At 39.5% G+C, this 288,358-nt stretch overlaps 9 protein-coding genes and 2 long non-coding RNA genes across 39 annotated transcripts in view; 6 read left to right on the forward strand and 5 right to left on the reverse strand.

Moving 5' to 3' along the window:
• The first annotated feature begins 1,888 nt into the window (after nucleotides 1-1,888).
• yeats4 (YEATS domain containing 4) lies at nucleotides 1,889-4,571 on the forward strand. Its single transcript, XM_044343014.1, has 7 exons — nucleotides 1,889-2,129; nucleotides 2,274-2,393; nucleotides 2,537-2,603; nucleotides 2,844-2,938; nucleotides 3,178-3,267; nucleotides 3,516-3,603; nucleotides 3,796-4,571. The coding sequence occupies exons 1-7, from the start codon at nucleotides 2,079-2,081 to the stop codon at nucleotides 3,963-3,965; spliced, it is 681 nt and encodes a 226-aa protein (XP_044198949.1). The 5' UTR covers nucleotides 1,889-2,078; the 3' UTR covers nucleotides 3,966-4,571.
• Nucleotides 4,572-5,711: 1,140 nt separating this feature from the next.
• Nucleotides 5,712-17,072, forward strand: napepld (N-acyl phosphatidylethanolamine phospholipase D). 2 transcript variants are annotated; one of them, XM_044343005.1, is made up of 10 exons: nucleotides 5,712-5,939; nucleotides 11,226-11,301; nucleotides 11,821-11,940; nucleotides 12,153-12,293; nucleotides 13,098-13,322; nucleotides 13,420-13,523; nucleotides 13,641-13,806; nucleotides 14,097-14,245; nucleotides 14,451-14,565; nucleotides 15,137-17,072. In XM_044343005.1, the coding sequence occupies exons 1-10, from the start codon at nucleotides 5,845-5,847 to the stop codon at nucleotides 15,266-15,268; spliced, it is 1,323 nt and encodes a 440-aa protein (XP_044198940.1). In that variant the 5' UTR covers nucleotides 5,712-5,844; the 3' UTR covers nucleotides 15,269-17,072. The 2 variants fall into 2 exon arrangements, with proteins under 2 accessions (XP_044198940.1, XP_044198941.1); XM_044343006.1 differs by lacking the exon at nucleotides 5,712-5,939 and adding an exon at nucleotides 8,998-9,309.
• A 2,760-nt stretch (nucleotides 17,073-19,832) lies between these two features.
• LOC122974911 (proline-rich protein 5-like) lies at nucleotides 19,833-39,687 on the reverse strand. 3 transcript variants are annotated; one of them, XM_044343000.1, is made up of 10 exons: nucleotides 39,309-39,687; nucleotides 36,248-36,337; nucleotides 32,766-32,960; nucleotides 31,274-31,354; nucleotides 30,054-30,160; nucleotides 26,964-27,055; nucleotides 26,735-26,875; nucleotides 22,726-22,870; nucleotides 21,996-22,301; nucleotides 19,833-20,787 (listed from the first exon to the last, which is right to left on the reverse strand). In XM_044343000.1, the coding sequence occupies exons 2-10, from the start codon at nucleotides 36,271-36,273 to the stop codon at nucleotides 20,435-20,437; spliced, it is 1,446 nt and encodes a 481-aa protein (XP_044198935.1). In that variant the 5' UTR covers nucleotides 36,274-36,337; nucleotides 39,309-39,687; the 3' UTR covers nucleotides 19,833-20,434. The 3 variants fall into 3 exon arrangements, with proteins under 3 accessions (XP_044198935.1, XP_044198934.1, XP_044198933.1); XM_044342999.1 differs by having other exon boundaries at nucleotides 32,766-32,969; nucleotides 39,309-39,686; XM_044342998.1 differs by lacking the exon at nucleotides 39,309-39,687 and adding an exon at nucleotides 34,847-35,188 and having other exon boundaries at nucleotides 32,766-32,969; nucleotides 36,248-36,330.
• An 11,059-nt stretch (nucleotides 39,688-50,746) lies between these two features.
• wnk1b (WNK lysine deficient protein kinase 1b) lies at nucleotides 50,747-149,580 on the reverse strand. Of its 4 annotated transcripts, XM_044342949.1 has the most exons (39): nucleotides 148,966-149,580; nucleotides 143,607-145,323; nucleotides 104,204-104,376; nucleotides 98,106-98,326; nucleotides 97,057-97,214; nucleotides 91,925-92,013; nucleotides 91,103-91,242; nucleotides 90,761-90,840; nucleotides 90,248-90,490; nucleotides 89,827-89,899; nucleotides 88,967-89,160; nucleotides 85,865-86,170; nucleotides 82,498-83,934; nucleotides 79,795-79,887; nucleotides 78,830-78,907; nucleotides 76,250-76,507; nucleotides 74,301-74,371; nucleotides 73,975-74,128; nucleotides 73,680-73,796; nucleotides 73,197-73,307; nucleotides 73,042-73,093; nucleotides 72,744-72,884; nucleotides 70,759-71,674; nucleotides 69,984-70,312; nucleotides 69,835-69,896; nucleotides 69,422-69,478; nucleotides 67,284-67,367; nucleotides 67,141-67,177; nucleotides 66,975-67,054; nucleotides 66,197-66,484; nucleotides 65,717-65,988; nucleotides 65,230-65,305; nucleotides 64,989-65,118; nucleotides 63,935-64,132; nucleotides 63,344-63,436; nucleotides 60,462-60,503; nucleotides 58,788-58,960; nucleotides 58,131-58,187; nucleotides 50,747-57,100 (listed from the first exon to the last, which is right to left on the reverse strand). In XM_044342949.1, the coding sequence occupies exons 2-39, from the start codon at nucleotides 144,549-144,551 to the stop codon at nucleotides 56,660-56,662; spliced, it is 8,469 nt and encodes a 2,822-aa protein (XP_044198884.1). In that variant the 5' UTR covers nucleotides 144,552-145,323; nucleotides 148,966-149,580; the 3' UTR covers nucleotides 50,747-56,659. The 4 variants fall into 4 exon arrangements, with proteins under 4 accessions (XP_044198884.1, XP_044198882.1, XP_044198883.1 ...); XM_044342947.1 differs by lacking the exons at nucleotides 76,250-76,507; nucleotides 82,498-83,934; nucleotides 85,865-86,170 and having other exon boundaries at nucleotides 148,966-149,577; XM_044342948.1 differs by lacking the exons at nucleotides 76,250-76,507; nucleotides 78,830-78,907; nucleotides 82,498-83,934; nucleotides 85,865-86,170 and having other exon boundaries at nucleotides 148,966-149,577.
• A 13,072-nt stretch (nucleotides 149,581-162,652) lies between these two features.
• LOC122974925 (ninjurin-2-like) lies at nucleotides 162,653-199,271 on the forward strand. Of its 9 annotated transcripts, none has more exons than XM_044343027.1 (5): nucleotides 162,653-162,949; nucleotides 194,933-195,069; nucleotides 195,197-195,276; nucleotides 195,623-195,786; nucleotides 198,802-198,910. In XM_044343027.1, exons 1-4 carry the CDS (start codon nucleotides 162,854-162,856, stop codon nucleotides 195,775-195,777), a joined length of 468 nt encoding a protein of 155 aa, XP_044198962.1. In that variant the 5' UTR covers nucleotides 162,653-162,853; the 3' UTR covers nucleotides 195,778-195,786; nucleotides 198,802-198,910. The 9 variants fall into 9 exon arrangements, with proteins under 9 accessions (XP_044198962.1, XP_044198961.1, XP_044198953.1 ...); XM_044343026.1 differs by lacking the exon at nucleotides 198,802-198,910 and adding an exon at nucleotides 197,717-197,831; XM_044343018.1 differs by lacking the exons at nucleotides 195,623-195,786; nucleotides 198,802-198,910 and adding exons at nucleotides 196,101-196,306; nucleotides 197,717-197,825.
• A 117-nt stretch (nucleotides 199,272-199,388) lies between these two features.
• LOC122974906 (E3 ubiquitin-protein ligase TRIM39-like) lies at nucleotides 199,389-204,414 on the forward strand. Of its 2 annotated transcripts, none has more exons than XM_044342989.1 (2): nucleotides 199,389-200,285; nucleotides 201,783-204,414. In XM_044342989.1, exon 2 carries the CDS (start codon nucleotides 201,785-201,787, stop codon nucleotides 203,624-203,626), a length of 1,842 nt encoding a protein of 613 aa, XP_044198924.1. In that variant the 5' UTR covers nucleotides 199,389-200,285; nucleotides 201,783-201,784; the 3' UTR covers nucleotides 203,627-204,414. The 2 variants fall into 2 exon arrangements, with proteins under 2 accessions (XP_044198924.1, XP_044198925.1); XM_044342990.1 differs by lacking the exon at nucleotides 199,389-200,285 and adding an exon at nucleotides 201,308-201,434.
• A 5,461-nt stretch (nucleotides 204,415-209,875) lies between these two features.
• On the reverse strand, nucleotides 209,876-212,851 carry LOC122974935. Of its 2 annotated transcripts, XR_006400497.1 has the most exons (5): nucleotides 211,435-212,851; nucleotides 210,812-210,937; nucleotides 210,561-210,669; nucleotides 210,364-210,453; nucleotides 209,876-210,164 (listed from the first exon to the last, which is right to left on the reverse strand). It is a non-coding gene; the product is annotated as an uncharacterized LOC122974935 (long non-coding RNA). The 2 variants fall into 2 exon arrangements; XR_006400496.1 differs by having other exon boundaries at nucleotides 210,812-212,851.
• A 1,739-nt stretch (nucleotides 212,852-214,590) lies between these two features.
• Nucleotides 214,591-216,559, reverse strand: LOC122974931 (zinc finger protein 22-like). The gene is made up of 4 exons (XM_044343033.1): nucleotides 216,426-216,559; nucleotides 216,057-216,119; nucleotides 214,715-214,922; nucleotides 214,591-214,682 (listed from the first exon to the last, which is right to left on the reverse strand). Exons 2-4 carry the CDS (start codon nucleotides 216,117-216,119, stop codon nucleotides 214,639-214,641), a joined length of 315 nt encoding a protein of 104 aa, XP_044198968.1. The 5' UTR covers nucleotides 216,426-216,559; the 3' UTR covers nucleotides 214,591-214,638.
• Nucleotides 216,560-218,144: 1,585 nt separating this feature from the next.
• On the forward strand, nucleotides 218,145-220,805 carry LOC122974912 (zinc finger protein 239-like). Of its 4 annotated transcripts, XM_044343003.1 has the most exons (4): nucleotides 218,145-218,252; nucleotides 219,230-219,441; nucleotides 219,526-220,105; nucleotides 220,264-220,805. In XM_044343003.1, exons 1-4 carry the CDS (start codon nucleotides 218,190-218,192, stop codon nucleotides 220,696-220,698), a joined length of 1,290 nt encoding a protein of 429 aa, XP_044198938.1. In that variant the 5' UTR covers nucleotides 218,145-218,189; the 3' UTR covers nucleotides 220,699-220,805. The 4 variants fall into 4 exon arrangements, with proteins under 4 accessions (XP_044198938.1, XP_044198936.1, XP_044198937.1 ...); XM_044343001.1 differs by having other exon boundaries at nucleotides 219,230-220,105; XM_044343002.1 differs by having other exon boundaries at nucleotides 219,230-220,081.
• Nucleotides 220,806-222,028: 1,223 nt separating this feature from the next.
• LOC122974940 lies at nucleotides 222,029-223,865 on the reverse strand. The gene is made up of 3 exons (XR_006400505.1): nucleotides 223,632-223,865; nucleotides 222,633-222,706; nucleotides 222,029-222,548 (listed from the first exon to the last, which is right to left on the reverse strand). It is a non-coding gene; the product is annotated as an uncharacterized LOC122974940 (long non-coding RNA).
• The window catches only part of LOC122974893 (ELKS/Rab6-interacting/CAST family member 1-like), a 138,493-nt gene continuing 73,024 nt past the window's right edge, over nucleotides 222,890-288,358 (forward strand). For 2 of the 10 annotated variants that reach the window (XM_044342962.1, XM_044342966.1), the window contains exons 1-15: nucleotides 226,157-226,454; nucleotides 236,014-236,991; nucleotides 238,451-238,528; nucleotides 238,798-238,953; nucleotides 257,878-258,134; nucleotides 258,218-258,389; nucleotides 261,870-261,944; nucleotides 263,338-263,493; nucleotides 264,902-264,994; nucleotides 266,556-266,723; nucleotides 266,868-267,035; nucleotides 270,017-270,154; nucleotides 272,199-272,339; nucleotides 274,945-275,085; nucleotides 277,277-277,470. In XM_044342962.1, the coding sequence (XP_044198897.1) occupies nucleotides 236,497-236,991; nucleotides 238,451-238,528; nucleotides 238,798-238,953; nucleotides 257,878-258,134; nucleotides 258,218-258,389; nucleotides 261,870-261,944; nucleotides 263,338-263,493; nucleotides 264,902-264,994; nucleotides 266,556-266,723; nucleotides 266,868-267,035; nucleotides 270,017-270,154; nucleotides 272,199-272,339; nucleotides 274,945-275,085; nucleotides 277,277-277,470 (2,432 nt within the window). In that variant the 5' untranslated portion in view covers nucleotides 226,157-226,454; nucleotides 236,014-236,496. Of the gene's footprint in view, nucleotides 223,204-226,156; nucleotides 226,455-227,676; nucleotides 227,779-227,841; nucleotides 227,912-236,013; nucleotides 236,992-238,450; nucleotides 238,529-238,797; nucleotides 238,954-257,877; nucleotides 258,135-258,217; nucleotides 258,390-261,869; nucleotides 261,945-263,337; nucleotides 263,494-264,901; nucleotides 264,995-266,555; nucleotides 266,724-266,867; nucleotides 267,036-270,016; nucleotides 270,155-272,198; nucleotides 272,340-274,944; nucleotides 275,086-277,276; nucleotides 277,471-277,989; nucleotides 278,101-283,363; nucleotides 283,376-288,358 lie in introns of those variants that run through there. The other 8 variants (XM_044342964.1, XM_044342967.1, XM_044342957.1 and 5 more) reach the window with 7 other exon arrangements.

Genomic DNA, 288,358 nt, shown 5'->3' on the forward strand with positions numbered 1-288,358 from the left:
TTTTTTTTTTTTTTTTTTAAATCAGTCATGTCAGGTTAAATCTCCATGTTCATCACCTGAAATATTTCATCTCAGAAGGTATTTGATATATGTGGACATTGTGGACGTCATTGCTACAGGAATTACTGAACTATTATTTCCCACAAAGCAATGGCTCAGTGGTAAAGCCGCTGAACAGATTATAACATTTTCAGAACCCCCATGATACTGTTGAACTGTACTCTTGTTCTAACAATATACTTAAGAGTGTTTTATGTTAACAAATGTTTGATCATTTTTTACCAACTCTGTAAAAGAGTTATGAAACAAATTATGCCACACCCTAATTTTTGAATCTCGTTAACAATTCCTTAAAAAGTTGTGTTTTAAATATTTTGGCTGATCGGACCTCTGTTTCAAGATCATGTTTGTTTGAAGTTTTGCTTGTTTTTTGCACCTATAAAGGTACAATGACTTAGTACTGCAAGAAAATTCCACATTGATGAATTTGGTGACTTCAGCAAACTCCAAACACACAGTACGCCTCCATCCAAAATAACCATGAGCAGAGTGCAAATCAGCCAGAATAGGAACAGGTGTGCAGGGCTTTCACTAAAAAAATGTTAGCTGGTTAAACAAATGTATGTGTGACTTTGTAGTTGCTTTGTGCTGACTTCTCTCCACAGTGCTGAAGGTAAGTGTTTACAGGTCCACATGCACTGCAGAAGAAGAAAGAGTCCAGTCCAGAGGAAGTCTGGCATCAAGCTAGAGCAACACTCATACAGGAACTGTCAGTATTATTTTGCATGAATAGTCTTAATAGAAGCATGTGTTTTTACTAGTCATTCCCAGTTTTCCATCATAACACTTTGAAATCTAAGAAAGTTCAACTCAACTTTTAACTTACTGTTTAAAATGGGAATAACATATCAAAGGTTGTTTGTAATGATTTTTATTTATTTATTGTCTTTGAATATAATTGATCAGCATAGTTGTGCACACTGGACCAGTGAAAAGCAGCACAGGGTCTTTACAACTGAGTTAAAGTAATTTATGTTCTTGCTGGTATCCTATTAGTGTGAACTGTGTTTAAAGATTAATTGCCCTATTTTCATTTATTCTCAGTCAGGAGTTAAGTAATGATGCAATGTTTTGTGCTGATTACAGATGTCATAAGGGAAAGGTACACAGTAGCTAAAACAAACATGGTCATTGGACTCCAAAAATAAAAACATTTCTAAATTCAGTTTGGTTTAATGGCTTTCTTTTCTATGTAGTTCATGTAATTGGTCTGAAGAGTGGTCATTGATAATTATTTGATGCCAATTCGTAATTAAGTTCGTTTGATTTACGTGTCGTCTAATATTGTCTGAGCAGGAACTAGGAAAGGTTTAATAGAGGTGAATAAAATGTGAAATAGACATGCAGAAATCCTCTGAAAACAACTCAAGTATTGTGTGTGTAAAATTAACTTAATGCCAAATACTATTAAAGGAAGCGACTTTAACAATTTACCTAGGTAGCTTCGTTAAGGCATATTAACTACATTTTTTTTCTAAATGGCTGTAAACACCTGCACCAGAACTAAACAATGATTATGCTCACCTAATTACTGATAAGCCACATTGTCTAGTATAATCACATATAAGGGAGCTGAATATGGAAAATGTGTTCAACTAATCGTAATTGCAAATGTACGGCTTTTACTTATGTTGATACACAACTATAAAGGAATTTTACTTATAGGTGTTATTTGTGTAAATAATCTTAAAACATTTTACAGAAGCTAAACTTTCTTTTGTAGTTTGTATGGACAATTCTAGAAAGTAATATTTTTATAGTCGATGTAAGTAACACAACTATTCTTGATCCTTCCTTTGGCCGGAACCTTGTGTCTGGAAGTCTCACATACCGAACAAGTAAAAACGTTGCACTTCCGGTGCTTGTTCAGCTTGCCGTTTTAAAAATGAAACCGCTGGCTGTAGAAAGTGGACTTTTAATGCTTGAATGGCAGGTTTATTAGATGTGGAAACACACAGTGAAAGAACAACTATTTAGCTTGATCTACGGGACCAACTTAACGCTCCTTTTGCCGTACTATGTTCAAAAAGATGACTGAATTTGGTCCAGATTCCGGGGGGCGGGTTAAGGTAACGCTAGCACTAGAGTAGTTTGAATATTCACTCAAGGAGTTGATGCTTTTAAATATATATTTTGTCTCACCGGTCTTGTATTTATTAGTGTTTTGATATTCATTCTTGTAATTCTTTGTGTTTCCTCTCTGTTGGCTGCAGGGAGTGACAATTGTGAAGCCTATTGTGTTTGGAAATGTTGCACGATATTTTGGGAAGAAGAGAGAGGAGGATGGACACACACACCAGTGGTCTGTCTATGTGAAGCCTTATAGAAATGAGGTTAGACATCCAGAATAGCGTCAAGTCTATGGATTTGACTGATTTGTTTATTTTAGTGTCCCACATTGAATGGTGCCCAGCCCATATGTGTTTAGAAGACACAAGATTATCATTATATATGATGAATTACATTGTTCTTCCAGGATATGTCTGCTTATGTGAAGAAGATCCAGTTCAAGCTACATGAGAGCTATGGTAACCCACTGAGAGGTGAGTAGACCTTTACATTTCAAGTATGGGGTGAGGAAAACTGAGTGTCTGAAACTTTTTGTGTCTTGTTGATTGTACTACCTATATTATGTCAAATAGAGTGTAACTAAACAGAAAATTGAGTGAAGTTTGGTTATACGTCATATAGGCAGCAGCACCTGTTATGGAGTTTTATCTCGTTTCAATGTGAAATAACCTAGTTTGGTCATCTGTGTGTCCATCTCGCCTTGTTTCTTCCAGTGGTGACCAAGCCTCCCTACGAGATTACAGAGACCGGCTGGGGGGAGTTTGAGATCATCGTCAAGATCTTCTTCATTGACCCCAATGAGAGACCGGTGAGAGCCACCATTAGTAAACACACATACAGTATCATGAAAATGTTCCAGCTCCATACTAAATCCTTCAAAGTGTGCTTTTTGCAGTATGTTACAGAAATGTACAGTATTATTATGTACTGAAAGAGAGAGTAATGCAGGGAATGTTTTGGACATTATACTAAACAGATGTATTGGCATTTGGTTTACCTGCCGGTATGTGTTGTTAATTCTTATGGATTTCTTTGTCTGTTTGTTAGGTGACTCTGTACCATCTGTTGAAGCTGTTCCAGTCCGACTCCAGTGCCATGCCTAAGAAGACAGTTGTCTCTGAATTCTATGATGAAATGGTATGATTGTCCTTGTGCTACATCTTATTATCTCAGTAATGACTCCACTAAAATGATATTGTTTCTAAGTGCTGCTTTTCATAGAGTTTTCACACATCTGTAACTCCCATAACCCCATGGTGTTAAATTGTATATGTCTGTTGTCTAACATATCATCTTTGTTTTAATATAATACAGGACATGTGTCAGGGAAGTTTGGCTGTGAATAGAGATCTACCTGACTGCTGTGTTTTCTTTTTAATTCTCAGATCTTCCAGGATCCTACAGCCATGATGCAGCAGCTACTGACCACATCAAGACAACTCACCCTGGGAGCATACAAGCATGAGACAGAGTGTACGTATACACAAAGGGAGCTCAAAGGAGAAGTTTGACTATTTCTTGGCTCCGCTGGTTGCCTGGCAACTGGTTCCAGCCAAGAAATAGTCTGGTAGTAATAAATGAATAAGAGTATTTTCCCCAAACTGTTCCTTTTTTAATATGATTTGCTGCAGTTATGGTCATGTGCATACCTTCCTGTTTGTGCAGTCAGTGAGCTGGAGCAGAGGACCAAGGAGAAAATGGAAGCAGCAAAGAAGAGAACCAGCCAGGAGATCACAGAGCTGAAAGATAAATTAAAAGCCAGCAGAGAGAACATCAACCACCTGAAGGCAGAGATCAGGAAACTGGAGGAGGACGGAGACCACAAGGATCACTGAGAGACAGACAAACACACACGCAACACACACTTGGACATGATTATTTGCCAGGGCACAACCTGCATTTTTCTGTGCTCCTGACCTCATCCATGGTTTATAAAACAACACATTTTGTGATAGGTTTTGTGATCATTTCATCTCGTTATTGCATAACCCAGAAAAGACTTGATTAAATAAAAATCTGAACTTTGTAAGTGTTCTCAGCTGTCTTTCCGGGGGCAAGGACAAACAGAGTTTGTGATTGGTTGTTTTGTTTTTTTTCCCTTCTCTTTTCTGCCCTCCCATTTCTAGATTAGTTGGCTGTGAGGTAGAATGACAAAACATTCCCTGTCATTTTCAAATTTGTTTGTTCAATGTTTTAGTCAAGCCATTGTCAAAAAGTCTTTGTGTAATCCTGGTTCCAGTATAACTATAGTGTATTCTACTGGAAGGCACTTCCCTGTGTTGATCCTGGGCTTATCCTTTACAGTGAAACATCCCTGTAGTATGTGTGCCTGCCTGATGAAACACTGATGTTTGTGTGAACAGTTCTCAATGTGAATAGCTCATTTGTTTTTTTTTTACTGATCGTACAATTTCCTACATAAAGTAATTGTGTTTACAGCATTTGAGTTTTTCTGTTGTAATTGTGAAAGCTTATTCATAAAACATGATGGAATACAGGTGATGCACAGAGAACAGTAGTTGCATGTGTGGGAGGAAATTCACGCCAACTGTTCTGTCGCATTGTAATGTCATTAACCCTCCTGATGCGTTAGAAAAGGGTTAACACCTTTAGTGTTGTTGGATCAAATTTGACCTGCAAACAGTGTTTTGTTATTCATGATGGTTTGGCAACATCTACCATGTATTTCTCTGCATAAACAACCCATAATTATACCGGGTCAAATTTGACCCACAACACAACAGATGTAATTTTCTTTTTGTGGGCTTTTTTTTTTTTTAAAAAAAGATGATCCAAATGTGTTTTATTGTATTCAGTTGGCCATTGTAGAGGATGTAATGAAGCCTTGTTTTGATCAGAAAAAATTATGTTTCACACATCTAAAGTTGAAAACGGGTCAAATTTGACCCTAACACAATAGGAGGGTTAAAAGCAGGTGCTTACATTATGTGTTCAACATCACATGATATGCTAGAGCAAAGCAGGTCAAACACTGACCCTTTATTTCAAGCAGAGCAGATTCTGACGTCCATGTACAATCCATCTTTTACCCTGACAATGCATACATACATATACTGAATAACTCACTGGGTGTGAAATGGTTCAAGCAAGCAGAAGGGGTTTCAGGGTTTCATGACCTGTCAGCTGTTGAGTGGTTGTATCATTACTCTTTTCATTCATGTAGCCATGAAATTTGTACCTGCTGAAATTAAGTTTGGCATAGTTGGTCACAATCAATAGACTTGTGAAACATAATTATGTGAAATATGATTAGTTTTTTTTTAGGTTTGACTTGATGCACCATCATAGACTTTATCTCAAGCAAAGATGCTGTGGGTGCATGATGTGTTTTCTGTTAAGCAACTCCATATTTTCTACACCCAAAAAAGTTTGATTATATGTCTGGCTTTTGGTATATACTTTTTAAATATATTTTAAGTAAGTAGAAAATATGTGCGCATCTAAAACATTTAGCATGTACATTTGCAAAGAGGTTATTGAACACTTTTCGTAAAAGCCTAACTGTAAAATTATCAGATTTCCGACAGTCCTTGAAGGCAGCTCGCAGGAAGTTCAGACATTGAATAACTTCCCTGTGTACACACATGGAAGTTTGTGTCCTCCAGCTGTTCTGTGTCATTTTTCAGACACAGATATGGTCAGATACAACAAGATAGAGAGCAATCATTGTTATGTAAGTCTGAACAGTTGTTAATGGCGTGTAGCTGTAAGTTTAACAAATATACAGCGCGACTGAATGTAGGGTTAAAATCTCTCCAGCTGTCCTTCCTCAGGAGGCTGAATTCAAGGTAAGTCTGCAGAAATAGGTTTTATAATTTGACAAAACGTCCTGATAGGAGCTCTGTGGTGTGCTTGTCCAGGGTTTGAGCCGTTATTTCACACTTTGTTTCACTTATACTATGTTTATACTATATCTAAAAGTATTCAAATTGAACTTAGTTATCTAAGTAGAGCCAGAAATGATTCACATATATGGCCAGTGCTGATAATACTTAAATATAAAAGGACTTTTGCAGTAAGTGAAAGCAAAGTTTTGGTATGACGTTCAACAATCAGTCAACAATGTCAGTTAATATGACATTTCTAAATAATCATCGTCATCGATAATTGTGTTATACGTTATGGGATCAAATTTTAATTTAAACTTTTTAATATTTAATATAGGTATAGGCTACATATTTTGTTTTATTTGCAAGTAACTGTTGAGGAATGGGTCAGGGTTGTATTAATAAATAATATATGAAAATATCAAATGTTAATATTTTCTGGTTCCTTTCGTCCTTTATGATAGTAAATATTTGGGTTGGACTGTTGGTCGGGACAAAACAAGACATTTGAAGTTGCACCTTGAGCTTTGGGCAACAGTGATGACATTTTTCACCATTTTCTGATATATACACCAAACAATTAATCAATAGTGAAAATAATCGTTACTTGCAGCCCTTAGATATATGATTAAACAGGTGCTTAAAAGTAACAAATTAAATATATAAATAATAAATTAAAAAATATATATCTCCCTATCAGGAAAAAATGAAATAAACAAATAAACAATTCAATTTATATTCAAGAAAATAAATGAGTTACTCAGCTACTTTTCTTCACTGTGTTATTAATATTGTTAATTTTCCTTAGAAAACTTACCTTACCCGTACTAGTAGTGGTCATACTAAAATAAGTAAAAATAAATATTAAAAATATTTTGTAAGAAAATTGTATTACTTTTAACAAAATATGCCTTTTCTTTTGTTTCTATTTTAGTCAGATTTTAGTCATATATATATCTTTTTATTTCTTATTTTATTTATTGTACAGATATCCATATACAGAGGTGCAAATAGACAGATAAACAATAGAAAACAAAAACAACCAAAAAAAGATTACATTTTTTGGGTGACAAATTAAAGGAAAAACTGTTACAGGCCTGAATGCTTGACCCCGACAGTGAGGGGATCTGGTGGCTCTGTTATGCTGTGGGAGCATTTTGCTGGCATGGTTTGGGTCCACTTGACCCCTTAGAGGGAAGAGTCACTGCAAATCAATACAAAGTTGTTCTGAGTGATCACCTTTATCCTATGATGAAACATTTCTATCCTGATGGGAGTGGTCTCTTCCATGATGACAATGCCCCAATTCACAGGGCACGAGGGGTCACTGAATGGTTTGATGAGTATGAATATGATGTGAATCATATGCTGTGGCCTTCGCAGTCACCAGATCTCAACCTGATTGAACACCTATGGGAGATTTTGGACCAATGTGTTTAACAGCACTCTTCATCATCATCATCAAAACACCAAATAAGGGAATATCTTTTGGAAGAATGGTGTTCCTCAACCTTGACATTGATTCTACAAGTCTGTTGAACTCTTCTGGAGGGATGAACACCATCCGTCAAACACTAGCAGTTGGTTGCAAATTGCAACCAACTAAATACCCGTCCCCCTCCCTTTCAAGCATGTAGGAGAACCTACATTGGCCGCAAAACTCACAAAAAAGGCAAAAAATGCAAAAGGCCCTCTCTAGAGCCAGTGTTTGGTTTGTCCATTCTGGGCTACTGTAGAAACATAGTGGTGCAACATGGCAGCCTCTGTGGAAGAGGACCTGCTCACTATGTAGATATAAAGGGCTCATTCTAAGGTAACAAAAACAAAATTCTTATTTTCATGGGATTATACACCAATTAAAACATACTTATGAATGTTATATTCCATTTCTGCCAAGTCCGTTCCACTAGATGCCACTAAATTCTACACACTGCACCTTTAAATGTCTTGTTTTGTCCCAATCAACAGTCCTCAACCCAAAGATATTCAGTTCACTATCATAGAGGACTAAAGAAACCAGGAAATATCCACATTCAAGAAGTTGGAAGCTGTGAAGTTGTGCATTTGTTCTTAAAAAAATGAAAAACAACAATGAACAATGAAAAAAACAATTAAGCGATTATCAAAATAGTTGATGATTAATTATCTTTTGATCGACTATGTAATTAATCATCAAATCATTGCAGCTCTAGTACACTGAACTGGAATGTTCAGGTGATAATTCACTAATGAAAACATATTTATGAATTAGAGCCTGACCGATATATCAGTCAACCGATTTTATTGGCCAATATTGGCCAATCATAGATATATCGGTATCGTGTATATATTGTCCAATATGCGTTGATTTTTAAAAAAAATTTGTATAGGCAGTATTTTGTACATATTTGATCCTTTTTCTTAATTCAAGTTTAATGTATAGGCTACATGTGTTTTCTGTTCTGTGTTTCTTTTATTTATAGTTTTTTTATAATTATTAAATTCCCAGTGAAGTTAACTGTTTCAGTGCACTGATACAATGAAGTTTATTAATAAACTGTAAAATATCCTGGCTCCATTGCATAGCTTTGTCACAAGTGTTTTATAACCACATTTGAAGTATCATTGCAAAAAAATGTGTGTGTATACATTCTGTATGTATAAGATTATTGGCCGATATATCAATATCGGATTTTTTTTACTCCCTAATATTGCTATCGGCATCGGCCCCAAAAATCCAGTATCGGTCGGGCTCTATTATGAATATTATATTCCATTTCTGCCAATTGATCACCCTAAATCCTTCACACTGGTCCTTAAAATAAGGACCACAAACATCTATGATGGGACAGTAACTCAACTGAATGTTTTCCTAATATTTTTATTAGAGCACTTCTCTTTCAATATATTAGTTTCACCAATATAAATATTTTCCACACAATCTTCAGCATTAAAAGGAAGGCGTACAGCATCATTATATATGTTTGGACTGCTGCAGTCAAAGCGGGAGTTTCTCGGGCGGTCACATGATCAGAGGGTTTAGCACTGACGTCAGAGAAACAGAGCTGGTACCGACTAATGATCCTCACCGTCCGGCTGCGTTTAAAGAAACTTACCTCTGAACGACGTCCTAACCAGCAGCATTCACTGTTTGTCTTTGAAGTTTTCCGTCGCCACTCATTAAGAGACTCGTCACAGTAATGCAAACGGTATTGGAAATGCACAGTGAACCGTGTAGTTACCGATAATGTTACCTAGCTCGCATTAACGCAGCGTATGGCTAACGTACACACAACAATGTCTCCTCGCTAAGAAAACAACTGGTGCTATTTCTGTTGCGTTCACGTTTCAGGTAAGTTGACCCGAAAATAGTTTGTTTTGAAGCCTGTAACGACGCTCGTGATACTCGGATAGTGACTGTGTGGTGGCCTTGTATCCAGTGGCATTTTAATATCTGTTATATCACCATGTTTTTACCGCAGGGACACATTTTTTGCAAGGCTAGTATTCTGCTAAAATGTACTTTAATTGTATTGTAGTAAGTATTTGTGTTGCAGGTGTTGTAGTCAGTTTGTCAGTGTTGTCTTTCCTGTGTGTCAGTGTCTGTGCACACACTTTAAACAGGAAATAATAGAAGATGTCTTAAGTTGTTAAGACTTTGTTTATCATATGTTGTGGCAGTCAGTATCACAGGGACTAGACTCATTCATGTTTAGACTAGTGTGTTATAACAGCATGTTCACTCTTGAAAGTTACATCGTGAGAGGAATCTGGCCTGCAAAATGTGACAATATGTGATTGATTTTCCCATTGCTAAACGCGGGTATTGTGTCATGTGTTGAAACAGCTTGTCTCAATTTAATTTAACTACACAACAGAGGAACAGAGAAAGACAGACGGCAGGCTGCAGCGTTTTGTCGTTCATATGACCACATCAGGGCACGCTGGCTGGCTTACACAGATCTTTGTTTTGGTTGTCAACCACAGAGCTCCATTGTTGTCCCAGTGTCTGTGTGTAGTGTGCAGTTAAAAGTCCATTCATGAGGCTGAGTGCATCATCAGCACGCCATAACTTCAATGTATGGGGTTCCCCGAAGACAGCAAATGCACTGTGGGCTTTCATACAGCATTCATGCAATGGCACGTACACTTGGTAGTCATAAATTTCTCTTATCCAAATTAAGGGACCATTATAATCGATATTTGATAGCAATGAAGGCCATCATCAAATGCATTTGTTCATATAAGTGCATGAAGAAGATATTCATGAGTAGATAGTAGTTATTAAGGGTGTGTCCTGCACTGTAATTGCTGTGGATAATGGCAGGATAAGGAAGAGGTGTTATAATAGACTTGCTGGCACAGGAGTGTGTAGGTGCCAACATCAGTTTATGCACCATGTAAATGTAGGTGTTTGTTTTCATAGCCCTGAACTAAAATGTCAAATTCACTCTCATGTTTGCAACTCTCTTTCGTTCTTTTTTTGTCACACATATTTAACCCAGAACTCATTGAGGAAGTATGTTTTTTTTTTTTTTTTTTTTATTAAGGGTAGGTCTTTTGTTCAATTTAGGGCTCAACTCATAGTTAAAGAATCATTGCACCATGTTTCATTTGGATAATGTACAAGAAGGAAGTAGCAAGCTGCTGCACTGTAACTGCACTGATGTAACAATATGAGTCAAAGATTTGAACATTTGTTTTGATAGTTAACACAGCCTGTTTACACGTCTGAAATATTTGTACCATGCATGCATCAGCCCACACACCCAATCAGCATTACACATGAGTAAAAACTGAGCTCTGTGTTTGTTATCTGTCACACTAAGGAGGAGGAAACTTGTTTTTTTAATGTGTCCTGCCAGCAAAAGTTAATAGATAAAAGGAAAAAAAAAAAGAGACATCATATTAGCCACTAGGTTAGTTTTGGATTCATTTGAATACAGCGCAGTTAATCGTTATCTGTGTCTGATTATTCCTCTTTCTGCCTCATGCAAACTAGTACCGTTTAACTGTCGGCTGTTGTCACAGTGGCGTTAAGGTTAGTGAATGCATCCTGCTTATAACTGGGTCAGTTTGAATGTGTAACGTTGTCACCATCCTCAGGAGTTTCTGGTGTGCTGTCGAGCGAGGCAAGTGAACCCCGGTTCCTTTAGGATAGGACCACAGGAGAAAGCTGCGATTTTACTGACTGTGAAGAACTTTCATAGTTAAAGGTGTGTGTGTTTTGTGTGTGTGTGTGTGTGTGTGTGTGTGTGTGTGTGATAGGTGTGGTGGTGGGCCTATGGAGAAGCCATCGTCTTCAGACAGAGCAGCGCTGGAGGAGAGAAAAGGCCTGGTGGAGGTAACACAGGCTTCTCATTTGCTTATTGTTATTTGTTAACAAGATGTAGTTTTTCAGTGGAAGTAATATTTCTAAACAAATTTTGTCATGGGATGTGTGTTTCCATGGTCGCTAGCTGTCCAAATATGGTTGTAAATTTGATACTTGAGAGCTGAAATTTTCACTTTCAGTGTTATCTGTTGATTTTTGTGACAAGGGGATACCTGTAAAAATGATCAAAGATCAAATAATAAATCATTTAATGCTGAAAACACCATGAATTTCCTGATTTCCTCATTTTTTTGCAAACTTTGTTTATTTGACAGCAAATAATACTCAGGAATCCAGACAGAAACAGTCAGCAGCAACATTTAAAAATGACATTTTACCAGCTACAGCTAAATCTTTAAGGTACAACAGGAAGGATTGTTGGTTATGTGGATAAGGGTTCTAATTTCCCACCTTGTTTCAGATGTCTTAGGGATTGCAAACAGACTCCATCATTCTGTGTGTGTATTTGTGTTTGTATGCGTACTCCAGGATGGTGGAGTGCTTAGAGGGGCTGAGGGCGGAGAAGCGGATCCTCAGGTGCCGACCCAGAGGAAGAGCAGCTCCTCTCGCTCCTCCCGCAAAAGCTTCCGCCTGGACTATCGGCTGGAGGTAAAAACCCCCACCTCCCGGTCACACATCCTGCAGTCTAAAAAAACCTCCCTCTTCTACCTGAGACACAGACACACCTCCTTTTCAGCCTCCACCTCAAACCTCCTCATTTCCATATACGCCCTTTCCTGCTTAGGTTTATGTACAGAAACAGCAGACATTTCCAAGCTTGATATGAGTGACTAAAATATAATTGTTTGACTTTATTGCAGGAGGACGTGACCAAGTCTTCTCGAGACAAACATGGCCGCTGGATCAACCCCTGGTCCACATGGCGGTTCCCTTCTTACCCCACCCTGCTCAGGTTCCTGTTGCTGGACAAAAATCACAGCAATGTACCAACTAGTAAAGAGGTGGGTAATTATTAGGGATTATGTTAAAAAAAACAGGGCTTTACTCTATGATTAGTATCAGATTGGTAATGGATGTTGTTTTAAATGTAACACTTTCTATAATATATACGATTTTACTTGTATTATCTTTACAGTGATCAGTATTAGAGGTTATATTTCCTACCTCTGCTGGTAGAAACGTTGCCCTTTGTCGACTCAACCCACACACTATTTATAGCACCTAGTGGAAACGTTGCTGAGCTCAGTAACGGCTTAACGGGCTTCAAAGGCTGCTTTCACACAGCAATAGAAAAGAATTTAACCCATTAATTGCTTTTGCTGATCAGTGTTTTGTTGTTGTATGAGAACTTACAAGAATAGGTGTTAAAAAAAAATCAACAACCAGAGAGGTCATAGGTCAAATGTTTGATGATGGAAAGGTAGCTCACAGTGCTAACAGTGAGTTAGGATGCAGCTTTTTTAAATTATATGCATAAATATTGGCCAGACAGAGAGGAAACTCAGAGCTTTTCAGCTGTTTGGCCAGTGTGTTCCATTAAAGCAAAAAGCAGAATCCCACCTCAGCTGTTTATCCTTGTGATGTTGCCAAACATTTTAAAATTGAGGATAAATCAGTCCTGCAAGCAGCAACAAAACCATGCTGATGAGATTATGGGATTATGGTTAATTAAGTTTTTTCATTTCGACATCTCTGATGCAGTCTCTCACTGCCTTCTCTGTCTGTTTCACCGTCTCTTCCTATAACCGACCCTCCCTTTTGTTAATTCCTCTGTGTTGCCATTACTCTCTATCCTCCACCTGCAGGCCCTAGACAGTGAGCTCCCAGTGATGGAACCGTACTTTGTGCAGAACCCAAGCCACTGTGACTCCAGTCCAGGTCTGAGAGTCACCTGGCTGGGTCACGCCACAGTTCTGGTTGAAATGGACGGGCTGAACATTCTGACAGACCCGATTTTCAGCCAGAGGGCCTCACCGTTCCAGTTCATGGGGCCTAAAAGGTTCAGAGGGCCCCCCTGCACTGTGGAACAGGTTTGGTGTTTTTTTTTATTTTTCATTATTGCAATGATCTCTCACCATCGCACTATTTTCATATCTCTGTTGTCTTATTTCCCCTCCCTCCCTCCAGCTGCCCAGGATCGATGCTGTCGTCATTAGTCACTCTCATTATGATCACCTGGATGCTGGATCTGTGGCCAGCCTTAACGAACGCTTTGGAGGGGAGCTACGCTGGTGTGTGTGATGCATTGAAAGATAGCAGTCAACAACCAATGTGCCTTTGATGCTAGTCAGCAAAAATCACACTTTTAATATTAATTCCAAGCGTGCGTGCGTGTGTGTGTTTCATAGGTTCGTGCCCCTTGGTTTAATGGACTGGCTGGTGAAGGTGGGCTGTGAGAACGTGATGGAGCTGGATTGGTGGGAGGAGAACTGTGTGCCGGGTCACGATGATGTCACATTTGTCTGCACACCCTCTCAGCACTGGAGCAAACGCACCGCGCTGGATGATAACAAGGTAATTGATTCAAATGATTAATTATTGATAAGATTGTAACTTTGTGTATTAATTCATTCCTTTTTAGAATACATTTTGCAAAAAATATGTGCATACAAACGTCAAGTCAAATTCATCATATGAATCTTGAAAGCATCCAAAACTGAACCACTTCTTGTAGAACTTGGTGATGAAATAAGTCTTTAATTCAGTCACTTTCAATCAAGCACAAAACAGCAGTTTTAAATTGAGATCAAAGCAGATTCTTTTAATAAAAAACACATTGTTCCTCTTCTCCCGTTTCCTCTCAGTCTTTATGGGGCAGCTGGTCTGTTTTAGGTCCAGAACATCGCTTCTTCTTCGCTGGTGATACTGGTTACTGCCCATCTTTCCAGGAGATTGGGCGGCGCTTTGGCCCATTCGACCTCGCAGCAATTCCTATTGGAGCTTACCTGCCCAGGTACTGTATGAAATTTACATACACACCTCACATGACATATCAACAAAAATAAATAAAATAAATAAATAAACCAGCGGAAATGCTATCTCTAAACTATAAAATTGAGTTACTTAATGCTGTATAAATTCTGTTATAATTATCACTGAACATTTCAAAAGTCCACGCACAGAGACAGACTTGTAAGAATATTCTTTTGGTTGTTCAGGGATGTGATGCAGGGGCAGCATGTAGACCCAGAGGAGGCTGTTCAGATTCACCAAGACCTTCAGGCCAAACAGTCTGTTGCTATTCACTGGGGAACCTTTGCCCTCGCCTATGAGGTAGGTGTGTCTGTAGCAGCAAACATGTAGTCATTTGGTTAATGACTAGCTTATGCTTTGTGTGCATGCCATGGATTAACATACAAGATCAAATAAGGAAAGTCTGTTTTGGTGTATCAACAAGTTTTATTGGGAATTTTTTTCTGTGCAAAGCAGAAAAATGTCTGTTTAAAACTGCAGTGGTTTGTGGGTTAGTATTATAAATCCCAGTAGTTCAGAGAGTTCTGTTTGTCACTGGTTTCAGAGATGGAGACATAAAAGCCAAAGAGAGTGTTATGGGAGGTAAAAAAAAAAAAAAAAAAGTGCTTTGACACTCTATTATGTTCTGGCAACACAAACCAAACAAAAGTTTCATTGTTTGTTAAGCTGCATGACTATTTCTGCAGCTAACACGGCTTAATGTAGCCCTCTGGCTCGCTGCCGCGCTCGGAATAGTTAGATGAGCTGACAAAAGTCTGTAGTGAACAGTCAAAAAAAAAACTGTAGCACTGAGCTAAAATAAACTTGTCGAAAGTATGGTCATGTACAGATAGTCTTCAACTCTCTCTCCTCCTGTCCCTGCTTCACCCAGTACTACCTGGAGCCACCGGTTCGTCTCAGAGAGGCCTTGGAACAGAAAGGACTGAAACCAGAATCCTTCTTCACCTTGCATCACGGGGAGTCTCGCCTTATAGCCTCACAGGGACGAGAAGTGTTTGACTGATACTGTCTGTGGCTGTTTTGTGGGCTGATTTTTAGATTTGTGTCTGTAACAAAAGTTGAGAACATTTTGTTTGAAACGCATACACATATTCAGCTTTCAATGGAGAAAAGAAAATGTTCTACAATACTGTTTACATACTGAATGTTTGCCTTGCCATAATCACAGCAGGCAGCACTACCTACAGCAGCTGTTAAGCTACTAAAAAGAAACATCTTTATATAATAGAATACATGTTAGTTGTTTAGGGCAAAGATCAGCACTTAATACTGTATGGCCAGTGTTTGTACAGTCTGTTACGTACAGTGTGCAGCTGAAAAGTCAAATAGATTTAGATCATTTTACTAGTTTTTTATCAGCGTTAAAAGAGAAATTAATCACAGGTGACAAAGTGCTCCTGTTTTTTTTTTTGTGATCCCAAAGAAGAACATAACAGCTATAAATAATTACACTTAGAACATTTTCTGCAGTTATTTTGTGTCTCCATGAAGTGATAATTTGCATTTTGCTGCACATTCATTTCAAAAGGCGTTTTTGTGGTTTACATGCTGCTTCAGAAAGCTTTCAGCCCCGAGGAGAAAAGATTGCCGGCTGATACAATGTTCTGCACCGGAGGAGTAAGTTAAGAAACTAGGAAATGTTGTTACTATGGTAATCAGCGCTCTTTGAGTGGAGATTATTATATAGGTAAAACTGATGATGAACCACAAACCTTCACCATCATGCTGGACTGGAGACTGCAGTTATGGTCAGTTGGACTTCTTGTGAGCTGTAATATAAACAGAAAATGATTTAACTCTTAGAAAGTTATTTAGAGTAGTGATTTTTAAAAGATTAGTGCTGGCCAATGCCACAATATAAAAAAAGGTATCCAATTATATTCTGAATGTATTCTGGCCAACTATATGCGACACTGAAGTGTAAGAAGAAAATCTATTTTTGTTTTCTATATGATAAACTCCCAACCGCTGTATGCTAACATAAATTGCAGATGCGTGCAGGAGTCGAGCTGGGTTCAACTTCATGCACTGCAAATATTGTGGATTGTTGCTGCTTCAGACATTTGTTTCTAATGTTCTGAAACCACAACACAAAAGATTTTTTTTTTCCCCTCTTTGCTTATCAGTGTGATCATTTACGTTTTCACATCTTAGAACTTTCTTCACAGAGAAACGGTAGAATCATTTTAGCACTTGACTGTTCAAGTGATTTCTTTTAAAAAAGAAAAAAAAAAAAAAAAGTTTTATTGCCGAATCTTTTCAGCCAGAATGTAATAGAATAGACAGCAGCACAATGTTGAGCTCATTTACTGTAGAAGCCTGATTTTAACTACAAAGGCCAAACTGGGATAATTGTTTACATTTGATCCATATGACTAAATCATTTTACATTTTGCTTGTTTTTTTTACTGTCAACAATTTAGAACAGAACTTCCAAACAGTGCTTTCAAATATGTTACTGGTAACCATCAGATTTGGAGGATATTCAATCCATTATTTGTAGAATTTGAAAGTTTGTAACTTTGGTGCCCCCAAGTGGTAGACAGCGATTTGTTTCAATCTGCAACAATTCAGTGGGGATTTTGCATTAAACAATGAAATGAGGCATAAAAATATTTCCTGCTCTTTGATTCTGCATTTTTATTGGCCTTTTAAACTGTGGTTGATGTAAAAAAAGAAAAAAAAAAACACGATGTTACACTGCCAGAGTACATACTCTACATACTACCATATAATGTCAGTAGGCTGGTGTGTATGCTACTTGTGGAGATATAAAATAAATGAGTACTGTACATCACTTAAGTCAATTCTTGTGTGTATGAATTTTATTTAATTACCATGGTAAAGTAATATTGACAGCTCAAATGTTCAGATGTCTTCAAAAAGATTCAACTGCTCTTGTATTTTTAATAGGCAGAGTTTCTGACATTACAGTCAGTTATAATAGCTGTCAGTGATTGTCTACAGGAAGAAAAAGACTATGTTTTAAAAATAATAGGCTTTTGACATGCATATGAAGTAAGTGCAGATTAGCAAAATTGATTTAGACAGGTGACTATTATCACACAAACTAGAACAGAAAATGATATTTAACCTTAAGAACTATTTTGGAGCCTGAAACAGATGTTTTCTGTTTGATGTTGAAGATCAGCTTCACTGTAAACGTAACCACTGATGTCAGTGGTAATTTAGGTTGGCATGACTGTAAAGCAGTTGGCCACTTGGTGGGCGAACACAAAAAAAAGCAGCTTTTTATGAAACAGGAGCTAAATTAAGACAGAAGTATGAGAAGCTGAAAAAAGTTAGATATCCTGCTCAGGTAAATGAGCAATAATATGATTTTTTCAGTGAATAAAATAAAGATTGTTGAGTAATTAAGAGTCAGTAGTGAACAGGTTGGGTGAATAAGCATAACCCTTTCACTTCCTAAGTAAATATATAAATGGTAAATATAGCTGTTTTTACAATGTGAACAAAAACTACATATCTGCTGGTTGAATATAAAACTAAAGTAATCACAATACATCCAAAGCAACCAGATAGTAGTTATGGGTACATTTTAAACTTATTTTTCTTTCTTGTCCATCTTCAGTAAGTCAATGGCCATTAAATCAATGAATTTACTCCAGAACCTTAACATGATAATCAATGAATGAACACCAAACATGTTGAGGAGAGTAAAAGGAAGAAAGACTTAACTTTTGGTTTGATGCAATAAAGAAGTTGAAATCCAGATCTGAGCAGGACAAGTAAAGAATAATAATAATAATAATAATAATAAAAAAAGAAATCATTCAGACCTGCTCCAGGATCAGCTCTCATCTAGCAGCACAGATTGTTGTCCACATGGGAAGTCCAGGAAACTCAGCTGGTTCTTGAAACAACTGCAACACCACTTTTTAAGTGTCCTTCACTACTTTTGTTTTAGATGTTAAATGTAAAGAAACTGGTTTAAGTCTTTAAATGTCCCCTTTCTAAAGCAGAATAACACCTTTCTGCTCTCCTCCATTCTGCATTTGTTGGATTTACCCCCTCCCCCTTCCCTCACAGCTGTCTCTCATTAGTCTCCTCAACTCTCCTGACAAAGTTTGAAAGGGCAACGCTGCACCTTCCTGTCTCTCTTGCTACCCTCCATTATCACAGCATGTTCGACAGTGACTGTGAAGAACAACACAAGGTGGCAGTGTCTGCAAAGCTTTCTCACTTGCGTTTGAAACCGTGAACCTGTACCAACATTTTCCCAAATATCAAATATTTATATTTAAATTACAGTTTAGAGATTTTATAACAAAGTTGTGTTCATGTAAAGTGAATAGTTATAAGGTTTTCATCCAAAGTGTTTAATAGAATGTAATATCTCAACAAAATATATAAATATTAGTGTTGCTAATATAATCAAATCAGTTTTGACAGGATGTTTTTACAATCTTTTAAGTCTTTTTAAGTCTATTTCTAGAATAAAACTGTTTATGATTATTTGGTACTTGGTAAACAAAGTGTATCTCATTTCATTATTCAGCAGATTTCTTTAAAAGCTGCATTCACTCAGAAACAGGAAGAGTTTGAAGCCTGGATGTGATTTTCTCACAGATGTGTAAACAAGGAAAACTTGCATTAAAGATGTTTGTCCCTGTTTAGACAAACATGAAATGAACATAGTTGTATGATAAGAAATTCAGAGTGTCGTCCTGTGGATGCAGCAGACGGCACGCAGGAAAATACAGGCTTCCATACTCTCCCATAGCCTGTATGCTCCTGTCAAAACAATTATTAAAAATAACAATATTTTTTTTACAAACCAAGTGTCCTCTGGGCTTCATTGAGGCCTTTGTCAACATAACCATTTCTGAGGGATTTCTACTGAAAACATTTTCCTCATATTTGCTTGACTGAGAGGACACTGAATGACTCACATTTCAGTGACGATTCTGAACTGACAGGAAGTGAGAGGACGGAGTTTGAAAACAGCAGAACACTGCCAAAACTATATTTCCAAAGAAGAGTGTTATCTCCTTGGCAAGCTGCAATGAGAGAATTCATCAGCATTTAAAGGGAGAAAAAATAGCTACTCATTAACTAATATATATATATATATATATTAACAACTACCCCTGAGCATTTATTTTATCTAAAAAAACTAAAGCTGTAATCATATTTTCTGCAATTATTTTAACCCACATTAGTATTTTAAAGCACCTCTAAACTAAACTAAAGTAACGTTGATGTGACTGAGGACCAAATTAGCTGTGGGACCAGCTTTCACTTTGATGGTATCAGGCAGTCTGGCTTTGCACCAACATCAAAGCAGCATAAAACAATAGAACATGACATTTGTCACTGATCTTGTGTAGATAGAGCTTTCGGCCAAAAAGCAAAGAATCTGAAATACACCTTGTAAATACATCATGAAGCGCTCTATCCTGCTAGGAGTTTAAACCACTTTCAATATACTGTAGATATTGTAATATAAAGATTAAAATCATAAATAAGGGGCTTATGATCAGTAATGAAAGTAGGAGAGAAGCAGAAAACATCCGGTTTAGACTTCAGTTCAATGGGAGACAAAGTGCAAAAATCAAATTAATATTTTAATAATCAGTTAATAAAATATGTTGAGGTTCATTCAAGCAACAATATATAAGTATAACTGGACATTTGAAAAGTTTAAAAGTTTGAATTGGAGCTATTAAATAGCCCTCGTCTTGAGGAGATATTTGACAATTTGTCAAATATTTTTAGTTTTACTCAGCTATCACCACTAGCACTCTATTTTCCCAGTTTTTATTCATCACAGAAAAAAGGGAAAACTTCCTTCTAAAACTGCAAAACCTGTGATACAACCACTATAGTCTAATCAAATTTTATTAATTTATTTAGCTTGTACGTCAAGACAATGGTGTGATAATAGCTTCCCAGAGAAGCTGGTGCTGTTTTCAATTGGAGGCAAACAATCCAGAAAGTGTAAATGTTGTGCCAGATTTAAATATTGGAAGGATTGATCACATCACATAGAAAAATATGACAGTTTGAGCAAATCCCTGATGATCTAGAGATCTTAGAAAACAGCAGGAGACATCACAAGGGTGTGAGGAATGTCAGTCTTGGCTCAGCATTGTGTGCGCATGTCTCCGCATCATCACGTGTGTGTGTGTGTGTGTGTTTCTGTGTGTCACGCCACACTCTGCCTGTTGCTGCCTCTGCTTTGCGCGGATCCTCCGGAGCAGCGTCTCGAGAAGTCCAGAAAGATGCCATCATGCTCCGGCTCTGAGTCCAAAGATTCCAGGATGTGGTCCATCATCATCTCCGGGCTAGACGATGGGCTGGGACCGGAGCTCATGTCTGGAACCAGCACTCTGGAGGACAAAGGGGAGTCGAACACCAGTGAGCCTGTGCAGTGTGTGTCATCGCCTGGGGACGGATCAGGGAGGATGGAGGGGGAGTGATGCTGCGGCTGGAGGGAGCGGGGACCTGCGCGACTGCCAACGTCTCTGGGTTGGGGGTCCTGGCTGGAGGTCACAGTGTCTGTAATGGAGAGTTGTAGGGTTAAAATGAATGAATGATCAGTATATTAAAAGATAATCAAAACTCTGTGGTTTCCCTGTTGATCAGATGGCTGTTTGGCCTTTCCAGTGAAGAGAACAGAAGCATCAGTGCTTGAATATGATCAAATATGACCACCTTCACACCAAAATCCCAAATATTCAGTGTTCTGTCTGAATTTTAGCCTCATAACAAAAAGCCTCTGAAGCACCATGTAGACCATGACGGGACACTAGATCTCTCATTTGATATTCCCACTGATTTGCAGGATTGATAGCTCTCACACTGTGGAGCAAAATTGCACTGTTCCTCTGTATAACATTACATATATAGAAGTGCTTTTCATACAACAGATCATAATAAAATGCCAGAAAGTGTCTCACAACCGTGGCAGGTTTAGCTACATACATTATAAAACCATATATCACTGCATCACCACCAGACTACAGAGCAGTTTCTTTCCTCAGGCTGTGAGACTCCTCAATTCATCCTCTGCACTCCAATATAAAAAATAGTTTTATTTTTATGACTTATTATTTATTAATCCATTTATATCACTTCTGTTTTTGTGAGTAGCATTACGGGAATGCAGACTACATTTCGTTATACAATCTTGTGTTGTAAAATGTTAATAAATTAATCTTGAATTATAACAGCCTGTGTAAGGTAACAGAAATAACTCACGTAAATGAATTTGCATGTGAGAGCAACAAGGTGGGAGATGTGTATAAAAAAACTCACTAACATACACAGATATTTAGATTTTATGTTGAATTCTTTGGAATATTACAGTCACATATCAAGAAGATTTACATGTGAACAGGAGGGTTTATTCTTAATGTAATTACAAACAAATCTCTAATTTTGATATTGATGAATAGTGATGCATCTTATTATAGCTCGTCCTAATACAGTATTTGGTTGGATGTGCATTCATTTAAAAAGGAAATGATACATTTTTCAGAAATATTACTTTAATTTAATTCATTACTCAAGAACTGAAAGATAAAACATATGTTTGTGCAGATAAAATATATGAATATAGAAGATTTTTGCAGGGTGTATAAAAATAAAAGGCTTTTCTTAGACATTCTTGGACTCAGTTTTACATCTGTCCCTCCAGAAACAATAGCCTCTTGCTATCTTGAAAGTTACAGCTGTCAATGTTTTGTTTTACTCTTTTGTTCTACCTGAAAGTGTAGCAGAGGCTGTGGAAGCCAGGGAGCGGTTGGCGAGGCTGGATGTGCTGGTGTTACTGGTGTTATTGGTGACGCTGGCGGTGGATCCGGCCACAGAGCTGGTCTCCTCCACACAGGACGTCATCTCACACACTGAGTGGCGTCTGATGCCTGCATTTCCTCCCGTGGAGGAGTCTGCGTCGTACTCAACCACAGGGGTCAGCATGGGAACGTTGTAGCTTTTAGAACGTACCACTGGGTTCTTGGCGCCGGGGGGGTTGCCTGCTTTGGAGGGCCAGGAGCGCTGTAAACGCTTTTCTAAAGAGAGTGAGAGAGTGGGAAAAGGAAAGAGAGAATATAGCCGCAAGCTGCAATTTACAGGTTCAAACCTTTTTGCGCTCAACAGAGGGAAGTAGCTGTTGCACATTCACATCATTTCCAGTTATTGAGCCAAGTTTCATGGTTTTAACTCATTCCAGCTCACAGCGATTTGTGCCGCTGCGGCAGGCAACAAACAATAATAACCCGCTACAAACTCAATAGGGCTCTACCCCTTTGAGGTTTGAACCCTAAATCACTTTTTAATTATGATTACTTTATAACTGAAAACATTCCACATAACACTACAGAAAGCCTCAAGTACAAGAAATGATATAAACACAGGAACATGGAACTTGTAACCTTTAAAAACACTCCCATTGGACACACACACTCACACACACACACACACACACACACATACCCAACAAGCAGGAGGAACAGTGCAGATTTGACGATCCATCTCGGGAATATAATCCATGAGTCCCAAGGTAGGGAGAGACCACCTTCTGGATGAGAGACTCCAGACGCAGGTAGTCGTCTGTTACACCTTTAGATTCATGGACTCCCTGCATCAAACACACACATAGATAAACAAACACAAGTTTGTGTTAGCCAGTAATTGCTGCTTGTTGGCCAGAGGTAGTGGAAACTTTAAAAGCCATAAAAACATTTCCGGGGTAGAAAGAAAGAAAGAAAGAAAGAAAGAAAGAAAGAGAGAAAGAAAGAAAGAAAGCTTTCTGTGATTTTATCAGTCTGTTAGATACTTTAGAATCAAAAGATCTCTGATAATTTCATTGAATTCATATTATTATTATTTTAGTCCACATTACTTAAATATCTTAGAGTGTTGAGTGAATTTAGTCCCGATCGTAAACTTGTATAAACATGTATAAACATGCTGAGATAACAGAAGCATCAGCGTCATTGCTCAATTTAGATACAGAGACAGACAAAACAAACCGTATGACTGTTTCAATATAGACAGAATTTCTGTGTGGATAGTGAGTGATGAGTGTGAAATTAGTGATAAACAAATAAATAAAGTTGGGAAAAATTTGGGTGGGGGAGTCTGTTACATCAGAGCAGTGCAGTTCAGACTAAACAGAACTTAGTTTCCTCTGCAACAAAACATATGAGTACAGGGAGCTGAATGACCCTCAGAGCAGTTGCTAAAAACAGCAAACTGAGTTCTGCTACGTGACCTGAACCCAACAAACCCGCCAAAACATCAAGGTTCAGGTTGGTTAGTTTTGTCGTATAAAGCTTCCGGCTCAGGTTGTATCAGGTTCAGATATTTACAAGTGTTTACAAGCTAATGTTCAGTAACGGATGAAATAAAACAAAAGTGTAGTTATGGGTCTCGAGTTGGGTCTAGCTAAATTAATTGATTGTTTGGCCACTTGGGGGCAGTGCAACGGATTGTATTACATAACATTAACACTAACATTCAATATTTATTCTCCTTTTCGTTCTAGTTTGGTTTCCATCATCTCCTGAGGGAAATATTTGCCTCTGTAGCTGCTAAACGCTCCATTATGTTCACCAGCTAGTTGCTAACTTTGTCGGCTCAAATGTAAGCTGCATGCAAAAAATGTAATTTGATCCATTGTTAATTAAAAATGCTAATTAGAGCAGCTTTCCCAACATGTGTACAGGCCCACACAGAACTCTACTACAACTTCAAAACATATGTGCGAAAAGCATTTCTAAGTAGATCAGTGGCAAACAAATGACACTCATAATTAAGATGGTGCTGTTTTATGAACTCAGTCTTAGTCATGACTAACAAACAAGAACATAAAAACATAAGAACATAAAAAGTCTTTTTTTCTTATTTTAAAAATTTACAATCAGTCTGAATCGCTTCCACAATTTTGCTAACTTAAGAGCAAATTTTTACACTGAGGGGTGTGATACACATGAGCCCAGAGCTCACTTCAGGGTCTTCAGAGATCAATCAAATTTCAACACTCTGAATCACTGAGCCCATGCATCAAAACCACAGCGCAGAAACAAACCACATAAATAGAACAGACTTCAGTCAATTGGCGTCACGGCGTCTCAACAGAACGAAAAGGGAAATTACTAACAGATGAAACGAAAAGAAACAAAAACAGCAAATGTTCAGAGCTGAATTTTTTTGTGTTTGACACTCAACTTTTTCTTCTTAACTGCTCTGTTTTCCTGTCTGCTTTCATATATTCGACTGTACCTGTTTTCCATTTCTCTTTCTCTGCTTTATGTTGATTTGGTTTTCACTTCAGGCAAACAAAAACAGACCAGTTACTGTGAAGTTACCCTGCAGTATATATTTGTACAGAATGGATAAAACAGGAAAATAAATATAACCCGTTTTCTCTTTCTGTGTCTTTTTTACTTTCCATGCCTTCCTCTGTCGCGCTGTCTTGACCTCCCTCAGTCTGGAAGTAGCAGATTTGCGTCAATGAGTCACTACAGTGACTACAACTAACCCACACAAAGAGACAAACTGTCACAGACTCATAGCTCATACACCCAAACACGCACTTGAAAGCTTTTTCTACTTGCATTCATTTCCTGTCCCACAACTTACCTCTGACCAATTAATGCCTAATTTTAAATATTTAAAGTCCAACAGGTTGACTGTGTGATGAAAATCATCTTTTAACCTTTGACTGGTTTCTCAAATCTTCACCGTAGTGACTGCCACCTGTAAATTTGATCCTTTGTGAGCCAAAGGTCAACCAAAGAACAAATGCAAAAAAAACAAAGACCGATTTGAAAACTATGATTGATGAATGGGTTTTTAAAGTAACTGTTACATAGATCCTCAGAGAGCCCAAATCCTTCTCAGTTTACTCAACAAACCACAGTATGTTCTTTGGGTATCTCAAATAAGATGTTTAGTAAAATATTCAGAAATTACCCAACTGTGCATTCATATGTTAGGATTTGTTTTACTTCTCCTTTTATGAGTTCCAAGAAATTGACAGTATTAGAATTCCCTGCAACTACTCTGTCCACATGCTAAACCTAAATATTCGCACTTCATTTTGATCAAAAATTCAAAGTAGGGGCGCTGTGGACGATCACCTGACTGCACTCGTCTACTCTGGTCTCCTCTCATGAATTTTTTCTTCTGTACTCAGAAAAAAAGACTGTGTCATCTTCTGAGAACTAGAGTGCTGATCACTTTGATGCAGCAGTTTCAACCTACTTTGTGACAAACTAGATGTACGACTGTGTGTTGTGAGCAGTTCAATCAAAGAGTGGTTTCCCCTTTTTAGATTGTTTGATTTGAATAAAACTACACAATATTAAATTATACAGTTAGGAAAAAAACAAAGACTAGAAAAAACAAAGCATAGGCATCAAACTACCTGTAAAGAGGAAGGAGCACTTTGACGGTCATGCAGTTTAAACTTTATTCGATAGTTATTATGGAATAAAGTCTTGTGCATGTTAGCTACCCCATGGACAAAAAAGAACCTAATTATGTATTGCAGAATTTGTTTTGTCCTTCTTTGCTCCCCATTACTCATCTTGCAAGAATAAGAGACACAGTCATGGATGTGTTCCTCAACAGTGAAATATGGGAAGTAATCGACAATGTCTGGAGCTAATTTTGTGAAAGGAGAAGCGTTTTGAAAACTTGAAAACCCAGTATGTGTTGTGTGCACAAAGAGCGCTGCAACACCACAGTTCAATAACAACTAAACAACTCTCTTCCTGTTCCCATAGGAAGTGAAAATAATGGGTAATTAACTGCGCAGCTACAAGTCACTGCACAATGGATGAATAACTAAACCAAATGAACCTGGTTTGGCTGTATATAAAAAAAAATATAAAACTTTAAAGGTCACGCTTCTTACTTTGGGGCGATATCAGTCTCTTACTGTTTTGCTTATTTTTATATATTTACAAACTGACGCAAATTATCCACAGGGGATATGAATATCTGTACTCTCATCACTGAGCTAAGAAAAAATTCACATACTGTATTCCTTTAATCCTTTGCCTCAACTCTAATTCTACATATAAAAATGTACGTTTTGCTCATGAGAGCCAAGACACTCTACTCAGATTTGACTTATTGGGTTTTTCTGTTTTTGTGAGCATTTCAGGGTCTTAAAGGAAAGTGTAAACAGATAATTCACACACACATACACAGGCAGGGTGCAGAGGGTAGTGACTGGTCATGGGAAGACGACTGTGTTCACATTGAGATTACTTCCTGTGAGATCCCCTTGCAAGAAAAAAAAGCTCAACAAGCTCTTTGTACCCTCTGCTCCTCTTTCCCCATCTGTTGTCATTTACTCTCTCCCCTCAACCCATAGCAGTTATGGATGTTTGTCTGTGCATGCTGTGCGTAGATGAGAGAGATAGCGTGAGGGAAAGACAAAGAGGGAGAAAAATAGACAGAGATAGAGGGTTTGCATGTGTGTGTGCACCTGTAGTATCAGCAGCATCTGTATGATAGAAGGAGGAACTCTGGCTCGAGGTCGAGACAGAGCCTCATCCAGTTTCAGGTTAAGGGTGATGATGTTCCTGAAGTGGAGCAGAGCCAACTGACGCACTGACGGTTCCTTTCCCTGAAGACACACACACACCCACACAGGTCAAAACAATAGTTATGTAGGGACAGTATTTATGTATGACTGTATGTATGAGTGCGTGTACCTGCACAGGATAGAAGATGGCCTGCAACATGGACAAAACATCACAGAAGAAGAAGTCCCAGGTGTCAGCCAGAGAGTCCAACAACTTCTGACCTGTATCACACACGTGAGGAGGAAGATAATCAGCCAACCACAAGAGAACTACAAAGTCAAAGAAATGACAGCGCAGGCAGTAAACAAGAGATTATACTCAAGTTATGGATGTTTTGGAGAAATATTGCCATCATAGTTCATTTGATTCATATGATTTGTAATAAGAGAAGGAGTTGTCTGCATTCTTAGTGTTGTTCAAATCTGCCATGTCCATAATGTTGGACACAATCTCAGAGCCCATCAGCTATCGTCTGACGATGATTTAGCATTTTCTTGCAGATATGTGTTTATAAAGATTATGTTGGACTTGATGGAGCCTGCGATTTGCAAAGTGAAAATTATGCTGCAATTAAGGTATTTAGCCAAATATCGGTCCTGTGCGGATTCACATCTGGGTAAGTTAGGCTTGTTTCTTTTTTTTGCATATATCTTGATTGTTTTCTGTGTTTTTCTGTAATGTAAATTCCAGTATTAAGGACAGCTTTAGTAGCATTTGGGTGTCTGTTCAAATAAGGATGCAGCTCTAATTCATCAAAAGTGTGAAATCCTGAAAGTTAATAAAATGGATGATATGTATTGGCATTTGGTGGGGAACATAATAATAATAATAATAATGATAATGTACAAATGTTTTAGGCACTTTAGATGTTTATGCTCTTATCCATAATGAAATACCATCAAGGAGGCGTCTGATAGGTCCCAAATTTATTCTGCAGCATGACAATGACTCCAAACAAACAGTCAGAGTCATGAAGAACTATCTTCAGTGACAAGAAATCCTGCAGCAGATGATTTGGCCCCCACAGAGCCCTGATTTCAACGTCATGGAGTCAGTTTGGGATTATGTGAAGGAACAGAAGCAACTACGATGCCTAAATCCACAGAACAACTGTGGCAACTTCTCCAAGATCCTCGCAACAACCAACCTGCCAAGTACCTGCAAAACTGTGCGAAATTGTACCGAGGAGAGCTGCTGCTGTTTTAAAGGCAAAGAGTGTCACACCAATCATAATTTCATTTAGGTTTTCTTCTGTTTACTGAACTTTGTATGAAGTTGAGTAACAAATAAAACTATTCATGGCATCACTTTTGAAAGCATCCTCCTCACTTTATTTTTAGTGTCTAAAACGTTTGCACAGTACTGTTTGTCATGTCAACAGGCTCAATTTAAACTTCTAGAAGCTACGACTCACCTTTGTATGATCATATTTAAATGGTCTCTGGCAATAATCTTTGTGATTTGGTCATTAATGAATGTGGCAGAGGCTCGTCATGTGAACACATCACATGAAATACAAACGTGGTACATGAATTCCTTCATGACGTACATGACCCTGGAGAATTAACAGATATTCTTTAAGTGCAGCTATTTTTCCACACACACATACACACACACAAATACTACTACAAACTATTGATTAAACCAGAACAATTGGTCTGTGAATCACTGTATGATTGTTTGTACCGCAGTGGTTTGTCATATGTGGAGTGTCTGACTGGATCTTGTATAACTGACGTAAAGCATCACTTCCTGTCTGCTTGCTGTGACGACAGCACTGAAAATCAGTGTGTGTGTGCATGTGTGTATGTGTTTGTGTGCTTTATCCTTATCAAAGGCGCTTCAAAGAAAGGTCACACAGTTACCACAACAGAGAGAATGAAATTATTTCAGTGTCTCTTGTTCTCACCTCGTCAAAGGCTCCCTCTCACTGACTGTTTGTGTTTGCATGTGTGTGTGCGTGTGTGCATGTTTGCATACTGCAGCAAACTGTCCTCCTACAGTAGTGACGATGAAGAGATGGAGTTTTGTTTTCACAGTTCAAACTGATCAATGGTTAACTCCACATCTGTAATTTTAGTCAATTATTATTTTTCCCTGCTAGACTTGTGTCACATGAGATAAAAGTCTTTACATTCATCTCGGACTTTCCCTGAAATGATTCAGTGGCACAGTGAGCTTTCCTCACCAAAGCCAGGACCCAGTGTCAGTTAATAACAGAGCAAGTCTCAGAACTTAAGCCTCAGCAAAGGGACCTGATTACTTTTGCATTGCATAAAAAAGCATATTGTAGAATTTTGCTTACCTAGAAACATTCGATGCCTTAGATTTTCTATCTGACATAATTTTTTCATTAAACCTGAGAAAATCTAATTTTCTTTTGAACATTCATCAGACGAATTCTTTTCCTTTTATTATATTTTATTAACAACCCACAGACTCTTCCTTCCAGTTTATATGTATTTATACTTTCATAGCTAAACAACAACCCATATATGTTTTTATATCTACAGACTTGTTTATGTGTAAGTTTTATCTCTGTAAATTTTATCACTGTTACAATTAGTTGATCAATTAGTTATTTTTCTAGAAAAAACGCCACATATTCACTGGTCCCAGCTTTTTAAATGTGAGGATTTTATGCTTTTTGTCATATATCATAGTAAAGTGAATACTTTTGGATTTGGACTGCTGATTGAATAAAACAAGCAATTTGAATACTTTACCACATGGTGTTTGAAATTATAACGTGCATGTTTCACTATTTTTAGACATTCTGAAGACATAAGAATTCATAACAGTCTATTAATCAATAAAACAGTTGGCAGATTAATCAATAATGAAAGTAATTGTTAATTGCAGCTCTTGGAAAGTTGTTCCAATATCTCAGCTGTAGTCTGAAAAACTCTAGAGATGGAACAAAAGATGACAACGGTGTTATTAATGTATGTTTTTTTAAGCTTGTAATCAGGATAGTGATGTTTAAAGAGTGGGACAGACGGCATTGTGTTTCATTTAGATGTTATGTTGGATAGTTTGGGAAGGGGAAAACTTCAGCGGTGGGGAAATGAGAGAGAAATAAACAGCTTTGAGGAACTGCTCTTTGGCTACTTAGACGTCTTTCACTAATAATATGCTGCAAAAAAGTAATTTACTACCCACATTCCCACTCCCCTCATTAAATGTCGGTGTATATGTTTTGTTTGTGATTATGTGTACCTTCATAAAAGCGGATCTTGTCCCTCAGTATGACCATGCCTTTAGTGAGCAGCTGATTCTGAAGGTACTCAGTGAAGAAGGAGCCCAGCTCCGTCTTCAGCAGCTGCCTGCAAAACAGACAGGACCATGTGAGTGCACACATACACACACACACACTGTAGCAACGAACAAACACGCATTAACAGTAATACCTCCTAAACATGAATCAGAAGTAATGAGCTCTCATGCACTGGCAAGCTGCAGTATTTAAACAGCAGCAGACTCAGGAAATGAGAAAAGATGTTGTTCACACTGAAAACAAAAGGCTACAGCAACGTCAGAACATTTCAATAACAGGATTTTCCACTGATAAACAGTTCACACAGGTAGAGATTAGTATGACATCTCAGTTGCTGTTATTACAGGAAGAGAAACATTTCACCTTTAACCTTTGTAGGAACAAAACATCACTGTGCAAACAGTATATGTTTGTCGACATAAAAAGATCATTTAAAAAGCCTGTTGATCTCTTCCAAATAAAAATAAGCATACAGAAATGACTACTGATACAGATACAGAATGACTACTGTTGTGCATTAAAGCTTTTATGTTAATTTTAGATGCAACACAACCCCAGGACATGTTAGACTGCTGCGCTCTGGGAAGTTTAACCATCACTTGCGCCAAATAACGTGTGTGCATGTATGCAGTGTATGTGTATGTGCGCAGTAACATTTACTGTACATGACTGGAGTCAGTTTTGACAGCCCTGTCTTAACTGCCCAGAGCTATACTGTAATTAAACACCAAACACACAACAGTGGCCCCTCCATAACCTCAACCTGTCTTTTCCCCTCATAAACAAGGTGTTTCTGGTTCAGTGAACACAGTCAAGAATAGCAGCAGTAAAACAAATAAAACCTTACCTGCGATGTGGTGACGCCATGCGAGTGATGGTAAAATTAACCAACCAGTAAAGACTAAATTTAGAGTGCTGAAGCTGTCGTTGTGTGTATATGGGAGTAAGAGTGTGTGTGTGTGTGTGAGAAATTTGTCACAACTGCAAGGGAAGATGAGGAATTACAGAAGAAAACACTGTAATTTAGCTCAATTTCGTCCTAAAATATAAACCAGCTTAAGCTCCAAATTTGGCATGCTTGTGTGAAAGTCAGCGAGAAAGTCAGAAAAACAGACAAACAGCAAATGAGGCAGACAGAAGGATGAAGAGGCGGAAAGCTAACCTGACACCTTCATTCAGAGTGTAGAGTTCATTATCTCCCAGATCCTTCCTCTGGAAAACTGAGATCACTGCGTTGTGGATGCTGAAACAGATAGAAACATGTACAGAAGAAGCATTTAGTGGACATGTTCACAGAGACAAATGTGTAAATCGATAGAATAATATTCAATTAATAAACAATACACACGATTACTACATGACTGCTGCATGCAGCAAAATTTCATACAAAAAATACAACTGAAGCTAAAATTACAGAGTAGATTTGCCACAATTATGCACAAGCTCATGTAAGTGAAATCCCTTAGAAAGCAATGGAAATGGTCTCCATTCAGGTTTGTTTATTGAGTAATGTATCACAGGCTGTTCAGGTGGATCATCTTGTCATCATGTCTAGAGCTGCAATTATTAGCCGATTAATAATCGACAACTAATTTTATAACTTATTAATCGTTTTGAATATTTTTTTCAAAGAAAAAATATGATTCCAGCTACTCAAATATAAATATTCTCTGATTTATTTTGTCTTCTATGACGGTAAACTGATTATCGGCAGGGGGTGGATTGTTAGTCGGGATAAAGGAAGACATTTGAGGCCATCACCTTGGGCTTCAGGAAACAACACTGATCAACATTTGTTTTATCATCTTCAGACACTTTATGGACCAAATGACTAATCAATTAATCTAGAAAACAGTTGACAGATTAATCGATAATGAAAATAATCATTAGCTGTGGCCCTAGTCACATTATTTCAGAGTAATGAGGCTCTAAAATTGTTAGTTATTGCTTGTTGCACTTTTGAGTCACAAACATTTAAATAAGATAGTTCAGCTTTATTCATGATCCTAAATCATTAATAACAAACTCCAAAAGGACTCCTTAAAGAAGAAAGAAAACATTTTTAGGAATATGAGAACATAAAAAGACTAGAACACTGACAATGACCACATTCATAAAGTATAGAGTAAGAGGGATATGAACTTGTTTCAATGGAGGTTTAGGTCCAGCTTATGTGCTCATATGACTCTCCAACCTCCCAGTAAACAGAGCTCTTGCTTCACTTTCGGCTGTCTAGTTTTAAATAAAGCCGAAATACCATTAAAATAACCCAAGAAAAGAATCTATGAGGCAGAATAAGATGAAAGGAGTGAGGGATGGATGGAGATAAAGAGAGATAGTGATGGAGCCTGAGGGAAGAGAGAATGAAAGAGTTGATGCATACGTGTGTTTGTGTGTAAAAAAAAAAAGGTTCCTATTCATAGCATGAATAACATAAAGCTTTTTGCTAGAGAATTTTATTCCAACGTGGCAGGGAAAAAAGGCACACACACACACACAAACACATGTGCATGTGTGTGTAAACGCAGGCATGGGAGCTTGAGTAGGCACACATGTGTGACCAAAAAAAAAACATATTTTCACATTTAACCAAATATGAAAGTAAACCAACATTCGATTAGGAATATAAACCTCAATATTTCTTCCACACCAACCTGTTCCAGGTGGCGTTGGCCCCGGCCCTCCTCTGCTGGGTCCCTTTGTCCCTGCTGCACTCCTCCGCCAGGCCCCCAGCTGTTCCACCCTTCTCCCCTCCTCCTCCTCCTCCTCCTCCTGAGGTTTTTGCCTGTGAGAGGTCTGTCAAACTAGAGGATGAGCTGCTGCCCAACCTCAGCCTGCTGTGGAGACTCCTCGAAATCCAAAAGGAAGAAAAGGAGAAATAATAATAAGCACAAGCTGCATTCGTTATTGGACAATATTGATGTGGAAAGTGGAGCCATCCAAATACAATAGTAGGTTTTTTTGACCACAAAAGCTGTAGGCTTTTGAAATATTTCCTTTCTTTTTCATGAAACTAAAAAAAAAAAATCTTCTCTTGCATGGTCTGTAATCTTCATCTTCTTGGCTTATGCTAGGTGAACAACCAAGCCACCATACTGAACAGATAAAATAGATCGTCACAAACAGAAACTTAAACCCACGCCAATAGATGATCCAAAACAAAAAGACATAAAAGTACAACTGTTACGCAAACACGCCACCGCAGATTTCCTGATTTTAATGGCAGGCAACATTAGCATTTATTGATGGACGATTACTTTTTATAACCCATCTGTTAATGTTTACACAAGCTGATGCACTGCTGCTTTGGAAACATACAGTAGAGACATGGGTACAGTTAAAGAGGCCAAGAGAAGGATAATGTCAGTCAACCTGCAGGAGGACATTTTAAATAGAGAAAGAATGAGAAGAAGAAAAAAAAACAGGACAGGGAGAGAGGAGAAAATGTAAATACAAGGCGACGGAGAGATAAGAAGCTCAAGAGGAGAGTAGAGAAAGAGGAAGGATGAGGAGAAAGGAGTTTAACACGCTAGAGGAGGTGCAGAAAAAAAAAAGAAAAAGGATAAGATGAACAGAAAACAGGACAGTGAAGTGAGAAATGGTGACTGAAACAAAAGAGATGTGAAAAAAGAGGATAAAGAAACTTGCGGTCTGGATGCACTCTGAATAAAGTGCATCCAGACTGCAAGTCTGTCCATGGAAATGAAAGAAATATCAACAGCATTTTCAGTCTCAGCAGAGTGGTTGAGATGATGTCATTTTTATCTTTAAAAAAAAAACTAAATTTTGATCAAATTGTATTAAAATTCATACAGAGACAGTTAACTTAGTGTGTGTGTGTGTGTGTGTGTGTGTGTGTGTGCGTGTGTGTGTGCTATCTACAAATTTGAGTTGAGAGGCGTGACATTTTTGGAAATTGAGGACATTTTTTCAAATTCTTACATCTTCAAAAGGCCAGTTGAGGGTCAACATATGATTTTAGGGATTGAGGTTAGTATTAGGTTCAGGTTGAGTTTAGGACATGGGGTTCAGGTTAGGAATGTACATGTGATAGTTAAGGTTAGGAGCTAGGGAATACATTATGTATATAGGGCATTCTTAAGAATAGAAGTATAAACATGTGTGTGAAAAAGGAAACACAGCACACAGAAAATGAAACTAGTGTAAAACTGCTAAATATGTCAGAATATGAAGAAATGTTTTGTCCTGTGTAAAGTGTATTTGTTATATAATGTATAAAGCTTAGTCCATCTGCAACAATTTTGACAATCGACTTATCATTTATCAAGCAAAAATTGACAAAAAAAATCAGTTGTTCCAGTTCCTCAAATGTGTAGATTTAATGCTTTTCTTTGTTTTCTGGGACAGATTAAAAACCCTTTGAGTTTTGGACTGTTGGTCAGACAAAACAGGCCATACGAGGACGTCACATTGCCTCCCAGGAAATTGTGATGGGCATCTTTTATTTTTTTCTGATATTTCATAGACCAAAAAATCAATATATGCAGAGTAATTAGTTGTATCCCTAGTTATATGTGTGTGTATTATGTATGTTCTATGTATATATACAGGCAAGTATAAATATACACATTGCAAAGTTCTGTACTTTAGATTATTACTGTCTCTGCTGTCCAAAGGAAGAAAAGACTTTCACATTCCTTCATTCAAACGAACTAGTTGAAGAAGTTCCCTACACACACACACACACACACACACTTGCATATTCTGTACTTACTCTAGTAACTGAAAAGGCACCACATATCCCCACTCCATGAGTGCGTGTGTGTCACACTGATCAGAACGAGAGGTGGATGAAAGTCTCTTTCTTTGTCCTCAAGGGTCTCTCTCTCACTCTTTCACATGCATACCTTACCCTCCCTCTTTCTCCATCTTCTCTCATGTTTCCTTTCTCTCCCTTCCACTTCTCTCTCTACTCTCTCAGTTGTCCTACCTGAACTCTTTCTACCCTCTTCTCTCCAACTTCTCTCTCCACTTGCCAGTCTGTGCCAGCCGGTGACCATGCAACCCTGTGAGCTTTTGTGCCAGGCGAACAAAGGAACCCTTTGAGGTTCAAGAGCTGCCAAGAGGGAGGGGAAGGCTTTAAAGGTGACACACATTTCACTTCCTCCTCCTCTTTGTGTGAGGCCCAAGACAGTCCACAAGCTGTATTTGAGGTGTTATCACATGCTGATGAATTCACTGATCATTGTTTGATATTTCTTTATACACTGGATTGATATTGTCTGCTACTTTCTGTCATCTGTAGTTTATTCTTTTCTTTTAAAGAAAAGTGAAGATGCATGCCAAATCAAGATTGGAGAAAAAATAGGGACTCAGAGAAAAGATATAAAGTGGGAGAAGGAAAAACGAGGGGATGGAAAATCAGAGGCAAGAATAATGAATATGGCAGCGAATAGGAGAGAAGGTGTATGTGTGTGTCTCTGCATGTGTGTGTTGTAGGTGTGTCTGTCAACCTGGATCTTCATATAACTCCACATAAATAGGTCAGTGGGAAAAACAGGAGCCCTGGGCTCAGACACTCACACACACACATACACGGGGACACTCATAAATACTCGGAGACTGCTCACGTCAAAGTGAGGCGCTTCCAAATTCTCTTAGAAAAGGTTCAGTGTTGTACCTTGTGCCACTCCACGTAGAGGCACTTTAAGAAAAGTTTTTTTTTTCTTAAAGAATGGATGATGCAGAACATAAAACAGAGGCAGAACATACTGAGACTTGGAGTGAATGCTGAGCTGCAAACAGTGTCTGCTGATGGAAAAAGGGATATATTTCTACATTTGTATAAATTAAAGGGCATGGATGTGACCTGGAAGTTAGATACTTTTTGTTTTTGGCCCTGAAACAACAAGAAGAGTTGAGTGAGAAAAGGCTTTGGTCTAATTACTAAACAAAAGAGGATAAGGGGGATGTTTGTATGAATGAAAGAATGAATGAGGTCATTCAGGAATGTGTGTGAGTGTATGTGTTTTCGCTTTCATCCACCTTTGTGTGTCCCAGAGGACCGAGACAAAGAGAGAAAAAGAAAAAAAGTACCGGAGCTGCAGTGAAACTCTGAATGAGACCTGCTAGCTGAAGTGTGTGTACGTGTGTGTGTGTTTGTGGGTTTTCTTACCTCCTTAACGAGCCCTCTCGTTCCATGTTAAACGTGCCCTGCAGCTGCGACCTAGTGACCGCCCTGCGACCGCCACAAACCAGTCAGCATCTGAAAAAGAAAAAAAGGTGAATTATTAGTAGAGATCATAATCTGACAACAAATGTTACTGACACAGTTTCACTTTCGTTCAACTAGGAAACTTTATGAAGCTTTAACAACTTGATTTTCAAGTGTGAAACTCCAGTGAATACATCTCTCTCTTGGAAGACATTTTGACATGTCTTCCAAGTTTCAGAGTCCTGCTTTTGTGATGCTGGCACACTGTCAGACTGTCTTACTGGCACACTGTCATGGCTTACTGGCACAATTGAATGGAACAGAGCCATTGTTAACCATTATTAGTAACACATATGTTTTTCCTACTATGACAAGTTACACTAAAAAGGCATGTGGCATATTTTTAGAAATCAAATACATATGAGCAACCTGGAGAAAATCAAAATCTTGTTTATTTCAAATTGGAAGCATTTGGCATTAAAACAGTTTCACCCTTATATCCTTAAAGGTGCATTAATATCTATACAGGAAGGGGGTCCTCTTCCACGGAGCCCGCCATGTTGCGCCGCCATCTTTCAACAGTAGCCCAGAACAGACACACCAAACACTGGCTCTCCAGAGGGCCTTTCATGTTTTTTTTTACAAGTTTCACGGCCACTTTAGGTTCTTCTAATTGCTTATAAGGGGAAGGGGAGTGGTATTCAATTTGTTGCAATCTGCAGCCTCACCACTATATCCCACTATATCCTACACACTGGTCCTTTAAGTATCCTTAGTATGGGTATATTTAGTCTGCTTCATCAACTGCCAACACATTTATCCACTACAAGAGCCCTTCTGATTAGGAGAATTAGGAGAGTGTTTTTCAATATGAGGGGCTAATGAAAAATGGGATTAAATGTGCTTTTACACATGCTGCATTTGAGTTAATGAAAAGTGATATCAAGTGAGTTTTGGAAAATCCATTTTCACTTGTCAAAGATTTAATACTTCAAAGTTGCATTTTATAGTTTCAGAGCTTTTTATAGCCAATATGTATAGGATTGAAAAATTTCAGACTTGGCAACCTTTGTGATTGTATTAAAAAAAAAAAAGACACTGTGGCAGATAGATACACAACGATTTCCCCACTGACCCCACATACTGGGATGAATATACTGAAAGCAACACAGACTGTAACAATTGTCTCCCTTTTTTTTTTTTTTACAAACAAAACCATAAGCCCTCCCCATGATTTGAAAGATGCTGTTCATGACGACTTTCCATGTTGTTCAAATGTTAGAGATTACAATGTGCTCTATGACTGTTGCAGTACTCAGAGCAACAACTACAGTAAACTCACTGACACACACAGACAGACAGGTGGTCTGCTCCGCCTCTCCCTAACAAGACACAGTATTCTAATTAAATTAAAGTGGTTGAGTCAGACATCTGATCCTGCCGCAAACTCAAATGCCCCTACTCGCTTGCTCGCTCGCTCGCTCACTCATTCACACACACACACACACACACACAGATAGAATGACACATTTATCAGGCAGGTTTGTAGTACAGGGCCAAACAGGGTAAAGCTGTGGCTTCCTCATGACCTATAATGCCGTGTCAACCAAAACATTTTTGCTTTTCATTCTTTTAGTCCCGCTGCCTTGTTTAAAGTGTCATGAAAACTGTAGGTGGATTTAGGAGCGAGGTCCCTGGTGAAGGTCATAGTCAGAGCAGACATTGTCTGTTTAGATGAAAACTCTGACCGTATTGACTTTAAGTAATGACTCTCCAGTGGTTTAGGTTTTACTTCCTGGAAATTGTATTTTGTTGCCATGCAATATAAACTATAACCTGCTGTTGCCTGGTGGCTGCAGGCGTTACCTCGTCCGTATAATTTACTTATCTTCATTTTTATCCGATTGTCTTTTTAACTTCTCTGTTCAGCACTTTGGTCAAAATCTGTTGTTTGTAAATGTGCTCTTGAAATAAATTGACTTGGCCGGACCTGAAAAGCACCACTTTCAATTCCTGGACTGTGTGGGGATTGTGTCTGGTAAAAAGGTGAATGATATTACAGCCATAACTTTGTCTAGATGCGTGTCTGTGCCTCACTGTAGCTCCAGTAAGTCACACTCGGCCCTGAAGAGGGGAAATGTCTTCGGATTAAATGACATTAATCCGGGTGCTGCAAGTTCTGCAGCACCAACTCTGTGTCTGCCATGCGCCACACTACAGTGCGGTTTAATGTGTTGCTTTAGGGTACTTAGGGTGTAGTTATTTGGATTTTGGAGTGTGTTTCTCATTCAGCCTCAGGCCACATTTTCATGAGCAGGCCGGGGAATGAACCCAGCGAGCTCAAACTCATTTAAAATAATAAAGCGTCCTCTTCCAGACTCTCTCTCAGCAGCAGACGGTTCACATTATAAGTAGATATCAAGGACTCCACTGCTGAAAATTAACACCCATAATCTGCCTCAACTGGAAACGCCACACATACACACACACACCATTCTGCAGACTGGCAGCATGACAGGGAAATTACCACCCTGCACCAGACAAGTGATCAAGTAAATGTTGCCTGTGTCTTGCAGCAGGTTTGTCTGCTTTATAGCTACCAGCCTCTCTGGCAGAAAACCAAACCAAAATTTGGAGATCCAGAAGCACTCTGAAAAAAACAAATCTTTTAAAAGCTATCCTGTCCTGATTAACACTCTTCAAGTGTACCTTTGCAAACTGTGGGTAACTTAGTGCACTTCAGCTTGCATGCAAACTGTGCAATGCAAACCTGGAATATGGTGCATGAAAACAGTCATTAATTACATCAGTCGCAGAGGAAAGTCACATTTTTCCTATATGGAGCTAAAGGGGAATTTACATTAGTGTACTTAAAGGAATTTAAGCTAATAGTAGACCATTTGTATATGATAACAGCGTATAGTTTTGCTGTTTATTCTTCTATCATTATAAAACGGACTAGAGGACGGTTTCTTTTCTTAAGTTTGGACCGAGTTAATCGATTTTCATATTGTATACTCACTTTTTCAGAAGTCTTCTCTATTTTATCATCCAGCAATAAAGCCCAAAATAACTCCTGTATGTCTTAAAGATGAAGGTCCACGCGGCGGTTAAATCGTCCTCAAACGTCCGCGTGAAGAAGGCGCACGTTCTCCCGAAAAGATCCGAGATAACTGGATATGAACCCGCGCGAGCTGCGAGCTGTCAGCGCGGCTTTCTGGACTCTCCGAAAGAGTGTGCGAGAGAGAGAGAGAGGGAGAGAGAGAGAGTGAGTGAGTGGGTGGCATAGAAAGCGACTGTCTGTCAGAGTGACGAATGACGGTGTGTGTGTTTGAGTGTGAGTGCGTGTATGTGTGTGTGAGAGAGAGAGGTGTGTGGAAAGTGTTAGCGGTCAGTGAGGTGTGAAGTGTATAAGTAAATGGTAATGCATGTTTAAAAGATTGTTAAAAAGCAAAAGTTGCAAGATGTTATGGCAGGGTGACATGAGAGGGCGATGAGTGGGCGTCAACAAATAAAAATACATAAACCTACTATTTTTTCAGGTGAATGACAAAAGAAAGCAACCAATAGCCTACTGCAATTAAAGAAATGTTCTCTGACTGAAATTGGTATGTGATATACTGCAGGGCTGCAACTAACAATTATTTCGATTATCAATTATTCTGTCGATTATTTTCTCAATTAATCAATTAATCATTTGGTCTTTTAGAATGTCAGAAAATGGCGAAAAATGTCGATCACTGTTTCCTAAAGCCCATGATTCAGACTTAAAGGACCAGTGTGTAAGATTTAGTGGCATCTACTGGTGAGGTTGCAGATGTCAACCAGCTGAATACCCTCATCCTCCCCTCCCAAGCGTGTAGGGGAACCTAAGGTGGCTGCAAAATAGGGCTGGGCAATATATCGATAATATATCGATATTGTCAAGTGACACTAGATATCATCTCAGATTTTGGATATTGTAATATCATGATATGGCATAAGTGTTGTCTTTTCCTGGTTTTAAAGGCAGTATTACAGTAAAGTGATGTAATTTTCTGAACATACCAGCCTGCCGGCTGTTCTATTAATTCACTTTTCCCACTTAGTCATAATATCCACACGACTGATGATTCTTTATCAAAAATTTCATTGTGTAAATATTTTGTGAATGCTCCAATAGTCACCCCTACCATATTGTTGCATTATCGATATCGAGGTATTTGATCAAAAATATAGTGATATTTGATTTTGTACATATCGCCCAGCCCTACTGTGAAAAATGCGAAAGGTCCTCTCTGGAGCCAGTGTTTAGTTTGTCTGTTCTGGGCCACTGTAGAAACATGGTGGTGCAACATGGCGGCCTCCATGGAAAAGAACCCACTCCCCATTATAAAGGGTTCATTCTAAGGTAACAAAAACAGGATTCTTATTTTCATTGGATTATACACTAATTAAAACATACTTATGAATATTATATTCCATTTCTGCCAAGTCTGTTACGCTAGATGTCGCTACACTCTACACACTGCATCTTTAAATGTCTTGTTTTGTCTCAACCAACAGGCCTCAACCCAAAGATATTCAGTTCACAATCATAGAGGACTAAAGAAACCAGGAAATATTCACATTCAAGAGGATGGAAGCAGACAATTTTTGCACTTTTTCTTAAAAAATGACTAAAAAACGATTAAGTAATTATCAAAATCATTTCCGCTCTAGTACACTGTACCGGAATGTTCAGAGAGCAAACACACATAGATGAGGTCCAGCTGGATTTGTGGCAGGCATTGGGGTCATACTATAAAATCACAAATGTAAACCTCATGGCGGCGCTAAAGGAGACATCAGGGATCTGCAAAGTCATCAGGATTCATCATGTGAGAACAATGATTTTCTGTGCAGAATTTTGTGCCAATTCATCCAGTAAATGTTGAGATAATTCACCGGATAAGTGAAGACTTTGATCACCAAAGTCATCATAATACATCCTCTGGGCACCATGGATATCTGTAACTAATTTCATGGCAATCCATTCAATGGTTGTTGAGTATTTCACTAAAACCTCGAGGTGCAGCTGCCATTGTTAGAGTCCACTGAAGAGAATCTGCAACTTCTTCAGCAGGGCTGGAAGGACTTTGTTTGGAAAGAAAAAGAGCAAAAAGAATGCTGAATGAGGATATTTCTTCTTTGTTTTGCCTGGTAAAAATCATTACAATGCAACTTTGAATTTTTTAACTCAATGAACAGCAAATCCACTTAAACTCCTTCCTGCGTGCTTTCCAGATGCACGTGATTGTTTGATTAATTCAATAATAACACAGTTGAAACACGAGTTAAAAGAAAGAAGAGCTACCAATCTTCCAAAGGCAAAACATACATGTACATAACTTCCATTTACACAAACATGTATATTGGTAATATTGGTGACAATTGATTAAGCACAATAAGCACATTTAACATTTAAGAGCAGATCTTAAGCTCTATGTTGCCTTTGTTCCTATTTGAAGCATTGAAACATGAGTATTAAACTGTACTTAAAACATTACTGTTATTACAACAACAACAGAAACTCTGCTGTAATACTTACAAGAAAGAGATTTGCTTCAACTTATTGATTTATTTAACTAATCATTTCAGGTCTTATCTTGCATGATTGGATTTGTTTACAGTATTTTACAGCATGTTGTCACAGCTTCACAATATTTTCACAGTTTCAAAATATCTCAACAACTATTAGCCCGATTTCCAGTTAATTCTCTGGAAATTCATGCCCCTTCAGAGGAGGAATCCTTTTTTTTTTTATGACCATGTAAGGTCATCAAAACCATCAAAATTTCCCATTACATAAGACCTTTAAAATTTAGTGGGTTCATTACTGTGAAATTCACTGAGCACATTCATGCTCTGCAGGATGAAGCCCTTTCATCCCTGGCAACCCAGGAGCTTTCCTCCAAAAAACAAAAGAGGAATAAAGAAAAAAAAAAGCTTTGCAGACAATAGTGGCATCTAGACTATACCCCTGTTTTATTTCCCAAGCACTGAATCTGTATTGTGAGCAGACTTGTGGTAAATGTTGCCTCCCTACTAAGTATTGCTTGTCCTCTGAAATGTGTCAAACATGTTTCCCTCCAAACTTCACTACATTCTGGAGGGAAACATTGTACTTTTAACTCCCCAAATTCATTTCACTGCGAATGTAGCTTTAAAAATACATAAGATAGTATTACAATGGATGAAACTATCCAACGGTATATAAAGCACTTAAAATGAGCTCCACTTCAACCTGTTATAACATAAAAATAACGCTGACACATTAATACGTCAGAGATAGTCATCCAATAAAATAATATAATTTAATACTACTCATAAGTAATAGTTCAACATCCTGCATGCTGAGTATTGATACTTATAGATTTGTGCTGAAGTAAAAATGTTGAATGCAGTACATCTACTTGTAATGGAGTAAGTTTAGGATCTGAATTCTTCTTACGCTGCTGCATTTTGCATGTCTGTATAGGGATGTTAGTAACTGGACAAAAAGTTGTGTTTTGTGCAACTTATAAAAAAGTATTGTTACTTGAAGTACAGACAGACAGAAAGAGAGAAACAGTGATAGAAAGAATGCCTCCCAACTCTTGCCTGAATGTGACTTTTTTAGTGCAGATTAGAGGCAGCTTTGTCAGCAGACTGAAAACATTGGGATTCCTTGTTGTCAGCAGATTGGACTCCCATCATGTTTAATTCATAGTGAAATAATTCACAGCCAAGCCCATACAACAGCAGCACACTCAAAAAGCTGGACATTAGAGTGCTTTTACTGCCAGCAGAGAAGGCCACTCAGCAGCTACACTGGTCTGTGTGTGTGTGTGTGTGTGTGTGTGTGTGTGTGTGTGTGTGTGTGTGTGTGTGTGTGTGTGTGTGTGTGTGTGTGTGTGTGTGTGTGTGTTTTCACTTCAGAGCCAAGCTGCATTTACAAGCGATCAGCTCTGTCTTGGCTCATTAGCTGCACACAGTATTTAATGTAGAGATCACTGCATTAACCACAGAGCTCACTGTCACATTAGACAAACTGCATTCTGCCTGCAGAAACCGCAACTCTGTTACTGCATCACACACACACACACACACACACACACAGAGTTGTGTTTCCATCACCTCAGAGGACATTACATTGACTTACATTCATTTCCTAACCCCGACCTTAACATAACCCTAAACTAACCTTAACTTTAAACCAAGTCTTCACACTAAAATTAATGATTTACATTAAGGGGACTTGCTTTTTGTTACCATAAGGGAGGCGAGTCCCCGCAACATGAATGTGTAAACAGAATTATGTCCCCATACCTGGTCTACACACACACACACACACACACACACACACACACACACACACACACACACACACACACACACACACACACACACAGGAAAAACCTTATGCTCTCAACCTCCCCTGCCCCTCCCCCTGTAATAAGGAACAGGTTTATAATAGCAAAGTCTACTGGTCAAGGCCAGATTGTATCTTAAAAGTTCTCAGGATCATAAAACAACCACAGAAACACACACACACACACACACACAGGAGTACCTGGAAAAATACAGCTCACACAGAGTTCACTGATCAACTACCATTATACAAACACACACACAAACACACACACACACATCAGTCATACACACGGCATTTAGGCCCATACAAGTACAGTAGATGTGCACACAAGAGACAAGCACACAATGAATGCATTTTGACACGCAACTCATGACACATCAATCGGTTTCTAGACTCTCAGGAGGTGTGTGTGTGTGTGTGTGTTTGACCAAGTACGTGTGACCACTAAAACCTGCAGTAAATTAGTAATGTGGGTTTTTCTTGCAGTTAGTGAGTGTTTGTTTAAGGACATTCTCTCACCTGCTTGCATCTAGCATGTGTATGTGTGTGTGTGTATTTTGGATAATGTGTATCTGTGTATGCAAGTAGTTTGATACCAGGAAATACAGGATGAACCAGCATACCTCCGTATCTCTGTCTACGTAAGCAATGACACTGTAATTATGTCATTTATATGATTATTTTTCCATGATAATTAGACACTAGAAACCAATTTTTAGTCTCTTAATAGGTTAATTATTGTGATTATATCATTTGGATACAGTCCATTCCTGGTCATGCATACTTTTAAGGCAGAAGTGTCTGTTTATTCAAACTCTGACACTCATTTATTTGTGCAGTACAGTGGCAGCAGCACTGCTTTTGTGTTTCTCTTTCACAACCTCTTTCCGATATGGTTTATGGCTGACAATTTGTACCTTTTCAGCACACTTTGAAGTTGATTTTAACGAGGAAGCTGTAGGTTCAAAAACCACAAAGCACAGTATGAGAATCTACAAGTCTGTACAGGATTACATGAGATGTGCTCTATGTTTATTACCCTAAAAGAAAAGCTTCCTTCCTGTAACATCATCAGATAATCATACGTAGGTGTTTTGGGTTGTGCGGTACCTTGTAAGTATGAAACCCGTTAGCTCATATCAGGACGGGTTTCACTCACTGTCCATGGTTTTGGCTTTCATTTCCTCTCCTACACACACACTCACTCTCTAAAAATTTTTGTGTCAGGTGATTTCACACGGTAAAGGCCTCCTCTTCCTGGTTACTGTTACCATGGTAAATGGGGTTAAGAACTGTACAAAACTGCAGAAGTGGCTGCAAATGTCTTTTTCATGATATTACACATTATTTACTTTGCCTAGCTAAGCATTTAGGATGTTTTCAACAGCCTAGAAAGACATTTCCACTGATTTACCCAGAATTCTTTTTAAACCAATCACTATAAACACCTTCTGTAGAGCTGGACAGCACAATTTTCCTACTGTTTTTCATTGCTGGCACACCTGCACTCTCTTCACTTTATAACATTCATACCAAAGACATTTAAAATAAATGATGGTGTAACTTACATCTTTTTTCAATGAGTGAGCAGGCACAGTTCCTTGCTCAAGGGCACTTCAGCAAAGTGTCAAAGTGTCTGTTCCAAGGACTGAACCTGCAGCCTTTTGGCCTGCTGGATGGTCTGTGTAGAGATACACAGTGTTTGTTTGTGTTCAGCTACACTCCATTTCCTCTGGTCTATTTAAACACACACAAACACACAGAGGACACGTACACACATTCATGACCACATGTGTACAGGAAAAACACTTAAGATACACAGGTTGACACACACTTTTACTGAAAATGGACTTAAAATACGCATGTACACAGACAGACAGACACACACACTCTCTGTCCGCAGACTAACTGGTGCACCATTTAAGTCTGTACCGTGTTAATCCGGGCTGTGTAAACAGACGAGGGGAGAGAAGCTGCTCTAAAGCCAAAGGAAACAGCAGAGGGAACCTGTAATGACTCTACTAAGGAGCCCACATCACCCAGCAGAAACCTACAGCTACAGGATTACACTAAACACGGCAGGGTTGCAACATCATTGCTACTGCATAAAAGATGGGATTTTCCTCCAAACTAGTCCAACACTGCAAGTAGATGAAGATCATTATTTCTCAGTGTCAGAAACGAATGAAAATGATCTTACACCATTTTAACCAAATATTACCACTACTTTTTTTTTTTTTTTTTACAATAAAATGGACTTAATCTCTATATTAATCCTGATATTTTATATACCTCAGTTGTTTTAGATCTTCAAACTTCGTCTATAATTCATCTGCTTGTCCTCATCTCTTAGTGAGTAAGATTTGATCAGCACTAACCTAACCTGTATTTACCCAGACCAGCCATCAGCATGAGTGTTCCACTTCAGTAACGTCACGCTTAACACAGTCAGGTTGCAGTGACAAGGTTAAATGCTTTCTTCAAGGGCAGCTGAAGGTAGCTGGGAAGCAACAGATGGGTTAATGAGTGAGTAAACGAGTAAGAAGAAAAAAGAAGGGAGACATATTTACATACTTTTTTTATACACAAACATGGTGCTATCAAAACCTAATTTGTGATTTAAGCAAAAAAAAGTTGATGTCAAAATCTTGTTTACCCTGAATTTCACATTTTAATTAATTTCTGAGGAATTAGTCTGTAGTCTGTAGTCTGTCCAGGATGTATCATAAAGTTATGAGTTAATCTGTATTACTTTCAGGGAAAAGATAAGAGCCATTTATATGATTTTGTTCTCAGTTTTGGGGGTTTTGCTATGAAATTACTCTGAAATTAAAATGGCTTGTTCCCAAAATTCTGGGTGTGTTGTGTGCAGGAACAAGAAATGCAACAGCGACCACTGTTTAGTAAACACACACAGTCCTTCATTAGGCCCATATGGAAACTCTCAGTCAGCTAAAAAGGTTATGTAATAGGTATTTATCTGTGTTTATAGATATTACAAAAATCTGCGGTTAGTCTCGCCACAGCAATAATAACCAGTTTAGACATATGATACCAATGTTGTGAATGTTACCGTGTTATGATAATATCAGCATTACTTTGTCCCATGCTGTTTGTGTTTAGCTAATTGGGTTTTAATGAAGCGTAAAGTGAAGATTTTACAGTTACACTTAGAAAATCACACTGTGAACTATTTGAATTATTAAATATGTTTGTATAATATTGTTAAACAGCAATATATCATGGTCAAACAAATAGTCTTATGTTGATAGAAAGACCACATTTCCCATAAACACTCTCAAAGAAATACCGCCTCTTGATTAACGGGTTTTCATTTCTTTGTATGTTCATCTTATTGTTTGCTTTATTGAGGATCAAGTATTTTAACTTTCTTGATTTTATTTTAGGTCCATCTATTGCGAAAGTCTGAGTTGCACGTCTGTGCTGGAAAAACAGTGACCACTTCCTGTGTTGTGCTGTAAAGCAGCCCAGCGAAGTTTCCAAAGTTTGATCTTGTTGCACCCAGAATAAAAAGCAACAATGTAGTGATGCTCACGCTGACTCTTTATATGCAGGTCCTGTGGTTCAGCAGTGGTTTACATAGGTCAGCTGAAACAAGGGTGGGAAAAAACTGCTTGTATGTCACTGTTCAGTAAGTGAAACAATATTTAAGATTCATTTAGGATTTCCAAATGACAGTGTCATGATAGTTGTCTGGTGGGTAATTGATGATTACATGTAGTTTCAGGTTATGTCATTGCTGTGGACTCAAGTAGAGGCCAATCTTCTCAGTAATTTATGTGTTTTTGGTAATTATAAAATACTACACAACTTAAAAACGAGCTCAATATATACAAATAAAGGAATATGACTTCTGATTTTTTTTCTGTTGTGATAAGAACATGCAGTTTTTATGCATATACACTGTAGATTCATACAGGAAAATGCTTTTTCAGTCTGTGGTTGTGAAATTTACATAAACTGAAACATAGAACTGGCTGTTCTTTCTGTCTGCAGCCTGTGCATTAGTACCTTCTCCCACGCACAAAATGTGACGACCCACCCTTATCTTCCTCTCGTCTCACCACCATTCTCCCCCCGCCGCTCTCCTCTCATTGTCTCTCAGAGCATCCTCTCATTGCATCCACTCTAATGTAAGTCTGCTAATTGGTCACGACAACAGGCTGAATGGATGGAGGCGTCACGTGCTGTACACACAAGAAAATGCTATTGAAGCTGACGACACACACAAGCTGATTTTCTACCTTCATTCATCTCTGTCTCTCCTCTCTAACTTTTAAAGCCACATTGGCCCTTTTATTGTGACCAGATGTAACTACTAAGCTTGTACTTCAAAAGCTCTTAGTTCCTATGAGTATTTTCTACTAATCTTACATCTGTGTTGAATAATCGTACAGTAACTTCCCAAATCGGCAGGCCGTTTAGCCAAACAGGGCCCCAAATGTTAGTGGTTTCCTGCCAGATTTGGAAGCAAAAACAAGACATACATGAGTAAGAACTGGTTATAATCCCAGTCAAATTGTACTGACATTATGATTTTCTCTCACTCTGTGTCTGCCACCTGGAAAAGTTCACACATTGTAAAAAAAATACTCTTCTAGATTCATTATTTGGCATATACATGAGCTTAGTGGGCGTTTTGTGTTGAAGGGGAAATGTGAGACCTTGTAGTTCATGGTGTAAACTGTTTATGTGAAGCTGTGGCTTTGGTTTCACCTCATGGGGGTTTCACTCCATCTGCTCTGATCTTTACACTCCATGGAACCTAACAGAACAGAAAAACCTTTATAATCATAAAAAAAAAAAAAACAGAATAAACTGTGGTCATGTAGTGTAGGATAATCGTTTTAATAGGTTTTCCCTCCACATGAATGTTTAGAACACCAACAATTTGAAAAATTTTACCTTTACATCCTGGGTCAGTCCACCTGTAAACCCTGCACCGGGCTGTGGTTCCCAAGACTGAAAACAAAAGCTATATACTGCAAAAAATGACAGTTATAGGAACGTTTTTGAATGGTAGTCAGGCTTATCAAGCTAATTTACAAGGTATGTGAATTCAAAATATCTCAGAACACAATGGGAAAAAGTTTCATTCATCAAAGTGAGAAATTTCAGAACTAATAAGTTAATATTCTGAAGCACTGAGATAACTGGATGAAATTTCTTCAGTCTAACTTGACAAGGCTGATATAAAATCACAAGCCACAAAGTGTTGACTTATTTTGCAGTGCAGTATTCATATCATAGCAGGAAAACAGCCCGATGGAAATTTATTGTTATAATGTACTGGTAAGTCATAGTTTCCTTCCTCCCTTCCTTCCTAAGGTCTCTCTCCCTCTGGCCTGACCAGGTTATTTTCATTGTATCCATGGCGACAGATAATAAGCAGGGATTCACACCTCACGATGTGCTATTTCCTGATTGGTCTCGAAGCAAGAAGTCGTTTAATATGGTCAGGACAACTGGAGGGAAACCAGTGTGTGCATTATATCTTGAAAGTTATTCAATTAAGTGCTGCATCCATGTGGAGAAGAAAAGTACTGCAACAAGAAATGACTTTTTGCTGTGAGACAAGAGAAACCTGTGTCTCATTTTGGTATGAAGGGGTGTTGTCTAAGGTGCTGGGCAAAACTGAGTCATTCTGATGCATTTCTTGAAAAAATGTGACAAACTGGCAACAAATGCAGTTCTGTCTGCTTATATATTCAAGTAGACCAAATGAAGAAAAAATGTTTTATACTCACTTAAGTCTCTTCTACTTGTTTGGAGTATGTTGGGCTCCAAAAAAATCTGTGATTTTAAAACTTTTTAAGTTTTCTAAGATCATTTCAGTTGGCTTAAACCTAAGAAGTTAGTGGCAGAAACACTTCACTTGGGTAAAGTTTTTAAAGGAGAGGTTTTCCTGTTGGGCCACTGTAGTAATTTTCCTCTCTTTGCTTCTTCTTGTGCCATTTATTCATGTCTTGCGGTGTAACTGCACATCATTTCTATTCATGTTAATATCGCAAAGCACTTTTAATGACCTTGTTGCTGAAAGATTTAGTAATAATAATGATAGCGTTTCTGACAATTTTGACCAAAACTTAATAATGCTATGAGGGAAATTACACATACTACACATATAATCAAGTTTGAACATCTTTATTGCACGTGTTTTAATACAGTTACTGCACATGTAAATAAAGTTTAATTTCCACTATGTTTGATCATTCTGAATCTTACCATGTAACCTTTAACTGAGAGAACTTAAGCCTGATTACACACTAAAGTACTATCATTGTAACGGAAGGGTTCATGTAATGTGTATCTTGGTCTTTGGGAGTGTGAGCTGAGAATTTGCTGACTGGCCAAGGCAAACAGGGTGTGTCAGATGGTTGCAAGATTTCCACAGTACCTTACATAAGGATGTTTACTGGAAGAAGCAGTCTTGACAAGAGGGAAGAGTTCCAAGGTGTAAAAGGTGGGAACAGTTTTTCATCTGTGTGCATAATACAAACTAACTTTGTGCTGTGTACCATGCTCTGAGCATTAATAAAGTCTGACAATACTGTAAGAGATGTTTGTCTTGTTTCTCCGGGTCAGAGAGGAATTGCAAAATTGCCACGACGTTGCCAATCAGAGTTTCCTGATTATAAAGTGATTACACACTAATGCTATTGAATTTTATATTGGATATCTCAATTATTTTTGGCCATTTGGCTTGTATTATTTGTATATACATCAAATCAATTGCTTTTTAATGGGTGAGACTGTGAGATGATAAAATTGTTAACATGCAAGGTCCCAAAAAGTCCCAACATGTCAAAAACAAACCTTTCAATAAAACATAAAACTATCAGTGTTGTACTCTCATAGCCTCTACTGTTTGTCTCTGTCACTGTGTACCTGTCTGTCCATCTGTCTTTTACTGAAGTAGTTCTGGTGCTCCATGGTGACCTAAAGGCCTGGTGAGAAGACATCATTCTGAATATTAAAATACACAGTAAACAGAAGAGAGACTTTCATTATACTACTGTAGTTTACAACATCCCAAATTCTGCATTAAAGTCCAACCACTACCATTCATTTAAACAACTTTTATTTATTAAGTTTTTACAAATAAAGTAACAAATTCCATTGTATTGTAGCGCAAAGCGCAAAGTTTCTTTTTAATATGAAGCTTGAACACTCTATACTTAGTGCAAAACATACCGTTAAAGGCTGCCAATGACTCCCTACGTGTATTTTTTTGTTTTTTCTTTCATTCATTCATCCATGTGTTGCTTTTATTTTAATTCAACCACTTTTGTACAACGTCAAATACAATACAGAAAATGAAACCACTTAAGTTAGGTGCCGCTAGAGACATTAAAACTGCGGATCAAACAAGTGAGAAATAAAGAATAAAAACGTGAGAAGATCAGAGAGAATAGAAATATAATGAACATGTTGAGAAGAAAAAAAGTCTGCAGTAACAGTCTGAAGAAACTGTTGCTGTGCTCGAGACTCGACATCATTCCACAGGAGCAAGCTACATGAAACAGCAAGGAGATGCACTGAATGAATCTGTATGTATATGTGTGGACATGTGTGTGTTTGTGTTGATCTGTTGGTGCACTGAAAGGCATTTTTTTTTCTTTACATGTGGGCACTTCTACAGTAAAAAGCATAAAGGGTAAGCGAGTCCTGAAACAGGCAAAAACACCAACAGAAACTGATTCTAAATGTGAGCGAGTTAAAAACTATTGCTACACTGTACGTGCCACAAGAAAAAGTATCCTCCTTTCTCCACTTTAACTTCAGGAAACCTCACAATATGAGCGCCCACACTGGATACCTCTTGAGCCTTTCACAGTAACAGTCCTCCACTACAACTCCAAAAAAAAAAACCAAAAAAAAAAAACTTCACACCAGTCCTCCAGCATCGGTGTAACCATCAAACCCAACTGTAACTGCAGAGCTTGATAGCGTACTGTAACTTTAAATAATATTGCATTGCAGCCATTACACAGAAGGCATTCCTTTCATAGTATATACTGTATGTAGAAGAGAGACAGCAAAATTATTATCAAATTTCTACTGTGGAAATCATTTGAGGCTCGAGCAATCGCAAAGTGAAAACCCAGGATGTTACCTGGCAAGCAAAACAGCTCCAGTGAGTAAAAAGCAGGTAAATACACTCTCATTTTTTTTCTTTTAAACTCTTCACCTCTGATGTTTTCCTTTCCACTGACAAAAAGTCAAATGGCACTGAGTTGGTGGCATCATTAAAGGTTTTGACTTCTTTTAAACAAATCATGATAAACAAGAATGATCATGACCAGAACTAAAGCAAAGTGGCTCAATGATTATTCACAGCTTCAACCAAACTTGCCTAGTAGTAAAAATGTTGCATTGTTATTCATGAGAAATGGAAAATATTACAAAAAAAAAACAGGCAAAAGCTATGTTTTTTTTTTTGTACAAACTTTACAAAGTAACCGCTTCGTGTATTTATTTGAACCCAGAACACCCATTCCCAGCAAAAAAAAACAAAAAAACAAAACAAAAAAAAAAAGAGAAGATGTTAGGTTTTTAAGTGAATGTCAAAGTTTGTACCAGATATGTTTCATTTGCACTGACAAATGAAAACGAGAAAAGAGGAGGGCAAGGGTGTCAAGGCCTTGAATCTAAAACCAATCACTTCCATCACTTTTTTTTTTTTTTTTTAACCTCCATTATCACTCACAGTACAATCATCACCACCATCACCCACACCACCTCTTGCACTGTGATGCCGCCAGGTTAGACACATTCTTACATTTTTGGCTTACACGGCCATGAACGAAACCTGTTTTAACCCCGACGGTGCAGCATCAGAAACATACAATGGGAATCGGAGTGGATGACAAAATATTCATACCTTTTGCAGATGCATGTTTTTTTTTTGCCCGGTAGCAGCAATTCTCAAATGAGGAGTCACTCCCAATCAAATCTGTTAAAAAGGACAGTACAGTGCTGCTGGCCTCATAATTGCTTTTTTTTTGATGAAATCTGTAAACGCATAGTAACATATTCTATTTGTGCATGTGGACATGGCTCTATATGCTCGCTTTGGGGCTGGACTTTCTCTCTGTATGTGGTCAATTTCAGTTATGGTAATTTCACTGCAAATCTATTGGAGTTTAAAGTAGATGTGCCATGGTGCAGTTAGTGAGATTTCTGCACTTACGCTTGACTGTACAATAACAAAAGTTGTGCACCAAAAGAAACATTAATCCCAATTCAACTGACAGAGTAGAATATCGTGACCCCTGCTACATTTTTTTGTCCAGCTATCGTAGATACAGAGTTTAAAGTATTGAAACATAAAGCTCAGAGGAGTCTCTTAACCTTACTCTATTGATTTCAAGGTGTTTTGTTTATTTCATTTGTCTCAGATTTATGTTTTCCACGTATAAAATCCGTATCACGCTAGAGATTAGTTACCATTTAAAAGAATATATCTTCAAGTTTGCTGTATTAATGCTGCACCTGTGCCTCTTAAGTACAGAGTGGTCCAAGCTTCAAATACAATCCTCATCAACTTCCTCCTTAAAATGAAAAAATATTTCCCCTCCCTTTTCCCCCGTATCTACATTTAAAACCCTGAAAAAAATGGCACTGATAAACTCTGGTGTTCTCTCCATCTTTCATCCTGTTGGTGGTGTAACCGGGCCTTAGACGCACCGTCAGACCTCGTGCGTAAGTAAAGCACAGCACGCATCTGCCAGACACTCCACGCTGACTTCAAATGATGCTTTTTCTGATTCTGTCTCACTCCGGCGGTCCGTTTTATTGGCTTCAATGGCAGCAGAGTAAGAGTCAATTCATCTTTCTATCAATTCAAAAACAGAAATTCAAGAGACAAATCATGGAGACTTAACCGCAACACAGTAGCAGCTACCAACAAGCCGTTATTTTCCTGCACGCCCGCTCCACTAAACACCAAGTCCAGTCATCACCGCCGACTTCAAAGTCACTCCACACACGCTGTCAAGTGTGCTTACTTTAACCCAAGTTCCTCGACCCCGCCCCAGACGAAAGAAGAAGCAACAGGAAGGATGCAAGGCACTAGTAAGTACCTCCAGTGTTCACACCAGAGGTTCTAGGGAGGTCGGAGGGGGGGGGGGAAGCAAAGAGAGCAAAGAAAATAAAAAGACAGACTTTTTTTTTTTTTCAAGTACAATAAAATGGACACCATTGGTTTATACATTCACATTCATCTAACAAAACCAGGGGGAAAAGGGAAGAGGAGGGCTATTTTAAAGTGTCTGATATATAAGTACTGTATTAAGAAAAAAAAATAGCTAGCATTACTTTATTATCTAAATATCAACTATCCTGCCGTTCACTCCTGTTTGTAATTGGGCTTGGAGGTCAGTTTCGACTTTCAATTCAATCAGTTACAGTATAAAGATGAACTGAAACTGCGGTTGAATAGTTATTGGTAAGGCATTATTTTTGTGATTATGTCCTTAGTAACTGGATGTAAGGACTATTATTGAAGAAGAGGGTTTTTATTTTTAATTTTCACATTTTGGTGACAATTCATTTGCGGAAAGCAGTGAATTGAAAGTGAAAGGACCCCAAACTGTTCTCCGTATGCTTTTTTTTTTTTTCTTTAATATGTGACATTTCACCCTAAAACTAATGTTGTCCAACAACATTTGCTAATAATAAACAACAATAATCACAGTGTTTCCACATCGTACACCGATGTGCGCGTATAACAGGTCCATCGACAGAACACGTTTTTGTTTTTTGTTTCTTTTTAAATAGAATAATAATCATTAACAACAATAATGATGAAAATAATGTACATTGCAATCATTTCAATCCAAATGATGAAACCAACCTAATGATGACACTGAGAACTGAGGCATTAGTCTATAGATCTATGTTGGTTAAAAGGCTGCTACGCCTCCAACATTGTCTGTGTGTGTGTATGTATGTGTGTGTGTGTGTTTGTATTTACATAAGTCTGTGCATGACTGTGTGTGTGTTTGTGTATGCAGGTCTGTGTATTTATCTGAATGTCTCATGCATTGTGTGTGTGAGTGTGTGTGTGTGTGTATCAGATTGCTAGCTGGGGGGCAGCGAGCAAAAACAAACCCAACAAAACAAAACCAAAAATAAAACAATAAAATGGAATCATCATAGCTGACACTCTTAAAAATAAACAGCGACACAAACTGTACAGGGACTCTGATATTATTCTGATAACAAGGCCACTTTTTCACGCTGAGTTCTCTCATGTTTGGGCTTTTTTTTTTTTTTTTCTCCTCTAAAAGGTTTCTGTTGTTATTGCTTCAAATGGCAACAGAGAGGCGGAGAGAGGGATGGAAGAAGAGATGGAGTTGTGATTGGTCGAGAGGCATTTGGTATGCAGAAGCATCTGTCATGTCCATTCAGTACTCTAAGCAATGGTGCACACAGCGGTGTAAGCAGTGTAAAAGGAAACAGATGAGGTGTCTGACTGTTATTGAATAAACGCTTGTTTCACTCTTCATCTACTCTCTTATCTCCACCTCTCTTCATCTCTTTGATTGGTTTTGTAGGAATGAGGGAGGAACAAGACACAGGAGGTAACAGAGGAGCGGCTGTCACGGGTTTTCTCAAGTCGCCGAGCGCTAGACTACTACCTGCTCTTAAACAGGCTTGAGTTCAGTTTCCCCTCCCGAACGTTCAAAATCTCAATTTGTTTGCTTTGTTCTTGATTTGTTCTCGATTCTGTGCTTTGAACGAATTTGAGGAGAATTCCTGGTTACAAAAATTCTGAAAACTGAAGAAAAAACACTGCCTGAACTCAAACCAAATGCTGCTCTCTCACCTGACATCAAAGCTTTCATCTGCTGCCATTTGCATCCTTCTTTGTGAGCATTAATGATGCAAATTGCTGCCGCTGTTTGATTTCAGAGTGATAGAGCCTTTGATGTTTGACACTGAGCACTAAGCAAGACAACGCTAATGTGATGGCCAGCTATGATCCCTTCTGTGTCCACCAGTTACTTCTTTATGAACTGCCTACATTGTTTCCACCTTACATTTTATGGAAAAAGTGCACTGTTGCATGTTCCTATCTGCTCTGAGAGCTTGAGAACATTTTTAGTGCTTAAAATGCTGAAAGCTAGAAAGTACAAAATATTATTTATACTTCTAGCAAAAGAAGGCTGCTGACAACCAAAAAACAGCTTTTCAAACTTTTTTTGCTGTTGTAAGAAGCTGTAAGAGGTGCTGTGTGGACACAAGGGCTAAAGGAGGTTTTGTAAAAGCCGGCCATGAAATTTCTCCCCCTAAACCTGATGTAACCTCTCCCCTTTGCGTGTTTTCCTCCTTTGAACAGTTTCCTCATACTCTGCTATCTTTGTTTCAAAACAGCCCAAAATATCTCTTCAACACTCTTAGTTTCTCCATTTTCACAATATCATCAACCTGTCCTCTCCCCTTCCTCCTAACCCTTCCATGTACAGACTAGTTCACTCAATTTAGAGCACGAAATGGAACAAGTGTGACCAAGCCGAGCCCGTACACATTACCTCACACACAAACAGTTATTAACACCAGTCCCACACCCTGTCAAAACCTCTTTGGCCATTCTAACATTGCACTCTTGAGTCTTTTCCTTTATACTCAAGCATTTGGCTGGCTGTGACAAGCCCACGAACGCAGCAGAAAGGGAGATTGTGTGACTGCGTTTGTGACAGCTTCTCACACACGTGGATGGAAGCAGAGGCGAGATGCATCACGCTAACTGTGGAGGTGGACCCACGTCGCATTCCTGATTTCCTCTCTCCTCTTCTTTTCGTTTCCTTCTTTTTTTTTTTTTCTTTTCACCTCTTGGTCAGGTCAGTTTCTGTAAGTTAAAACTCCTCGCTCTGCGCGCTCCTCCGGTTCTTCCATCCTCTCCGGCCGATCTAGCCCAAAGCACTCCAGTCCAGTTGGGCCATGATTTAAACAAGCCCTCACCCCCAGCCCTACGTGGTCCTCAGGTTGGGTCCTCCTGGGTTGCTGACTGACTTCTGCAGAGCGTTGGTCAGATGGAAAGCCTGGAGCGGCCCCTGCCCGGGTATCTGGCCCTGTCCGCCAACCGTGGCGGGGTAGGGCCCCAGGGGTTGGGAGGTGCTGACCAGCAGAGGCCCGGGTTGCGTCGGCGCCTGGTGTTGGTTCGACAGGCCGTGAGCTGGTCCGGACCACTGTGCGCTGTAGGCGGCGGTGGGGGTGTAGTGGATGAACTGGGGAGGTTGGGGTTGGGGTGGAGTGGAGGAGGCAGGGGGGTGGCACAGGGAGCCCTTGCGGACGGCTAAAGAGGTAGCGGAGGTGGGGTTTGTGGGGAGGTGGGCTGAACCTCCGATGCTGCTCGGGCACAGCTGACTGGGAGCGGAGTACTTCCTGCCCAGACTGGCTGACTGGATAGCCTGGAGAGGTGGGTGGTATATCAGATAAAGAAAAAGAAACGATCACTCATGTAGCAATACACTCACACTAAACATTTTATTTAATGTAAGATACATTTTAAGATCATTTTTGTACTTCAGTAAATGCCTTCACATCCTATACAGAGTTTTGATGCATGACTTAAAGGGGACATGTCCCTCTCTCTTTCTCTCTCTCAACCCAACCGGTCAAAGCAGATGGCCGCCCACCAAGAGCCAGGGTCTGCTTGAGGTTTCTACCCGTTAAAGGGGAGTTTTTCCTTACCGCTGTCGCCAAGTGCTTGCTCATGGGGGAATTGTTGGGTCTCTGTAAATTAAAGAGTACGGTCTTGACCTGCTCTATGTGAAAAGTGCCTTGAGATGACTTCTGTTGTGATATGGCGCTATATAAATAAAGATTGATTGATTGATTGATATCATGCACATTCCCAGCTCTGTATTTTTATTCTGGGGCTCTACTGGAATATCTTTGTGTGATTTATTTAGTTCAAAAAACTCCTTATTTATCTTATACTGACCCTTTATGCAGTTCAGCCTCTGTCTGAAACAGGCCGTTTTAGCTCCTGTCACTTTAAAGCCCCCCCTCCTGATAAGCCCACACTGTTCTGATTGGTTAGCTCCAGGAAGCTGCCCCTCTGCAGACTGCAGGAGGCTACGTCAATAACTACAAACACTACATGTTCCAGCCAAAATCTGATCTGAAATATGCATGTGGACATTCAAGCCATGGAACAATGTTAGCAACAGAGACTATGGAACAGACAGCTGTTTGTTGGTATGCGCAAACAATATGACGTCAATTCGATGGGAAAGTTAACTTTGCAATTGGAGCATTCAGAGTCAGCTGTAACCCTGGCTTCTGACTTTCAGGAAGCATTTTTACGTATGTTCACCTCCAGTTATGGAACTTCGACCATGTTTAACATTGACGTCCAAAATCATAACAGTTTAAAAATAGTCAGACTCTGTAAGCAACTTGTGTGTGTGTGTGTGTGTGTGATTTTAATCTAACCTCGTAGCTGTGTCCCTGCGCTGGGGCCTGCTGCAGCTGTTTGGCACTCCTCTTACCCTGAAAAAGCACTGTGTTTAGTTCAATTTACTCACCTGCATATAAAATTATTGAACATACAATAATTAATAACAAAAAATAGTTATTTTGTCAACATTAAGAATCTATTATACCTGTGACTCTGGGAAAAGTTCAAAGGCCAATTTTAACAAAATGCTGCACACTGTCACAAATTCTGTAAAATGTTTTCTAACATAACATGTAGCTGAAGTGTTGCAGCCAAAGGTGCACCAACAGACATGAAACGAATGTGGTAAACATCAGCTACTGCTTCACCAGTTGAAGAAAGAAAATTAATTTCCAGCAACAAGATTCTGCTTTTACTGGCATGGTAAATGCACAGAAAGCGCCAAATGGAAACAGGTCATGAAAACATATCATCAGTCAAATGCCAGTCGGTTTTGGCTGAGGTTTATTTACTCTACCAACCACTTTGGCTTCTCACAAACTACCATTTAGAGTTAAGTTTCTTTCCCCCCATCTGTCTTCTTGTCTGGTAAACTAAATACAGGATCCGGTGAGTCATTGTTGAAGGAACATTTTCTTTGTCAAAACAACTTTAACCGGGATGAATCATAAAAAAAAAAAACGGCAGTAAACCTGTGAGAGGTTCATGGCATCTCTAGCCCAGTTGTCCACCAGTTTATGGAGGTCATCGGTGAATGTTCCTTTCCTCTGGTGGGGGGCTGATATGTTGGGAGGCAGACACTGAGAGCCCCCCTGGCTCTGACCCAAACCGCCTGAACCGCTCACTGCGTTGGTGCTACTGGTCCCTGTGAAGAGAGATGGAGAAGATAGGAGAGAGAGTAAAGGATGTGAGATATTGTCCAAACATGATCTGGGTGAATATGAATGCAGGTCCTGGCTGTTCTGGCATGTCATGATGGTCACTTAATAATATTGTTTAGTTTTAATGTTTAGTTTTAATCAGAGAGGAACTATGATACTAGAGCAACATTTTAACCGGAACATGGCCACTTTTACCAACAATTCTGACAAATACTGGATCTTTTTTTAGATAATTATCATATGTTCTCTCAAGATTTATCTCGCCTTAGATCTGAGATACACCGGGCAACCTGTAAAGTTGACATGCCCAGCAGCATTCACCTACAAGATGCTCCCACACAAAGAAGCAATGCTGAGGCAGCCCACTGAGTGCTGCTGTTGCAGTGTGTATCACTGATCTCAGGTTTGTACTTCATTTTCTGTACATTAGATGGCACTCAAGCTCTCTAACAGCAGCGGTCGGTTTGCTTTTTGCCAACTCTCATCATCAAACTGGTCATAGCAAACTCACTGCAGGAAAAAAAAAAGAACACACACTGCAAACTGCCAAGGGTGTCTGCATGAATGTGTTGTGCTATATAGCATCTAGTACAGAATACAATTATATATGATACTTGGCATGTTCTAAGACTGTACTTCTTCATGTTAGTGCCTCTCTACCAGAGGAAAAAAAAAATCAATAAATGCTGAGTTGAAAGGAGAAATACACAGTTTTATCAGATCATTCTGGCCAGGAAAGAGGATTTTATTTCTCCCACTTGAAGGAAAACTGTATTTTAATGATTTTCCAACAAATTTAAAAATTGCCATTCCTTTACTGTGTCTCAAATCCAGATTACAGCTACAGCACGAGGTGATACATTTCCTTTACAAACATATTTAACCCAAAGACATACTGACAAAGAATATTAATATCATCTATTTATATCAGATATCTAATGACAAAAGGACATAATACGTAGGGATTACCCAGTATAAACTAATGTGATCTAACAAAAATTGTCATGTCATGCTAAATAAAATGGAGGAAAATAAGAATGAGGAGACGCTGAGTCATGACTGACTGCAGCAGCATGGGATTCTGGGCAATGTAGTCCAGACCACAAGCCATGACGAGGAAGGAGAGGAAAGGAGGGGGGGGGAGGCAGAGGCGGTTTCCATGGCAGAGTGGCGAACAGCTGTTCAGTTCAGGTGAGTTAGTGTGTTGGTGTGTGTGAGAGAGAGTTTGCAGGTGCATGCGCTGTCAGTTTGAATCGATGACGTCTGGTCACTTCAGTCATTTCAGCCTCATTTTTCAGTTTTCTCTATTCCTGTTAGACACAGTGGCTGAAATAGCTGAACTGAACTGATCTCAAATCTGGCAAAGACGGATAAAGTGTAAATCTAAAAGGCATCAGAGTGCAGGTGAAAGCATGGGAGAGCAAATGCAAGGATGGAAGAGGGGGATGGATGGAGGGAGGAAAGACCAAAAAGAGAGATAGTTACTACAGAGCTGGTTGCAGGGGCAGACTTTTTTCACCATCTTCCCTGCGCGGCCGGAAGACAACGATCGGAGGATTGGAAGAGAGTCAGAGTTAAACCCCGCCCACAACACCCGACAACCAAACACATAGTGCATCCTAGTATGATTATTTGAACTTGAAGTAGTCAATAAACAACACTTGGGGGGGTTGAGTTGCCCAAATTTCATCTTAAAACACAGATCAGTCCCTGTCACACAGTGCAAAATTACCCTTGAAAGAAAAAGCAAATTGGAGATGAGAGTTTTTATCTGTAGCTTTAAAAACGTAGAAATACTATTGATACCCATTTTCAAGCACAAGTCTCATGACGTGTATCTGCATAAGCTGCACTGTGAGACAGGCTGACCACATGTCAAATCACAAGGCTACCATCTTTATACACATAAACAACTGAGTCAAAAAAGGCCATGATGCTTGGTTTGACAGTTACTGTAACAGCAATAGAGCAGTAAATCCTGGAATATAAATATTTTGTAATAAAGGCTCTCAAAGATGAGATTTTTCATGCCAATAATTGCTCTACAGGTGGATAAATAGTTGTACTTATACACCACCTCAAAGCTTTCAGATGCTTTTGGGTAACCAACCCCTGGTTCTGAAGTGATTCTGAGTCCTCCCTACAGCTCACAGGGCCACCATACCAGAACTGGGTCCAATATAGGATTCAAATCTATCAAAGGACATCAGTATGGATTCAGTGTAAAGCTAATATTATGTCAAGTTTTGCACCTAAGCTGCCTGTTACTGAGACCCAGGTCTGTCTCTCTCCCCTCCTGGCTGTCAAGTGATAGGGGGGACAGGTGAGGGAGACCAGGGGGGTGGGGAGGTGGAGGATGGGGAGTGAGGGAGGGAAGGAAGGGAGAGAAAGGGTCTGAGCTGCGGAGGATTCAGAAGCATTCATAAACTTCTCTTTATCAAGCACAAAACATCTCACCAACTCTACATATTATGAATATAATATGAGTTAAGAAAAAACACTTTCTTAATCATAAATAAACAACAACTGATGCACAGTACGTGAACAGAACTGTGCTTAAACGGGTGAGAAATAACAATCAATCGGGTTTGATTAAAATAAGAAAATAATACAGTTCTTGTTAAAAATAAAACACAACTGTCTGACAGAAATCTCAAGTCATCAGGTCAGAACTTGTCTTTCCTTGTTAGTCTGCTTGTTTTCACGGAGGCGAAGTTTAGAATTAAAAGCAGTCATGGTTTCAAATTCAGACTGAGACACACAAACAAAACTGCATCATCTACCTCTAACTTCTACGGACTAGTGATGAAATGGACTGAATGTTATACAACTGTAAGTATGTTGCTGGCTGCTTACAATGTTTGTTATCTTGGAAATGAAACATATTTGACTGACATTTCTGTGCAGCTTAATTAATGAAATTACTTTATTGTTATAAATCGTCTTATCTGCTAACCACTTTTGCAGGGACTTAACGGATAATTCCATATTTTTCTTATTGTCAACAAATCCCCTGAAAAGAACAAAACCATCAATGAATCACTCCTACTAAAAAGTATTGTATGTGTAGTCTTGTAGCCTAATATATCATATTCCTCTGATCCACAGACATCCACTGATGTCCAAAAAACATTAAGAGTGCATCAGTAAGCCACACTGTTGCACTGGGTAACATGTTCCTGTCCAGCCGTTTTAGGAAATTATCAACAAAAAAGAAAGCTCCTAACCTGTGCCACACACAGGGTAGGAACGTTGCAAAGTATTGAGACTAACACATTTTTTTTGTTTTGGTCTCTTCATGGAATATTTTGCCAATAAAAAATATAGAATATGTGAAACTGAGTGATCTGTCACTGCTGTTGCTGGTGAATAAACAGAAGTTTTATGTCACAAAATTCTGATTTGTCATTTGGTTGATACACTTCACCTGCAGAAGGCTAACAGGTCATGCTGAGACTGGCATTCCTGTCTTTTGACAGCCTTTTACAGGGTAAACATCAGACAATAAACACTTTCCTGTGTCCTTTCAATCAATTATGTTGCATTTATTTACTTGGTTTTGACAATGTCAACGCAGCCAGCAGTGCCTAGGGACGGCATTGGATGTGAAGTTAAAAGATGACTTATTTGTCAAGAAGACCATGTCAAAAGAAGGTTAAATGGAAAGAAAGAAGAATACTGAAAGAAAAAGAAAGAAAGAAAGAAAGAAAGAAAGAAAGAAAGAAAGAAAGAAAGAAAGAAAGAAAGAAAGAAAGAAAGAAAGAAAGAAAGAAAGAAAGAAAGAAAGAAAGAAAGAAAGAAGATTAAGAGTAAGTAAAGATGACTATGGGAAGCTCTGGGATGTCAGAGAGACTATTACTGTAATTGTGTTACTGTCTGTGTCCTGCAGTAAGCTCTTATCTCTAACTTTCTCTTTTTTCTGTACCTAAAAAGTATCATCTTCTCCAAAATACAAGACAAAGATTTTTGTAAATAATAACCATTAAAATAAGCGGTAATCAGCAGAAGATTGTTTATCTGCGGCAGGCAGCAAACCCTAAATTAAAGGCTCTGTTTTATGCTAGAAAAGTCTTTTTTCTGGTCATTCTGACCTCGACCTCAACTGCTAAACAGTCTATGTTCAGCTGTTTTCCCTTGATTATAAAAATCTTTTCATCTAATTCCTGAGTATCTGACTTTTTTGGAGACACCAGTTTCCTGCAGGACACTGGTCAGATCAGAAGCAGAGGATCTTCCTCCATCAAAGAAGAAAACCCACAGGAAGACAGGATGACCGTGACTTGACGGATATAGGAGTAAAAATGAGAACAAAAGTAAGTAAGGACGACGGGCAAAAGAGAAGAGCAAAGAAATAAAGCGTTACACACAAAGAGCCAAGCAGGGCGTACTCAGAAAGCGCGTCCTCCTGCCGCCAGGCTTGAAGGCCAAACGCTCCGAACCCCAGCTGAACTTTACACAGCCTGAAGAGAGGGAGGAGGGGAACAAGAGGAGGAGAAGGAAAAGGAAGAGGAGAAGAAGTAGAGAGAGAGAGGGAGAGGTGAAAAAACGAAAGGAAAGACGATGAGAGGAAAGGAGAGCAACCAAAAAAAAAAAAAAACAGGAAAGAGAAAAACATAACAGAAGGAAATATAGACAGACGAGACAAGAGGAAGAGAGAAAAGGTATAGATGAGAGGGAAGGAAGGAGACACAGGTGAAGGAATACACAGGAAGAATGTAACAGTACGTTAGCCATCACACTGCTTCACAGAGACAGAGAGAGAGATAGAGAGAGATAGAAACACAGGTGAGGAGTGTCTTGTTGTGAGGGAGTGAAGACAAACCAACTGCATGCATTTGTCTTTGTCTGCATGCAAAGAGTATTTCAGGAGGAAATTTGTGTGTAGTTGTATTGAGGAATTGTACTTTTCTTAATTGATGAGGCCTGTTGCAGCCTGGGACTCTCAGTAATATTCCTACCTGGGGTGGGAGCACACAAGCTGGGCACAGAGAGCGCTGCCTCGCTGGTGTAGGCCGAACACAGGTTGTCGCTGGAGGGAGAGGGTTTGAGGGGCTGGAGCAGAGTGCTGCTGCCCGAATCGGCTAATCCTCCTGGGGCTAACAGAGCCAGCTGGCCGGGGTACATGGTTGGGACGCTCTGGGCGGATAAAGTGCTGCCTGGAGATAGCACAAGGCATAGGCAGGAGGGGACAGGGCAGGAACGACACACCGCAGACAGCATTGACACATACAGGCCACACACACACACACACACACACACACACACACACACACACACAGAAAGATAAGACACCCGTCACCCCCAGACACACACGTTTACATAGACACAACCACACACACAGAAAAACAGACAGGGAAAGCAGTCAGAAATTTTAAAGCTCCGAGCCTGCTCCAGCGTACACCCACATGCACAAGTAACCAAGCAGATAAACACACACACACACACACACACACACACATGTGCACACAGATGCATAAACACAGAGATGGTGTAACATTAGGGTAAATGTTTTGATGTTTTGACCTTCTACACTGTAGTGGACTGCGGACTGGAGTAGGGTAATTATTTTGGTGTAATTTACTGTTCAGATGTGCAGGGTTAAAGAGTCAGTTCAGCCAAATTATAAAAAAAATACATATTTTTCTCATCTTTTTGGTTTAATTTTTCCAGGTTTTGGTGAGGTGAAAGGTGCACATTGCATTCAAAACTCCACCAGCATCATCTCTATCATTAGGACTATTTCTACGGTAGAAATAGTTCCAGTGAAGACTGTTCACAACAAGGTCTGTGGTTATCCTTAGCAATCAAGGCATTTCTTTATGAAGAGATGTTACTGTTATATTATTTAATGTCATTTTTAGTGTAACTTCATACACCTCTGTTGTATCGGGATAGTTGGATAAATCTCCATAAATATCTGCGTGGCTTGATACTACTAGAAGTAAGTGAGAAAATGTGTTTTTGTGATTTAGGTGAACTGAACCTTTAATGTAAATGTTTGAAAGAGCCTACCTGGCTGTAATGGACTCTTGCTGCCGTGCGTGGAGCTTGTTCTGGACGATTTGGAGGATTTACTTTTGGTAGGTCGCCTCCTCCTGCCAGTCAAGGTTATAACTGGAGGGAGCACTGCAGCTGGGGGGACCTGTAGGAAGAACAAAGAAGTTGTTTTGTAATTTACAGTGTGTGATGCTTTTTATATTGTGATGCTGTTCATTTTGTCTGTACTAATGTAACCAAGATGAGTTTACTGTACCTTTCCCAGCCTGGTGAAGAGAGAGTCGATTTCTTCCTTCTGGCGGGAGTGGAGGGCCTGAATCTCACGCATGTGCCTGGTGGTATAAAGAGGGAAGAGAATATATTAGAATAAAATAAAATAAAGAAAGAAATAATGAAGATGAAAGAGAGACGAGCCCAGTTTTCTAGGAAGCGCTGAACATCCCTTTTCAAGGAAAGAAGTAGCAGGAGAAGTAGTGAGAAAAAGTGGGTGGTTAACCTTATTCTTGAAGGGCAGAGAGAAGAGGAGAAAGGAGAAGCACAGCTTACTTTTCTTAGAGTAGTTAAACTAACTGAAAGAGAGAGAAAAGAGGAGAAGGAGTAGAAAGAAATATAGTTTTCTTCAAAGAAGTTAGCTTTATTAAAGTAGAGGTGACGGACAGGTGCGAGAGAAGAAGGTGTTGGAAGACCAACAGAATTGTTTTTTTTCTCTGATGTGGGTAAAAAGAGAATAAAAGATAACTCACTTTTCTCTGAGGCGGTTGACTTCCCGTCTGAAGTCTTCATCCTCAAATTCGGAGTCGTTGTCACTGCTGATGTAGGAGTTATTGAAGGAGTTGTTGTTTAGACTGGGCAGAGAGGCTTTATGAGTGGAATCTGGACTCAGAACCTGCCCGGGATCCCTGGGCCCATTAGCAGCCTGGGCAGCGGGGGGAGGACTCTGCTTGGACTCGAGGCTCTGCTCCTGGGCCCGACTGACTGAGAATCTGCCAACACGGGCCTCGGCGTTGGTGGTGACCTAGAATAAAAGAACAAATTGTTGTGGTAGAAGAGGGAAGGAAAGGTGGAGGAGTATGAATGAGAAAGTAGCGACTATTCTCCTTTCCAGCTTTTGTCACAGCTGACTGCAGATCAAAGATAAAATAAACTATTTATTTATTGGATGTTTTAAACAAAAACACAAGAACCCCTCACCTATTAAACTACAAGATGAAAACAGGAAATACCTGGAAGCGTCCGATGGTAGTGGTGGCCTTGGGGGAGGGGCAGGGGGAAGTGAAAGGGGAGGGGTGATGAGACCCTCCCAGAGTCCTTTGGGGGAGTCCATCCACGACGTCTCCACCTTGTCCTCCTCCTCCCCCTCTCAGAGGAGACGTGGAGTCCTTGTGCAGTGTGTTCTCCGGGCTGGAGAGACTGGAGGAGGACGAGGAAGAAGAGGACGAGGAGGAGGAGGTGGTGGAAGATTCAGTGCAGGCCGGCCGTTGTACAGGAGGCTCTTCAGTGGCCAATGAAACCTAAGCAGTGGATTTTAGCAAATATATAGCTGTTACTGATCAACAGCTCGTTTGATTCTCCTTCATTGTCCTGGTTTAAATTCAAGGTCTTTTCCATGACTTTGCCAAACATGCTCTATATTATTTTCTGGTTTATTTATGTTTTTGTTCCCGTTTCCAGTGTAGCTGTGATAGCTGTGATCTGATGAACAAAAAAGCTTGAAACAAGTTGTAAAATGCAGTGTATTTTGGTAAAACTCCTTACTTCCCTATGAAATTGTATTCTCAAACTCTCACAACAGAGTGTGTCATAAATTGTTTAATGGGTTTGAACTATTTTAAATGTGAGAACTGTCTAGGGAGTTCAATCAAGAATACATCTGAATCAAGGCGATAAATACAGGCAAAGAAGTGCTAAACTCACAACCAAAAGTAAAAACCTTCATTATGTCATTTTTAGATGGTAATGGAAATGCACAGATATTCGTGTATGGTGGGAGGGAATTCTTACCTGAAATCTCCCCAGTTTAATTCCACCTTGAGGAGGAGGACCAGGAGAGGACATATTTTCTTCCTCCAGAGAAAAGGGAACTGAAACACACATGTTACAAATATCAGACAGGCAGATAAAAAACACTCATGTAGAATAATAGATTTTGTAAATATACTATACATACTCGCTTGTCCCACTGTAGATATGCCACCGTGAGAAGCCTGTTGTTAGCACACAGAGAGAGAAAAAACCAGATTAGCATTGATCAGTGTCATTGATCATATACATGGTGTTAGTTTGAGCCATGACATATGTGTGTTTATGTACCTGTGAGTGTGTGCTGACAGGAACAGTCTCTGGACTCAGCGCTCTCCTCAACTGAGCGTCTAGGTCCTCTAGAGGCTGCTGGGACTGGAGAGAGGGAATTATACTGTTAGATACAAAAAATAATGGTAATAAAATAAAACATGGAAAGGTTCAGGCACTGCTGTATATATACACAGTATATACCATATATATATATATATATACACATATGCACAGATTAGTCAAAAACACACACTGGGGCAGCTAGGGCTGGGTGATAGGTCAATGTTACCATTATTTATCGTGCTATTGTTCTACAAATGTATATTGTTCAAACTAATGATTCCAAGCAAGTTGTAATTTAAAAAACTCACAAAATTAGTTATCTAAAGTTTTTGTTTTACACACATAAAGAGTAAAGAAAATAATACTGGAACACAATTCTTTGTATTTTTTGGTGATTCTCCATACATCTGGATCATCATGATATATATAAATATGTGAAAACTGATATTGTGATAATAATTTACCCTTATCACCAAGCCCTAGTAATACAAAGCTCTGCATTGTTATGCTCTGATCCAATTAACTGTGACTAAACAGGCAAAACACATTCCTATCTCTTGGTCCAATCAGATATGTAGATCTGTATTTTCCTCAGGCTTCCCCAGAACTGAGCAGAGTACAAAAGATTTCGTCTGAAATTTTGACTTTGTGTCGTACCACAAATGGCACTTGTGTGTGTAAATTTTAAAAGACAGAGCAGTGTCAGACGGCATCATCCCTCCGAATTTCACCAAATCAGACTCTCTTGTGTCACACACACGCAAGGTGATGCAGAGGGGCACACAAGGTCTTTTTTTTTTCCTTGTGAGCATTTTAATCGTAATTAAAAAATAAATCATTAAAATCGAAACCCTTGTGAGCTTTAACTACAGCAGGATTATCTTAATCAAAGAGGACAAGTCTCGCCCGTGGGAGTTACGTAAGAGACGAGAAGTGAATGTCAGTGACTTGGCAGGTCAGAGTTTTCATAAAAGAGTTACAAGTCATATATTTTTATTCAGTGTGCTGTTCCAGTTAAATGTAATGTCTATTTATAGACAGCAGCATTCACAGCCACAATAAAACAGTCTGGAAATTAAAGTCAGTGCACTTTGTGTCTGCTGTGACGTATCTATCCTGTCTGCCTGCTACCTCCCTCTGCTACCTCCAATTGTGTTTCCATCTCTCCCTTTCCTTTTTTCTTTAGCTGCCTCTTTGATTCTCTGTCTGCACCCTAGTCCCACTTTTATCCTCCATCATTATTTGTTTACTAATAATGTCTAATCTTTCCCTCTTTTGGAATTGTTATGTTTGAGTGTCACCTTAACTTCATTCATATTCCTCTTACGGAAGATTTAAAATGCCTAAATAAAAAAGAAATAAAGTGAAATACAACATACATATTATATTCATTTTCTTTTTGTATACCCATCACTGTGCCATAGTTAAATTAAAAAACATATGTTAAAATTATTTAATTTCATTATTTAGCCTTTTGTCTTTAATAACTGATAGTTTTTCCATTGTGACATGGATAATTCATGCCATATAAGCTTTGCGTTTACTATTTGCAGGTCTATGCTTTCATCTCCTGGCCAACGATGAAATGCTCTTTACCTTGTTTGATGTGCTGTGATTTGATTTTAATGGGAAATGGAAAGGTCATTTCATGATCAGTTCAGTAAAGACTAAAATAAAGGCTAAATAATTGCCTTTTAACATGTTTTTCATTTAATTCTGACATAGGACAAAGGAAATACATACAAGTTTGTATTTCACTTTATTTCTTTTATTTGTTTTTTTATTTAAGCATTTTAAATCCTCCGTAGATTACTGATGTAGATGGATAGTAATGTTTGAGTTGTTTATTAGATTTGGATTGTGATCTCCTTTCAGGATTCTGTCACGTAGGGTTTAGGTTTTGCTAGCTCTTGTGCATACTGTAGTGAGTCAGACATAAAGGAAATAAGCAGAAGCGCTATTTATACACAACAAATATCCATATAAGTCCAATACAGATACAGCAAAGAACTGATACGACTTAGTAAGCTCAGTGTTAAAACAGCAGCGCATGACAATGGAGACAGCAACTCTTAAAAAGAAGCAAAAAACACCTGTATTAGACAAGGTCCAGGGAAGGATGGCAGGAGTTCTGAAGGAGGAGAACTGGCCTAATCCCAGAGAAAGAGAGGTGACGAATAGACAGAGAGAGTGGGAGAAATGAGAAAAGATTTGTAGAGGAGGTTATAAGAATAGTGTTCATTGGGGAGAATGTTAAAAGAAATTTCCATGCTAGATGAGTTGTGAAGAAAGTGAGTAGAAACATACTGGAACACCTACAGGATAACTCCTAAACATTAAATTACGGTGACTTCTTCACCTTTAAAAATGTAGTACTGTAAATTACTTTGGTAGTTTCACCAAAAACATAAACAGGCCTGCTCTCTGGCCACAGAATTAAATAAATAATACAGTTAGTGGTCTAACTAGATTCAACAAATGATATTGTTATCACTGCAAAACTCACCGGAACCCTGGATAAGGGGGCTTTGGATGGAGTGGTCTGGCCAAAGGATGAGGCAGGGATGACTGTGGAAATTGAAAACATAAAGTCATTAAGCAACACTATAAAAACAGCTGAACTGACACTATGCAGAAAAACATCCTTCCACCTACCAGTCTGTGCAGGGGTGGAAATAGGTGTTCCAGGGCCCTGGATTGGGGCGGGTGACCCCAGTGACCCCAGCGCAAGGCTGGAGGGGGGCTGAAGAGGATTGGTTGGCTGGCTGGAGCCAGGTGTGGTGACAGATGTGGTGGAGGTAGAACAGGGGCCCATAGGGGATGAGGTACCTCCCACAGAGGCTCCAGAGGTAGGGTCAGTCGCTAGCAGGTCTCCCTGGGTGGACGACACCCCTCCACCGAGGTCCATGAAGAGAGACCGCAGCTTCTTCTCCAGAGCTTGGATATCATCCGGTTTGCCTTGGGACTCAGTGGATGCCTCACACCTGAAAAAAGATATCAGTGAAAGTTCTGCCATTTTGCTAAATAAATTACTTAAAGCCCCAGAAAACCTGTTTTCAATTTCAATTTTCAATTTCAATTTTTCAATTTTTTCTAAAACATTAAATATTTATAATATTTAAATTCACTATTCACTAAATAAGCAACAATTGAAGCTAATTTGCTTCATCTGGACTGTGAGGTTTGACCAGATTTAAACTGACAGTGGCCGAAAACCATCATTACATTTTGATTCAAATGTTACTAAATCCTGATTGGTGCATGGAAGTCATGACATCACTCTTTTCCAACTGAGCATCGCCCACTTCAAACTAGTGATGTGAGCATGTGAAATAACCAAAACTGTAGTTTTTTTAGTCTGTACCAAAAAAGTATCGAGATGTGATTCCCAGCCCAATTTAAAAGTGAATACACATGAATCATCTCTCACCTTGCATCACATTCCCCACAGTGAGTGTGTGTCTGCCCAGGCAGTACTGCTGTCTGTGGCTGGGAGTGCACCAGGGTTGGTTGAACTGAAGGAACGTTGGTGGTCACTGGCTGGAGCCCCACAGAGGACGCGGAGGAAGGGGCGGTAGGGTGGGAAGCAGTAGAGGGAGCAAGCTGAGGGCCCGGGATGGCAGTCGTGGGGACGACAGGGGAAGTGAGAGAAGTAGTAGAAGAGATGGGAGATTTGACTGAGGGATGATCGGAGGGGACGTCACTAACTGGAAGGGTGGAAGAGGAGGGAGGAGAGGATACAAGGGGAACAGTCTGGGTGGATGGAGGGGAGGTTAGCATTGTTGGGGGGATGCTGGCCGGTGGTAAAGTGGAAGGTATTGAAGTAGCACTGACAGCAGAAACTGTTGCTTGGGACTGAGGCTGCGTGAAAGCCTGGGGCTGAATTTGTGCTTGCCCCTGTCCCTGAGGTTGGGACACAGCCTGTATGACTGTCTGTGAAAGTACCTGTGACTGAAGGATGGACTGATTCACCACAGTGGAAGGAGGGGAGGAGGAACCAGGAGGCTTGAGACAGACAGGGGGCACAGAGGAGGGGGTGGAGGAATCCAGGAGCTGCTCCTGTGCCTGGTTTAAATTAGAAGGGACAAGTCCAGCGGTAGGGTCCACAGTAGGAGCGGATCCACTGATGGTGCTGGCCTGTGAAGGTACAGAAGCTGCTGGAGGCTGTAGAGGAGGATGGGTGGAGTGGATGGAGGCTGGGGCGGTGCTGGGTCCTGGGTCAAACTGATTCTGGTTCTGTCGGAGCTCACTGAAGGCTTGTTGTAAGCTGATCGCTCCTGCAGACTGGGACAACCCCAAACCTTGGCCTGGAGTATGAGACGGAGCTTGAGCTAAAGCTGGAGGAACTAGAAAAAAGAAAGTATTTTAATCCACAAAGTCCATCCTGTTCACTGTTAGATTGTCCAAATAGTATCTACTTTTTATGGTTTGTTTTCACTCTCTGGGAGATCCAAAAATGGGGTTTATTTTCCATGTAGGACCAAGTAAATGATTGTGTCTGCACTGTTCTTTGTAAAATCAAATCAAATGTGAAATCTCTCACAATGGAGACAATTAGTGGGACACACACAGTAAAATCATATGAGTGATGAAGGTATCTGTCAATGGAGACCTTCAATTACTTCACTTGACTTGCATTACTAGTAATTCTAGGTTTCAATATTTTTCTCATTGATTTTTTGGTATCATGTCACAGATAGACACAGCATATGTCAGAGTGTGAACAGGAGGAGACGGTTACCACTTAAAGTTTGACTACCTTTAGTCTAGTGATGCTGATTGGATTTGTCTTGGAGTCTCTCTGTCTTGCCAAGGTATGCGAGTCCAGTAACAAAATATGTCATGTGTCTCCTTAGCATTATGTACAGAATTAGAGGACTATATTAAAGGACTATATTTTTTGTTTGTTTGAACATTGTATAATAAAGAGGGTATTTTTGATACATTTTGAAAATTCCATGTGATCAGATAGAAGATTAGATACAGCTATTTATATTTCAGTGTTCTACCAGAAGATCCTATAGTATCAAATTAAATAAATGCCAGTGTATTATTGCATTTGCACAGAACATTTGGGCAATTTCCTCTAAAAGGATTACAGCCTAATCCGATAAGTGTGTGTGTGACTAAGTAGACTGTCATTTAGCGTGTATTTTTGTGTGTGTTTGAAGTTGTTGGAAACTTTAGCTTTTTTTTTACAACCATATTTCTTATTTTTGTTTTGGACATCATTACTATAATGTTTCATCAGAAGTTTTTTCTCACCAACTTCATATGTGGTAGTCCAACGTGGCAATGAACATGCCCTATATGGTCAAATGATCAGACAGGCTAGAACTTCTCCCATACTAATTTGGACAAGTAAACAACTTAACTGTTAGCTAACCTTTTAAAGGTCACACACACCAGTCTTACTTGTTTCAACAGGAGGTGCAGAGGCAGGAGAGGGACAGGGGGGAAAGATTTGTTCCTTCAGCCTGGCTTCGGGTACGGGGCTGACGATGAACTTGCGACCTGCTGAATGGACCACTTGTGCCGTTGCACTGGGAGGGATGTCTGGGAAGAGAGGAAGGGCAAAATGCAGTATCGTAATTTGTTTATCTCCATGAGAATAACAACATGTCATGTATATTACAGTTCTGTCTAATGGTATATCTATACAACAGCTAAATGAAGTTACCATCACACTTATCATGAGTATTATTATTGTTACCTGGCATGGGGACAGATATAGCGGGTATCTGTTGCGCCATGTCACCTGCTGTCTGTAAATCAATAAGATAACATGTTATTAATGAAATCAACTATGATGAAGAAAACTATAACATTTCAGCATCCTTCAACCTCCAGAAAACATGTTGTATTTACCTTGCTGTTTGCGTCCCTCTCCAGACCTTTCTCATCAGCGTTCTCTATCACCTCTCTGACCTGCTCGATGAACGACTCCCGCTCACTCTCCAGGATAAACTCACTCTGGACCTGGACACACACACACACACACATGACGGTACAAAAACAAGAGGTCACAAGCTTTGCGAGAGATTCAGATGTGTGTGTGTGTGCAGTATGTGACAAAGAGAACAAGGCCTATGCCAATGCTTTATGCTTCCCATGCTGACGTGTAGCAGATCTTGTGGCTACAGAGGTGTAATTTTGCCTTGTGTGGGAACTGGATGACCACTCTTTCCATGAAAGTACAAGGACAAGAGCACAACAATTATGTGTACTTCAGTGGATGACAAAGAGCAGATAGCGCACGTACTGGCATGTGACGCATATTCCAGCCTAAAACAGTGAGTAAATGAATCAAAGGAGTTGTTAAAAATAATGAATCAGTGATAGTGTGTGTACCATAATCTGGGCTATTTCCTCAGGGTTGTCTCCATCTAGGTCAAACCTGAAGGTGACCATCTTCCTGTTGTGGGTCTCCAGCTGACACTCCGCTACCCTGTCTCCTCGATTGGAGATCTACATGCATAAACACAGAGAAAGTAAAGAGATGAGCGTCTCAATTAGATGTTTCAAATTACTTTTTATCGCAACTCATAACTCTGTAACAACCAATAAATACCAACAGTGGGTACAGGACAAAAGAAGATTTATTGTTTAATTATTACTTTATGGGATTTATAGGATGTGTCATTACATTGAGAACATTGAGTTTCGCCTTGGAGATCTTCTCATGGCGCGATCGACTTCGCACAGAGCGTCTCTGGTGTCGCTTGGTGGAGCGCCCTTCATGACGACCTCCTCCTCCTCCCTCGTTGCCGTCACTCAGACCTGAGGTCTCAGAGTGGCCACTGAGGTACAGAGATGGAGAAGGGATTGAGGTGAAAAGATAACAAGGTAGAGGCAGAAAAAGAGGTAGAGAAAGCATGACACATGAGATAAAGGAAATGTGCTTTTGTGTGAGGAGCATGGCATCAGTTCAGTGATTGTATGTTTGAATTTGCTTGTGTATGCATGTATTACCTCTCTATAGATGACTGAACTTGAGGTGGCTGTAGCTGGGACTGGCACAGCTCTGAAGACTGAGAGGCAGACTGAAACACACACACACACACACACACAGGCACATGAAACAGAAATACACACACAATTAGTATGATTGCCATCACTGCAACCATCACCACCAACATTAGGGAAAATTTCAGGAAAGAAATACAGCAGGAAAGCATGAAATATAAGCAAAGTGTGGCAAAAGTAAGACAGAAAATGAATTAGATTGGAGGCAATGTCTTCATGATTTTATAGTAACAAAAACAGAATTGAATTAAATTATAAAGATTTGATCAAAACACACCAGAACTGGGACTCAAATGAACTAAAACTAGGACATGGAACAAAAGGAATAAACCTTTTGTTCAGTGCATCAAAAGAGAAGAGAAACTGGAGTGTATTTATTTGATGCATATCTCCAATGCAACAACATGCACATTTACTCTGTCTCATAACCACGGTCTGTAAATGAGCAATTTATAATAGAAATAGAAAAAAAGTGGTCAGAATTAGAACAAAGTTCAACTAAGGCCGACTTGGACCAAAAAGAAATCTGTTGACAGTAATTGATAGATTTTATTAGACATCACTTATTTGTAGACCAATCAAACACTAACAGCTGTGTCTTGCAGTTTTTACAGATGTTTGAAATCCACTCCAAGAACCCAAGAAACTTTTCCAACAGTAATTGCTCTACTGCAAGTATTTTTCAGTAAATCAGTGTTGCTACACCAACCCAAATGAGCTAGTCAACAAGAAACACCAAACTAACCGTTTAGTGTAAATACACAGTAAACAAGATAGATCTAATACAGTGACTGAATCTCTTTATCATTGCCACCTGCAACTTGGGCAATAAAACTTAATCACATTGCTCTAATTACAAATAAATACTCTTCATAAAGATTACAATATCCAACATTTAAGATGTGAACTGATGACAAAATTAGTGCTAATATGGCTGACTTTCAAAACTGGTATCAAAAGCTGCCCTCTAGTTCTCCCATCTTCCCTCTTAAATAGCCGATTCAGACATATAACGGCAAAAATAATAACCTGTTAAGCCAAGGCTCTAGGACAGTGGTTGCAACGGTGGGGTTCTTTAAGGATAGATCAAGGGTGCTGCAAGATTTATTCGTTTCAGTTTCATAAATGCACTTTTATAATTAAGTTTCACCACATAAAACAACGAGATAATGCTTACCTTGACTGCTAGAAATAAACTTGCCTTAGCTACATTTTATATTTAAGTTTTCAAAAAATACTGTATAAAAATGGAAGAAACAATCAATAAACATCAAAACCACCCAATTAAAAACCTTGTTGAATATACATTTAAGTTGCAGCCGACATCGGTGACATGACAGCTCACGGTTGCCGGTTGTCATAGTAGCAACATGCTTTCTGGCTCGTGAGTTTTCCCAGATACACAACAGTCAGAAATGACAACTGTCGATGTAAACAGTTAAAAAAAAACAAAAAAAACAAAACAAAACAAAAAAACACTGACTTGGGTCAGGCAAGAACACAAATTTTTGGTTTGGTTTCTATATCAAGACTTTTCATGAACAAGAATTTGTAAGTAACCTAACTACACCTTAATCTAACAACAGTACTCCTGGTAGTCACATTAGAAGCTGCTTATATAATCTTGTGAAACAGTGTTATATATTAGGCACTTCAAGTACAAAAACTTAATGTAAAAGTTAAAAGAATATATTAAAAAATACTGAAACTGACGACCTACTGAATTTACATCTTTGTGCGTCACCTACAGTGCAGTGAACAGGGGCGCCAAAGTAAAAAAAATGGTTTAGGAGCCACTGCTCTAGAAAATGATTTCAAACAACTTCGACAAAAGTGAGCACGGTGAACAGGGACATGATATCCACTTGATGAGTTTGACTGTCCACTACCAGTACCTGGGGAGGGGCTTCCATAGCAGTATCAGGCGGGGTGGTGACTACACTGATGATTGGCACCACGGTGGCCAACGGTTGAGGCACAGGTGTGGGCACAGGAGAAGGAGGGGAAACAATAGTAGGCACCACCCCAACAGGGAGTGGCAGAGGAGAGGGAGGGGAAGCCACGACCACTGTCGGCATGGTAACAGGAAGGGACGGCGACCGAGAAGGGAGGGTCACCAAGGAAACGGTAGAGGTAGACGGAGTTACACTGGGCTGAGAAGAGGAGGAAGGGCCGAGAAGAGAAGGAAAAGGTGAGAAAAGGGAGGAAGCAACGACACAGGGGGGAGGATGAGGACGTAGATAAACCCGGCAAGTGATCGAGTGTGATGAGCACAGACAGAGCGGCCAATCTATAGTCAATCGCCTTGGTAATGGGACAGTGAGCTGAAGACGGTCTTTAACTGTTGGGTCATCTAAAATATAATGAATGTGCTTATAAAACGAAAAGACAACCAGCCTGTTAGCTTGTAAGTCTGGCTCTTTATTGGTCTCCTGATAAATTATGTTAAAATAAAGGCTCCAGAGGGAAAAGCCATCCATAGTTCACTGACCCACTACTGAAACGCTTGACTCCGAGACCCTCGACAAACAACTTTCCGAGCAACACAACTGGAACACAGATTAAGTCTATTAGTGACTCAAATCAAACGACAAACTATGTGACAGGACAACTGTGTAAAACACACACCAGTCCGAGACCATGCAATCACAAAACAAAACTCAGATCTCTACAGACAGGGTGCATTACGGCTTTAAAAGGTGAGAAACCACGCAAACCACAAACACTGAAAACCTTTTCAAATGTTTTCTCCTGCTAAGACTTTACAACGTGAGGCAGGTTTTTGGGCTTATTTACTTTACTTCACTTGAAAATGGATGAAGTGACGCCTTCGAGGTCGTGATTTGGGAACAATATAGGCTAATGTTTGGATTCAGTGATACTTTTCATTGCTCTGCACAAGGTGGAGAGCAGGCGCATAAGGTAAATATATAGTATATCGCAAAACCAGTCCATCTATTATGTCTCAAACATCTATAATCAGGAGTCATTGCTTATTAATTCAATTCTGCTGCTCTACATGCGGTCACAAAATACACTTGAATCTCCAAATATAATTGAAACTTAGTTATTAATCATCTTCACTTGAAGACAGTGAAATATCTTGCACGCTGAATTGCTCACTTCACAGATGTAAGCATCAGCTCAGTGACATTTGATTAGAGGAACACTTCCTCCATGTTTCTTTAATACAAAACCATACTGGATCCTGGCCTGGACAGTGATACTAAACACCTTTCAAGAGTCTTTACTGGAACCCATATTCACTTCTTATTGTTTACCAGCTCTGATCCAGGAAATATTACCCATCTTCATTTCCTAGAAATTTGCTCAAGTATTTGTGAGCCATGCTTTTAATCAAATGGTTAGTAGGAGCATGTGGGGAGTACAAAGGAATAGTATTAACATTAATGCTGACAATCAACACCAGACACAGCTATATCCGAAAAGGACAAAAAAAGAGGAAGAGCCACAGGGATTCATCTGTCAATGTTCTATTTAACGTCAAACAGAGTCACAACTAAATCACGCTGATGCAGAATTACTCACAAAGACACACACATACAAAAACACACACTCACACATAACAAGAGATTCATTATAATAGATATATAATGTTACCTGAACCAGAGCTAGATGAGCAGCTTGGTACAGAAGATAAAGGTGTTCGATACTGGGAGACGGACTGAGTTCACACGACTAAACACACTCATCCATTTTGTGCATAAAATCATACATAAAACCATGAACATATAAGGAAACATACAAGCCACAAATACATGCAAACAGACAAATAGACGTGTATGTGTAAAAACAAACCCGGTGATAAAAACAGGCAGCATACCGATGAGTGTGACAGAGAATGGAAAGAAAAATAGAAGAAACAAACTGAGTTGACAGAAGTTAAAGAAGTGAGTTTAAAATAAAAATAAGAAGAAAACTGAAGACCCGAAAAACATGCAATAACACACATAAACCAAGAACGACAAGTATATGAACTTAGAAAAATGTAAAAACTAGATTGTTTACTGGCAACATGTCTAACTGGCTAACATGTCTAACGAATAAATATTCATATACATTAATATTTCTCTTTATTTATATGTATTTATCCTTGTGTACATTCATGTTGGTTTGTAAATGTGTTTATATGTTTAGCAGATGTTCTTTAATCCACTTGCAATACACACTTGCTATTTGATGTTCGTACCTCCCAAACACTATAATGTATGAGAAAACAACACTATCAGCTAGTTGTTTGGAGCTTACATTGACCCTGAAGTGTATCCTGTAATGAGTCCGTGTTGTGTTTATTAGCTGGTTTCAGTTTGCATTTTAGCCTGTGTGAATGTACAAGTGTGCATAATTACTGTATGTTCTATATCAAGCACCTCTCTGTGAGGTACCACTGCCAGCTGAATGTATATATTAGGTGTTGTGCTACATATGTATTTAAATTACAGGTCCTACTGTACCTGTGCAGATGTCTGCGATAAGGACGCGTGGGTGGGGCTCTGAATTGATGAACTGTTAGACTGACTGGAGGACATAACCTGAAGACAGAGACACAGGCAGAGTAAGACAGAGTGGGTAAGAAGAAAGGAAATGGCTAAATATAAAACTGTAAAAATGTAAGCATTTACATGCACACCAAAAGCCTTTTTTTGGTTTAATACTGTTCTAGCTACTTCCCAGTCATGTCCTGCTTATAAAAAACCTGGATAAACTGAAATCCCATTTATGAAAAACTCATGGAAAATATCTGCTAGGAAAATGTATTTAATGTCATCAAATTCAGTTACATTTTATCCCTTCTTACATGTAAATTTCTGAATTAACTGTTGACTAAAACAATCACCAAGTTGTTAAATTCCAAAATGATGTGCCTATTAGCTAAAAACCTTTTGTAAAATGTGAATACAGTATAAAGATCTTGGAATACAACTCTGACGTAAACATGAAGAATGTCATAGTATGCGGATTACTCTTGGGCTAGTTTAAAAAAAAAAAAAAAAGAAAAATGAACACATTCCATCTTTTTTCCTGACAAGAAACATTTGATCTCCTATTAACATCCATTTCATGCTCAATCACATCAGTTTAGGGCTGCAATTAGTTCATAGCAGTGGTTTGCGCCAGGGGCAAACTGTTTTCTTCAAAAAGACTGTGGTATTACTGCAGGCAAAGTGCCATCTCAGTGGGAGTGGTTACCTTGAAGCGAAGGAAATACTTCAAAGAGAAAAGCCGACACAGGAGTTATTACTGTATAAGCACAAAAATAGGGTGGAGATATTTTTGTATTTTATCTTTATGGGGTTTGGACATCAAGGGGATGTGGCCAAGTTTAAGAAAAGTGATGAAGTAAGAGAAGAGAAAAAGTCTGGATGCATAAAAAGTTGACATTTACTGATTTCTTCTGTTGTTCTGCTGGTAGAGTTACCTGTTGGGGGGTTCCAGGGGCAGCTTGTTGGGAGGTGGCGGTGGCCAGAGGGGGTCCTGGACTTGGCTGGGGGGTAGAAGCTTGAATCTGCTGCTTGAAAACAGATTTAGAGAAAGAAAGATGGACAGATAGATAGGAAGAGATGCAATGTTGTGGGATATAAAAGAATGGAGGTGAGAAACCAAAGAGAGATTGGCAACAAGGAGAGAGAAAAACAAGAGATAATCAGAACATGTTTGTAGTTTCTACAACAGAAACTGTACATGAATGCAAACACAAGGTACTTCTGCCGTTATCTTTTTCATTTTACATTTTCTTCTTGTGTATGCACGCATGTGCACAGAAGCACATCCATTTGTCCACAAACAGATATATGCACACCAATATTTACTGTATGCATATACATACATAGAGGCGTTTGTAATGTTCAACAGTACAGGCACAGTACTGGGGTTAGGGCAGGTTGTGAGTTTTTTTTCATGCAGGTCAGACCCTAAATGATTGGCAGTGATAATAAGTGGATGTTATAGAGTCAAAGAAGCACAAAGTAGAAGCTGGAATACTGACACCAGATATTAAAATTGAAATATTAAACTTAAATTTGAAGATTTTCAAACTGCTCGCTGCTGTTTTCTCCAAAATATCCTAACAAAGGCACAGGCACAATAATATTTTGTATTTTAATGGTAGATGGCTGGGGCTTGCCACTTTGCATGATAAAATCCCTCCCAGAAACATGTAGAAGATCATGAGGTAACTGTATATTGACTGTCAAAGGAGTCCTTAAAAAGTCTGATTTGTTTGAAATGTCAAACAAATTTAGAAAAATATTCAAACAAAATCCTGTGCAGATTTTTTTTGCTACTCCCAGTTAAGTTAAACTCTGGAATCATTCACATTTGATTTTTGATCCCGATACATTTCTAGTGAGTATTAAGCTTGACATGGCTCATCTTTTAATAATCTATGGCACTGCATAACAGCAGCATATAAACAATTATGACCAACCTATTGTAAAATGAACCCTTAGAAGGCTGTTTGCAACTTTATACTTGTCAAGAAGCTCTCCTACACAGTGTGTGGTGGGAGCTTACACAAGTATTGTTGCACCACTACTACCTACCTTTTTCCTAACATCATAGGCAGTCACATAAACACAAATAACTTCACAGCACAGAAATTTAATAAAACGTATAGAAAGATCAAGAATTTAAGATAAATTACATGAAATAAAAAATTTCCACACAACAAAAGATTGAAGAAATGAAAAGGTGGTTCAAAGTAAACAATGAAGAAAAGAAAGGTGACAATGATGATATCAGCGTTCTAAGGGTTTAATGAATTTAAACTGTGACCTTTGAACCCTGTGTAGGAAGTTGATTTCCAGTCTGGGGCGGGAAATAACACAATAAGCTGAAACAAAGAACTGACTTGAAGCCACGCTCTTCAGCAATACAACACAAAACAGAAATAATTGAAACTATACAAATGAAATGTCTATCTGCTTGGCTACATTTGCTAGATGTAGGTTTGTCTTAGCCTCCTTGGTTTTGTTGTATGTTTCTGTGTGTTTGTCCATACAAATCAACAGTCTCACGGCTTCATTATACTTCCTTGATCTTTTTAACCACCTTGGCATGGATAGAATATTCATAACATATCATTAAATCTGAAGATATGCAGGATATAAAGTTATATTTTGAAGTATGAATCTATATGACTTACTTTTGGACCAAAGGGACTGTAGATTTGTACGAGCAAAAATTCAAGTATACCATACATATAGTATACCCGCACAAACACACATTTCTCATATACAGACATATATGAACATACAGACAAAATATTACTTACTGATAACGACAAATCAATCAAAAACACAACATAAACACAGAGAGGAGGAGGCTGAGACTGTTTGCTCATAAAGCTTGTACAACAGAGTTTGTCTCAAAGACTACCTTCTGAATGTCAGGACAATGTTGGATGGAAACGTCAACATTGTCCCATTTAGATGGAAATGAAATGTGAGTGAAGCCTGTTATTCTTAACTTGGTCTCAGAATCAAATGATTCTGGTCTTGGTCGTACCAAGATATGCTCTGGATCTTGCCCTTGTCTATCAATCCCTTTTGAAGCACTGCTGACTTAAGTCATGCTCTAAACTAAACATTTTTCTGCCATTTCCTTCTATGAGCAAACATTGTCAAGGAATGAATAATGTGAGACATTACGAAGGCAGACCATGAGACTTTCTCTGTAGTGTTCATATGACTGAAGGGGGGTTAAAATCATAACCTAAAACTACATGATGACAAATAAGCATCAGCTGGGGCTCCTGGGTCGGTAGGGTATGAATACAACAGGGATTGGTATATGAGCCCTTGGGTCAAATTACTTTTGTAAATGAATTAAGCTACTTTTTTTTAGAAGACTTAATTCAGTTGACAGATTACAGAATTTTTTTTATATATATCTGCTGAAAAGCACATTGTTGTTAAACTTTATAGGTATGACAGTCTCAATCTATGAGATTTTGACACTTTTCAATCAAACAAGAAAGAAATAGCATGTTGTGCTATTGCAATTACAATATATCAATGCATCAACAGCTATTTTAGGATCTTTGCTGAAAAGTAGCTTACATAATTTCAACTAGTAACTGACCCAGGGGTCTAGGGGTGTTTTTAGGATCTAAACTTAGTACCAGAGTGGGGTTAGTGGCCTGCATGGCCAGCAATGACTCATGGTATGTCATATCAGGTTGGGCTGGTACCACCCCTCCATGTCGGGCCCAGACACTCTGGATCAGAGACTCCAGCTGAGTTGATGACGCTCCCCCAAGTGGGAGCTCGGAGGATGGGGTGGGAGGGAGAAAGCTCTGCATGGAGGGTGGATGTCCATGGCTATCTATGGGAGGCACTCCGCCTGATGGATCATAGAGCGCAGCGGAGGACGAGTGAGGGATGGACTGAGCGGCTGAGGAGTCGAATTGAGGGAGGAGAGGTGGGGGAGGAGGTGACTGGAACTCTCCTGCATCAGAGGAGGCCAGAGAGTCACTAGATGGTTCTGGGCTTCTGTCTTTTACGGTTACACCTGTGTGATGAAGGAGAAGACTTCCTGGAGGTAAGGGGAGCTCAGGACTGATATATGTGTACAGCTCTTCTGTCACTGGCTGGAGTCGACTATACGTGCCGGAGCCACCTGATCCTGTTCCAGTGCTGTCATCTAGAGGGAGGTCCATGGAGCTCCTTCGGGCCCGGTAAAGCCTGGATGCCAGGAGGTTTGGATCACCAGCAGCAGCTGCAGCGGCTGCAGCTAAATGGAACTCAAAAACACTTCCAGTAGACGGTGAGGCTTCGCCCATTACTGGAGGTGCAGAAATAGGAAAAGCGGAAGGGGAAGTGTGCTGTGGTGGCAGATAGCATCCATCAGATGAGGAAGAAGAAACAGCGCCACCAGTAGATGCATTCATAGCAGGTAAAGGTGGAGGGATTGGACTGTGTGCACTCATTCTTTGCATGATGTGTGGGTGCAAGAACCCTGGTTGAGGTGGAGGTCCGGGATCAAAGCCCAAACTTGCAGCCGCAGCTGCTGCTTGCCTCTGCTGATGGAAACTCAAGTGTCCAAGCTGGTGTGCAGTCATTGGGTATCCTCCATACGCCATTGCTTCATAATGGTCCAATAAGGCAGCTTGATTTAGACTTAATCTCCTCACTGCTTCCTCATGTTCTGCTCTCATGTCTTTATAGCCATACAAACTTGGGTCAGATTGTCCTGGGAGATGCACAGGTTCCCCAACGCCAAGTCTCTGAGCAGCGGCTGCAAAGCCGGGATTGACCATGAAGAGAGAGGGGGTCTCAACACCCTCCATCCCAGAAAAGGGGTGCAGGCTGCTCCCATACCGAGGGTAGGCAGGCTGGAAGTGTCGGGTATGTGCCTCGAGAATGGATGTGCTCTTGCGTCGTTGAGTGTTGTAGGCCTTTGGAGGGCCAGTGGGAGGAGGCGAGAAGGAAACGGGGCGCTCGGGGATGGAGGGGAAGAAAATAGTAGGGGGGTCGGGGAGAGTTTGGAGGGGGATGCTCCCTCCTGCTCCTCCTCCTGTGCTTGCTCCTCCACTGTAGGGGTGCGGCATTGAATGCTGCTGCGACAATGAGATACAATGGATTTAAGAATGAGATTCAGAGAATGAAGAGAGAGAACCATAGCAAAGGCCCACATGAAATGGAGAAAATAGTGTATCAAAGAGCATTATTTCAAAACAATAACAAGAGAAAATGGCCACATATCTCCCTCCACACTGGGAACAAAATGATGTGGTTACAATAGGGCCCAATATACCTAAAAGGTGTAGAAGCAAACAGGTAATGTAAAGATACAAAGATAGTGAGACAAGTGGACAGACTGGTACAGCACAAAGACAAGCAGATACCACAGAGACAAGACAGTAAAAGAGGGAGACACGCAGAGCTCACAGTAGATAGATAGTGGGGTATTAAATACAAAGAAAAGAAAGGCCAAATGCTGTCCTTAAGCTCAACATTCTCCTGATGCATCTACATTCAGAAAAAATGTCTTTTGTTACATGTTTTAACCTGCAAAATACTGACCTTCTAACTAAGTAGCTGTAGCCTGCAACTTAAGGCTAACAAACTAAGAACATTTGAAAAACTTTGTATATATAGATAATGTGTAAATCCTAATGAAGGTGTTTGGTTGCAATCTGTGTTTACATAAATTGTGTTTTATTTTTAGTTTTTACAAATGTCCAGGAACAGATACCAGGAACCTTTTTTTCAAACCAGTTTTTAGATGGCAAGAGTATTGATGTGATGCCTTTTTTCCTCTTTAAATATCTAGACAGACTTGGTGTTTATGTGTTATTTTCACTTGTAAAGTGGATGTTGAAAAAGGGGCACCATGGTAGCCTCAGCATCAACCATGAGCCGCAATGTCCCCTGTTATTATCCGGCTGGGGACCTTAGTTTAATGTCAGTGTAACTCCCCTCGTTTCCTGTCATCTTTCATACAAAGCCCAAAAATACCATAAAAGCCAACACCCAGGTAGTTTATGTACTTCTGGCGCAGAAAGGACAAAATGTTGTCACAGAAATTGGTGTATATGTATTAACCCTGGCACTGATTGTACCAATATATGTCATTTCATTCATTCATTCATTCTAGGTTGTTCCATTACATGTTTGCTGTAAAATGAGCAGTTTTCCTGATGGCAGATGCACCGGATATAAAGAATTTGTACCTTAGAGCAAAGTTCAGCTTCAAGCCAGTCAATCTGTATTTAATGTGAACACATGGCGGTTTACGAGAGGAAGAGAGATAGCGAAAGAGAGATGGATTAGTAGAATGACAGACTCACAGCAGTGTCTGAAAATAAACTGAAGTTGAACAAACATATCTGTCATACTAATATATTTATCAAGATAAAATGCCACTTAAAATGCCTTAAATTGAGAATACAGATAGCATTTCCCAACTAATTTAATATCAGATTCTAAGATGACGTGATGTCCTAGCTTACTCAGTTTTTAAATCCTTGCTAAACAGTCAGGATTTCATGTAAGCTATGAAGAGGAGAGATATAATATACATATTGTTACACAGTGAAGGAAGCTGGGGAGGCAACCTTGTTCCTAAACAAGTTTAAGATTATCTTCTAGTGCATTTCATCGTGTACTTTCAATTGACGCAAATCAGTTTAATTTTCTGATTCCGTGTGGCTGTTTATCCATTTCTTGTTTGGCCCAAAAATGTACAGAGTGACGAATAAATGATGCTTTCTCAGCATGAGTAATACGAGTTTCTTTAACAGTTCTTTCATTCACTCTATGTTACCCAGCAATTAGAACTACTGGTATTTGTACAGCACATTTAATTTGTCATGAGTTTTCATACACAGTAACACGTGGCACTCTCAATTAGAATGATTTTGGTAATTTTATTATCTCTAAATTCAGACACCAGTGTGGTCCACAATCCCTCATGTTTCTCTTTCTCCCTTGCTCTCTGGTTCTCACCACCACTATGCCCCTTGAGGATGAGGATTTTGAACCTACAGGGGTGGAGAACAGGGCCGGTAGGCTGGCCCTCCGCTGCCTGGCCCTGGGCAGAGAGGAGGCAGAGTGAAGGGGTAGGACTGTCTCCAGGGCTTTGGAGAGGCGCCCAGCGAATGTGTCCCTCTCAGCTGCGAGAGGCATGCAGGGGGAGGTGGTGGTGTAGGAGGATGAGGAGGATAGGTCTGGAGGAGGGGTGGAGGGCTGCTTTGGATGAACAACCGGGGGCGGAGGAGCATAGGAAAAGGAGTAGGAGGAAGGGGGGACGCAAACAGACATGCTACGACTTCGACGACGGCGCGACGCAGGCTGTAGGCCAGGGAGGGGTGATGGAAGAGGGACCAACATGAAAAACAAACACAAAGAAATTAAAACATGGAAAAATGACCTAGACATAGAAAACAACAGTAAAATGAAAACACAACCACTGGACACATGTATACAAACTATGATTTGGAACCAAAGATATTAAATTAAAAAAAAAAAAAAACAAAACAAATTATATAATTTTAAAAAGGTACCAAATAAAAAGTGATTGTTAGATTTCAGTTTTGCGAATAAAATACCTCAAGTTATGTTTTCCAAAAGTTAATAAACACACATGATAATAGCTCTTAAATATGATTTTAAAAAATCCTCAATGTGTGTGTTAATTTCAACACTGACGTGAGAGCTACTGTTTCAGTTTTTCAAACTGTGAATTTCTAATTGGAACAAAACTTTTACATGTTCTATATCTTACTCTGAACAACAAATAACACAAAGAAATGAACTTATGAACAAAAGTGGTAAAGATGGCTGAAAGATATAATATAAAGATATAATAGAACAATGACAACAGAAATAGAATATCTTAAGTCAATATCATTTTAAAATAAAAAATAAAAAACACATACTTTTATATAAAAGGGGAGAATGGTACCTGAGATAATCACATAATTGAGTACAGTAGTTGTTCAATATGATAAACCAGTCAGTCTGTCTACACGGTATCTGCTGGCTCCAATATACTGTACAGTATAATCTTAATGAGGAAATAAGCTTACTGAGAAATGTAAGATTACTTCAAAGCGAGACCTAAAGGAAGCCAGAATCTTCATTAAATTACTCAATCAATCGGTCTCCCATCTGAATGATCGTTCAGGTGAATGATAAAATGTGAATGCTGGTAAACTGGAAGTCACACAAGAACATTTGCAGCCAAAAGGTCACCGGATGGAAAAGTCTATGGTGGGAAATTAAATGAGAAATGCTTGTTTCTCCATCAGTAAGTACTTATGAAGATACCCTTGAGCAAGGAATTTGGCTCATCAGCTCTAGTGGGGGCTGCTCAAAGGTCAACAATTGATGATCATGGTTAAAAACAAACAAGTATGCTAAATAAACATTCCCTGAGAAAATGAATAAAGCTGGATAAAACCTCCATAAGAGAGTAGCAGAGACCATGTTCAACCAACATTATGATAAAAACATACAATACATAAACTAAAAGTGAAAAGAGAGAAAAAACAAGCAAACATGCTAACACTTGTACTGTAGCATCTGCCAATGAATAAATAGAACAGTTTGAGAAAAGGTTTTCTGCCATATCAGAGGTGAATTCTCTATTTGGAAAAAACCTTTATATACAGTAAAAACAAACAATATAGCAATACAATATTATATGAATAGACAATATTAGATTTAAGTGAGTAAATAACTTTCAAATGTCTTCCACTTGTTTGGCAAACTCTCCTGAATATGACACCTCTGCATGAGCAAAGATTACATAACATGGGAGTAAATGTGTGTCCAAGCATACGGAGCCCCCCCCACCCCCCCCCAAGGGTCACAGCGAGGTTTTTTCTTTGCATTCTCTCACAATAAATGTTGCATTACCTCGCAATACTTTCCTTCTTCCATTCCTTCTTAGCCACATGTCTATTTCTGCCCAGCGCAACACCCCAGTATGGATCAGCTCATTGAATTTTACTTTGAACTGGGCATTAAGTATGCTGATACAGCACTACTGCTCAATAGGCATGGTAATGTAATTAGTGAGAGTAAACTTAAACAAATCCTTAGATCAAGACATCTCTCCAGGAGAAAGCAGTACAGTAATCTGCAGGATGCTGCTGGGGGACATTCGATGGTTACGTTAGATATTCTAACCACACAAGTTCACCTGAAATGTAGCCACCTGTCCACAGCTTATATATTATATATATATGAATATACACAGACACATATATAAGTTCATGTCAGGGCATGTGAGATGAAATGACGATGTTGCATGGGAATGCAAAACTAATGCAAGGGAATGCAAATGTATTGTGAGGTAACACAAAAGTACTGGGGGGCTCCGTACAAGCAAATATGTCAGGTTATTAATGTATAAAAAAGGTTTGAAAATATGAAAACAAGACAATATATAACTTAACTAATACTTAAAGAAAAGTAATTGAATGAACAACCAACACAAGAACTAATAGGGAACACAACAAAGAAAAATGGATTTTAACATACAGTACAAGGAGGATTGAGGGAAGGACAGTGAAAGAGGTAACTGGTGGATAAAACGACAGGATTGAGGATAAGAGGGATACATGACATCTGGGAGGTTGAAGAGAGAGTGACTGACAGACATCTAAGATGAAATACAACAGAGGACTGGTATACTACCAAAGTAAGTGGTTGTCTACCGACTAACAGACTTACTGACTAGCTGAAAACTTGATCAGACATTGTTATAACCTAATAAGTGGTTGAAATGTTGGCTGACAAACTGAGTTTGATGTGTTTGGCAAATGTGTTGCTTTCTCTATGTGTAATACTACAGGTTACATGCCTCAATGGGCGTTGAGGTCAAAGGTGATCATCTCCGAATAAAAGCCCATCACCGGCATGCTCTTGTGTATTTAGCTCAACGCATAACAAGCAATTCCCACCCCATTCACAAACACTGCAAACTCCACTCAAGCTCACTCCCACTCCAACACACCATGCAGTGCTCACTTCAAACTGACGAGTCATTTTCAACACAGCTGTGAATATAGCACCCCTCACAGATGTGACAACCCGAAACGTACACGTGTGATGTCTGATTTGGGTGACGTCACCACTCACCATTGGCTGCGGCGGCTGGGCGTAGGCCGGGTGTTGCTGCAGGGTAGCGGAGGGGGCAGAGGGGTAAGGGGTTTGGGACTGGGAGGGGGGCTGGGAGGAAGGGGGGCAGCTGTACGACATGGTCAGCTGACCCAGGTGGGGGGAGTCTGAGGAGAACACCGAGGAACCCTGGCCGCTGTCCATGCCTCCTTCAGCTGAGAGAGACACGGAGAAAATTGAAATAAGCAGGGTAACCTTTTCTTCTGTCCTTCCTTTTTCTACAATTATCAAACTCACAATCAAGTTATAAAAACCTACTTTGATGTGGAGATAATCTTATTTCTATGCAAATCTCAAACTTGATATAAGTGAGTTTACAGCTAGTTATGTTAGGGCACAACAGGTTTGGCTTTATGAAAAATGTATTGGCATGCAAATAAATCCATTGGGAATGAGTTAAAATGTGTTTTCAATTTAAAACAGGATGATTGGAAATTATATGGCATATTTAAACAGCAACTCAACCATGGCTGTCCTTGGTTTACTGGAAGATAAGATGCATAATACTTCTCCAATATAGCAAGCTTTATTCCCATAATGTTCCCAGCTACTTTGCCTTCATTAGCGTCATACACTATAGATTGTTTCTGCTTTCTTACATTCTACAGCATCATGTTGTTACAAGAGAAATATAAATTAAACAACATTGCGACCATCTTTTACAACCTAAATTCGATCTTCATGGTAGATACACAGTGTGCTAAACTATCAAAGGACCTTCGGAAGCAGAAACGTATGAAAATAGAAACCACCGTGCAGAATGTGACGACGGGGTGCTGTTCTAAATCTCTATTTGCAGTTATTTGCAGTATTTGTCTTACATGTGTGCGAGATGCCGCTCTGCTGATAGTGAAGCTGCTGCTGCTGCTCCACTTCAGTCTCCTCTGTCTCTGCCTGGAGACAGAAAAGAATACAAGCTAAGGTTAAACTAAAGTAAAATAAGGACAAAATTCATATTTCCCACATGGTTTATACATTTGAATACAAAATGCTACAACTGGAACAAGGACCATGTGGACTCTAGTGGCCAGGTGCGAATGGCACCACATATCAATTTCAGAATGGGACTTCAAGGATAAAGACTTGCTGTGATAAATATTGAGCCAAATCATTTGCAAGTGTCTTTTTATGAACTTTACACACAACAAATCAAAGTTACACAGCTACAAATATACATACAAACTGATTTGAAACAAATGAAAAACTTACAATAAAATCATGCTCATCAACTGTCCAACGAACCTGTGTGTGTGAAGTTTTGAGTGTTTCTTGTTGCTGTTGTTGTTGTTGTTGTTGTTGTTGCTGCTGCTGTTGTTGTTGTTGTTGCTGCAGCTGTTGTTGTTGTTCCGCCTCCAATTTTCTCTTCTCCTGTTCCTCTCGTACCAGCTGTCTCTGTTCTCTCTTCCTCCGGATCAGAGATACGCGGTCCTTGATAGCCTTGGCCATGGTCTTGTGGTCACCCTCAGCAACATAGCCAGACTCAACCTGGAGAGGTTTTAGGTAAAGTCACGCATATTACCTTTCAACAAAATATGCACCATTACTCACCTCCATCTATCATTTATCTCCTGTCCATCTCACCAACCATCTATCTATCTGCTGTCTACATTTATGCATCAGTTGCTACTTTTCACATCTCTCCCTTTCTATTCTCTCTCACCTAAATCCAACCCTCCCTCCCTCCCTCCCACTTATCCACACCACCATACATCTATCCCTTATGAATCCCTCCTCTATGAATCCCTCCCATAATACCATTTCCTGGGCCACATCTTCAGGGACATCTTTGTTCAGGTCAAAGGAGAACTCGATGGCTTCGTTGTCTTTGTATTTTCCTGAAAAGCAAATTACAGGTGGCTGGTCAGGCAGGTGTCTGTCTTATATTTACTTGGAATAATTAATATCCTAATATAACATCAATGGTTTTTCACTACAAGAGGGTGGGTAAGAGGGTTGACAGATTTTTTTATAACAGCTATAAAGAACTATTGCCCCTTAATATAAGATTTATGACATATATAGTTACATGTTTGCTTTTATCAGATATTTTTACAACAGATCTGAATGTGAGCCAGTCAGAAAGATATTATTTCTAACCTTTGAGCTTCTTGACGTCTTCTATCCTGAGCCAGAGTTTGATTGCGATCATTTCCCCATCATCCTCTTCTGCCAGTTCAACCCTGACCCCAGTGTCCTCTTGGAAGAATGCATGGTTCAACAGGATCTTTATAGCATACCTAGAAGAACGGGAGACAAAAAGATAAGATATGTAAGGGAGGAATCATCCAGCTAAACACCAGTGTCACTGGAACAAAGAGAGAGGTGAAAAGAAATGTTAAAAAAAATGTAGCTGATGAGAGAGAAGTAGATTTTTCAACCTATACACTGTTTCACATTACAGTGTGTCGTGAAGTATGCAGAGGCGGATGATTTTTAACAAAGAAAAACGTTCAGGAGAAAAGCATTAGCGATCCTTGAAATGAGAGTCAGCTATGAATGCACTGTGGCTGGACGACTGACAACCAATCAGATGACTATTTCTCGCCAAAAGACCAAGATAACTAAATTTTGGACAATAAAATGAAGCAGGGAGGGGGGGCAAAAGGAAAGAGTGCCAGCGAGGGAGGAGGTGGATGTTTTGGCACACCGATGGCATGGGGAGAGCGAGAGAACAGAGCACTATTTAGATAACCAAGAAACTGTGAATTAGAACAGGATTTAGAGGGAGAATGACTTTGCTTAAAGTGGACAAAAACTTCCTGAACTTGTATCATCAGACATTACTAAGTGTAGTGATGATTGTCATATCCAAAAATCCACAGAAATCACTATATATCAACAGCTTTGGTTTTGGGTTTAACAATCTGTGTGTGTGTGTGTGTGTGTGTGCGTGCGTGTGTGTGTGTGTGTGTGTCTCACCTCTCATCTTTGTTCGTTCTGATGCAGCCCTCTATGATTTCCTTTACCTCAGGAATGGCTACCTTGTCAAAACTGCCAGGCTTCACTCCCTGCACATAATCACACAGACACAAGAGCAGTGAAGACACGAAACCTTTAAGAGACAGACGAGAGCCACACACACACACGCACACGCACGCACGCGCACACACACGCACGCTGGAGTTCGAGAAGAACTAAAACCCAGACATGATCTTTCTCACTAATGCATAGGAGACATTTACCCGGTGGCTGCTATGTTTTAATTCACACATACACACACACACACACACACACACACACACACACACACACACACACACACACACACACACACACACACACACACACACACACACACACATATATATACACACACACTGCACATTCATTCTCTGAATCTTAATTTTCTTCCAGAAAACACATCTGTTTGCTCGCTCCTTTAGTTTTTCCTCTGTATGTGATAAAAGTATTCTTCTATATAGGAAAATAGAAAACAGGACCACAGAAATGTGGGAACAGTCTGAAAATGGAAAAATGAAACAAATTGGAAAATGTCATAAGACTTAAATGCCAAATTCCTATTATATAGTGTGGGATTAACTGATACTAATTAAATTCAACTGAACTGAGTCTGTGAAATAGCATTGTATTTTAAATTGATGAGCCATGCAAATTGAATATTTTGCTTTATGTTTTTTATGAAGGTTAAATGTTTGTCAGACAGAGGTCCTACAGTAAGACTTCAGTAATTTTATGTTCCAGGGTTAAATCCCACATAAACCCTCTCAGGAATAAATAGTGAATCAGCCATTCAGAGCCACTAGGGAACATTTTGAAGGACAACACCAATAAAAGACATTCACAGGGACCCATTCTGTAGCTTGGCACTGTGAAAAGGTACATCTAATGCTTGTTAATAGGAAAAGGCAATAATGGAAATCCTTTTTGTAGGAAAAAAAAATGGTGCAAACTAATCCAGAAAAGATTAGTTTTAGTGCTTCATTATACTATGTGGAAATGTTCTTTTGCCATAAAAAAAAAAAGTATGATTATGGCCAAGGAAGAGTCCAACAGAGGATCAGTTTAACAGCTCGTCGGAAGGCATTTCAATGACCGAGCTAGTAGCAGGAATGCTGTTAACTGAGGAACAAAATAGAGACTGAAGCAAAAACTGTACAGAGATAAAAGCTAAATCCTGATTAAAGTAGAGGAAGCAATAGAAAATAAAATATTCCAGAAAATCACTCCATCTGTCAAGCATTTTTACGTACATAACATATAAACAAACTTTCTAGTCTGTCATCTAATTAAATTAGATGAATTTGCTTGTTCTGTGTAAAATATCCTAGCTGGAATGCAGTTATTAAATTAGTATAAATAATCAACGAGACATTAAGGTAATTAAGACAGTTCAAAACTTTTTCTTAGATATGTATTTCCTCAAATCACACAGATTATATCAAATACAACTTCACAAACCAACTAACAGAGATGAGCAAGAATCAGGGGCAATAAAAACTCATAAAACATAAGTTTAAAAAAGCAGGATGAACATGAGAAAGCCAAAGTAAAAGAGAGTAGAGAGGAGTCGCATTTTAGATCAGTGTTAAGACACAATAACTTGCTATTAGTTAAAATATCAAACAGCTAAATGACAGATGAGACAAGTAGAGAGAAAGATAAATGATTTATCAAATAAAAAGGTGAGCAACTTACCTAAAGAGTACTCAGACAAGTGAACTAGACAGTTGTTTGACTGACATGTCTTGGAAAAAAAATTGTTTTTAGTCAAAACTGGTTGGCGAACTGACTCGTCTGAAATACAGACTGTTTATCTCAACCTGTTTGTGCCAGTAAATGACCACCTCCCTCTGCTCGTTTCCTCCAGACCGGTCTTCCCTTCCCTCCTTTCTTTTTCTTTCATGGCCCGTTTCTCTCCTGCTACCCCTGAGTTCACCATTACATAACAACCCCCCATCTCTCTCTCTCTCTCTCTCTCTCTCTCTCTCTCTTTCACACATGCACACACACACACACACACACACACACACACACACACACGTTCTGAGATTCCAGGGCCAAACAAAGTTAGGACTGATGGAGGAAGTAATGGTATTAAGTATGACAGAAGAAGGGAGGGTTAGAAAGAGAGAGAGAAAGCTAGATTTTGGTTTAACAAGGCTGATTGGAGGTAAGGAATGTTCTAGAAGAAGGAACATGAAGCACGGCAACAACACTGTATGTTAGCTATTAAATTAAATAAAGCCATAAAGCATACTGCCTTTTAGATATGGAAAAAATTAAAAAAAAAAGGGCTCAGACCCTTTCTGAACTATATTAAAATTAAAAAGAGGGCACAATATGATAATTGAGTGTATTTTAAGAGGTAATACTCATGTAGGGAAAAATACTGTAGACTATTCTGTACATACAGTTGAAATCTTTCTTGACGCATATTGTCTTCGTGTCAAATTGACAGATCAATTGGTGGCGATTCCCACAGTCTGGTATCAGCACAGAGACGATCAAGACGAAAAGAAAAATATCCAGAATAAAAAAGCAGAAATTACAGCTAACCTTCATAAAGAAACATTGAAAGAAAAAACAAATCCTGTCAGCTGTGGAGACTGCAACCTGTCAGAGTTAGGAGGTACCCGTCAGCTTAATGACCCATCAACAATGAACTGGTACTGAAAAGAGGTAGTTTACCTTATTGTGGAGTCTCTACGTTTGCCTTGCAGTGATTACAGTTATTTTATTTTCAAAAAGTTACTGATTGAACACATCAGGGGTGACTTTGTGAGGAGAGAGAGAGAGAGAAAAATGGAGGATGGAGAGCTGTGAGGATGGATTAGGCAGCGAAATGAAAGGGAGCAGGTGCCTGGGGCACCCTGAGGGGCTGTCACAAGGTTGTATGTGCATGTGTGTGACAATAACACACACACACACACACACGGACAAGTGATTGCAAAAATGTTGTTTTGGCTAAATGTTGTGTTGACCAGTTAAAAAAAAAATGACTTTCAGCGTACCCACACACATAAACAAACACACACAATCAGAGTTGTGAACTCAAAGGCTGAGGTCACTACGATAAATTTAATATGGCTCAACCAAATCTGTGATGTGATTTCAGTTTGTGTCAGTGAGAGTAAAGAATAGAGAGAGAGAGAGAGGGAAGATATGGGTGCAGACAGAAGGCCAGATGGACATTCTGTATTCTGAAATATACTGACGTGTTTGAATTTATTCTGCATAAAAACACTTTTTAAATTGAAACGAGAGATTCAGACACAGAGCGATCACAGCGGACAGAGAGACAGAGGAACTGCCTCTTCTCTCCCACAGCGGTGGTAAGAGGCAGAGAGGCGATCTTAATCCAAATCCCTTCAATTTGAATTTAGCCGGTCAGATAGGATGGATGGACACTGAGAGGATTTTATCCATTCAAATTTCATTACTGAACTGAAGATTGAAACAGAATATACATTAAAGCGTATAAGAGTAATTCATAACCCTTTGTCTAACTAGCACTGTCTTAAGTACTGAAATAGAAAATAATAACAGGTTTGCAACACATCAGGTTTTATTTGGTATTCTCATTGAATTAAAAAATAAAAAAAACATGCCAGTGAGTCTGAAGTTACCATTAAATTTTCATGTTAACTTCACTGCACTTGTTTTAGCTGTGAGGGATGTAGCACTAACCTATAAGCTATAAACAGCAAATATTGAAGGATAATAGTTGCTTGAAATCCTTTTTTCATTGAATTACTAAAAATCTGCCCATGTTTGAGCATCCTTTTTTGTTATGCACTGATGTTTTGGCAACAGAAAATAATATTTAATGTTATACTTTTTATGAGCTTATAGTGAACAGAAATGTAGTGAGGCAGAAAGATGCAGAGAGAAAAACAGAAATAATGGAAGGACAACAGGATAGAAGGAAGGATGGAGAGAAAAAAGAGAAAGAGAGAGAGAGAGAGACAGAGAGAGAGAGACAGACAGAGAGAGAGAGAGAGATTTCTAGTAAATTCCTTTGGTCCATTAACAATCCCTGTCAGCCTCCACATAACTGAACTCCCATGAGGAGAGGCGGGAGACAGCTCTCATCTGCCTCTGTCTGTCTGTCTGTGTGTGTGCGCGTGTGTGTGTGTGTGTGTGCGCGCGCTGTTGAGTTGATGACCTCAGCAGCACTCAACTTAAAAACAGCCTCTGATTGCATCTGTTGTCCTCTCTGTCTGTGTTTTGGTCTCTGTCTCATTTTGCTTTTTTGTTTTGTTTTTCAGTCGGTGCTTCCAGCCAACTGTCATCTATATTTTAGCGAAACTTGGAAATGTTACAAAACCTAAGAGTGCATTTGGTACATTTCCATCCGATGAGTTGATTCAAGAGGCTCCCTGACTGTCAATAAACAGATAGATAAATAAGAGTTTTACTAGTTATGGTTCATGGACTTGTTGCTGCCTATGAGAAAATCAAAAAAGACGACAAAAATGATGAAACTGAATAAATGATGCCAAGCTTATGTCATTTTTACTCAATTCAAGCCAGTATAAAACCTTTTTGTGATGCTGAATTTCATTTTTTTAAAAGAAAATTGCTCATATATATCAAATCTCTGCATTTATTTTCAACTCATCAGCCACTGCGTGACCCCAGGGTCAGGTTGCCATGTTCAAGGTCAACAAAACATCTCTTGAGGGCACATTTTTTTTGGCCCTAATGTGACATGGCTTGCTTGGTATTGCTCTCTAGCGGCAGAGAAAAAAATGCAGCCAAAAATGTTCTCCTCTAGTGTTTTCTCAGTTTTTTTATATTTAGACAGAGAGAGAGAGAGGGAGAGTTGGGAGGGAGAAAGAGAGAGAGAGACTAATCAGTGCAAAAGCAAAGTCATATGAGTGGATCTCCTGCAGCTCATGCCAAACTTATTAATATACTGTAGGCTGTAAACAAGTAGGGGGGGGAGAGTGGTAGAGAGAGCTGAGTGGAGGAAGATGGAGACCAAAAAAAAACACAAACAAGGCTTTTAGGTACAACCCATGAATGTCACAGGTGCAAGAAATAGATTTCACTCTCTGTCACATGCTGTACTAGAAATTCAGACTCACGCTTGTAACTCGTCTGTAGATCTGGGCAGCGTTTTGACATTCAGAGTAGGGGTACTCTGAGGTAGCCATCTCCAACATACACATCCCGAAGGCGTAGACGTCTACGGATTCATCATACTTCTCCTCGTACATCTCCGGAGCCATAAACTCTGGGGTACCTGATGATAAGGAGAGGAGAAACCGTGACCTTATGCATCGTGCTGACAATTTAAAACCCTTATTTTTTGCTTATTTTGGAGTGCGGGAATGTCTTTAACTGTAAATGTCATCACAGACGACAGAAAAAGGGACATTGAGAAAAAAAAAACTCTCAGGGAATACACAGTAAATTCACAGCTTCTGTTCTGTGACACATAATGCAATAGTTACAGTGAAGACAGGACTTAAATCTTTAAAATGCTTTAGAAAATCTGGAAATTTAACATCACAAACTCACTTCTGGTACTGCATACTAGCCTGAAATGTTGCATATGTGAACGCACGTTTGTTTAAGTGTGTGTGGTTTTTTGATAAGTGTCTGAATACTTGAGAACAGCTTAATCGCTACAAAGCAGCTGCTAGATTGACTAAGCACTTCATTCTTGCCTCGAGCGCACCAGAATATGCGCTTCCATGCGCTGTGTATGTGAGAATATGAGCGAATACCAGAATACCTGTGGTTAACTGTATAGCGAGACTACTGTAAGAAGGCTGAGTTATTATATGGAGCACAGCGGATACTCGACTTGTGTGCTCAAGAGTGTATTATAAAAGGATGGAGGGGGTGTGTGTGTGTGTGTGTGTGTGCGGCATATCTTTGGCGCGTGTATGCATCTCTAGACAGCTTAATCCTAGATTACTAGCAGACTGACTGGTGTGTGTTTCAAATATGTGCTGTTTGCTTTTACAACTAGAAATTTTAGAAGCAGTATGTAAGCATGTAAAACGGTTATTGTTATGACAAACCCACGTAAATTACAGTATGTGACTTTCACAAACCTAAACATTTCTGATATACAAGCTTGAGTCTGACTACTGCAGGTCTGTCTGCACGTGAGAGATCTTCCTACCTATGACGCTCTTGGCGAAGGAGGCCCTCTTCAGTGTGGCTAACCCCAGGTCTCCTATCTTGACCGACCCTGTAGGTCCTGTGATAAAGATGTTGTCGCATTTCAGGTCTCTGTGAATGATGGGTGGAGCTCTGGTGTGTAGGAAGTGAAGGCCTTTGAGGATCTGTCTGCACCACGAACGCAGAACCTTGATTTTCATCACCTTGAAACGCTTCAGGTAGCTGCAGGATGAAGAGAAGGCACGTAAATGAGCGTGTCATTCAACAAAGCGAGATTAAGTGTACAAAACTAAAGGGAGAGAGCAGCAGGTTCAACCCGTCAACAGCCTGTCATCAGTTATGTATCCTGCTCAAGTGGCCAAAACAATAACTGCTGACATTTCCGGTCCTCTTTGAAAGTCGTTGTGTACGAGTGCAACAGCTAAAAAGACAGAGCAATTTTAGCAAACAACTATTACGCATCAAATAATATGAAGAGTGTGGCACCATTTCATTGAAGTTGAGGGCTGTATAGTAAACTTATTATGGGACATTTAAACCCAACCAGGAGTTTAATTAATTATGCCAAAGCAAGGCATGGAGAGACAGAAGTAGTAGCAGAAATACGGATAATACTTCAATTAAAGATTAAAGCTTATACAACCAAAGTGGATTACAGTCTGACAATTCCAGCTTAAACTGATTTTTTTGGCCTTTTGGGGGCAAACGGAAACAATTTGTAAACAAAACATTGACATATCACCACAATTTAAGTTCATATGGTGAAATTGTTAGGAAACAGTTGGTTATGAACACACCAAGTACTAAAATTGACTTACTTTTAGCTCTGTTTTTGGTCTCCACTAACTCCTGAGGGAAATTTCTGGCTCTTTAGCTGCTAAATGTTCCACTATGTTCACCAGCTAGTCACTAACTGTGTCTGTCTGCCGTTTAGTGCTGAGCAGGTAGCGCACAGCTGCCTGTTATAGCTGAAAATTACACTATGAGAGTGAACCAAAACAGTAAAGGCTGCAGGCTTAAACTCGCTATGAAGCTTCTCACATTACAGACTTTGTCACAATCTGATACTGTAAATTGTAGAAAATTATCGATTATAGCGGTTTTAAAGAGATGCATCATAAATTTACAGTACAGACATGAATGTGCACACAACAAACAACAACAAATGATTAGAAACTGACATTGCATGCATGGAAAATATCCACTGGAATATTAGAACAAATAGGAATTCTAATGTATTTAATTTCTTCACACAAAATGCAACAATATCAAATTACAACCTACTGTAAATGTCACTTTTTAAGTAAACTCTAGTGAAACAATAGCAGCCATGCTAGTTAACATCCTCATATATTTTTTATGTGGTTTTTAATAGAAAATTCTTCCCCGTGTTTCTAAGAGTCAGGACAGCACAGATGCCCACTGATCTGATGGTAAACATTAGCTGTATTACATTATATTTATGCCACTTATTCTTAAAGCCTTCTAATCTTCTGGATTGAGAACAATGAGGTTTCATTTAATGTGTAATTGTTCTATTTTGAATCCTATTGTCTTTATTCCTGTCTAGAGTTACGGGGGTCTGGAAGCTCTCCCAGCATAGTGGGTGGAAGGGAAACATCCTTGACGACAGATTTTCAATTTCCACAGTTTCCAGTCAACCTAGTTTGTATGTCTTTGGGATGTGGGAGGAAACAGGAATACAGGGAGAACAGGACGGGAATTTGACAGTATGTGAAATGTTTTCCAGTTTGCGGTGTTTCCAGATTGAGCGTTTCTCTTATTCACTGTCAAATGACTTCAAACATACAGCTGTTTTTTATTATTATTGATTAAATTAGATGCAATTATTGGATGAAAAGGCTTCTGTCAAAACTTCTGTTTAAAAGCTCTGTGAAAACTCATTCATAATTCATAGACTGCCACTCTTGATAAGCTCATTTAAAATCAATGTTTAAATTCTAAGCAAAGTGTTTCCCATTTTCTCTTATCAGCTGGAGACTTGTGTGCTTTTTTTCTCTTCACAGCTTTTCTGCTACATTCAAGTACCGAACAGAAGAAATCAAACAGAGAGAAGCGGAGTTTACTCCTTCGTCATTCTCTGATCAACCAGGCGATGAGGAGGATTCAAAGGAACTCAACCGTTCCATGACTCATCATCTTTTTGATTTGTTTAATTTAGCTGGTATGTGTAAATTTCATCACATCACAGCGAGCAGAAGAATTTTGATTTGAGCTCATTTTTCTTATTATTATAAGTGCCTTAGATGTTGGAGCTCAAAACGACCTTGCCCTTGATCTTTTCTATTACTGCATTTAGTTCAATGTCCATGCTTTCAATTTAGCTCAAACTAAATCTGTTCAAGGTCCTGCAGCTGACTGAACCGCAGTGACCCGACCAAGAATGCTGTTGTCTCCACCAGCGGTGTCCTCTGTTTTTCCTGTTTTGTGTCCAGACAGCTGACCTGGTGCAGAGCAGCATCGGTGAGTCTGGCTGCAGCATCACTGGAGGCTCTCCGCTTACACACAGATCCTGAGAGTCAACAGCTGCTCTAATAATGCAGCGACTGCAGTCTGTCTTAGCTGACAAGAGCAGTTCAGACAACTATGGACTCAGCATCACAAACCGATCTGCTCCATCAAAGATCCAGATTGTTGGACGGAGCTCCGGCGTCACTGCGTGTTATAGCTGCGACGCTGTGTTTTCACCAGCAGAGTCAGTAACTCAGCTACTGTACTAAGTACCATCTTGAGGTATTTGTACTTTGAGTATTTCAATTTGATGCTTCTTAATACTTTTATTCCACTTCATTTCACAGGGACACGTAGTTATTACTATACTACATTAATTTAAAAGTAGAGCTGAAACAAGACAATCTATCAGTCAATCAACAGAAAATGATTAAGAAGAACAATTAAGAAAAATACTAAACATTTGCTAAACAATGTTTGACTTTTACATGTACTTAAGCTCTTTCTTCTTTCACCACTGTCACTAACTCTGTGAGCACTGATTTTGGGTGAAAACTCAGTTTACATGAGGACAGCTGCAGCAGCATCCTACAAACCCTCCAACACAGAGACCTACGGCTAGCAGACCTCTGGAATCAAAATGTAACAAGATGCAGCGTGTCCTCTCTTCTGTCCTTGGCCTCGGATGAATTCCCATATATCAGGATTAATGGCCTCGCTACATTGTTCACACTAAGTACAGTCAACCTGTGATGCATTCACTTTATTAAAAATCACAGGCCATGGCGCTGTCAACCGACACGCCGTTGGGATTGTTGGAGTATGACCCACAATAAGGCTGCGATCAAAGATGATTTTCATTATCAATTAATTTTGTATTGTTTCATCTACAAATTGTCAGTGAAACAGTGAAACAGGGAAAAATGTCCTCCATAATGTCCTAAAGCCCAAGTTGATGTCTTCAAATGGCTTGTTTTGTCCAACCAACAGCACGGAAACCAAAGAGATCCAATTTCTAACATTCTTGTCTTTGTCCTGTGTGGTTGTGAATTGAAACTAGTCAATTTTGCCACATAAAATGACTGAAATGGCATTTTTCCTAAATAAGGTCTCAACATCTTCCTTTCCCTTTAAAAATTAATATCTGGGGGGATTTATATATTTTCATACTTTGCCTTCAGAGCAAGGAACAGACAGAAAATAATCTTTTGGGGATTTTTTTTAAGAGAACATACCTCAAAAATGCACATCTTCATAACTTCAGTGTTTATGCTAAGAAAAAAAAACTTTTTACAGCCTCTCCTTCTTCCTTACATCCACCCCAACTCCATCACACACTTTTATTTCTACTTCTCACATATCTCATAATAAAAAAAAACAAAAAACTGCGCTCTCTTCTCTTCCTCTCCCTCACTTGTCTCCTCTGCTTTCTTTCACTCCCTTTCTGAAAAGTGTTGACAGACAAGTTAAACCCTGTGGCATGTGATGCCAGAGTGACACTGCACAAACCATCTCTCCCATACACGATCGCTCAACCGTGCCTCTCTTTTCAACACAAATACCTGAACACACACATATATATATATGCAGTTTGAGAAATATGTGTATACATTATGTGAGCGGTACATACGTGATAAGCATTCACATAGAAACAGACGTTTATACAAACACATGCCTTTCTGCCTCTTTCTCTCACATACACACACACATATATATATATACACACACACACACACACACACAGATAAGGGGCCTCTAATACCCTGAACCCACACTGGTCAGTATTTCCATCCTCACCAACTCTCTCCTTCCCTATCAGTCCTCTCTGTCGTCATCTCTCTTTCTTTTTCCACCACTTCAGCACACAAGAGTCCCTCTCCTTTCCAAGTCTTCATCTGGATGACTGCCAAAAAAAATTCTCTGCAGCCTTTAATCTATTCATACTTACAAGAATTTATATTATGTATGCTTTATGTATGTGCGGGATAATTAGATAATCCACGGTGTCCGGGAATTCTAGTTTTGGAGCTATGTGCGGTATACTTAGCATACCATTTTTTTCTGATAATTGATTTAATCCAAGTCATTTTCCCACATTATCATACTTGTTGTGCAGGCATAACTGTCCTGCTTACCGTTAGCTTTTGCATTTGTTGTTGTCCAAGGTCTTATCTGAATATTTTATTCGCTCTGGTATACTTTCAGAATTGTAATACTCTCTTTTCTTTTTTCTTTTTTTTTTTTTACAAAATACATAGTAGAAAGAAGGAGTTGGAAAACAGAAATATTTAAATTGCCTTATTATACTACATTACTGCGTGTGTCCAACATGTTTGACTTGACAAGTGCAGGAAAGATGCAGGATTGAGATTGTCTACTTCTGCATTTGTTCATAAATTAAAAAAAAAAAAAAAAAAAAGTTCTCCAGTGGAGGGCGCTACTGCCCTTGGAAGCTGTGTGACGCTGGATTAAGTCTCTCACTCTGTGGTCACAGGTGGTTCATGTGTCAGTCAGTCTGCCCGGCTGTAGATAAACTATATATCTAGTATAACTAGTTGTGTTGATCTCTTTAGTCTTTCTGGCTCTCACTATCTGCCAATCAGACTGTTTTCAGTCTCCCTCTCTGTCACTAAAACTAACTGTATGTAACTATCAGTCTGGTCATTCATCGTCCCCCCCTCCACCCTCCCCTCCAATCCCCTCCACACGCTTCATTTGGTCTCTCCCTCTTGTCTGTCTCTCAGTCAGGAATGAGAGGAATCTGCAGCAGAAGCAGCAGCTGGCAGGTGGGCCGATGTCCTACGACGCACTGCATGGGGCACGCCGCGCAGCACTCGCCCCGCATTTAGCTTTTTTTTTTTTTTTTTTTTATTGTGTCAGGAGCTCAACAATCACATTTGCATTCGCAGACTCACATCTATTCTATGCAGCCCAAAGACTGGCATGCGTTCACGGTGTGGACACAATGACGGCCACAGACACATCAATTCTCCACATCAGAGACTGAGGAGCGAGACTGACAGACGCCCCTGGTATTGACATGCAAACCACAGATGTACAGTTACAGTAACATGATTAGAAAGGGGTCTTCCCATGATTCCTGGGTATGATGGGAAGTGCTACGAAGTCCATTATCAAGCTATTTTGTGCATTTGATGCTACAGTCGAACAAAAAAAGTAAATATGCTTTATTATGTAATATTCTGGAAGTGGATTGGAGCAGTAGAGAATCATCTTTTCATCATTTGAAGGTTGCAGCGGAGAGGATGACACAGGCATATGTGTGTGATTTTCACAGTCCAATAAAAAAACTGGAGGTGAGTCATCATCTGTAATGACACTGCTCTTCTGAAGCAAATAGTCTTTCATCTGATAAATGAGCAAGACTGCAAATGTGTCAAGATGATTCTTCTTCTTTTCTACACCGATCAGTTAAGCTTTAAATGTTTTTTTCTTGAATCAAAGGACATCTTTTATTCAGCCCATCTTATTTTCTGTGGTAATATTGTAAACAGTTATATTGCTATAGCTATATACAATAATACTTTTTGGATAGCAGAATGTGTTGGTTTTTCAAAGTCTTAAAACGAGCACTCAGTTAATTGACTTTATCTCTTGCGTACTCACGTTTTAAGCGTGCCAGACGTCATGAGCTCAGTGACCAGAACAATACATTTCTTTCCTTTGCATGGTCCCTCCCAGGAGTCATAGAAGCGGACAATGTTAGGATGCTGGAGACCCTTCAACATCCCGGCCTCTTCTTTGAAGCGCTGACGCTCCGACTTCGACAGCTTACGATCCTGCACACAGGAAAGAAGAGGAAAATTAGTCCCGCATACACAATACCAAGAAAAACAATACACTGCTCATCTGAGAGAGAATACAAAAAGAGGAAAGAACTATTTACCCACATAAAAACATTGATGTATTAATAGTAGCGTGATTGCAATCAAATCGAGCGAGAGGAGGGGTTTGAGAGGGAGGAAAGCTAATTAACAGAAGAGAAAAAAGGAAGAGAGGAGAAATAATTAATGCTTACAAAACATAGTTTGACAAACAGCTGCTAAAAATCTTCTACATCTAATACTGATGTACCATCCAAACATGCTACTGAAATACAAATGCAGATGAAATATGAAACCAGGCGCCATTTGAAAATGGTGCCCAATTACACTAAAATGCAGCTGTGAGCTTGAGGAAGGATGCGGATAAAACAGTAGACTGTCCTTTCATCTGATCTCAAAAAAGACACAAAAATCCATTAGAGTGTGTCTGAGGTTATATTTTGATCTGTCTTCTTTTTATCAGTGAGGTACAACACTTTATTTCTGTGTGAGGCGCTTGGTGACAAACTGGTTTATAGAAGTGATTTATAAATAAACTGATTTGAATTCACACAAGAAGCAATGTTAGGTGTGTTTTGGTTGTTTCTTTTGGCTCATTCTCTCCTCAAGTTGGACTGTCCAGCTCTCTTGTACTGTAGTCTTTGTCACTGCCTACCCCACTGCTAACTGGAAATTGTTCCTTATCTACAATATAGTGCACTATGTTTACTTTTTGCCACTTTATTTTGATGTCTGAATTCTGCAAAATGTATGCACCATATAGTGCCCAAAAAAATTCCCACAATGGAATGAAAAACCTAGTGTTTATGGCATGTACACTACTGCGGCTACAGTGGAAAAAACTGGGATTGTTTTCCCGGAATGAAGACTGCATTTCCCATGAACGCTGAGTAAAAGAAAGACGCTACTTATTTTTAAAACTATATTTCTCTTTTAAACACAGCTGTTATGATGACGGTGAAGCAAAGTAAACTTTATTATTGTAGCGTTCACACACCTTGGTTACACATAAGGCTGCATTCACCACCACATCTAGCAACGCGGCACCTTCCCGCAGGGTTGTGCAGAGGTGTGGGTGTGTTTATTTGTGCTTTAGAACATAACCGCTGTGAAACAATCAGAAAATAACGTTTTTCTCAGATTCACTCCTTTATTCTCACTATACCACCACTCGCTCTCCTCATTCCCTCTCTAGCACACTCGGCCATGGCTGCTCTCTCTCGCTAACAAGTCTGACTTTTCTTTCAATGTCATCAAACAAAGTGAAATATCCTCCTCCCGTCCTCCCCTCATCCTAATAACATCTCTGTACTCCCTCATGCTACAATGCCACATGTCTCTTCCGGTCTGCGTGTCGTAAATCGTCTTGTCTGATTTCGCAGGGAATCTGACACGGTGGCAGGCATTTAGAATAACTATTTAGAAATAGCCAATCTTCTCACTGATGGTCTCGTTTGCTTATGTAGGTCACAAAGAGGCATCGGAGGCATCATGAGACAGTTTCATAACCAGCTAAAAGTTCCTTGTAGTAACTTTAAAGCAAAAAAAAAAATCTTTTCTGCACTACTTTTTGCTAACAATCAATCATGATAGATGTGAAAATTACAGTTGTGACGTCAAACCTGTCAGTAATGATGTATAATGATGGGGATTCATAAGTATGAGTAAAGTACTGAGTGTTAATTATATAGGAAATCAGTAAACAAGAGTGATTTTGGACACACAGATGGTGACACCAGCTGCTTCTTTCCACCAGCCACTGAGGAGCTTTACCAGGAGGGCGTAACATGCTATCCCCTAATATCCCACCTCACTCCATGTGTGCACCCTGACCAACTAGTGGGAGTCACCGGTGCAGCAACAGGGACGCGATCCCTCACTGGCTTCCCACCAACGAATACTGCCAACTGTTCAACGGATCACATGTCAAAGCCTGAGTTATTCCTACAACTCATGTTCCTGATATGCTTGTAGTTCGGATGTGAATCATAGCCTGTGACCTTTGTGCCATCCTTTAACTGAGTCTTTATTAGCAGTGGTCTTAACCACCCATTGAGAGTCTTGACCAAAACAAGCTAAGAAAAGAAAGTTACAGTCTACATTGTTCCATCTGGTAGCAGACTAGCGTCTTAGAGGAGTCCAACACATGCACACACACACAGTTTAACGGGCATTCCAGCTCTGCCACTGATACCTCAATAAACACAGATGCAAAGGGGACTGTGGCTGGTCAGGTCTTGTAAAGAAGTGTGTGAGTAGGCGTGTGTGTGCAGATTTACATGTGTGTTAAAGCTTTCATGCATTAATCTGTGTCTAACCTATGTGTTACGTGTTTGTTTACACATTTATGAGCATTATCATATTTGCTTTAATGTTAAAATGATGCTTGTTGTGATTTAAAATAACATATTTTATAGTTTTTGTGCTGCATCAACAATAGGCTTGTGTATCAGTCTAGTTAGAGAGTGTGTTTGTGTGCTTATTTGCTTTTGTCTGTGTGTGTTTGCACATTGATGGTTCTAGTTTCTTCACCAGCTCTGTGTCTAACCGTAGCTGACACATTCAGCACATCACTGCCCCAAAAATAAACAAAATCAGAGCTGCCTGACAACGGTAAAATAAGGTGATGAAACCTCAATACTCAAAGGATTTCAGCCCAAATATGATTGCAACCTTGTCTGTGAGTCTAAATTATTAAGTTCATGCCAAATATAAAGTCTTCACAGGTTAACCTGCAGTTACAAGCAGGTTGCACTATATATGAAAAAAAAAAAAAAAAAAAAGATTAAAACCAATATGAAAGATGTTTCAATTAACCTGGAACAAACTGAAATGTGTGCTTTGAAATGAAAGCATGACACACATCTCCAACGTTTCATAATGTCTGTGACCCTTTTAGAGGATGAAATTACAGCAAAGTGAACAGACAGGATTGGTTTGCATTCAAACAGAGAGAGCAGCAGTACTGAAACAACGGCTGTGTGTTTGTTACATGGCAGAAAATACAGGAAGGAGAACACAGAAATGTTCAGAATTTTTTTTTTTTTTTTTTTTTTTTTTCCAAAATGATGCAAGATGAGACGCTGGAGGTTAGACACCTACTGTCCGCATTATTATCATTATCAGGATTATCACCATGGCAACCAGTTTTAAAATGTGGTCCAATGAGGGGCACCTTGACTCCAATTCAACTGTTTGGTTTAATCATTCAATAAATCAATGATATTCTGACATCTTTCATGCAAAACATTTCTTTTTTTTAATCAGTTCATTGTGTGTACGGCCCTGTATTCTTTTATTTGAGTCTTCCATTGGAATATTAAACTTGCTTGAAACTAATGCATCCAGTAATGCATTAGTGCAAATTATCCAAGACAAAGCAAAAGCTTGACATCAATCATTCAGAAGGTTTAAAGCCACACTTGCTGGTTTTCCAGTCAACAATTCTAGGATACAATGGCACTATTGATATTATGTTGAACATTTAAATAATCAGGTTACATCCTTGACTTTGATCAACCACACCCACCGCACCAACTGATCAACGATTCAGCTGTGAAGCTTCTGCCAGGTCACGGTGGGTAAGTCTTTTGAAATGTTATAAAGCCTTGTGAGCTGCTTCAGAGATTAGGACAATCTCTCAGAGGTAATGATCTCATATTGTCATATTGTATAACCTGGGGCCTCATCTATATCATATGACTTACGCACACACACACATACGCACACAGAGAGAGAGAGGGAGAGAAAGTCTAAAAGCTTCAGTGTGTTTCAGAGTGCATTAATGTGTGTGTGTGTGTGTGTGTGTGCCCATAACAGCTTATCCCTTCATCCTGCAGCAACCATTTCACTGATGATGACCCATTAGCAACTGACGCACACAGACATCTATGTATGCGCTCAACAACCTTTACTCTCCATTCTCTCAATCACTCTCTCTTTCATATTATGATCAACTGACCCTGTGGTCACATGACCATGGCTTTGGGTCACCTGACTTACTAGAAGCCAACATTCCACTTACCAGCAGCACTTAGAAAAGACCCTGACCATTCATATCACTGTTAGACACCTCCCTGAGGACCCTGGAAGATTACTTCCCCTTCTCCTTCTCTCTCACTCTCTCACTATGTGTGTGTGTGTGTGTGTTTGTGCACGTGCACGGGTGAGCGTCCACATATGTAAGCAGAGAAAGCAGACGGCAAGTCTAAGTGAGCTTCCTAATCCATTATTAATGTTTCCTTCTTCATTCTAGTGTATAAATTTGTACACAACTCTTAAACATACGGTATGCTTTGTAGGCTGCCGTAAATACAGACTTAGAAGAGTTATAAATATGTTTAAAAGACAAAGTTGTTGCTAGGATGTAGATATTTAAGGAAGTAATTTAATTTATTTCATTTACAGCACATCAGTCTTCCTGTTGAGGGTGGATGTCTTCTTTCTCTCTTTACCTCACTCGCTCTATCCCTCTCTTTCTGCTCCGAGCTTCAAAACATCATGAGACTTGAGTTTATCAGGCTCAAAAACACCCTCTCCCTCTCCATCCAAGCCTCTTTCTTCCTCTCTCTGTCTCTCTCTGCTTCTCATACACACAGGCAAACGCAAACACACACCTAAGCGAGACGAGCCTATACACTTGAATCTGCAGTCCCTTATCTGACACTTCTTTTCTACATGAGGACTTCTCACTCTCTAAGCTCTTTCGCTATCTTTCTTTCTCCTATCCGAGGACTTAAGAAGCCACCTATATACATCCCTGTGTAAGTGACAGCTCCGAGCCCTATTTCTGTATGAGGACACACATAAAACACACACACACACACACACACTGTATACCCACATACATCTGGGCAGCCAGACAGGCAGGCACAAACAGGACCAGTGGTGTTAAAGCATTATGCAGCTTCCTGCAGAGAGGCTGAAAGCTGAGACCCTCTGATCGACTGGTCTAGTCTGGACATCCCGCTGTGCTTTAACACTCTGTGATCATCTGCTCTGGTCTGTCGCACCTTGGTGAGTGAGCGGCACTCGCAGCACCAGATGGATGGCGGTCACAACAGAAGACAACACCACATGAGTGCTAGAAAATTCACACAATAAACACCCGGACATGGTAAACTGGGACTCCACCATGTCACAAACAAATGATAATACTATTAGGTATGGTTGTAGTTTCTGGGTACCCAGGGTCATACATACTAAATTCACAGGAAGTCCATTATCTCTCCTGGGGACAGTGGAAAACTAAATATAGCTAGTATAAGTAATAGCATATGATTGTCTGTGGCCAAAGAATTATCTGTTTCTCAGGGTTTCCATTATATAAAACAAATTTAACTTGTTTACATAAGGGGGGGAAAAATCAATAAGGGAAAAAACTTTTCTGTTGGCCTCATTGGTTGGTAAATTCACAAAAAATCTCACCAAAATCTGTTCCTGTTTCCCAAGATAAATACCTGTGGGAATGTAATATGATATGTTCTGAAACAAAAGGTGCCTTCTTCAAACCTCATTAATGCTTCCAAACAACTGTCATAGATATAGTCCAATCATGCTAACATACCCGGAACACCTGCAGTTATCACTTTTCATGCTACGAAAAGAGTTTACATAAAGTTCAAAATACTTTTTTAGTTTAAATGAACAAACTGCAGCAGAAAAACTGTAAATGTTAACTATACAAATGCTTTAATAAGTGATTTAATGAGATATGCAGACCTCCGCCGCAGCAGTAATAACCTCAAGTCAGCTCTGTAAAGACGGTCAGACTCTCCTCCTAATAAGTACTCGGACATAGAACTGAGGATATGCTAAATAAAACAGAAGATCAAACACATTTGTATGGTTGGCAATATTTTTTCTTCCATTTTTTCTTCTTTCATGTCATTTTATGATTAATCATCCACAGTTTTGTCTTTACAATCGCTCCATAACTCCATTACAGCAAGGAAGGTGTTCATTTTAAAAATGTGGGAAAACAAAAATCAATGCAGTTCCAAAATTACTTGAACATAACTGAATAGTGATTCCTCCATAGCTGATTATTAGATTGAGATGATGGGTGTATTATATTTACCACTCTCTTGAATCAGCGTCAGACTGATATTTCAAATGAACACGCAGCAAAACGACTGGCAGCGCCCTTTTTCTAAACTCATGCATAAACCCCTTTTTGAGAGCCAAACTATACTATAAACTTTTCTCAGTTTCTCCTGAATGTGTTCGTGACCCAATTCGATTTGTTCCTCTGATAAACCTTTGAGTCCTGACCCAAATTTCGAAGAATGCTGTTCTATAAACTCGAGGGAAAAGTCGAGACCTGCGAGTCTTTATTACATTAAGCTTTTACGGTTCGGTGAATGAGCTGATTTGTTACTGTATACAGTCAAGACCTTCAGTGGTGGTGGATAGGGGCTCATGGAGGGGTGGTTTGTGTGTGTGTGTGTATGTGCATGCTATATGTGTATGAGCATGAAAAAAAAGCCTGGTGTGTTCCATTAGTATGCAGCCAAAGTGTCTCTCAGACCCCCCACACTCTGGAAACACTCTCCTGCAAAGAACCGCAAAACCCCCCTACAGCGCACACCTACAACCCTAATAAACATGTACACAAAAGAAGAAGCGCTTCACTTACGCACATGCGTCATGTGCTTGCACACAAAAACCAAAGCCTGTCCAAGACCTTTACCGCAGCCTGTTATAGTTAGCCAGAGAGAGAGAGAGAGAGGGGAGAGAGAGCATCTGTTGTGAATAAGAATGATTGAAGAAGTGGACGAACAAGTTCCAGGAAAAGTCAGAGGTGGAGAGAGAGTGATGGGAGACTGATCTCATCATTTAAACAGACATATCAGCTCAGGGTGCCAGAAATCGAAGGAAACATCAAGATATGAGTTCACTTGTTCACACCCTCCTCCTATATTCTCGACGTGTTATCTTTTTGTCTTCTCTTTCTCTCCCGTCTTGTTTCTTTTTCCTCTCACTGACTCTTTGTTTCTATGCCCTCCCCCTCCCTCCCTTCCTTCTTCTTCTTCTTTCCTCCTATTTAGGTGGTTTTTGGTTTCCCATCAATCACCACTCTACATATTGCAGTAACCAGGGCCATGTGTCTGACTCTATGCTCTGTGTGCATGTGTGTGTATTGTAATCTGACCTAGTTGTGGCTGAAAAATCAGTCTTGACTTGTGGTAAAATACATACATTATGGTTTCCCTTGTGTTTGTGTTATAGAGATATGATTGGAAATATATTATTTAGAGTATTTAATGTCTTGGTTTACTTTTACACAGCTTTATTTGCAGTGACGGTGACAAATGGTGAAAGCTTCAGTCCTCTATTGGAGGAACATATTGATTAGTTTTCTGTTTTTTTTTGTTCTTTTTGCAGGCACTACAAACTACCCATTCATCAGGATGGGTTCAGTGACAACGCCAATGTGTGTGCATGTGTGTTAACAATAGGTGCCATCTCAGACTGCCACTCATTGTGCACCCTGTTGTCTCATCTTTCTGTGCCTGGCTGTACAACACACACACACACACACACACACACACCATGTGCCAGTCATTACCCTCTGGTCTGTTGGTCACGCCTCATCTCCCCTCCTCTTCCTCGTCTCCTCACAGCTCTTCTCTTATCTGCCTTTTTTTTTCTCTCCCATTTTCTTATCTTTTCTCCCATCTCTCCTATCATTTCCTATCACTCGTTATCTTTTATTCACTCCTCCTCTGTTTCCCGTTCATGGGATTCCCCTGAAAATAAGGAGTGTAGGATGCATTTCAAAAAACGCCCTCTCTCAACAACATCGCACCAAACGGTTCAGCCATTTGATCCAGTCATCTTCATCCAAGGGTAATGAGAGGAAATCTGAGGATAATGAGTGGAACTTCTGGTGTAAAGTTCTTCCCTTGTTAAGTGTTAATCCTTACCAGAACAGCACGTCATGCACAAAGATCACACTATAACTGGTATAATCCCAAATTTGGAGCTAATGAGTAAAAATGGTGACATGCCAGGCTTCTAACGTTCACAGAGAAAGAGGAAACAGGCGCCGCATAATGGAAAATCAAAATCAATTTGGCTTATATTGCGTTAAAACAAGTAGAGGATTCAGTGCCTTGGTCAAAAACATGGATGTGAACCTCTGACCTTCAAGCTTCAGGACATCGTCTCTCATTCCAATAATCTAAAACCAATTTAATGCCCAAAATCCTGAATTAGCTGAGCTAGCCTGTTCCAATGTCCAAGACTCTAATTAAGCTCTATTCATCGATTGTGGTTTTGATTGAAATGATTAGCAACCAACAACGGCCTCCTTTGTTACTGACACAGAAGACAAAGATCCAATTAAGTCACATGACGGCATCGTAAATTTTACGGTAAAAAGGTTACCGTAGGCCACATGACAAGGCTTTTTACTATTTGCATCAGTTCCATTATTTAATTAGCGTTACAGGACGATTATCCACAGTAATCTTGAGGAGTCTGAAATCAGTTCAAAGTTCAAAGTTCAGTGGATTCAGAGTGATGAAGGATTTTAATGTGGAAATTATTAATCCTGAACACAAACTTGGGATTCCTTGGTTTGTTTGGCTAAATTTTGAATTAAAAATATTAAGTTTGAGTCACTGCACTGAAATATTTATTCTAAAACACACAACATGCATGTAAAAAATGTTTGAAAAACTTGTGTGACTAACTAGTGGCATCTAGTGAAACTGCTTTGCGTACATTTTCGGTGTGACTTGGTTGATTGATTAGGCAGTAAAATGTCCTTTGAACTAGAGTGAAGATTAATTTGAAACTTGAGACATTCAAACATAATGGCTGACATATATCAGCGATCCTGTCTGCCTTGAAGTGACCCAAAAGCCTTTGAACTTTTAAGGATTTTGACCCTTTTGCAGAGGAGGCCACACCGTATTCACAGAGTGTGAGTGTCATGTGTGCATAAGTAGGCTAATGGCAACATACACTGACATCTCTGTATGTGTGAAAGCACTCGTGTTTCTGTGCGCGTTAATCATAGACTGTAAAAAAATAAAGGACGTAGCCACCGTGACGTCACCATTGATTTGTGGACTCCCATTTTGAAACCTCGAGTTTGCATTTTGACCTTCGACATCTTGGATTTTTGGAACCAGGGATGACTATGTTTGGACAAGAGGGTGGAGCAGACCCTAACTGCTATATAAATTATATATAAATTCATATAAAATATATAAAAATACCTATAAAAATTCACCCCCACAGTTATCATGGATGGGAAAAAGCTATAGAGACCAAAACTGTTTTTTGTACCACGTTGTAAACATGTTAATTTCTGCTGCAAAGTTTTTAACATGGGGGTCTATGGGGATGGACTCGCTTTTGAAGCCAGACTCAAGTGGCCATTCAAGGAACTGCAACTGTTTTTATCACTTGTACATTGGCTTCATTTTTCAGCCCCAGTGGTTGTCGCTCGACATTAATATATGAGAGCTTTAGACTTTTTAAGTGTTTTTTTTCTATGTCTGTGAGTGTCTGTGGCTGATTTATGTGCAGTCTTAATATAGAGTGCATCCACCTGCTTCTCTGTGAACACATCGTAAACAAACAGAGATATGGTGATGGACATGATCCATTCCAAAAGTGTCTACTGCTCAGACCTTTAAATATTTCTCACTACCACTACACATGAATAAGTTATATTTCCAGTGCTAAAATAAAGTAAAATATGACTTTCCACTACTGTCTGCATGTTTGTGAGGCGAACAGAAACGCCCCATAAAGCAGGATCCCAGATAAAATCCCCACTAAAGCCTACAAAAATACCAACCGATGCTACCGGCAGGAGTTCATTAACAGGAAACATTATATATCCACTCCTGCGTGTCGTTATGCGCCGTGTGTTGTGTGCTTATGTGCACGTCTCCCTGGATTCCACAGGGTGTAAGTGAGGCCTTATAGCGAGGTCCTGACACTGTTACAGTAACTGATGATCTAACAGAGGGTTAGGCCCGTGTAAGAGAGAGCATGAGGGCTGTCCCAGATAAAACTATTACATAATCTGGGAGGACTATCTCTTTACACTCCATTAAATCTAGGCTTCAACTATTAACGCCCAGGATGAACTTTAGCACCTCTCCAGTTTCTCCTTAAAGATCATCAACAGCTATTGGCATCCAATCACAGAGCATCGCTCGGTTTACTGCAAACAATGTGGCTGATCTGATGAAGCGGTCAGCTAGTTTCAGCGAGCCTATATAGTATATTATACACAATATAAAAGCATACGCTCACCTTTGGCATTTGTTATTCTTTATTTAGAAAGTGATAAAGTACAGTAGTAAAGGAGGCAGATGTGACAGGACACTTCTGATGTCAGACCAGTAGATGCTTCAGAGGTGACAGACTAAGTATCGAATACCCTCTATTCCGTATCCACTTCTATACGAGGAATATTAACAGATTATTGACCCCAGAGTCTTAGACCTGCATCGATATTTGCCAGTAGTTGCCAACTCTTGGTCTACTTCCTTCCTGAAGAGAGAGCTTAAAGCAAATTTGCAGAGAACAGGGTTTATTGCAGCATATTAGCCTAGTGATAGCAGGATGAATAGAAATAGATGTTTTGTTAATAACTCCTACTGATTCTGTACTTTCACAACTTTTTTTGTTACTTCGCACTTTCGCTTCACTTTTCTTAAAGTTGTTCTCATAAACATTTTTACATCAACAATGGTTGTGTGTGAAAAGGGTCGTTCATAGTGATGAACAAACAGAGAATATCCCTAAACTTTACATTTCCCGCACAGCTCTATTCAGTGTTTTGGCTTCTTTCAGCTCATTGTTTTGGTTTCCTGGCCTACAACTTTCCTGTTTTGATTCAGTCTCACTATTCTCATCAGCATCATGTCGTTTCCAGCTGCAGCATGCAGCTGTTTTCAGCTAAATAAAAGCTCAGATGAACCCATATATGCTACCTATCCGGCACCACACGCATGCAGAGTTAGCTACTAGTTGCTGAGCGCTTAGCTGCTAAAGAACAAGACATTTTTCCTCATGCGTTGGTGTTGGATTTACATTCATCAGGTGGCCAGAAACACAAATACTGCTTGTTCATATCTGCTGGATGTGTTAATAAGTAACTGCAGTTAATGCGGCAGTTAATTCGTGTTTATTGTTACCAGGAACACGCATTATTTGGGAGGAGAGTGAAAGCAAGCAATTAAAACAATTTGCTGAATATTTAAAGCACTCAACATTTATGCTCTGTCAACCTAATAGCCACTTTAATGAGTGTAGGCAACTGTCCGTTTACATGAGTGTAGCTTTGGCACAAACACACTGACTCCGAGACTACACACACTACTGTATTTCAATGATGTGTTAGAGTGTTTGTGTGTAAGTGCTTTTGCTGTTGTCTTGCTTCTAACCCCTCTGCAAGCCCCCCCGAGTTTGTCAACCGATTAACAGAAACCCTGAAGGAACACACACACACACACACACAAATGTATGAAAACGAGTACATGAACATTCTGTACAACACACACACTGCTCCACCACTCACATCTATACAATAAACATAAAAGAGAGGGGATTAGTCCATGTCAGCAGAGGGACAGAGGGAGAAACGAGTGGAAAAGGAGGTGAAGAAAAATAAAAAATATTGTAGAACAAACCAGTTAAACCATCACCACCAATCCTATATCCTCTATGACCCCCTCTAACCCACCATCTATGTCTCTCTGCCCTTTTCTTCCCCTTGCACTGCCATATATTTCCTCAGCAGCTGGTTAGTTGAAGCGAGGGAGAGGAACTGATTTAGGCCTCGGCTCTGAAAGGGTAAGCAGAGAAGTTTAACAGATACAGGCTACTGATAGAGCCGTGCGCTAGGAACTCAAGTAATCTGCAACAGACAACTGGGCGGGCTCCAGAAAACAGCCGAACGTACATGTGTTTGTTGGCGTGCACGAATGCTCTGTGTGTGTTTGTGTGTGTGTGTGTGTTTCTCTGTGGGTCTGTCTGATGAGTGACTGTGGTTTTGTTACATGCAGGTTTTGGGGTTAATTTGTTCCAGATGAGTCTATTACTGCCAAAAGTGCACACTGTTACAAGACATTAGCCTAGTTTTTGTCATACTTTTTTGCTCAGTCAGACACACGCACGCACACATGTGATGTAAAGCAGATGTATTTAAACTGAGGAATGTAAAAAATATAGGTTACCATCTGTAACATTACAAATGGTGCCTACGTTGATTCCTATACACAAAAAACACATGAAGAGACATCTTTTAAAAGATGTGACATGTATCATTATGTGGTGTTTACAGATGCAGATTTTCACACTTGTGACCGACAAAACTGGGTCGGAAAAGCAGAGGAGGAAGGGTGAGAGCAGAAGTGGGGACGGAAGTGAGGTTACAGGAAGTGGAAATGGGCATATTTGTCCTCTGAAGTCTTTCCTGTTGGGAAGACACACAATGCGGGAACGTTCCGTACAATCCCTGCTCTTACACTCACAAATCGAAGCCTTGCATATCTGAATAATGACATTTTGCAGGAAATTTAAAGAATGAGCAGGCCAAGGAAAAAAAAACAAAACAAAAAAAAAAACAAGTATCACACATGAGAAATTCTGATTATAGTGTCAGTTTCCTCGACAGCTTATGTCCAGCCAACTGTGCAAACTGTAGCAGATTTAGATGGAGACAGAGGAGAGGAGAGGAGAGGAGAGGAGAGGAGAGGAGAGAAAAGAGGACAGGAGAATAGACGAGGGAGGCAAAAATGGAGGTCGGATTATATGACAAAATGATGCAATAACTGTGAGAACATCATGCGCACACACACACATACACACACGGTGTAGGGTTACTGCAGAGGTGCCTGTCTGTCTCAGTAATGCCTTGCTGAGAGACATAGATGTCAATGTCACAAGGACTGAGTCAGTCTAATGCTTAGATCAACCAGAAACACACACCACCTTTGTCATAAACCACAATCAGATTTTTTTTTAAGCTAATTCAGGAATGTTGATTGAGAAAAGGGAAAATAAAGGAGTGGCAGGAGGAAATAAAAAGCTATAAAGAGGTAGAAGAGTGATGATTAAGAGCAGCGGGACGAGAGGATGAAAAGGGGGGAGCGATGAGAAATTATGTGGGGGAAGTATAAAAAAAAACAACAAAAAGGAGGGGATGGGGAAGGAAGAGAGGACAGATGGGAGACGGGAGAGACAGAGCAGAAGAAGAGATGAGAGGAAGATGAGTAGAAAAGACTGAGAAAGACAGATGTTAATTGCTCATCGGAAGAATGGAAAAAAAAAAAGAGCGGCAGAAGAGAGAAGACGGAGAGTTGAAAAAAAAAAATTAGGCGGGACAGGACATGAGGGAAGACAGAAGATTTGAGGAGCAGAGGGGCTGAAAGAGGGAGAGATGAGAGGAGGTGGGAGGGAAGACAGCGCAGATAATGAGCTGTCAATTGCGACAAAAGCAGAATTGTATAACTTCATAATGAGACTCGTTCTCAGGAAAGATAAGTGTAATAATGACGAGGACTCGCTAATGAGACGACGACACCGACTCTCACACAATATAACCACCGTTTCCAGAGCAAACAATTATACCGAGATAACCACAAGCCTCGATTAAAACTTTTAACACAGACACTTTCATAAAAGCAGGAAGTTAAAAGGTTTATTCATAAAGAAAGTGAGAGCCGTTTTTACCTCTCTATTCAGTCCAAGCCTGGCTAACACTGTTTCAAATAATAAAAAAGGTTAAAAAATTAACTTCTTTTTACAAATTAGAAAGTTTGTTCTTATTATATAGCTGCTTCTTTTCCACTAGGCCCAATTGGTGACATAATAATTGTTTTTTTAAAGTTTACTCCAGAAATTTCACATTTGACATAAGACTGCAGGCTTTTAGAGACTTCAACCTGTGACCCATTTTGGGTCCCGACCCAAAGCTTCAGAAACTTCAGCTATTTCAGCTGCCTGTGTTTTGGTGTAATGGTTGGCAGACTTTCTTATGGGGAGAGAGAGAGGCTGGATAATTACAATAATGTACAGCTCTGTCGCCTCTGAAAGGAAACACTATAATTAATCACAAAGGACATCTGGCTACAATTAGCTTTACAAAGACCTGTACAATAGCCAAGCTCTTATTGGTGTCACTGAGCACACGCAGACTCGCACAGTCATAAGGAATCCACATGCACACACACACACACACACACACACACATGAACTGGAACAAAAACTTTTCATCGCGCCTACGACATATTTTACAGGCCGGGCATAAAAGATGTCCAAGTTTCTTTCTTATGACAACAATGAGGGATGACAATATGATTTCTAAGCCTGAGTTAACACAATGGCTGCTTAAAATATCCATATGCTGAGGTATAAAATCACATTAAGGTCAAACGAAAAAAAAGAAAGAGACACTGACTAAGACGTTCATGCTGCTCTCTTCTTTTCTTTTCATGTCCGCAGAGTGAAGCAACCGCCTGAAGGTAAAAACGTGGTGACAGTTGGGTTTGAATTTCTATTAGATGAGGTGAGCAAGTGTCGCGAAGGGCTAACAAATCTTAGCAACGTGTGACAAAGTGCCTTTTAGCAACCCGGAGCTTCTCAGTGGCCAAACACACACACACACTGAAAAGCTAAGCGGCATGCATGTGTGTTATTATTCCCTGCCTGCCCCTTTAAACTGCTCCAGCAGGTATGCTATGTAATAATGTGCTATCATTAAGTTACATAACTGCTTTATAAAACATAAAACAGACTCAAGTTATAACTGCGGATTAACTTATTATGTATGATGATGCGGTAAAAAGTAAAAATATATCTCTAAAATCTGATTTGTTATCTAATTTTGAGACAGTTTCCCTGTGAAAGATATTTAAAGGAGCCATTAACACATATTATATAGGCTACATGACATTAGGTCAGCAAATTGTTAGATAGACACTCTCACACACACACACACGAAATGGCAAAAGAATAAAAAAAAAAGAAAAGTCTGGAAAACCTGTGCAGCCTGTACTGGGAGGGGGGCAGGGGGGGATGGAGGGGGGAGGGGAGGGGGGGGTGCATGGACAGAGAAAGAGGGGGTAATGTCAATAGAAAGACTACTAGGCTTTCTAGCTGAGATAAAAACACACAAAAGGCATGTGTACACATACAAAAACACACGTTACATCACACTGCTGCAGGTTTACGAGAGGTCAGAAAAACAGGCTTGAAGTCAGAGGGAAGAAGAAAGTAGGTAAAGAAAGTCAAGCCGAGACAGAAGACGTGCGTACAACAAACAAGCTCGGTCGCACGGCCCACGTGCGGCTGCACGGCGAAAGCAGGATGTTTGCATTGATGAATATATTTGATTTTTGATAAGACGGCTTCACCTGCCTGTTTAAACAGCTTCTGGGGCCATATATAGTTTATGTGAGCGCGCATCAACTACGGGCAGCAAGTCTAATTTATTCAGGTGCAAAGACTAAGAGAGAGGAGGAAAAAAAAAAAGCGTGTGTGTACTCTGATAGGACCCATCAGAGCTACAACTTCAAAAGACTCCCCACACCTGTCCATACTCCGGGCCGTGCCAACACATACAGAAGCATCGGTGTATGAATGTTGTCGTTGGAATTTCTCTGATCAAAAACCTGAAAAACACAAGCTCGCTCTCTGTCAGTCGTGTTCTGACAGAGTGAAACGCTTTGCTGACAGCGTTGTGTCAGAGCGGAGGCCTCGTATGTAACATTTGCTGCGGCTCAGAAATGGGAAAAAAAAAAAAAGGCACACGAGCGGAGGGAACGTCAAACTAGGCCTGTTTTGCTGTCTGAGCCCCCCACCCTTCTGACAACGTTACAGCCACGGTTCACCCGCTGAGCAGGGAATGCAAAACCTGACCTAGTAGAATGTCCTTTCCATTTCCAGCCACACTGTCCCACAGACGAGCAAAAACAAATGCCTCATGGGAAGAGATGTAGAGGGCCTCTTTTTATTATACTTCTACTTCCTCTAACTTATGTTTGCTTTACGCGCCCTCGACCTAACATAACATAACATCAGTCACATTTGTTACATGAATACTAACAGATGGACGACGTGGAGGTGTGTTAGCCATCGTCATAAATCTTTCACCGTGTATCTGTCAAACTGTGTGCTGACATAGTTTACTGACAGGTGCTACTGTGACTCTGTGCTGTACGCGGTTATTATCTAGAATCTAGATTGTATCAATAAACGACCTCGCTGTCCAAATACCTTGTCAAGCGTTGCAGAACTCAGGAACTTCAGATATGACAAGACACGTGTCTGACTGTAAGCCGGCAGTCATGCATCATCTGTTTACTACTTTGAATGACCTGTAACTGCTACTGATACAGAAAGCGTTTGGTTTCACAAACAGCAGATATTGTAGCCAAAAGCTGCTATAGTGATGATCTCACTATGACAGCTAAGCTCAAAGTTACAAGTAATAGAAACAAGTATCTTTGAAATGAGCGAACAGACTTGGGTTGTCCTTCGACTGTGAAAGAAGCAGAGATGAAGAAAATGAGAAAGCAGTGATGCAAACACGAGCAGATAAAGAGGAAAGGAGAGGAAGAGGAGAAGAAAAAATAGAAGGCACACACATGATGGAGAAAGAGAACTAAGCTCCCCAACAGGGACTTGAGTTTATTTGGAAATTTTACCACCCAACCAGAATTACCAATTAAATCCCAACCTGTAAACAATGATGGTGGATTACCGGTTATGAGGGTTAGCAGTACAACCCAAACTTTCCAGTGCTTTAATGTTCTGTTACTGAAAAACAAACCATTTACCCGATCAGTTCACCACGGGGCCAGACGGAGATAAAGCAGAGTGGTGAGGGACTGGCATGCACACACACGTACCAGAAATGACTATGAGATTGCACGTTCGCATCCTGTGTAGTCAGCAAAGGAAATCAGATATGATTCATGTGTTGGGTCGAGTTTTTCCTCTTCTCCTTTTCTTCTTCTTCTATCTGTCTTTGCTAATCTATCATCATCCAGAAGGTCTCGCCCCCAATGGACCCCTTAAATGACCCAAACGCTCACCCTAAATCTGACCTCAGACCTCTCTACTCAATGGAGACCCTCAATGCTTCTCCCTGTGAGTGAGTGTGTGTGTGTGTCCAAGCATGGCGGTGTGTGAATGCATTGATGTTGATGTGTGTGTGTTATGCTGTCTGTTTGCACGTGTGTTTAACTAGGTATATTTATATGTCTCTCACTGGTCTCTCTAAGTTGTCAGGTGTTGCGGAGAGTTTCTACAAAGTCGTCTTTAGCCGTGTTTCCATCTGATGTCAGGCGACTTTCAGGCAAAACTTTTGAAATGTCACAAAAAAGAAGAAAAAAAAAGAAATTTAGATTCCATCAACTGGTTTGGAGGGAATAAACTAGGCTATGCAAAATGTAGCTTCATCAGACATTGGCAGTATAGGCTATGTTACGCATGGCTGTAATAAACAGAGTAGAAGAAATAGAAGTCGTGAACCGGAAACAAAACAAAACCCTAGCCTTGGCCATCTATGAGAGGAAAATGGAGAGAGGCCTTCAGGAGTTTGTTTCAAGTGGGCAAGTTGTAATTGTTCATGTCAGCTCCTATTGGCTATTTCCATCTCCCATTTAGTGCATTAACTCTTTTTTGAAAAAGGCAAAAATGACCTCAAGCCAGTGACAAATTCTGCCATTTCCATCAAACTTTTCTAATGTGATACTTCAAAATGTGCATAAAAATACGTTGCTAGTGTTACAAATGCACCAGAGAGAAAACACATACACACATATATAACACAAGCCCACAATAAACACATAGGGCTGCACCTGAATCAGAATTTTCCAAGTTGACTCTGGGTCACCAGTTTAGGCCAAATACTATATATGAAAACATCCCATTTCTACACAAGTGCACGGTCATGGTTCAGTTATAAAATCCTAGTGCACCTCTCCTACGTGGTCTCTGATATCGCTGCCAGCCAAAAACTCATCGCGCTGGACGACAGCAGAGGAGCTTACACCAACGTCTGGTTCAAAAGTGGTTCAGCTGAGAGTGCAAGGTAAGCGGGGGTGCATAGAGAAGTAGTGAAGTGCACCTTGACGCCGAGTACATACAGCACATCAGCAAATCCAACATCATGACATTTATACAATGCGAATCAGCAATAACAACAGAATTACAGACAAAAAAGGTTTGCGCCTCTGCTGCCTGTAAACATGTCAAGCAGTATCAAATATGTTACGTTAAAACATGAATGCAGCAAGAGTACTGAGAAACATCCAAAGGAAATTATTTCTGGGATAAAGTAAGATGATGTAATGTTTATATTTAGTAATTTTTACAGCGTAATTTTTTTCCCCAGTCACCATTTATGCTGTTGAACCTCGGTATACTAAGCAGATTAAGATACTAAGCAGATGGATTAATGGGTTAAGACTCTTCATATAAACTGTGTGTTGTACACACAGTGCTAACGAATTTGGGTTTTCACTATCTCACTATTTCACTATCTATATTTTTAATTCCAGTACTGAAACTGAGACGGTTGCAATTGCGCTCACGATCTTTGACTGAAAATGTTTACGATTATCAGTCATTCAACAACGAAAAGGTTAAGACCTTTTAACTGAATGATTGTTCGGTTGATTCATTGATACATTCATACGTTTCCTTCATGGGTTTGACTTCAAATCCACACAAAAACACTTAGAACTCAACACAAAAAAAAACAACAGAGACAGCCATCTTCTCAGCCATGTGGCAAACAGATTACTCTGGTTTACCACTGAACCTTCCTGTTGCTACAGCTGATGCTAATGGACCTGACCTTAACTCTGCAACAGATATATTTAGCTTCTGAACAGGCTTTATGCGACATACTGTTCTGCCGTATAACTGTGTGTGTTTTCAGTCAATGAGGTGACAGAAGCCCCTCTGTGTCTCTCTCTCTCTCTCTCTCTCTCTGTAAAATGTGCTGGGACTGACTGCTTCACATTCATAAATTTAGCTTCCCTATGCAACCAGTTTTCTTCCATGCTTGACCACCGAGCAGTGGTACGAGAGCAGTTGGAGGTTATGTGGGATTTTAAAGAGGAGACTATTTGATGAATGGAGGCCATGATTGTTCATGGCCTCTATTCAGGGTGCATCCACACACACACAGGGTTTACTGGGGTGAAAGCAATTTGAATATGATCCAGATGCCTTCATGTGTGTAGAATAGAATAGAATAGAAGAGAATAGAATAGAAGAGAAGAGAAGAGAAGAGAAGAGAAGAGAAGAGAAGAGAAGAGAAGAGAAGAGAAGGTAAATAAAAAGGCAGAGCTGAAAATATGAATCATGCGCTGCTGCTGCTGTTGCTGCTGCAAACACCTCCAGCCCACGAGACTGCTATTTATAGAAAGAGAGAGAGAGACAAAAAAAAAAGAGAGAGGGGAAGAGCAAAAAAGATAGCAGTGAAGAAGAGAAGTTCAGAGAGAAAAAAGCATAACACAAGACAGCAGGAAGGGGGATGAATGATTGAGGAAAAGAAGAGACAAAAAAGGAGAGAAGTGAGAAGAGAAAGAAATCAGTTAAAAGGGAGAGGAGGGCGGCAGACGGGAGAGAGAAAATAGAGACATGGAGGAACGATTGTGCACCAGACTGAGAAAATACCAGGGTCAAACTGCGGTTGTCTGGATGGAGGATGGATGGAATGACAAAAATGACCAAATTACCAAAAGTTAAAAGAGAACAATGCCATGTGTTTTCTCCCTCAGACAGGTGTATGTACCTGTCTCAGGGCTGAGTCAGTGGGAAAAGGCAGTCTGCCAACATACTGAGTGTTTCTCAGAACCTGAGATTACAAGTTATTACTGAAATAGAGTTTTGTTTGCGTAAGTCAAGATTGAACCTGTCTGATTCAATGACACATGTAAAATGATGAAATGAAAAGCGTTTTTTCTTGGTTTCAGATTGCGATGTATTATTCTTTCCCACCATTTTGATCTTGTTTTATTAATATCTGACACTAAAATGTGAATTGTAAACTTTAATTTGATGCTTCAGAGTAGGTAGTAGTTTTTCATTGTCAATTAATATCCTTAATTAATCATTTAGTCTACGAAATGACAAAAAGTAGTGAGAAATGCCCATCACAAACTCCAAAATCCATAGTCAGATTGTTTGTTTTATTCAACCAACAGTCCAAAACCCAAAGATATTTCATTTTTTCATAGCCTTAGTGACAAAAAAGCAGCAAATCCTCACATTAGCGAGGCTGGAAACTGCAAATATTTGGCATTTCTGCTTGAAAAAATGACTGAAATGATTAATCCGTTATCAAAATAGTTGCAGATTCTTTATCCTCTCATCAACTAATTAATAAATGAATCCCAGTATCTACTTTAGGGCTACATTTACAAAGGCATACAAAGTTTGTCTAAAAACTAGAGCTAGATCAAGAAATCATCCCGACCGCTGTATTGATATTAGCTGATATTAGCTTCTTGCAGATGTATCTGCGTTGGTGCGTATGTTTGCTGATAAGTCAAAAGAAATCGCAGCCCAGAAATGACGAAGACATGCTGGAGTTCATTTGGAAGCAGTATCGCCATTACATAGTTTGTCCACAAGAGAGCATTGACATCTGACATCAACTGTAAAATCTCCAGATCAGAACACCTCTTGGTAACAAGTAAAGTACAAAAAATACTGTCAATGTATTATTATCAGATTTTTTTAAACTCTTAAATATCAACGTCGTATCAGCCGCAACAATTGGTATCGGGTCGGGCGAGGGCTGGGCGGTATGGCCAAAAAATAAAATCTCAATGCAACTGTGCAAGAATAATGACAGACCTGCAGCACCTGCCAGGCTGTCATCACTATGCATAAAGTACAGGTTATCTTCACAAACATTTTCAAATTCCCCATTCGTACATAAATGCTGCATCTGGCTTTTGAAGTGTCACACACTTAACATTTGTCTCCCTAATGGCGAGCCTGAACTCTAAAAGCTCAAGCTAACAAAAGCAGGTGTGTAGTATGCATACGGTCTATTTTTGTCATATAAAACATGGGATTAAAGAGAAGCGGGCAACAATCACTCATTTTGTTTTGTTAACGAAGCAGAAACGCTCGCTGGCAGGACCTGTTTTGATCGATGAGGGAAAAAAACAAACTCATGTAACTCCTAAATAACAAAACACATATTTATGAGAAGCACAAAAAGAGGAAAGAGGCCATAAATAGCTTTATAAAACAAGAGATGGGAGTCTTCATCGAAAATAAATCTACAATGTGCGTCCAACACACCTGGGAATCCTCGGAAATCCTTTGAAATGAGTCTGGCCGACAAAAATATCAAATAATCAAGGACATGTCGAGACACAGTGAGTGATGACAGGATTTGCGGTCATAGTGTGAGACGGCTACAGGTGACGGCCATTCCCATGGCAAAATGTGGCATGCTCATTCCCACTTGCTAACACACACACACACACACACACATACACACATACACATTTGGCTATTGCTCAATATTTAACCAAACCAGATGGATTTCTCAGTAATCTATGTTGACGTGCAAGTGTCCACACACTGACACACAGATCATTTTTCCACAATTGCGACAGTTTCAAAGATAATGAAGGCAGACTGACAGTGCTAAGAACATGGCATTGACACAGAGTTAAAGTGCTGAAATTACCAGTACGGTAATTGAGCCAGCATTAGAGGCAGTTTCATGGCACTTTATGGTAGTTCTTAATCTCCTGCCATTATTCCTTTCTGCCGCCACCCCTTTTTCGCCCCATTCCCTTTTTTTTTTTTATCTCCCCCCCCCTCGCCTGCTTCAAGCTACTGAGCTGAAACAGAGCTAATGTTTGGGCTAATTAAGGACATTCCCATCCACAGCATTCAGAGCAGATTTGCTGTTTCAACAAAAAGGAAGCCTTCTAAAGAGTTTAAAATTAAATCCTCCCTAAAATGTGCTGGAAGATGCTTACTAGAAAAGCCAGCAGTTCTTAGCTGTTTTTCGGCTCACAACCCACACCGAAAAAACAAAGCCATGCTCTGTTGCAAGAAGAGAGGTGAAATTAAATGGCAAACGATCGATCTTTATTGTGTTTTATCGCCATTCTCCGAGCTGTTTTACTTCATTGTTAATACAAAGTTGCAAAGGAGTTACAAAAGTTCATCATCTTGCGACACTTGTAGGCTGAGAGACACGCGCTGCTGAATATTCCAGGAAAGTCTTGGACGGCAAACATATTTCATAATACTATGACATAATGATCTGTAGTGTTTCTCTTATATCTGACAGGTTAGCATGTCGCTGTCAATTCCAAAGAATCATTCACATCCTCACCAGGCTATGGAAATATATCCGGAGGAGTCCCTCCAGAGGAGATTTTAATTGAGCCACTTACAGCAAATTAAATATTTGATTATATATGGTCAATCAAACAGAGCGGCGTAAAAAGCATGCCAGAGCTCTGTAGATGGGCGCACAGGTAGCAGATAGCTGGCGGTTGACCACAGCGTCTGAAATATAAAGTGCCTTAACATATTGAAAAAGAACTGTGTCAAAGTGTCAAGTGTGAGCATGTGTTAACCACAGTGCGCGGATGTGCTGCAGACTGCGGTATAGTTTAGTGCCACCTGCAACTTGAACTGCGATGATGCAACACCTAGGCATCTCTAAATAGTTTCTCTCTTGTTACAGGACACTTTGTGTGCGACATAGCGTGCGTCGCCTTTCTCGTCACCTTGTCTCGCTCAATGAAGATAAATGAGACAAAACGGAATGATCATAGATTTTTAAAAACTCCTTACACGCACCACTTCTCCTTCTTGTTATTATAATATGTAATCAATACGAATCGATCAATAATAAAGGCTTTTGTTCATAATACGGTGAGCATCTGGGTTATGATGTTTGAAAAACAGAAGCTGCTTCTTGGTCAGCATCCAAGGAAACATTAGGACCCTAACCTGTTCTACTGCAAACAAAGCCACATGGCTGCATGCATGCATAGCCACCCACACATCAAACACACACACACACATACACACACACACACACACACACACACACACACACACACACACACACACACACACACACACACACACACACACACACACACACACACACACATACACACACACACACATCAAACACACACAGAGGCTGAGTGAGTTATTATCAAAATCAACTACAGGCATAATTTTCACTTCACATAACTGTTTTTTTTTTCTCAATTCCGGCAATAATGGGTTTATGATGACATATTAACTCAACAAAAACTTCTAAAGAAATTCCTCTGTGAGAGTGAATAAAAATGCAGCACTACAATGGATGGCTGTGTAAGCTGGGCACTGGTCACCACTATGCGGGCAGTGGTGGCCTAAAGGTTTGAGAAGGTCATCAGTTCTATCCCCCGGACCAGCAGCTCTTCACCACCACCGAGGTGCCCCTGAGCGAGACCTTTAACCCCGACTGCTCCAGTGCAGCGGCCCAGTGACCAACCGATCAGACTGTAGTTGTGCTGAACAGCTTCGAGGTGTCAATGTATAACTGTGTGAACGTGATCAGGGCGTTGCCTGAAAAAGAGAGCACTGCTCTCAGTGAAACTCCCCCCTGAATAAATAAAGGTTGAGAGAAAAAAAAAAAAAAATCTGCCCTGTACTCTTGTGCAAAAGCCCCAGGGCTGGAGAGCATCTGGATATTGAATATACAATGGAGCAGACAATGCCTAAAGTAAACAGGTTGAATGGGACTCCCATCAGACCACAGGGGATATACAGTCCATTACCTTCTAAAGCTCCCCATTAATTTTCTGTCTCACTCTCCCTTAGTCTGTCTGTGTCACCGGCACTTACTCTCCCCCCCCGTGTCTCTCTCTCTCTCACTTGGTCTGCATCTCTCTTTATCTCCCTCTCGCTGTCTGTCTGCATTTATCTCCGTGAATATCACACTCTCTTTCCGGGTTGTTCGTCATCAGCCCTTTCTGTCTCTCTGAATTGTCTGGCTCTCTTTCTGCCCTTGTCTCTGACTATCTCTCTTGTGTGTATCTTCTGCTCATCTCTCTGGCTCTGGTTTTATTGTCTCGGTTTCTCTCTTCATCGAGATTTTGCATCAGTGTCTGCCTGATGTTTCTCTCTATTTTTTTTTTATATTTGTCTCATTCCCTCTGTTACTGCCCGTCATGTGTCGTCTTTAATTCAATTTTAGTTAGTAAGCATGAGTTCACTGGTTCTCGAGCTGCGTAATCCCTCTCACCAACACTAATCCATCGTTTTTAATGGGGGTCAACTGCTTATGTATCCACTTTAACACTGGATACAGTTAATCAATACACTCAGACTAGCAAACACACCAACACAAAAAGCACATGACTCACAAAATTACTGCTTTTCTCTCTTTTATGTTATTTTGAGTTGAACATCTTTGGGTTTGAGGTTGTGTGGTTAGATAAAACAAGCGTTTTGAAGACGTCACCTCAGGTTCTGGGAAACTATGATGACATTTTGCTCTATTATCTGACATTTTACAGACTAAATGATTAATCAATTATCAAAATAACAAAGAGCTTATTGGATAAAAAGAAGTTCAGCTACATGAAAGTGGTCACAGATGTAATATTGTACGTAACTGTATTTACCACATGTGACTATTAGCTATAATCTACACACAGGCAAACACATGTGCACACTCAGCACAAGAGGAATAACAACAAGATATTTTCAATCAAATATTGATGGGAGTGAGAATGGATGGATGGAGGCTTTCAGATAAGCCAGGGGAGATACACACCTCTCTCTCCTACACACACACACACACACACACAGAAAACACCCCTCAAACAAATCTAACTCTATAAAAAAGGCCCAGTCTCGCCCATTCAGGTCAGACACAAGAGCGGTATAACTTTTTCTCCATTTTCTCCTCCCTCTCATCTTTCTTTCTTTCCACTTTTCTCCATCCTTCCATTTTTTTCCACCCGTGTCTCTCTTGCTTCTTCAGCGTTGCCCTCTTCTCAGTGTAACTAAGCCCTAGTCAACAACGGGGTGACAAAGGTGAGCTGTTTATCACCCGTAACACAATGAACAGACAATGCAATACTACCCGCACGCATTCACGCACACAAAGCATGGACAACAGTAAACAAACAGACCTGACCTCTCGCTCAACCTTGCTTTGTTATAATTTGTGTGTGCGCATGTGTGTGTGTGTTCATGCGCACGCGTTCGTGTGAGCAGGAAACACGGGCGGAATACTGTTTTATGCTTGTGTGCGCATTACAGTTTCAACAGCTGTTCTGTGAGATATGACAGTCGTAAAAAGTTAGCACCTCAGGAGCAAATTATCTTTATGAAAATTTATTTTATGTTTCAATCTTACTAAATTAAATTTTCAATTTTCAAATATTCACATTTGAGAAGTTGGAAACTGTGAAAATTTGAACGGGAAGGTGTGTCCAAACTTTTGACTAGTACTGTGTATTAAATGCTTCACAACTCGTGCTAATCAGCCCATATTACCCATTACCCATTACCCATTGATGGGTAAAAATTGTGATTTTGACTTGTAACAACAGGTGTTACAAATAACGTTAACAACGGCTTTGCTGTATAAGTCATGACAGTGTCTCAGTGAGCCAGCATACATAATACCAGGACCCTGAAAATACATAAATTATATTACAATTTGTTTTAATTGCTGATTTTTTCACCACACAACTTGTTACAGTCATGACATTTCCAGAATCGACTGCAACATTTCCTTTTTTGGGGATTTGTTGATATCATATATTTATATATGTGACCCTTTAACTGGGTGAAATGATTCTGGCTCATTATCACATCACCGCACTAAGTGAAAACATCTGGGTGGGTGTTCCATTGTTGCGTGGGGGGGCTTATAGTCCCCAGTTTATCCATACTACTACTCTTTATTTGGAAGTGAAAGGAATGGTGGACATTCAAGTTATCACCTAAACTGTTAATAGTTATAAACATTCATTAGATTTGGCAGAGCACACGAGTAGATTCAGAATATCTACTTTTATTTTACATACCCAGTCAACATGCAATATACCGTAAAAACTGTTCTGGTCAGAAAAAAAAATGAGAGCAAGGTCATAAAGAAAGGGAATTTACCTTAAAAGGACACTTAAACGGGACACTCTCTGCTGCAAAGATTCAACATTTGACCTTTCTGAACCTGTGATAAAAGTGCGAGCCAACATTCTCACATCCTGTTTTATCTCATCGCAGAAACTAATTTCTCAGATAAATGCAACATAAAACCTGCTATCAGCTGAATCTGGCAGACAGTTCTCAGGTCCACGATCTCATCATCCGAGTGAACTTGGTGACTTAAACCCTGAACCGACCGGCTTACGGACACAGACCTCGTGACAGAAGTTGTCTTCTGTCACGACGCTGTCTTCCTAAGTGACAGGGATTGACAGCGGCGCATAAACGACCAGGATTGTTAACGTTTTTCTTCTGTGGTTTTCGCAGCATGTGGCACTTGAGAAGCAAAAAGTAATACTGAGAAGCATGGCTGGCAGACGGTCTACGCTGTCTCACAATATCATGCTTTATTACACATTAAAATGATTTGTGGCAGATGACGCTTGCACATCATGCAGCTGTTCATCCTTGCACCCGACCGCAGCATTAAAAAGGACATAAGGGACTTTCCCGTTCGATTCGAATGGCATTGAGAATCGCATACCATCCATGTGACCTCGCTCTGTGTGTGTGATTACATCATGCAGACTGCGGTTTATGAGGGATTGACTCCTAATCTGGTGGGGAGAACTTCCTACCTCGCTGACCACAGTGCGTGTGATTGTGTGTGTGTGTGTGTTTATCCTGTTCCTTTTGACTCAGCATTGTGTCGAGCAGACTCTCCACAAACTGACCATGAAAGTAAACATTAAGAGTTCTGGTTCATCCCACTTTCTAATTGTTTCAACTTGCGGCATTAATGCGATGCAGAGGGGACTCACGTTACTCCTGGTAATGTGTCACAGATTTGTAATGCGCTGCGGTCTACAAATGAACAAGTGTCACTAGGTTAAGAATGCCTACAACATTATATTAATGAATATATACTGCCCAAGAGAAACAGCAACTCCTTATTTTCATTATCGATTTATCTTGTAAGTGATGTCTATTGAAGTTTGGTGTAACAGTCTAACAGCATTTAAGCAGTAAAAGCATTTCTCTACCAGGAAAGTGTAAAAAAAAAAAGTACACCCTCCCTCCCCGACACACACAGACACAACACACTCTGACACACATATATCCACTTTGACACATGCAGCCACACACAGTCCCCGCTCATTCTGCTCTAGTTATGGCTCAGCAGATGACACTCTGCTGCTATTTATAGATTTATAGAAAAAAAAAAAAATTTGAGAGAAAAATCCCATCTTCTTTCTCTGTAGCCCCTCTCTCTCTCTCTCTCTCTCTCTCTCTCTCTCTCTTTCCCCCTGTATCTGTCTCGCTCTCTCTCTCTCTCCTCTTTTCTCCAGAGGCATTAGTTAAGGTCATGGGGGATGGTGAGGGACACTGAACCAGAGAGTGAGAGAGGAAGCCCGGAGACAGAAAGAGACACAAAGTGAGAGTGGAGAGTGACAGTGAAAGAAAAAGAAAAAAAAAAAACCAGTGTGACACACAAACACACACAAACACACACACACACACATTCACAGTTACATGCAGACAGAGCGCCTCAATACGACACTTTGTTCATTCTGTCTCGTTCTATTTCTAGAAGTGAGTGAACCTGTTAAACCCAAAACCATTTCTGTTCAATATATTATTTATTTTCTTTATCTGCATCTGCAAAGACCAATGAGAAGAATAACAATCTGTCTGTTTGCATTTGTGTCTACTGGACTGTGTGTTGTCAGTCCTTGCTGTTGGGTGCTAAGCTTGACTTTAGCATGATATATTACTCCTTTATGGATGGTTATAATGACAGAAATCTGTTATGTTACAAAATATTTTAGCAAATCTGTCATAAACTGATATAAAATATGACAGAAATTCAACTTATAGCTGGTTTAATCTACTTGCAGGTGTGGTCAGTCTCTCTCTAGGAAAAACAATCCAGCCTACAAGGAATCAGCTACAGTAGATTCCTATAGGTAGCTAAGATGAGCAACACAAGACACCACTGCTAATGGTAAATTGGTTAAAAAGAAAAAAAAAAAAATCCAATGGGTTTCAAGTCCAGCCGTGTCATCTCTCCTCTCTCCCTTCATTTCCTGTCTCTTCTCTACTATCCACTATCGAAATAAAGGCAAAAATGCACAAAACATATTAAAAATACTCAACAGGAAGGATGTCAAAATACCAGAGATACTTGATTTGATATAGTTTGATTGAGAAGTGATCCCTGGAAAGTGTGATGCAAAAAAAAAAACACCTCAGCATTTAACACAAAAACTAAAAATAAGTTAAAGAACTCACAAATTGACATCATCTGATAAATGCATGAAACTGAACTCATAGGGAGTAAAGGTTCAGGCTTGGAAGACATTCCAACACAGACACTAACACACAGATTAAGCAGTCTAAGCAGCACATGCACATTTATTAAGAAGAGGTGGGGGGTCACTACTACGATGCACCCCGCACACTACCACCACTACCACCTTCCACCGAGGAATGACATCTTATCATTGGAATGTGGGGAATCTGGGAGGCGCACAATAAAGAAATCAGGGAGAGCTGCCCCCTCCCCAAACACACAGAATAAGAGGTGACCACAAAAGAAGAAACAGGAGCTCACTAGTACGTGCACACACACACACACACACACTCTATAGTCAGACTAAAGCAACGCACACACAGCAAAACAGTCTGTGCGGAGAGAAAAGACAGCCAGAGTGTTGTAAAGCAAGCAGTCTGGATGTGCAGCTCAGGTCACTTTACGCTGATGCAGACAACTGGCAGTTTAAAGACCTGATCTATTTTAGACTGAGGTCACACACACACACACACACACACACACACACCTATACCCCTTTCATACAGGGGGGCGCGCCGGTCTATTGAACACGCCTGTTAACTAAAGCTGAACAGCATCCGACCTGTGTTCAACCAGGTCGGGAGGAGGGTTGTGAAGCCAGGTGAAATGATATGTATCGATCCGTTCACATCGACACGGTGATACCATTTAGATCTGATTTAGTCGACATCTGAGCAAAAAAATTGAGTGAAAATGAAAAGGGGTAATAGACAGAGAGTCACACGGATCCTCTATATTGCAGTAATATTGACAGACGACAGTGTTTCAAATGTCCTGCTTTTTGTCTTTACTGCAGCTTGAGAAGTCATCAACATCCCAGATGTTAACACTAGTATGGTGATGTCCCCAAATCCACACAAACCTGCAGTTTTGTCATTGCTCATCCATTTAACATAGACGTGTCCTCACTTCCTCTGTCTGATCTTTCTACTGTTTCATTCAGTTTATATGTAAATGTGTAATTTTCCTTTTTTCTTGCCCTGTAATTTAACCGTAAAGGTTTCAATTCAACCAGAGCCGCTGTGAACCAGTCTGGTGCCGACACGGTAGACTGGTGTTGTTTTATATATGAATTAAACCAAGTAAAACATCCTTGAAGACCTACTTTGTCAGTGCAGGTCATTCTGAATACCAGTTTCCAGTTAACGTTTTCAATACTGTATGGTGTTTCGGGTTTCTACTCGCTGCTTTCGTTGCAGTTTCAGTCAGTGTGAGAAAAGAGAAGCTGTCCATCTGATCCCAGATTTGTCATTTCAGGGCTCAAAACAACGTGACCCAATCCGCTGCCTCTGATCTGCAGCTATGGGCCAATCGTGGCTCTGGATTTCCAGGAAGTGATTATTCTCACAATGTCAGTATTGTCTAGCAGTTTCCTGGCAAAAAAAAAAAAGAAATATATAAAAAAAAAAAGGGGGAAAACCATAACCCTCTTTTCGCTAATCAGGCACACACTTGCATTTAGTCAAGCTACTGTGAGAGTGTGTGTGAGTGTGTGTGTGTGTGTAGGGTTGAATCCGGGTTGCAGTCAGTATGTCCAAATCACAATAAAGATTCAGGGCTTCCTTGAGAACAATTCTGAATATAATGCTGTAACGGTAGTGTTGGTGGAAATGCAGGTTTTGCTACACTCACTTACGATATACAACTTCTCCTCAGCTCTACTTCTCTCTGCATATAATCTAGCAGATCAGAGATGCCTTGAAAATAATCTGCAAAGTGGAGATTACAAAAAGATCAATGATGTAAGCGGTTGAAGGAGGAGGAATCAAGACAAAACGTCGCTCCTCCTTCTAATGTGTGAAATTTAAAGAGGGAATGAGATTGATGTCAGGGAAAGAGGGGAGGGATTAGGATGGAGAGAAGAACAGATGAGGGAAGGAAAATAATGACATGAGCAGAAATAGATGAGGGAGATAAAGAGAGGGAGGCGCGGATCAGATTGGAAAGAGCAAAGCCGGGGCGGAAAGAAAAAAAAGAAAAATAAGCGCGAGCGAGGATAGAGAAACACAGAGTGCATAGGTATACAAGTCATCTAACATCTGTCTGATGCATTCATTGTCCCTGACTCACCCCGTAACACACACACACACATACACACACACACACACAAAATCCCCCACATCAACTGTAAGCACACATTGCCTTTCCATGAGTCAACACACACACACACACACCCTGTTTCCAATTAAACCACACTATGACCATTATAAAAGTACAATAACATGCTTATCAACACACACACACACACACTTACATTTTATGTGATTTAATCCCAAACACACACACCCTCAGCACTTTTATGAAGCATCTCTCAGTCTTTCAGCTCTTTTCATTCGCTAGATGACTTTATTTAGAAGTGGGTGCCAAAGCACTTCAGCGACTTCATCTTTCACACAAACACACACATACACACACACACACACACACTCGTCCAGGATTACACTTGTGTCTTGTTTTTTCTAAAATACACACACAGAGAAATGGTGGGAGAAAGGTCAGTCATTTTTCCCTCTGAACACACAAACAATCTCACACATAACTCGGTTGTGTCGTACACATATCCAAGGCCTCGAACCTATCAAGTGAGATTTATGTGTGTGTGTGTGTGTGTGATAAAAATGCTTCACTCCCATGGGTGGAAAGGTCTAGACTACATGCAGTATTTTTAGCTGTATTAGTGACTATGTGCAAACACATGACGCTTTTAGATTGTAATTTTATTTAACTCATCCACTAATAACACGACCCGAAACAGCGCTTGTACCATGTGACACTTTCACCCTTTACTGAAATCGATACTAATGCAATTCTCTGAAGCAGGGTGGCCTGACCTTACTATACAACATCAGGGGGAACTCTGCTGTACACACAAACACACTACACAGAAGGAAGAGCGGGGATATTTTGCATATGAGGAAGTGTCAGCTTCTCTGTCTCCCCTTCCTTTGTTGCTCACAGCTGGTTACTGACATGAGACAGAGACGGAGTGAGTACCGGCCGAAGCGGGAGAAAGACAAAGCGAGAGGAAGACTGAGCGATAGAGTGAGAGAATGAGCAATAAAATGAATGAAAAAGAGATTTCCTCCATGCCCTCTCCGTATCCTCTCTCATCTCCAGATTATCCGACATCAGAGCTGAACACCAGGCGACCTTAGCCCACGGCATTTTCCTGTTTTATCACTCATAAATCCAACTGACTGGGCTTTGGGGCCTTTATATATCAGAACTACACATCTTGCTGTGTGTGTTTTTGTGCGTGAGGCTTTTGATTGGTTGGAATGCCTTTTGTGTAAAACATTGGTTAGGGGGCTGTTAGGGGTTACTGCAGTCACACTTTGACAATAAGTCTTAAAAATTCCCTCGGATACCCTTCATTAGTGCACTTTACATGGTAGGAAACAAACTTGTTCGGCCATGGTAACGGCTAGATTCCTTAGTTGAGACGCAAAAGTCACCCGTTTTACGACGAGATTTACTGGAGAAAAAAAAATGACAGTTTTACAAGTGACGCTATCTCGATGACGGATGGCTGATCTACACAGACCTACAAGGCTTTAACAACAAGCATGGTGGCCTGGTGGTGATTTTCCACCCTGAGTACAGTTGAGAAAGTCATTCCAGCAATAAATTCTCTTCTCATGGTTCTTTAACTCCTCGGTCCACAAAACCATCTGTCTGTCTATCACATTAAAAACGCAAGAAATATCCTGCAACTTTAAAAAACAGCTGAGCTAAACTGCAAATGAACAATCCCCCGATGCTAGCTGCAGTATGTACACAGCCACACCCCCCCCCCCCGCTGCATTCACAAACTCATATACAGACTTATATTTACATGCATATACAGGTTAGCTTAACTGCTGAGAAGGGACTGACTAAATTATTTGTAGCCAGCCTTTAAAACATTTAAAAATGTTTAAGCAGCGGACAGTTTCCACTCCTTCAAAGTCTGTGTGTTTTCGGAGGAGGAGGGGGGGGGGAGGGGGGTGAATAAAACTGCAAGCAACTTCAAAATCAATCAGCAGTGAGAACCTGCCTTTGCCGAAGGCTCAACACAGCTGCAGTTTGCTGTTTTGTCAGGGAAATCTGAACCTCCAGTCTAACTGTTTCACCTCAGTCATGCTGCCCTGCAGTGATCTGGGGAAATATATGATGCAGCTTTTACTCCGTTCTATACACACACACACTCAGCTCCAACTCAAAACATTTACATGTGATATTTCAGCAGTTCAAGCAGCATCGTTTGACCTTGAGAACTGTGAAGCGGGGTGTTTTACGCCTATAATATGTCAAACATCCTTTTTGTAGGATAAGATAGAGTGCAACAGAGCAACGGTTGTTCGGTGAAAATGCCTTCGGGACATCACACCTCTTAAAAGCCTGATAAACAATCTTGACAAAAATATCAATACCGTCCTTCCATCCTCCTGTTCTCCCTTATTTTATGCCTCCCTGCGTGATCTTTTTCGTCCTTCCGCCGACACGTGGACTGATTTCAGGCCGGTACCGGGTTAAATTGGGTCATCGCTACCAACAAATAGCAGCGATGCTAAAATTGGACACTGTGAGCCATTTTTATTAACCTTGTTAAGATTTATTTTGTGGATGTCAGGAGACTACAGTGATATGATTAAGCAACGTTTGTGATTTAGCAATATTACTGAGTTCACGAAAAGTATGAAATTATCAAATACAATAATAAAATATTCATGATGACTAATAAAGTCTGATTTACAGAGGGGAAACATGTATTGGTGCAATACTTGCACATGACAACAGAGCTGTCTAAGCTCAGAGGCCAGTTTCCCTCTTATGGCACCGATTGAATGACGAGCCCCCCAAAAGCGTGTGTGCACTTGTATATGTGTGTGTATATGTGTGTGTGTGTGTGTGTGTGTGTGTGTGTGGGGAGGGGGAAGGGGGCTAATCCGCCTTGTGTTGCTGTTGAGAGAAATTTGAAGGTCTTTGAGAGCCAGTGAAGCTAAGAGCCTAAGGTCACACACACATACACACACACACACACACACACACACACACACACACACAGGGTCCCTCTTCTTTTCCTCCTCAGTTTCTCCTCTCGCTCCTCCTACCCCCCTTTTCATTTCCTTTGTCTTTTCTCTCGCACTTTTCCCTCCCTCCTTCCCCATGTTTCCCCTTCCTCCATTCTCTCACTGAACTCTGTCTTCCTCAAACTCCTCGTCTTGATCTTTCCCTCTGCCTTCATCTTTCTCCTCCTCCTCCTCCTCCTCCTCCTCCTCTCCTCCAACCACTTGTCCTCCAAAAGTTCCCTGACACTTTCTGTCGTTGGATTTTATTCAGTCTAAAGCCCTTTCTGCTCTTTACGTCTCCGTCTTACTCCCCCCCCCCCCCCCTTTGCCAAAGATAGTTGAATGCTGGACAGGCTTCTTGTGACACAACAGGGCTGAACTTTGACCTTCAACCCTGCTCCCTCCATCATCCACCCCCCCTGCCTGTTCTTTCCCCTCACAAGTTCTTTTACTTCTCCTTACCGCCTTGTACTTACCTCACTCTCGTAACTTAATATCCCTTTCATGAAGCATGTATATAAATCTGTTGTCACTTACTGGAAGTTGTTTTGCATGTGTGCCTAACCGTAACAGACAGACCAAAACTGTTTTTTCCCTACAAGCCACAGCGATGGCTTCATCCCAAAAATCTTTCACCACTTTCACCATTTCATGAGCCACACTGTCAGAGATAGATCAAGACTGGTTATGTGCCAATGACAGACTCACAAAAATCTGCCAGCCTCAGACCCTTAGTCATAAAGACAGAGCGCAATTAAATGCCGCCAACCCCAGAGGGGAAAACAATTCATCGCTCTCCATTGACTTCATATTGAGCGGAGGTACCGCCTTGTCACTTCTGTCTGCTAGTAAACAACAGAAAAATGCCTAAGAGCTGCTGTGTGGTGGGATGCAGCACCAACAGGGTAAAGAACCCAGAACTTCAAGTTTTTATAAGCTGCCAAACTGAAAGACAAAAGTGGACTAGCTGACCTGCGCTCAGTTGAATTCATGCTATGTTTTCAAACTGTAGTCGCTGTATAAGTTGTGAAACGTCAGCCCTTGTATTCATGTATTGCATCTTAATGTAACAGGCTTCAGCGTATGCTATGAGCTACCTTCTACCTGTCTGGTAGACATAGGGTGCTAAAATAATCCTTTGACCTGCTGAAATCTAACGTTTTTAGCTAGCTACAGGCATTTTGTTAGCATTTTGCTAACAAAATACACCCTAAGTTGCATATTATGGCGCCAACTGTTTTCCTGTTCAGTGTGCATGGATTTCAGAGTCTGACACTTTGTGCCCCGCCTCTATTTTCCACTGAATTTCAAGACAAATTATGGCTTTTTAATAATTCAAACCACTTAACCAAAGTCCAAATAAATTAATAACTCATGATCAAACTGACCCTTCTCTATTCTATCTCATTCCAGCAAGGGTGTGTCAGCCTCCTCTTTTCTATCCATCATCTGGTCTAACAAGGAACTTTAAGATAAGCTACTAGGTGACCTTCCTCCTCTCTCTCTGCACTCTCTCTATCTACTCATCAATCTGATTTCTTCACTTAAGATTAAGCAAACTGCTCTATCTCCTTCCTCCTTCTCCTCCCCCTCCCTCTCTCTCTCTGTCTGTTTCCATCCACGTATGGATTCTTCTCGCAACACAAGTTAACCTGCTTTGGTTCAAATGCCCAAGAATGTAAAGACCCCCCCCCCATGCCCCCCCCAAACATGTTTCTGACACACAAACAGACAGACTACAGATGCACTGATACCGATATTGGATATCACGGTCCAACACTGACTCAAATAGCTGAATCAGGTATCATGACAATGGGCTAATCTGGTATCGGATACCATTATTTTAATAAATAATAATTCAGTAAATTTATTTATCAGTATCGGGACTGAAAAAGTTGGATCGGTGCCTCCCTAGAACTTAAACAAATGCAGCTTACTCATATATGCATATTACAATGACTCAAAGGGATAGAAACATACTCACATCCCGCACGCACACACATATACATACAAACACGCATTTGCACATACAGAAAACTGACATGTTCCAGATGATCCTGACTCCCACAGATCTCCAGTTGCTATGCCCACCCAGTGAGTGTATGTGATTGGCTGTAATGTGTGTGTGTGTGTGTGTGTGTATATGTAACTTTACTCCTACTATTCTGCCACATGTCAGCAGTTGCTCACTCATCTTTGACACAGACACAGGATTACAGCCAGGCTCTAGAAAACTACTTGTCTCTGCATGCATACAGCCTAGTCACCACAGGTCTTCAATACCCTTATGTAACACAGGCAGTATATAATGTTTAATGGCACATTTCATTCCAGTAATCCAGGCTGTATTCAATAACATACTGGAATTAAAGTGACTGATGTGTCAGCCAGATCTGACCTCCTTGACATAGAACCATGTCAAAACTTGCAGGGTTTCCTCCTATTGAGAAGTACAAGAGAGTGAATGAGAGCAATAAAGAGGCAAGTGTGACTGAGAGAGAGAGAGGGCTCAACAGAGGCCTGATGTTTGTTTTCTGATAAACAAACTGGTGTTTCCTAGACACAAGGCCATCAGGCGAAGCTGATTTTAGCTACTGGGATTGTGGAAGACTTAAGGAGCATCTTGTGATGTAGATGACAGCAAAACAACCACACGCTCCCACAGGAAATAATAATCGTACACTGAGAGATAAAGACACAAAAAAAAAACAGATTTGCAGAGATAACATTTAACTGCACGGTCTCACCTTTTCTGACTTTTCTGGTTGTGAGAATGAGTCACAGAACCGAGTGATAGCAGCATGTTGAAAAGGTGAAAGAAAACGAGCCTTTACATTCACAGTAGAGTTTTCTTGGCCTTATTTCTGACATATTACCAACAGCCCTGAGTACTCTAACATACTCAAATTACTTTTTTGTTGTAACGAGTAACTTGACGTGTTAGTTTTGCAATTCAAGAAATTCAGTTATTTAGTTACATTTTCAAATAAGCAATCTGTTACTGTTAAAATATTGTAGCAGGCCAGGGGTTCGCTGTGGCAAGAACTCAAGCAGAGAGACGATCTCAAATATATATATTGGAGGGAAGGAACTAACTGAGCACATAACTTCACTCATGGTACAAACTCTTTCACAGCAGCAAACTGTAAACTTCTGGAAACATTGAAACAATGTGAAGAACAATAACACTAATGAGCGTGTACCAAGTAATATCTATGATAAACACATTGTCTTAGAACATGCTGGGAAACTACCCCAAACACACAACAATATTACCGTATTTCCCTGTTTCTTTTTTGTTGCCACAAAAAAAAAACAAAAAAAGAAAATCCCCCCACGCATTCATACTGTTTCTTTTTCTGTTTATGCGCCCATTTCTACTTCTCGGCAGGTAGCTGTGTGCTCGTGTAGCTCAGGACAGCCTTTATATCGTGGAAGCATTCGCATTATTACGCAAGGAATCAGAAAAGGGGTTTTCATTGTTGTTAACGCAAATGTCGTCTAACGAGTTATTTTTCTAAGCAGGTAACACTATAACTAATAAGTTGCTTTTTGATGTCAGTAATAAAAGTAACATTACCCAACGCTGATTACAAACTTCTCTCAGTATTATGTCATCCCCTCTCTCTCTCGCTCTCTCTAGTATTTCCTGTCATTTTGCAGGAAAACTGCCATAACAGAAAGTAGTAATAGTAGTAGTAGTTTTTTTTAATTCTTTATGTATTTTTTTCTTTGGAAAAGGTTTCATCAGGGCAAGTTCCTCCAACGTGACTCCATGTAACTGTTTTCCTCCTCCGCTCAAAACCTCAGCTCAGTCAGTGCCCTGAATGTCATATGACCGAGCTCAGACACCTCCGTCTCTGTGCTTACTTGTCAACAAGACTATTTTTTTTTTTTCCCCCACTTTCTACCCGCCTCACCTCTCCCGCCAATACACATACATGTAACTCATCTTGTTCACACTTTCTGTAACCCTCTCGCTCTCTCTCTCGCGCTCTCTCTCTCCCTCTCTGACACGCTCACACACACTCACATGCTCACTGCAGAAGTTGCATCAGTGCATCGTAGTGTAGCAACAGCATCCTGTGGTAGGTTGTGTGCCATCCTGTCTCATGTTTCGCACTGTGTACGAGACATTGTTTTTTAGATAACCTTTGTGCACCTGCAGACTTATCACCCTGCTTAACATGGTAGCTGTCCTGTAAAACCACACGGACTAACTCTACTGAAGCAGCTAGGAAGTAATCTGTCTGCTGAAGGGCATCATAACCGCACATTCGCTTTCAGTACCCTGAATTTACCAGACAGTCTGGGTATTTCAACGAGGAAGTCCCATGTCATAACCTAACATGCCTAACCTTTAGGATAACGCCGTCCTACAATTAATCTTGTATAGATATCGAGCAGGAAAGTTTATGATTACCGGCAGATCAAAGCACATCACCGTATCATACCACCGTGTCAGGAAATCAAAACCCACGCTAACATTTAGGCCTCGATTGTTTAGCGTTCTCTTCCTCATTGAATAGTCATTTACGCAACTTGTGGTAGGGGTCTGACGCACCACAGCATCCGTTCACACACATAAATCAACCGTTAATGCCAGAGGAGACGGTGAACTGAGGGCATACAGTGGTAAAAAAAAAAAAAAAAAAAAACATGAGTAAGAGGAAAAACAAGTGCTTCAGCTAATTTGACGGGTAGCAGCTGTATCATCTAACAAATGGAGCCTGAAGTAATTGTTCGTTAATATTTCACAACTTGTCAGGTTTTTATCCGAGTCATGCGATATCATAGCAACACCGGAGATTTTGACAAAACGTGGTAACTACCGCGCTTCAACATTTTCCAATTACAAATTCAGGACCACAGAGGAGCAACTAGTTCTTTTGGCTCATCAAACATTTTTCAAAAGTAATATTTTTTTTTTCCTAAAGATGGAATATATTGTTCATTAGGAAAAACAACTGTTGGAGCATCTGCCTTTCAACGACGGCGATTGTGATGCCAGAATAACACAGCATCCACCTCCACTGACAAAGACAATTGATCTTAACTCGAGACACACAACCTAAGAGGAAATTCATCAAACAAATCCCAAACCAAATTAATCTCATAAGCGGTTAGTGGATGGACCAAGTTTTGAGCATTAGATTGAAGGAACCATCGGAATTCATTTTTGATCTAGTGTTTCACTTCGCTGCCTTCTGCTAAGGCCCCTCTAGACTGGACAAAAAAAAAAATGAATCTGTCACACACCAGAAATCAAAACATCATAACGCATGCAACCTTAGCCAGTATGCAATCAGCAGCAGTATCTCAATCTCAATCAGATTATGATCTCATTTCTTAGTCATTTATACAGGAAAAAACAGCTAGAGGAGCAGAAAGTTCTCACATATCAGTATACCTCAACAACTCTGCGCACAAATGAGATACAATAATAGAAGTAGAGGCTAAATTAAACACCTGGATGGAATTTGGACACCTCAGAGACCACCGCAAACCACAAAATGACATTTAATTATGAACAGAAGGAGACAGACACTGAAGAGGAGACAGATTTATGAGTCTGGACTTACCTGTAGCTCACACCATGCCACTTCCACAGTAGTCTCTGTATCCAGTCCCTTGTACACCGTCTTGAAGGACCCTCTTCCGATCTCGATGTCGAATTTCAGGAAGCGTCCGTCGGGTGAAGTCCCTACGGCTTTCGTCTCCACCTCCTCTATATCCTCTTGCACTCGTTTCTCGGCCTCTCTCTGCTCTGCCCGCGCTTTCGCTAGCTCGTTCTCCCTCTCCTTCTCCTCGGTCGGACTGCTAACGCTACCCTCCTCGACCTGTTCTGTCGCTTTTCTGTCTTTCGCCACCTCTTGCGTGCCCTCTGACCCTCTGGGACGCAATGTGACATCAGGCTGTTTTTCTACTGTTTTGTCTGTAACATCCAATACTGTCGGGCTGGGCTCTTTTACCGCCCTGTCTGCGCTATGTTCAACACTGTTATTGGTGGGAACAGCAACTGTGATACTGCCCGCGTTTAAATCTTCCTCAGCGTTTTGTGTTTGCCCCTCCGAAACCGCCCCGTCAAGCCCGAGACTAGGCTGAAGGGTTGTGCTTTGCAAATACGGACCTCTAAGCGCCTCCTGACTGTCAGCGTCTTGTACCCCAGGTCCGGGCCCCGAGGGCTGCGGAGGGAACAAGGTGGGAGGGCCCTCACAGTCAGGAGGCGAGGTGAGTATCACAGCCGCTTTGCTGGGCAGATCCAAAGCCGTGGCGTTGGAGTCACAAATGACGCTTCGGCGGAAGAAGCGGTGCTCGGCTGTTTTGGAGTCTCTATCCATTGTGTGGCGCCGACGTCGGACCTCCGGGTGTCCGCCGAGCTTCTCCACCACGTGCGTGTCTGAACTGGCAGAGCCGTTCACATTCTTGTGGGGGGTCTGAGGTGAGGGACAGGGGGAGGCGGAGGGGGGAGGGGGGGCCGGGGCAATGAATTTCACTGCTTTGCTGCTGCTATTGCTTTCAGACATTCCTCCCGGAGGCTAAGACCACAAAAAAAAAAAAAAAGGAATTCTGTACTTATAAATAAGGATTCTTTATGTGAGTAATCAGATCAACTTAAACTATAAATATGCAGTGACAAATCTCGACCAGCAAGCTTCTTTTTCAAATGAAAAGCTCTTCAACATCCAATAAAACTCCAGCAGGAAAAAAAAAGCAAAAGGAGGGATGAGTAACAGAAAACTTTCAAATCAAGTGAAGGTGGCAATCTGTTGTTGTGTTCTGTAGTTTGTTAGAAAGGATTTTTACTTCCTCTTTGAAATGTCCACTGTTTCAACAAAACAATCTACAGGTCCTACAAGGCCCTTCCATACAGGGCTCGGGGAAGCCCCAGGAGAGAGGAAGGGGCTTTCTCTTGAAGATCGGGGAGGGAAAGGACAAACTGCAGCCACAGGAGGGAGGGTGCAAGCACTGCAATGAGGTGACACCCATCAAATCAACACCCGAATCCATCCTGCTGCCAACATTCAGAGAGTGACCACCAAGACATGGAAAGGCTAAAGACGTAACAGACCAGTATGGCCTCCGAAAGCCTGATGAGATGAAATATGATCAGAGTCCAATTTGTTACAGCTCGACTTTGGAGGTTTGTTGAAGTAAAAACAGGCTTAAGCCCTCTCTTCGCGTTGAAGGTAGGACTCCTGGAGAGGTTGCTGGCCTGCCTGGCGGGGCCAGACAGAGGGCTAGGTAGGCCTAGCCTGGCCTAGCCTGGCCCAGCTCGGTCTGCTTCGCTCCGTGTGACTGGAAATAAAAAGAGAAGGAAGAGTATTGTAAGATGAAACTATATATCTGCCCATAGTAGCTGGTGTATCACAGAATTCAACATCTGCTTTCACTTGACAACATAACTGACCTGAACGACTTGAAGGGAATCTCTAAATGATACTTGGTTGCCTGCCAAAGTGGCTGGAAGAACATACAAGCTGTCAGATACCGTAACATTTTACCACCGTTTGGCCATTAATCACAGTGTTTCCCCTATATTCTTTCAACAGAGACGCGGGACCGCTGCTAAATGATGAATGCCATCACTAAAATTTCACATTGTACGTAATAATCACGACGAATGCAAACCAAGCGCACGTTCTCCGCTTCGAGCAGCTGACTGGAGCTGGTGGTGCTGCAGCTTCTCCTCAGACGCTGCAACAATTATGGTTGCAGTTGAGATCAATCCCTCATTCGGATGCTCTTTTTATAAACAATTAGCATAATTGAGAATTAGAATCCACACATCTGGGTGCAAAAAAAAACATCTCATAACTGCACTCACGGTTTTGGGTTTTATCAAGTGAACACGTGAGCTGGTTTCCAGCCAGGCACAATCTTTAATGCCTGCATCCCACCCCTATCTCCCCCTTTCAATTGCCCCTGTGTAGTTAATGCAGTGGAGTGATGCAGCAGAGTGTGTTCCTAATTGCTCCACGTTCCAAATTTAGCCCAAAGTCACCACAACCCGGGCTGACCTCAAGGTTAGGCTACTCTGTGGCAATTCAGTAGCTTAACATGAGAGGGAACGAGGGCACTCAAGAGTGACAGAGATAGATCTGTCAGTACAGTACCGCGCAGACACTAAATGCATATCAGAGAACAGAGCATAAGTATATGAGTCCGCATATCACATTACAGAGAACTTAGCGAGTGCTGAGAAATATGCTTACTGAATATGCAATTTGCCTTACATAACCTCCTATAGATAACTTACTGAATACTCACGTTGTATCGTGTTGATAAGTTTTCAAGTTTCCACTGCAAGGAGCAAATGAAACATCAAACATGCTTTTGTTCAGAACATTTTCATCCCATTTCACACTATTGCCTCAACAAAGGGCAGTAGGTTGCCTCAGATCTGCCACATGCAGCTTTATATGCTGTTCCATCATACATATGATGCTATGTCATGATTGGGCAGCTTTAAATTTGGCCTGAAATGAGCCTTTGCAACTATTTTGTCTGTGATGGCACCTGGTGTACCCTGGAGGTTAAAAGAAGTCATTTATTCAAGCAGATGTCTCGGGCTCTAGTCCAGGTGTAGACTACAGAGAAAGGCTCTACAAGGATCAATTAGGTAATACATGAGACAATATGATGACACTGATTGAGGAGATGCAGACTGATGACTTCAATATGAGACAGCTGTGTTTCATCGAAGTCAAAAATCTCAGCGCTGACCCCTCTGTGTATATCTGTTTACTGAATGTGCATGTGGCCATGAAACAAGATGGAAAAAGCTGGCAACTGCATACAGAATAACAGTGAACTTAAATGATCCCACGAGGATACTGTGGTGGAATTAATTAAGCCTGCTGCAGGTGAGACATCACACGTCTGCCTTCTCCGTGTTGTGATTATGACATGCAGCTTATTTAAGAAATGAGCCATGAGACGATGTGCTTTTACAGTGATTTCACAACAGCTAGGGGGTGTTGTTAGGTAGAACACAGAGCAGAAGATTTATTCTCCTACATGCATAGTAAAGCCCTGCCTCTGCCCTGATGTATGACTTTTAAATAAGAGCAGAGAATAAAAAGAACACAGCATATGAATCTTATAATTGATTTATCTTATAAATCTTACATTATAATATCAGCAATAATAGCAAACTGTGATTTTAAGGTGAATTGGGTACATGTTTTCAGTAATTCATACCTGATTACAGGTGTCCTGCATCGACCAATCAAAGTTGTCTGTTTTACAAGTAGAATTGGCCTCTATCTTACAGTATATCACAGTATAAATGTGGATTTGAAGCATTTACACAATTATAAAGTTATATTCAGTAGGCTATTAGCAGAGTAGCTTTTTAAAGATATTGTATGTCAGGTTGTCAGTTCCTCTGTTAAAGCACCCCGCCAACATATTACATGTAAACATTCAAGCATGGCCAAAGTATGATGGCCAAACTTATTTTTTTAATATAAGTAGATTGTATCAACGGGAAGATATAATAAAGATTGAGAATTTTTTTTTTTTAAAAAAAGGAAATATTTGTTATCAGTAACATCAACACATAGTCTGTGCCAGCAAATCAAATGAAGCCCATTAAAACCTTAATAGAAGATAAGATGCTCATCTTGTTTTATTGAGCACAGGGACGATTAAAACTCCCAGGAAAGATGCAGGAATGTCGTTAGCTTTATTAAAAAATAATAATAAAAGGTGCTTATTATTGATATAGGCCATAAAATGTAGTTTTAAAGTGCCCCTCCACTGAAAAATGTGTTTTGCTTCTTGTTCCTTCAGTTGGATGTTTGAGCTTCACTGTGCAGAATGATGTATGTGCAGAGTTTGACACTTGAAGACTGTTTACACATTCATCTTCTGATAGAGGACAGTTTCTCTGTGTTCACTCAAAGTCTGATTTTAAGGGGCGTGCCTATGAGCAGGATTTGTGACATCACAAATAGTTTGGGAGCCAATCGCGGGCCAGTATGCAACTTACACAAGTGTGATGTGGAAACTTGAACCTTACAGTTCACATATACTGAGAATAGGCTTTAAAGTGAAGTAGGAGACAGCTTGTGTCCAGCGGTTAAAGGACCAGTGTGTGAGATTTAGGGCGATCAATTGGCAGAAATGTAATATAATATTCATAAGTATGTTTTCATTAGTGTACAGTCACCTGAAAATAAGAATTGATGAGATTTCGTTATCTCAGAATGAGGTAACTTTACATCTACATAGGCAGCGGGTCCTCTTCCACGGAGCCCGCCATGTTGCACCGCCATGTTTCTACAGAAGCCTAGAATGGACAAACCAAACACTGTCTCTAGAGAGGGCCTTTGGTGTTTTTCGCGACTTTCACAGCCACTATAGCTTCTCCTACACGCTTAGAAGGGGAGGTTGAAGGGTATTCAGCTGGTTGCAATCTGCAACCTCACCGCTAGATGCCACTAAATCTTACACACTGGTCCTTTAAACTTCTGAAATGATAAATATTTGCACATTTACAGACTTTTAAGGAGGGAGAAGGAGGAGATGTAATGTTAAGATTTTTAATGAGATAATTGAACTTTTCTGTGGAAAAACCACATCAGACACATTATTATTCAAAGTAGAATATTTTATACACATCTTAAAACATGTCTGGAGGGTATCTTTAAGTTGTGTGAAAATATTATTGGGGGGGAAATGCATGGGGTAAAAAATGTTTCTGGGCTAGAAATGATGAAAACCAGTGATAAAATGTCTTGAACCTTCAGCTTTGCAGCAAAACTGTGAGTAGCATACCGTGCAGTGAGGGCTTCACTGCTGCCTGTTGAGGAACTCTGAAGAAAACGAGGCTATGCAGCTAACTTTGCCTACAGGCAAAAACAAGACAACCGCCAACCTCTCACAATTTGGATAAAGCCTTATAATAAAAGCCAAAAAAATATGAACCGTTACCTTTTACATGGATGTGGGCTGTTGTGGTACCGTAGAGAGATGAAGGGTAGAAACTTGATTAAAAAAAAGCCTTTAACTCCTCTGCAGTGGGGGTCCGCTCCAACAACACAGCACAAATGTCAGTATAGTGCGTCACATTAAAGCCACAGTTGGTTGCCGAAAAGCCCACAAAAAAGACTATTTACAAAAGCATAACTTAGCTACAACCGTATCCCCCTAAAAAAAGAAAGGTCCGAGCAGCGACGCAGTGAGCGGTACGTGCAGAGAGCCACAGCCGACAGACAGACACCTCCCACCGGGCAGAGAAGCCAAGTTCGCTCGCTGGTGTCGCGGTGGCTCCGGCACTTCTTTCTGTCTGTCTCTGTGTTGTCTGTATCCTGCTCTGCAACCGCAACCAAAAAGGCAACAGTCTCACTCGAAAGATGCTATTTCCTTATCTGTGTCAACATCCAGGCCGCTGCTGCGTCCGCCGTCTCGCTCCTCTTGGCTTGTGTGGTGCAATAAACCCGCTGTGATCCACAGTTATTCCCCCGTTTTCAAGCCATCGGACGGCCGCTCCGTCAGCTCTGTGCTCTTCTCCAGCGATGACTCGACAAGGCGACGGCTGGGCTTTCACACAGACGAGCCGCGTCAAGTTAACCACAGTTAACCCGGAGAGTACAGGAAGACAGACTCATGCGTACTTTCAGAATAATAACAACACTATGTATCACCCAAAAGCAAGATTAAGCTGTGCTGGGAAAGACCTAAATTGAGTCATATACAAGGGCGAACTTTACCATTAGGTAACTGCCTGCATGGGGCCCCCAACTAAAAAGGGCCCCAAACAGTTATAGATTTATTATGATGTTTAGATATGAAAAATTTTGAATTATAACTCATTTTACCCCAAAATAACTTACAAAAGGCCCCCAAAGCACTTAAAAATATGCAACTGTACTGTTCAACTTACTTACCGTGTACATCTACTTCAGAGTAAAACGTTGTACTACTACATCTACCTGACATAAATGTTACTGGTTACATTGCAGATTCAGATTTTACACACAAAATATAACAACTAAATTATAACGGGTTATTATTATTCATTAAATTGTCCATCATTATATAAAAAAGTTAGAATTAAAAGCTCCACCTTGAACAGATGTTAAGTAAATTTCAATACAGGACTTTTGCAGTATTAATAGTTTTACTACAGGAAAAAAAGTTCTGAGTACTTCTTCTACCACTGCCAATACAAACATTCCCAGTTGGAGAAAGGTTGAAAAGAAAAGCAAGACCACATTTGTCTGTGGCCCCCAAATCATTAAATCACCCCTGGTCATAAAGATAAGAGGAGGTGTTAAATCCAGCGACTATGGCTATTGTTGAATACGTAATCCCATTTTCTGGCCTACGTGAGTCTGTATATCCTGCATCTGTCATGCATTGACCGCCAGACTCACACGATTTACTCGCACCACACCTCCAATTTATTTTCTCATGCAGCAATCTGCATAGAGAGCCAGCTGTGCTCCTGCTGTGGCCATTTGTCCAATCTCATAAGAGCTGGAGAAGGAGAGGAACAACTCACTTGATCATTGCACAGGGTTTTTTTATATATATCTATATACTTATGTTCCTACGATTACAAACTATAATTCATTGCTGACCTCAGAAACTGTGATCATTAACTGTATTTTAAGTAACCAATTAAATATATATAATGAATAATAGCCTAAAAAATGTGGTTTCCCAAAACATTTTAAGCCATATCATATTGATGCTGGCCTACTAATCCTTTTCAGACTCCTAAATTATGAAACTATTATTAAATATGGCCTATAATGTACTACAACATGTGCACGTACTGTAAATCATGGATCCAGTTGTGTCAAATTCCAACTTGCTGTGTTTTAAAAATTACCCACAATACTGTATGAAAATGAGCTTCATTTGCACACTGTCAGCTGCGTGCCAAGAGGAGTCGCGCTTGGCCCCTAAAACGTTCATCGCGAATGATTATATTTTGACAGTTCAAACCGGAAACCCAGTTGTTTATTCTGCCGTACTTGACACTAGCAGACAAACTCCAGCACACTGACTGAGTGAGTCAACGTCTGCAGTGTGAGCAGACATATGTCGTTCATCATGGTTTTATTTTACATCTCATTCATGTTTGACGCAGCCACAAAAAACATTTCTGATTGATGCTTACCCATCCTATGTGTGTGTGTGTGTTTACACAGTCATGTTGTGGGGACTCACCTCCCTTATGGGGACACAAAGCAAGTCCCCTTGATGTTAATCATTAATTTAGGGTGAAGACTTGGTTTAAAGTTAAGGTAACTTTAGGGTTAGGGTTAGGGTTAGGGTTAGGGTTAGGGTTAGGAAAGTCTCCATGACATTAATGTAAGTCAATATAATGTCATCTGAAGTGATGGAAACACGACTGTGTGTGTGTGTGTGTGTGTGTGTGTGTGTGTGTGTGTCTGGTGCCATGTGCTTGTCATCACTTTTATCACAAGTGTCATACAAGCTCCTCACCTCCTCTTGCAATCTTCCTATACTGTATAAAATGCATCTATGGTCAATAGTGACCATATAACAGTGGTTTAGAGTCATGCTTTGATATTGTATTAGTCCAGATAATTTATTACAGATGTACAGCAGTTTTAAGGGGGAGAGACAGATATGTGTAAAGAGATTGTGATGGGCTGATTTTAGTTAAATTATTTTTGCTATCTGATTTTGTTCCAAAGTCAGTTCCTTATCAAAGACTGCACTACAGGACATGTTATGAATCTGGCATTTTTTTCCAGTCCATCAGATCTACACACCCTGATATTGAGCTGCAGCGCCTCTGGCAAGAATAATCAAAACAGGATGATGTTTTTTTTACCTGATCATCACGAAAAAGGAGGAAGAGTTCCTATACTTTGCAGAGCCCAGTGTGTGATAAAGGCCCTGTCCTAACCCTGATCATCACACGCACGCTATTGTTCATTTTTCTCTGTGGGTTTTCCTGTTAGTGTTTGATAGCGGGGGGTCCAAACACTGAAGAGTGATTCACTGACGACAACATCATCTCACCGACATAACTTTGAATAAATAAGCCTATTCACAAAAAGAACAACCGGTCTGACACCTAAGCACCACCTAGCTGTCCTTTGTCCTATCAGACATTCAACTTGTTTCAGCTTCATTTTTCAAAGTTAATTGCTTTTTCATTTAATTCAAAAGGGAAAATGAACGTGAGTCCCAATTTCAAGGATGTCAGCACAGAATCTGAAATTTATTTTTCAAAATGTAACCTTGCAATTATCCTTTTTACACAGAATAATGGCTCATTTATCTGCCGTTTTTTTTACATTAGCAGCTGGTCTGTTTTAGTACACACAATAGCACACTATTGTGTTCTTTTTTTCCACCAGATAGTCCTGCAAACATTCTTTCACAAGAGTAAATAAAAGAAAAAAGTCACCACGGGCCAATGGGCTATAAACCTCACGCATACTGACAGATTTATACAGTCATATCTTATCTAAGCTTCCAGTGTTAATAGCCGTTTGATATGCGCAGCCTCCACGCAATCAGCAAACACTTCTGGAACGATAAAAAGTTGCAAAGGGTGTTTTCATACCTACGACTCTCAGATATCCCAGCGTTTGTTATTAAGCAGTGGGTGGAGATGCAAACTGGGTCATGGACTTGTTGTTTTGGGTCTTCACATGACCACCAGCAGGTTAACATTGCAGCAGAGCATGAATGAGCCTGTATGTGTCAGCAAGGACCAAATAATAATGTGTGTGTGTGTGTGTGTGTGTGTGTATGTGTGGAGGGGTGCTCCTTTGCGTGTGTGTGCACATGTCGCACATGTTTATTCTGCACTTTGCTTAAGGCTGTAAAACAATATGCTGGGTTGCACAACAACATGACAAAAAGTTAGGATTGAACGAAACACTTTTGGAAAGTATACAAAGACATCACTGACTGCATAAAATGTACATACAACTGCTGAGAGATAGTTTACAATCTGTTGCATATCTTGTACTTTAATATTATGTGAGATTTAGTTTTTTATTGTCAATAAAGTCTCCATAAATTCCATCAGTGTATATAGTATTTTGGCATATATGAGAGATTTCACTGTACTTATTTCTTGCCTTTTCCTTTCACAACTTCTTTTACCTTTAACCTTCTTTAACCTTTAACCTTTTATTTGTACTTTTTATGTTGTCACAAGTATCTCACTTTACATTAACCCCCCCCGCCAAAAAAAAATGCAACTTAATTAATTAATTAACAGCATATATAATGAATAACTCTTTATTTCATTGTTCTTTCAATTCCATAAATGCATATTTGAATGCTTATTATTATATTATTATTATATATTACATTTGCAAGGCTTGTGAGTATGAGAGCATTATGTTTTAGGACATTTAGTGGTCAATAATTGGACAAAACATTATCTACAACTAAATCCTGGAAAGCAGCTTGAGCTTGGGGGTGTGTGTGTGTGTGTGTGTGTGTGTGATGTTAACACATGTGGGTCTTTTAAACTGACAACAAGAGTTTGGCCTCAGCATTCCTTCAGGACACACACATACACACACACACACACATCAACACACCTTTGCTTCTTCCTCCAGTAAGCTGTAAAGCCGCCCCTGACTGAAAATTAGTCTGTCAAGAATAAACAATTTATTCATCTCATTCTCTGTCTCTTTCTGACCTGTACTTGTACCTGGGTTGACTTGACGGCCCGCATACTAGAACAACACAGTTTAGCCACTAAAAGTTCCAGCGATATTACACTGAAAGTGGGACACACAGCAGTTGCACCCTCGGGCAACTGCTCTCAAGATATCTGCAGAAGCGTGAGGCCTCAGTGAGGTGACAGGAGGGCTGAGCTGCTAATGTTAGAGGCACTTTTTGTCATTCTGCTTTGCTTTGTATCAAATGTTCTTGTTTTGATCACATAGATCGATTCAAGAGATAATTTTTTTTAACTTAATGATGATCACTTCCTAATTTCAGGATGGCTTCAGCTGTGAATTTGCGTATTTAAAACTGCCTGTAGAAAAATTGAAATGCTCATTTTCTATTCCTATGGAAATGGTACAAATGCTAATCTTTGGCTGACTCAGGGATGAGCTATTATTTCCATACTGCATTAGTAAAGTAGAAGCTGAACCTGCACTCAATTTGGATAGGAGTGTCATTGTTTTACAAATGTTAATATAGCTTTGAAATCTTCATTTCTTCCTGGCTGTCCATGGTGCTTGCAGTCGTAGGACTTGTAGGCTCAAGGAAGCAACAGGTCGCGTTAGCTTGACTGACAGCTCAAACAGCTGGAATTCATTTGCTGAGAGATTCTAAACATAAGCTTTCACTCGCTGACTCGGAATTCTTTCGGTAATAAAGCAAAAGTGACATTTTCTGCTTCCTCTTTTGTCATTTTTCTCTCTGTGCCCCTGTCACCTAGTTTTATCTCCCTTTTCCTTCAAACACACTTTAAGCTAAACTTGAATCTGTTCTGCTGTGTTCAACTGTTTCTTACTCTATCACAGATTTCATGATTTCTGAAAAAACATATTTGCAAGAAGTAGAGATTTTTTAAAGATAGAAGATGGTCCATGCATGTGATTGAAGTCATGCCAACACTAATGCCTGCCAGCCTCTAGCAGTTAAGATATTCTTAAAATAGCGCCCATGCTTTTAGCGCTATTTTCTATAAAAGCGGCGAGGAAACTCAAAAGATTCATGTTAAATTCTGTAGCTTGAGCAGCTGCTCACTGTTTTTTGTCTTCTTTAGGTGATGTTATTTCACTGAAAAAAGTTATCTTCATGCCTCATTGATAAAAGTGAGACATTTGGAAATGTTTTCTTTTCAAAGTCACTCTCAGTTGACCTTTCTGATGACAAGATATGATCCCAAATCTGTTCAAAATACTGTTTATTCAGTTGCATTTAAAGAGGCAGGTTGCTTAAAGTGCTGCAGCACAGTTTCTTTTTCACCTTTTCTTATTCTTGCCTTAAAGCACATTATTACACAAGCAGTGGTTTATATGTGCTATAAGTGCAGCTAAGTGCATGTCAAGGGATTGCATTTACACGCGGGGTTAAGATCTTGCAACTTCACACATCAAAACACAAGCAGGCAAAAGAGGAAGCTTGAGAGAATAAGTAAAACCAAGAATGTGTAGAGGGGAAATATACAAAGAAAGGCTGCTGACATGGCAGTGTGAGTGTGTGTGTGTGTGTCAGTGTGCGTGTGTATGTGTGCTGTTGCGCCTCCCATATCAAGCATGCAATCATGCAAACTCTTCAGCACTTCAGCTGTCATCAATCAGTTCTGGATGAGTGAATTCTCATGTCTTACTAAAAAGAAAGAGAAGGAAAAGAAGAAGAAGAAGAAGAAACGTGTTTATTGACAACTGTGTGTACTTCAAGATACCTGTCAGGCATTGTCACTTCCTCATTTTTTTAAAAGCCATGGTGTCATCTGTGTCTCGGTGTGTGTGTGTGTGTGTGTGCGTGTGTGTGTGTCGTTGCAGATTTGAGAACGAGCAGATAGTCTCTTCTGTTAAAAGTCAGAGTGTGACAGAGTATTGACCCAACTTATTAATGTCAGCGAGCCTTTGTCCCTCCTAACAAGTTGTAACAGGTTGGAGAACTTGTCAAAACTCAGCTCAGGTAGGCAAATTAGGCCTCTCTCTCGCTCTCTCTCACTCTGTGTGTGTGTGTGTGTGAGTATGTGTGTGTGTCATTCTCTAAAATAAACACAGAGGTACTTCTCACTCCTTGCTGACATCCTCCACAATCTTTCTCTCTTCCTTTCCCCCTGCCTATCTCTGTCTCTCCCTTGCTTCATCTTTGCACTATCGCCCCTCACACATGCTACATGTGTATTTTTGTGTTTCTCCGTCATGTTCAACTCATACAGAGAAACATCTGGATAATGTGACATGGCATTTTATTTATTTGCGAGCGGAATTTCCCTCTACAGTTAAAAAAAGACACATTTGCATATACAGAAAGAAAGACATGAACAAAGCTGTCTATTATTTTAAATAAGGTTTTATTTTAAATATCAGACTGGCTGATTTTAAACTTCATACACAAAGCCTCCCTGGCTATGACACCTGTAACCAATCAGATGCTGGTAAATTTTGTCTGTGGTTGTCTGCTGCGGCAGATATTCCGCAATTGTTTTCATTTTTTAGAAAACAAAAAGGTCATTTAACAATTCAAATTAGCCTGCAGGAGAATTATTCAAACATCACTCAACATTCAAACATTCATTTAGACATATACTGGAAAGACATTCACACCAAAGAGCTTCTAGTACCACTAAATTCAACCACTGAGGTACCTGATTGAGTTTGTTGCTCATGGGCACTTGATTGATTTGTGCTTTTCTTTTCACAATAAATAAGGCATTTTCTTCTTCCTCTTCCTCTTCTTCTTCTGCACTGCATGTTCACTAAAGTCTAAAGCTCTCTTGACTTTTACGACTGCCAGCAACTCAGTGTGTGTGTGCACGGCTGTCTGTGTGTGTCAGAGGATGTGCTTTTAAAGATCTCATATTGCAACAGTGAACCTGTCACTTCTCTTCTCTGTGACACTGCATGCGGCTCTATCTCTCTGTCTCTCTCTGTGTGTGTGTATGTGTGTGTGTATATCTTGGGTGAAAGGTAGAGAAGGGATTTAAATCTTGCATCTTTTGTGATCTTGAGGCTGTAAAAGATGGGGGTATCCCAGGACACCCATAGTATATCCTGTTGCCTGTGAACTGTGTTTGTAAAGATCTTTACAGTGATGATACACGAGCAGTGTCATCCAGGGATGTCTTCAGCAGCAATCATACTAAATATGTATAATATAATAAAGGGAACCCAACATATCAAATAAAGACACACTCTTCACTGTTGTGGCATTGCACAGCGAGTCCAGTGTAGATCAGCAGTACATCCTTCTACCAGATAGTGTCACTAAAGAGTCCAGTCTGTCATTCTCGGTTTTGATTCCACCTGATATTTTGTAAACTTTAATTCTCCACATTCTTCTTTTCTCCCTTGCGTTGCGATTCTCATATGTCTCCCTACAGACCTGTTAGTGACCCATTATTCTACTCTGGCCAAACAAAATCTGCACATGTTCTCACCCCCTGGTAACAGTCCAAATTGGAAGCAATTAACGTAAATGAGGTCTCTCTCCCTGCGGGGTGAGGAGTAGGTTAAATATGACATGGTGGTTTGGTTCTGAACTGTAATTGTAGGAAGGGGGGGGGGGGTGTCTGAGAGGAGAGGAGAGGAGACTGTATACTTCAAACTAATACAAAGCCATACTGTATATGTTCTATATACATAAATCCTGATGTATGGCCTTTAAATGCAGTTATTATGACAATAATATGATTTTTATCAGCCTGCAGCTGTTTCTTCCAATTGGTTTAAATGATAAAAATGTCAGCTTACAGTTCACTAGTGCGGCTAAATGTCAGAATATACAGTATATGCAAAATCTGTAAAACCAAGATAACACGTGCAAGTGGCTCCACAAGAGGTTTAATCAGACATACAAATCTCTTTAAGAACACACAATTTTATCTGCTGTTCTGTTTTAAAATCTAATTTCCTGTTTCCCGGGAAAGAAGCAATATATTCTTGGGAAGTAATTATTTTAAAGGCACAAGAAAACATTTAACCCTGGTGTGTGTGTGTGTGTGTGTGTGTGTCTGTGCGTGCGCGTACTCAATGTTTGGAAAAATAGGTCAGTTTCCATTGGTTGCTGAAAAATTGGATGTAATTTTGCAACAAAAGCAGTTTTAATACATTTTTTTAAAAAAAGACACATTTTATTTCTAGGCGGTTGAGGGTCATGCGTGTGCATGAGGGTGTGATTCATTTTGTTTACAGTCTGCCTCTTGCACCGTCACATCTGTTTTATCAAAGCCCTCCTGCAGTGACTCAATCATTCAAATTTCATTTACAGCACCTTCGGAAACGTCGCCATCTCCATAAATTGGTGCGGCTACAGTCCTCAGCTTATAAAAGAGTCTAATGGGAGCAGCAGGGAGCCGGGGCAGGGACACACACTTAAATAGCAAAATCAATTGTTGACCCATTTTTTACCTCATAAGAGTCCTGGTTTCTCAAGCTGTGTGTCAAGACCAGATCCTCTTAAATATTTTGACATTTTCCCTAAAAAGAAGGTTGTTTAGTCTGTAATAATGATCAGGAAGGTATCTGAATATTTTATTTTGACTGCTTATGCTCATGAGGCTTAATTTTTGACCTATTTAAGATTCTAAAAAAATGAAGATGTGTGTCAGTAATTTTCAGTAACCAGTTAATTTGAGAGATTTACGCTAAAAAACGAACACACACTCTGACTGAGCAGGTGAACTACATGAAAGCACATGCACCTGCATATCTGTCAGTGATACAAACCAGCACTTTGATCTGCGCGGCTGTTGCACCCTCATCCCGACGCTCCTTCACTCGTGCATGTTTGCATGTAAATGTGGGCGTGATGTGGCCCATGTGTTTACATACCTGCTGGTGTGTGTGTGTGTGTGTGTGTGCGAGTGTATGCATGCACGTGAGTTTGTGATAATGTACACTGTTATCAGCTGGTATCAGGAACTCAGAGTCGCTCTGTTAACTTTGAAGTGTGTTACCTGTAAGTCAGCGTGTGTGTGTGTGTGTGTGTGTGTGTGTGTGTGTGTGTCTGCATCTCCGTGATGAAAATTCTTGGAGCATAAAGGTCTTTTTTATCATTGCCAGAATGAGAGACTGGCACTGCTCGGTTAGTGTTTGCTTGAATGTGCATGCGTGTATGACAGGCAGAGGTAGAGAGCGAGAGATCAGCGCTGCCTGGTACTCAACTGCTGAAGACTTATCTTTGTGTGTCTGTGTGTGTGTGTGTGTGTGTGAAAGAGAGAGAAAGAGAGGGAGGGAGGGAGTGACAGAGAGTACAGATGAACAAGACAAAGACAGATTGTATATGTTCCAGTCACCATCATCACACACGAGTATCACGCGTCACCGCGGCTGATTTTAAGTTCTTTGGAGCAAGTCCAACTATTTCAGATGAAGCAAACATCAAATCTGTCAGAGCAAGTCTCAAGTCAAGCTTCATGTTCTTGAGTTTCTTGAAGTCCATGCCAGCAAATGACTTGCAGATTTCATGTCAAGATGCAAGTCTTTCAGGTCATGACAAGGGATTTTACTCAATCAAAACATGAGACTTGCATACTTTTTTTCTTTCAAGTTTCAATCAATCAAGAACTTAGGAAGACAAGCTTCAAGTAAGTCAAGACTGAGAGGAGTCAGCATGTCACTTCATGCAGTGCTTAAACATTTTTTACTGCGACCTTGTTCGTCTCATCGTGAGCCAAGAACTCATCGCTGACTTGATGTTTAAAATGAGCTGTTGTATCAAGATGCACAATACAGATTCAAGAATATCTTCACATTTGTTTAAGTCTATTTTAATACAGTACTCACATGCCCATATGTACATTTAAAAAGCTACTGTTGACTCGAATGGAAAAACACTGTAACTTTAAAAGATACACATTTGTCTAATTCAGACTGCTGAAGCCTCAAATTGAATTTGGCTGAACTATAATTTTTACGCAGAACAAGGACTGTGGATTTTGTCCCTTATCTCTCACACTGGAGTCACAAGAAAGGGATCTCCTCTCAGCCTGTATGGTCTGGAGGAATGATTGCAGCGACCGATGCCTCTTTCGATGCACATATGGGCAAGAAAGACAGACAAAAAAAGAAAAGGAAATGAGAACCTTTTCTTTAAATGGCATAATTAAAAAATTCTTCATGTTTGCAGGGGAAAATACCAGATGTTTGCAGCTGATTCATTCTCAGAAAAAGCAAGTTAATATCATTCTGCAGAAGTCAGCTTGTACTTTCACCTCATTAACACCTCATTACCAGACAGTGCCATGCCTGTAGTTATAGTGCGAGTAAATTCAAAACAGCACAAAATGTTTCAAGCAACGAGGCTGGAAGTATCTACTCTTTCCCTAAACTCCATTATTTCACTTTAGTCTTCATCTTAATTCAGCAGCTTTCTGTGAAACATTCACCTCACAAAACAACATGAGAGTTTTTCTTGGTCGCAGGCATGTCACAACTAAAATGTCTTGCACGGAGAGCTTGGTATTAATAACTTCTGTACACAAATGACAGATAAGGAGAATGGGCACTGTAAACAAAAAGCCAGTGTTGCAGGTTTTGTTAGTGTTTCGCAACACGTACAGTGCTCACAACAACTTTGTTTACAGTCAAGCAAAACTGCTACATCGAGAGCAGGAGCGTCACAAAGCCCCTGAAGGCTTAACTTATATAAGACATAATGTTATAATGTTGGGCAATGAGTGTCCTTTATGAACTCTTCAAACACACAGCCTTTTTTCTAAAAAAAACTACCTGTTCTTTACTGTGTTTACAGACATGTACAAACTAGAGCAGCCTTTTCTAAAGCAGGATTATACATTTAGCTGTCACACGGTAAATCTCTGTAAGCCAAGAGAGGCAGTAAAGATGTTTACGCCATACAGCTCTAACTGTTTTATCTACGTGGCAGATATTCTTTCTAGGAAGGACTGGGGAAAAGTCGGCGCATACTGCTATTGGCATCTTCTAAAGACTCTTTGTTTCTAGGAACCAAACAAATGAGGGGGTTTGGCTGAATAACTGGTGTCAGTAAACTCAGTTTCTTGGAAAAAAAAAAAAATCTGTGGGCAGGCCGGTTTGTTTTTAATCTCTCATTTAGGGATTAACTTGGAGTCTGCTGCTTAAATAGTCAAACAATAGAAGCACAAGTCAAATACTCCATTATGCGCCATCAAATAGTCACTATATGACCCTCCAAATCCCTGAAAGACGACAGAGGTGTAATTCACAAAAACCGCAAAAACAAAATAACTACTCAGACAGTGTCAGCTGAGATTTGGAAAGTTCTCGGAAATTTGTTAATAATAAAATAAAAACAAAACAAAAAAAATGGAAGGGCAGATGTTTTAGTTTTCATGCTCTGGAGAAAGCAAACACATTATTCATTATTAGAGAGACAGAGATAAGATCCCAGATGTGACTGCATTATAATTGTATCCATGTTTTGTGTAGATTTTCAGAAAAATTAAAAAAAACAATGAAAAAAGTCCAACACACATGCATAATGTATGTTTTGTACATTTCTGCTTGTGCTCATCATGTTGTGTTAAAGGTGTCGACAGTCTCCGCCATGTTAGTCACGCCGCTATGCTATCAGGGCTGATGGGTATTAAGCTATAGTACGATACTTATCTTAGGAAATGAATTACAGCGCTCTTTAATTCTATCAACAGTTAATGATCACAGAAAGCCACAGGCCAGGATGCGATATGATTACTGAAAGAGGTGAGGCTGGGAAAGCTGCAGCATGACTAAAGACTGAAATAATCTTTTAAAGTCACAAAAACATTCCATTTAAAAATACAAGTCAAACACCGAAACCGCCGCTGTCACTATTTGAGTACTTGCAAAGTAGGACAACGGTTTGCTATGTGTGAGTGTGATGCTCCGCTCGTATACACTTTGCCTAATGAAATTCCTGCAAGTGAGGTGATCATTTTTGTGAGGATTATGAACTTGAAGCGGTGTGTTTAATCACTGTTGACAACTACCATTCTCCCCCCCGGGGGGACACTTTGTAGATGTATTTGAACGAGAGAGAGAAAAAAAGAGGAGAAGAAACACTTTATTCATTTAAATGTTCTGTATGTTTTTGACGTTCAGTGTCGCTGTGGTTGGATGTATAAATTTGTTCTTTCCTATTAATTTGTGTATTTGTTTGTGGTGTGAGTTGTGTTTTATTTTTGTGTGAGTTTTTTTTCAGTTCCTGTATTTTCCAGTGGGGCAGGTAACCTCTGGGTTTGAAGGGTTTTAGTCTGTCTGTCTGTCTGTCTGTCTCCCCTCCGCCCCTCTTTTTAAAATCAAGAGCAGCACATTCCTGCGCCCCCAGTTTTACAAAAACCCATTCAACCTTATAATCTAATAATCCTCCATTTTCATTTTAAAACATTTTTTTCTTCTTCTTCTTCTAGTCTCAAACCGCCAGCTTTTGTATTCTGCACGTCTACATTCTGCACTCTCAATACTGCCAGTAAAATCTTTCACAGTAATGTTTGGTTTGGTTCACCCATATGACAAAAAAACCCCACATTTTTTCACTCACCTCTAGCAGTACGCAGATAGTTTTGGTTTTATTTATTTTGAGATATCCGTCTCTGAGATTTCTGCTGTTACAGTACTTGGCCTGTCCCTCTTCGGTGCATGGTATCTTTGGTTCTTACTGCAGCTCTCCATGTTGTAGAGCCTATGAGTCCCCTGGTTTAGAAAGCTGTAAACTCCTAACAGTGGCCCCTCAGTGTTTTAATGGGAACATGTCTGACCTCAGTTAACTTAACAGAAATACAGGAGAATGTTTTTGTTGAGCAAACAGGCTCAAATAGACACAACTTGATATGCATAGACATGGACAAGACTAACTTTAAATATGGGACAATATTTGCTTCCATTTTGTATTATAGCATTTTTACACCCTAGAGTGTGCACAGGGGTAGAATAGAGAGAGCGATGGTGAGAGAAAAAGACAGAGAGACATGCAGAAGGAGTGCAAAGTGAGAGAGAGGGAGCAGGGTGAATAAGCCGTTTGTTTGTCCCTCCGCTGTCCTCCTTGGCCTTGCCTGGTGCTTGGTGCCTGGCGTCCAGGGTCATTTCCTTTCATAACGACCACAGCCATCCTTGCATTAGCATTTTCACGGCTGTGGGGGCAACATTCGGTGTGTGTGAGAGTGTGTTTTGGTTGCTTGCTCGCTACAGGCCTCATTATGCAGGGACTGGGGAAGACAGAGAGAGGGGAGCAGGGCCGAGACATCGACCTGACATCGCTGAGATCCACCATGCCAGCCAGCGGCCCTCTGCAGGTTAGTGAACTGAAAGGGAGACCTGTGTGAAAGGGGGGAGAACGAAGAGGGGGAGACAGAGTCAGGTAAGGACAGGAGAAAGAAAGAAAGTTGCAATATGCAGTAGATGCAACTCTCTCTCTTCTTCTCTGTTTCCTCCTCATTCTCAATCCCTCTTCCCTTCTCTCTTTCATCTCCTTTTCTGTCAGTCCTGGTCTATCTGTGACTCTGAATCGCTGCTCCTGTCTTAGCTTTGCCGCAGAGCTGTGGTATGTGCTGCCTATGTGAGAGCTGAGGATCAGAGGTTTGCTGTGTGGCGCCCTGATTTAGGCTCTCTATTCTGAGACCAAGCTACGCTCGCAACATCCATCAAATCTCAATTAGGGCCTGGGTGCAAAGGCTAATAAAGTCCTCTAATGTAGCTACGGGTCAACAGAGCAGGTACTCACTAATGCCAAGAAAAAGGGGTCAAGGTAGGGTTGGGGTCTTGATAGATCACTTTTTAGAAGATGCTTTATAAGCAGCATTTTTTTCTGTTTTTTCATTGTATGTGTATTCATGTTTTATACATATTTTCTTTTGTTTTTTTAAGGAGTCAAATGTCGTAGCTTTTTTGAGTCAGGTTTTGTTTGCCATTGTGTAAAGCAGTTTTGAACTTCCTTCTTTCCTCAAATAATCTTCTCACTACCTCCCTAACACTACCGACGTCTCAGAAACACACACACACACACACACACACACACACACACACACACACACACACACACACACACACACACACACTACCCGGTGTCTGTTACAATTCATCTAATGTATCAGTGTCAGGGCCAGCAGTGTTCCTGCCCATCAACCAGTGGGACTATCAGTTACTGGTATATTTAGCTACATAGTCTCCAGAGAACAAAGTACTTTAAGAGTGTGTGTGTGTGTGTGTGTGTGTGTGTGTGGAGGGTGGGGGTGGTGGGGGGTGTCTATATGAGTGAGACAGTGACAGATGTTGGAGGAAAGGTGTAGCAGAGTGGATGAATGTTAATATTGCTTCAGGGCCATTGCAGTACTGTGAAGTGTCTCTTAGTGTATCTTGAAAACCAATCTTGTTTTTTGTTCACCTAATACTGCTGTCGGTTAAGAAGCACACACCTATATCTGCAAAAATCTGGTATTTTTCATTAACAAAGTATGTTAATTATCTGTCTTGTGTAATAAATCCGAACTGATAAGTGAAAAAAAAAGTCACACGGTAAAACTGTAATTTCAGATCCTCGCAGTAAGCACAGTGGCAGGTATAGCTGTAGCAAAAATAAGGTTGTTTACCTGCATGCTTCCATCTCCAAATTTACCACACACATGAATACCAGTTCTGTTCATTCATCCAACTGAACTCACTGGGATTAACACTCCCACATGCACACGCACACACACACACACAGGCACACACACTCTGAAATTTCCGTGTCATGTTTTGATGAGTCACATTTTAATGTCAATGAGACTGTCTATGAAATAATATAAAATCTGTTAGTAATGCACTCTGTTAAGTGCCAGCAGTGATGACAGTAACCACAGTTAGCTCATACAGTAGCCGAAGCAGATGTCTGCTGTATATTTTAGCAGCGATTAGCAAGATTTAAAGTGACTAATTTGGATTATGAGTGACGATAAAGACCACCATGACTGCTGGCAGAGTCCGAGGAACACTGTCACAGATAACATGAGAACCTATAGCGCCATTTGGCCGCAGGCAGCCGCTAACTGTGGCAGTAATGATCATATCATGCGGCTGAGAATGTAAATGTTTACATTCACAGACGCTAAGCACTCGCCACAAATATTCATTTCAAGTCCAGTGGCTTAATCATATGTTGACAGATGTGAGGAGAGAAATGAGGGATCTCCAGGAAAGCAGAAATAAGTTAATGTATGTAGACATTTAAATAAGCATGTGTGTTTAAGAAATTGCTCGGCATGATACACATCCTGTATGTCAATGCCAGCTAACGCTATATGTTTGTATGTGTACAATCATCACTTTATTATGCATCTCATATGTCTTTGTCATGTTGTTTTAGCAGCCATATGGATGACTGGTTGCTACTGTACTTAAGGTTTAAGATGCAGCAGGTGTGTAGTGGTATATGGAAAAGATATAATCATATAGAGTACCAGCTACTGAATATAATTAGATGTGGCTTTGTTCACAATTGGAAACCTCCACTGGTATTGCACAGTAATTACTGGTAAATAGACACTGCTGGTGCGTTCTGCTGTTAAGGCATATGGCTCATTCATATAGCAAATATTGCAACCAGTCTTTCTTTAAGCTCATTGGCATCTTGCCATTTCGTAATTTGTTCATGGCAGAAGCAATTATACTGGTTGACAAAAAACACCTCCCCTACAAGGATTCAACTCCTCAGGTGATGCAGTTGCCCATCTTTCAATGAGATTATTATCAACTGAATGTACAATCTCATTTTTTTTAGTCAAAATGTAGAAGTCCTCAAAGTGCTCAGAATTAAAAAAATGTAAATATGAACGTTTATGTTTGCATGACAACTGGGCAAACTCCATCCACTGTGGAAGATCCAGCAAATATGATGAAAAGCTCAAAAATGGAGCGGACTGTGTGGTGATAATGTTTTTAACAGCTGTTGTTTTTTTTTAAGGTCAAGAATGAACTTTCAGTCTCAATCATGTTGGTAGTTTTTGGACGACTCACATGACTTGTTACAGCACCCTCCATATAAAGTTACCAGTTGTTATAAAATGACTTGATTCCAACGTTCCATAAAGTGAGGTTTCACAGCTATGAATTTGGGGTATTAGAGATGATGGATGGGAAGTCACTGGTTTCATTCAACAAACCTATTAAAATGTCGACATAGTATGTTATTTTGTGCCGTGAGTCAGTAATATTCTACTCAGAGCACCTTGAATGTCCTTTGCTGCTTGTTAAATCACATGTTTTTGTCTATAAGAGATAGTTAGTTATAAAATTAGCTTGACCTGAACAGTCTGGACATACCCTTAAGGTCCCATTGGGATATGAGCTGGATTTACATCATCTGCAGTGAGATGAAAGCCTTGTATGTCAAACAGTCACATACTGTAGCACTTTGAATACTGTTTGGTGGATTTCTACATGACCTGTCTGATTGTGAATGGGTTTCACAGTCTTGTAGTTCATGACATTTTCTCAACATCCGGACGTAAAGCAGTCAGCGTAGCTTCAAATCTTCAAAGTCCAAAGGGAAGCGTGTAATTTGCCGAAATTGTATTTATGAGGCTTTCACGCAGTGTCTGTGTGAAGCTGCCATGATGAATCTATTTCTATGGTGCGAAGGCTTTACACCTCTCAGTCACTCTCTATGTATAGAGCACAGCAACAGGGCGTGGAGCACTGACACAGAATTAGTAAGAATCGCAGTGTCTCCAAGCATGGCAGTCGTATTTCAAAGTATCCACACTCTCAGAGGAGAATGGTTCCTCAGTGATTAAATAGTGCTTTAAAATATAAATTTGTTTGCGGACAGATGCTTTGAGGGTCCTTTAAATATAATCTTTAGAGTGGAAACCAAGCTCAACTGGCTCAAACCAGCACTGTGCGGTATGGTCAGGTTTTAGAGTGCACCCACAGACCACACACGACCACACCTACAGTAGCTGTCAGAGGTTTAATAGATTTGTACCTTTCCGTGAGGGGACACAGGACAGAGACACACTGACATATTGACCGTGTCTGTTACATCAGCCATTTTTGTTTAACAATGACTCTTTCACCACGGACTGATCATATGATGTGAAGGCCATCCCAGAGTCTTGGCTGTTTGGTCACAGAGTTTGGCCTCACTGACCTTTAATCTCCAAAGCAGGTGCATACAGGTTTTGGGAAGCAACAGTGGTTTTTACATACAATATGTGTATTGTATTACTGTAACATAACCACTTTGTAAGGCATTGCAGTAATGTATTTACTTTTTTCAGTAACAAGCAGTGTAAGGGATTAAAATTAGAAATTCAGTAATTACATTACAGTTACTAATCCTAGTAATGCTCTGTCACTTTTTCACTTGGGGCTTGGCGTCCTAGCTGTCTTACTGGGATTAATGGAGGGTTGATATCAGAATGGTCTCTGTGTTAACCTGACAGACTGCTCTGGAGGAGGAAAAATGTTGTTTTATTCACATGTTGTGTGTTCTTACCTTGCTAATTATAACCACATGTACACCTACATTCAGGAGTCACCTGATGCCTAGTTTTGTTCAGAATTGGAGGGTGTTTGAAGCTGAGGTCAGGACTTCTTGAGGGCTGAGTGCAGTCACTGAGTCTATGCTAATGCAAGCTGTTGGATAATCAGTAAATCTTTTCAAACTGTTTCCTGTCTGCTTCCTAAACCACACATTTTTTATTTCTACATGTTAAATACAAAAGATACAATGATTTCAAGTAACTTGCCCAACACTGAACATGACACACCACATGAATCTGTGTGATTATGTGCACAGTGCAAAATTTTGAAAAAAAAAAAAAAGGATTTCCTCTTTGAGGGCTGCTTGAGACATAGCATTCATATCTCGGTCAAAGGGCATGAAGCACAAAATTAACTCACAGCAGTCCTACAAGAATGGTAAATATATTTCAGAGACGTGCAAAGTTGCTTGCATGTGAACAAGCCTGAACTGGCCATCGAGCAACTTTAGCAAATCCCAGAAGGACACTGTCAGGCTGGTAATAAATAGTAACAACAATAATAATAATTATATATAATATTAATACCTGTGGATAGAATAATGAGTATACATGTGTCATAACAATGGCAACAACTGTGTTTACCTGTATTGTCAGGTGTATTTTTCTCTGGATAACAGTGCCTTGGTGCTGTGTGTCCCTCCATGACCACCATCCCTCTCATCTCTTTCCCACTTCTCTCACCTCCCAGAATACGTTGCTGCCTCTCTTTCACATTCACAAGTGTGTGTGTCTGTGTGTGTGTGTGTGTGTGTGTGTGGTATGTGTGTGTGTGTGGTGTGTGTATGTGTGTGTGTGTGTGTGTATGTAACCCATTCTTGGCCCCTACATGGCAAATGCCACATTCTGAGTGTGGGTGTGAAGAACGAGAATGTGTGTGTGCATGCATGCGTGTGTGCATGCGTGTGTGCGTGCATGTATGCGTGTGTGTGTGTGTGTGTGTGTGTGTGTGTGTGTGTGTGTGTGTGTGTGTGTGTGTGTGTGTGATTCCAGGAACTTTCATCCGAGACCAACATGATCCTCATCTTTAAATGACTGTTGTTGTGTAATGTAATGTATATCCAACGTATGGTACACCTGTTTCAGGCTCTGTGTGTGCATGTACACGTGTGTGTGTGTGTGTGTGTGTGTGGATCAGTCTTTTTACATTTTGGTAGAAATATAAAATTATTAGTACAAGTGGACTGACACTCTTCAGTTCTACTGTAGTTTTTTGACTGGAATTCACACCTGGCATCAGATTATGTCTCAAGTCTGTCTTCATCAGATCAGAACAGATGGATCTGTTGACATTTCTTAGAACTTTTAGGACTTCTTGTCCATGTTGAGTTACACATAAAATTTATTCTTGACCATATAAAATCCCAACTCAAGGTTCACTTACTAGTTTGTTCTGGAGCTTTGAACCTGATGAAGATGATTGAAAGCACAGTAAAGAACAGAGTGTAGTGAGTGTGATACTATTCAACTTGTTTTATTTAATTGGATATCTAATTTATGGACTTTGCCTCCTTTACACATCTGTTGTTTGTTTGTTTTCTTTACCTTTTTATTGTTTTAACTCTTTTAAATATGCTCTGCTACTTTACTGACCACTGGTTTAAATTCAAAACATTCCTCTACTTAAATACATTTTTCTTTCTTTCTGACCATACTCCCACTTTTTCTTAACTTTAAGGTCTTTCTCCATTTCAGTCTCTCTTTCTCCCTCATACATTGCCCTTCATCTTCTTCTCTTTTTTCTCTTCATCACCCATCCCCCATTCTCTTCCTTTCTCTCTATCCCTCTTCTTCCTTTCTCCTCTGTCCAAGGGGTAGTGTGTGTTTTCTTTTCATTTTGGGGGTGGAAATGACAGCAGACCCATTATGAATCTGAAACAGCTTTATGGGAAATGGACCCAATTCGCTGCCCTGTGTGTGCGTGTGTGTGTGCAGAAACGTGAAAAGATTTTTTTTTTTTTGAAAGTTTAGAGAGTAGTGTGTGCAGAAAAAGCCAAGATGAGTGATACCAGACGAAAGTTTAGATCCTACCAGATATAAACAATTAGATTATCACACACACCCAGACCAGTCTCTCTGTCTCCTGCTTTCTCTTTTTCATAAACCCACAATTAGACTGTCACAGAGTGAAACACAACAGATATAACTCACAAGTATTCTCATCACACAGACACACGCACACGCACATGCCTGCTCCTTTGCTTCCACTTGAGTAGGATTTAAAATCTTGACTCACACGTCTACTTAGATTTTATTTTCAACCAGCGAAAGACAGTGTTTGTCATATTAGCGAACTGATCATCCCTAAAACCTTGAAGTGATTATCACATAGAAAATAAATCACTAGCTGCAGCTTGAAGCCAAGAGTGTTGTGTCACACTTCTGTTCCTCCTCCACTTGTTCCAGTCATATTTGCCAAGAAAGAACAGGAAACCCCCTTTCTGGTGCAGAGGCTCCCCTGCTGGGACACTATAACTCACAACACTATAATTCAGACACACACACACACACACAGATAAATCACAAACCCGACTTATAAATCCAAGTTCACTGTATGTCAGTCTTTTAAAGCTTTTCACAGACTTTCCATGTTCATCTGTATACACACCCAGCTCATAAAAAACATGTAGCGGTTAAATGGTTTTTCTGAGAATTCACAAACATGTATTTATTCTCAGAGGATTGTGTGTTGCTTATCAACTGCACATATAACTGCAGCGGTTAAAGGTGCCATATACTCCATTTAAACTGTAACTCATAGAGGTCTAGTATAGCGTGTGCTGCTGCGCTTGGATCACGGCCAAACACATACAAAGACATAGCAGACATGTAGTCCCACATCTGTTGAAAAGCATATAAAAATAAACATAAACATGTACAATGACATAAATATATACATATAAAATGCTGTATAGGCTGTGTGTGGTGCAATAAGTCTGTGCATTAAGTGCAGAGCTTAACCCATAAATGTGAGATTGATATCCTCTCGTCAAAGAAAGCAAATACACATATTTCCTAAAATGTTGAACTATTCCTTTAAGAGAGGCATCAAAAGAGTGTGAAATGATAGAAAACACAGAAAGAGAGAAAAGGGGGGGAGTGAGAGGTACCTTGGCATGTAGAAATTAAGAGAAACAAAAGGTGATTGGGCTACAAATGGACACACATACACACACATGCACACACACAGAATCTGACCTCTTGTGTTTGTTGATAAAACGTGTTGCTATGCGCCAGGCTGCTGGCCAGTATGGAGCCTGTGTATATGTGTGTGTTTATGTTAGTTGAGGGGTGATCTAAAGGTAAATACAGACCTCTCTCTATCTCTGTTTCTCTTCCCTCCAACACGAGTGTTAGGTCATCAGATAAGACTTAAGTGTGTGTGTGTGTGTGTATGTGGGAAAGAACCCAGGTGTAAATGTTGCTGGTCATTCCTGTACGTGTGTTTGTGTCTGTGTGTGTATTAAATGTCCAGTTGACATGTGTTTGTGAACATGTAAATATGTGGTTTGTATGTCTGCCAGTGTGTGTGTGTGTGTGTGTGTGTGTGTGCGCCTTCATGCATGGTGTGTGCCCAGAGGTAAACACAGCAGTCCCACTGAGATGAAAACCTTTGTATGTTGTGTATTGTGTGTGTATTAGTGTATTAGCTAAGGTGGTCAGTTCATTCGCTTCAGTATTAATATACACAATATAAAATGCAGCTATAATGAATAAGGCTTGTATGTAGTCTAACCCTAACTGCATGACAAGACCAAAATCAATAATTCATTGATCTGGCTAATTAAATATTGTCTGTATAGCCAAATCCTGATAGATAGAAAATCCTGATTCCTCTGTGTTGCTGTTGTCCAAAAACTATTAAAAACACATCAATGAGTCACACTTAGTGGCATGTTCCTTCATGACCATGAATGTTGGCACTGTGGTATTTTGAGTCAATCCCACATACTGTTCTGTACACCGTCCTGCTGCCGTAAGTATTTACTGGAATGTATTAATCCATGGTTGAAAATAGTCCCTAGATAATTCAGTTTATTCCTGTTTTAGTAAAGTTTGCCAAAAAACTACAGTGCCCACCTGTATAAGGAAATCACTGAACTTTTTTTTAAAGATAAGACTATATATTTGTGACCCGTTTTTAAACATTTAAAGGTGCAGTGTGTAGAATTTAGTTTCATCTGGCGGAACGGACTCGGCAGAAATTGAATATAATATTAATATGATATTAATAAATGTGTTTTAATTAGTGTATAATCACCTTACAATGAGCCCTATATGTCTACATAGGGAGCGGGTCCTCTTCCATGGAGGCTGCCATGTTGCACTGCCATGTTTCTACAGTAGCCCAGAATGGGCAAACTAAACACTGGCTCTACAGAGGGCCTTCCACCTTTTTTGCAAGTTTCGCAGTCACCGTAGGTTCTCCTACACACTTGAAAGAGGAGGGTGAGGGGAGTTGTATTCAGTTGGTTGCAATTTGCAACCTCACCACTAGATGCCACTAAATCCTACAGACTGGTCCTTTAAGTCTAGAGTCGGAACAAGTTGGCTTTGGATTGAGAGCCACAGACAGGATAGGCAAGTCAGACAGTATTGAGGGAGATTAACAATGTTGGTTTTGTTCTTTTCATGGGACATCAGCCTTATCCTTAAAGCGATTCAATTAAAAATGAGGTCCCAATATTTTGTAGACCACATTTCTGTCAGTATGTAGATACACATAAATGCTAGACTGATAATACAATCTTAAGAGCAATTGGTAGATAAAACACCTTGAAACAAATACATATCAAGGTGGGTCAAAAAAGCATCTTTTCCTTTAAAAATCCATAGAACATCACACTGGCAAAAACTTAGGAAGAACTAAAATGAAATCACTTACTATGTACTACATAAATATGAAACAAAACAACAGTAAGTAAGACGGGGAGTTTGATTCATGTCTGTACATAAATACTCTAAACAACAAGCTTTGTGTTCAAGTGTATAACCATTACATTATACAGTAGTAATGCAGTAAATGATGTAGCTGCATGTGTGTGAGGTCATATGTGATTTTGAGTTTGTTTAAAGGGAAAAAATGAGAGCGGGGATGGTTCGATGGTAGGAGAGAAAGCGTGTGGGAGGTGGGTGAGGTTCTGCCTTACCTCATCCAGTCTCCATCGCTGATGTGCCTCGGTGCCTGTGGTGCTCATGGGACTATTGTTGATTTAAACACAATGAGCTCACACTCAAAGTGAAACAAAGGCACTCTGTCAAGAATTGTCCTCTGTGTGACTCAAGGGGGTACAGACACAATTTCATTAGTGTTCAGTTACAGTAATGTGAACAACTTTGGATATTTACATACAAATTTTGCTGATATTCTACCATGACTTGGAAAAATTGATTGATTTGAAGAGCAAAGTTGACAGCATTTAAAGAAAATGTTGGATATGATATTGCTAAAAAGGTCTCAAGGCTGTAATTAGCAGTTATTAGCGCCTCCAGCATATACTTATCAAAACTACAGTATATAACACAGACAGTTACTGTGCCTGTATACTACTTTAGTAACAAGCATATAGCTCAAATCTCATTCGTTCCAATTTAAAACTTCCCCATGACCGGACACATAAAAGGTTTCACAGCATTTTTTTCCCGCAGTCTTATGTCTACATAAACCTTCTCTGTTTAAACATATACATCATATGTAGGAGCCTCTGATGACCTACATGGATGCCCTGACTGAGGTTCAGTCACCTTTATTGAGCTATTGCATTTGTGTGTGTGTGTGTGTGTGTGTAAGAGAGAAAGAGTGTGTCACTTATTCAGGAATATCCGTCTACCCTTTGACCTCTTCAATGAAAATAAACAGCCATAACTCCTCTTAGACAAACAGTCATTCATTCCTGGTGCCACACACATACAGCCCACACACACACACAGGCACAAACATCACAGCAAAAAACATGGTGATCCAATATATTTCGTATAATTTAAAGTATTGCAGACAATAAAGAACAGTTTTTACAATTAGAGTAAATTTCAGTATGTGTATAACATCTACAGCAGATTTCAGGGATCTAATGGTGGCACTAAATGAAAGATCAGAGGTTTCTAAAACAATTCATAGTCATCCTCTGGGTACCAACAATATACATATGAACTTTCATGACAATCTGTTTTCAATTACTGATGACTATTGACTACCAAGGCTCAGCTGCTTTGACTGCTTGCACTGCTGCTTTGCAACTCGAAAATAAAACTGCATGCTCTTTTTTTCCTCCCCCAATGCATTGTGGCAATGCAACCAGCCAATCACTGCTCTCCCTGAATTCAAGTCAAATTTGGCAACAGTCAAACATGTATTTTTTTTAACCCATCTACCTTGTTTGCTTCATGAAGGCTATTAAAGAAAAGTAAGGAGTCAGTTGATTAAAAATGATAATGAGGACATGCATCTGCTGCTTTTACAGTATATGAAAGAAGCAAGCAGACGTGGCACTGAACATCCAGAAGTTTGTCTCAGTGGAAAACTTCCATCATGACGATTAAATACTTTCCAACAGCAGTGGTACATCACAGCCTTGTGGTTATCTGAAATTATACGAGTGGTTATAGAAGCTTTGATCAGAGAGGTCTTAGATCCATGTTGATCATTCCCACATTGCACGCAGTAATACAAACTCTCGTGGTAACCAGGGAACTAGATTATGAGTCTTCCTGTTTCCTTTAGCATACATGTGTTGATAGCAGTTGTATAAAAGCTGTAGAGGCAGTTTTTACTTTGATCATCACACCAGCTGTACTACCAGCCAGTCATTTGTGTGTGTACATAGGCTACTGAACTGCAGTAGTCACACAGAAGTGATGTATTTTGTGTGTGTAAAATGAAATAAGAGCCTTTTTCTGTCATAAAGTCATAGGAACTAACATGTGGAAGATAACCATGACTGTGTATATGTGTGTAAGTGTTTTGAGTATGTTTGACAAAGCAACGTGTCAGAGAGCAATGTGGACAGCTGCGTCATCAGGACATATTTTGCACAGGTGTGTTTTGAAATGTGGAAGTATGTGTGCGTATGTGCAAATGTTTGCTCATTCATAATACATCTTTGTAAATGACATAACCTGCAAGGAGTTTCACAATAGTAACATACACACAGTCACACTTCACTTCATCCAGGTATTTTTCCATGTGTACCTCTGACATAAATATCTTTAACTAGACATACATGACTTACTTGTGCCAAGACTCACTGACAAATCAAATAATTTCCTACATTTCCATAGTGTTCCACATGATCAAATAAATCCACAAACACACCTGGTAACTCTTTTTTTTTAGGCTGGTGAGACACAGAAAGAGAGTAAAGTCAGGTACAGGTTCAGGTGTATGTATGTATACGCAGGGTGAAAGTGACAGTGACCTTGCTTCATGGTTGGTCACGTCTGACTGGTTGAGCAGGCATCCATTTGCAGGTGACTGGTGTGTACAGCTTACACTACACCTGGAAAACGTTTGGCTTCAGTAGAATTTAGCCTGTCACAACTTAAGTCAATAAAATGTTGGCAGGGATGGAAGATGAAATTTCCAACTTTAAAGCACCATATTGCTGTAATTTTGTAATTCTGACTTAAACCTGGAGCGATGGGTTTGTATTTAGTGCATGCTTTAATAGATCTCAGCTTAGTTTAGTGTCATTTACTGTCATTCATGCTGAAAATAAAAGGAAAAACTGTTTGTGCACCTTCCTCTGGACCTGTTAGGAGTCTAGTCTTCTGCTCAAGGACACTTTCTGCTTTGTACCACCAGAGCTTTAATGGTGTCTCTAGAGAGACTGCGGTGGTAACTTTAAAGATCTATTCCATGCAGTAATAGATGCCACATTGCAATACCTCATCAGTATTACAGTCAGTAATGTTAATACCAGTCACTGCCAAAATCTGAAATATGTTCAGACTTATTTTAAGATTCAGACATTTTTTCCATTTATATGTATAAAGATCTAGTTAAAATAATACATCAGAGACTTAGTATTGCACTTCCATAAAGTTAAGGGACTTGCAAGAGAAATATTTTTTCAAAAAATGTTAACATCAATCAATCAATGAATCAAACTTTATTTGTGTGGCACCTTTCATACAGGTTAGAGCAAATTCTGATAGTAAGACAGAAAAAATGTAAACACTGTAAAAACAATTTGCGACTAATGCACACAAAAAAGATAAAAATGTAATAAAACCAATAAAACATTCATTTAGCAGAGGAGGAGATACTGACTGACTACTCTCCACTACTGAAAATAGAGTTTACACTCCAATAATACAAATCAATTTGTGTCAATTTGTTGTCATAAAATGCTCCTAGCATGCTAAATGTCCATGTTTTTCAAACACCATTCCCCTAGTTGGTAATGCAGTTTTTATGTTAGTAATGTGTTGTCTCCAAGCCCAAACTAAGATTATTCTCAGTCTGAGTCATTTTCTTACACTTGACAAAGATGATTTTCACACTGCCAAATTGACTTTTACAAGAAAAAGAAAATCAACAGAACATGTCGAAATTGAGAAATTATTAGTTACAGCAAAGAAATTTTGGTGTTTCCCCAGTGTTTCTGCTGTGCTGTACCTGCATCATTAATACACAGAATGAATGGCCTTTACACAAGGTCACTTTTGATGTTTTGAAAAATGAATGAAAGATCCTACAGTGTTCCAGTTGAATTAATCAGTTACTGGAATTTTACACAGAGTTGAAGTTTTTCCACACACTGTGTGTTCTGCAGAGTACTGCTGCATGCTTTGTGCCCCTTGCATTATAGTCTGTGCAGTGGATCCCCAGGCGCCCCCCTTGTATTTCTTTGTTTTTCAGTGCCTATACCTGTATGTCTCTTTAAATGTCTCACGTTTGGGATGCAGCCTCTGCACAAACAGCAACATTCGTGGAACTCGGGAAGTGGGAATGCCCACATACACACAAACACAGAGGAAGGAAGTGTGTGTTGTGGATGGCGATGAAGGCTGAGCCATAAAAGCCAGGAAGGCACTGGGAGGAATGTCCTGTGATGTCACACGTGGCTGAGGCCTGAAACCTTGTAGGCCTGAGGGAGGTTTAAACTCCAAACAGCTTTGGCTCATCTGTGGAAAATAAAACATCACATCAGAAAGAGAGAGTGACACCACAAAGAACATTTGTTAAAGTGTCACTCTTGCATCTCAGGAACTTTCCATTCTTTCTTTTTTTTTTTCTATTATACCTGTTCACACCACACCTCAGCCCCAGAGGGACAAGTCCAAAACACAGCCACATGTACTGTACAGATATTTGCAGTATACAGTGCTGCTTGAAAGTTTGTGAACTCTTTAGAATTTGCTCTATTTCTGCATAAATATGATCTAAAACGTGATCAGATTTCCATTCAAGTCCTAAAACTAGATAAGGAGACATCAGTTAAACAAATGAGACAAACAAATTTACACTTATTTGTATATTTATTGAGGAAAATGATCCAATGTTACATATTTGTGCGTGGCAAAAGCATTGTGAACCCCTAGGATTATCAATTCATTTGAAGGGGAAATTAGAGTTGGGTGTTTCAATAAATGGGATGACAATCAAGTGTGAGTCTGGGAGGCCCTGCCTTATTTAAAGAAGAGAAATCTGGGTCTTCACTATCAAAGTCTGAACTTCAAAACACAGGTTTGTGGAAGTGTGTCATGGCTCAAACAAAGGAGATTTCTGAGGACCTGAGCAGAAGAGTTGTTGATGCCCACAAAGCTGGAAAGGGTTACAAAACCATTTCTAAAGAGTTTGGACTCCACCAGTTGACTGTCAGGCAGATTATGTACATTCAACACCATTGTTATTCTCCCCAGGAGTGGTTGAACAACAAAAGTCACACCAAGAGCGGGCGTGTAATACACTGGGAGGCCATAAGGGGCCCCAGGGTAACGTCTAGGAAACTAAAGGCCTCTCATGCAGTGACTACAGCCAGTTCTCCTGATGAGTCCACCATCAGGAGAACATTGAACATCAATGGTGTGCATGGCAGAGTTGCAAGGAGAGGAGCCACTTCTCTCCAAAAAGAACATTGCTGCCGTCTACGGTTCGCTCAATACCACATGGATAAGCCAGAAGGTGATTGGAAAAATGCTCTGTGGATGAATGAGACCAAAATCAATGGGAAGCGTTATGTTTGGAAATGAGCAAACACTGCATTCCAGCATTAGAACCTTAACCCATCTGTGAAACATGGTGGTGGTAGTATCATGGTTTGGGCTGCTTTGCTGCTTCTGGACCAGGACATCTTGCAATCACTGAAGGAGCTACAAGTTCTGAGTTGTACCAGCAAATTCTACAGGAAAATGTCAAGGTATCCATCTGTGAACTGAAGCTCAACAGAAAGTGGGTCATGCAGTAAGACAACGAGCCGAAACACACAAGTCGCTCTACCAAAGAATGGTTAAAGCAGAAGAAAGATAATGTTTTTGGGATAGCTGAGTCAATGTCCTGACCTTAATCCTATAGAAATGCTATGGAAGGACCTGAAGCACGCAGTTCATGCAAAGAAGCCCACCAACATCCCTGAGTTGAGGCTGTTCTGTAAGGAGGATTGGGCTAAAATTCCTCCAAGCTGATGTGCAGGGCTGATAAACAGTTACCGGAAACATTTGGTTGAAGTTATTGCTGCAAAAGGGAGTCACACCAGTTACTGAAAGCAAGGATTCACATACTTTTGCCTCACACAAATATGTAAGAGTGGATAATTTTCCTCAATAAATAAAAGATTTTTTATGTCTTATATGTTTAATTGGGTTCACTTTATCTAGTTTTAGGACCTCACGTTTTAGGTCATATTTATGCAGAAATGCAGAAAATTCTGAAGGGTTTCAAGCAGCACTGTATATACACTCACAACACACGCATACACACATCCTGCAGTAGTGTCCCCCCACCTTGACTCTTGTCTTGTTTGTTTTGGATACAGGCACTACTTCGAAGAGACTTTACAGTAAGTCAAGATCAGATCATGGCACGCTAACTTTTTTGGTCAATGGATTAACACCAAACCGCAAATACTGTTAAGACTTGTTGTGTAATCACAGTGGTTGTTAGTTTACCCAAAGGCTTAGATGACTCATAGAATTGAGCCATTGAACAAGTTTATTGTTGTTTTTGATGCTTTAATGATTTTTGTTCTCATACTGACAGTACGCCAAACGAACACAAACACACACACGTGCACACAAACACACACAAACACACTCTGGGCTTTGGAGGAAAATCGTCGCATTCCTCAGAAGGTATTTGAATTTCAGGTGTATTATGTTATTGTCTGTGTTTTTGTGGGATAAAACTATGTTTTCTTCTCCATCCATGTGGACCATGGGTATTTAAATTTCAAGCTGTTTGTTGGTGTTTTCAGACAAGTGCCACATTTATTTTTTTAGCTTGAAATGGAAATTGTGGGAAAGAGGGTAAAGTTAGAGAATGGAAAGATGGTAAGGTCCCACAAAGTCTGAAAATATGACCAACACTGGCTGCAACCCTGTTGATTCAGCAATCAAATCAGATCAGAAAGAGACAAAAAAACCCCAACACATTCCTTCTCTAAAATGCCTTGATTGTGACATTAACCTTAACCTTGAAGTTGCACAACAGAACAAAACACTTAACTTATCATTTAACACTTGAACATAAATTTGCATGTTAGCGTAATTTCCTTGTCATCACGGTAGAATGCAGCGCTGCAGCATTACTGCAAAGACTGCTGGTAATTTTTAGTTTCACAAGGTCTGAGGTCTGTTTTAAGAATATTCTTAGTATTTGTTTCAGTGAAATTAACTGTCTCAAGATTTAAACATTGATTCATGGAGCATTTCACTCTGAAATTACCCATGCTGCTGCAGCAGCGAGGTGTCACCATGTTTAGAGACGACATTCCTACGGATGGAAGGTTTGAAAGCAGCTACCACGGGAGCAAACATCTGCCCCCCTGAAGGGTCTTTCAGCAACTAACTGTCGACCTCCGACCTCCTGAAAGATGGTGGGAAGCAAAAACAGAACTTTGCCAGCTTGATGACAGCAACACAACACAAGATATAGTTACAATTTGATTATCTTTAGGTATATTTGTAAGGTTAAAGAAATTACAAGATTCCTTTGGATTCACGTATTCACTGCATCTGTTTAAAAACTACCTATTCCCAGTAATTGTGATGCCCTCTTTCACAGATTTCAGTATGAGAGGATTGCACTTTTATGACAGGTTAAACACCACAAAGAAATACGAGGAATTCCAGCTATTGCTGTCTTCTATGTCCTCACAAAGACTCTATGACATCAGTCCCTCTACTTTCTAAACATGCCTTACCTGTAATAAAAACTTCAAGCAAACATTCAACAATGAGTAGTATATTTTTACAACTCCACAAATAATGCTGGAGGGGACTGAGGTCGTTTTACATGCCATTGTGTAAAGTACATGTGCGTTTCCTCTAGTAATTGCAGCACATATGATTTGTTCTGGGCTTTTTGTTCTTTCTCTGTGGATAAGTCAGCGATGGTGTTTGACCTTTTGAACCCAAGATCATATCTCTGTGTGTGAACTGCGTGTTTATGTGTGTGAAAATCAGATCAGCTCCAGACGTGTTCGGGAAAGTTTTAGGAAAAACACATTCTGCTGTAAATATGTCAATGTGTGTTTCTTTCATGGACTTCTTTCATGCATAATTTAATTCGCAAAACTGGTTTATGTTATTCTATGAAGTTAAGAAACTGCAGAATATGATCGAATGTGATACTTTATCAAAAGAGACCCTGAATGCATGCGGAAAGCAGTTGCTGGATGTTTACTAAACCAAGCGACAGTGTAAATTCTTATAAAGTGCTGGAACTTGCAGCATTACAGAATCTGCACATGACTTTCAAGGAATTCAAGTATGAAGAAAAGCTGCAGTACAGCATACCACAGCATACATTTAAGCAATCAGTGTAAATCTTCTGTTATTAAAATGAGCCCCAAAGGAGGTTTCCTTGACTCTAGTCGGACTGAGCTGTAGATTCAAGAGATTTACATTTGTTATGTAGCAGTGGCTGTACATACTTATCATTCCTGCTTGTCAACACTGAAGTTAACTAAAGTCACCACCTCAGAGAGAACAATTCAGGAACAGTCAGAACATTTCTGTTCATGAGTATGTTTTTGCAGTGTTGCCATAACAGCATGTAGTGTGTTTAATGGTGAACGCACGACTGGCATGTGATACACACTCATGCTCACCTGGCACACACACACACATTTCTAACAGACACAAACACACATACATGGGAAAGTGGTCTCAGACTTTTGGATCCTTCTGTATCCATCTGGCACACATTTCAAGGGTATTTAGCAGTGTAGATAATGGTGTAATAATAAACAACACACGTCAACTTGTTACGCAATAGACTCTCGCAGCATGGCTGACGTCAGAGGAGAACCAAGTGTTTATGGGCTCTACCTCTGGAAACACACACATAACTGCACCTGTAGCCACTGTAAAAGTCTGCCTGTTGACTCTATGCCAAATCCATCTTGCATTAATACTGTATATAAGGACATGATGAAGATATAGACCAGTATAGCCAGTTTATTATATTAGTTTATTTTACTGTAGCCCTAATGTGCTTCAATCAACTAAAAGAAATTCTTTTAAAAGGATCATTTCTGTTTCTGATTTTTTTTACAACTCCTTTTATTTTCATGGTTTTGACCATAATTTCTCACTGTAATGTACTCACCAAGTTATTGTAATTGCTGAGATTAGGGAACATGTCTGATAGGACAAGAAACAAGCCATCAGTTTAGCCACATTACTACGGCAAGAAGAAAGGGTCAAAGTTGAACCAGAGAGTTTTAAAACTGTTGATGTTTACAGTGAACAGTTTGGTTAGTAATTTTACTGTTTGCCTTCATTTTCTCTTACAAATTAGTTAGCTAACCCTTTAAAACCTGTTTGACTGTCTCACAGCTTGTGTTTCTTGCTTCATCAGACTTTTTTTTTTATATATATATGGCTGTGATCCTATAGTTCTCAGTAATGAATTCAGTGACTACAATCTTATTGTTACCGATTGAAATGATGGAAAAAAATCACAAAAACATGACCCAGATTGTAATGAACCATGAATTATTTTCAAAATAACTGAAAAAGAGAGAACATGATCTAAAATTCCTGTCTGCAATAAAGCAAAAGTCAAACTTTTTCTTTTATTTGACCATCAGTGTAGCAAAAGATTCATAATATAATAATAATATTCTTTATAAAAAAAAAAAATCTATCAGTTTGGAAATGAGACCCTTTGTAATGTTTCCATAGGATGCCTCTGCAGGGCTGGAGGGAGCAGCTGGCTGAGTCATTGATATGGGAAACGCTGTTACACCATGTGGTTATCGTCAGGAATGCAGAGAGTCAACTGATATTAGATCACTGCCACTCTTTCACTCCTACTCCCAGATGGCAGATCGAGGTCCAAATGTGGACACACACGCACACGAATGCACAGTCAGGTCGTCTAGCGTAGCTCAGCAGTTAGATTACGGTGCTGTGGTTGCCAAGGAGCCCTCCGTGTGCTGACTTGTGTTTGTCTCCCACTACATGCACACACGTCATGTTCAATCGTGCTTTAAACCTTTCACATTCTAGGAGCTGGTGGGTGTCATTGAAGGGTTCGTGTGTGGGCTAGTGTCCATATCAATGGCTTCTCTCACCACTAAGGTTCAGAGATCAAAGGTCAAAGGTCATTAAGGTTATGTGTGTGTGTGCTATCTCTCACACACATGACTTTACTGCTGTTAAAATATTTTTATTGAATTTTTATTTCATGTTTTTGTTAGTTAATAGGTAAACATTATCCAAAAAGTAGAAGATTTAAACATTGTGCCGGTTCTCTAGACATACTACTGCCCTGAAGCCTGCTGTGTGCATGTGTATACATGTGTAAATGAGAGTTTTTTGCATGAAACAACAGCCAAATATTTAATGTAAACTTTGCTTCTATTCCTTGTTACAGTCAAAATCTGAAACAAACATGTTATGAAATATGAATCTGAATTTGAATATGAAAATGAATGAAATTTTAGGCTGAAATGGGCCTTAAGGCGCTTAAAGTGCTGAGACCAACCCTTTCTGCTAGAAAGTATATTTATATACCACTAAAAGGAAGATAACTTTTTTAAATAAATATAATAAGGAAATGTTGTCAGGTAACTACTTCGGCAAGTCAAATGTTGACACTAAACATACCTGACAATGTATTCCAGTTGTTCTCCCTCCAGTATACACTCATAGCAACTAATGCATGATAAAAAAATTTAAAAAAAATATATGGTTGTGTTGAGGCATTTGGTTCAGTTTAGGGAAAAATCATGGTTTTGGTTAAACAATGAAAACGTTCAGACTTGAAGTACAAGACATGACATGTTGATATATTAATATTTAATAAAAAACCACAATCTTTTGCTAAGTCATGTGCTTTTATTGCCTAAATCTAACCACATGTGAATCATGGTCTTCTGCATTTTGTAAGTCCATAATCCACCCTGATCACCTTCACATGAAAAACGTTTCCACAGAACATAAGCAACAATTACGTTTTCCTTCAAAAACTTAAATTACTAGTATATTGATGTGATGGGTTGACTGAGACACACATGTTTATACTTATATACTTGTGACCATGATTGACATAATGTATTCCCAAGGCCCTAACTGTAACCTTCATAGCTACATGCCTATCCATGACCTTCAATTAACCCTAAAACCATGTCTCTTAACCACACCTTTTAAAGAAATGAGGGGACAAAATCTCCTCACTGCTAAAAATGTTTCTCACTTTCAGGGTCTAAAACTAAAATTGGTCACTAACTACACACACACACACACACACACACACACACACACACACACACACACACACACACTAATGTATTTCTGTGTACATCCTGCCCGGTAATTACAGAGGTGTCCATCCTGCTGTGTAACAGCTTGCCCTCAATAGGATAATAGGACGACACTTTGATCATCACAGAAAGAGGCAGGAAAAGGCAAGAGACGCAGCAAACAAACAGATGAAAGAAGTAAACAGAAATGAGAAGTGATTAAACATAAGAATCAGAATCAATTGGATGCTAGATGATATTAAATTATTTTTATCATGCACACCTAAATCCCAGTATGAATATGAAATAAACAATCGTCTTTTAAAGACATCTGGAATTTATTAAAATGTCTATTTTGGCAATAGAGGAGGAAATATGATCTTGATTGATTCTATATTATTTGATTAAAAATAGATCCAGAATTGAAAGTACTATAATCATTGTATCTATCCTATGAATTTACAGTGTTTAAGCAAAATGCAGTAAGTGGATTCAAGAGGAAAGGGATGATTTTTGTGATAGTAAACAGGAGAGGAAGAGGGGCGAAAACAGCAAGGAGGGAAGGATCAAAAAGCTACGAGGAGGTTGTATCCGGTGTGTTAAACCGACATGTGGGTTCACTCAGTTGTGACATAAAGGACACCACAGGGAACAGGTTTGTTGGGGAGGCTCACAATCACGCCGCAGTGTTTGGATTTAGCTTATTCACACATTATTAGCAACGTAACCATGGAAACACATTTCCAACCATGATGTAAAGACCAGTTTCATTCTCAGAATATGAATGAATCATGGGCCTTAATTCATAAACACAGACACACACACACACACACACACACACACACACCAATTTAAGATTGTTTTCTCATGCCAGCTTTGCTAATTATAGGCCAGTCAACAGGATGATAGTTGGCCATGGAGCAAAGACCAAGGGTCAGTTGCTCTTGAGATGTGAACCTGCTGCATGTGTCTGAGCAAGTAAGGGGTCAAAAATGGTGTGTGTGTGTGTGTGTGTGTGTGTGTGTGTGTGTGTGTGTGTAGGTAACAGCCTCCTCCCTGTTTTTTTCCATGTCAAAGTTTACCTAATAAGTGCTTTGACTCAGTTTGTGTGTGTGTGTGTGTGTGTGTGTGTGTGTGTGCTGAGTTTTATCCACAGTGTGTTTGTCTCTAAACATAAGAAGTCTATTCACTAAAATGCCTGCTGCCCCCATACGTCATCAACACACATATGCACGCAAACAAATAACCTGCAATGCAGCATTTCACCCGCTGACCTGTGTTCCCCCAAAACAAACAAACATAGAAAATGTCAAGAGGTGATTTTGGGAGGCACTCAGTGGTCGACTGAATCCAAGCAGACGGTTTTAGCATCTAGAAGGTAATTCTAGTTTTACAGATTTGGTGAAAAAGTGATTCAAAGAAGTTTTGAAATATGACTGTTTGATGGTTTCACATCTGGCAAATCCTCCAGTATTGCTATGACGGCCACTAAAATATATTTGAAAGAAAGTGTTTTTCCTAGAAGTGACAAGCATGGAAATTAGCATTCTGTGGACATCTGACATTTTTTAGTGCTATGTGAAAAAATTGCTTGGTTAATAATTTGATTTAAAGTGATAATCCTTCAAATTTCAGTCCTTGTTGATTTGGCGACACCTGTGGTCACTGGTGGTAATGGCAGGTGATTTTTAAAGGACAGTTCTGAAAATATTCTATTTTTATCTTGTTGCCAATGAATCCCATGAAACGATCAAAACCAACAATGAATTTATGCAATTAACAAGTACTGCCAATGTATCCAAACTCCAATATAGCTTTTTCCTTTGTGCCACAGGTCTCTTTTGTTGTCCAAAAACTATATAAACCACATTAATAGCCACACCGTTGCACTCAGCTGAGGTGCCTTTGTTTACACTGCAACCAAACAAACCACAAATGCATTGTGTTGCGCTAATTCAATAATAATGCCATAACCTGACACCAGCTGTTGTTTTTCCCCGCATTATATCCAGCACATGCATCCATTTCTGTGATTCAGTTGTGCACTCTGGACTCTGCCGTTGACAATGAACAGAGGTGTTGTGTCCATTCAACTTGAGGGGACACGTGCTTTCTCAAATATTGAGACTGAGACTGGATGCTTTAGAAATTGTTAAATTCTATTTTTACAATAAGTGTTTTTAATTTTCCTTAATAATATAGTACATAAACACAGTCACTTTTCTGCATGTTTTTATTCATATTTAATTCTGCCTGCTACACAGAGTCCCCCCCTCTCCATTTAGGCTACTTGGTTGCTTCCAACAAGAAAATGCTAAGTAGTAGAAGAATGAGGTACGAATAACAAATCTCAGCTCATGCCATAAAACAGACTTGAATTCATCTGTAAATTACTTTGAGCTTCAGAATTTCCCTATTTGAAGTGACTTTAGCATAATTGGTTTTAACAATAATTAATATTAGCATTAGCATTAGCAGTAGCATTAGCGTGCTGTTCTTTTCTGTTGTTTGCTAAATGATTTTGTCAAAACAAATTTGCAGCACTGAAATGTGTCTGAAATGTTTTTTTGTGTTTTTTTTTTTTTTTTACAAAGAGTCAAAAATAGTGTCAGTAAAAACAGTAGCTACATGTTTGTGAGCTTTCTGGTGCTGGTTGGCTAACGAGCTAATGTTTCCCTGGGGTTTGAAGCCTTTTTGCTAACATTTTCTTGTACAATATTATTATTAAATGCAATACAGTGTCATAGTTACGTTACTGAGTGGGCGGCTATAACATAGAAGTAATAAATGTTAAAATATGCATTTTGAAACTGAAAAAAAATTGACTGCATGACGCCCCTGACAATGAATACTACCAAAGTATATGGAGAAAAATGCAGGTCATAAATAGTATAAAACATAGGGTTTGATATTAATTAATATTAAGTATTACAACTTTAAACAGGTGGTATGAAGTCTTCTCAGGGAGACTATCAAACTGACCTTTCATTTGTCCTTTTAAAATCCTTTGAAAATAGATACCATGAGTTAACAGCAAATCATGAACCAAATTTTGAAATGTTATCTCTCCTAGTCTTACATGTGGGATGAAAAAAATGCAAAGACTCAGAGTATTGCATATCTACAGCCAAAATCATTCAAGTGAGTAGTAACTACAGCCACTGTACTGCTGCCAGAGTCAGCAAACCAACACACAATTCGTCTCTTTGTCACCGTCTCTCCGCTTCCCTTCACGCTGACTCTTCTTCTTTGTGTCGCTATCTGTTTCTCCTCATCTGCTTTTCTGCTTTTCTTCTTACTTGCTCACCCTAAATGGCAGTTGCATAAAAACCAAACAGAAAGATGATGCCTTCAGGCAGAAAAAGCCTCGGAAAAATGAAGAAGAAGAAAGAAAAAAAAAACAGTCAAATAGGCCAGCACACAGACAGACAGACAGATAGAAAGACAGACAGATAGACAGACAGACTGATGGAAAGACAGGCGGACAGTAAAAATAAGTTGCTAAAAGAAAACCAGAGCTCCACTCCTAGTTGGGTTTTCATTCCTATTGGCCATTCTAGCAACCAATAAGAGTCCAGGGGAGGAGCACTTCCTGTGAGGTCGAGGGGGGCCTCCCATGTGGTCTAGTGTATATTTGTGTGTGTGTGTATGTATGTGTTTATGTGCAGTTTTGCAGTTTGAAGGGTAAAGACGGGTATGTTTTGTGTATATTGTCCATGTATAAATGTGCATACCCATACATGTGGAACGACACATACTTATACGTGCCTCATACTGTGCAGGTATATGTCAAGTATGTGGTTTTTTTTTTTGTATGTGTGTGTGTATAGGGCTGGTCTGTTTGGGTGTGGGTGTGTGTACATTATGTGATATGGACCTGTGCCTATGTTTGTGGATCAGTGAATTTCAGGGAGGGGATTTTTACAAGGACTCTGGATTTCTAGGAAAAGTTTACTATATAAATACCAAAAAAAAAACTTTGCACAAGTGCATTTTACTTACTAGGCACAAAACTGCAGGGAGTTTAAAAAACAGCTTCTACTGTTAGGCTGACTTGGATGAAGGACATTGTTACTGTGTTTTTAGTCGTACTAGTGACGAGGCTCAAGGGGATGGCAACATCAGTCAATTCACCACTTTCGCCAAAAATAAAATATCTCAACAACTATTGGATGGATTGCCATAAAAGTCTGTACTGATATCCATAGTGCCCAGAGGGTGTATCCTACTGACTTTGGGGATCCCATCACATTTCATCTTGTGCCATTATTAAGTCAAAAATTGTGTTTATCCAATACTAAATGTATGACCCAGATTTATGACCTCAAATGTACTTTATGTTTAGTACTAAATTGCATAACCAGTGTGTTCTGTGCATGTTGAGGCAGGAATTAAACTCGCTACACTGAACATAATAAAATTAATTAACTGTTGCCAACTGTGTGATATTATATGTAACATTAATGCCAATATTATATTAAGCATAGTTTGTGTCAAACCTGTAGAGTGAAAAGTGATGACTTGTTTATATTCCTGAGGGAAACCTTCATTTAAATTCTGTTCTGACTATTGAAGAAGCCTATATACTGTGTTTATTGCTTGAATCTAACAGAAAAACTGTTTTTCTTGGATGACTACTCTATCAGATTATTGCTCCATATTTGAAACTTTGTAGTCTTAGACGGCCTTATCTTTTCAAGTCATACAATAGCTGTCTGTGCTCAGCTAGAAATATCACAATGTGAACCAATATCCCTGTCGATTCTTGATGTGAATTCCTTCTTCATATGTTTTCCAGCCGGGAGTCCATGACATGATAAATGTTTTTCAAGATGTTGCTTGATGTTTTCATGATGAATATCTTTGTCACAATCGTAGGTCAGATTCCAACTGTGAGGCTGAGGTCAAGTCAAATACAGTGGGTGTAATGTGCATGGGGGCGGACCTGGAAGGAGCAATCATAATCCATACATTCTTTGCAGGTTCTGGACAGAAAAAAACACTTTAACACTGCTTCCTTGTTCCAAATTGTTCTTTTATCCTACTGTAAGGACATGATCGACCTTGTGCAGTTATTTTTTTCATCTTTGAGAAACACCATACTCTGCATTTGTGTGAAGAAACAGTTGATTTCTTTTTTTAGAAATAAGAAGTGAAAATGAGTTTTTATAGTAGTTTTATATACTGCTGTGAAGAATCAGTCCTCACAGAGAAACCTCCATATCTGCTTGAAACCATATGACTGGACAATATCCAGTAACCCCAGAATACTGAGAGTCGAATATGCAGTTTAACCCTCACTAATGAAGGCAGTTGTTGAATGATTTACAAAAAAAAAGAAGTTTTGACTGATGTGTCTTCACAGAGTAGCTAAAACGTTTCCTCATTCCTCAAAATCAAATGTGGAGGTGCTGCTGAGCCCGGTAGTGACCTGGTTGTAATTCACAGCTTCTGAGGGTTAAATGTGTGTGACCCTGCTGACCTCCAGTAACCACCTCTCCAGACCGCTGCTGTAAATAAGGATCTATCTCTCCCCTACCTGTCAGGCGAAACATAGGGTGAAATAGTAATTTATGAACATATATTGAATAAATCAAGATAAGTGCAGATTAAGCACGATAAACACGCAGTCAATGCATTTAGTAAGACATTACACTAAGTGAACACACATGGCCCATAAAACTGTATGTAGGCCATTCAAATGTTTTGGTTGTGGTGTGTGTGTGTGTGTGTGCGTATATGTGTGTATGTGTGTGTGCTTTGGCAGCCTGCCCAAGGCTGATGTTGATAAAGTGTGACCACGAGTCCCCAAAGGAGAGAGGATGGAAACAGGCCAGTATATATACTGTACATACTTCTTCTCCCACTCTCTCCCTGTCTATCTATATCTACTGCTGTCTTTTTTTTGTATCCCTTCCTCACTTCCTTCTCTGTCTTTCACCCTCTTTTCATATTTTTTCTCTCTTGCCAGTTCTCTCTCTCTCTCTCTATGTCTCTCACAAAAACATACAAAAGGCCATGGTACACGGTACATGTGTTCAGAATGTTCTGACAGTCTTACAGTTCTAGGAATTGCTTCATACTTTCTTGGAGATTAACCCAGTCTGGATCAAACTGTACTGTAACACAGACTGTATGGGGGAGGAAATCAAGGTTTCCAGCACAATATGTACCAGATTAATAAGGTTCACTGCATCATGACACATAAATTGTCAGTCGCAGAAAGATGCTAAATTACATTTTGTGATATGTAAACATTTGGATAAACTGCAAGGTGCAAATTATTCAAAATACCCCAAAAACATACTTTTCATCTTACACAGAGAGCTAGTTTGCTTTGGTTTTGGTTTGTGGCACTCGAAGAGTCCAAAACCTACATTTGAAAATGTCAACATCTTGTTCCAGATATCATGGTACAGTTATGAGAAGCCACAGACATCACATGAACACTTTCACTGAAAACTATTTGTTACCAAAACGCACCGGCCAACTTGCTGCTTGCCCTGCATGCAGAAGGAAGTGTGCCAGCTGTGCTCATGACTGCAAAGGAAGTGGATGTACACTTGGCTGGGCTGTAGCTCAGTGGTGCTATGGGTAATCGCTGTTGGTTAGCCTCATACTAAATTTGCAAGAGTTAGCTAGCATTGTCAGACCGTAAGGAAGACACCGAGGCACATGATCTCAGCCCACAAGAACGCTGTGTTTACATCCACCACAGTGTCACAAGCACTGGAGTGGTGCTTTGTGTGCTTTGAAAACACAGTGCAGTGGTGACTGTTAAGGGTCCAGTATGCTTCAAACGAACCAGTTTGTATGAAGTGTCGTCCAAACAGCAATTATACCAGCTGTGAAAAGCTACATTTGAAGGCAAGGTTAAAAGTCTGGGATAACGGTGCACACTTTCTGACAGTTTCTCCTCATTCTGTCATGGTGTTACATTGTTCAAGACAAAGAGAGCTTGAGAGAGAGAATATCAAATTCTACACACTTTTTTTTTTACCTCCACACACCTGTCCAATGGATGTGTAAAGTAGGCCTGATTGTCAGATTTTTTTTGGAAAGTTACAGAAATTGTTGGATGCTGCCCATTAATTCTCATTAGTCTCACTCTCATCACTAACGCCCATTAATTTCAGACCCTGTTCAGTGGTCCAACATACACCTCACTTGAAGCATACTGACACCTTTACAGTATTTATGTACAAAGTACACCTGGAAGACAAGAGCCAAAGGAAAAAGCACAGAATTTATTAAAGCCACTATGTGCAGGATTTTTATGTAACAACATTTCAAAAACTTTTCTAATAGCATCATTTTTGTTTGTTTTTTTTTTTTTTGTAAATTCGATCATCCCAGTGCAGTGTGTATCTATACGACTAGAGGACACTAAAGTCATGATGCTTTAAATTCTATGCAGTGACTTTAAAGAAGTGATGAAAGTCTCCAAAAATGTTGCTCCTTAAATATATAATTTTACTGTTTTACAAAATGACATGTAATATGTCAGTATCATGGCACAGTGTTTGTACCATTATTAGCAGGGCCAGTACAATGGTATTTGCATCATGGCATGTGCCTTGTTAAAACAGAAAATACCATCTATCACCATGATAAGAAGCATGCTGCATCTATGTTTTTCAGCTGATCTGACACAAAGCGTGGTTGAGGATATTTTGCTGTGCAATATACCAATAAAATTCATCACAATCTATATTTGAGTAATTTCCTCCAAGACAACTAACTTTGTTTGTTACTTCAGACAGTTACTCATCCCCAGACTCTTGTCTTTATGATTCCTGCACACTGTTCTTGTGGTTTTCAGCAGAACATACAAAAAACCAAATTAAAGGGAAACTTCTGTATTTTTCAACCTGAACCCTATTCCCTTATTGTTTTGTATCTAAGTGACTAATGGGGACAACAATTTTTGAAATTGGTCCAGTATTGAGCAAGAGCACTTCAGTCAAGAGTTGAGTTGTTGTCGAAATTAGCTAAATATTCAGCCATGACGTTGAAAACCTTTTAGATAAAACTAAGTTATGCTTTCTGTACTCCAACATAACAAACTCCTCCCAGCACTCTTCTCTCCAACCCTGTCATGGCTGAATATTTAGCAGATTTCAAAAACAACTCAACTTTCACAAGACCTCTCCTTGAGCGAGACTTGGTTTGACAAAATAACAAACGGACTGGATCAAGCAAAAGGTAAAGAAAAAAGTTTTATTTCCCTGTGTGGTTCTTTCCATAATGTTGTCAGACACTTATAATAACAATCTGAGCCTGTTAGTGGCAAAAACAAGCACTTTTCCTCGTATTGCCCTGTCAGATCACATTGGAGCCTGTTTAGCAGCTGCCAGCTGAAGCGCTCTAGCTCAATACTGGACCAGTTTCATTAATTGTTTGGTCACCATTAGTCACTTTGACACAAAAAGATGGGAAAATAGAGTCCAGGTTGAAAAATACAGAAGTTTCACTTTAAAATCCAAAAAGTGACTTATTGTTGCAACTATTTCTTATAGTTTCACGTCATTAATTTCCTTTTATTGTATGTGGAGCAACTGTGTAGCTGCACTGCAGCAAGAAAACATTACACAGCGCCACATAAAAACAGAGGCAGCGCATGGAAAGAAACAACAGCGCTGAACAATTACTGCACATGTACAGTGTCAGCGCTGTGTTTATTTTGGAGCAGCAGAACACATTACAGCACAGTGAGGTCATAAAGCACAATGTCTCTTGTGTGCACATGATTGACTTTATATATATGTCTTCCTTAAACACATCTCTGTTTCTGTGCAGCCTAAAGAAAAACAGACTGTGCTGATTCCAGCTACACTGACACAGCCTCGAGTAAAATGATCCATTTGTGGACAGAATAGTTTAATCTATAGCTTTGTGTTAAGTAATCCAACATGTGCATCCGCAGTGCATGCACTATAGCAGGACAATAATTAGATCTAGAAAATTTTAGTCCCTGACATGTGCTATGAGTCATTGTTGAGGCCTAAATGATGTTTAATGTTTCCTTCTCTCTGTCCTCTCCCTGCGCACACAAACACACATCACTTCTTTTCTTCTCGCACACTCTTCTCCTCCTCACCTCTTTTTTCCTGCTTCTCTAATTTAAATGATTGTCATGTGTATTAACTGAAACACACATACGCACATGTTTACACACACACGCACACACCATCAATTTCTGTATTCCCTAATGTGCAACAAAGTGCAATTCTTGATCTAAACACAACTACTTTCCAACCACTGGAAAATGAGCTGCAGTTAGAGTTCTCATGATAAATGAAGCATGTAAAAATAAAAGGAATTTTCTGTTTCCAAACCAATAAAATTAGAGAAACACTTATCTCATCCCAGGTCAACTGGAATACAGCAGTGAGGCTCCTGAGATGATGATGTATGGAGTGTTCATTTTTCAGGCGATGATAGGAGTTGGATTGATCTTTTTGATAGATCGTGAAAAATGATGTCAGTTGAAATCCGCATCTTGTTGACTTTGACAATGACTCTCTTGTTAAATCACATTTCTGGCTTGGATTTGGTGGCAAGAACAAAACCTGTAAATAAAAAAAGATAAACCAATTACCAGACATCATCTTGTCACCCAGATCATGCTTTTGCTGGCAGTGTCCCGCAGGAGTATGCTGCCCTCTCCTGGTTAGTTTCATATGACTTGAGCAGAGTAATTTAGAGATTGACAGTGTACCTTTTTTCAAAATAGAAAAATGACATGACCATATTGCACATTGGTTTAGAAGGAAAGTATCTGGATCTGGAAAGTATCTTGTTTGTGTTCACTCGTTTTATTTTATTCATTTGTCTCCCTATATTTCTTATTTTCTGTTTGTCTCATTCATCTCCATCTCTCTGCTTCTCTTCTCTCACACTTTCACTTTCTTCCAAATTTTGCCTTTCCTCTATCTTTTCTTACCCTCCTTCTCACATTTCTCAGTTTCTCTCTCTTTCCATCTGTCGTCAATCTGTTAAAGATGTTCATTATGCAGCTGCAGTGATGGTCAGATGTCCAAGGTGCTGGCTTGCTTGCTTGCAGGCAGACATCAAACAAGATGATGGAGCCAAACACTCATAACTACGATTAATTTATTTAACAGATAAAGCTCAATGTTTCAGCAAACAGTTTTCTTTCAGGATAAAATACAACAGGCACCCAAATGGCAGTTATATCAGCCGGGACATGTGTTACCAATCAGGGCAATCAATCTAATCAACCGACCCTAGGGAGGCCCGAGGCCAAGCACAAGTCCACATAAATCAACCAGTACAAACCAGGAAAAACACATTAAAAAAAAGTCAAAAAGCAATCTGACATTTAAATCAGGAAATACACAATATGAATCTATATCTATGCAAAAAAAAGACCTACAAAAAAGAAAAAATATCAAAAATGATTTGAGGTCAAAATATACGTTCAGGTCCTTAATCTCTAGATCCAGGCTGCCTCACACCTCAACAGTAAAGAATCTAAACCTCCACCATGTTTAGGCAAGTTCACCTTCTCCATACTGAAATACTGAAGAGAGGAAATAGGATGATTAGCTTCAATGAAATGTGCAGCTACTGGATAGATTACAATTTTGTACCTCATAGTGCTGCAATGTTTCTAACCCGTAACTCTCTTTTTGTCTTGCTGACGTAGGTTTTTCCACAAGGACAACTGATGAAGTAAATCACTGATTTTTAAGAGCAAGTGATGATTCAACAAATAGATTTTTTTTTTGTTTGTCCAGAGATAGGAGGACTAAAATACTTGCATTTGTGTGCTACTGCATTTAGCACATGGATTGCATCTGTAACTGCCATCTGGTATTGAAGCTAAGAGACGTTGCGAGGAGTCAATATGTGGAACCAGATCAGAGCTAACTCATTTGTCTTTGAGATTAGGGCAACACAACTAAAGAGAAAAAAGAGACCTATCAAACAGAAGTGTTTATTTAAGTCTTTTTAAAACTGTTTTGCACATCTGGAATATTTTGTGGACAAAATAACAGAATGATTAACATTTTGCCTTTGTCTGTAAAACAGTTCAGATCTTGGCTCAGTTTGGATTTTTTCCGCAGCACTGGTGATTTGTGCTTTTGTTTAACTGCTTTCTCTGAATTTGGAAGCTGTCGCTGTAACATTTTGGTCAAAGTCAGCAGTTTTTTTGAAACTTTCTTGATTCTACACAGTTGATTACTGGGTAAGCTAGTTTTCATTGGAAGAGGAAGCTTTTAACAAAGTGTTTCGCTCTGTTGGCTTCCTATAAAGATCTGTATATAGAAGATTATCAACATCTCAACTACTGGAGAGGTCAAGAAAACTGACCCTGTGCTTATTATAGTTATTGTAAATTTAACATGACCAGAACACGAATTTGGGAACAGGAAGAAAGCCCTTAACTGTCCCTCTATACCACGGAAGAGCATGAAAATGTTATCAAGACCTGCCCCACCCCTCCCCCCAACTCTACTCCATCAAATTCTTGTATTCTCTCTTTGGCTGAACTGGTTCTTACTCACAACTAGTTTATGTTTATTTTTTACGGCAAAAATGTGGCTATTTTCAAGTTTTCAATAACAAAATCAATTTGATTTCAACTGCATTTCTTGGAGAAGCTTTATCCCTGCTCCTTAATTTGTGTTCTGACCATCTTAAATTTATGAGAAACTGTGATAAACACAGGGTTACTTTTCTTAACTTTTTGATGCACCAAAAATGTGTATAATTTATGTCATGGCTCTTACTTACAGTATCTATAATGCCTAATTGAGGGTAAAAAAAAAAAAGGATAACTATGATCTCAAGTCTGAAATCAGTATCTTTCTCTCAGGGTGGTTCGACCTCTAACCTGAACATGAACCTCTATGCCACTAAGAAGACCGCGGCTGAGGGCATGCTGGACATCGCTCTGTTCCTGGCTAACGTCACTCACATGAAGACTGTCATCGAACAGGGAGCTGGATACAGGTACTGTATCAGTACAGTATGTGCACCTGAGAGGCAAACAGGGATCACAGGAACACAATTTTATTAACTTTCAAGGTCCAGTTGAATTCTGAAAATGTTGCATAACCTTTTAATCTCACTTCCTCAGGTACTACATTGCCGTCCTGACCCTCATCTCCTTCTCCCTGGCTCTTCAGATAGTGGCTGGAGTCCTGATCATCATCATCGGTGAGCCAATCACATCACAACATTGGTTTGCTTAAAGCCCGCCCCCTACAGAAATCCATCCTCCATGTTTTAACCAATCATATTAACACACTAATACACTGACACATTGATTTATTCTGAAAATACAGGCAATGCTGTTTAAATTCCAATCACTTTCTTGTCTGTTTTGGCGGAAAATGGTTTGCAGATATAAAACATCCAAGCCACCAAACATATTCTCTGCTCAACATGAAAAAACAAATATGCATATTAAATGAAATCTTGGACAAATCTGTCTGCATCTTTTGTGTAGTTTGTTATTTTTGGTGTGTGTGTGTGTGTGTGTACATGTCTGTGCTTGTTGCAGCTCGGCGAGACATCAACGAAGAGGCCAACCAGAAGCGCATGGACAGCCTGAACAACATCATAACCGTCATCATCTTCCTCATCTTCGTCACCAACATCTTTATCTCTGTCTTCGGGATGGAGCGCACCGGCCTCTTTGCCAGGATGCATTTCTGACTTTCTGACGTAGGGAATGATTCTAATAAAGAAACTAGAGAAAACATGGGACCACACACACACACACACACACAGTGACACAATCAGAGGAGTGTGACTTATTGATCTACTTACAGTACTAATCAGTTACAGTATTACTGCACTCTGATATCTTTGTTTGATTTGATTCAGTATGAATGGACTGGGCCAAGAGACCAACTACGTGTGTGTGTGTTTGTGTGTTTGTGTGTGTGTGTGTTTGTCTGAATGTCTGTGTGTTTTTGTTGTCTGTGTGTGTAATGGTGTAATGTATGTATGCACTATCGTCATATGTGTGTGTGCAGCTCGTTTTGAGCTGACCCTCCTCCCCTCTTATCAGCGGTTGCTAAACTTTCTGAACAATCTGATCACCGGCATCATCTTCCTCACCCTCATCGTCAACATCATCAAAGCCGCCTTTGGCACACAACGCAGCTGCTTCCTGCGATGGATGTTTCAGCGTTTCATTCTATGAAACACATGTAACTGATACACTCACACACAGTGTACAGTACGTACATTCATACACATAAACTGAGCATAAACATGCATGTTTAAAGTTACTTTGTAATACATTGCTATGTGAAAACGTGTGCATGTTTGCCACAATGTCATTCTTGATACCACCATCAGATGGCACTAAAGCACAGACATATGAAATCCTACTCATAGCAGCTTTAATCTTTATCCATCCATGCAAGGAACAAAAAATGCTATTAAGTTACCTGTAGCCTCAAACACTTGTAAACATTCACATTTTGCTTCAACATTCAGCCTCAGAGCTGAACATAGAAGCAAACTCCCAGTGTGAATATGTTTATATTTAATACAGAAGCCACTTAAGATGCTGATCTTCTATTAGCCACTAGATCAGCTTCATTAAAAAACTTCATCCGTATTAAAGTGAATGAGAGAACCTCCAACCTCTCATTTGAAATATGAAGTTGGTTACTTTTATCTGCAACAATCCAAGTCCCTAAATGGACTTTTTCCAACAAATGGACTCCTTCAAACAATTTTTTTGCTTCAGTTGAGCAACTCCCAGGGATGTTTCTTAACATGCAGTTTGTGGTGCCTACAGTGAATTTGCATCTGTTCACATCCTTTGCATTGACTTAATATGTGCCACATCTAAAACTTGTTTAGTCTAAAAGCGCCTAAGAGAGGTGTGTTTTTCCACTTTCTGTTTGGGGCCAGGCTCCCAAAATGCCCACCAGTACACTTATTAGAGGGCCTGAATTTATTGATTGAGACCATAATGACTCACAGAAAAAAATTATTGATTTAGTATTTCAAAAGAGAAGTTGACGTTTTTTTTGGAGTCAGCATCTAGCAGCCATTGGTGGCACTGAACTTTAAGGTGCTTCTGCATTGGCTTCAGCCATAAGCAGTGATAGTTGCTGCTTGTTTTTTTCTGATAAAGGTTCAAAATGTGACTTCAGAAAAGCACAAAACAGACAGCATGTCCACATTTTAGAGTCTAAACAGGATCCTCTCAGTTTATCCTAACTCTGCTACTGAGCAGCTTCATTTAATTGGACCACCGGGGGGTTCCCTGCTTGAGGGCAGCATTAAATTATGACAAATTAATACTGAATTCCTTCAACAAATACTTGATTTGAGGTAAGGGATTCATGTGGATTTTTTTAATACAAATGCATGAGCAACTTTGTTAGCATAAGTACAGTCAAAATGTCACCTGAACAAGATAGAAGCTTGAGGGAGTGTGACTGAACTGTGTGTGAATTTGATGCTTGTATGGGTGCATTGTGTTTTGCGTGTTTCAAATACATATGTGCATGTGAGTATGTATGCATCAAATGTGTTTGTGTGATTGGGTGTGTTTGAAATGTTTGAAATATGTGTGTTTGTGTGTCTGTCCGTGTGTATGTGTGTGTGTGTGTGTGTATGTGTGTTGTAGCCCGCAGGGACCTGAACGTGGTGTCCAATCAGAAACGACTCGACTACCTGAACAACTTGGCTACAGGCGTCATCTTCGTCACCACGGTGGTTAACTTCTTCGTCAGCTTCTTCGGATCCAAGAGGACTGGCTTCTTCCGCTGGCTACTGGCTCGACTCCACTTCTGACACAAACACACACACACACACACACACACACACACACACACACACACACACACGCACACACAAACAAACAACAAATACATTTATACATACATGCACACACTCACACAGCAAATTCACACACTTAAACACATTTATTCAAAGTAAGGTTGTTGAAAATGTATGTGCACCTGTTGGCTACACTCTTCTGTGCAAAGTTGAGACAAACAATTCAAATATTATATCTTATTTATTACTCCAGCTTTGAAAAGTTTTATTTAAATGCTGTTTTCAGTCTGTAATCCAACTAAAATATCTCCACTTTAACCAACTGAACATCTATGTAAATATGCATTACTATATTGGCTGCAGTAATATGCTTGAATTTCCATTTCTAAAATTGTGCATGAGTTCCATTATGTGTATTTCAAACGGTTTTACAGTTTACATGTTTCCCCCTTGTTTGTTAATAGGTAAAAGTATGAAAACTGATTGTTTTATATCATTTATTTTCAAAACTTGTTTGACAAAGGAAATGTTTTTGAGGTTCAATTTGCCTCTAATATGTACGTACACATTCTCCTCCAGAAAGTTGAATAAATGCAGTGATTTAACAGATGCTTGATTCATGTTCACTGTCTTTTTTTGCTGGAGACTGGTTGATTTGTATTAATGAACATGAAATGAAGCTTATATCACAAACTATAGTGTGTGACTACATGTGGGTCCATGCATGTGAGTTTGAAGGAGGGGAGTTGTCCATCGAAATTTTGTCCATTTATTGTAAAGTGTAGTGCAACTAGAAGTCTCTCAGTGTGTCACAACCAAGAGTAGTTTGAACCCTCTCTTTCTCTACTGTGTGTGTGTGTGTGTGTGTGTGTGTGTGTGTGTGTGTGTGTGTGTGTGTGTGTGTGTGTGTGTGCGTGCGTGCATGTCACACAGGTCGTCGGAACCTGAATAACTCCGCCCTGCATAAGCGTCTGGACTACCTGAACAATGTGACAAGCATCATAGTCTTCATCACCACAGTCCTCAACCTCTTCATCAGTACCTTCGGCATGCAGCGCACTGGATACTTCCCATGGCTTATGATGCGCATTCACTGACACACAAACACACTTCTGACTGGTATCTGCACTAACATAGAGACACACATTCACAATAGCTCATGAAATACATACATACATACGTACATGTGTGTCTTCTGGCCATAAAACTTGATATGTATCTTAACTATGCATCCATCAATGTTTAACAAAGATATTGTAAAGTAGCTACAGGCCTCATTTTGTGACTTATTTTATAATTAATTACTTCATTGCCTGTTATAAATATTTTCTACACTGTGTTGGACTCTGGTAGAGCTCCTCAAATTTCTGTCTAAGCACTAAAATAAAAATAGTTTAAACCCACTTTTTGCTCAATATTCTATACAAAGAGTAACAAATTTGCCCTGAAAGCTAATTAAAGCAATAATACTGTAAGTTGAATGCGATAGACCTTCCTTTCTCCTAATTCCATCCTTTTACCCCACACTTTATAGTTAATGGTACCATCTAGTGAAAGAAATCAGGATTGCAAAACAGCCTCATCTAACAGCTGCTCACTTCAACAAACAAAACCAACATATAAATTAAGTAAAGGAAGAGCGTGACTTATTGTTATGATTCAAAATATCTGACTTGATTGATTGATTTGTTGATTCATATGGAAAAAGTTTATTTTTTGCAGCATGTTCAATCATCAGGGTTCTCGACCATCCTGCTCTTCTACTGTATTGTTGTTGACTTCTTTTAATAATGTATTTAATGACGTTCACGTTGACTCACTTTACAGCAAATAAAGAGAAAGTGGAGAGAGGTATCTACCAGATAAAACAACACTGTGTCATTTTTACATCAGTTTTGTACTATGCCCTTCATCTGCAATCTCTTATCTCTGCACTTTGATGTTCGTTTTTGTTTGTTTAATTTGCCACAATTAGGCAATCACTGACAGATCCCGTGGAGGACAAGAAAAAGACCTGTTTGATAAAGAGCAGAATGCTAAATGTTCCTGCAAAGTGACATTTATAATATTGATTGATATGGAATATAGTATTATTACAGAATGTGTATAGCATTACAGAGATAAATGACATATTGTAAAATGACAAACTGTAAAATAAAACCAAAAATGCCACAACAATAAAAAAACGTCCAAAAAACATGTAATCCACAAGAAAAATCCCAGTGCTTTCAATGACTGCTTCTTTGATAGAAAAGCAAAAAGTCTGATGGGAGTGCACAATGCAAAATACTTTTTCCAGGAAGAGGAGGGGCAGATGAAGGGAGGGATAATGTGTCATTCCCAAGAAACGAAAGTTCACGCTTAATAGGAAACTTTCTACTGCTCTCTACACCTAGTTTCCACAGACAGCTCTGCAGGTAAACTTCAACTACTCTGATTCCTCTTATGCTCTTGCTGAATTATACTCAGACATCGCCTGTAATATTGTAAGAGTAAGCTCTTTGCAAATAGTTTGAGTTTAAATGTGAGTTCAAAGAATCCGGAAGCCTGTGAGGAGATGACAGCCTGTAATATCAACAATGTGATCATTATAGCTGTAAATCCATACTGTAAAATATCTTTGGGCTCTGTTACGTTTTGCCACTGGGCATGTTATGACTATATCAATGACTCTATATGACTTTTTCTCGTGCATTGCTGCTGCAGAAAAAAATCCATCCTCGCTAATGGGCTACTGGCCATATAATATACTGTATCACCACTGATGTTCTGCATCGTCATGAAGTTACAACTTTTAGTCTAAGGGCTCTATTTTCCTGCTGGCGCAAGACCAGCGCTAGGGTAAACGCAGTCTTTATGCAGTTTTCCTCAGGTGCAAGTCTTTAAGTAGTTTTCGTCTGTTCCTGGTGATTTCTTGTCACCAAAAGCAGCCAAGGCGCCAGGTGGAGCACACTTGCGCTGACGTGGGAGTTGAGGCGCAGTTCGTGGCTGTGTTCATGCAGATTAGGCAATAAAACCAGCTCAGACCAGCTCTTATCGTAAACGCAGACACAGGGCAATTTTGGTGACTTCAGTTGGCGGAGGCGCAGGCACACAGACTTCTCCAAAATCACAAAAGCCCGTTAATTTATATTAAGTTTCGCCCCTTTCAGTTTGCTGCACGTTTTTTTCATTTGCTGGAGATTAACATGAGCATCAAAACAAAAAATTTAAAGAAGATTCTTATCAATAATATCCACATGCGCGCAATCTGATCACAATACTGTCTCACTCAGCTTCTCTCCTCTGTTTCACCTGTTGCTGCGTTTAAAGGGGATGAGAGGAGCTCATGTAATTGGTTATTACTGATGCTCTCCCCGACTCCACCTGCTGTTTCTGTATTTCTCCCACTAATGTATTCAGTGTCTCCTCCACGCTGCGCCTGGGTTGTGCCAACTGATTTCAAATTGCAAATAGTTGTTGGTCACACCCACATGGGGTCAAGCTTCGTGAGTCAAGACTTGAATGTGCACCTGCACCCCATTTCAGGAGAATAGGGTTCTAATTGTCTACAGCAATTTCAGTTGGTGATTTAACATAAGAAATTCTCCCTGTATGACTGTTTATCAGTGAGCCTGGAAATATTTACTCTTTGCTTCCTACGCCATGAGCTGTTTTGTGTATATTTAAAATGCTCTGCTGTGACAGCAAGTATCAGTTTGTCATTTTCACTTTTGCAAGGAGAAATACAGCAGCATTTAGTGCATGTCTTGACCACACCACTACACACCCACATGTTGCCTCATGCTTTGACCTATATATTGTTTTAGACGCTATTATAACTAAATGAGGCAGGTGTCTACTTGATATACACAGTTTTGGGGTTTAAAGTTGAAAATCATAATCATCAAATTCTCTTCTCTTCTGTCACCTAGACATGGCCTCAGCCAGCAGTCTCCTGTGTGAAGAACAACTTCTGTGTTCAATCTGTCTATGTGCGTTCACTGAGCCTGTCTCTACTCCATGCGGACACAACTACTGCAAGTCTTGTATCACAGGGTACTGGGCCACCAGTAACGTGGCACAGTGTCCACTCTGTAAGAAGAAGTTCCGCAGAAGACCACAGCTTCAGGTCAACACAGAGTTCAGAGATATGGTGGAGCATTTCAACAACATGAGGGTGAGGGGTGCAGATGAGAGCCTTGCCCAACAAGGGGAGGTGCCCTGTGACGTCTGCCTTGGGCTAAAGCTCAAGGCCCAGAAGACGTGTCTGGTGTGTTTGGCCTCGTACTGCCAGTCTCACCTGGAGCCTCATCAGAGAGTACCAGCCCTTAAGAAGCACAAGCTGATCGATCCTGTGTTAAACCTGGAGGACAGGGTTTGTAAGAAGCATGACAAGATGTTTGAGTTCTTCTGTCGCACAGACCAGATGTGTGTTTGTTTCTTGTGTTTGAAAGACGACCATGCAATGCATGAAACCGTCCCATTAGAGCACGTTGTCAGAGAGAGGAAAACCTGGATTGAGACATTGATGTCAGAAATAAAAACGATGGAAATCACTAAATCCGTGAGTGTTAAGAGAATCCAATACTCACTTGAACAGAGAAAGAAAGAGTCAGACAAAGAGATAGCAGACGTTGTTGAGGTTTTCACTGCTCTGGTGGCCTCCCTACAAAGAGGGCAGGCTGAGCTGATTGAGGTGATCAAGGAGAAGCAGAAAGCAGCAGTGAAGACAGCTGAAGACCACATGGCACAGCTGGAACTAGAAGTCACTGAGCTAAAGAGGAGAAGGTCTGAGATGGAGCAGCTTTTACAAACAGAGGACCACCTCCACCTCCTGCAGAGCTGGCCCTCCCTCTGCTTCCCTGCACACACTGAGTACCTACACAACCCTCTGTCACACTCCACCAATCCATTTACACAAGATGGCTCCGACATGAGTCGTCAGAGCTGTGTGGGGATGGTGAAAAAAGCAGTGGCTAAGATAGAAAAGACACTCAATAATGAGATGGAGACACTCATTCAAGAGGTCAAGTTTAGTGATGGCTGTGAGGCTGCTGAACAGACTGATGTTGCTGGAAAACAGACAACAGACAAGTTTATTAAAGAAGTGTGGAATCCACCTCAGGACAAGCTGATGATGATCCAGCTGTACGATGAAGTGGACGTGACTATGGATGCCTACACAGCCAATGCCAGACTTACGGTGTCTGAGGATGGGAAACAACTGAGACTTAATGAAGGCAATCAATTGTCGCCATCTTTATTTGCAAGAAGATTTGAACATCAATCCTTCGTCCTTGGGAAAGATGGTTTTTCCTCAGGCAGGTTCTACTATGAGGTCCAGGTCAGTCAAAGTACCCACTGGGTCTTGGGAGTTGTCAAAGAGTCCATTAACAAGCAGACCTTTTTGTTTCCCAACCCTGAGGAAGGAGGCTGGACATTTTCTGGAATCAGAAGCCTATTCGAACAGCATTATTTTCCCAACACTCGTAACCCCCTAGCAGATCCCGTGTACCTGAGCCAGAGGCCCCAGACAGTTGGTGTGTTTGTCGATTATGAGAAGGGAGAGGTCTCCTTCTATGACGTGGACACCAGGACTCTGATCTACTCCTTCACAGGCTGTACCTTCTTTGAGACCGCACCAGCACTGAAGACTCTTCTTTACACTTTGGCTGGCACTTCCTTAAGTAACAGACCGAAGCTCTACCCTATTTTTGGTTTGTTTGGAGATCATGACGATTCGCTCATAATCACTCCAGTAGGCCACACAGATTGAGGTGCCAAATACACCAAGGGAAAATGTGTGTAACTTTAATGAAAAAGTTCAGTCATTTTGGAGTTCTCATTCATATATCAGCGCTGTTTTTTGTACATATGTTCTTTGTTTTAACCCTCAGCTTTCATAAAAATTTGCATTAAACAGTGCAGATAAGATCATCTACCTGACAATAAGAAAAGGTAGAAAGTAGATAATTCACATCCATGAGGTGTGTAAATCAGGCTTTATCCTGCTTGCTGGTTAAAATACAGAACAGAAGAGAGTTGGCAGTATTGTATGCATCTGGGCACACAAAGCAATTCAAGTATTTGACCACAAGGTGATACCATTTAACCAATGTTCAGGCCTGTCTCTGTGAGACGCCAGGGAAGCAACAGAGTGGACAATGGCATCATCATGGGTACACAATTTAATCCTGTTGTCACTTTCAACAATGCTTTTACTGTATATACATAGGTTCAACATTAGAGGCTCACATGTACTTTTTCTCAGTATCAATAATCTTGTTCAACAGTTATTTCATTGAATTTTGGTATACCATTGTCAGCATATAACAGGTGCCCAAAAAATGATGTAAATTATGAGATAGTACTCGGAATATTATGCTTGGATTACATTACGTGAACGCCACTGACTCCAGTGTCCACAATTCATTCTTTTTTAAAATGAGCAAGTTTTTAAATGCTAAATCTGGCCTGCTTGGGCCAAAACATATCTGATAAATGAGTTGTATTGTGATTTACTATGCAGCTGAAATACTCAATAAAGTGCATTTCTAAAAATTAGCTTCTCAGATCTTTGTTTTTTTTCTGTTTCCTCAGATTATATTAACTTTAACTCTTGTCCAATAATACCCCAGCAAACAGGTAACCTTCAGGGAACATTTCCTAAAGGTTTTCATAAGGTTATTTTTGTGTAACCTTTAGAGAACCTTTAGAGAATGTTCCCTAAAGGTTCTCAAAAGGTTACACAAAAATAACCTGGATTAAAAGATAACTGAAGAATCCAAATAATATATGGAATGTTTTCCCCAAATACTTTGAAAAATTGGTGGTCTTAATTTTCTATTGCCATGTCCTTAATCCTTTATAAAACTCCCTGTAAAACTAGCTAACTTTCATCATCTAATCTTATTGTGTTGGGCTCTTCTTTTTAAACATAATCACTCTCCTCACAATTGTATCCTGTGGAACAACACTTACATCTCATACAGAAACAAAACACTGTACTTGCATAATTGGTTTATGAACAACATAAAAACTGTAAACCAGATTTTGAATGTAAATGGTGAATTATATAATTATGAGTTTTTCTTGGAAAATTATGTTGACATCTATTGTTGGGAGTTGAATATGGTCATCAAGACAATACTGAATGGTATGGTGTCTTTGGCACAAAGCACATGCCTCTATTGGATTATTTAGACATTTCAAATTTACTCCAGTTATTTAGCAAACCCTGAAGGTTTTTGTTTTGTTTTTGTTACTCTTCTTTCCTTTCCCTACATTTTATTATTTGTTGTACAATTTATGTTTATTATTTTTACACTGTGAAGTATATTTACAGCAACTTTGACAAGGAAAAACTGTCTAAGTTAGTCAATAAAGTAAAAAAAAAAAAAAAGTAGTTACAAGCATGCGAATTGTTTCTATTTTTTTTTTTTTGTTCAAACCAGTTCAGACGGATCAGACGGATCAGGGAGAAGCAGCAGAACGAGCAGATGGCGGCATTTAATCCAGCTCTTGGAAAGACTTTATAATGGCAAGGCAAACAATGTTGTGGTCAAACAGTGTTTAATGCAGTTTAATGCTTGTTAACATAATTTAAGTTATTTAAGGTTTTGACTTCCTAATTTAAACTTGCTAATAATTTACAATCAATACACATTCGAAGGGTGAGTCTTTTTCCTGCTTGATCTCCCCATCACTACAGTACATTTTCAAATCCAGGCTATAGTTAAAGTGTAACTGCACCCCCAAGTCTGAGTCTAAGTGTGTGCTCAATTGTGAAAAATAAATAAATAATATATGAGGTGTAATAACCGTTTTTGAAAAATTATAAATTACAGTATATGGCTTTGCCTTTAAATGCATGGCCAGGCCACAACTGCCCTGCACCAAAGTGCCAGTCAATGGTGCTACAAAGAATAAAACTACAACATGTAATTTGTTTGAATGAAAAAGTCAATTTTTTAAAGAGTATAAATACATACATACATACATGTGTTGGTTGAAGTTTCACGAAAACAGAAACATAATATGAATCATACAAATAGAAAATATCATATGCAATATCTAGTTACCCTCTTCATTAATATTTAATATGCAAGTGTCTGTACTAGATTAACTTGTCAGGCTGTTCCAAGTACTTGCAATCAATAATCCAAGAAGCTGGAGGTTTTTAAATAGATGTTACATTCTTTCAACTTTCAGAAACAGTTTAGAAATGTCATCTAATCTGAATGAATAAAATATTTAAAAGATCAGTTTTGAACATGTGGGGGTTAGAGAATTGCCATGAATGCTAAGCAAGGCTCTTCTATCATTGCAAATATCCTTCAGGATGGTTAAGAATCAAATTTTTATCTTAATGCATCAAAATTCGGAGAACCATTCACTCGAATATTAGCAAACATACAATACAGTAGTTCATTTTTAAAAACAGGATCACAACATTGTAACCTTTTTCATAACTTACCTACCTCTATTTATGTGAATAGATTAGAGATTTGGAAAACGGTGGTGGCGCATATATATATGTTCCAAGATGTTCTGAGATTGATTTACCTTCACTCAAGGGTGACATGGTGGTTTGCATGGTGGGTTGCACAATATATGGCTATAAGTCCCCCCCTTCTTTCTTGCTGGGGGGTAAATGCACTATAAGCCTTCACACATGTCAGTATTTTCTAATTTTCTGTTGCATCTCTTATGACCTTTCGGAGGGGGACACGTCACAACCTGCTTCAACATTACCCTGTGGGCAACCAGGACTTAACACCAGATGACCAGAATATGACGAACTATGCAGATGTATACAAAAATGAGGGAAACCCTCCTAGTGTTCAGACTACTGCTACTCAAGACAGTGGGACTCCAGTGACCTGGGTGACTGAGACCGCTACAACTTATACAAGGGAGACTATTAGGACCAGGAGGAACAATTGTAAGGACTCCCACCCGCATGTAATCACAGCATTTTATATGAGAAAGGCCAGTTCTAGATTTTTATTTATCTCCCTGCAGTCCTTGAACCGACAGCTCATGAAACTCAGATCAAACTGTCAAACTAGGCAGTGCTGATCAAATATGGATCAAGATTCTGTGACTGCAATGCCTATTTCTCGCCTCAAATGTTTTCAGAAACATATTTTAGTGTACTGTTAAGCTGTAATTTGAGAAAATACGGATGGAAGGACAGATGGACTCACGTGCACATGCGGCCCAACTGGCTACCAAAACACAGAACAGAGAAGCTCAAATAACAACACACACAGAGAGAGTGTGACTTAATTCCCTGCTCCGGTCACCATTACTTCACTTTACTTGGCAAATAGTTGTTTGCTGACATCTAGTGAGGCTGAATGTCATTCATTGCAACTTTAACAGTCCTACAGTGAAAATTTCAATAGCATGCCATCTGGCCCCACTATTACTGCTGGTGGCTCTGGGCAGCGATAATTCTTCTTCCTCTCATGCTGGACTGAGGGCAGACTGGACGCTACAGTGACTCACTATCGCCCCTCAGGTACAAAGCAGTATTATGAGACAGTACAGGCTGGATGAGGCTAGAGCTAGCTGGTTAGCATGCTAACTTCAATAGATATCTCAGCAACACAATACATACAGGTCTTTGACATAATGTCTAAACTGTAATTTCTTCACATTCTGTTAATAATTTTAGGTAATTTTCTGAATGTTTTAAACTAAAATTTTGGCCAATTCTTACACATTATACCTTTAACGCCACCAGCAGCTCTGTGTGACAAGCACAAACCAAGCCCAGAGTTATCAGCGTTAGGATATTCATAGCTGGCGGCAGCTGATATGAAATATACCTCAGAGTCTTGTCTATTACCTCACAATTAGAGAATTTGGCTGAACTGAATTTTCAAATCAAAGCAGACAGGAATAAGCTACTTTTGAGCAGAAAATTGTTGAACTGAGTAGATGTAGTATTTAACAGAGAGCATGAAAAATACGGAGAGCATGAATTGTTAAATGGAGAGAACAAATTGTTAACATGGAAGCACATAATATTAAATAGCGATAAGTTTTTTTTCCTCCATGAGACTTCACAAGTTCTGAAAAAAAATACAGTGGGGCTAAAGCTAACGTTACAACATGACAAACACTGTGCAGCTAAAGCTAACGTTACAACATGACAAACACAGCGGAAGTGAGCGAGGAGATTTTCTTGTTCTTTTGGATTGTTTAGCCCTCCAGCTAACTTGAATGGGGATAAAACAATTCAATCGTGCCGCTCTTGTAGACTTTAGAAATGTGATCGGACTGAACGGATCCAATTATAATAGTGTGACGAGTCATTTTGCTAGGGTTGTAATGCTCAAAAAAAATTATCCACTGATTTACAGACGTCTCTTTCACAATGTAAGTCTATGGGAAAAAGTATTTTTGGGCCCAATAGCAACACATGACATTGTAATTACACGGTTTGGCCACTGTGTCAAAATGGCTTCACAGTCCAGCGCTGTTCCTGGTGGCTTTGCTTACATGCAACATGTTCTGAGTTGTGGCTAACTGTGGAAAGGGTCCACACACGTCTAGTCACAGTAGTGGTTTGTTTCTAAAAGGGATCGAAGTTTTAAATCTCATATATGGCAGCACAGGTGCCCAGTCTCTTGCTGTACAGTGTGCAATTCCAGCTAGTGGACACTATTGTCACTAGATTTAATCATTGAAATACATCAAGTCAGTAGTTTAATATTGGTAAGTATAAAAAGGGGGGGTATAATCGTGTGTTATTCATTGATACACATTAGGTAGTAATACTTATTTAATACATGGAATTTCGGAATGTGCAGGGTGGATAAATGATGAATGCATTTAATGTTATGCTTTTGATACTGTATATATACGTAGGTTCAATGTTAAGCTCACAACTACTTTTTCTCATCTTATGCTCAAGTATCAATAATCTTGTTTGTCAGTTATTTCTTTGAATTTTAGTAAACCATTGTGAGCATATAACATGTGTCCAAAAAACTGATGTAAATTATGAGATGGTACTCTGAATATTATGTTTTGACCACTTCATATGAAAGCCACTGACTCCAGTGTACATTCATTCAATGAGCAAGTTTTGTTTTTAAATGCTACATCTTGCCTGCTCGGGCCAAACATATCTGATAAATGAGTTGTATGAGATTTATTATGCAGCTGAAATACTTATGAAAGTGCTTTTCTAAACATTAGCCTCTCAGATCTTTGTTTTTTTTTTTTTTCTGTTTTTCAGATTACATTAACTGTAACTCTTGTCCAATAAGACCCCATATCCTGCTTACTCTGTTCACCCATAAACTGCACTGGGAAAGTGCAAAAGGGAAGTCCTTTTTGCATGATGGAACACAGAAAGCATGTAACTGATTATAGGAGAAGCATTTTTCAAAACAGTGTTACAAATTTCTTTAAAGCAATAAATTGCATAAAAGCCACTAAAATAAACAGTGAATGTTTTTACTGAGCAAAGATATTTCAGAAGGGAGCACTGGTCCAACACTTCTAGTGTGTTTTTCTCAAGGGGAACTTTAGCCAGCAGACTATTTATACTTCAGCTGTCTGACTGACTGGCGCCCTGGGAACTGGGACACTGTGTGTGTGTGTGTGTGTGTGTGTGTGTGATTGTGTGTGTGTGTGTGTATGTGTCTTTGGTCAGTGTCTCGCTGGAATGATTTTTTTAGGATGATGTGTAATTATCTATCAGATACAGAAAAAGAGACCTGGGGGATCGCAGTGATTGGCTGTGATACATGCCACATACTGTAGTCATATACTGTCCAGATGAAGGTCATTCACCTTTCTAACACAGACAGTGACAGCTGGATGCAGAAAGACCTTGATCACCTTGACACCCATCATGTGATGAAATCTGTAAAAGATCCTTGAACTTTTAAGTTGGTATAGTTTTTTATGTGTTGTCATCGTTTTCATCATTTTCTTCAAACTAAAAAAGATAAGGGTTTTAACTCATTGCATTTATTGTTAAATAAAACACCTAGCAAAAGAATTCCAATTTATTATCTTTATTTATGGTCCCATTTAAAATGTATATGCCAATATAAAAATGTGGGAGGAATACAGAGTAATCCCATGCTGACATAGGGACAATAATCTCACCCCAGCAAGAAAGGAGCATGACTTCAAACCTCAAACTCTCCTGCGGTCTGAGTAATGTTTTCCTCATTGTCTAATACATCTATATAGTTAGCCATATTCTGGTAGTTTGGTGTAAAGTCCTGGTTGTGCCCACAGGTTCATGTGGAACCTCGTTGTTACTTTTCCTCCTCCAAAAGATCCTAAGAGATGAAATAAAAAGTTAGAAAATACTAATATGTGGTTTTATAGTGTGGTTACCCCCCAGCAAGAAAGAAGCGTGGAGCCTCATAGCCATATATTGTGCAACCCTTACAATGTTTTTTACTATCTAACTAAATTTACTAACTAAATCATAAATCATCTACAAGAGCTATACTGTATCACTCTTATCATATTCACCAACAGTTTGAAAGTCTGGAATGATGCACCATCCTCATCGTAAACCAGTGTCCCCAAATAAGGTACTTTCTAATCTGCTGTCGTCATTCCCTGAAAGAGAAACAGACGGAGAGATCAGTTGAACTGTTTGTTGTGCACTGTGTAATGGTGACAAGTATGCGTGACATCTCCAGGAAAACGACAAATGTATGACTTACATAGATAGAGAACTTCTTGGTGCGCTCACGATGTAGCCGTTGGGGGACTGACTCTTCCTAATGTGGCTGAGTTGAAGGGAGAGGGAGACGAATAAATGTCCCTATTTGCCTGAGAATGACAAGCACTCATATTTTAGTTTCCACAATTCATAAAGTACATTAAATTGTTTAAACATGTGATTTCACATCAGATACATAACAATGAGAACTGTCATTGTAGCCTTTTATAGACGCAGATGTGTAATTCATACCTGGATCACTCATCTCTGTGTTTTATATGAATACCAGCAGTGGAATATCTTGTTCCATACTATTCCAATACTTTCCTGTGGCCAATATAGGTTTGAAGATCTATCATCTAAAACTCTGGCACCTGCCTGCACACAGATCAAGGACACAAATTCAAAGCAAGAGACTCTCTAAACAAGTTCCACAATAAAACACATGCATGAATCACACTGTCACAGATGAAGATGGTGAAGATTACTTGCCTTGCAACTCCAAGGCAAAGTTTGGGATTTTGTGTGACTGAGGCAGGAACATGTTTACTTGGTGACTAAGTGAATGCAGCTTCACTTAGTCACCTGCTGAAGCTCTCTAATGTCTCTATGGATTTGTATATAGTTTGTAATTCCCGTGAGACACAGAGCAGATCTGGTCCTAATAGTTGTGCAAGTGGTCCACGTGGTATACGTTGCTAACACTTTTAGCATTATGAAATGGGATTTTACCTGCCACTGATTATCAATGCAGCTAGTGGACTTTTAGATCGCTAACGTTTTTAGCATAAATCCATGGAGTTGAACATAGCATTTAGCATTACAGCTAGTGGACATTTTCTCTAGTTAGCTACATGCTAGAAGTTTCAACTCACCGGTGCAATGAATTGGCACATTAGCATGAAAAATAGCGTCAGACCTCAGTGCATAGGTGGGAACGGACGGCATTCTCTCTTTTTTATCCACATTCTAATTTTATGTTGTTAATATTAAGTATGAATTAACGCATGAACACACAACATTAACTTAAATGAGTTCCTCCATTGTTTAGCTAAGTTTCTTGCCTTAAACTTAAATTTATTGGCTGTTTGCCAAGTTTATCAACAAAAACATCTTCTTTCTACCCATTAAACTATCTCAAACATATACACGTGCAATATTTAATGAGAGTTTATTTATTTCATGTGTATGATTTCCTGAACATTAACACAGAGATTTATTTTTTATTGCTAATGTAACTACTCTGGGCTACATTAGCATCTAGTGTAACTGACAGTATAGGCCTACATGTGGATGTGGATATTAATGTAGGCTATGAGCCCTAAATATGATGATTAAAATATTTTTATGAGAATCCTGCTGTCTCTGGTCTGTTATTAAACTAATGGTGAACCCCTCAGTAAAAAGCCAGTAGCTACTTGTTAGTTTTGATGCTTTACATTGGGGAGTAAATAATGGCTATAAGGAATGAGGGACTACCCAGTAACTACTCAGTATTATGTATCACTTTATTTGAACGGGCATAAAAAGAGTAACTAATGTTTCATCTCATACAACTCATTTATCAGATATGTTTTGGCACAAGCAGGCCAGATCTAGAATTTAAAAACAAAACTTGCTCATTTAAAAAAAAAAAAAAGTGGACACTGGAGTCAGTGGCTTTCACATGAAGTGATCAAAACATAATATTCAGAGTACCATCTCATAATTTACATCATTTTTGGACACATGTTACATGTTGACAATGGCTGACTAAAATTCAAAGAAATAACTGATGAACAAGATTCTTTATGCTAGATGTGAGCCTAATGTTGAATCTATGTATATACAGTATCAGATTAAATTGTGTTCCCATGATGATGTCATTATGCAATCTTTGTTGCTTCCCTGAGCTTCTTTCACATACAGACCTGAACATTGGTTAAACAATGGTGCCTCCTCCTGGACAAATACTTGAGTTGCTTTATGTGCCAAAATGTATAAAATATTTCAAAGTCTTTCCTATTCTATATTTTAACCAGCAAGTAGAATGAAACCTCTGATTTGCACACCTCATATATGTGACTGATCTATTTTGTACCTTTTCTTACTGTCAGGTAGGTGATCTTGACCAAAACCAACATGTCACACCACTGCATACCCACATGTTGCCTCCATGCTTTGACCTGCATATTGTGTTGGATGCTATTATAAGTAAATGAGGCAGGTGTCTACTTGATTTACACAGTTTTGGGGTTTAAAGCTGAAGAAGGGCTGTCCAAATGAGTCAAATCAAGTAGATATCTTTTAATGTTACAGCCTTTTTAGTGCCAATGTCCCTTTTTTTGTTACTATACTTCCACCGCAGCTCAACAGGGAAACACAAAGTGGGAATTTTGATGCTAAGAAGACTGTAAATGTGGCAGATATCAACTTGATATGACCAACTCAGACTGCTGAAGCCTCATATAAGCTTTGGATTTTGCCGCCCATCACTTACATTGAAAGCACATTTGAAGAGGATCTTTTAATAGCCAGTATGAAGAGGAGGAATGATTACAGCGAGGAAAACCTCCTGACTATTGTTTTAGGACAGACATGAAAAATTTTGAACCTATTGTATATCTTTAAGTTCACTTGTTTTAACTTGCTATATTATTATTATGTAAGTAGCTTATCATTTGAAAACAACTGTAAATAATTTAAATAAAGATAGCCTATGGAAACTGCTAATCAATCCATAATGATGAATAAATTGAATTATAAGGATGCCGGCACACTATAGGCTCCATATAGTCTGCTATACGAAAGAATATACTCCAGTACTTCTCTGTGGAATTGATCAAAGCTCCTTTACACAGAGCAGAACGTGCAGTTTTTAGTAGAAATGTACTTTATGCACACTTATGCACATTACCATACCATTACCTTTGCACTACGCTCACTCCTACTACTACCTCTAGTGAATTTTCTTGCGGTATAACTTGCAAATTACATCGATTTTTCACATATTGTTAAAAGATGTATATACTGTACAGAGGGAAGATACAAAGTGTCTGCTGATGTCTTTGTGTCCAAGACTTCAGGAAGTCACTGACTGCAAAGAATTTCCCACAAAATATTAGATATGATGATTTTGTTTGACTTTATCTGTCCAATTATGTTTGAACCCTTAAAGTTCAAATACTGTCTGGACTGCATGTAACTATGTGTATGTATGTAAATATAATATAGTTTATCCTTTTTTTAATTTCTTAGTGCAACTTTTATATACTCTGCTATATTTATTGCATTTTTTCTTGTTTTATTCTATTCTACTTCCAAATATTTTAATATTTGTTCATACATTTTCTGTGCATGTAGTGAGGAGTTGGCTACAGCTTCATTTAATTGTGTAATACTGTTTTGTATAATGACAATAAAACTGAACCTTGAACCTTGAAATGATCTTTAGTTTGGGAATCGAACCCCCAACCCTGCCAGTGATGATACCTTGTTTTCCAGTGAGCTTTGTACTTGTGTGTATCTGTTGTGTATTTGCTGATGTAGCTTTGACAGCAGGAGTAAAGCAACAATAAAAATGTCACAACTCAAGTTGCATGCATATGAATATTATTGAATTATTTTCATGACAAGTTTTACAAATCACGTGTCATCTTTTAACAGTTAAGAGATCCAGACAGTTCAGGTGCACTCTCTACACAGTGTAAGTGTGCTGATGGTCCTTTAAATGTACAAATACAGTGAAACTCTTACCACACTGGTCACAGGTGTGAGGATTTTCTCCAGTGTGAGTACACAGATGTTTAAGTAATTGTCCAGATTGAGTGAAACTCTTACCACACTGGTCACAGGTGTAAGGATTTTCTCCAGTGTGAGTGCGCAGATGCTTCTTTAAATGTCCAGACATAGTGAAACTCCTACCACACTGGTCACAGAAGTACGGATTTTCTCCAGTGTGGATATGCTGATGATGCTTCAAATATGCTGAGGAAGAGAAGCTCTTCTGACACTGGTCACAGGTGTAAGGCTTTTCTCCAGTGTGAGTGTGCAGATGCTCCATTAAATGTCCAGATTGAGTGAAACTCTTACCACACTGGTCACAGAGGTACGGTTTTTCGCCAGTGTGAGTGCGTAGATGGTTCTGTAAATGTCCAGATTGAATGAATCTCTTACCACACTGGTCACAGAGGTACGGTTTTTCTCCAGTGTGGATACGCTGATGACACTTCAAATATGATGAGGAAGAGAAGCTCTTCTGACACTTGTCACAGTGGTGTGTTTTCTCTACAGTGTCAGCACGCTGATGTGGATCCATTTGTCCTCCTATGAAACTCTCCTCACTCTCACCATGGGGTCCGGCTAGGTTTTTGCTTGTCTGTTTCTATTATACAAAACGAAAGAAAGAGAAAGACAGAAGGAGTGTAAGAATGTATTAAATAGTGGAACTGATACAAGAAGAAGTGTCCTGATGTATGAATACATGGACAAGGTAGAGGTGAAGAAGGCATTTCCGTTGTTAAACCAATAGTTACTAAACACCTGTGAGTGCTGTATGGCTCTTACACCATGGCCAATTAGTACAAGAGGTAGGCCACTCAGTTTAACACATGGTTAGGTTAGTTTCACCTGTCAGTTAACTGCTAACAGAGCCTGAAGCATCAAAACTGTTGCTATGGTTACAGGCAATTTAATACACCTTGAGCCTTGATTTAAAACATATATATTTTTAAAGATCCCTTCCAACTGAAATCAGTGTTGTATAATGTTAGTGGTGGAAAGTAGAAATTATACTTAAGTACATGTACTTGAGTATTTCCATTTGCTACTTTATACTTTCTACTCCTCTACATTTATTTGACAGCTTTAGTTACTTTTCAGATGAAGATTTGACACAATGGATAATATAACAAGGTTTTTAAAATACAAGCATTGTTAAAGATGAAACCAGTGGTTTCCAACCTTTTTGGCTTTTGACGTCCTTTAAAGCCAAAAAGCAGTGTGTCATCGGGGTCACATTTCAGATGTCTATGAGATGTTAACAGCGCCACCAAATAGTGATTTTTCCCTCTAAACTTCTCACATGGTTGCATTTTAATAAATGTTTAGATGATCCAATATTTAGATCAGAAAAGTCCAAAAACCGAAATTTGAACAAAGTTCTGATTTGTGTATCAGAACTTTTTTTCTTCTTTCCACTGGACTAAACTAGCTAACTGCATATAAAAACAGTTCAAACTAGCTCCACCTTCAGCAGCTACAACAGTAACATGCTGCTTACACACTGATGCTTTAGTATTAATAATCTAATGATTTTATATATAATAATATATCAGTCAGAGGGACCAAACCACTACTTTTACTGCAACACTTTAACTACATTAAGCTGATAATATTTATGTACTTTTACTTAAGTAGGATTTTTCATGCAGCACTTTTACTTGTAATGGAGTATTTTTACTCTGCTGTATTGGTACTTTTACTTAAGTAAAGTAAAGGTTTGTTGTCTGGCTCTTACCTCTGCTGATGAGTTCATTTTGTTGCTGCTGTTTGTATTCTCCTCTGCTAGATATTCCTCCATCTATCAACAAACTGATCAGAGATAATCCAGTCAGACTGTGTAACTCTGAAAAATCATACTTCTTTGTGCTTTTATGTTGTGCATTTTCTAAATAACTGCAATTAACTATTCGTTACAATTTGGCATTAGCCTTAAGTTTGGCTTTTCTGATATTATTTTGAATTTTAGCTACAAGTGAGGATCATGAACACCAGACAGGACCAGCAAATATTTATTTCTAAATAAAAAGTTTTCTTGTTGATGCTCTAACCTGCAGACCATCAAGTACAAGTAGAAAACAGATGAACAACGCTGGTATGTACTCACCGTTTCTGTGTTTGAAGTTTAATAGACTCCTGTAGGTGATGGGCGTCTTCAGAGAGCTCTGAGTCGCAGATTTTGACAGATGCATGGATCCTTTCCATGGCAACCGCAGCTGAATGATCCACAATAATAACACGTTGACATCCAAATGTCTTTTGAAAATAAACATGCCAAACCATGAAGCATTTTAGTCTGGATCATTTTGTGAATTTGTCAGTTTAGAAACCCACTAGATGACCATAATCATCATAATTTATTTCATTAATTGTAGTAAAACATTATTGAGCTGAAGACATGGAAGACATGGTCATTAAAGAGTTACTGCACACTTGAGCATGTTTTTTTGAGCTGTAAACTAAATTTGATTGACTGTACTGTGATGGAACAAATCAATGATGGTTTTAAAATTGACATTGACCACAATTTTTTTTTAAATCGGCATTTCATGCTTTGAAAATGGCTCAACACGTCATCTGCTTTTTTAAATCAGCCCTGAATAGGCAGGACCAATGCTGACATCTGCTAAAATCTACAAAATGTGTCAAAATACTATCAACACAACTTTGTGTTTTTTAACACTTCTATTTTTGCAGTGTACAATACTTAGTGCTCGACACTGGGCTCCTAATTTCGGGCTCAAAATCTCAAGCCGTTCATACAAACTGAAAACTGTCCCATCAAGTTATCAGAGCATCAACATTGGAATCATTAAAATATGATTGTTGTTGCATTACAAAAGGAAGGAGGTTATAAAATGATGATGCAGTGAAACAATAACGACACTGTGGTTTTCTCAAAGATTATACAGTAACGCTTTATCTTACAGGTCCTGTAGTTACCAAATTAATCGATGTGTAACAGTAACGTTTCAGCAACACTCCTGGAAATGGCTCTGTAACTTATTATTTATATAAATAAATGCCAATGTAACCTGTAGAGCCTATTTTTGAGATACAGGATCAGCTGAAAATGCATATTTGTCAACAGGAAAGCATACAATTCAATGAATGCAGACTGAATTTTTTTAAATAACCAATGATTCATGAATTAAAATTTACTTTGTTTTAAAATGGCCTTTTCTTGTGAGGAAATATTTAACTAACTGAGAGGAAATGACATATTTTAGTTACCACAGTTCATAAAGTACATTTCAACATCAGATCAGTTGTTTCAACATCAGATAAGGCATGGGACGATAGGAAAATTTCATGTCATGATTATCTTGGCCAAAATAATTGCGATTAATGATATGATCCCAATAATCATAAAAAAATTAAAATTCTCTTAAAATGGCACTGAGACATACTGGAATCACTTTACCATATATTTTGTTAAGAAAGTGCATCATAGTACACATATCTTTTTAGTGAACATCCTTTATTAGTGAAAAACAAACAAAATTCAAAATAATATCAGAAAAGCCAAACTTAAAGCTGATGCCAAATTGTTTAGCGTTATCATTTACACTAATATTTCTCAAATAACTAAGTACGTGCTTATTAATAAATTCAGCTAACTATGTTAATATATAGTTAACGAAAAGTTAATTGCAGTTATTCAGAAAATGAAGAACATAAAAGCACAAAGAAGTATGGTTTTTCAGAGTTGCACAGTCTGACTGGATTATCTCTGATCAGTTTGTTTATACATGTGTCTGAGTAATAAGTTTTATGTAACTGTCTATGATTGACATTCACTTCTAGCAGTGTATTGTTTTTAATTTGTGTTAACTTTGCTGTTTTCTGTGTTTTTATTTTATGATGATAGATGGAGGAATATCTAGCAGAGGAGAATACAAACAGCAGCAACAAAATGAGCTCATCAGCAGAGGTAAGAGCCAGGCAACAAACCTCATCGTGAGATGATTAATGGGAGAGGAAAGAAGAAAAAACAAAGTTCTGATACACAAATCTGTTTTCAGTTTTTGACTTTTTCTCTAATCTTTGATTTTTGGTGAAATATTGGATAATTTGAACATTTATTGAAATGCAACCATGTAAGAAGTTTATAGGGAAAAATCACTATTTGGTGGCGCTGTTAACAACTCATAGACATCTGAAATGAGACCCCAACTACACACTGCTTTTTGTAAGACGTCAAAAGCCAAAAAGGTTGGAAACCACTGATTTCATCTTTAACAATGCTTGTATTTTAAAAGCTTTTTATATTATCCATTGTGTCAAATCTTCATCTGAAAAGTAACTAAAGCTGTCAAATAAATGTAGTGGAGTAGAAAGTAGAAAGTAGCATCAAATGGAAATATTCAAGTACAGTACAAGTACCTCCCAAAATGTACTTAAGTACAGTACTTGAGTAAATGTACTTAAGTATAATTTCTACTTTCCACCACTAACATTATACAACACTTATTTCAGTTGGAAGGGATCTCTAAAAAATGTATATGTGTATAGTTTTGGTCACTCTTTTAAATCAAGGCTCAAGGTGTATTAAATTGCCTGTAACCATAGCCACAGTTTTGATGCTTCAGGCTCTGTTAGCAGTTAACTGACAGGTGAAACTAACCTAACTATGTGTTAAACTGACAACAAGCATAAGTAAACACATAGAGAACGATTTAAACAAAGTGTCTCTTTCTTCTTTTGGTAAGTGGCCATGGTGTAAAAGCCATACAGCACTCACAGGTGTTTAGTAATAGCAAACTATTGGTTTCACAAAGGAAATGCCTTCTTCACCTCTACCTCGTCCATGTATTCATACATCAGGACACTTCTTCTTGTATCAATTCTACTATTTAATACATTCTTACACTCCTTCTGTCTTTCTCTTTCTTTCGTTTTGTATAATAGAAACAGACGAGCAAAAACCTAGCCGGACCCCATGGTGAGAGTGAGGAGAGTTTCATAGGAGGACAAATGGATCCACATCATTGTGCTGACACTGTGGAGAAAACACACCACTGTGACCAGTGTCAGAAGAGCTTCTCTTCCTCATCATATTTGAAGTGTCATCAGTGTATCCACACTGGAGAAAAACCTTACACCTGTGACCAGTGTGGTAAGAGCTTCTCTTCCTCAACATATTTGAAGCATCATCAGCGTATCCACACTGGAGAAAAACCGTACCTCTGTGACCAGTGTGGTAGGAGTTTCACTCAACTTGGAAATTTAAAGGACCATCTGCGCACTCACACTGGAGAAAAGCCTTACACCTGTGACCAGTGTCAGAAGAGCTTCTCTTCCTCAAGAAATTTAAAGCATCATCAGGGTATCCACACTCTTGAAAATCCTTACACCTGTGACCAGTGTGGTAAGAGTTTCACTCAATCTGGATATTTAAAGAAGCATCTGCGCACTCACACTGGAGAAAAGCCTTACACCTGTGACCAGTGTGGTAAGAGTTTCACTCAATCTGGACATTTAAAGAAGCATCTGCACACTCACACTGGAGAAAAACCGTACCTCTGTGACCAGTGTGGTAGGAGTTTCACTCAATCTGGACATTTAATGGAGCATCTGCGCACTCACACTGGAGAAAAACCGTACCTCTGTGACCAGTGTGGTAGGAGTTTCACTCAATCTGGACATTTAATGGAGCATCTGCGCACTCACACTGGAGAAAAGCCTTACACCTGTGACCAGTGTCAGAAGAGCTTCTCTTCCTCAGCATATTTGAAGCATCATCAGCATATCCACACTGGTGTAAGAGCCATACAGCACTCACAGGTGTTTAGTAACTATTGGTTTAACAACGGAAATGCCTTCTTCACCTCTACCTCGTCCATGTATTCATACATCAGGACACTTCTTCTTGTATCAGTTCCACTATTTAATACATTCTTACACTCCTTATGTCTTTCTCTTTCTTTCGTTTTGTATAATAGAAACAGACGAGCAAAAACCTAGCCGGACCTCATGGTGAGAGTGAGGAGAGTTTCATAGGAGGACAAATGGATCCACATCAGCGTGCCGACACTGTGGAGAAAACACACCACTGTGACCAGTGTCAGAAGAGCTTCTCTTCCTCATCATATTTGAAGTGTCATCAGCATATCCACACTGGAGAAAAACCGTACCTCTGTGACCAGTGTGGTAAGAGTTTCATTCTATCTGGACAATTACAGAAACATCTGCGTACTCACACTGGAGAAAATCCTCACACCTGTGACCAGCGTGGTAAGAGTTTCACTCAATCTGGATATTTAAAGAAGTATCTGCACACTCACACTGGAGAAAATCCTCACACCTGTGACCAGTGTGGTAAGAGTTTCACTGTATTTGTACATTTAAAGGACCATCAACACACTTACACTGTGTAGAGAGTGCACCTGAACTGTCTGGATCTCTTAGCTGTTAAAAAATGACATGTGATTTGTAAAACTTGTCATGAAAATATTTCAATAATACTCATATGCATGCAACTTGAGTTGTGAAATTTTTATTGTTGCTTTACTCCTGCTGTCAAAGCTACATCAGCAAATACACAACAGATACACACAAGTACAAAGCTCACTGGAAAACAAGGTATCATCACTGGCAGGGTTGGGGGTTCGATTCCCAAACTAAAGATCATTTCAAGGTTCAAGGTTCAGTTTTATTGTCATTATACAAAACAGTATTGCACAATTAAATGAAGCTGTAGCCAACTCCTCACTACATGCACAGAAAATGTATGAACAAATATTAAAATATTTGAAAGTAGAATAGAATAAAACAAGAAAAAATGCAATAAATATGGCAAAGTATATGAAAGTTGCACAAAGAAATTAAAAAAAGGATAAACTATATTATATTTACATACATACACATAGTTACATGCAGTCCAGACAGTATTTGAACTTTAAGGGTTCAAACATAATTGGACAGATAAAGTCAAACAAAATCATCATATCTAATATTTTGTGGGAAATTCTTTGCAGTCAGTGACTTCCTGAAGTCTTGGACACAAAGACATCAGCAGACACTTTGTATCTTCCCTCTGTACAGTATATTTATTATTTCTTACAATGTGTGCCAAATCAATGTAATTTGCAAGTTATTGTGCAAGAAAATTTACTTGACGTAGGTACTAATGTGCATAAGTGTGCATAAAGTACATTTCTACAAAAAACTGCATGTTCTGCTCTGTGTAAAGGAGCTTTGATCAATTCCACAGAGAAGTACTGGAGTATATTCTTTTATATAGCAGACTATATGGAGCCTATAGTGTGCCGGCATCCTTATAATTCAATTTATTCATCATTATGGATTGATTAGCAGTTTCCATAGGCTATCTTTAATTAAATTATTTTGTTGTATTCAAATGAGAAGCTACTTACATAATAATAATATAGCAAGTTAAAACAAGTAAACTTAAAGATATACAATAGGTTCACAATTTTTCAAGTCTGTCCTAAAACAATAGTCAGGAGGTTTTCCTCGCTGTAATCATTCCTCCTCTTCATACTGGCTATTAAAAGATCCTCTTCAAATGTGCTTTCAATGTAAGTGATGGGGGGCAAAATCCAAAGCTTATATGAGGCTTCAGCAATCTGAGGTTATATCAAGTTGATATCTGCCACATTTACAGTCTTCTTAGCATCAAATTCCCACTTTGTGTTTCTCTGTTGAGCTGCAGTGGAAGTATAGTGAAAAAAGGGACTTTGGCACTGAAAAGACTGTAACATTGAAAGATATCTACTTGATTTGACTCATATGGACGGCCTTCCTTCAGTTTTATAACCGAAAACTGTATAAATCAAGTAGACACCTGCTTCATTTACTTATAATAGCATCTAACACAATATGCAGGTCAAATTATGGAGGCAACATGTGGGTGTGCAGTGGTGTGACATGTTGGTTTTGGTCAAGATCACCTACCTGACAGTAAGAAAAGGTACAAAGCAGATCAATCACATATATGAGGTGTGCAAATCAGAGGTTTTATCCTACTTGCTGGTTAAAACTGACTCATAATGCAACTCATTTGACCAGGGGGAGGCACCATTGTTTAACCAATGTTCAGGTCTGTCTGTGAGAGAAGCTTAGGGAAGCAATAAAGAGTGGAAAGATGAGAACTCCCGCAACATTTGTAGTATGAGGAACAACTTTATTAGTTGACTGACGCGTTTCAGCTTGTGGTCTTCATCAGGGTCATCCATGGAGTGTAGTATGGTAACTTCCACAAAGCCTGACAAAACAGGGACTGAAATAAAAGCAATGGTCCCAGGTTTTACTCATGGACTAGAAAAGAAATTGATGAGAACAGACTCACCCTCTCCTGGTGTGTGTTTGTGGTTCTCTCGCTCACTTCTCTCCCTGTCGCTTTCCTTAATGGCTGAGCAGCAACTGTGACAATATAAAAGTTATTACTGATGAATCATTAACACTAACTACTAACTTTGAAATCCTGCTTTGTGAAATACCCCTAGTTTTCCCACATGTTGATCAAACAATCACAACAACAACAATTAGAACTTTAATTGTCCTTCAAATGAAGGCTGCCTCTTGCTGGCCTTGCCACTGGCCACCCTCCAGTGTACCATCCTGCAAGTTTCTGCTGGCACTTCTGCAAAATTTTGTTAGTCTGGTGCCCCCCACTCAGATTAGCTGACTCTCCAGGTTTGCCTGTCATCATCATCAGTCTCCTCATCACTAATAAGGCATGCAGGGACGTCTTTCAAAAACCTGCAGTCCTCCTCATTAAGCACTTGATCTGCCACAGCTTTGCGTGCATTCAGAAGCTGACAAGAAAACAAATGTTCAAGGAACATTGCACTTGCGTCTTTGTGATTGCGAGTGGCAAGTGTTAGGTTGATGTGATTACCTATGTGGTGAAGACACAGGTATTTATAAATATTCTCAGCAATGTTTTGTTGTTGTTGTTGTTGTTGTTTTTTACACATTTATAAGCCTAATTTTATACAGTGCGTTTTATTTAAGTATTATCAGCTTTTTTTTTTTTTTTTTTTTTTACAATTTTATAAGCCTAATTTTATTTCCCCCAATGGCTGGTATATTATGAAACCATTATGAATTCCTCCACCTGGTAAACGTTCATTTTAATTACATATGGAAAATAGCAAAAAAATAGAGAACAATCTTGAATCCATTTTATAGCAATAGATCTATTGTAAGAATTGATTTTTGATTTTTGTTTGGTTTTTTTCTGTTTTGTTTTTTTTTTTTAACTTTTGAGGGTGTTTGCAATAATTCCTGCTTTATGTTTTATGTACTTATCTATCTAATATCAACTGTACAAACAACTCCTTACTGTTTTGGTTGAACGAGATCGCTGGCTGCCATGTTGGCTCTCTCTCGTCCAATCACAAGTTGTGTTATTGGGTGGTGAACTGTGCGCAAAGAGCTGAACCAATGACTGTTGCAAAATGGCGTATCGCCGATTTACAACCGTCATGAAGGACCTATTGCGCCCCCTGAGCATTTAGAAATCTACTGAAACATGGACGCGACCTTCAGAGAGTAAATAATATGTCAAGATAGTTATCTGAAGTTTACTGAGTTACGTAAAGACATGTTCCTACATCCTGAGCACTTTACCATTGGAGCAAGCGCACATTACGCATATAGTGAAACGTGATTTATCCTGTATTATGTTTTATTCTGTTGTTTTCCATTTAAAAAAAATCAACAACCCATAAAAACAAACCAAGAAACAAGTTTTGATTTTAAAAAATGTAAATAGTTCTGTTTTACTGTGTAGCAGAGATTTTATGAATAGAGATTTCATTTAATTTTTGTTTGTTCTTCATCTGAGGCCTTGAGCTACGAATGTGAAGATAGTAATCATTTGCACGTAGTTTGTTTTTGTGGAAAATGGATAAAATGTTGAAAAAAATCAAATGCCGTTTTACTTTTTCTTTTTGACTTCTTGGTCTCATAACTTGTTATTATGTCATGTGATATCACTGCAGCATACATATTGAAATAGCTCATGTGCTGAAAAAATTACACCAGTTACTTGCTTGTAACTTACAGTACTGAATTTATACAAATGGCTATATATTAAGACAGTCAAGGCACCAGCAATGGGAAACAAAATGACCCAGACACCAGACTCACTTTTTTCAGAACCTCTAAGAGTCCGCTGCTTGGGGGGCACCACAAATACAAAACTTTGGAATTCGTGAATATATTTACACCTTTACTTATTCTTTGGTATCCTTTGAACAGCACTGTGATGCCAAAATAGTAAGACAAAAGTCTAACTTTACACTGCAATGAAGCATGCAAACAAGACAGTATTTCAATTAACTTGTTCTGCTTTGCATCCACCACAAAATGTTTGTTTTATTCAAGACACCCAACAATAGTGATTTCAGTCACTAGATTTAATCACTGGAATACATCAAGTCAATGGTTTGTAAGTATAAAAACAGTAAATCACAATTTACAATACACTTGGAAAACTATTGGTGCATTAAAAAATGTTACACATCTGGGTGATGTGTTTACTGTTTGGTTAAAACGATCACTATAACATTACAAACATCACATTTCAAGCATTTCAATTCTCAGGAATGAAATGAAAGGCTTTATTTTGAAGAAAATGATAAATAACACTGAGCTACGGTTGCACCAGGTCATTACAGTCTTGCAATACACTTAAAATCACACTAGATGGAGCCAAAGACTGTGATGGTAGATGTCTCCTTGGCTGAATGCCATATTTACTCTGATTTTTATGTTTTTATTGTCTTGTTTAATTGATTAGTCAATTGGTCTATAAAATGTCAGAAAATAGTGAAAAATGTCGATCACTCTTTCCCAAAGCCCATGATGCAACTTAAAATGTCTTTTTTTTTGTCACGACCAACAGTCCACAACCCAAAGACATTAAATTAAATATCATAGAGGCTAATGAATCCAGAAAATATTCTCATTTAAGAAGTTGGAACCAGGAGAGTTTAGCATTTTTTCTTTATGAAATGACTCCAAACCATTGATCAATTATTAGAATAGTTGCAGATTAATTTTCTGTCGATCGACGAATCGTTGGAGCCCTAATTCCTCCATATATAAGTGTTACCTTAAAGTAAAAGAAAACAGTAAAATCCTGTACATTTGATCTGCTTCATTCTACAATGTTTTTGGCCAGGGATTAATTACTAAATGGAGAGCACAAAATAGTTATATTAAGTTAAATTAGTTTTTTTTTTCTCCATGGCATTAGGTAGTAATACGTATTTAATACATGTAGTTACATAATCAGAATGTGCAAGGTGGATACATGATGAATGCATTTATTGTATCAATAATCTTGTTCATCAGTTGTTTCTTTGAATTTTAGTAAACGATTGTGAGCATATAACGTGTCCAAAAAGGTGATGTAAATTATGAGATGGTACTCTGAATATTATGTTTTGATCACTTTATGTGAAAGCCATTGAGTCCAGTGTCCACAATTCATTTTTTATTTATTCATTTTTTTAATGAGCAAGTTTTGTTTTTAAATGCTAAATCTGGCCTGCTCGGGCCAAAACATATCTGATAAATGAGTTGCATGAGATTTATTACGGGGCCAATGTTTAAAGGGAAATTACTAAATGGAGAGCACAAATTAGTTATTTCTTTCTCAATGGTTCAGTATGAAAACATTGCTAATATATCAATATGAAGAATTAGATTTATCATGAGAAGAAGGCTATGATCTATAATTTCATTGCGACTTTGAATAAATATGGATTATTATGGGGGGAGGGAGGGGGGGGGGCGTAGGAGAGGGGGAGGTGGGTACGTGTCGGGGGCGCGCACTACACCGTCGTGACGTCACAGGAGCGCCCGAGCCGTGGGGAAGCCACCAGTGGTAGAGCTGGCAAAGACGGAAAAGAGGGAAAGATAGACAGAAGAGATAGACAGCAGAGAGAGAGACAGACACAGACGAAAGGGAGCGTTTCACCTCGGCTGACCGACTGTTACGTTACGAAGCGTCAATTAAAGGTTTGACAGCGGCGGAATAACTGAAGAGGATATGTGACTGGCCCTTTTTCTTCTTCTTCTTCTTCTTCTCACACAGAGCGTATTTCACAACCGAGGGGCAGCAGTAACGTTGCTGCTTGAAGTGAACCCAGCCGCAGTGAGTATTGTTGAACTTCAGTATGAGTGTGTGCGTGTACACATGCATGTATCATTACATAGGCTACGTATGTGTGTGCGCGTATGTGTGTGTGTATGTGCGTGTGCGTGTGTGTGTGTGCGTGCGTCTCATGTTGGGCACTTCTCGTCCTACCTCACATGTCACTGTTTTGTGTGGCTCGTTGTTGCAGCCGGGAACATCAGCAATAACATAATTAAAATTTGATGCCTACTTTGAGGTACAGCAGTTTCAGGTCAGCTGTTACATTAGAGCAGTACTCGATGTTTTGTCCAGACTGTCATTACGATACATTTTGTTTTTTGTTATTTTGTTTGCAGGCGACAATACAGCAACGCTTCCTCCCGTTGTGTTCAATAAACCATTATAGCTGTACAGCCCGAGGCTTTCCCGGGAATAGCAGGCTAATAACACTATGTCTCGTCTCTGTACCTCTAAATGCGATTATCAATCTGTTCACTGTGTTGCGGGCGGCAGATGAAGTGCTGCTGACAGCCTTGTGTATTCTCAGAGCCACATAATTGCCATCATATTCCTATAATATTCTTTTACAGCCCCAATTGAGTGACCTTATTCTGCTTTATGGTAGGTTTATGTCCTGTGGTATCGTCATAATATGCCTTTAGGGGCTTCAAGTGAGCCTTTGTTGCTCAAGTTTAGTTTTCATCTCTTGCCATAATGGAGTCTTTTTAGTTGTGTTGTGAAGGGGTCTGTAAAGTTCTCTCTCTTTTGAACTGTTTCAGGCCTTTTTTTTTGTATATAAATGATGTTTTAAATGCTGCCATGTTTGCACTGGACTGTCAACAGCCACGTCTTTCCCAGCTGTCAGACAGCAAGCATAGCCACTCGGTCGAAAAAAAAAAAAGAATGACATCGTGTGTTTTGCAATGCTCAAGGGGGGGAGAGAGAGAGAGGGAGAGAGAGAGGGAAAGGGTGTGCTGGGAAGGGGGTGTACTGAAGGGGGGGGGTGGAAGGGTGGTGGTGGTGGTGGTGGTGAGTGGTGGGTGGAGGGGGGGACGCCGTGATTTCCTCCGTGTTCCGCCCACAGCTCCATGTCTTTGCACCGCCCCTCCTCTGGGAACAGCGAGTCAGAGCTGCTTCCTTCCACCGGCTACTGTAAACACTGGACATTTTTAAATGTCCTCTCATGCTATTGGGAACCTCTACTGTTTTAGAATGTATTTTAATTTATTTTTAAACTTTGCATGGCCTGGCCCTGTATATCTTTCTGAACTTTTGATCCCCTAGTGAACCTTTCTGCACTGAGAGCCCTCTGACTCCTCTGCCTCCAGGCTCAACATCAAAGGTAAAAACTTTTGCCTTAAGGTCTCAAGACCGTGGAACAACACGAGGAACGTACCCTGACAAAGACAGTGGCTCGTTTAAATCACTTCCCAGAACTCCCTTTTATCTCAAGACCATCGAATCTTCGGCGCCTGGTTTGTTATTTATTTCTTTTATTCAAGTAGTTTTATCACTTTGCCAGGGGTAGGAGTTATTTCTATCACCTCATTGTTTAAAGATAGATGGATAGATTTTTTCAGGGGATGCTGAGGTCACCTTCTCAACTCACTTCATCCTTATTTAACCCGGCAAGCCGACTGTATGAGCACATTCCTCTTTACATGACCAGCCTGGGGGAGTCACACTCTCACTTCCATTAACTACTACACACTCCTGAATTAGTTTTGTGCTTCCCTGCCTTAGTGTTAATTGTCAAGTCTCAACGGTACATTTTTCATATTTGTTATGTAGGCGGCACACAGGATTAGATAAATGTGTGTGTGCATGTGGATCGCATTGGTGTACTTTTTGTGCATCAACGTGGATGGTGTGTGTGCGTCTTTTAGTCCGTATGGGTGTGTGTTAACTCCTGATTGTATGTGCGTTTTGTTTGCCCATCCTGCACCTCCGATTAATTTCCTGAGGTACACAATAGACTGGAGCTGATGCTATCGGCCTCTTATCAGTGTTGTGCTTTCCAGTGTCTCAGCCATGTTATATGTCTTATCGCTGATTGGACCAGTGGCACACAGTGAAGTTACAAGTAGCACAGTCACGCTGGTGAGGCAAAATCCGTATCTGGCTCAGACATCTTCTGCCTAACACATTATTCAGTGTCACAGACTGCTAATATATATATTTTTTCCTCCCAAGTGTAATTGGTTTGCTCAGTTAATTGAAAAAAACTCCAGTGCAGTTTGGGCAATTCCAATATCCTGTGTGCAGGATTAGTTCATTTCTCTACTTCAAGGAAAGATGTTGCACGTGGTCTGAGAAAGGCCATACTGTCTGAACCACAAATCAAGTTTTACAAGTGAGAAAAACTTTTTTAATGATTGCAAATGAGTTTTTTTTTATCACATAATTTCCAGGAATAGGTCCTGTCTCTACATGTCTTGCAATTCAGTTAAAAATGCATAAAGCAGTTGACAGCTGCTATTATGATTTGTCATCAATATCATGCCCTGACATGGAGACAATATCTTGTGTGAAACTATGCCAAACCACTAATGATATATTACTTTAACCCAATGGCGGCATTTGATGAGTTATGCATTGCACAGCAGTACAAATAGTTCCTATTAAACCTAAATGAATCATAAACAAGTGAGAAATTGTGCTGTGAGTGACCTCGACAACACATGAGCTGCTGCATAGTTTTGCTTTTGTCTTGTATCTAATATGAAGTAACAGTAATACTATCGAGGAGCAAATAGCGGTCTGATTTCAGATGCATTGGCCTGATAAAGCGTCAGTAAAGCTGAATGTGGTGAACGGCGGGTCATCACTGTAAATCTTCAGAAGGCGTAGGTGCAGAACAAGTACCGCTCTCCCCTTCAGCAGGGCTGTTGAGATGATTTTCAGTGAGATGTGTAGACAGCACCAGTGAGTCCTTTCCAGCCACATCATATCACAATGAGCCTGACAGGAACAGAGAGTAATGGAGAACGATAATATTCAGCATTAATATAATGTGTTTTTATGAGCCCCGATCCCCAGGCGATAGACGAACTTTGTCAAATTCAGCTCCCCCGCTCTGAAACACCAGCTGGCTAAGTATAGGTTGAGTGGTGTGTGTGTGCGCATTTTGTATTGTGCGGTGTGATAGACGGATGTGTGGTTGTCACATAAATAGAACAGGCTGAACACCTTCAGGAATGCTGATGGAGAAAGAGAGAGGCACTGAGCGTAAGTGACAGCATCTGGGAGACAAGTGGGAGTCAGAGAGGGAAAGAAGCAATTAGAGGTAGGAGACAGCACAATGGGAAGAAGAAAATAAGGAATACAGGTGGAAGTATTTGAATCAAACATCGTCCATCTCTCATATTAGAACCTTCTGTGTAAAGAGGACTTAGTGCTGCTACTCGTCATATCTGAAAAGCTCCATGGTTACCCCTGTGTCTTTTGTTATGAGTTTTGAGTTTTCTAAGTCTGTTTTCTGCTGCGCCACCACATATTGGATATCTGCACAAGTACAGTTACTTTGGCATTCAACCATGGAGACTTTCTTGGTAGCCCAGTGTGATATTCTAGGATTTTATGAGGCTTAAGACAACATTGTGTGTGTGTGTGTGTGTGTGTGTGTGTGAGGAGGAAAGAGTGTGTTGAGGAAAGATGACACAAGCAACATGTTTGTTACTGCAGGAACAGTCCAGGGAGGTAGTGGATGGAATACAGGGCGTAGTGTGTATTGGTGTTTCCTGTATTATGTCAAATGCAGAATGCCAAAAGTACCAGGATGTCCTACTATATCCGGTCACATTTTATTGTTTGCAAGCCAGCTTGCTTTTCTGGCTATCCTGACCCACAATCCTCTGCGCAGTGGAAGATGCGTCACATTGACTGAGCCGCCAAGAGAGAACAGACCAATGACGACGCACTGACACAGAAGCCGCAACGACAGATGAAGTAGTACGTCCCAGTTGTATGTATGTCACATGCATACTGTGTGCAAAAGTACGTACTTTGTAAGGGCAGCTGCAGTACGTACTAAAAGTAAAAAGTAGAAGTATGCGATTTGGACGCAGCATCAGTCATATAGGGCTGGCCCTGCTATTGCAATGCAGCCAAAAAGCAGCGAAGCTTTCAGTTATAGATGCTCCAGTCAGGTTTTTCCTTACAATCCTGATTTCGCAACAGTGAAATTAGTCTATTTTAGTTTAATTAGCGTATTGATCTCTTTAGAGCTGAAACCATAAGTCGATTAATTGATTCACAGGAAATTACTCTGCTGCAATTTTGATAATTGTTAAGACTCTCTTTTAAGTAATAATAAATAAATGGCAAAAAACCCCTCCCTGGTTACAGCCTCTCAATCATGAAGATATTCTAGTTTTCTTTGTCTCCTGTGATAATAAACTGAAAATCTTGGATTTTTGGACTTGTTGGTCAGACAAAACAAGACATTTGAAAATGTCACCTTGGAAAATTGTGATGAACATTTTTTGATCAAATGATAAATCGAGAAAATAATCTGTAAATGAATTGATAATGGCAATAAATGTTAGTTGCAGCACTAGATCTGATCACAACTGCCATAATTTATTTTACCAAGAAATCCTATATATGCACAGTGGCATATTAAGTAGCATTGCACGACAAACATGCCATCTACTTACTAGCTTTTCTGGAGCTTTCAACTGCAGCAAACATCTGCTAATGAAGATTGTGACATGTGGTTGAGAAAAAAGATTTTTTTTTTCATCAAACTACTTTTTCCAAAACCAAGATTGAACTTTTATTAACCCGAATGTTTCAGTGTTTAACAGACGTTTCTTACAGTGGCACCATATTTCTTTTTCACTTTCACCTATGTGTGAAAATGAGAGAGGGATGCTGCCCTGTTGACAGACGGGTCTAGGACAGTCATATGCTGGTGTTTGCTGGATCTCATGATGTCTACTGCGTCAGAGGTGTGTGTGTGTGTGTGTGTGTGTGTGTGTGTGTGTGTGTGTGTGTGTGTGTATGTGTGTTACCAGTCCTCCTCACTTGAAAGTGCAGATTCAGTGTGGTGGCTTCATGTGAAACTCTGCGCTCAAGGTTATTATTTGTATCTGACTCTCAGTTCTGTTTGCAGTCCCTCACCCCCGCCACCCTCTCAGGGTCTGAAAACACCACAAATAAATTTTATTGATGTGACCTACAAAACTTTTGAAAACACATCATGGTGTGTTGTGGTTTCCATGAGCTCCTCAAGCCAATAAAAATAAAAAGTCTAAGTGTGTGTTTAGCCATGTGATAGATGATAATGTGTCAAGAGTGTACCCCGCCTGTTGTCCGATGCATGCTGGGACATGGTCCAGCTCCCTTTGACCCAGATGGATAGAAGTGAATGAATGTGTGTATTTTAACTTGTTGTACATGTAGCTTGAGCTGGTACAGTAAATTTGTGTGTCAACAAGATATTGAAGTGTCTTATATCTCTTTCAGACTGAAGCAATGACCCAGGTAAAATAACATTAATGCTAAATTGTGGTATTTTGATTGTTGCTGTGAATCTCCACTGGGAAAAATCAGAGCAGGTGCATTTTCTTTTCTACAACCTTTCACAAGAGAGGGGCAAGTCATGGCTGAAAAAGAGCCTTGTGTGTGCTCTATAAATGAGTAAATGAAGGCTTAAAAAAAGCTAGACGTACATTATTTTTTTGCATCACAGGGAGAATTGGGACACGAGCATGTACATTATCTACAGGTCAGCAGGTCCACAGGGGAGGAGGAGGAATGCCCCGAACACACACACACACTCTCTCTGTCTGTCTCTGCAGTCTCATGTTGGCTTCAAATGAAGCATTAGATGTGTGTGTGTTGTTAGTGACATGATCACTCATGGCTACTCATGTGTGTCCGTCTGTGTGCATCTGTCATATATCTACTGTATACAGTATGTATGTGTGTCGTTTGACTGATTGTGCAGATCTGCACAGTTGTTTGTGTGTGTGTGTGTAGCTGTGTGCTAGAGGCAGGGTCCTGGCCTGTATCTATCCAGGTGTGTGTTTTTGGCCTCAGGGGAGATAGAGCAGATGGTTCCTGCTTCTGTTTAAGTGTATGTGTGTGTGGTTGTAAGTGACTGGCTGTCAGTAGCATCTCACCGGCCAAAGATCTGTGCGCTGCTTAACATTTATTGGAAAGATACACTTCTGCAGGTCTGGGTCAGGTCCCTAAGTAGAGGTGCGGGGAGATAAAACTTGTAATTTTTTTCCCCCCACCCATATTCTGCCTCTAATTGGCTCTGACCCTGATTTTACCCTTACCATCTCACTTCTCATACCTAGACCTAACCAACCAATGAAGGCAATGAGTACTAGCCAATCAGAGGCAGAGTAGGGCAGGTCTTCGCAGAATGCGGGTGGGGAAAAAAATTAAGGCGATTAAAACAGGTCAACCAAAGGGTTGCACAGTTAAATGTTAACTATTGTATTTTTTTAACTATTGTTAAGAATTTGCAAGAGGCCGCGTGTGGAAGGAAAGATATTTCTGACAAATTTCTCAACGAGAGATGTGGAATCTCAGCGAACAAGCAAAATATTTAAAAAAGCCTTCATATTTTAATGTAACCCATTCATGTTTGCCATGTTCGCCAACTGTACCCATGTTTTTCTGTTCTGTTACTACAACAATTACTGAGAACGATAAACTGATGTGAATCTCGTCATCACATTCGTCATTACAATCACAGTCTCTTGATTACTTTTGACTGTTATGTAATATAAGCAATACTGGAAATTGGCCTAGACACTTATGTAAACATTGAATTTAAGCTAAAGAGTGAACGTGAATGCAACAGAAGAAAAAAAGTTTGAATTCCTAGATCACTGAGGTTACATGCATTAGTGCAGTATTAAGGAGTGTTAAAGTCAACACTACAGTATGTAAACACTAGAGGGTAAATATTTCTGCACTCCATGAATTGTCATGTGTTGCAGAGAAGAAAGAAGCCAAATAGATTTTCATTCTTGTACGTGTGGTAAATTTGGGTCATTCTAGTAATGGGAGAGTGTGGATCAGATGGCCAATGTCTGTCTACTGGCCTGAGGATGACATCACTGTCTCTTTGGATACCGGGACAAAGGACTGTTGGCCGGCTGCCTGTACATTTTAAAATTGCATTTTTTTTTTTTAGAAAAAACTGACACAGTAACTGACTCCAGATATAGTGCATGAGGCTGCATATCATACTTTTTATATATTTATCCAGCATTTCTGAGTATTCACACCAAAGTTTTTAAATGTCTGTTTAAATGTTGCTCTCCACCTTTCAAATGCTGCACTGTTAATCAAAGTGCATAGTGTACAGTGGGCAACAACCTTTGAGACATTTATTAGCAACATGTTTGAGCTCCTGTTTAAAAATCATGTGCCAAAGAGAATAGAAATATTACTGACATATATTCAGATTACTGTTTGAATGGAGTACACAGAAGGGCATGATGGTTAAAGAATGTCATGAAAAGTAGGAATGACATGTTTAATTATTTTTTCCAGCTGCGTTAATAATAAGGTGTCTTTGACCTGATTGACTTAATCAATTGTAATATTTAGAATATTTATTTCACCCAACACACATGCACTGAAACACTATTAACAGGCTATAAAAGCGTGACACTATTTCATGGTGTGTCTGCTTTATATGATACGTAGCATTAGAGTTTACATTTCTGGCATCTACCGTTGCTAATCCTTCTATCCAGTGTGACTCATAATTAACAGGGATGGGACAGATGGGCCTTTATTTATCTTTTTTTTTTTATTTTATGTTTTCTTTCCACATTATTATTTCAAAATGAAATTGGATAAATAACAAGATTTAATTGACTACATTTAAAAAAAACCATGGATTATTCTATTTATAATATGTGTTATTCATACAGCAGGCAAAGTGATTATTAGCTTGTATGATAATAAGTCAACTGATTGAATCTTATCTGGAGTTTATTACAGCTTCAGGACAGTAACTTTGATGTAGTTGCCAGAGGTTTGGACAGAATGTGATCTGAAGAAGAGGGCGTAATGGGCGGTGGAGAGACAAAGCAGCCTGTGTGATCATATGAACTGACACATCGGGTGATGCTTGTGGCTGTGGCCGAGTTTGTGGAAGCCAATGCAACATGTTGTTGTGATTCTGCCCCCTTACTTTGAACTGCATGTGTTTACAGGTCAGTGAGTTTTGGTTATCCTTGATTGATTTTTGGCAAAGAGAGCAGATACAGCGCGGCATTCATGACCTAGATATGGAGAGAGTTGAGAGAGATGGAGGGTGGGGGGGGGGGTGGTAGCAGTGTGCACAAACATGAGTAACCACCAATATGCATTTATGGTTTATAATATCAGTGTTTAAATGCATAGAAGTTGTAAATGATGTCCTTGCCATATGATATGATACTACAGTACTGTACATGCATCAGTATCGGGGGAACACGCTCTGTCCTGTGAGCTCTTCTTTAACCTGATGTTAACCTACAAGAAGATTCATGGCAGTTTTACATCTGGCTGCTCAGTGTGCTATGAAGCTTGTCTGCTACACACGGGATACACTGATCTGAGACGCCGGATTGGCAGCAATGCCGGTACTGACCTTATTAAGCGGATCGGGTATTGGCAGACATGACTGATCCAGGTTAAATACAGTTTTCTTTGTCAATGTCATTATAACATCCAGTGTTCCCGCCATCCTCTATTATATTCATTCAGTCATGGAAGGCTGCTGATTTAGTTTTACCTTTTACCTTAACAATGTATACAGATTTACAGACCTTAAATCTGGAAAAAAGAGGTTTCAAAATAGGTATCAGAGGAGAAAAAGATGGATTGGTGCATCCCTACTAGAGCTGCAACAATTAATCTGCAACCATTTTGATGATTCATTGTAGAAAAATGCCAAAAACTTGCTGTTTTCAGCTTCTCAAATGTGATGATTTAATGCTTTTCTTTGAAATATTAAATTGAACATCTTTGGGTTTTGGACTGTTGGTCGGACAAAACAAGTCATCTGAAGATGGCACCTTTGACTCAGGGTAATTGTAACGGTCAGATCAATCGATTAATTGAGAGAGTCATCGGTAGATGAATCGATAATGTAAATAATTGAAAATAATTGTTAGTTGCAGCCCTAATCCCTACTAGACACACAGCTTGTAAGTACTGCGATGTGACGCTGCAGCAAACCGCTTTAGCCATGCTAGCCAGATGGGATGACAGCGTCAGTCTGCTGGTCTTTTTGTTGATATATCAATCATACTATCAAGTGCACAATGCCAGAGCCCAAAAGGATGTTTTTAAATTGTATTCAGTCTAAACAACAGTCAAAACACCCAGAGAGATTCAACTTCAATTCATATGAATTGAAGAAAAGCAAGAAAATCATTGAATTTTCTTTTTTCGTCTCTACAACAGCGCACAAAGAAAATACTGTACACACAGACTTGAAACTAGACTGTGTCACAAAAGTAGGTCAATCAAAACCATAACATGGTCAAAACCTGCAATATGTCTGTGTTTTTCTGATCACTAAGTCTTTGTCTCTTTCTTCCTTTCTCTCCAGGTGATCCCATCATCCCCGAGCCTTGTGGATTAACTTGCTGCCTTCATCTAAAGGAATGCTGTATTGATTACTGCTTTCTAACAAAGCTCATGGATTACAGTGAGGGTGTTGGAAAGGCTTTGATCACAGCTATGTCAACACTGCATCAAGATATTTCAAGTCAAGAAGGAGTACAGTAGAAGACTGACAGGAGTTTGTGTTTTCAGCTTTTACTCTTTGCATTTCAGATTTTTTTTCTGGACATCAATTTTCAATTTATTGCTTCTACTGATCTCCTTGTGTAATTTTATGTTGTGAGCACACAGGCCCCCAACCACGTTTACTCTAGGGCTGTCTGTTTGTTCATGAGTATATCTCCCTGGACACCAGCTGACTCTCTGGACTGTTGTATCACCCCGTACCTTTTGAACTTTTGCACCTGATACATCAATTTCATCCAGACACTCTTTTATTTCTACAGTATAAACCCCATATTCTCTCATCATGTACGGTAGCTCACGTTCCGTCTCCAAGCTGGATGTTGTTGGATCCAATGGTAACGGGTCAGTGTCCGGGAGTCCTGGCCGTTCCCCACGACTCCCTCGCTCCCCCCGCCTAGGACATCGGAGAAACAGCAGCAGCAGCTCCACCGGTGGACTTACTGGCTCCGGTAAAACCTTGTCCATGGAGAATATTCAATCTCTTAATGCTGCCTACGCCACAGGCGGTCCTATGTATTTCACTGATACAGCTGAAGACCCAGTCGGCCTTGGGAGTCTTGGTAGTGGGCTGAATCCCTCGCTGCCCAAAAGCACCATGACGCTGGGCAGGGCCGGGGCCAGGGTTCCCTATGGGGTGCGAGCTGCCATCATGGGAAGCACTCCCAATATAAACAGTGGAGGTGGCGGTGCAGTTATGCCCAGTGATGCAATAGCATTCGGTGGGGAGATGCAAAGCCAGCCTGCACAGGCTGCCACTGTGCCCCACTCCATGAGACAGGTGAGGCACTGATTTGTTTTTGATTTTTTTCACTATTTTTATATCATTATTTCATTAAAGCTTATACTGCACGAAATTTGGTCATTTTGTCCCTCTGTTTGGGCAGTGTATGTCTAAGATCTATACCACTCTAGACAGATAAGCCCTAAGAGGGTTAGCTTATCTTACCATAAAGACTGGAAACAAGGGGAAACGGCTCTGACGAAAGGTAATAAAATCCACCTCTAAAACCCACTAATTGATGTGTTGATTCTTATTTGTGTAATTTTTACAAAAACATGTACAAAAAAGTGTAAAACTGTCAAATTGCAGTTTTATGGAAGCATTATGTGCTGGACTATTTCTTGGATAGGAGCTGTAACTTCTCTGCTGATTAAATGGCCACCTCATGGTGACAATAAGACTCCAGCCAAGAAATAGCGCAGCACATAACCCTCCATAAAGCCACAAAGTGTTGATTTTACACTTTGGTTTTTTGCCTTTGGACAGAGCAAGGCTAGCTGTTTTTGATCTTTATGCTAAACTGCGCTAACCATTTCCTGGAACCAGCTTAATATTGAACAGATGGATATAAGAGTCATCTTCTCATCTCGCTCTTGGTGAGAGAATGAATAAGCATGTTCCCCAAAGGAAAATAGCTCTAAAAAAGAAGACAAAACCAAAGACCTCAAATGAAGTTTATAAAAAAAACCAGACGGAAATGTGTGGATGAAATCGATTGAAAGTGAAGAATCTGAAATGCAAAGAAAATATTATACGTACAAGTATCTCCCTCCTTCCTTTGTTTCTAATTATTTTTTGAACAAAAGAAATTCTTCATCTCCTCTTAACTCTTATGTTTACAGGTTCACAGGTTCGCCTCTGTTGTATATCACGTGCATGTATGCTGTATTTTAAACCTGCTCTACCTTTGCACTTGCAGTACTGTAAGACGCTCTGTGCACAAGTGTCAGCTGGATACTAAAATAACTCTTTCAAAAAACAAAACAGACTCTGCTTGTTGATTAAAAATTCATCCAAGATATTTTTAATTCATTAATGCACTACGGATCTGATGTCAAGTGGAATCAAACATTTTTTATGGAGAGCAGCTTCTCATTAATATTGAAGTGAGGTGTGTGCCATATGTAGGCTTCTCTTGGAAAAAAAAGGCTTCAACATAAAATAACCTCTTGTGGGTTGATCATAAATATTTGCATGCATGTTTGGTCTTGATAAGTTATAATTACAGAAACAGTCTCAAAAGGTTGTGCATGCTGTATTTGAGGGGATTTCCATATTTAAGTTATGTTGTTCTGGGATCTGCTGTCACTAGCTGTTAACAGTGACAGATAAAATGTTTATGATGTAAGAATTGAGCACAAATGCTCAACTATATGATATTACTGGGGTCAAATTTTTCTGAGTTGTACTGTGTGTGTGTGTGTGTGTGTGTGTGTGTTCGTGTGTGTGCTACCAGGTGAGGGAGGGCGCCATGTCAGACCTACAGACACAACTAAGAGAAGTGCTGAGAGAGAATGAACTTCTACGCAGAGAGGTAAAGACACTTGCACACAAACACTTACTAAGACCAAGATAGACCCTTTCATTTTACAATTTATGGTATTTTACCTTGCTCTTTGTTTATTTAGATCATAAACAGTGATTAAATTATAACCTAATAATCACTAATAATCTAGTGTTCTAAATGTGTGTCTCTAAACAAAATTGAGACATTTTGGAGAAGGAGCTCAGAAGGAAAGTCCTAATTAATAAAAATACTAAATGTGTATTAAATTCAAAATGTTTAATGTCGGTTTCTTGTAGCTGGAAGCTAAAGAGTCCAAGCTGAGCTCCTCTATGAACTCTATCAAGACATTTTGGAGTCCAGAGCTGAAGAAGGAGAGAGCGGTGAGGAAGGACGAAGCCACAAAGATGGCTGTCTGGAAGGAGCAGTACAGAGTGGTGCAGGAGGAAACACAGGTAGGTACAAAAGCGTGTGTGTGTGTGTGTGTATATTTCTATGGGACACAATATGCTATACAATATATTTAGACTGTCTTTGCTTGTAGCTCAGAGTCAAAGCCAAGTAACAAATGAATAGGAATGGATGGAGCAATAAATCAATACCAATTTCCTGACCAGGGTTGGCTTAATTTCCTCATCATTGTAACTAATCCACAAGCTGCATTTTCTTCCACACTGAAAAAAATTGTAGAAATCCAAGTTAAAAAATGACCTCACTTCAGCCCAAACTCTTGATATTTAGCTTTGGCTGGAGAAGAGGTTTATCCGCACCAGGTAGCTCTGATTTCGTCGTTCTACTCTGTGTGTCACACTGGCACAAACAAGAGCATATCCTGATAATTTTACGGAGCGTTCTGGTGGATTTGTCTCGCTGCCGCTGTGGCAAGACGGCCTCGAAGACGGGTAAACAGATGAAGCGGGCTGCCTGGTTGGGGACTCCCAGCTGTCTATTAGTTCAGAAGCCATCTGGATGAGACGGAGACACAGCTAGTCTGGTAGGAGGCTGGAATATTATACAAGAGATTACATGCACACATACACACTGGCAGTCACTCGCTGCCTCACAGTGATTTATTCTCATGTATGAGTGCGTGTGCTTTCTCACTTAAGATGAAAACTCACATGCTGTCATCGTGAAACCAGCACAGAAAGTGTTCAGCCTCCTTAAATTAAGAAAATAATCACATTTACATTTCGGCCCTTAATAGGTGCTCTTATCGCTGCATGAGCGCGTTTATTTGGTGCTTTGATGTGACTCTCAAGACAAATGTAATGTGGAAAGAAATATGCGGAAAAGGACGAGAGGTTGTGAAATTACATCACCAGATATTAAATCACTCTCGCAGAAAAATATTCCTGCCAGTTTGGCGTGTGTGTGAAGTCTAAACGCGTGTGTTGTGGCTGCACATTTATTCAAAGTGATGCTGTGTGTGTAAAAGAGAGAGAACAAAGGCACAGATGATAAGTTGATCAATCTATCATGTAGTTGGCCTGCTGCCAGCCCTAGAAAAATCCTCAGTTGCTGTCACTCTTGCACACACACACACACTCCTCTGTGTGTGTGTGTGTGTGTGTGTGTGCTGTTATAGTGAGTGAATATACACGTTAAGACATGTAAGAATATTTTCTGATCTCTCTAATGTCGGGAAATACGTGTTATAATCGCTCTCTCTTTCTTAATCTTTTTCACTTTCATTCCCTTTCTCTCACCCCTTTTAACCCAAGGCATCATTTTCATTTTCTGCTCACATTATCCCGTCACTTTCCTTCTCTTCAATCTTTTTTTCCCCTCCCTTTTTCTGGCTTTTCTATGTCCCTTTGCGCTTTTTTTTTTTTCTCTCCTCTTACTCATTCTCCCTCTCTTCGTCTATTTCTGTCATCACATGGTGAGTCAGCTCTCACTTTCTTTCTCCTCCCTCCCTCCTACCTTCTTTCTTCCCTCTCTTTCTTTCTTTGCCATCATTGTCGTGTTAGAAATCGAATTAAGTTAACTCCCAGTAATTTTGGGATATATACGTACAGACACACGTGCGCACACACACACACACACACGCGTGCAGGCTGGGTCACACCCCTGCTGAGGAATGTGCATCTCAACTCCACCCTTCCTTCTTGTCTCCCACCTTCTTTTCTCCACACTTCTTCGCCTCCTCCGTCATGCCCAGCCCGCTATCTTCACCTCTCTTCCGCCTGCCTACGTCTTTTTCCCTTCCTGCACTGCTCTGCGTGACTGCTTTCCTCTCATAACCCCACAATGTGTCACCATAGATTCCAAACCAAAATAACGACATTCTTATCTCATGTGGGCACTTGTTAGGTTCAGGTCTTTGCAAACAAGATCCAGTAAATGATTTTTATAACACTGTCATACACATAAATGTCAATTTGCTATAGAAATGTATATTTCTAAAACTCATTACAGTAACACAACTGTGATTCAGGAGTAATAATGAGACTTCAGTCCACTCTCATTTGTGTTTAATGGTTGTACTTGGTTCTTCTTAGTTTAGAGCTATCATTCTTCTTCTTATCCTTTATTTAACTAGGTAAAAGTCTCACTGAGTGACCAAGTGGCCAAGAGAGCATCAAAAATTAGATTAGTCATTTAAGTCACTTACCAGCCAAAAATGACAAAAAAATGTTGTAAGTCAAATACCTTTTTTGTTTTTTACTGTTTGTTGGACAAAATTGGCAATTTAAAGATGCCATTATGGGCTCTGGGAATCTGTGATGAAATTACTGATTTCAAATAAATCAACTAACAATAAATTGACTAATCAGTAATGAAAATAATCATTATTTGTAGCCCTCATTTTGTCATAGGCTTTATCAAAGCTGTGAATGCCATTTCTTGTTGCAATTTGAGCAGATTCATTTTTTAAACTTCTCTTTGGTTTAATACTTTTTCACTGTGGATGTTTATTACTTTGTTTTTAAATGTGTTTAAAAAAATAATCTATTTTTTAAGTTGCATTAAATGACTTTGCGGTCAGAGGAACACTATAAACTCTTTTGGCAAACAGTTGCCTATTTACACATCCAGCAGACATGCAACATTTCCATTAATTTGCAGTCGTGTTTCTGTCCACCAATATTAACTCTTCTTCAGCTCTGGTTTGGACTCCACCAACTCCTGAGGGAAATATCTGGTGCTATCTGCTAAATGCTCCACTATGTTCACCAGATGGTTGCTAACTTTGTCTCTATACAGTCGTTTTTTCAGAGCTGAAAGCATCTGCCTGCTGTCACTGGAAATGACACTGATGAGAGCAGTAAGACTAAAACAAAACAATAAAGTTGTGAGTTGTAAAACCAAAACAATGAGCTAAAAGACTCTAAAAGGCTCCATTGAGCTGAGGCTAACTGCAGTGTTAGGTGATAATCCTGCGTGGGTCGTCACTACGAACAATCCCATTCACATAACACATAGTCATTGACATTGTTAATAAAAAATATTGATGATTGACCAGGCGACTTTGCAGATTGGCTGCTTGAAAACGTTGTCGGAAGATATCATATGGAACATCAGTAGACCACATAATTCATGTTCATGTTTACCAACCTTTGTGTATTTGTATTTACAGTATTTGCTCACAGCTGTTTTGGAGAAAGTTTTACATCGCTACACTCTGTTTGCAGAAAAGTGAAAAAACAAAAAATTCATTTTGGCGTATATACAGTAGAAAACCTGCATGTCCGCAGTCAGATGGGAGGCACTTTTTTGTAGCTTCCCCACAGAGCTTTTAATTATTATCCTCTCCTTCTGTACTGCCAGTTGCTTTCTCTTCTTTCACCTCCCACATCCAGTAAATTTGTCTTACCACACCTTCCACTCATTGTCATTACACTCCCCATGTCTTTCTCATTAGTCTCTCTTTTTCTTTGTCTCACCATTACACCCACACTCTTAGACTTCCTCTCTTTCACGGTCCCCCTCTCTTTCTCTTCTCTCTCTCCTCGCTCTCCATCTGGGCCTGTGGAGTTGCTTTTGCCACAGAACTTAAATCAATAGAATGGACACACCCTGGTCTGACCAAATCTATTGATCTGAAAACGGATGCCCGCTCTGTTCAGCCTAACACTGCGGTCAGTGTTGTCTATCTTCTGTCACTTTTAGTGCACTGCCTGCCCCGCCTTAGTTTCTGTTGTGTGCATGTGAGTGTGTGTGTGAGTCTGTGCAGCCGATTCGTTCCACCTCTTTGATCACAGCAGGTTAGTACAATGTTTCACGCAGAAAGAAAGTGAAGCACGAACAAAAAAAAAAGAAGCGATGAAGGAATGTCTGGAATGCTAAAGAAAAGCTTTATGTCTTTGTATCTGTCCTGCTATTTATTTTATTCTCATACATACAGTACATTACTTTTCTCTCTCTTTGTGTTTCTCTCTATCACAATTTTTGTCCGTTCCGCATTTCACTCCAAAAGGTGGTCAGTTTCCATTCAATACATAGAAGAGAATCAAGCGGAAGGCAAGCAGCAGTTGGCATTTATGACTGTAACTTTGACATCCGGGGGTCAAATCAGCATCACTGTTTCCATTGCATCATACTCTCCTGAAAATAAATCCATGCAACTGAACAGGGTTTAATGCTAAAGCGACCCATTGCTACTATTATTAATGCCTGTCTAAAATCTGAACAAAATGATCACAACAAGGTGTAATACGATATGCATAATGAGCTACAAGACTGTCTAAACATCAAGTTTTTGAACAGCGTGTTCTCTTTTGTGTTTCCTCGCTGTTCAACGCGGTTTTTACCGGCACTGAATCATACCAGCTGAACAATAACCACACTGTCTGTCCGTTTCTGGGGCTGCTAGATGCAATCTATCATCTACTGTACTCCAGGCGAGCTGTGTGACATCAGAGCTAGCGTGTGTGTGAAAAAGCTAGAGAGAGAGAGAGAGAGAGAGCGAGACCGTGTGTATGTTTTGAAAAAGGTTGTTTGTCTGGTTATTTGTTTTTATTAGCAGTCTCATATATGTATCAGGTGTGTTTGAGACTGTATGCATGTGTGTGTACATAAATATATTGCTGTGTTTTTGTGACTATTTATTTCATTGTGTTTTGTTTGGAGTAATTTCGATGTATGCATTTTGTAGGAGATGCAGCTGCCAGCTGTGTTTGTGTGCGTGTGTGTTTATTTGTTAGCTTGTTCATGTGCATGTGTGAGAGAGAAAGAGACAGAAAGCAAGAGAGAGAGAGAGAGAGAGAGAGAGAGAGAGAAAGAGAGAGAGAATACCAGGAGGGAATCCATGTCCTTGCATGTTTGTTGGCAGGCTTACAGGACAGTTGGGCTTTTTGTACACACAAGTGTGTGTGTGTGTGTCTGCGGAGGTGCAAGTTATATGGTTGCCTGCATCTTTATAATTGTGTATTTGTATTTACGTGCTTGTGTGATTGTTTATAGGATGCATGCATATTCCTTTGTGGACATGCATGCACAAGTAGTGTGAATGACTGCTCTGTATCCTCCATTTTTTTTATTTTCATCGAGTGTGTGTGTTTTTGTTTGCATGCAACAATTTACCATGATACTACTAAAAATACTTTTTTAGTGGTATGATGTCAGACGTCGTGCGTGCGTGTGTGTGCAGCAGCCAGTGGCTGTTGTACTTGTACTGCCGCAGTGTTTTTATTCTCTTCAATTATTTAACATAATATTCAAGGTGCTAGTTGGGAATAGAGGTGTGTGTGTGTGTTTGTGTCTGTGCTTGGGAGGGAGAGAACGTTTTTCCTCTATGATAATAAATAAAGCCTGATGAGACTGTTTTCAGTTTGTTAGTAGGCTTCACAGACTGACACCGGTTAAGTAAGATTATATCATCATAGTGGCGGAGAACAATTTGTCATGAGATTTGCCAAAATTGTCAAAGCAATATATGTATTGGTGTAACTTCAGCCTAAAGGTTCCTTTTTGTTTTGCTGGGATTTAAGTGGCAAACCTAGTATCTGCTTAGGCCAGTGGGCAAAAGGCCTGATGGTTTGTCAGATCTTTCTTTCTGTGTGTGTGTGTGTGTGTGTGGTGTGTGTGTGTGTGTGTGTGTGTGTGTGTGTGTGTGTGTGTGTGTGTGTGAGGAGGTTAATCCAGACAGGCAGGTGAACACAGTGCCCATTACACCTGGGCGGCACTTTGCCTTCAGGACGAAGGCAGGATGAGATGGAGAGATGAGTCAGAGAAGGAGAGATTTGTTTTTTTCCTCTCTTCTCCTTTCATATTCTGGCATCCTTCTTTTTTCTTCTGTTGCTCAGAGCGACAAAGTTAGAGAAAGACACAGCATGTCGCATACTGGCACTCCAGTGTATTTTCCACTTTATGAACATGGCAGTAAATTAGGCTTTCAGGTTGATGCGGAAATGGATGGTGCCACCAGACCTCTACAGTGGAAATGCTTAAACCATCCAAAACGAGTTAAATAATCAAAACCAAAGACATTTCTTCTCTTTTTTATAAGAGCACACTAAATATAGAATAATCTACCACACTTCTAAAATAAAGATACAGATATTTTACAGTAAACCTACCCTTAATGCATCTTGGACAAGCTTCCGTGCTGACTTACTAAAGACTTATAATCATTTCTCAGCACTTAATGTTATTACACCTGGATTGGAAGTGAGCATCATCCATTTCTAATTTCATTACTAAAAGCTGGCATTGAGCTTGTCCTCATGGGTTCAGATTAGTTTGAATCCAATAGAAATGGACTGTGCCAATTGTTTCCTGTGTGAGATTTCCATTTTACTGTACAGAAAAAAAAATGTTGCCAGCAAGAGTTTCTGTGCCAGCTGGCTACAAAAAATGCTTTGCCTGACAATCTGTATACTGGCATAGACCTTAGACGGGGTGTGAGTGGGTGGAGAAGAATGGATCTGCAAGATGGATTGAGATGTAAAGATGTGTAAAATGTGGAAAGAAAGACGCAGGAAATAAGGAAAGTGGATAAGAAGGATAGATCAAACTGGAAAGCTGGGGGACGAGTGCCAGGAGGAGGAAGGAGAGATGAATGGATAGCACGAGGCGAATTGAGCTGAAAAAAAAAAAGCAGATGAGATGTGAAGAAATGGAAAGACTGAAGGATGTTGATGTGACAGGAGAGGAATGGATGGAGGGTGGATGGAAAGAAAGAAATAATGGATTGATTTAAAGAAGGGAGGTAGGGATGAAGAAAGGAGAGACGGGGAGAAAAGGGAAAATTTAGGAAAGGAAGAGTGAATGAGAAGAAGAATTAATTCGTAAAATTTCCCTTTCCTTTGCTGGCAAATGGGTTTGAGTTCAGTCAAAGTAGTGATCTTAACCACAAAAACATCCTTGTTTTTGTGGTCCCAAATGATTAAGAGGTCAAATTCCTAAAAAGTTGATGTAGTCCTTTTAAGTGTAAGTTTCCCTGTATCGAACACATAATGAAAAAATCTTTTTTATTACAGTTTGCTGTAGTTTTTACCATCATTTCTATCAGTTTTTATAACATTTCACACACCAGTGTAACTGCTGAGATTCAGAAACTCGGCGACAGTTTAACCAGATTTTCTAAACCACTTTATCTGGACGTGAAACTGGAAGTAAGTGCATCCAGAATGTTAGTAATAATCCTTCATTGCACAGAAAATCTGTGTCTGTCCGCAACAGTTTGGGTAATAATTTTACTGTTAATTTTCTCCTCTATATACTCTAAGTTTGCTTAAAACCTGTATCATCATCTGACATCCTGTTGGACTTATTAGGCATGTTCTCAAATCTTAGAAATTAACTTCACAATGTTGTTCTTACTGATCAGAAGGATGTCCAAAACTACAAAAATAATGGACTGGGAAGGAGTGAATGTGAAGTGTTTGGCTGTGTGTGAATATGATAGAGGGTGGACCTGGAAAAGACAGCATGCAGCCTCAGCAAAGGTTTGAAAAGTCTTTTTTTTTTTCCCTTCCTGGCTTTGATACATGATACAACCTCCTCTAAAATGCAATGACGATCATCTCTCTGTCCGATTCTGCTTACCTTGTCTTCCTCCTTCTGTTGCCTGCAGTCTGCACCTCTTTCCCTCCGCTGCTCATCAACCTATGACTCATTATTCCTCTTGTCTGTGTGTGTGTGTGTCCTCATGTCAGCATACTGTATTTGTATACAGCAGGCATTTATGTGCATGTGCATGACACTCACCTTTCACACTTTTTGGAATTCAAATGTCCCACAGTGCCTAAAAAGAGAAAAATCTTTAAAAAGGTTTATTTCATCGTGACTATTATACCTGCATTCAAGTGTGTGTGTGTGTGTGTGTGTTGGGTGTGTTTTTTTTTATGTGTGTTTTTCACACATGAATGCTCATCAGTAACAGATGGTCCTCAAACCTGTGTGTTTATTCAGTCAGGATGGAGAGATAGGTGAGGAAGAGAGAGGAAAAAGAGGGAATTAAGTAAATACAGGGAATGATGGTGGGGAGAAACAGACAGATGGACAGAGGGAGGGAAAGAAGGATGGAGAGAAGCAGGGGAGGAAAAAGAGAGAGAGAGGGAACAAGGAACGGGCTAGAAAAAGCAAGGAGGAGGAGGAGGAGACTTCACTCAAGAGTGTTATAAAACTTTAACTTCAATGCAGAGACAGAGAGAGGGAGAAATAGCACTCTTTCACTCCTTTTCCTCTGTTTTTTTTTTATTGCTTTTACAAATGCACAACGTCCACGGTGTTAGTTTTATAGTGGAAAGGAAAGAGAGACGCAGGAGAGATTTGAAACTGAAAGAAAAGAGAGTGCCAGTTTTCCCTCTTTTCCTACAAGGCTGTGATTTTGTGCGTTTTTTTTTTCTCTCCCTCCCTCTCTCACTTTCTCCCCTGTCTGAGTTTGTGTGTGAAGGCCTGCGGTAGCCATGTCTTTCCTTATAAGGAGTAAGTTTGGGACGGGTTGGTGAGGAATGAACAGAATTACAGTACAGTCACTCCCCTTTTCCCCTTCTCCTTTTTTTTTTTTTTCTTACTCCGCTTCTAAAATATCTATCTATATGTCTGTCTGTCTGTGTCTCCGGGTTCAAAGAGCTCGACATCATTTAATGTGCTTATGTTAAATAAATGTGACAGATGCAATTGGCTGTTTTGCTGTTAAACTCTTCTCTTCCTCTTCTCTCGCTCTTTAAACCCACCGCTGACCCTGATGTTGCATCCGAAAGTGACTGATTAGGGTCAACGCTTTTTCTCCCTTTCTCATTCTCTCTCTCTCTACCCCCTCTTGGCTATTTTTTATTAAATCTTTTCCTCGTTTAGCCTTTTTTGCCTCTTTCTCCCTTTCCTTTCATCCATACTTATTCTTGTCTTCCTCCTTTGTTTTTATATGCATGTACAATCTGATACAGGTCTGTTTTCTTCCATCGGCTCACTCTCCTTTTGGAAAACGAGGGATTTTCTTGTGTTTCATGTTCTTCATTTTTTTTCCCCTCCTCTTCGTTATTTTCTTCATCCTCCACCTTTATCCTCACAGAAAGAAGAGAGAGTTGTTAATCTGCCTGTTGTCTGATGCCTGAGTGGGCGAAGCTTTCAAACCGCTCACGGTCATTACACACACACACACACACACACACACACACAAACAGTATGACCACTGCCTCCAACATTATGTTGTCTGCTGCATATGTGTGTATCTCTGCGTGTGGGCATTATCGTGCGTGTGTGTTAGTCCATCAAAGTGTGCGTATATGTGTCACTGTGTGTGTGTGTGTGTGTGTTTGCGGGGAGGGAAGCGTGACTCACCCAGCGAGGGCAGAATAAGCAAGGGATGAGATGGAGGAGTAATAACAGAGAGATGGTTAATATTGAACGACAGATGAGCAGTGGCCTGAGGGAGGGATGACGAGTGGATGGAAAAATTGTCACCATATTCACAAACGGATTTTCTCTCTTCTTCTCTTTTCTGTTCTCTCAATATGGATATGGATAGGAATTATGTAGATTGCTCATTAGCTTACATACCGGAACAGCATTTTGTTTTTCTATAGATAGTTGTATTTATTTTTTTGTCTTTGCAACCTAAATTCATGTTTTCAGACAGCAATTATATTTCTTCTTCCACAATAACATATCCAGCAACTGATATTTTTCTCGCTGTAATCATTCTGTTCATATTGGCCATCAAAAGATCCCCTCCAAATGCAATTTTACAATCTAAGTGATGGAGGACAAAATTCGCAGTCTAGTTTTGAGAAAGTTTTTCTGAAGATAATATAAAGCTTCAGACGTCTGAGTTAGTCAAAGAGGTTTCAGTCATTTTAGTTAAAATTTCCCTATTTGTGTCTTGACAGACTGTTTTCCTATTTAGCTGCAGTGGAAGGATTTTTTTAAAAAAAGAGGGAATTTGGCACTAAAAAGACAGTGACTTTGGAAGATAATTAATTAATTTGACTAATTTGGACGCCTGAAGCCTCATATTAATAATAAATAATACATTTAATTTGTGCTGCACTTTTCATTCATAGTGAACCTCAAAGTGCTACAGTGTTAGCTTCAGATAAACTTTTAAATACAATTTTTGCACAGAAGGAGGCTTGTGGATTTTGGCCCCCATCACTTACCTTGAAAGCGCCTTATGAAGGGATCTTTTTTATGGCCCGTATGAACAGGAAGAATGATTACAGAAAAACAAAAAGCATGTTGTCATGAAGTGCAGAACAGATGGACCCAAAAGCAGGACGCGGCAGGCACAAGAAACTGAAGGATATATTTATTTAACAACACAGGAACAGGACACAGAAGTGCAGTCAGACAAGGCTAAACAGAACAGAACTAAACCAGATAAATGATCCAGCAAAGACTGAACAGAAAAAACAGGACCTAAAAACTAACTGATCTAATGAGGAGATGAGGCGCAGGTGGGGAGATGGGCGGAGGAGCTGAGGAGAGGAGAGTGAGGTGATGAGACAGGGAAAACAGACAGGGAGCGGATAGGCTGGGGAAAACACAGAGCCGGGCAGCGCTGACAAGGCTGATACAGGGCAGGTTTGAGATGGGCGAAGGAGGGAAAAGCAGGCTGGGGAGGAGCACAGAAACACAGGAGGGAAACGGTGCAAAACAGACAACCACAAACACAGAAAAAAACAAGTAGGCTCAAGAAAGCTCCAAATGCCAGCAGGCCGAGTGGAAACAAAAAACACTCTGTGCTACAAAGCCAAAAAGAGCTGCAGGATAAACAGGCATGCAAACTCTTAAAGTCCAAACATAGACATCCGTTACCCAAAAACTGATTCACCACTTAGTGCGAGTTGCATGAAAAGCATTACGCCCGGAAGTTCAGAGAAACTAGCCCAAAACACATTATCTGGTCGTAAAACAAACAAACTCGTTCTGAACCAGGTGAAGGCAAAAGTGTTATTTCAGTTCTGTATGCTCTTCCAATAGAGCACATGCATACAAATGTAAATGTCAGGACAAAGGTTAAATACAATAAGCAATAATATCTCAAGTGGTCCTTTAAGGTAATATGCAATCTGTCTTTTCTGTCCATCTCCCACTCAGTCAAGACTTAACATCAGAGGGAAACAGGCTGAGGGTCTCTGGTGGACTGGTGGAGAATGGCGGCCAGGGACACAGAGCCATACTGTGACAGAAAGCTTAATAGGCTCAATAGCTATGAAGAAGAACTGGAATTAAACAGACACACGGAGTGAACACAGGAACCCGCAAGAACAAAAACACAAAGAGTCCAAAAACCATAAGTCCATGACACATGTGTCAATGTTCATTTGGGCATCTGAGTATTTTTTTTTTCAGGACAGACTTGACAAATTGTGAACTTATCCTTTAAATTTTATCTATTTCAGGTGCTTCTACCAGTTCTGTGGTCAGAAGTGTGCTGCTTAAAAGTTTAAAGGGTGGAAAAGAATGTGATTTTTTTTTTATTGCAATCATATTGATTATTTGATTCCTCAGGGTAATGTTGTTTCTAATGTCAACTAAATTGAAAACACTGGTGATGGTAGCCACCATATTCTCATATCGGTGGCTTCTATAAGATAGTATTTGCAGCCATCATTAATTTGGAGGAGTGAAATGACTACAGTCTCAGATACGCAGCCTACATATAGTCATTTTAGTTTGATTCTCTAGCAACCTCAGCATACTGGCCATTGCAGATGTGCCACAGGATTTTCAAATGTTCCTACTTACATAGAGTAAGTAAATATTGAGACAGTTCAATCAACGTGACAAATTGTGGGATCAAGATCATTTCCCAGCTCGCACTTGTTTACACCAGCTTGATAAATGTATGTGTCCCTCTCTTAGAGATCTGATGGAAAGATTTGTCACTTTGATTTATCCTAATATTTATGTGTTTGTCACATTTATACACAGTTTAGATTTGTTTCTCTTTTTTGCTGTTTTATCATTTGTGAGTGCAAATAAACTGAAAGCTGTAGTGTAAATCTAGTGATGAGCAGTTTGAAGGTAAATTGGAAATAATAATAATTAGCTTTTAATGATAACATGGATTTCCTGTTGGATTTCATGTTTTATTTTCAGTTGCATGACTAATGTTGTGCATCGTGACTGTGAGCCCAGAGCGTGTACATGTGTGTGCACGCTTCTCGACACATGTTTTCATCTCTGTCTCTATACTGAGTGGTGACCGACCCTCTCGGTCTCCTGTGGAATCAGGAAGTGTCTGACAGGGTCAAAGGTGAAGGTGCCAAAAATGACTCAGCAGAAACTGAGAAGAAAAACACAACTTGTATTCTGACCCTCGCTCTCTCTGTCTCCTCCTCCTCTTCTCCCACCCTCTGTTTCTGCCGGACACATAATTAACTCACTTACTCAATGTTTTCTCCTTTTTCCCACTCCGGCCTCCTTATCGCCCTTTCTGTTTTTGTTTCCTTCTTCTTGCTTCCGTTTATTTCCAACCCCCTCTCTCCCCCCTCTCTCTCTCTCTCTCTCTCTGTCTCTCTCTCTGTCTGTCTCTCTCTCTCTCTCTCTCTCTCTAGTGGTCTGGCATTTTTCAGATCTACATTCCAGCTTTGTGTGTGTGTTGGAGGGGAGTTCTGGCATACACCAGTGTGTGTGTGTGTGTGTGTGTGTGTGCGTTCTCTATTTCCATCTGAATTCTTCATATGTAACCTTTTGAAGTTGTGTGTATGTGTGTGTGTTCATACTATATTTGCTTGACTTCATGCAGAAACACACTAATTTGCATTTCTGACTGTTGAGGCTTTGTGTGTGTGTGCATTTATTTCTGCAACTCTGACATACTTTTGGATGCTTGATATGGATGTGTGTGTGATTGTGAGTGTTTGCCTGAATGATTCTGATATGTGACCATACATGCGTGTGCATTTCTTTCATGCTTAAATACTGTAGCATATTAAATATTCTATATACTGTATATATTGCAATATTATTACTGTAATGAGCATGAATGTGTGTGCGTGCATGCGTATGTGTATGCGTGTGTTCGCTGTCTGTCCTTTAAGCCATCATGCAGCTGTGCTTTTCTCCGTAGATACTGTAGTGTTTGTATTTATAACAGAAGCTGCAGCTAATGACTCATTTCATTATCAATAAATCAATGTATTCTTTTCACTTTAAGTCAATTAATCATTTTTCAGAGCCCAATGGGGTGTCTTCCTGATCTTATCTACACAACAGTAAAAAGAAAAACCCCAGAAGGTTTAAGTTTACAATGACATCACATAAACAAAAGCTGCAAATCCTCTCATTGAAAAAGGTGGAATCTACAAATGATTTGCATTTTTATTATTCCTCCGTGTTGGCGACAGTCTTGTCTGGAGGCGTTTTGTTTTTGGGTTGTCCATCTGTCCATCTGTCCCATTCTCGTGAATGCGATATCTCAGGAATGCCTTGAGGGAATTCCTTCGAATTTGGCACAAATGTCCAAATGACTCAAGGATGAACTGATTAGAATTTTGTGGTCAAAGGTCAAAGGTCACTGTGACCTCACAAAACACGTTTTTGGCCATAACTCAAGAATTCATACGCTAATTATGACAAAGTTTCACATGAATGTCTAATAGGATGAAAATGATGAAGTGATGACATTTTATATCCAAAAGGTCAAAGGTGAACTTCACTATGACATCATAATGTTCTGCAAAAACAAAAACACTTTTCTGGCCATTATTCAACACCATAACTCAGGAACAGAACAGGAGATTGTGATATTTCACATTTGGTCGGACACTGAATTAGTGACAGTAATCTTGGGTACCCACCTTGAAATTGTGGTGATTATATAGATCTTCTGTGCTGCCGGGTTGAAGATGTGTGTGAAACATCCACGTTTTAGAATCTGTAGATCCTTTGCAGCTGCATCCATATCTGAAGCATCGTCTACTGTCATGGCTACAACTTCATGTTCTATCAGAATCAGCTTTATTGGCCAAACATGTGAACACATACAAGGAATTTGACTCTTTTTTTGTTTCTCTCAATGAACTTACATACTAATAGAGATACAGCAGAACAAGAACAACAAAGCTCAGGCAAAGGGAAAGACAATGAATAACAAGCTAAACAACAACAAAAGGAATACACTTGACTAGGGAGGTTTCATTACCAATGTAGCTGAGAAAACAATGGGTGAAGAGCCAGGGCTTAAATACTAAAGAGATGATGAGCTGATTGAAGGCAGGTGTTGGATGAGTTAAGTCACTTTGTTCATAGAACAGTCACCCAAATCACACCATGGTCACTGTGGTAGGAAGCAGTTTGTCATACATGGATTTTTTGGTTGCTATACACAGGGTCTAGTAAGGAACCACTGTAATGAGTTGGAAATTTCACATGCTGTTGAAAGCCATGCTGTTCCATTATTTCCTGGTTAAGCACAGAATGGTGCTCAGTGAGGAGGTCAAGGTTAAAGTCTCCAACAATTATCGATGGCTTGCCAGTTGCACTGATGAACTGTATTAAGTTGTTAAATGTGTTGTGGAACAGTCATTGAGGAGCTAGATGGTCTGTACACAGTTACAATATACAGTAGAGCCAGAAAGTCCAGTAAATGTAACAGTGTACACCAGAGTAATATGGTAAATGGACTGTACTTGTATAGCACCTTCCTAGTCTTCCAACCACTCAAAGCGCTTTTACACTACATATCACGTTCATTCATTCACACACACATTCATACGCTGAATGGGTACAGGGGCTATCATGCAAAGTCCCAACCTGCCCATCAGAGGGAACTAACCATTCACAGACATACATACACAGGAGCAAATCAGGGTTCAGTATCTTGCACAAGGACTCTTCAACATGCAGACTGGAATTGCAGATCGAATTGCGATCTTCCAATTAGTGGACGACCCGCTCTATTTCCTGAGCCACAGCCGTATATATGATTAAGTACTGATAATGACATTTAGTGAATGTCTGTATTAATATAATGTGTAGTATAGTAAGACAATATATTTAGTATATATATGTATATGTGTGTGTGTGTGTATATGTAGTATGGCATCTAAGCTATATTGCAAGGTGAAATGTAGTAACAATATAGTGTTATGTAATATATACTGTGGTACAATAACATGACAGATTATTGATATAATAAATAATGGGTATGGTATGATATATAATACATAATGAGTAAAGTATAATATATAACAGAACATATCAAAATATAACAAATATACATTTTTCCAAAAGGTGAAGGTGTGTGTGTGTGTCCAGTATGCCAGACACTTGGGAAATTGGGTGTGAATTTCTGGGTCCTCATAGTCAGTGGTCTCCACTGCTGTTGTACAGTCTGATGTCAGTGGGCACAAATGAGCGCCTGAGGCACCCTGTTTTACACCTGGGTGAGATGATCCGATGGCTGAATGAGCTGCTCATCTGCCACAGCTCATCATAGAGAGGGTGAGAGGGGTTATCCAAAATAGCTTTGATCTTGTCCTTCATCCTTCTCTCTGCAACGAGCTGCCAATCTGCTACAGCTCGTTGTAGAGAGGGTGAGAAGGCTTATCCAAGATGGCTTTGATCACTGCCTTCACGCTTTCCAGTTCCAACCTGATCACCTAGCTGGCCTACCTTAACAGCTTGTTGAGACTGCTGACCTCCAAGCCTTGACGCCACCATTCCAGCACATCCCTGCAAATAACAGAGCACTGGCTACTACAGACTGATAGAAGATCTGCAGGATCCTGTTGGACACACTTAAGGATTTGAGTCTGCTCTGTCCGTTGCAGAAGAGACCTTAAGTGTTGTGAGTCCAGTCTAGTTTTTTATTGATTTGGACTCCAAGGTGCTTGTATGAGTCCACCCTCTTCACCTCATCTGCCTGGATGACAGCCAGGACAGGGGGCCTCCCGTCCAGTTTTACTGATTTTGAGCTTCAGGTGATTATTGTTGCACCATGTGACAAAGCTCTCGTCTGTACTCCTCTGTAAAAATCATCTCTGAATGAAGACAGCATGTTTCTCACTGGAAATTATTCACTGGAGTCTTACATTTCGCCAAAAAATACACTTAATACCTTTTATTAAATTCCTTCAAAGTCTTCTCTACAAATATTATGAGTCTGGACAGACATGGTTATGGCATACAACTGTGAGGCGGTATTTCTAGTTATTAGATAAATCGTTGGCAGTGTTCTGTCGATTGACTAATGTACTGTATTAATCAGTGTTTCAGCACAATTGAAAACAACTGAGATTGTGGCAAATTCCTGCATATTTTCCTCATATGGGTGGGTCAGAGAATAAGCATTTGCGTGCCTGAGGGAGGAATCGTAGTCAGCACACAGGGATTAAACCAGAGAGGGAATATTTACTGTAAGAGAGAAAAGGATCCATTGTGGATGCTTTGTGTGTCTCAGTCTTCAGGGAAGTCCTAGAAATGTCAGCCGTCAGACTGTGTGTGTGTGTGTGTGTGTGTGTGTGTGTGTGTGTGTGTGTGGAGCTATTGTATGAGTCAGCAGACCTCACCCTCACAAATGCACAAAGTAATACAATAAGAACAGAAATTAAATATAAAATGTTACTTAATCAATATTCTGTCTTAACAGAAATATAGGAAGGAACAGAACTGAACAAGACAAAGCAGGAGACACACACACACACACACACACACACACACACTCATCTTACAGTAACTCACATTGCCTTGGCTGTTGTGCAACACAAAGCAGAGCTATTATAAAGGACAGTTGCATCCATATTATCTAATTACATTTCATCCAATTTCTTTTTGAGTGTCTGTTTCTGTGAGCATGCTGGTACGGTGTTTTTGTGATCTGCTGCTTTTTCCTTTTTTCTGCTCCTTAATATCTAAGAGTTGTTTTTCTTTGCCCTCCCAGTCATCTTTCTCTCCTTTTTTTCCTTTAATCTTGTTCTGTCCCTCGTCAATGTTGATTAACGATCGCTGCAGGGGAATGATAGCATCTCTGCCATTTCTAACCTCTTAGCTTTCTTTTTCTTTTCTCTTTTTCTTTTCTTTTTTTCATCTCCAGTTTACTCCTGCTCTTTTTTTTTTTTACTCTCATTCATTTTCTGTATTATTTTTTTATCTCTATAAATACTCCATGACTCTTGTGATGACCTGGCTGTTGTTCAGGTTATGTGTGACGCATTTTAAAAAAGCCTGAGGACATCATAGTGACATCACACAAACACACACACACACACACACACACACACACATTATAAACCCTTCTTTTGTCTGACTCAGGGATAGTCAAGCCACATCCTCTTCACCCTCAATGGCAGTGATACTTACCTGCCAACACACTTTTATAACACACTTATAAAGATGACATATGTGCTGTCTCAGTCAGTCAGTCAGTCGCTTAGTCACTTCTTTAAATCAGTCTTGATCTATTTTGTGTCTTGATCCAAATACTAATCAATCAAACCCAATCTGACACAAGTACTCTTGTTTCTTCTGGATTTAAAATCTGTATATTACACTACGTGTGTCGCGCTAGATTAAATTTTATGAAAGGTAACATGAGGCCAGGGCCAGCAGCCCTACATGACTGAATTTATGTAACTGAAAGCACAAACGCTGATTTTATATTGACAAAAACAAAGAAGCTGTATTTAATGTAGATTGGTCATGTCATGGCTAATACCCAGTCAGCTTAATAAGGTCAGTAACGGCCAATACCAATCTTGTGTATCGGATTGGAGCATCCATAACACTTCCACACCCAAGATCTCCAAAAAACAAGTAAAACCTCCGCAAAAACAAAGGAGCACTTGCTGTTGAGCCTTTGAACAAAAATATACACTATAGGCTTCCACCCTTCCCTACACTCCATCTATCCATCCATCAGTTTTTAAACTGCTTATTCAATTCAAGGTCACAGTGGCAATAGGCTGAGCACAGTAATCCAAAGATCTTTTTCCGCAACAACTTCCCCAACCATCTCCTGGTTATTCCCAAGTTCTCTTAATGCTACGTTCATGTCATAGCAGACTCACCATAATTACCATTTTCACATCCAGACTGTGGTTATGACCGAGGAACCTTAGTGTTTAATAATACAAAAATGCCTGAAAACCTAAACTGAGTTTGTTGTTCAAGGTAATTAAACTCATTTCATTTCATTGCAATGGATATTTCATTATAATGTCAATGCACAGTATTTTTAACCCTCACATGACCAACTCAGTTGCATTCATATAACTGTTTTGAGTTGAGAGGTCATGAATAATCGTGAGTTGTAAACATGGCAAACGTTTCCAAATATAATCTGTTCCAGTGCTCTGGGTCTATGCTGAAATATTTTGACAACTATTGTCTGGATTGTCATGAAATTTGTTATAAACACTCAAGGTCCCTAGAGGGTAAATTCTAATGAAAAAGAGGTATCTAATGAAATGTAATTGTCTCCACATCTACTAAATGGTTTAGCAGAAGACATTTTGGTTGTTTTTACAATAGCTCAACAACTTTTGGATGTACTGCCAGAAAATTTGGTACAGTGATTAATGGTCTTCAGAGGATTCATTGTAATAACCTTTCACCTTGTGCCGTCGCCATGTCAAATCTTAAATTTGTCCAATATTTTTATGTTTAAGTCCAAATACCTGCAAAACTAATAACATTCCCATCAGCCTCAGCTGTACTGTACTTTGTGTTTAGTGCTCATTAGTAAATGTTAGCATGCGAACATGCTAAACCAAGATGGTGAACATTATGTAAAATAAACACTATGCTAAATATACCTGCTAATTAATAGCATTGTCATTGTGAGCATGTTAGAAGGTGGAAATCTCAACTCCCGGAGCAATAAAGGTTAAGTTGTCAACAATGTCAGACCCATGCAGTTGATTTATAGTTATGTTGTGCAGTGGGACAATAAAAATCTGACTTATTGCTTCATCCATACACTCCAGTTAATCTCTTACATTCACAACTCTAAATGCAACTTCTTTTCTCTCTCCTGCCAGCATCTTCAGTGCACCATCCAGGCTTTACAAGATGAGCTCCGAATCCAACGAGATCTCAACCAGCTCTTCCAGTCCGATTACTCAGAGTCTGGTCGCCTCGGAAACCAGGCCATATCTCCACAGGAAATGACAGAGGAGAACTTCCTGCGTCTCCATGGCGAATATGAGCGGCAAGTCAAAGAGCTCTTCCTCCTGAGAAAGACTGTGGAAGAAATGGAGCTGAGGATCGATACACAGAAACACACACTAACTGCCAGGTGAATATTTGACTTTTTGCTGCCATTTTAAGATGCCAATGCTCAAAATATAGCTTTAAATCTATTCTATTCTTTTCCAATAGGGATGAATCCATAAAGAAGTTACTGGAAATGCTGCAGAGTAAAGGCCTGTCGTCACGGGCAACCGAGGAAGACCATGAACGAACAAGGCGACTGGCCGATGCTGAGATGACCATCCACCAACTGGAGGGCCTACTGGAGCAAAAAGACAAGGAGATGCTACAACTTAGAGAGGTGTGTGTGTGTGTGTGTGTGTGTGTGTGTGTAAGAGAGAGTCTGGCGAAGGAGATACAAAAGCATATTCATGCATTCCCATGTGAACACTTTGCGGGTGTGTGTGTTTGTGTACAGCCAGGAGTGAATGTGTACAAATCAAACCATGTCATATCTAGGTGAGGCCTTTGGCTGCATCCACTCTTGGCTTATAATTCAGTTTTTATTCAAAACAGAAACATCCACACACGCACACACACACACACACACACTCACACACACACACACACACACACAGAGGAATGCACATTTTATCCTATTTTTACCAATCACTCCTTGCTTGTTTTGTGTTGTTTCTAACATCTTTCACAGCTGTTTCACAGTAATTGGCTGTCCGTCCATGTTTGTTGTATGCTGTAATACAACAGCTCCCTCTTGTGGTAAAATGTTGGTAATGGGCATCAAATAATATTGAAGTTTTGTATATACAAAATATTTATTTCAGTATAAAATAAATGTAAAATTACTTTGATGCATCACACATGGATACATTTATTTTCAGAAGCAATAAGTCACAAATTGTTTTATGTCTGTCATAGTTTTTAATTACAAGCTCATTTTCCAAAAATTACTAAATAACTTGAAATGTGAATGAAGTAAAAAGTAAATAAGATGGAGTTGCAAAAAAGTGGAAAAATGATGCACACTTAATTTCCAGATTCTCCAGTCTAAAATGTTTATCAGCGATTGATAAGATGAAAACACGTCCAACCAAAAGTATGTCAATACACTAATCTATTTCTCAGTGTACAGACTGGCAGACTACTTCTGACTTCATGATTTTAATAGGCAAAAAAATTATAACCCTATATGTATGTATTTGACAGCTGTAATCATCTTACTAGCCATCCCAAATCACATAGTTCTCCTGTAATGAGCCACTCGGCTGACAGCTGTTTCAGGTAAACTGATAACAGACACACAAGACAAGTGGTGCATGTGTGGTAGGCTGTAAATGACTGAGAAACAGAGTGAGGCAGGAAAGTGATTGTTTTCCCCTGAAAGGCTTTTTAACATCATTAGGAGATTCAGTCCTTCCAAACTGTTACAACATCTCTAACATGTTTTCGGGCCCATGTTGCTTCACATTGCATCAGTTGTCTGGACAGAGTTTCTGTTTTCTGACATTATTTCACAAAAGACATTGTTAATTGCAATACAGAAAGCACCACAGGGAAACTGGCATAAGATTATGCAATGTCTGAAAAACAGTTTCCGTATCGGTTCAAGTGTCTATTGAACATTTGTCTTGCAGACATCCTGCTGTACTGCTGACATATTGTTTTTTTAACATTATTCATCTCAATAATTAATACACCCGTCCTTACAACTTCCAACACCTGAGAAGATGGCAACATTTTGAACATGTTTCAGAAATGTACAAAACACAAAGTGAGACTTCTCTGTATTGAAGCTAAGAGAGGCAGTAAGGGTTTGAGTCTACGCTTATATATGATATATATATTATATACGCTAATTGTGAAATATAATTGCTTGACTTTAATCACTGAAATTTAAACATTACCAAAGGGGAGGGGGATTTTAAGTTGCACATTTAATTAACAGTTCACAATTTTAAGCATCCAATATCTAAATTCAAAGACATTTTTAGATCGAAAAGTTCAAATCAAAAAAAAAAAGATGTTTCCCAAATTGCATTTATTAAATTCGACACCAAAGTTCAAGATGATGGCAAACCAAGGATATTCTATCAGACCACTGTCCAATCAGGTTATGTTCTGCCGGTCATATGACTCAGGAAAGAAGAGATGAGATGAGCGACTGGAGACTCTACACACAATTTTCTGTCTCAATTTGTGAACCTGGGAAAAAAAAAATAATTAAATGGCAAAATCTGAAATGACCTACTGGAAATTTCAAAGAGCACATAAATTAATTCCACATAAATTCAAATTGAAGCTTTTCAAAGCTATAAATTACATAGTATTTCAATTATAACATCAAGTATTCAGTAGTGATTAAACATTCAGTTCAGATTATAAGATCAAATTTCCTGTAGTCCTTTTTGCTCCTGTACTTCTTCAGTGGCTGCATTTTTCCTAAATTGACCTGTAACACTCTACAGGAAATGATAACCAAACAAGAAATCATCTTAGGTTTCCGTGAGTGTTTGTGTTTGAATATGTGTGTGTGTGTGTTCGTGAGTATTCAGAGTATTCATACCAGTGCCTCTAGCCATGGCACCCTACCATCTCTTTCACATATGTGTGTATTTGTGAGCTGCCTGGCTCCTGCATTAGCTGTCTTTGTTCGCCTCTAAGTGTGTTTCCTCCAAAGAAAAGCAGTGATGCATACACTGCTATATCCTCCCCTCTGCTTTTGTTCCCTCCCTCTCTCGTTCTCTTCCTCCGTCCTTTCTTTCACGTTTTGTGCCTTTCCATCTATGACTACACCCCCCCTCCGTTCTTTTCCCTTTAACTCTCACTTCATTTGACTTGTGAGTTTTGATGTAGCAACAACAGCCAGACAGACAGGATTTCGTTGCATTTAGCTCAGGAAATTAGGATAGGTCAAATATTGCCTTTTGAGAATTTAAGGAAAGGAAATGTAGTAGATTAACAGAGTCTTTAGTAGTGATGTGTGGAGTTTAGTTCTTATTTTGTTATAGGTTTCTGTGCACTCTTGTAGGAGATCGAAACTTTAATCTTTGAGGCTGGAGTAGTTTGATTTTCAAGCAATTCAAGCCACAAGACTGGATTTCTTATTTTAAATTGAATCATTTGTTTTAATTTGGACTTTTAAACTGTTTTAGTTTTCATTTGAATCAATGGGTTTTGAAGCTGGGAGCTAATTCGTTGAATTAGCATCGTTTCAGGCTGTCAGAGTCGATCATTCGCATTTGAGCGTGTAACGGTGTCAGCTTAGTTAGTGGTGTTTCTAAGGATGTGGGATGGACGGATCGACCCTTGGAGGCTAAAAGCCAGCTCCTCCTCGAGAGGGAGACATCTCCTTCCTGCCTCCCCCTCCATCCCCATCTCTCCTTCGTTCCCCGTCTCTCCCTCCATCCCTATCCCGCCGCCTTTCCACGTTTCTCCCCCCTTTGACCCCTTTCCTCCTTTCCCCATTTCCCCCTCACGCCATCCCCCACTCCGTTCCTCTCCTTCCTTCCCTGCCCCTTCCCCTCCTGCCCATCGCCACTGCATCCATCCGGTTGTCTTTCCCTCCTCCTGTCCTTCCCACAATCCCTCTTACATTGTCGCCCCCTCGGTCCATCCTTCCCTCCAGCACTCGCCGTCCTTCCCTGCTCCCTCTCCACGGCCTACACCCACCATCCAGCCCTCCCTCCATCCCTTTCCATCAGTTGCTGTCGCCTCCTCTACTGGGCCCCGACCTTCTCCTCCCTCACTGCGTCCCTCTCATCATCCCTCTGTTTCTCTCTCACTATCGTCTGGTGACCCTCGTGGTGTGTGTGTCTCTCAGGAGCTACACAGGAGATACGAAGCAGCTCCAGAATCAACCAAGACCAAGGCCCTACAGACGGTCATCGAAATGAAGGTAAATGATTTGATTTCATTTGAATGTATTTGTGCTATACTGTAAAGTCAGCATCACTTAATTCTATACTATAGTAACTATACAGGAGCATCATGTCTCTTAAATACAGACTTTAATACAATAGTGCAATAAGACTGAATATACAGTATAGTTTTGATTCAGCCCTGATGCTATGCTGCACTGTATACATAGTACATACTGTATTTAGTGGATGTTTGCAATATTTATTATCTTTCAGTGCAATATTGTCCACAATAAAGTAGGGCTGCAACAATTATTTTCATTATTGACTCATCTGTTGATTATTTTCCCAATTAGTTGATTGATTTTTTTGTCTGACTAACAGTCTAAAATGTTTGGATATGTCATATATGAAAAGGAAAAACAGCAAATCTTCATTTTTGAGAAGCTGGAACCATCAAGTATTTGGCTTCTTTTTTTTTTTGAAAAATGACTGAAACAATCAATCAAATTAATTTTTTGATGATCAACTAATCGATTAATCAACTAATCGTTGCAGTATGAAACTGACTTGTTGAACATTAGCTTTGACACTGAAATAACTTTGTATTTATTTTGGCATTTTTATTCCTTACACAAAGGTCTGTTCCTCTTGCCTGACAGTGCAAAAATATGAACATCCATTCATAATTGCACATTCATCAGTTTTTTGTGTAGATGAGCTTTTGATCAAAATGTGTCACGGAAAGGTTTTTGGTCACAAATACAAGTAGTATAGTGCATTTTTTTGAATAATATTTTTAATATAATACAGATAATTGTTATCATTTTATAGCATGCTAAGTTCAAAAGACTTTACCAAAACAATTTTCAAAACTCCTGTTATAACTCAAATTGTGCCCTCTTGTGGAGATACTTTTTATCACAGAATACCAAACATGTAATATTACAGTAACAGTATTAACAAGATTCTCTTAGATGCATCCAGCACAAGAGGTCAGAGTGAACAAATCTGGCAAAAACTGGATTGAAGGGGGCATGATGAAGATGCTCATATAGTACAATTGTTTATCGTTGGCTACATCATATTGTTCTGCATTTGCAAACCAGCTAGATTTAATAGTGATGAGGCTGTAGGATGTATGAGAAAATAAAATGTAATGGGATATTGCTAATGCTGCAGATCAGGACTGTGAATTCTGTGGGTCAATCAGGGTTACCCTCTCCTGCCTCCAACATCATGCTTGCTTCAGTTATTCCTCAAACTAGTTGCTACCTTTCAGAGCGACTTTCTTTGATTGAATCCACTACTCTGCTCACCACCTTGAAATACCAACAGGCTGTATTCCATTTTTTATCAAACTTATGGCCGAAGTAAAGTGAATCACACCTGGTCTCGTCTCTTGACATGTGTGTGTTGATGTCCTGCCAGGATGCGAAGATCAGCTCGATGGAGCGCGGCATGAGAGAGCTGGAGGAGGAGGTGAACATGCTGAAGTCCAACGGAGCTCTGAGCAGCGAGGAGAGAGAGGAAGAGATCAAGCAGATGGAGGTCTACAGATCCCACTCCAAGTTCATGAAGAACAAGGTGATGGATGCACAGTACACGCACAAACACCCTAACATGCACACATATCTGCTTGTTTCATCAGTTTTTCTCTTTGTGTTTTGAAAGATTGCCGGATTTATGAGCTTACTGGGGAAAATAACTTTGCTCCGTTACACTTACCTTGACGGATACATCTTAAGTGTCAAGAACAAAAAAGTGTTACTGTGAGAGTCCCGCTCATTAAAACAAACCAGTGCATCTGTCATGTTAGGAGACAAGCCAGTCTGGAAATTCAGATGATTTTTTTTTTTTTTTTTGCTTGTTTTGCTTGTTTGAGTTGAAATGTAGATGTTTTTGTGAAAGGAGTAATTTACACCTCTACTTTAAATCCTCTTCAGTGTTAGCATACTTTATTAGAGGTTTACAACAATACCATAAATGCATTACATCGTTGTTTTAGACATGCAGGAATTATAAGGGTTTTGGCAGCAGTCCTGAGTAACAGCTGAATATAAAAATTACTATATATTAACCACCAGAAACCTCTATAGCATCTTGTTGAAACTTGCACTGCACAGTGCAGGAATGCTGTTCAAATTACTCTTTCCTAATGACCTTTGTAGATGAACAGCTTGTGTATCCTTAAGTCTTTTTTCCACAGGCAAATATCAATTATTCAAGGATGTGTTCACAGTTTTTCAAGTCTGGTGCCCATGAACTCTGAGACAGGTTTTGCTCGCTGTAATCATTTCTCCTGTTCGTACTGACCATCAGAAGATCCCCTCCAAATGTGCTTATGATGGAAGTGGGGACAAAATCCACAGTCCCAGTCCAAAAAAGTATTTAAAGATTTATCTGAAGATAATATGAGGCTTCAGATTGTTGAGTTAGTCAAATAAAATCTTCCACAGTTAGTCTTTTTAGTAAAAGAGAATCCCTCTTTGTGTCTCAATGAGAAAAGGAAATTTGACACTAAAAAGAAAGTAACTTTGAAAGATATTGACTTGATTTCACTAATTTGCATGGGTGAGGTCTCTTTATCATATATTATCTTTAAATCAACTTTTAAATACATTTTTTCATGGATGGAGGACTGTGGATTTTGTCCCCCATCACTTATATTTGTAAGTGCATTATGAAGGTATCTTCTAATGGCCAATATTAACAAGAGGAATGATGACAGCAAGAAAAACATGTGTCAGTGTTCATGTGGGCACCTGACTATTGTTTTAGGATAGATTTGAAAAATTGCGGGGCTATTCTTTAATTTGATGTATGAGAACCTAAAGTGAGTTATTACACGCATACAAAGACACTCACTCTGTACATAACTGTAGTCGTGACGCCGAGCAAGGGCGTAGGTGGTTTTCATGCAGTATCTCAGCATGTGCCTGGGGATGCCAGGTTGAACTGTTGTGGTCACAGTGACGCCCTCCTCTCCTGCCAGGTTGAGCAGCTGAAGGAAGAGCTAAGTAACAGCCAATCAGAGAAGGAGGAGCTAAAGGAACGGGCCAATGAGCTTCAGCGGGAGGTGTCTGCAGTAAGAGACACATCTCTGTGTCTGTTTGCGCTCTTCTTCTCTTTCTTTCTGTCTTTCTTGGTTTCTCGCTCAGGTTGACTGGCTAATGGCTGCTGCTTGAGTAGATTAGAGTGCCAGTAGTGTGACTGTGTGTTCAGACAGCAGGAAGCAAACGTAACTCTCAAATGCCGATCACTATAGGCAGCTGACACAAAATAAGTTGATGTCGCTGAGAAATACTGAGATTTGGAGGGCAAAATGGAGAATCTAACTATATCCATTGGATATTGTGGTGGAGTTACTACTGTTAATCAAATATTCCAAATGTATCAACACCCAGTGAACATAATGCTCTTCACCTTATTACATGTAATCTTTGTCTTTAGATTCAGGCAACCCTAGGATTGCAAACATGTATTTAATAGTCAGGTAAATTTACTAGAAGATATTTTCTGTCTTTATGGTATGCTGATAATGACTCAGTTGGAAAGTCACAGTGACAGTTTCTTTCTGAGCAGAGCAGAGGGACCCAGAATATGATTTTTCATTTTAATATAGGTCTGTGATCAACAGCTTTTGACAGTCGTCTAGCAGTCTGAACAATACAGTCATCCAGCGGTGCTACACTTTGTGTGTATCTCTAACCAGCTTTTCTCTCCTTGCATGAGGTCTCTCTCAGCTAGTAGCTTGGATCACTTTGCTGATGGATTTTCTGAGTGGTTTGGGTCCATTCTTTTTATTTATAACGTTAAATTCACTCACAAAATTCACTCCCGATCACCTCCTATAGATCCCAAAAGAGCTTTGGTTACGTCACTTATGTCACCATGTGTTTTGTTTTTTTTTTAACAATCCTGGTCTAACTGAAAGAATTGACCCTGACCCTCTGGTACAAACACATAGCTGAGAAGTATAGATTTTAATAGTTGTGTAATACTGCACTTTAAACTTTGATGTGTACTTAACCATTGTTTGCTTTCCAGGAGAGAAACTAGAAAAAAGACAGTTCTTTCCCTTTAAAAAAATCCAAAATATGTCTACTTGATCAAACTCACAGCTCCCTGAGCATGAACTGGCATAGTAGCCCTTGTAGAAGGCCACTCAGAATACTAGCTGTGTATTCTGCAAGTATCACTACTGTCAGCTACTTAACTACTGCCTGAGAAAGGCTAATGACAAAACACTGAACCCCCAGTTGAAGGTTCGTGATCAACAACAGCAGACTTTGGTTTTGATTATGTAAAACTGCACAGCTGTGATCGAGAGCAATAATGAAAACAATCTTCTGTGCAGTAAGAAGTAAAACCTCCCCATTGAGTAGTTCAAATAGTTTTGCAGTAGAAATGATACGGCATATTGTGACTCATCATCTGTGTTTTTCCAAATATCTTTTCTTTTGCAGTTGGTCTTCTACAATGGAGTTATGAGTAATGGCTTAAGACCTTAACAAGCGCTCACTTAGCTCACTTGTAGTGGATTTTAATGCATTTTAACAGGAGAAAGCATGTAATCCTCTGTAGTCCAGACTCTAAGTTGGTCTTTCTCCCCATCTCTCTGTATTTCATGTGGTTGTGTTGCTCAGATGGAACAGGTGAAGCAAGATCTGAGTCGTAAGGACAGCGAGCTGTTGGCTTTCCGGACCAAACTGGAAACCCTGAACAATCAGTTTTCTGACAGTAAACAACATGTTGACGTACTCAAGGAGTCTCTCACTGCCAAGGAACAGAGAGCTGCTATACTTCAGACTGAGGTACAGTTACCCTTCTACTTACACTGTTAATATAACTTTGCTGCTGTGTGCAATGGTACCATTAAATGTCACAAAAAGTCAGAAAAATGATCATTAGTTTTTGAATATTTATTTCCGTTGACTTTCAATTATGTGCATGCACAGGTGGATGCGCTGCGTCTTCGCCTAGAAGAAAAGGAGTCTCTCCTCTCTAAAAAGAGTCAACAGATATCTGAGCTGACAGAAGAGAAGAGCACTCAGCACGGAGAGATCACCGACCTCAAAGATATGCTGGACGTGAAGGAACGCAAAGTCAATGTCCTGCAGAAGAAGGTACAGTAAGAAGACTCATACATATAACGTGTCAACCAATGAAAAGGTCATTTATTCAGTTAACATACTCAGTAAGGTCAAACAGAAATAGGATGCATGAGCACTGCTGTGATGTTGTATCTCTGCTCTTGCTCCCTACCAGTATTTCGTTATTTTAAACAAGCCACTAAAAATGTAAAACTATGACTTTCTGTTCAGGAGATTTTTTCACTTTCTGACAGAGTTCTGAGAACAGAAAATGTGAAGAATGAATGGAAATAGTGACAAGGAGAGGCTAAGATAGCTTTTATTAAGATGACAGTGTTGCACACTCTCATTCACTCTGTGATTTAAATCTGCAAGTGCAGAAGTGTAATTATTATTCAAAGAATATGATGTTGTTATATAATACCACAGCCACTAGATGGGGCTGTAGGACAGTGTGTAGTTTAGAAGATAAAGCACACAGACACATAAAGGCAGCAGACAGGCAGGTACACAAGGAGCCAGTGTTACAGATGCTTTCTGCATTTTTTTGGCCACTTTTCAATGTGTTGTTGTGGTGTGACAGCATTTCTGTGGTAATGCTGTCAGTTAGATGGATGGGCCAGAAAAATCTAGTGTACAGCTGAATTCCTCCATTACCAGCCTGTATGTCTCTTGCAACCTTCGACCTCCTCCCCTCTCCGTCCCTCCCTGTCTCTCCGGTTGTCCCTTGTTAAAAAAAAAACAATGTAGAGACAAAGCGTGAGAGGACGTAATTGATAGAGACAATCAAGCACACAGACATAAAGCAAGACAGGGAGGGGGAGGAGAGAGACTGAGCGTGTTTGAAATCAGATGCATACTAATGAGTTCCGCTTGTTCAATAAATGATGACCTCTGCCGTCTTCAAATAGAATACAGTCCACTGTCTGAGAGGGAGACTGAAATGCTGCTGACTTTTCCTTTATCTAATCTGCCCTTATGATTCCCTCTTTTCTTCTGTGTTTGAGCATTTCATTTCTGCATGTGGATAAACTAAAAATACCATCTTACGGCTTCCACTTTGTCCACCTCCTCCTCCTCATGTTCTTATCTGTCACTGTACGTTAGTAGTAAAGAAAATTAGCATGAGCGCAGAGACAATTAATTGTGAAGATATCCGTCTGATCACCCATCATCCTTTTTCTCTTGTTGGTAAATGAATTTATGTGTGAGGGGGAACCATGACATAAGGAGAAGCGTCAGCCAATTATTGTTTTGTTAACGTATTCCAGTTCATTATCACAGACGATTTGGGGTCTAATATAGGACAGCAGTGAGTGTGTGTGTGTGTATGTGTGTGTCTGTAAGCATCCAGCAGTTGTCAGTTTCAGGAAGTGCAGATGGGATCAAAGAGACTCTCGGCTTCTCAATGTCAAGTGTGTGTGTGCGAATGTGTGAGAGAGAGAGAGAGGAGGAACTGTCAGTCAAGCTGTCAGGTGAACAGTTGATTAATGAGGCGCTGGAAATGTTTTACTGTATGAACACACACACACACACACACACACACACACTCATGCACACAGTCTCTGCGGTAGTGTAAATGTGTGTTTCTCACCTGCAGTGGAGTCAAAGGTTACATACCAATCAGACTTTCTTTTACTTTTCTTTTTTCTTTGGTGGCAGGTTGTCAATCGCTTGGTTTCCTTTCTCTCCGGCGAAAGAAAGAATAAGGGAACAGAAAGAAAGGGAGAATTAATTTTTGTAATTTTACCACCCAAGTTCACTCATAACACTACATTACATAAGCTTTCCATCTCTCTCACTCTCTCTCTTCCCCCTCAATTCCTCATTTGTTATTTCTGTCCTGCTTAACCTTTTGTTCCATCCATTTTTTAATGAAGACCACGAAGTTGACATAACGCCTTATCTTTGTCTGTGATCTTCCTGCACACACACACACACACACACTCCCATATACACTTTGTGGGCTTATAGGGAAATAGTGAGTTCTTCAGTCATCTTTGTTGAGTTTGTGTTTTAACAGAAAATGAATCTGTTCCCAAATCACCGTGAGAGGAAACAGGAGGGGGGGAGATAAAGAGATGGAGGTACAGTAGAGAGTGTGTATTTGGGGTTAAAGTTAGTTTAGCTTAGGTGGAAAGTTCATATTTGACAACGCATCGCCTCTCAGCCTTCTTCATGGGTTGCATATTTCCAGATAGAATCACATTAGACACCTTTTACAAGAAACTGCCTGTTATATTCAAGACAGTGTGGAAGGCAGGGATTCGTATGTTTGTTTTTTAAGAGAAAATCAGGGAGGACTGCAATGTAAATAAGGTTTTTATTCACATTACATTGAAGTTTTATAGTGTTTTTCTTTATCTTCAGTAAAATTTACATGCGTGTTTTGTATATGTATGTAATAAGCAGGAAGCACTTTGCACTTGGAAATAGTCAAAAGGGATTCAAGTATTCTGCATTTACAGTCGAATGATGCAAGCAAAAGTATGGGTTATAAGATTGTGATTGTCTTCTTACATTATTAACTTTTAATTAATTTTGATGTCTCATTTTGATTGATAAAAAGCTCATAAATCATCTAAATCATCGTTATTTGTTGCTGTTACAATGAAAGCTCAGTTCTTTGATATTATCTGTAGATTTTAGCTTCACAGATATATTAGTAACTTCATATACTCAATGTTGGTTGATGAGTAACAAGAAATTGCAGAATAGAAAATGAATGTTTAATGTTTCTTAATACAGGCATGCTCACACTGCTTCATCTTTTCAAGTTTTATAGGCTGTGATTTCATATATTTGAATAGTTTTATGTAATGTCAGTGTTTATTTTTCAACTGTAAAATGAATGTTATATTTTTTATGTTATATTAAACAAATATTGGTCCTTTAATTGTTGTTGAAACAAAAAAAAAATGACAAATATCAACATCGACACACACTGGTAAACAGGTGAATTACGTATCAAAACAAAACCGTTTATTAATGTTTCCCTCCTTTTCTCTCTGCAGATAGAGAATCTCCAGGATCAGCTGAGGGATAAAGAAAAACAGCTCAGTGGTCTGAAAGATAGAGTCAAGTCTTTACAGACAGATACCTCAAACACCGACACAGCACTGGGAACACTGGAGGAGGCTCTGGCGGAGAAGGTACACACACAAACACACACACAGACACACGTTGCTGGTCAACCTTAGGTCAACTGCCGAGCAAGGTTACATTAATAAAAACCATTATGAGCAAAACCACCGACCACCCACATAATGACCAGATGACTCTGGATAATGGGAAATGAACCAATAATCACATTGGCTGTTTCATTATTGAATCACTGACAGCCTGTGTTCATAAAAGATCAGGAACCGTCCAGCACATTGCCACATGGCTCGGTCTTCAACCGAAACAACAAACGCACGGTCGCTGCCTGGGTCTGAACATTCAGATACCGTAGCCACAAAAGTCCTGAACCACCTGAGCGTGAGACTCGAACTCGCAACCGTCTTCTGTGTGATCTATGAGTCTTCGTCTTTGCTCCAAGTGAGGACTCGACCCTGACTCTGGGAAACTAACCAATGACACTTACACCAGCAGACCACTTTAAAGTGTTTGATGAAAATATATTTTTGTACTGTTAGGCGCGATTGTGTTACCGACCCAATCTCCTTCGCACTTGCACACGCGCACACATGCACACACACAGGAAACACGGCTATTAATTGTCCAGTGACTAATATTCAGGGTGTCAGCTAGATGTGTGAGTGTTGGCAGGCAGAGGTGGCCGACGACTTCTACTTCAACCAGAAGACTTTCTCAAACTTTTTTCCTCCCATTTTCATTGTTTTAGCATTCTGTCTTCCTTTCTGTCCTTCTCTTGCTTTCCTACTTTTCTCTGTTACACACACACACGTTTTTTAGCACTGTGTTGTTTCAAAGCAGATCAGAAATACGTTACCTTAACTTTAAGTGCTTTTATCCTTTTTCATTCTTTAATTTTATGCATTGTATCTTGTTTGTGTTTCATGCTATTTATATATATATATTGTTGTCTGCTCCATTGAATATCTGTCTTCTCCATGTTATTATATTTTTGCAAGTATATTTTTCCAGTATGGTAATATTGATTGTGACACAAAACATGAAAAAAATCAAATAAATTTGCTCGATATTAGTCATGCAGATATTTGTTGTAGGTCAGCAACACAAAAACATTTATTTCTTCTATACTTGTGATGACCATCATTGACAAAATGTGTTCCCGAGCTCCTAACTTTAACCATCACAACTACATGCCCAACACCAACTTTAACCTAAAACTTACTAAATTCTAATTAGAGCTGAAAAGACTGATCGTTTGATTGATTATTTCACTGATGACACGTTATTCAACAGCTTTTTTGGTCATTAATTAATAATTTAAGTAGTTTTTTAAGAAAAAATGCAAAGTATTCTCTGGTTGTAGCATCTCATATTTGAGGATTTGCTCCTTTCCTCAGTTTTATATGATTGTAAATTGAATATTTTTGGGTTTGAAGTGTTGATTTGACAAAATAAGCAACATTTGCCTTGGCATTTTTTAATGTTTTATAGGCCAAACGATTAATTAATGAGGGAAAATAATTGGTAGATTAATCCTTATTGAAAATAATTGTTAGTTGCAGCCCTCATTCTTACCTTCGACCCTGAAACAGCCCTTTGAAGAAGTCAAGAAAGCCAAAAAATTTCCTCATTCTTGAGGTGAGTCAAATCGGTCCTCTCAAAGATAGAAGAACACAGGCGCACACACACAGGACAGCCAATATACTCTTTGGGCTTTGTGCGCTGCTCTTGTGTGTGTGAACTTTTGTACTCGTGCTTGAACTAGCCGCTGTGTTGTTCTATAGCTGGAGAGTGTCTATAGTGTTTTAGTGGTTGTGAATATTAAATCTTGTGCCAGAACGTATTACGTGTCTAAAATCGCCGTTGGCTGTTAGATCCTGTCAGAGCTGCCATGTACATTAAGTTTAATGCGACTGTTATTAGTATAGAAACTTGATATTGAGTGACTGTGAATGACTGTTGGAGTGTATGTGGTGATTTTATTCTCCCTCTGCTTCTCTTTTCCTTCTACCTTGCCTACCTTTCCCTCTCCTCTCCCTTCTTCTGTCCTCCTCACTCCCATCCCCTCTTTTCCTCCTTGGCCTTCCCTCCGTCCAGGAGCGCATCATCGAGCGGTTGAAGGATCAGCGGGAGAGGGAGGAAAGAGAAAAGGGGGAGGAGATGGAGACCAGCAAGAAGGAGCTGAAGGAGTTGAGGGAGAAAGTCTCCCAGCTGCAGACTGACCTCGCTGACCGTGAGGTAGATGACACACACATACAGACACACATCTATCTGTGCTGTAAGTCAGAAAAACGCACTCTCTCTGCTCTCTCTCTCCATGTCCCTATTGAGGAAACGTGATTGATCTATCGCTGCAGAATCGACCTTGGATCCTCCCAAGGTCTTTGCATTGAAGGACAACAATGATAAAACAATCGCGTTTCCCTAACAACAATATGCAAGACCCACAACCAATGGAAGCAGAGTTTGGAGCACAATTCTTCCTGTTGTGACCCTTGTGATTCATATAAAAACACAAAAGCTGAGGCAATGAGGGAGAGATGGAGGATGACAAAGCATTTTTGCAAACTGTCTCCTCTTAATTCACCCTGCAGCAGTTGGACAGCACAGTTGAAACTTAACCATTAACCACTAATTTCCTCAGGAAGCATAAGCAGGTATACACCCAGTGTTTAGAAATCATTCTTCTTTATTATAACAGTGTTCATAAAATTAAAAAAAAATAGTGGTAACTCCACATCCTGCTGTACAGTCAGGGCCAGATGTCAAACCACAACCAAAATGACCACCGAGATGGCGCAAGAACAAAGAAAGAAATGAAGAAACGGATGTTAGTAGGGCTCAACAATATCACAATTTATAATAAATATCTACTTCCTGACAATAGCTACAACAACCAATGACATCCAGTCAGAAGTTTTGTCAACCAACCAGCTAGTATCTTTATCTTGATATAGATTTTAGTTCACATGGTCCAGTCCTAGATGTTAGCCCACTGTGTGATTGGTTGAAATTCACATTATCTGTTTTGTTCAGTGCCAAGATGGACAATAATTGCATGCATGCAAATTAACACATCAAAGCACACCTGCACACACCTGTTTCATATGTAAGGACACATGTTAACACACACATGGCATATGTATGTCATTTGTTGTGTTGAGGCAAAAAAATATAGTATGTTGTGGCATGAATTTTATCCTATAAAAGGTCTTAAAGTAATAGTTGGACATTTTGGAGGATAAAATACGTTTATTTGCTGCTGTCATGTCTCTAGCGAAACATAAAGCTCTTTTACCAGCAGGCGGTTCCTGTAAAACCACAAATTGATGTTTTTATATTTGGGTTTTGTATGGAATAAACAAGATACATCATGTTAATAACTGAGCTTTAGAGGCACTGCGAGACAGATGTTTTTAAACCTTTGGACCGAGCCAGGATAGCCGCTTCCAGCCTTTATGCTAAGCTAGGCTAACCGCCGGCTGGCTGAAGCTTCATATTTACAGTACAGACATGGGAGTGGTATTGATTTCCTCATTTAACTCTCGGCAAGAAAAAGAGAATATGTGTAAAAGTAAAACTATTCCTATTCCTATTGAAACTATTCATTTAAAGGGGAAATACACCCTAAAATCAAACGCACATGTTGTAGTAAAAAGTACTTTTTGCTTTTTCTTACATGGACTGTTCTGCTAATTTTAGTGATTGTGGGGTCATAAAACCTGTTACTGTCCCATTATATAATTTCAGAAATACATGGGAAAACTTGTGGAGAAAACACGCATTCCTCTCTACACTGCTAAATGCAGATTTGGGGTTTGTCTGACAACAGCAATATATATACGTACCTAAATATAATCAGAGTAAGCAGCAAGGTTTCACTGACCAAAGCCCGGCCAAACATGATGATCTGTAGTCTGGAGTTGGTATTGTCAGTCAAGGGTAAAATTACATGTCTGAGTGTCTCTTCTGTGCCTGTCGGTTTCTGTTTCACTGCCCCTACCAAAAGAGGAAAAGACCAGAAAGGAAAGGGAGAGAGACTTCACGGATGGAGGGATTGAGCTGGAAGAGTGAGAAAAGAGACAGGTCATGGGAAAAAGTTTTGAAGAACAAGGGATGGAGTCAATCTCCCAACTTTGGAGGAATGATAATTCCAGTTTATGACAGTTTATGACTTGGATTTTATGACTGATAATAATTCATATCAGTTATAATATATAATTATACATTTGTTATCAATTATGATAATAATTACTCTGCTGGGGATGCAGCAACATCGCTATAAAAGAGCCTCAATGGGACAAGAAACAGGGGTAGTCAGATGATGCGGCAGGTTTTAAACAAACTTCCAGGTTAACCAATTTATTGGATGAGAAAACAAAAATGAATGTGAAATTATCACCCAAACTGTGTTGTAAACCAGTAAAATCCATCACAATTTACAGTTCAATCTCCCGGTTCAAGTTACAGCAGTTAAGGGATTAAGGGGTGAAGGGAATATTACCAACATTTTGGGTGTGTTCATTTTCAGTTTAATCTCAAAATTAAATGGTTTGGACGAAACTATTACAAGATTAAACTTTTGGCTTGTTTACAACTTCTAATCTCTCGATCACAATCACAATGTTACCATAACTGATAGAAATGATTGCCAAAACTGTGAAATGGAATTATTCTATAATGGCGGTTGGTGACAATACTGTTGATATACCCATGAGTAATGCACTAAACCCCCATCTGCTTCAGCTGAGCTGCTCAGTATCCAGCAGTAAGAAGCTGTGGTTTTGACTTCTGTCTGTATCACTCATTGTCTCTCTCTTTGTCCCCCCTTTTTACCCTCCAGACATCTGTGTTGGATCTGAAAGAGAAGGCTTCCTCTCTGGCCTCCTCGGCTCTGAAGAAGGACAACAGGCTGAAGAGTCTGGAGATCAGCCTGGAGCAAAAGAGAGAGGAGTGTGTCAAACTGGATAACCAGCTAAAGAAGGTTAGCTGTAACATAACATCAAACGAGATGCTGATGATGACTAGGTTAGGAAAGCAGCCACCTAATGAACACCCAGTTTTAGCTGAAAGTGAAAATACCAAAAATGTAATAATAACGATGTGTTAATGGGATTATAAAAGCATGAACATTACATCCTTACACAGATGGATGTAGAGGTTGTATTAATTGTCCAAATTTAACACCCAGCTCAGGCTACATTTGGATGAAGACAGGTGGACTAAAACGTTTCCAAAAACAGTTTTGTGGCCTAATGTTGGCCGTGATGGACAGACACAGTTTAGCCAACAAAACAACATCCATTAAATGAATCTCATTGGTGAGGAAAATACATACAGCACCCACTTTTTAAACAAAAAAGACAATTGCACAGAAATAGAGGGTTTAAACTAAAAAACTTCTCACGTCTTTCTCCCCTTTCTTGTTTTCCTTTAACTGTTTTCCAAGAGGTGTGTGTGTGTGTGTGTGTGTGTGTGTGTGTGTGCGTGTGTGTGTGTGTGTTTGCATATCACATATTCTCTCCCACACAGCAGCCCATAAAATGGTGTGTGTGTGACGGCTTGCTGACAGCCTTACAGTCATTTTCACAGAGTGGAGAAGACAGCACCACCACCACACCCTGAATGTGCATGTAGGTCTGTGTGTGTGTGTGTGTGTGTGTGTGTGTGTGTGTGTGTGTGTGTGTGTGTGTGTGTGTGTGTATGTATGTGTGTGTACGTATGTGGCAGAGAGAGAGAGAGAGAGATAGAGAGAGAGAGACAGAGAATGTATGGAGGTGTCATTGGAGCTCTGGTGTTTCTCTCATTAGAGTATATTTCTTAGTCTCTTTCTGTTACCATGGATGGAAGAAAGAGTGAAAACTCGTGTGTCTGTGTGTGTGCGACTTGATTGACATTCTGCATGTGACACTGTGTGTGATGTTTTTTTCCCAGTCTTATTTGTCTTTCTCTCTCTCCCTCTTCCCTCCACCCAGATGTTCTTATTATATCGTCAGACACCCAAACATTTTCTCTCCACATAAAGACCTGTAAAAACTGTTGTGCACTTCCAAAACTAATACGGTTTATGTATTGTGGGACCAAGGCGTGTGCACACACACACAAAGTCAATCTGTCCCAAGAGCAACATTTGCTTCTGGGAAACACACACAGCTGTTCTAACCTCTAAGCTGGTTATAACTCCTTTTTTTTTTCTTTGTTTTATTTCATTTCTTTCTTTTTCTCGTTTTATGCATCTTCTGCATAGCTGAGCAGAGCAGCAGAAAGAGGAACGACACTCCCAACTCAGTTTACCTTTTTACTTTCCTCACCTTTTTATGATCATCCTAATCTTATCATAAATCAACATTATGTGTGTGTGTGTGTGTGTGTGTGTGTGTGTGTGTGTGTGTGTGTGTGAAAAGCAACCCAAACTCAAGACATCATTAGTGAGCCAAACCACAATGCTTACAGTTATTAATAACATACCTTAATTATTAATAACATACCTACACACATTTATAACACAGCAGCATTCATACCATACTGTGGTTTATGGCTTATTGTTTATTTTGTTTATTTGATAGCAATAATAGAGAGGTGAGAGGAAACTAAGGTGGAGGGAGATGCAACATGGTTCATGGTGTCCAGATTTTGTAAGGAGAAGTTCAAACTCATTATCACCATCATGTTTTGTCCCCAAATGTATTGAGTTCCTCACACATTGTTCTATATTAAAGTCATTCATGTTTAATAAAACTTAGTTTGTTAGATTTTTTCCAGGCTTGTTGTTGCTTCACCCAATTAACTTTGATTTTTATCACAACTGATCAGGCTGCATCATGTCTTTACTGTTTCTCAAACACTGTACATACTTGACCTGAGGTGCTACTGTAAAAGCAATATCTCGAGTGTCTTGTATTCAGTACAAAAGCATATAAATCCTTTTGCTGGTCTCAGAATGATGGTATTTGAATGTAATTTTATCTTGTTTATCTTTTTCATGCCAGTTATACTCTTAAACAGTCTAAAAAGCCATGTGTCAGTTTCATCAAATCCATCCAACCCGTCCTTAACACACATATTGTTATTGGCACGTGCTTTTTAGTTAGACCTTATCGTTTCCATCAAATGGTGGTCACCTCATTTTGGAAGCTAACCCTCAGTTTATTTATAATAATTAATTTCTGTTCCAGGCTCAGAGTGCAGCAACGGAGTCCTTGGCCAACGCTGAACTCTCCGAACGCATCTCCTGCCTGGAGCAGGAAGTGGCCCAGCACAAAGAGGATGCTGGGAAGGCCCAATCCGAGGTGGAACGACTTCTGGAGATCCTGAGGGAGATGGAGAATGAGAAGAACGACAAGGAGAAAAAGATCCACGAACTGGAGAGGTGAGAGAGGAGGATACATGAGATGCATGAACAGAGAGGGGGATGTTTTGAATTGAAAAGAAAAATCCTTACTCTAGTTGAAAAGGAAAACAGAATTTCTAAAAAAAAATTCATGCATGTCTTCCCTTCCTCTATTAATCTAAATCAGTAGGAAACACCTGTGACTGTCTTTACTTGTTGAAATAATCATTTAATGTAAAATTAGACTCCACTTTGTTGTCCATTTTCCATTCAGTTTCAGGCTACATATTGTTGGAGTCTATGGTAATCAGTAGTTTTCCACTTTTCCCTCCTCTTCCTCTCCCTTCTTTCTTCCCCTTTTCTCTCTTTATTTTGGCTTTATTTCATCCGTCATCCCTTGTCTCTTCCTATTTTGGTCATCATACCTTATTCACATGTGTGTATGCATAAAAACTGTATACATTCATGTGATTCTGTATCTGTGTGAGTGCATTCATGATTGTTTGCTGTGTGTGCGTGTGTGTGCGTGTGTGTGCGTGCGCATCCATCACACCCCAGAAATCCTTCTGCCTCTCATCTGTGGCGTTCTCAGCAGTCGCGAAAACAAGTCCCTCCCCCCGCTGCCTCTCAGCAGCCAATGGGGGGGATGGTGTGGGACTACCTGGGCACGTGAGTGGCTGGAGTCCCTGTCAGTCAATTAAGACCATTGCACGACAAACCTCACTTTGCTTGTCATGGGACGGGATATGAGAGCACTTTATAAAAGCAACTACTCCCATGTGGAAAGGTTCAATGAAATGAAATACTTCCTTATTGCAAAAATCTGCTTCAACGGTTCCAGTTGGGAATTGAACCTCTGATCGCCACATGGTGCAGATTGTGATTTAAGATGATCAGAGGTTACTCCATTGAGATTAAAATGTCGTCTGACAGTATGTGACATGTCAAATTCACAAGATAGTTTCACTAATACAGTCATTCATTATGTGTTACATCTTCAATGATGACATAATGATCTGTGGGCATTTAAGGTATAATTCACTGAAATACAAAAAATTATTTAGAGCTGAAACTTGGACGATTTATTGATCAGTCAATAGACAAAAAAATACTGACAATGGCTGAATTTTTCTTGCAAAAATATCAAATATTTACTGCTTTCAGCCTCTTAAATGTGAGAATGTTTTGCTTTTCTTTATCATATACAATAATAAACTGAATATCTTTGAATTTTGGACTGTTGGTCAGATAAAACAAGTAATTTATGTATCTCACTTTGGGCTCTGGGAAATTATGATGGACATGTTTCACCATTTTCGGACATTTTATAGACTAAAGAATTCAATGATCCATCACTAATTGTCAGATTAAGCTGGGTGCTAATTAAAATAATCATTAATTGCAGCCCTAAAATCCCCTTTTTTTTCTTGTAGCGTGTCACATTAAAAGAAACTAACAAGACACATAAATGTGACTTCAAGATGTTTCACGTGTTCGCAAGCCTGTTCCACATGGGACAAAGCTGAGTATGTTCACTAATAATCACCATAAAAGAGTTGCAGCATTGACTCATGTTGTTAAAGTACAACATATTTGGTCTTCTTCTTGGATTGAGAAGAAAAAAAAAAATGCTAAAGTGCAGTTACTGGAGCGAGTTGTACTGGTACACATCTGTGGCAGCAGCAGAAGTTCTGTCGTCTGTTATACTGTGGCGTGACAGGCAAAACTGCTCCCAAAAGTTTGTAAAATGAGGGCACAGTTTGGCACCAGAGTCTCGGCTATACAGCCTGAAACTCTTTGAGCCTCTGTTCCTGTCAGTGATGCAACTCTTTCATTTAGTGGCTCTGTTTTCAAGCTTCACTTTTGTTTTACTTTCAGTCGAGGATGCTTGACTTGCAGAGTTTAACTCACTCTTTTTCTTTTATTAGGAGTCTGGACAGTTCACTCTGTTTTTTTTAAAAAAAAAATCTTTTTGATAACAGGAATGATTTGTCTGTTTCTAACTACTTTTTTACCTGTCTTTGTAATTTTGGATCAACCTGTCTGTCTCTCTTTGCTGTCTGTCTATCTACTGTATATCTACCTCATTAGCTAGTCTTAATCTTACTATCTGCCCTTTCCTTTCTGTCTGTATCTGATTACCTGTATGCCTGCAGCCTCTGCCTGCCTGCCTCTCTGTGTGTCTCCCTGAATGTTTGTTTCATTCTGTCTGTCTGTTGTCTGTCTGTTCATAGTGTTTCTGTATGAAGAAGGCAACAGAAAAAGTGAGCCTCAGGAGATTAAGTTTTTATTTTTCCTGAAACTACTTCTTAAACAGGATCAAGGGTCTTTATCTGATGGCCAACAGACAAATGACATAAAAAAAACAATTTGAAGTGTGCAAAGAGGTTGCATTTAGTTGGTTGACCTGCCTAAATAACGGAGAAGCAAGAGTTAAGAGTAAATCTTCAAGGGTCAGACGTGTCAGAGCTGTCTGTGGTTATGAAAACTGGTCTGTCTCTGTCTGTATGCTTCTCGACAGCTTTGATTTCTGCACTATCATATGCTGTCTGTCTGCTGTTTCTCTTTCTGTCTCTTTAATCCTCTCTCCAGTTTCTTCCTTGGACTGTCTGTTTGCGTGTTTATCACTTTGACTGTAAGACTAATGGTTGTTAATGATTTTAGGGAGATTTAGTATTTCCTCACGGTGTCTGTCTGGCCAATAGAAATACTAGACTATTAATAATTCAGCACTTGCTGACTTCAAACTGGGGGGTTTTAACTCTGTCTATGCGTGTGTGTTATTTAATCTGCCAGTAGCCAACATTGTAATGTAACTTTATAACAATTTAAACCTGCAGGTGGGTTTACATATAGGATTTAGGTTCTTACATTATATGTATTTCAAAGAATTTTAATTCTCCCAGAGGATTACAATAAAATAAAGGCTTCTCTGCGTGCAATATTTAATATCTGACCATAGCGGGCTGCTTGAAAACTGGAAAGGTATCAAATTTAAGTATCAGATTTAAGTATTTCAAAGAATTTCAATTCTCCCAGTGGATTACTATAAAATAAAGGCTTCTCTGCATGCGATATTTAATATCTGACCATAGCGGGCTGCTTGAAAACTGGAACGGTGTCAGATTTAAGGTTAACACAGAATATTTGAGAACAGTATCCTATAATATTTAAGATTAAGTGGATTTTTATAAGGAAATGTCACTTTCCTTTTGTACACTGCCACACACATTACTTTGAAGTAAGTATGTAGGGGTTATATTGGAGCGTGTAAGGATATGTGATACTGTGAACACACACATAGCGTTTTCATTTAGCTGTTATATATATGACGAGGGAAGCTATCCATGTCTAACCTAAGGCTGTGGTTAAGCATTAGCATGATAAAACACAGCCATGAAAAGGACTGAATTGACAGCTGGCTAAGCTCGCCTCCCTTAGTTACTGTTACTGTGTCTGTCAAGCTTTCCTTCCCATAAAATGATAATGGTGGTTTTGTAATAATGGGTCCTTGACATCAGACAGAAGTAGATCAAAGCATGGTCACTGGCAGATTTTGCAAGGTGTAGCTAGCTAGCTAATTAAGCTAACGTTAACTCCATAAGTTGGTTGAAAAAGTGTCTCTTGCTGACTTTTTAATCTTTCCAACTCTTGTTTTAAAACAAGAATATCGTAAAAGGGGTTTAAATATGTAAGTACTTGATGGAAGGAAAACATAAGATCCGACTTATTTCATTTGAACATAACTCTATTTGGCTGCATAGCCTAAATCCTTGTCCACATTTTAACAAAACATGTTTTCTCTTTTAACATTACATGATAAGTTTTTTAGGATGAGGACTAACCAATGTGATTGGCAAATGTAACACTTTCTCTGGTAATGACTTTGACTGGAGTTACTGGAGTGTAAACTTCCTCAAATCCAATAAAGGGCAGCTAACTCAAAAGTCTAATAGTATTTAGGACCAGCTTTCACACAGTGGATCAACACTACACAGTGGAAGGGCAAGTTACGAACAGGACTGTTTTTTAAATGTTGTGTCTAACCCTGCAAAAACTACTGAATTTGAAACCTTGTTACTTGATGAATCATATGCTCCTTGGCTTTGAGTTACGACTGAGAGCAGGTAAACACGCTGTTTAATAAATTCCTTCCACTTTTTTCCTCGTGTTTTGAATTTGGAAAGGCATAAAAACCCCCAAAACATAGAAACGCCACGCTCCAAACTCTTGTGGAGAAACCCAAAACTTTACAGGCCTCCACGCCTAGTAACAGTTGCTAAGCTATGACTGGAGAATCGGTCAGAACAGTCAATTGGTACGATTTTTTATTTTCCTCTTCTTACTCCCGCTTCAAGAACTTCAGGCAAGGCACCATAAATCATTTTAAACCAAACAACTGATTGTTCACGGATGTCAGTATTTGTTACTGTATAAAAGTTAAGCAGAGTAATGAGGAAACCTTCCCCGGATTTTAACGAAGGACGAAACATTCACTGTTTAAGATTGTAATAGTCAGTAAATTGACTGTTTCGGAAGCCGCAAGTACTGACCCTGTAACATAAAGTGTACTAATACTGAGTACATCCCAGGGCTACCTAACCATGCTGTGAATTATAAGAGCCCCGAGCAAACAGGTACAGCATCAGTGGACGATACAATTGCCTGTGGCCAACTCTTAGCTTGGCACCAAGGCTAACCCTCGGCTATATGAGTGAGCAGGGGGAACATTACTAATGAAAAGATCAGATGTGGGTTAAACAAGGGTAAAAATCAACCCTTCTTCTTTCTCCTCTAGTGTAAATCCAGCTGTATGGTACCGGGTTATTTATTTCAGTAACTAGGATGGTAATTGGAGCAGACTGAGTGACTTCACACTGAGGGGAAATGGAGCTGAAAATCTGCCCTGATGGCCAAAATAAAGGATTTGGACGGAAGAGTGGAAAACAGAGTGAGGGAAAGAAAGAGGAAAAGCGAAAGGAAGGAGGTGGTGGAGGGAGAAAAACAGTGTGAAAGAAAAGAAAAAAGGGGTGGAGATTTACAGAAAGAAAGACAGAAAAGTACAAACATGGTGAGGAGAGGGAAATAGAAAACACAACTGATAGAGAGGACTGAAAAGGGAAGAAAACAGAGAGGGAAAGGAAGGAGGCTTGGAGAGATGTAGAGTATAAACCTGAGTAATGGGAAATTAGAGAAGTTTATTGCGTGTTATATTGTTCTGTAATGGACAATTTGTCTCTGGCACGCTGTCATTAGCGTGCGTTCCCAGGCATAAACTCACCCTTGAGTTTGGGCTTTGCCAGTTAAACCGAACATATGAGGAGGGTTTGAGAGGAATACTATTTGGGGTCAACCCATTCAGGAAGTAATTTTATTTTATTTTTTTTCAAACTTCATATCTTAGCAATTACATCTGCCATTCGGTGGAGAATTCTCCACAATTCCACAAACTTTTCAAGTGTCCCCAGCGGGAAACGAAATATGCCGAGGAAGAAATAAAGCATAGTGAGCATGCTTTCAGCTCGTGCTTTGATTGGTGAATTGCTCACTTTCGTTTTGTCTGTTTGTCTGCCCTTAAATGTCTGTAGGGGGTCATGTGAGGTAACCTTCATTACTGTAATGAAAAGAAGATTGCTTGCGTTTAACCTGTCTGTCTATGTGACTGTCTGCCTGCCTCGCTGTTTGCTTGGTCATGCCTGTCTCCCTGTTTATGTGTCTGCCTGCAGAGTCTCTATAGTTAATTATGTCTCTCTGTCTGTCTCACTGTCATTTCCTCTGTCTCTCATCTCCTTTTCTGTTCTTTGAAGAGTGATCAAGCTGGCTAACCTAGCGCTCAACTCCTGTCTCCCCTCTCACCTTTCCCTGTCCTTCTCTGTCTCTCTTTCCCTTTCTTTCATCTTTACTATGCAACACTGTCTCCTGCTCTACCCAGTTTTGCCTCAAGGTTAGTACCGCACGCCTATTTTTTTTCCTCTTCTGTCACTGTCTCTCTCATTCTCATCGAGCTCTCCTTCATTGTCATACCTCTTGTCCTTGCACAGAGACACCCTCATCTCCTTCACTCTGTCATAAACTCTGTTTTTTAATCATTCGCATCATGTCTCTCTCGTCTTTGAAGGAGACACCTTGACTTTCACTCTGCTCTCTCTCTCTCTCTGTCACATCGCTGCTTCTTTGAAGAGGAAACATTATTGTTTCCTTCTTTCACCCACCATTATAACATCCCGCTAGTCTCTTCATGATACCAGCATTTGAACTTTCATAGTAGCATGACGTTTAATCGTTTCAAATTTGAGGCTACCACAGCAAATAAAAGAAAAATGTTCAAGCAATGTATCGCCGTTATTAACTTGGACAGCTGTGAACTTTTGCTCGGAGATCTTCTTACTTCTGCTGGGGTTTTTTTGTCTTTGTGGCTGTTTTAGTGAAATCATTCCATATTTTGTTCCTGTCACTACTTTTGTTAAGCACTCAAGATGGCCTGGGATTCAGCTCAAGTTGTAGTGAACTTTTTTTTTTTTTTTTACATTGTTCCTGGAACTTCCTGCTGTTCAACCCAGATGTTGTAATCTTTACAATATTTTTAAACTTTTATTGAATAGTTTAAAGGAGTAGTTTTGACATGATTTACTTTATTGCTGAGCATTAGATGAGATGATCGATAATACACTGATGTCTGTCTATTCAATGAGAAGCTGGAGCCAGGAGACGGTTAGCTTAGCTTAGCATGAAGACTGGAAACATGGGAAAGCACCTCTAAAGCTCACATTATATCCTGTTGTTGTCATCATGAGGTTGGGATCAAGAAGCCACATAATTGCATGTTCAACTGCAATATGTTTTTTTTTTTTACACTTCGGTCTTTGTACGGTTTAAACAAATGATATGTAACGTGTTACTTATGAGCTTTAGCTTTAACAGCAAGGCTAGTTGTTTCCCCATGTTCTCATAACTTTATGCTAAGTTAAGCTAACCAGACAGGTGGACAGATATGAGAGTTTTATAGACCTTCTCATCTAACTCCTGGCAAGAAGGCAAATAAGCACATTTCCATAAAATGCCCAACTGTTCCTTTTAAGTTTGATCACATAGTACTGTCCTTATTCCAAGGTTGAAAAAGTCAAACTCTTGTTTTTCTTTGTTTTTTCACTTATAAATATTCCTATTTGTACTCAGGGGGTGAGGCAGTAATGAGATTTCAGCATGCAAAACCAAATGTCTGAATTTGGTCATTTCTAACAGACATATCACAGTCATATTGAAATTTCTCTGACCTCCACATTGTGATCGACCACATAATAACCACTTCTTCCTTCTGTTTCCTGCATAAATCTGGTGGTCTGAGTGTTTTGCTCTGCTGTAAAGGTCTCCCCCCACTGCCAGCTCATTCTTTCTTTTTTAACTTGTACAGCCACTGTTCCCGCTGCCGTCTTGTCAGCTTTTTCATCACTGTTGTTCTGGTGTTTTTGATTCAACTCTAGAGAGAAAGAAAAAAAAAAAAAAACAAAAGAAAAAAGTTAGTATTGCTTTTCTGTCTGGTAGGCGACAGAAGACTTCTTTTTTCTTCTGTCCTTTTTTGTGTTTTTGTTTTTTTTCTATTTTTCTCGTCTTGTCTTTTTTCTGGTTGTTTTGATCTTGAGCTAAGGAACTCCTCATCCACTGCCAAAAGTCTGACATCCATGTTTCTGTAGTTTAAAAAGGAATTGCATCGTCTCTTTATGTGTGTGTGTGTGTGTGTGTGTGTGTGTGTGTGTGTGTGTGTGTGTGTGTGTGTTGGTGTGTGTGTGAGATTCCTTTGAGGTCCTGTATGACTCTGAGCATCAAGGTGGTGCAGGGATTTGTCAGCTAATGGGTGACAACAACACACACACACGCTATCACAGACCCATGCATATTTTTTTGGCGTGTGTGTGTGTGTGTGTGTGTGTGTGTATCTTCCACACACACACACAAACACATGCAAGAAGGAATTTGCCAGCTAATAGGTGACAACACTAGTGGGGATGACTGCTGAGATTTATCTAATTAAAATACCTGCAAACACACGATTTAAAAGACTGAGAGTAATGAAAATATTTTTAGAAAATGTACAAATCTTCAGTGCAGCGCTCACATTATAAATTATTCTGTCTTATCTAATTATACTCTGCTTTGTTGTAGTGACATATGTAAGGAACGCTACTGTATTTCACTGCATGAATGTATTTCATGTATACAGTTAAAAGGCAGCATTGAGACATTGAGCTGACTTGTGCTGTTGACTCATCTACAATATAATCCAGAGTTCAGATCAAAATATGAATATAAGGCTGAGGAACGGAGCGTCGGCATTTAATTTAGTTACTTCACCGTTCTCCATATTAAACAAAGACACTGCCAACATCAACTCCAACTCTCTGTCACATGCTTATACTATTACTATTATCTAAACACTTTCAAATTAGCTGTATGGCTAGTTCTGAAGTGTGGATATATCCTGTAAATATGATTTATTTTCATAAGGATGGATGCAATTTAAAAAGACATTTTACTTACTGCGGTAGTATCACAGTATTTTTTTTTTTTTTTTTTTTTTTTTTTTTACAGCTTGTTGCCTGTAACACACTGTGTGGCAGTTACTGAGGCTCATATGCAGTCTAAGTTGCCTTACCTCCTTATTTACTCTATTATTATTTTCTTCTCTACCTGAGGGGATTGTTCTACAGTCATTTAACAAACCACAAAATAAGTATTTCTTTAACTCCTCAAAAATGTCCCCCTTCTACTTTAAGTTTTTCTTCTGCACTAACAGTGAGCAAGGCTTAACTATTATGTTTTTGATCATTTCTTCCTTTTTATGTTTTATAGTTTTTTTTATGGGCTTAATAAACCAAACCAATATTTCCTGTATTTTCAAAGGAAATACTGAATTCCAAACGGTTAAAAGGAAATCCTTGATGTTAATGTTGGGTGAACTATGTGCAGTAAACATACATGAGGCCCCCGAGCATTTCTGATCAAATATTTATACAGGACTCCAAATGTAATATTAATATTACCTTAATGTGGGTCCCTGAATAGCTGCCACATGCTAATGAGGGAGCTTTAAAAGTTTTTATTTTGTAGAGTTTGGGGTTTACTAAAGTTTATGTGTGTGTGTGCGTGTGCGTGTGTGTGTGTGTGTATACTTTCGGGAATACATTTCAGACCAGTTAATTGGGGACGGTTTGTCCAATTGGGGACAAAAGCCATGTCCCCAATTGGGAAAATGCTGATTTTTGGATCAGTGGTTAAGGTTAGGGTAAGGGTTGGGCAAGAAGTGGTTATGGTTAGGGTAAGTCTCCAGGAAATGAATGTAAGTCTATGTAATGTCCCCAAAAGTGACCTAGGGCAATGTGTGTGTGTGTGTTTCCATTTTTGCTGCTCTTTGCCAGAAGTATAGAGTATTTTTTTTATAAATGAACATTTTAAAGGAGGCTTTTGTTTGTGCATTTATAAATATAGAATATTAAATGTGTGTGCGTGAGGATATTTTGGGCAAAATTTAGGAAGTTCAAAGTGCTGTCAGCAAGTTAGTGTGTGTTTACATTAGCACATAATATATGTTTACAGTATTTGCCACCATGTTTGAATGTGTGTATTTCTGTGTGGGTGTTGGAAAATGGACACATGTTGTTATGTGTCGAGTCGCATTCACAACCGTACATGTGCGCGCAGCCCTGTGTGTACTTTAAATATTTGTGTGTGGTCCGATCCAAGACTTCATATAATATAAAGCAGGTTGTGTTCGAAACTGTTCACAGCACCAAGTGTGTGTGTGTACGCGTGTGTGTGTGTGTGTGTTTCTCCCACTATGACACAGTTTTGGTAAATTTGTGCATTCATGTGCGCTTATACTCTGTGTCAGTAACTGTATAATTGTGTGTGTGTGTGTGTTGTGTGTGTGTGCGTAGATGTGGTTTCACCACACATTTGTATGCCGTGTTTACAGCGTTGTGGGTAAAGGGAACTCTCCTGTGATTCCGCCTCCTCCAGCGGTTTGCAGCAGTTGTTGAAAGTGATTTCAGAGGGAGAGTGAAGGAATTATTTTACATATTAAAACAGCTTCAAATGGCACAGAGCCTCAGCTGAGCAGAGCCATCGAGTTCACCAGGCAACTTTTGCCCCTTAAAGCGATGCGTGTAATGAAAATGTTTTAGAACACCAAAACATTTTCATTACACGCATTGTTTTAATTAAACATTTGTAAAATCACAACTGCAACTTTTTAAAGCGTATTCATGTCACATCTGTTTAGTTAGTCAGGAGAGAGAGAGAGAGAGGAAAATGGAGAAATGGAAAAAAAAGGACTGGGCCGCACTGTTGAACGCAGATGTCACGACATTAAAGTTATATAGCTGTATAGAAATGATATTATAGCGGTAATTTATCAAACCCTGAAGGGAAATTCTCCTTTCTCCTGCCTTTTCCACAGCGAGGTCAGACGTCAGGATCAGATAGAGAGCAGCACTCCTCGATCTGGGAGGGATTTTAGTGTCTAACTACCTCATAATGAAGTAACTTGTATAAACGAAATAAAGTATCTACACCCACTGGTCCTTACGTCATGAAAAAACACACTTTTAAATCAAAGTCAACATCCCAAAGTTTTTAAAGATATTAAGGTATGTCAGGCTGAATAATGGAGAAACATGCACAAAGATGCAGAAGACATCAATATATCCGTTTAATCCACTGAGGCAGTATTACTAAAAGCACTTGACTTTTAATATTTATCTCAATGCAGGCATCTTGTAAAGTGCTAGAACAAACACTTTTATCATTTTTATGTGGTAATAATGTGGTAAATTAGTTTTTTTTATTAAATGCAACTTAAAGGAAGAGATTATTTCAACTGATTTGACATATAATGACAAAAGATATGATTATATTGAATAGAGCTGCAACA

The sequence above is a fragment of the Thunnus albacares genome, chromosome 23, assembly GCF_914725855.1.
Source record: "Thunnus albacares chromosome 23, fThuAlb1.1, whole genome shotgun sequence".
Lineage (NCBI taxonomy): Eukaryota > Metazoa > Chordata > Actinopteri > Scombriformes > Scombridae > Thunnus > Thunnus albacares.

What these genes read in the sequence shown, in the direction of transcription:
- yeats4 (XM_044343014.1), top strand. Translation starts at nt 2,079, where the DNA reads ATGTTCAAAAAGATGACTGAATTTGGTCCAGATTCCGGGGGGCGGGTT. An exon ending in CTATGGTAACCCACTGAGAG is followed by an intron (nt 2,604 to 2,843) that starts GTGAGTAGACCT and finishes TGTTTCTTCCAG; the next exon opens with TGGTGACCAAGCCTCCCTAC. An exon ending in CTGAATTCTATGATGAAATG is followed by an intron (nt 3,268 to 3,515) that starts GTATGATTGTCC and finishes TTTAATTCTCAG; the next exon opens with ATCTTCCAGGATCCTACAGC.
- LOC122974906 (XM_044342989.1), top strand. Translation starts at nt 201,785, where the DNA reads ATGGCCTCAGCCAGCAGTCTCCTGTGTGAAGAACAACTTCTGTGTTCA.
- LOC122974912 (XM_044343001.1), top strand. Translation starts at nt 218,190, where the DNA reads ATGGAGGAATATCTAGCAGAGGAGAATACAAACAGCAGCAACAAAATG. An exon ending in AAATGAGCTCATCAGCAGAG is followed by an intron (nt 218,253 to 219,229) that starts GTAAGAGCCAGG and finishes TTTGTATAATAG; the next exon opens with AAACAGACGAGCAAAAACCT. An exon ending in GAGCCATACAGCACTCACAG is followed by an intron (nt 220,106 to 220,263) that starts GTGTTTAGTAAC and finishes TTTGTATAATAG; the next exon opens with AAACAGACGAGCAAAAACCT.
- napepld (XM_044343005.1), top strand. Translation starts at nt 5,845, where the DNA reads ATGGCGTGTAGCTGTAAGTTTAACAAATATACAGCGCGACTGAATGTA. An exon ending in CCGCGCTGGATGATAACAAG is followed by an intron (nt 13,807 to 14,096) that starts GTAATTGATTCA and finishes GTTTCCTCTCAG; the next exon opens with TCTTTATGGGGCAGCTGGTC. An exon ending in CCTTTGCCCTCGCCTATGAG is followed by an intron (nt 14,566 to 15,136) that starts GTAGGTGTGTCT and finishes TGCTTCACCCAG; the next exon opens with TACTACCTGGAGCCACCGGT.
- wnk1b (XM_044342949.1), bottom strand. Translation starts at nt 144,551, where the DNA reads ATGTCTGAAAGCAATAGCAGCAGCAAAGCAGTGAAATTCATTGCCCCG. An exon ending in TATCGCAGACATCTGCACAG is followed by an intron (nt 76,508 to 78,829) that starts GTACAGTAGGAC and finishes TCCTCTTCTCAG; the next exon opens with CCCAGTGTAACTCCGTCTAC. An exon ending in CCCCCTTATCCAGGGTTCCG is followed by an intron (nt 69,479 to 69,834) that starts GTGAGTTTTGCA and finishes CTCTGGGATTAG; the next exon opens with GCCAGTTCTCCTCCTTCAGA.
- LOC122974911 (XM_044342998.1), bottom strand. Translation starts at nt 34,884, where the DNA reads ATGGAGTGGGGATATGTGGTGCCTTTTCAGTTACTAGA. An exon ending in AGATGCTGCTGATACTACAG is followed by an intron (nt 22,871 to 26,734) that starts GTGCACACACAC and finishes TGTTTGATGCAG; the next exon opens with GGAGTCCATGAATCTAAAGG. An exon ending in CTGTTCCTCCTGCTTGTTGG is followed by an intron (nt 22,302 to 22,725) that starts GTATGTGTGTGT and finishes CACTCTCTTTAG; the next exon opens with AAAAGCGTTTACAGCGCTCC.
- LOC122974925 (XM_044343018.1), top strand. Translation starts at nt 162,854, where the DNA reads ATGCAGGGACTGGGGAAGACAGAGAGAGGGGAGCAGGGCCGAGACATC. An exon ending in CAGCCAGCGGCCCTCTGCAG is followed by an intron (nt 162,950 to 194,932) that starts GTTAGTGAACTG and finishes TCTTTCTCTCAG; the next exon opens with GGTGGTTCGACCTCTAACCT. An exon ending in AGTCCTGATCATCATCATCG is followed by an intron (nt 195,277 to 196,100) that starts GTGAGCCAATCA and finishes GTGTGTGTGCAG; the next exon opens with CTCGTTTTGAGCTGACCCTC.
- LOC122974931 (XM_044343033.1), bottom strand. Translation starts at nt 216,119, where the DNA reads ATGGAGGAATATCTAGCAGAGGAGAATACAAACAGCAGCAACAAAATG. An exon ending in AAATGAACTCATCAGCAGAG is followed by an intron (nt 214,923 to 216,056) that starts GTAAGAGCCAGA and finishes TTTGTATAATAG; the next exon opens with AAACAGACAAGCAAAAACCT. An exon ending in GTACCTCTGTGACCAGTGTG is followed by an intron (nt 214,683 to 214,714) that starts GTAAGAGATTCA and finishes GGACATTTACAG; the next exon opens with AACCATCTACGCACTCACAC.